General features: G+C 37.6%; 2 protein-coding genes and 1 long non-coding RNA gene across 21 annotated transcripts; 1 reads left to right on the top strand and 2 right to left on the bottom strand.

Annotated features, from left to right (window-relative positions):
- Positions 1–31,256: 31,256 nt before the first annotated feature.
- Positions 31,257–71,683, bottom strand: ITPRID2 (ITPR interacting domain containing 2). 2 transcript variants are annotated; one of them, XM_011285388.3, is made up of 18 exons: positions 71,326–71,683; positions 70,922–70,967; positions 67,902–67,951; positions 66,993–67,049; positions 64,649–64,688; positions 64,460–64,558; positions 63,069–63,277; positions 61,561–62,261; positions 53,176–53,248; positions 48,972–49,060; positions 46,145–47,353; positions 44,007–44,084; positions 43,800–43,927; positions 43,258–43,408; positions 42,112–42,177; positions 40,721–41,185; positions 33,420–33,537; positions 31,257–32,416 (listed from the first exon to the last, which is right to left on the bottom strand). In XM_011285388.3, the coding sequence occupies exons 1-17, from the start codon at positions 71,534–71,536 to the stop codon at positions 33,433–33,435; spliced, it is 3,777 nt and encodes a 1,258-aa protein (XP_011283690.1). In that variant the 5' UTR covers positions 71,537–71,683; the 3' UTR covers positions 31,257–32,416; positions 33,420–33,432. The 2 variants fall into 2 exon arrangements, with proteins under 2 accessions (XP_011283690.1, XP_011283691.1); XM_011285389.3 differs by lacking the exon at positions 42,112–42,177 and having other exon boundaries at positions 71,326–71,682.
- Positions 71,446–233,349, top strand: LOC123379195. 18 transcript variants are annotated; one of them, XR_006583377.1, is made up of 12 exons: positions 71,452–71,585; positions 72,150–72,282; positions 75,513–75,583; positions 76,440–76,518; positions 99,672–99,772; positions 116,396–116,451; positions 134,054–134,167; positions 138,788–138,939; positions 179,739–179,786; positions 180,726–180,776; positions 182,530–182,615; positions 183,370–184,117. XR_006583377.1 is itself a non-coding variant. In XM_045034100.1 (11 exons), the coding sequence occupies exons 2-10, from the start codon at positions 72,155–72,157 to the stop codon at positions 180,754–180,756; spliced, it is 780 nt and encodes a 259-aa protein (XP_044890035.1). In that variant the 5' UTR covers positions 71,452–71,585; positions 72,150–72,154; the 3' UTR covers positions 180,757–180,776; positions 182,530–183,276. The 18 variants fall into 18 exon arrangements, 11 of the variants coding, with proteins under 11 accessions (XP_044890034.1, XP_044890035.1, XP_044890036.1 ...); XR_006583379.1 differs by lacking the exon at positions 183,370–184,117 and adding an exon at positions 141,974–142,034 and having other exon boundaries at positions 182,530–183,276; XR_006583378.1 differs by lacking the exon at positions 183,370–184,117 and adding an exon at positions 141,974–142,034 and having other exon boundaries at positions 180,726–180,844; positions 182,530–183,276.
- On the bottom strand, positions 125,795–133,335 carry LOC123379196. The gene is made up of 3 exons (XR_006583384.1): positions 132,545–133,335; positions 131,580–131,722; positions 125,795–126,165 (listed from the first exon to the last, which is right to left on the bottom strand). It is a non-coding gene; the product is annotated as an uncharacterized LOC123379196 (long non-coding RNA).
- Positions 233,350–234,245: the final 896 nt, after the last annotated feature.

Raw genomic sequence — 234,245 nt, 5'->3', positions numbered from 1 at the left:
GGTGTACTGCAGTCTGACCTCAGTGCCCTCAGGACTGTAGAAGCATTGCTGACTTTTCCTCTGATGGACATTTTTGTTCTTTGGAGATTCTCACTCAAGATCACCAATGAAATTCCTTTGCCCATGGCATGCCCTCCTCTGGGTAGCTCTGCTCCGAGCATTCAGCAACTCACCATTTCTTTATGTATCATAACCCACTGAGGAGTCCTCTCAGAAGAGATTCTCTGTTAAGATGACCCGGGCCAGCTCACTTTTGGAAAGTGTCTCATTTTGTGCTCACAAGCCAATTTGAGTAGAAGTGCATACTACCCCAGTGGATTTGCTATACACTTCTTGACTTTAGACTTTTCAGACTTAAGTCAAACAGCATTGTCTATCTCCCTCAATCTCCAGGACACAGAAACTAAAATCGCCTCAGAGTTTTCACTCATCGGCTAGTTGTGAAAGGAAAGCATCCTATTCTCATGAGGAGGGAGCAGAGAATATCACACCAAGTTCACACAAGGACATCTGTCTAATCAGCTTTTTTTCTGTCTTATGAGCTGCAGTGCATGATCAAGGTGGCAGGAGCATCTCGTTATCCCTCAGTACATTATGCACGGGTGGTCCAGCGCTTCACTTTAGTATCCAGGGCATTAGGTGGGGGGAGAGAAGTATTCTTTGGAATCTACTACATTGTTCTTTGTCTTTGGGTTCCATTTTAACAACGTGTTACATAAATAGTAGGCTTAAGTAGTAACTGGACCATGCATGTGAAGGTCATCAAGAACCAAGGAAGCTTTTCTCTAGTGTCAAACCTTAACTCTGCTTCTCCCTGCTCAGAATCTCTCTAAACTGTCTTTGTTTCTCTGTGCACATATAAAAAACAGCTACCCCACAGCTTCCAATGTTTTATGTGTGCTCCCACAGACCAGCAGAGAGACTAACTAGTTTGAATCCCACTTCAGAATTCCTAGAGAGGAAAGATAATTGGCCTAGTCTGGACCAGGTGTCTGTCCCTGATCCAGTCATCTTTGTTCAACGGGTGGGTTATCAGAGACTCTCCCTGAAGGCAGGGAAATTTGCAAAGAAAGGAGGTAATAGGCTGGGTAGACACTCCCCAACAGTGTTAGAAATACATGTATTACCTGCCATGAGGCCTAGCATAAGTGAATACTTAGCGTGTTTTTCTCCCCTTTCAAGACATTTATTCTCTTCTGAGGAAATAGATATGCTGGGCATTGTGGTTAGCTTCCCAACATTACTCTCCCTTTTCCTTAGTCACGAATGAAATATTCATTCTGATATCTTCACCTCCGCTGGGTATCTCACAGTAGCAGTGGGAAGAGTGACTGAAGCTTAAACTAATGAACACAAGAGTCCCTCTCCTGGTCACAGTATTTGTTCCAGAATGTCTCATCTCAGGCTGACCAAATCAAAGGACAGGTCCTCCCCCTCCTGAGAAGAACACTCTTGGAAACGATCCCTTCTACCTCCATAGATGTGCCTAGAGAAACACATTCCCCAAGGATGTTAACACAACCATCTTGTGACAATTAAGTAGAACCAGGCTTAAGAAGAAGCTGAACCTGCATGAGACAGAAAGGAGGATAAAAAGAAACTGAACCTTGAAGACATGATTGAGCAGCTGACAAACCAACCCTAAAGCCAACTTATATGTCAAATTCCATTTATATGAGCCAAAATCCTATCATTTTGATCAACTTGGATCGGATTCCAGAAAGATCTAATTTGTATGTTCACCCAAAATCCTAACATGTCAGGACAAACTGTCAGTAAGTATATTTGCAAACAATTCCTTTTTTTTTTTTAAATGTTTATTTATTTATTTATTTTGAGAGAGAGAGAAAGAGCAGAGAGAGGGAGAGAGAACATCCCAAGCAGGCTCTGTGCTGTCAGCAGAGCCCGACACGTGGCTTGATTTCATGAACGGTGAGATCATGACCCAAGCCAAAATCAAGAGTCAGACACTTAACCAACCCAGCCGCCACAGAGGTGCCCCTATTTGCAAGCAATTCTGATATTCCTTAAGGGGACATTATAAAAGGACTCTAGAAAAAAAGAATCCAAGAATTAAATCCCTCCAAACTGAGGATAAAAGCAATCTTAAAACCTCTTAGTGAATATAGCAGATATGCACAAAACTCAGGGAAAGGAATAGGAAGATGCTTGAATTGAATCATAGGAAACTGGCTGATTTTGTAGTAAAAGATGGTATTTCCAGGTGACCTTATGGGATCCCATATGGGTTGTCCTCTAACTCTGCCAATGAAGGTTATTGTTCTAAATCTAAATCTCTGAAGAAATTAAAGAGGATATCAAGAAATATGTCACATCTGGTAATACAAATAGGACCTGAAAAATAAAAAGTGTTTATTTTCTACATAGAAATTACATACAATAATAATATTGCTAAGGGGAGTACACTTTCTATCACCATTAGTAGGCTCATCTAAAGGAGCCCTTGCTAACCTGAACCCAGGACAAAGAGGAGACACGGAGACCTCAGCAAACCCTGTATCATACTCCAAGGTAAGATGTAGATAATGTCAGACAGGCGGCAATCCTGAGTCCATGTGGGGGCCATGCAGGTACTACCCATAAGAACTCTATACCAGAAAACCCTGCCAGAGAAGAGAACTTTATCATAGGAGTTCTAGCAATACCAAGGGATAGAGACAGGTAAGAGAAGTAGCTTAGAAAAGAGTGCTGCTTTTTTTTTTTTTTTTAACCATTGTTGTTACTTAGTTCTTCTCTCTCTCTCTCTCTCTCTCTCTCTCTCTCTCTTTCAAAGAGAGAGCAGCAGAGTGAGAGAGAGGGAATCTTAAGCAAACTCCATGCCCCAGAGCTGGTTCTCATGACCTTGAGATCATGACTGAACTGAAATGAGGGGTCAGATACTTAACAAACTGAGCCACCCAGGCGACCCTCTTCTCAATTATTTCTTATGCATGGGTAGTAAATCTGTATTACATTTGTGCAATGAAGTAATATTTTGAATTACATTACTATGCTTTTCTTTTTGGCACTTCCTTGTATTTGTTGTTGTTTTTATTGTGTAATCTTATCCTCATTCAACTAGGGCTGTTCATTACCTTTGAGAGGATTAAGGTTGTTATGATTGAAAAGGAAAAAGAGTTGGTAATCAGAGTTTGGCTTTTGGCTTTCAGAATTAGGTTCCCAAAATCATATTCAGTAAGGACAGTCTTGAATTTGGTCTTCAATTTCAAGAGGCAAGCAAGAGATTGAGATAGAGAAAGTTTTTGTATTTGTTTTTGTTTTAATGTGGATTTCTTGCTTGTTTTTAACTCCATAATTTTTCCTTTAAATGTTAGTAAAAAATTTCTGGAAGACTGAGAAAAGCGTTTTTATCTGAAAACCTTTAAATATGAAAAAAATATAGGAGGTGTCAGGAAGGCAATTTTCTAGCCCAAAGAAAGGAAACAAAAAAATAACAAAACCTCCATTAGGTGTGATACCTTAGACTGCTTGGGCTGCTGTAACAATATATCACAGACTGGGAGGCTAAACAATAAAAATTTGTTTCTCACAGTTCTGAGGGTGATAAGTCCAAGAACAAGGTGCCAGCCTATTGAGTTCCTGGTGAGGCTCCTCCTCCTAGCTTGTAAATTGCCACCTTCTCTCTGTGCCCTCACTGGCAAAGAGATCAAGCATGTGGGTGTCTGCTCTTATAAAGACATTAATCCTGTTGGATGAAGGCTTTATTCTTATGGCCTCCTTCAACCTTAATTACTTCCTTACTCTAAATGCAGCCAGTCTGGGGGTTAGGGCTTTGATATATGAATTCGGGGGTGGGGGGCACAATTCAGTCCAGAGCATGTGGAAAGGATCCTCAGGGTGAGTAAAGCAAGTAAGTGAGTCATAGATGAGCTTCTAGAGAGCCCCCTGCCCTGCCTCTTCCCCAAGTGAAGAGGAGAGTGGATTAGACAAAGATAAGACAGAAAACTCTCAAATAGCTCAGTTCTATGGGCAAAAGGAACTTGCATTTGATTAGGGCCTGGAATTCTAATAGAGGCAGCCTCAAAGAATTTTCCATGCCAAACTGGCATGGGTGCCATAAATTAGAAAGCAATCAGGAATATTTAGACTGAGAAGACCTATGATAGCACCCTGCGTGCAGCACCGTCCCTTCCATCCGCAGAAATTTCCACATTTTCAAGTTGGAGTTGCTGCAACTCTTAGCAGAAGACTGTAAGGAGTCCCCTAAACCAGGCACTGAATGGGAATCATGGACAATCTCATCAGATCTGAAACACTAACAAAGCTGAAATAGGCTCTAGTCAACAATGGAAGGTGGTCTATTTCGTTCAGACACAATGGCTGCTACCATTTGTTGGCATTCTACTATTCCAATATACCATGGTGTATTTATGTAAGGAAACACTTATTTTTGTTGGCATAGTGTCGTTCTTCTGGAATTTTTTTAAATTAATGTATCCTGTACCAAAGCACAACTGTGCACAGAACTTACCATCCTACTACAAACAATAGAAAACTGAACAAAATGGATGAAACAAGTGTTTTTATACATTGAATAACTGTGCTTTCTGAAAGAAGAGAACTAACCAAGATGAACCCTATGATTGCTTTAGCAATATCTGGACTGTCATCCAGGGAGGATAAACATAAGCAGATGCTGGCAGTCACAATCAGTTGAGAAGACAGAGCTTAAAGATGAGGGAATCTGAGGCAGCTAGAATTTGCAGGGAGGCTTACCAGAGAATAGGGAGCTATGAAAAGAATGAGCTCTAGAAATCTGCATAGAGGTCTTTGGAGTGTAAGGTGAAATTCAACATGGCCAGACAAAAAACAACTGCTGGGAGAAGATAGTTACTAGGAAGTGTAAATTAAATTATCCTCAGAACTTATGTAAACCTGGGAATCATTGGAATTCACATCAGTCTGAATACACATGGCATTTCATTAGAGAAACCAGAAGATTCAGGGATAGCAGTGGATTTAAAGGCTACTGTCGACCTCTATGAAAAACTGAAAGGCAAACTTTTTTTTTTTTTTAAGTTTATTTATTTTGAGAGAGTGTGTGTGTGAGAGCAGGGGAGAAAGAAAGAGAGAGAGAGAGAATCCCAAGCAGGCTATGCACTGTCACCGCAGAGCCCAACACAGGGCTCGCATTTGTGAAGTGTGAGATCATGACCTGAGCCTAAATCAAGAGTCAGAGTGCAGGCAAGGGGTAGAGAGAGAGAGGGAGACAGAATCCCAAGCAGGCTCTGCACTGTCAGCACAGAACCCAACAAAGGGCTCAAATTCATGTACTTGAGATCATGACCTGAGCTGAAACCAAGAGTCGGATGCTTAACCAACTGAGCCACCCAGGCTCCCCAGAAGACAAGAACTTTAAAACAGTTATTATAAATATGTTTAAAGATTCAAAGAAAAACATAAACACAATGAGGAGAGCTATAAATGGAAGCTATAAAAAGAACCACCAAATGGAACCTCTAGGGATGAAAATATGATATTGCCAGTTAAAAGTTTCATTGAATTATATTAATGGCAGATTAGATAATATAGAAAAAAATCATGAATTTGAAGACATAGAAATTGAAATACCCAAAATGAAGCATAGAGGGATGCCAGGGGGTGGTGGTGGTGGTGGTGGGGAGAACAGGAAGAACCTCAGTGACCTGAGAAGCAATATCAAAAGTTTAACGTACATGTAGTTGCAGTCCCAGAAGGAAAAGAGGGGTAGGAGAACAGGAAAAAAAAAAAAAATTAAATGACTAAGAAATTCCCACATTTGATGAAAATATAAACCCACATATCCAAGAATCTCATCCAAGAAACTCAAACCACACCAAGGCAAATCATAATGAAATTGCTAAAAACTAGTATTGAGGGAAAACCTTAAAAGTAGCCAGTGTTGAGGAGTAAGGAATAGAATTGGTATCATTTATATGTTGAGATATTACCAGAGAATCACTATACACCTTTAAAATTTTGCATTAAACAACGGTGCCCTCATTTAGAAAGCATCCTCTTAGACCACCACAATGCTCATTGAAGTTACTTCATATTACCTTAAATAAAAGTCAAAAAAGACATTTTCAATATCTGCAACAATTTACACAAAAACAACCTTGTCATTTAACTATACCAGTATACAAGGGCACTTTTTTCTTTAATTGTAATTAAAAATTGAATAATATTGTTTCTTATGATTAATTAAACTCAGAATTTTATGAACCTTTGATTTAATATTTTAATATTTATTCCGTCTTTATCTGTTAAGTTATAGTAGAGTGACAAAATTTTTGACATTTATATTTTTATGCATTGAGCTTTATTTTAAACATACATTTATTTATTTATTTATTTATTTATAATTGGAGTATAGTTGACATACAGTGCCACATTATTTTCAGGTATGCAGCTTAGTGATCCACAAGTTTATACTTTATGCTGTGTTCACCACAAGTGTAGCTACCATCTTTCACCAATGCTATTACAGTATCATTGACTTTATGCTTTTGCATTTATTTTCAAATTTATGATTTATAATTTTTCATGAAGTTTGTATTTAGACTCATAACCATTTAATTTCATTAGCTATTTTGAACACATTGTCAAAATTAAAAAAAGTAACCTTGATAGTGGTTTTTAATTTGCATAAAGCAAATGCCAACATATTTGTGTCATAATTTCATTCCCTTATTAGAATCACAACTTAGGGAAAAAATCTCTGCATTTCTCATTTTGAGAGAAAATATAATTAATTGCATCAGCACAGTAAAAAGAAAAATCCCAAAGGGGGAAGAGGAAAAAGATTGATTCTTTAAGGGTATATAGTTTTGTTTTGACGTACAATTTCCATTAATTAGGGTAAATTACAACTGTAAAAAAGTAAATGTTAACTTAGAAAAACTGATAGCATTCAAATAATTTTTCCTTACTAGCATTGCAAATGAATTTGTCCTATAGGTATGTGAATGGTTTCTATATAGTAGAAAAAATTAAAACACAATTTTTTGAATTCAGTTTAACAATCTTATTCTATATTCTTTTTCCTTTTTTTTTCAATTACAGTATTTCTGCCTGTCCAGTACATTTTTCAATTAGCTTTATTATCCCTCTGGTTCCCTCAGTAATGAACTAAATCAACTTTGACGGTTGTTAGTTTTATATTTATAGAAGAGCCATGTTTTTTATTTTTTTGAAAATTAGATTTTGATGAGTATCAAATGCAGAGATGATGAGCAAGCTCCGTTTTAGAGAAGAAAAATCTGCAGTTCTGCACATTTAATCCACAATAAATGAATTAAAAACTCCTCTTATTTGGGAATTTCTATTTTCAATTTCTATTTTCCACATTGTCCCTTAGATTTATCTCCCAAGAATATCTCCACAGTGGGCACAATCTCACTAGCTGATCCCAGAACAAGTACACAGATAATTTTCAATTCATATGTGTCCCTGGTGTTCATTTTAGGAAAACAGATGATATAAAAAACAACTAAAACATGGGAAAATTACAAATTTAAGAACCACCGCCCTCCCCCCCACCTCAAATTGGTTTGGACATTATCCTTTGTCTGGAGTTCCTAACTTCCTTCTTACCTAGAGATAGAAAGTTCTATTAGATTATTTACTTCTGTAAGAACTTTGCAGTTCACAAAGTTTCTGAGAATAATCTTAAAAGGATGTTCGGGCTTCTTTCTAAAGAAGTCCTTCTCTGAAAGCCTGTGTTCTACATAAGTCATAAGAGTTGAGCAGTGGATGTATCTGGTCTGAGAATATTCAGCCTACACCATTCCCACTTCTCCAGAGACCCTGTCTTGGAAGGGTTATGGTTGCTGTTTTGTGGTATTAGTGGGTTTTCTTCAAAACAGTCAAAAGATGAAAGCCAGAGTGGAGTCCTCTTGAGTGCAGAATCCAGGACAGCAGGCTCTCCTCTACTGTTGGAGAATGAACCCCTGAATCACAACCCCAGAGCAAGGGATTATAAGTCTTGGCTGCTGTCTTCTAATTGGAGTGAGAAAAATACTAAGGAAATAAACATAAAGTAATATGAAAATATTATCCCATCAAAGTAAATCAGGAATAAAGATCTGACACATAATGACTCTGTTAAACTGTACAAAACTGAAGTAATCAAATGACAACTAAAAAGTGAGGTTCCACCATTACTCAACATTAAGTCTTGAATTAATCATTGGATCAAATTAGGCTTGTTTCTTTGTAAGTAAGTGACTTTGAATCCAGAAAAAGTAACTAGTTGTTCAAACAGTAGATCATGGTGTCTCTATGAAGCTTGGGAAACAAACAATGGAAACTCATTCACATTTTTAGGCTTTCATAAACAAGGATGACAGAGAAAAGGATGAGCTGCTGATGCTTTTCTATTTCATCTTGTGAACACTTCATTCTGGAAATTATCACCAGGGCTCAGGTCTTCAAGTTTGCCATAATTAGATTGCTTTACAAGGAATGTAGCTCAACTGGTACTTAGCTACTGTTGACATTGCAAATGCATGCTTCACAGAGGGTCTGAGACAATTCCAAATATGTACCTGCTGTGACACTGGTTTCCAGTGCCAAAATGCCAAATGCAAAGGGAAGTATTTCAGATATATTTAAACTTGAATTCACCTTCTTAAACTAACATAGTTGAAGTGAATAAAAGGAAACACATGGAATAATCTTTTCTCAGTATTTGAATAGGATTCTGGCAATATTTACTATTTCTACTGACCACAGTTGATATGATATTTGCTTGCTTCCTGCTTTAGCTCACATTATCCATGAACTGCTTCTAATAGAGCCTGTTAACTCTGCGATCTTCTTGTGCTGGGATTTATGGCTAAAGGTATTTCTAAAAAATCTCTATTACATAAAATTTAGTAAGACAAATACCATCTCCATGATCAGCAAGAGTACTTTGGTAAACAAAAGACACAACCTTGCCTTGACCTTTGACAAAAACAGCACATCATAGTTAGGTTTCTTTTGAGACCGCTGTGGAAGAACACCCTGAAGAATCTTAGATGCCCTAGGAGTTAAGATGGCAGAGAAGTAGGGGGACCCTGGGCTCTTCTTGTCCCTCATACACAGCTATATTGAGGTAAGATCACTTGGAACACTTGGAAAAGGACACTGGGAGAAGGATCTCCATGGTTGGAGGGAGACAGCATGGCTGATGCAAGGTGCATGGAAGTGAATTGGGGAAGAGGAAAATAGTGGTGCCTCAGAGGGGAGGAAAACTTGTCCATGGAGAGACAAAAGGGAGAGAAAAGAGAGAGGTTGAGAGAGTGCAGTGTTGGGTTTGCACAAGAGGAAACCCTCTCAGGACCATGCACTGGGGAGAGAGAAGTACTAAATGTCACAGGTTTTTTGCAAAGAGCACGTGTAGGTCAAATTTTGAGGTTTTGGAAGTGCATGACTTTCTCCAGAGTAGAGCTGTGGGAGTGTTCCTGGTGAGGAGGACCCTGGCCTCTGAGTGCTAGTGTAGCTTAGGGATCTCCTGAGTCACAATAGCAGAGAACATTTCCCTTCCTGGAGCACATTTGGAAGAGGGTATATTGCCTCTCCAAGGACAAAGGACCCTGTAGGCTCCAGCAAAAGGCCTTTCGTAGGTAGGGGGGTAGGAAGGGGGCAGAGGCACACACAGAGGGCATATAACCTTGTTACTGCTTTTAGCGGTGCTACACCATAGATTCCATGAACCATGCAGGTGTGGGACTATTTTTTCTGGGACAAAAGATGTCAGACACAACGTGGAGAGGCTCTCTAAAAGAGGAGGTGGGCCTGTGCTGTGCCGGGTCCTTTAAGATTTCGAGTTTTAAATGCCAGCTGTTCACCAAAGGAAATAAATAAATAAATAAATTCAGTAGAGCTGTCATACAGGGCCAGCTGACTGCCCTCGCTATTCTGTGAGGGTTTCCTGAACAGTGTGGTGTGTGTGAGATCCCCTGTCTAGAGAAAAGAGAGTGGGGTGGCACCATTTCCCCCCCAACACCAACATATTAGGACTTCAGAGAGCAACACAACAGCCCCCAGTGGAGGTGGGACCTGCTTACACCAAACCTCACACCAAACCCTTACACCAAACCCTTTGCTTACACCAAACCCTGCCTGTCTGTGGCTGGCAACTGCTTATTTACTGGGACAAGAATGACTCTCAGCCAAAGCAGCAGATCTCTCCTCCAGAAGACCCCCATGCTCCAAGTACACTGAAATTCAAATGCTTCAAAGCAGCATCTGCAGTTCTGGTAGAAATAGGACCAGGCTTACCTCTTCTTCTTCTTCTTCTTCTTTTCTTCTTCTTCTTCTTCTTCTTCTTCTTCTTCTTCTTTCATTTGGAATCAGGGTCATAGTTTCTTGTTTGTTTTATTCATTTTCTTCCTCCCTTTTTTTTTTTTTTTTTTTGAATCAGGCTTCTTCTTCTCCCTCCCACCAAGTCTTTTTCTTTGGAATCTGGCTTAATAGTTTTTTGACAGTCTGTTTGTTTTTTCATTTCTTTGCCTTTTCTTTCTCTCTTTTAATTTTGAGGGAGATGAGGCTTTTTTTTTTCCTTTTTTTTTTCCCAGGCTTATTTTAACAAACATTTCAAAGCACACCCAGTTAAAGTTCCAGAAACCCCCCACTGCAAGCAAGGAGGAGCTCTGTAGAGGACTGAGCAGCGGGAAAGCACAGCCCAAATGCAAGAGCAGAGGGCACACTGCATACACCAGAAATACTTCCTGAAGTGCCAGACCCTGAACAGTGCATGACCTCTTTTTAATGTAGCATTACTCTCAGGTGCAGGAAACATAATAAGCTTTCAAAAAACATGCAAAAGACAGAACTTAGCCAAAATGACAAGATGGAAGAATTCTCCCCAAAAGAAAGGTCAAGAAGAAATCATAGCTCGGAACTTGCTCAAAACAGATATAAGCAATATATCTGAATAAGAATTTAGAGCAACAGTCATAAGACTACTAGCTGGGCTTGAAAAAAGCATAGACAACACCAGAGAAAACTTGGCTACAGAAATCAAATCCCTAAAACTAGTCAGCTTAAAATAAAAGAAATGCTATAACTGAGATGCAAAATCAACATAACTGAGTTACAGTGAAGACTGAAGAAGTGAAGGAGAGAATAGATGATACAGAAGATAAAATAATGGAAAATAATGAAGCTGAAAAGAAGGAAAGAAAACTGTTAGATCACAAAGGGAGACTTGGGGAACTCAATGATTCCATCGAGTGAAACAATATCTGTATCATAGGAGTCTCAGAAGAAGAAAAGCAGGAAAAAGGGTAGAAAGTTTACTTGAACAAATTATAGCTGAGAACTTCCCTAATCTGGGTAAGGAAACAGACACAAGAAGAAACAAGAAGGCACAACAGAAACAAGTCCAACAGGCACAGAGAATTCTCCTCAAAATCAACAAAACAGGTTAACACCACAACATATCATAGTGAAATTTACAAAACACAAAGATAGAGAATTCTGAAAGCAGCCATGGACAAAAGATCCTTAACCTACAAGGGTAGACACATAAGATTATCATCAGACCTATCCACTGAAACTTGGAAAGCCAGAAGGGAGTGGCAGGAAATATTCAATGTACTGAAATAGGAAAAATGTGCAGCCAAGAATGCTTTATCAAGCAAGGCTGTCATTCAGAATAGGAGAGATAAAGAGTTTCCCAGACAAAAACTAAAGGACTTTGTGATCATTAAATCAGCCCTGCTCTGGGGGCTCTTTGGGTGGAGACAGAAAGCCCCCCCCCAGATAAAACCCCACAAAGCATTAAAGACTAGAAAGGATGAGAAAATATCACCAGAAACGCCAACTCTACAGGTAACATAATGGCACTAAATTCATATCTTTCAATAGTCACCTTGAATGTTAATGGACTGAATGCTCCAATCAAAATAGGTATGGTATCAGAATGGATAAAAAAGAAAGATCCATCTATATGCTGCCTACATGAGACACACATTAGACCTAAAGACCTGCTGATTGTAATTGAGAGGATGGAGACATCTATCATGCTAATGGACATCAAAAAAAAAAAAAAAAAGAAAAAAAAAGAAAAACACCAGAGTAGTCATTTTATATCTGACAAACTAGATTTTAAAACAAGGGGCGCCTGGGTGGCGCAGTCGGTTAAGCGTCCGACTTCAGCCAGGTCACGATCTCGCGGTCCGTGAGTTCGAGCCCCGCGTCAGGCTCTGGGCTGATGGCTCAGAGCCTGGAGCCTGTTTCCGATTCTGTGTCTCCCTCTCTCTGCCCCTCCCCCGTTCATGCTCTGTCTCTCTCTATCCCAAAAATAAATAAACGTTAAAAAAAAAAAAAATTAAAAAAAAAAAAAAACAAAGACTGTAACAAGAGATGAAGAAGGGCATTATATCATAATTAAGGGATCTATCCATCGAGAAGATGTAACAATTCTAAATATTTATGCCCCCAACGTGGAGAACCCAAATATATAAATCAATTAATAACAAACATAAACTCATTGATAATAATACAGTAATAGTAGGAGACTTTAACACCCCACTTGCAGTAATGGACAGATCATCTAAGCAGAAAACCAACAAGGAAATCAACACACTAGACTGAGGGACTTAACAGACATATTCAGAACTTACCATCCTAAAGCAGAATACACATTCTTCTCAAGTGTACATGAATATTCTCCAGAATATATCACATACTAGGTCACAAATCAACCCTTCAACAAGTACAAAAAGACCAAGATCATACCATCCAGATTTTCAGATCACAATGCAATGAAACTTGAAGTCAACCACAAGAAAAAATTTGGAAAGCCCTCAAATACATGGAGTTTAAAGAATATCCTTCTAGGGGCACCTGGGTGGCTCAGTTGGTTGAGCATCCGACTTCAGCTCAGGTCATGATCTCACAGTTCATGACTTCAAGTGGCATATCGGGCTGTGTGCTGACAGTTCAGAGCCTGGAGCCTGCTTCAGGTTCTGTGCCTCCCTCTCTCTCTGCCCCTTCCCCCTTGTGCTCTGTCTCTCTCTCTCCCTCAAAAATAAACAGTAAAAAAAAATTAAAAATAATTTAAAGAACATCTTACTAAAAAATGTTAACCAGGAAATTAAAGAAGAAATAAGAAATACATGGAGGCAAATGGAAATAAAAACATGATAGTCCAAACCATTTGGGATGCAGCAAAGGCAGTCCTAAGAGGAAATTATATTGCAGTTCAAGCCTATCTCAAGAAGCAAGAAAGGTCCCAAATACACAACTTAACCTTATATTTAAAGGAGCAGCAAATAAAGCCTAAAGCCAGCAGAAAAAAGAGAAATAATAAAAATTAGAGCAGGAATAAACAATATAGAATAAATGTACAAACCAAAAACAGTAGAACAGATCAATAAAACCAAGAACCGATTCTTTGAAAGAATAAACAAAATTGATAACCCCCTAGCCAGATTTATCAAAAAGAAAAGATAAAGGACCCGAATAGATAAAATCACAAATGAAAGAGTTGATATCACAACCAACATCACTGAAATACAAATTATAAGACAATACTATGAAAAATTATATGGTGACAAATTGGACAACCTGGAAGAAATGGACAAATTCCTAGAAACTCACAAACTACCAAAGCTGAAACAGGAAAAAATAGAAAATTTGAGCAGACCCATAACCAACAAAGAAATTGAGTCAGTAATCAAAAATCTCCCCCCCCAAAACAAGAGTCCTGGGCCTGATGGCTTCCCAGGGGAATTCTATCAGACATTTAAAGAAGAGTTACTACCTATTCTTCTCAAACTGTTCCCAAAAGATAGAAATAGGAGGAAAACTTTCAAACTCATGCTTGAAGCCAGCATTACCTTGATTCCAAAACCAAAGACTCCACTAAAAAAGAATTATAGGCCAATATTCCTGATGAAATTGTATGCAAAAATTCCCAAGAAGATGCTAGCAAACTGAATTCTACAGTACATTAAAAGAATTAGTCACCATGATCAAGTGGGATTTATTTCTGGGCTGCATGGCTGGTTCTATAGTCACAAATCAATCAGTGTGATACACCACATTAATAAAAGAAAGGATAAGAAGCATATGATCCTGTCAATTGATGCAGAAAAAACAGGTGACAAAACACAACATCTGTTCTTGATAAAAACCCTTGACAATTAGGGACAGATGGAAAACACCTCAACATCATAAAGGTCATATATGAAATCCCCACAGCTAATATCATCCCCAATGGGGAAAAACTGAGAGCCTTTCCCTTATAGTTAGAAACAAGACAACGATGGCCATTCTCATCATTACTATTTGACATAGGACTGGAAGTCTTAGCCTTACCAATCAGACAACAAAAAGAAATAAAGGGCATATAAATCAGCAAGGAAGAAGTAAAACTTTCAGTATTTGCAGATGACATGATACTCTATGTAGAAAACCCAAAAGACTCCATCAAAAAATTGGATGGAGTCCAAAAAATACAACTAATACATGAATTCAGCAAAGTCACAGGATATAAAATCCATGTGCAGAAATCTATTGCATTTCTATATACCAATAGCAAAGCAGCAAAGAAATCAAGGAATCAATCCCATTTACAATTGTTCCAAAAACAAGATACCTAGGAATAAACCTAACTAATAAGGTAAAAGATCTGCACTCTGAAGACTATAAAAGACTTACAAAGCTAACTGAAGAGGGCACAAAGAAATGGAAAAACATTTCTTGCTCACAGATTGTAAGAACAAATAACTGTTAAAATGTCTATACTACCTAAAACAATCCACACATTTAATACAATCCCTATCAAAATACCACCAGCATACTTCACAGAGTTAGAACAAACAATCCTAAAATTTGTATGGAACCACAACAGTTCCCAAATAGCCAAAGCAATCCTGAAAAATAAAAACAAAACTGGAGGCATCACGATTCTGGATTTTAAGCGATATTACAAAACGGTAGTCACCAAGACAGCATGGCACTGGCACAAAAACAGACACATAGATCAATGGAACAGAATAGAAAACCCAGAAACGTACCCACAAGTATATGGCCAACTAATCTTCAACAAAGCAGGAAAGAATATACAATGGAAAAAAAACCTCTTCAACAATTGGTGATGGGAAAACTGGACTGTGACATGCAGAAGAATTAAACTGGACCACTTTCTTACACCATACACAAAAATAAATTCAGTATAGATAAAAGACCTAAATGTGAGATAGGAAAGCATCAAAATCCTACAGGAGAACACAGGCAGCAACCTCTTTGACCTTGGCCAGGCAATGTCTTACTAGACACATCACCAAAGTCAGGGAAACAAGCAAGTATGAACTATTGGGACTTCATCAAGGTAAAAAGCTTCTGCCCAGCAAAGGAAACAATCAACAAAACTAAAAGGCAGCCTACAGAATGGGAGATATTTGGAGATGACACATCTGATAAATATGATAGGGTTAATATCCAAAATCTATATAAAAAAAAAAAACTTATCAAACTCCACACCCAAAAAACAAATAGTCCAGTGAAGAAATGGGCAGAAGGAATGAGTAGACAATTTCCCAAAGAAGACATTCAGAGAGCTAACAGACACATGAAATGATGTTCAACATCACTCATCATTAGGGAACTACAAATAAAAACCACGATGAGATATCACCTCACACCTGTCAGATTGGCTAAAATTAACAACACAAGAAACAATGGATCTTGATGAGGATTCAGAGAAAGGGGAAACTCTTGCGCTGCTGGTGGGAATGCAAACTGGTGCAGCTACTCTGGAGAATAGTAAAGAGGTTCCTAAAGAATCCAGCAGTTGCACTATTTTTACCCAATGGGTACAAAAATACAAATTTGATGGGGTGCATGTACCCCAATGTTTATAGCAGCATTATCAACCACAGCCAAACTATGGAGAGAGTTCAAATGTCCTTTGCCTGATGAGTGGATAAAGAAGAAGTGGTATATATGTATATGTACAATGGAATGTTACTCAGCCATCAAGAAGAATGAAATCTTGCCATTTGCAATGATGTGGATGGAGCTAGAATGTATTATGCTAAGCAAAAAAAGTCAAATAGAGAAAGACAAATACCGTATGATTTCACTCAGATGTGGAATTTAAGAAACAAAACAGATGAACATATGGGAAAGTGGAGGGGAAAGAGAAGAGAGGGAAACAAACCACAAGAGTCTCATAATGAAAGAGAACAAACAGAGGATCAATGGAGGCAGGTATGTGGGTGATGGGCGAGATGGGTGGTGGGTACTGAGGAAGGCACTTGTGATGAGCACTCGGTGTTGTATGTAAATGATGAATCATGGCATTCTACTCCTGAAACCTATACTGTACTGTATGTTAACTAACTAAAATATAAATTAAAAAAATAAAGGAAATCTTAGAAGCCCTATTAGCTGAAATGATGTGGCCAGGCAGGCATTAAGATCCTTAAAGGACCTTTCCTCTGTTTGAAATATTCTATGAGTAACTGTCCTAAATCCTTTTGAGATACTAACAAAGATCTTACAGACTTATAACTGGGTTTGATCTTTTCCAGAAGTCATTTTTTTAAGTTACTGTTTTTAGAGAATCTGGGTATAAGAAACAATTTTATTTCAAACCCAGTAAGTTCTAGCTCTTTTATGTTTAATAGTTTATTCTTCAGCTCATCTCTCCTCACATTTTATTGTAGGCAATAAGAAAAAAAAATGAGGTGACATTTTGAATATTCTGTCTGGAAATCTCCTTAGCTAGATCTTTGAGTTTATTAAAGGTACATTTTCTCTTTGCCACATTCACAAATGACTATGTTGGCAAACTTTCTGTGATCACTTAACAAGAGTCCCCCTTCCTTCAGCTTCCAACATTTTCCTCTGTTTCCTTTAAGGTTTTTCTGATAGTCTTTTAGGCCTTTTAGGCTTCCACTAACAATCTACTTGAGACACTTTGGGTTTCACCAACAGCCTCCTCAACACCATTTCAACTTCTTCCCACAGTACAATTTCAAAGCCAGTGCCACATTTTAGGTTTCTGTTATGGCAGCATCCCATTTCTAGGCTCCAAAATTAGTAGCAGTTACATATTGAAGCATAAAGGTTAGTGGCTTGAAGCAACATCTATTGTTTATTTTGTTCATCAATGTACAAATTGAACAGGCTTAGCAAGGACAGTTTTTCTCAGCTCTGTATGGCAATATCTGGGGTGGCATGACTGACAACTGGAGAATCTATTTCAAGGAAACTCATTCTCATGGTTGGCAATTTGGTGCTGTCTGTTGGGTAGGAGTTCATCCAAGGCCAGAGACCAAAGTTTCTGCTCTTCACATAGGCCTCTTCTTCCTAGATATGTTGCCCTTCCTTACAGCATGGTGGTTGGGTTTACAGATCAAGCACCCTGAGAGAACCAAATGTCAATGCATGGCATTTTTTTTAATGTTCTAACCTTGAAAATCATAGATCTTCACTTTTATTATAGTCCATTGTTCAAAGCAGTCTTAAAATTTCAGCCACTTAAAGGAAAGAGATATAAACTCCAGCTCTTGATGGGGAAGTGGCAAAGGTTTAGAAGACTATGTGGGACAGGATGATATTGTTGAACCCATCTTCAGAAAATATAATCTACATCCAGTAAAAACTGATTGCATAAGGAAATTAATATTGGTGGGAGAGGTATGTTAACTAACATATAAATTAAAAAATAAAAGAATCTTATCAGTCCTGTCACTGATGCCAGAATTATGGAGAAGAATTAAACATTTTATAATACAGCTTTTGTTCCCCTGAAAGTGAAGAATATCTGTTGAGATGGATTATAGATCTAAACCAGCTTGGGGATCTTTTTGTGTCCTTCTAAAATAGACATATCCTTGTAAAATATAATTATCCTAAAAATCAAATAATTTTGCATATTTCAGTCAAAATAACTTACTGTTTTATGGTAATAATGAAAAAATGGTCAAGTTTTCCATCCAGTTAATTTCCATTTAACAAGTATTTATTGAACATCTACTACATGCCAAGCACCATTCTAGGTATACTAAGGTAAATAAGGCATGTTCCAGTCTTACTGTAGTTTGAAAGACATACACTATATAGTTAATTACACAGTAGTAAAATAAATGAAAAAAACATTAAAGGTATGTATTATATCTCCATGAAAATTAATAAAGTTGAATCTCTACCTCATGCATATAAAAATTAAAACTCAAAATCCATAAAGATCTAAATGCAAGGGCTAAAAGTATAAAACTCTTGAAAGACAACATAACAGTAAATCTTCATGACCTTGGTTAGGCAATGATTTTATTCAAATTAAAAACTGCTTCAAGGACATCATCAAGAAAGTGGAAAGACAGGACACAGAATAGAGGGAAAATTTTGCAAATCAAATATAAATCATACATCTGATACAGGACTCATCTAGAATATATGAAGAACTCTTACAACTCAATAATAGAAAGACAAATGACACAATTTTCAAAATGACCAAAGGATATGAATAGACATTTCTTCAAAGAAGATCTACAAATGGTTAATAAACACATGAAAAGATGCTCAGTATCATTCAGAAAAATGCCCATCAAAACCACAATGAGATACTATCACCCATCCATTAGGATGTTAGAATAATAATAATAATAACAACAATAATAATAATAATAAAAGATTTATGGAGAATGTGGAGAAATTGGGCTCTCTTACAGTGCTAGTAAGGATGTAAAATGGTTCATATAGTAACTCTATTTAATCTTTGGTAACTATGTTTAGCCAGCTACTTTGGAAAACAGCATAGCAGTTCCTCAAAAAGTTAAACATACAGTTTTCCATATGTCCCAGAAAATCCACTTCTACCCTAGATAAATAAAAATATATGTCCATACAAAAACTTGCACATGAGGGGCACCTGGGTGGCTCAGTCAGTTGAGTGCTAACTCTTGATTTCAGTTCGGGTCATGATCCCAGGGTCATGGGATGGAGCCCTGCATCTTGCTCCCTGCTGAGCATGGAGCTTGCTTAAGATTCTCTCTCTCTTGGGGCGCCTGGGTGGCTCAGTCGGTTAAGCATCTGACTTCAGCTCAGGTCATGATCTTGAGGTTCGTGAGATCGAGCCCCATGTCAGGCTCTGTGCTGACAGCTCAGAGCCGGGGCCTGCTTCGGATTCTGTGTCTCCCTCTCTCTCTGCCCCTCCCCTGCTCATGCTCTGTCTCTCTCTGTCAAAAATAAACATTAAAAATAAATTTAAGATTCTCGCTCTCTCTTTCTCTCTCCCCCTCTCCCTCTGCCCCTCTCTCCAGCTCTCTCTAAAAAAAAAAAAAAATTCTAAAAAAAATCTTGCACATGAAAGTACTTAGCAACATTGTTCATAATAGACAAAAAAGTGAAAACAACCCAATGTCCATCAAATGATGAATGAATAAACAAAATGTGGTATATTCGTACAGTGGAATATCATTAACAATAAAATGTGAAGTGCTGATACATGCTGTGACATGGGTGAACTTTGAAAATATTGTTAAATGAAAGAAGCCAGTCACATAAGGTTACGTATTATTCCATTTATATGAGATGTCTAGAATAAGCAAATCTATAGAGACAGAAAGTAAATTTCAGTTCCCTAGGATGGAGGTGGGTTGAGAAAGAATGGGGAGTGACTGCTAATGTATACTGGGTATTCTGGGGTAATAAAGTGTTCTAAAATTAACTGCGACGATTGTTGCACGACTTTGTGAATATATTAAAAACCATGGAATTTACACATGAAATGGGTGAAATGTAGTGTATGTGAATTATATTTTAATAAACCTGATACAAAGACACACACACACGCGCATCCAACACACACACACACACACACACACACACTAAAACATAAAGGTATGTACTTCGTAGAGTGGAGGCGTAGACAAAGAAGTGATGTCCATTTTGTAGACCACAGTGGGTTTCTCGGAGGAAGAAATGCTTACAGTGGGTTACATTGGAGAAGAGGGAAAGGATTTCCAAACAGAAAGAACAGAACATGCAAATACAGGGAAGGATGGAGCAGCATAGTTGAGTATGGCCAAGGCACAGCTGCCTATATCAGGCTTTCCAGATACAGGCTTGGAGATGCAAAAAGGGGTGCATTTGGACTTTAACTCAAAAAGACTGGGTCATCATTGGATGGCTTTGAGCAATAGGGGTTAAGGATGAGACCATATTTACATTTAGTGCAGTCACTCTCATAGTATGGAGGAATATGGACCGCAGATGAACTACTGTAGGCAGAAAGGCCTAGTTGGCAAATAGTGCACTAAGTCAGGCAAGAAGCAAGAGGGCCTGAATTAAGGTATTAGGAGTGGAGATGATCAGATATGAAGGAGTTAGACACTCAGGACTTGTGAAGAAATAAGGTACCTGGCAAAGAAAGACAATTAGTATTTGGTAAGTGGAACTGGAAGTTGGTGGGACTTTTACTTAGTTGTTTCAAAAGGGAAAAACATGAAAGGTAATCTGAGATGGTTCATGCTTCAAATGATATGATATTTGCATATAATATTTACTTTATTTTTTATTTTTTTAATTTTTTTTTTTAGAGAGAGAGAGAGAGCAAGCAAGGGGAGGGGCAGAGAGAAAGGAAGACAGAATCCGAAGCAGGCTACAGGCTCTGAGCTGTTGGCACAGAGCCCGACGTGGGGCTCAAACTCATGAACCAGAGATCATGACCTGAACCGAAGTCGGATGCTCAATGGACTGGGTCACTCAGGTGCCTCTTCATAAAATTTTTTCTAGAAGGGAAAGAAATGACATGGCACAATCTATAAATGTATTTTTATGTACTTAGAATCTATAAATGTGAGCTCAACTATATAAAACGTTTATACATTTCTTCCCAAGCAGCAGCCAAATATATATATCTTAATAACTATATAACCGGAGACTTGTAATAAATATTGTGAAGTTCTTTTCATAGTTATTTTTGTAGATCAGCATTATTGTTAATTAGAATTCCCATCATCTTTGAGAAATGATGATATTTTATACCAACAAGCATAAATATAGGTGGGCTGGGAAGAAACACCTGCTGCATACGGCATGTTTTTCTAGTATTATACCAGAATATTTTGGAGATCTCTAAATGTTCCTTGTTTAAAGAAGAAACCAGGAAGTTGACAGTAGCCATAACTTCTCAAAAGTGCCTCTTCTTTTTCTTGCCCGTAATGAGATATCAAGGTCATGAAATACTGATGTCCACACTTCCTGATTTTCAGTCTCTAAGATATACAAGTCATGGTTAAGTAATTATTACTCCCTTAGCAGTCTTTGTGACCCAGAGCTGTAAATTCTTCCCTCTAGATAGAAGATGCCGACTGTTCCATTGTAGTGACTTTAAAGAGTGTCAAAATTTGTAGTTTCTACGAGTTGAATATTGATTCAACCTTAAATTGTGTGTCCTTCAGAATTATATTAACTTGAAAATATCTTAGCAATTACAAACCAGTTAGAATTATAATATTGCAAATAGTAGAACCTTTCGAAAGTAAATTATAATGCGCTCTGTGTATTATAGTACATCTTATTTGTAATATTTCTAAATTGATACTAAATTGGCTTAATTTGTTAGTTTTTCTCAACTTTTTAAAACCCATACTCTGCCAGTTCAGAAGATTTTAAAAAGTTGCGTTTTCTATATATTTCAAAAGAACATTTCTCCAAATACACAATTATAAAACTGAATAAAACAACATGCCATGCTTATGTGCATAAGTACACATACATACAAATTCACACACTACACATTCTGTAATGCTCTTGTCCAGCTGAGAATTTTTATGCTTAGATGGTTTTTAAAAGCTCAACTCAGTTGTTCATTGATTCTTTTTTAAAAAATGGGAGATGGAAAAGAAACAGGAGAATTATGCTAAGAGAATGTTGTTACCAAGGGCATTTATATAAAAAACAACAAAGGTCTACAAATAGCTAAAACTAAGGATTCTAATTTTCTGAAGCCCTAAATCCTTTCAATAAATAAAACAGGGTAAAGTATCTCATCATTGACAATTATTCTAATTGGTCATTTATTGTGATGCCAGCTAAGTGTATTAAAAATAACAGAGAAGAGAGGGGCACCTGGGTGGCTCAGTGGGTTAAGCGTTCTTTTCTTTTTAGCTCAGGTCATGATCTCACAGTTTGTGAAATCACAGATCTCTGAATCTGGTTCCTCGCTGACGGCTCAGAGCCTGCTTGGGATAGTCTCTCTCTCCCTTTCTCTCTGCCTCTCCCCTGCTTTCCGGCCCCCGCCCCCCCACCTCTCCTTCTCTCTCTCTTTCAAAATAAATAAACTTCAAAAAAATAACAGAACAGATAAGCTTCTGACAAATGTATCTAACATTGAGCTTTTCCTGAATTAAATAAAACTTAGGCAGGACAAATCACACGATTTTGATAGTTAATGGTTTGTTTAACATAAAGATGGAATAACTTCAGCTGTATTTTCATTCAGTTGATTCAGATAATCAATACCGTATATCCTGATATTTTAATAGTCTGCTATGTTTGTGCTTTCTTTTCTCTATCATTACTACCTCTTGCTAATAGCTAATACTTATTGAGCTCTTACCATATGCTAGGCAGTATGCTAAGTATCCTTATGTTATTAGGCCTTGTTAATCTCCCCTCATAAACCAAAGAGGTATGTGCTGATGTTATTTTCAGGAGAGTGAGGCTAAAATGAGTAAGAAAGTGGCAGAGCTAAGCCTGGAACTGAGGCCTGTCTGCCTCTATATTGGGACATCTTAATGCTTACTTATGTTCTTCTACTCCCTTCAGTTATGTATATTTCTAGCAATATTTTCTTGAAAATAAACATAAATGTCTTTGATTTTTAGCAAACGCAGTACAGACTCAAACATGCAGCCCAGATCACATAAAAACCTAACTTGTTTTATAAAACCTGAAGTGTCAAATTTAGTGTTCAGACTAGAATGATATTGAAAGGGATATTTGTTGGCAAAATGTGATATTTAATCCAGTTCTATCAGATACTGTAATGCACAGATTTGAAGAATAAAACAATATTCTCAGAGCAGAAACGTGGAGTGCAAGAAATCCCTCAGTAAAGGGGCACCTGGGTGGCTTAGTTGGTTGAGCATTTGACTTGCGGTTCCTGAGTTCGATCCCTATATTGGGCTCTCTGGTGACAGATCCTCTGTCTCCCTCTCTCTGCCCCTCCATCACTCACTCGCTCTCTCTCCTCAAAAATAAACACATTAAAAAAATCCCTCTGTAAGGAAATAATTTCTAAGTCTTGAAGAGAAAGAAGTGAAAAAAGAAGACAAAAGCAGAAAGGAAATACTGAAATTGAGAACATAGTGTAAAAGAAATCTGTATTGCTGAATAGGTACCTGTGGTTAAGATTTTTTCCATCATAGAAGTATTTCCTCACCAAATGGCTTAAATTCAGGCTATTACTGATTCCCCCAACTGTCTCTTCCTCTTCCCTTTTTTTTGTTATTAATTGGAGATTATAAAGAAATTTGCTTTGTTGCTAGATTTGCTATAATTCAGCTAATTCATAAACCAAAAGATAGTGTAAATGGACTATTATCAGTTTTGCTGATGTTCCTTATTGAGCTCTGGGTTGGTTTTTATGAAGCCAGGCATTCTGTTACATGGATTTCTAAACAAATGCATTAATTTAGAAAATAATAAAAGATCATTTATTGAGGGGCAAATCCAAATCCAAAACCTTTGGGAGGTTAAACCTATTTTAGGAAACTGTCCCCAAAATCATGAGTGATAATTACAAGTGTGTTCTATAACTCACATAATGGATGAAGTTTCCTTCGCTGTTGTGCCTTTCTACAAATAATTTCTGTCAAATGTGTATCTAGAGTCTAAAAAAGTAGAACATTTCACAAGTGATGAGCTGTTTCATTCATTTCCTTTTCCCATTATGGGCATCACAGGTAGAATGGACCAAGTAAATACTTTTCTAGGAAATTAATATCTATTCTAAAAAATTGATTAGGATTACACCTGACTGATCCGTGATATTATTTATGCTCTACTTTTGGCTTCTTCTACAGCACTTGAAAGATAACACGAACAATAAAAAATTGTACGAAAGTAAAAATTCTCCTTTGCGAATCTTGAGAAACTTGATTCAAATGCTAGTAAAATTAGCAAATTAGCAAACGGTAAATTAAGGCCATATAAAAACCAACTTTGGCATTAGCGCCTTGTACTCGACAGTTATTCACTCAATGTGTGTTCAACGAATGTGTGGTGAAATTTCAGAATTAAAATATGATAAAAATAGGAATGTTCAGCATCTGTCATTAAATGCTTGTCTGTTTCCAGGAGTAAAAAAGAACTAGTCTGTGCCTATGCACACTAATGTGTGTTCATGCTAAATATTTATCCAGGCCAGCTTGGTGTTTTGGAAGACAGCAAGGGGGCTTGCTGGCACCGGAGGAGAACAGGGGATGGGAAGGACGGCAACACGTCTAAGTGCTTTTCACCCATGGCCAAGCCCCTTGGAGATGGTCGTGAAAGCATAAGTGATCAAAGACACACTTGCAGGGGATTCACATGAGAAGGCTGGGTGATCAGCAGTGCTGCTTGGCCGCCAGCGGAGTGAACAGTGAGACAGCAAGAGAAGTTCTCCATTTGCTAGGGCGCGGGAGCATCAGGACTTTGGCCGGTTGGGGACCCCAGGAGAAGAGCAGCGGAGCACTATCACCCCTGATAAAGAGAAGAGGAGATCACTATATGAAAAGTTCTTGAGCACTTTCCAGTATAAATGAATGAGATACAAGTAAACACTCTTCCCGGAAGAGGATATCCTTCAGCAGTCCTGGGGAGGGGATGGAAAAAGATTAAAAAAAAAAAAAAAAAAAAAAGAAGTCTATCATCGTTAATACAATTCCACGTGTCCTCATAGACTGAGGAGGCTTACATAATATATAATAAATATACTATACTATACTATACTATACTATACTATACTATACTATACTATAATAATTGTTTTGCAGTGCTTTTAGGGATTTTTACCTCGGGACTGGAGAAATAATAAAAGGAATTACTTGCGATGTGCCAAACAAAACCATGAATCACCTGAGGATGAATTTACTAAACAATTAATCAAAAACATGAATAACATATTCCAGTGTGTTTGACACAGGTGTAATTGTTTTTATTCACTAATCCCTTCCCAAAAGGAGTGGTAACCTTCTTCAAGCACCAATGAATGGAACAAATTCCACACTCTAGAGATGATCTCTTTCTGCAGCATCTCCAAAGCTAGTTCATTGCTTTTTAGATCTCATCCTGGTTCTTGAGTGGTTGACTCTCAAAACATTCAGACTGTCTGCATTTTCTTAATTTCCAATCAACACGGTATAAAGACTTATTACCTGTTATCATTAACAGCACGATAGCACTTAGGCTGCTGTTGTTGCCGATAGGCCTGTCTCGACAACTGTACATTTCCATGAGGTCTTAGGTACTTCCCCTCATAGCTTCCTCCTTATGTGCTGTGCTTACCTTTGTTCTCAATTTTGAATTTGGGGCTGTGATGAAAAGTTTCCTGAAGGGAGCCTCTTAGGTGACATCTCCTTGGAGATATAAAGTCCTTTTCCTGCTTAACCAATTTCTCTCTTCAAAGCATCTAGCATACATAGGTAATTAAGCCCACTAATCTAAATCCTTGCTACTAAAAGTACAATTCATAGCCTTGCAGGATCAATCTCACCTGGAAGCTTCTAGAAACACAAAAATTTGGATCCCCAAAATAGGACCCACACCTACTTAAACAGAACCTTCATGTCTACACAATCTGAGGTGATTTGACTTCTGTGAATTTTAAGGTTTGCTCTAAGTGGTATTCCATGAGCAAAAATGTTTGTTCCAAAGAACTAAATGTCTTTTGTATTGTGTTTTGAATACAATAATGTTCACCTTTCACACAGTAGGAGAATCAGGGGTCTTTTGCCAATCTCTGGTCCTGTTGCTTGAAAGAACATGATGAAGATGAAAAATTCAGACCTGGATCTATAAATTCATGTTCTCTCTTCCAATTTGTCAAACCTCATATACCTAACACACTATTTCTACCCGTCATGACCACCATCACCACAAACCTTACTGAGCTGTGCCACGCATGGTACTAAGCGCATTCATGGTACTAAGTTACATTCATCTAACAATTCTATAAAAGAGGCACTGTTATCACCTTCCCAGTTCTATGTAGCAGAAATTTGAAGGCAGCTTGAGCCTTAACTACTGGAAATGTGTACATCAAGTCAGTGATGTTCTTGCATCTCATATATACTAGCTCTCTTGCCTAAAACATTTTATTACCCTTTCTAATAATCAGGTACCTTGTTTTCTGAGAAAACGCTTTTAGAAATATAATGTTTAACCACTTTTATTTAACAAAAGCACTCCTTATGACTAGCTGTAAGCTTAATTACACTGGAGTAAATAGGTGTTTTATCAATATGTGCATTTGTGAACAAAAAAAATAGCATTTACACTTCCTGTATTTTATGAAGCTAAAGATACAACATTTAACACTAAGGAATCTAAGAAAATTATAAAGAGGTTTACTTTATAAAGTGTGTTACAATGGCAAATTGCTTTCTTAGGAAAACTGTAAGATTTATGCACATTAGCATTAAGAACAGAAAATAACTTAGCATAAAACATTAATCTCTGCTTTAAAACATTCTTTCTTATCGATGTTATACATACCGTTTGAGTGTCCAAATTAAATACACTTGTCATTCGATGGTATTTTTGTTGATTTCATAAAAAATGTATGACATCAAGGTTGATTCAAGGGACATTTTTGTAAATCTAAATCAATATGGGCATCAAAACAACAGAATGCAGGTTTTCTAAAACCACAAGAACATACAAATATTTACAAAGTGCATGATTTCTCTATAGTTGTATGGTCCTCATGTAAGCAGTATATTTAAAGTAACTTCTCAAGTTTCCTTTAATTATTTTCTCCTTAGCATACGGATAAATCAGTTGTTTTCCTTAGAATATTTTATCACTACTCAGGGCACCTGGGTGGCTCAGTCGGTTAAGCGTCCCACTTTAGCTCAGGTCACGATCTCACTGTTCCCAAGTTCAAGCTCCACATTGGGCTCTGTGCTGACAGCTCAGAGCCTGGAACCTGCTTCTGATTCTCCTGTCTCCCTCTCTTTCCACCCCTCCCCTGCACGTGCGTGCTCTCTCTCTCTCTCAAAAAATAAACATTAAAAAAGTAAAATATTTTATCACTACTTCAAATATTTTTATTTCTAAAATAAAGCAACATTCTTTTCTCAGTCCCACTTCTAAATCATTCTGAAGTCTACTTTTCAAAAGGTATTAGCTTTCAGGGGCTCCTGGGTGGCTCAGTCAGGCAAGCATTCAACTTCATTCGGCTCAGGTCCTGATCTCACAGTTAGTGAGTTCGAGCCCCACATTGGGCTCTGTGCTGACAGCTCAGAGTCTGGAGCCTGCTTCGGATTCTGTGTCTCCCTGACCCTCCCCTGCTCGCACACTCTCTCTCTGTGTCAAGAATAAATAAACATTATCAGACAAAGCACTAGTATCCAAAATCTATAAAGAACTCACCAAACTCCATACCCGAAAAACAAATAACCCAGTGAAGAAATGGGCAGAAAACATGAATAGACACTTAAGAAGACATCCAGAAGGCCAACAGACACATGAAAAGATGCTCAACGTCACTCCTCATCAGGGAAATACAAATCAAAACCACACTGAGATACCACCTCACGCCAGTCAGAGTGGCCAAAATGAACAAATCAGGAGACTATAGATGCTGGAGAGGATGTGGAGAAACGGGAATCCTCTTGCACTGTTGGTGGGAATGCAAACTGGTGCAGCCACTCTGGAAAACACTGTGGAGGTTCTTCAAAAAATTAAAAATAGATCTACCCTATGACCCAGCAATAGCACTGCTAGGAATTTACCCAAGGGATAAGGGGTGCTGATGCATAGGGGAACTTGTACCCCAATGTTTATAGCAGCACTTTCAACAATAGTCAAGTTATGGAAAGACCCTAAATGTCCATCAACTGACGAGTGAATAAAGAAATTGTGGTTTATATACACAATTGAATACTACTTGGCAATGAGAAAGAATGAAATATGGCTTTTTGTAGCAACATGGATGGAACTTGAGAGTGTTATGCCAAGTGAAATAAGTCATACAGAGAAAGACAGATGCCATATATTTTCACTCTTATGTGGATCCTGAGAAACTTAACAGAAGAACATGGGGGAGGGGAAGGAAAAAAAAAGAGAGGGAGGGAGCCAAACCATAGGAGACTTTTGGAAACTGAGAATAAACTGAGGGTTGATGGGCGGTGGGAGGGAGGGGAAAGTGGGTGATGGGCATTGGGGAGGGCACCTGTTGGGATGAGCACTGGGTGTTGTATGGAAACCAATTTGACAATAAATTTCATATTTTTTTTAAACAAAAGCAGAAATCAACTCTCTAGAAATACAAATATAAACTGCTAACTAAAAACTTTAAACAATTGTAAGATTAAAGGCAAGACAAATTTTAAAAAAAGAATAAACATTAAAAAATTTTTTAAAAGTTAAAAATGTATTAGCTTTCATATCATTACAACTTGCATTACCTACAATGTATTTAATATATTTTTTATCCAAAGAACTCATTAGATTTTTAAAAAATGGACAAAAAAGAGACAATTTAATTCCTAAAATTAGATTTCTTCAAAGGTCTGAACAATGTACTCGATTGCCTGTCCCTGGAATGTGATCTTATTCCTTACAGATCCATCTTCATAAGCTCAGAGCCTTGTAAAGGGTGGCTATCCAGCAAACTTTTGAGTGAACACAGTGAGCAAGTAAGCTAGTCAATCATTGTTCACAAGATTTAGTCTCCTTTGGGGAATCTAAAAAGACCCTTGTGAGGATATGGACACTGTTTGGTACGAATGTTTGAGTACATTTCTGATGTATTGCTGAGCACACTGACATTCTGTATGCAAGCTATTATTTATTCAACGTGTAAAAGAGCATCAGTTGTGAAAATGAGAATAAAATGAATGAGGTAAAGAGCTCAATTTAACAGTAATAAACGGTAATAAAAAACCATATAGGAGAGGAGCTGTTAATGAGATATAACATCCTAAGTTTCTACATTTAGAATGCAGCTAGAGTTAAGTGGTAATTAAATGATTTCAGTATTTATAAAAGATTCTGAAAACCAGTCATACATAACTTACTATAACTTAGATCCTCAGCTTTAATTAGAAGATAGAATGTTTCCTCTTCTCACTACCTAGAAGCTACCAGTTCTTTTCCAGAAGAAAAAAGAACCTATGCATTGGTTTTTTATTTTTGTATTTTGTATTATTTGTACTATTCTTCCACAAGCACCACATGCCCATCTAGACAGGTGAGGAGCACCTCTTCAGGAATCCCTCAAACGTACTTTTTCTTTACATTATTTTACATGCACTTTACTACATTTTCATTGTCCTCTAAATAAATTGAAGTGTGTTGTAAACCTAAAACTGCTCTGAAAATATGTATTTTGTTTTTTTTTTTTAAGTTGAAGATGGCCAGCTGAGCAAATAGTCTTCTTAGCTGATGTAATGCATATTTTAAATGTTACTGGAATTCAACTGAATGTTCTTAGAGGAACAATATGTACTTCAAGTCTGAGAAACTGCCCAATTTTGTCCATGGTATATCATTCACGGTAAGTCCCAACTTCCAAATCACCATTTTCAAGATTCTCTTTCTTCTATGCTTCCTTTGTTCAGGTTTTTAACAAAGTATGTGAAAGCTATAGACAACTTGGATTCTTAAAAACATTTCTTCATCGTGCACAGAGTAATTCAAACTCAGTTTATACATTCTGAATAACCTTTACTAATACTGATTATTTTAACCCCTTCCTTTCCACCTTCCATTCTTAAGACTTTACACAAACCAGGGGCACCTGGGTGACTCAGTTGGTTGAGCATCCAACTTCGGCTCAGGTCATGATCTCGCGGTCCATGAATTCAAGCCCCACATTGGGCTCTGTGCTGACAGCTCAGAGCCTGGAGCCTGTTTCGGGTTCTGTATCTCCCTCTCTGTTCCTCCCCTGCTCACAATCTGTCCCTCTCTCTCTCTCTCTCTCTCAAAAATAAAGATTAAAAAAAAAAATTTTTTTTTTTAAAAGACTTTACACAAACCATTATCTTCTCGGTAAAGACTTCTTGGACCACCCAGGCTACACTCTGTCAAATCCCTTTCATGATTCTTCATATTTTTCATTTGGTACTTGTAAACTTACCTATATAAAAAAGATGCCCTGTTCTTCCATATAGTTTGTAGACCCTGTCTCATTCATTTCTACATAGCAGCAGCTAGCCTGGTGGCTTTTATTTTTTTATTTTTATTTTTTTTTTTTAATTTTTTTTTCAACGTTTATTTATTTTTGGGACAGAGAGAGACAGAGCATGAACAGGGGAGGGGCAGAGAGAGAGGGAGACACAGAATCGGAAACAGGCTCCAGGCTCTGAGCCATCAGCCCAGAGCCTGACGTGGGGCTCGAACTCACGGACCGCGAGATCGTGACCTGGCTGAAGTCGGACGCTTAACCGACTGCGCCACCCAGGCGCCCCATAGGCTGGTGGCTTTTAAACACAAAGTTTTAAAATGGAGAGAAGAAAGATGAAACTCTAACAGTGAAGTTTATTTTATTTCATTTATATGCTATATAAAATGATTCGCCCATTGGCTCAGTCTATTACTGCAACTGTTATATCTCTAATTTTATCAGATTCTGGGTATCTTGTATTGTCAGAGAGGAACTGTAAGTGGCTACAAAGCTGAATAGTTAAAAGCATTTATGCCTGTATTACTATCAATATGGGGTGTGTGGTTTATATGTATCATTATCAAAATCAACTAAATTGAATTAATTTGACCAAAGAACAAAAATAATACTTTAATGTCTATTCTTTGGAGTTTAACAGTAATTTTTAAGGAAAGTTTTATTTGGCCTCAGATGGTAATCATTAGGACCACAAAACTAGATGAGACCAAGAGGCATCAGTACAAGCTCTTTCTCCAGGGTGGTCTAGTCTTAGCTGTATTTTTCAAAGCTTCATAGAAGCCTCTTCAGGAAATGAGAACATCAACCTATTACCTATATGCTCCAGTTCTTTCGGACCTTATTTGTTACTCATCAAATCTAATCCAAATTCTTCACATTATACTAAAAGAAAAGAAACTATTAAAAGACATTAGGCAAAATAAATACTTTATTGTTTTATTTTTAGAAATCAGCCTTTGTGTGATAATTCAAACATTTATAAACCTTCTAGATATTCTTTCAAAGAATATTGTTAACATCTCAACCACTTTTGATTAAAATTTCACACAAAGAAATAGAATAAGAATTGAAAATTATAAATGCTAAAGGAATAATTCCAATAAATTTCGTTGTTACTTTACACATTTATTTAATACATACGAAACCAACCAGGAAACCACTTTCCTTTTTTTGTCCCTAAAAACAAATAGTTCTCACTGGTTAAAACTGAATTAAAACCATCTATCTTGAGGAGAACAAATCTAAATTACTTTAATTTTGAAAAAAACAAAACAAAACCAGCTTATTCATTTCTATCCATTCAAGTCAAAGGCTCCATTATTTTGGCAATACTCTACTTAATTAGTCTAAAGGATAGAAGAAGAAACATCTCCTTATAGGAAGTCTGGACAATGCAAAAAGTATAGTGTTTAACATAAGGCATGTTTCCAAAAGAAAAATAGTATATAAGCTATAATAAAATTACATTTGTCTTGGTAAAGTAACAAGGCTTACAGTGTAAGAACATTAAGTAGTTGTAGGTAACCTCATACAATTCTATCCTACTGCTATTAGTAACCTCCTCAAGAATTAAGAGCAATTTTTACAACAGAACAGTTTTTTCTTCTTGGAAGTGACACTAATTAACAGCAGTGGAGGGAAAATCATTGGTTGCTTCAAGCTCTCAAAAAATGAATCAGTTATTGCACAGTAAATACCTCATAGAGGTCAGTGTTTTAAGAAGCTAGTCTGAAGAAATAGGTCATTTATAAGTTGGTTAAATCTGGAAGTTTTCAAGTTTTAAAATTAATTCTACATAGGGAATCAACTGGAAAATAGTGACATACAAATAAATATTAGGCTTTCCAAATGGCTATAATTTTGGTAGTTTAGAAAAGAAATAAAGTCAGCAAAGTGCCTAAGTTTCTATGTACGTTTTTAAAAAAGATATGCATAGAAGAAATAAACATTATACACTGTATACAGTAGCCCAGCTCAGCAGCAAGTATCTTCTGAAGCACAAGTAACACCTCCACCAGTGTCGGTCACTGATCACTCCAACATCACAGAGCTAGCACGATCCATGCCAACCTTGCAAAAGAAAGAGAAGTGAATGTTAATCATGTTTCAAGTATCGTTATTAATAGGTTCTTCAAAAACAGGATGAGAATGTTCTATATACAGTATATGTATATAAACAGTATACACACATACACACATTTAGACAAAAAAATTAAGAATGATACTAAGAATTTGTGATTCTCAAAATGCTGGTCCATAAACTATACACTGAAATAGCATTATAATCAATGCTATCAAAATAATAACCCAGGTTTGAAAGTTCTGATTTTTTTTTTCAAAAAATTTTTTTAACGTTTATTCATTTTTTTTTTTAATTTTTTTTTTCAACGTTTATTTATTTTTGGGACAGAGAGAGACAGACCATGAACAGAGGAGGGGCAGAGAGAGAGGGAGACACAGAATCGGAAGCAGGCTCCAGGCTCTGAGCCATCAGCCCAGAGCCCGACGCGGGGCTCGAACTCACGGGCCGTGAGATCGTGACCTGGCTGAAGTCGGACGCTTAACCGACTGCGCCACCCAGGTGCCCCTAACGTTTATTCATTTTTGAGAGCAAGAGACAGAATGCAAGCTGGGGAGGGGCAGAGATAGAGGGAGACACAGAATTGGAAGCAGGCTCCTGGCTCTGAGCTGTCAGCACACAGCCTGATGCGGGGCCTGAACTTATGAACCGGGAGATTACAACCTGAGCTGAAGTCAGACACTTAACTGACTGAGCCACCCAGGAGCCCCTGAAAGTTCTGATTTCCTCAATTCCAGTACTAATTTAAGTACTATAATGAAGTTTCAGTAAGATAACACACTATCAATAATCCCCTAGAAGTTATTATTATCAGATTTCACTCGCTTGCATTTCCAATGCAAGGGGTTGTAGTTTTTCACACTGTAGGATACCATATTATATACATTAAGAGTTAAAATTTAGCCACAGAAACAGTCCTGGGTACTAAGAAAACAAAGCATTAAAAATAAGTAATTTATAATTGGCTAAACAAAAAATTTCAGAAAATGTTACCTATAAATTCCATTTAATGACTATCTTGCTTAGAATTAGATGCTTTACTTGAAGACACTGCTGCCAAAAGTCCACTTACAATTTCCCGTCTGATTTCCCCAACAATGGACTCTTTAATCTAGAATAGAAAAAGAGAAAAATGAGAACTCAACAATATGACCATAATCTACTTTTTTTGTTTTCAGAAAATCATAAACAGCACTTAATTCATACAGCCAGCTAAGCCACAGAGAAAACTATAGCCTTCATATGAAACCCTCAGGAAATACAGAGATAGTGAGGAATCATGTCCATCTCTCCTCAAGCCCAGGTCAGACTGTGAGGTCACTGTGCAGTCTAGCATAACTCAGATAACTCCACTATGAAACATCACAATTCTTAAGTTAAAAACATTAAAAGTGTTACTCCATAGATTAAAAAACTTTATTTGCTTCATGACACAAAGTAACCCACAAGAACAGTTTAAACGTTAGATTCACTTTTATGTTTTTTATTAATGTCTATTTTTGTATGGTAATCAACAGTATACTCAAATGTTCTCATTGTTAAGAAAATTCATTAGTGGAAAAATAATATACAGGTATATTCCCTGTTTATACCAACTGAAGGCAAAGTATCTAAAGAAGTTAAATATTATTAGGATCTAACATCCACATCTGAAGTGGAAAGAAAAAAATGAAAATTTAGTACAATTTATTTTAAAACATGAAAAACATCCTCTAAACAACCATAAACTAAAGAAATAAAAGTTTTCTTGGGGCGCCTGGGTGGCTCAGTTGGTTGAGCATCCAACTTCAGCTCAGGTCACGATCTTGCAGCTTGTGGGTTCGAGCCCCGCATCAGGCTCTGTGCTGACAGCTCGGAGCCTGGAGCCTGCTTCAGATTCTGTGTCTTCCTCTCTCTCTGCCCCTAACCCACTCGCATTCTGTCTCTGTCTCTCTCAAAAATAAACATTAAAAAAAAAATTTTTTTTTTAAGAAATAAAGTTTTCTTTACTTGTATGGTAAGTTTGTCACCTGTCTAAAAACTTTGTTTCAGATAAGGATATTAAATCTTATTTTATTGTTGGAAAAGGCACATAGACCTAGGGACAATGATAATTCCATCAAGATTTTCTTGTCCAGATGCTCAAACACTACACATGCCTATCCATGCCATTTTCTTTCTAATGATACAGCATCACCTCCAAATAGCTCTTTGTGAAGGCTTTAAATGTGGATTTCCTGAAATAAACTGATAATGTGTTCCCAAATTAGAACTTGAGACACTTTCAAACCAGCTTTTAAAAATTCTACATATCCACGGTTTCCTGTCAGCCTGATCTATTTCCTAAAATGTTCCTAAGTACATCCTGAACACATCTCAATTGAAGTCTTTCCAAGAATGGTTCTGTATTAATCTGTCATGCAAAACTGGTACATAATACAGGGACTTATACAGAAGTATTCATAGAAACAAATGCTCCTTAGTTACCAACCATCTGTATTGGAATATATTTAAATAAATACAAGATTCTTTTACCTCCTACCAATATTTCTAAACTTTAAAACATCATGAAAGTTTCTGACTTTCACAGTACTTGAGATTTATTTTTAAATGAGTACATGTTGGATACAAATATTATGAAAACCAGAATCTCTTTGCTGCAATGTACTATATGCACAAACACAATGTGTTGAATCAGAACCTCTGCAAATGTGTATTTACAAAAGACAATAAGTAGCACAGTCTTCCCAGTCCTGTTATTCCATGCAATATGGTAATTTTATTAACTTTCCTTGTTTTGTTTTTGTTTTGTTTTGTTTTGTTTTTTTGAGAGAGCGAGGGAGAGAACGAGCAGGGGAGAGGGGCAGAGAGAGGACAGACAATCTTAAACAGGCTCCATGTTCAGCATGCAGCCCGATGCAGGGCTCAATCTTATGAACCTGAGATCATGATCTGAGCAAAAATCAAGGGTCGGACACTCAACCAACTGAGCCACCCAGATGCCCCCATTGTTCTTTATCACCCCCCAAAAAAACAAAACAAAAGCCAAAAAGTATTCTTTTCAAACCAAAATGTGTGCCAACATTTTTTGAGTAATGTCCAGTGCGGACATTACTAGAATAAAGCATAACAAAAGTGTGTTATAATCTGAATGGGCACAAAATAGATACGTTTCATAAAATATTAATATTAAATATTGTTTCAAATAATATTAAGAGGAAAAAATAAAAAGCGTTTAGAGAACAACAGACTTTAAAATACTAGGTCATGAAAAGTAAGGGCAATCTCAGATGATAGTGAGGACAAGACAGTGTAGCAAGAGCAGCTTGGATGAGAAGGGAGCAAGAAAGGAGTGCAGCTAACAGATGGTTCCTACCAGGGAGAAGGAGACTGGAACAGGAAGGGTGAGGCCAAATGGGGAGTGTCTGTGCTATGAGTGTTGTAATTCAGGGAGAGAACTGGGTCTCACTAATGTATCCCAGAATAAAGTGCTCCATAAATGAAAGCACCAATGAGAGAGAGAGGGAGAGGGAGAGAGAGAGAGAGAAGGGAGAGAGCAGAAGCACGAGAGAGAGAGAGAGCGAGAGAGAGAGAGAGAGAGAGACATCTGACACTAAAGGGAACAGAAGTAGAAAAACAAAGGATTAGAGAGAAACCAGCACCGAAAACAACAAAATGCACTTAATAATTTGCTGAAGGAAGAAGCATATGGACAAATAAATTAGCTCCAAAGTCTCGCATCCTACGGATTAGGAGTAAGAAAAGTCCACTGGGATGGGAAAATTGCCTTTAGGAGCACAATTTCCAGAAGAAGTGGCACAGGGGGAGGACAGATGTGAGTGAGATTAAGAAAATAATTCTCACTGGCAATATAAGCAGAATGAATGCCAGTGTGAAGTGTGGGGTACTAACTACATCCACTCAACAGGCATCTACTAAGTGACTACTTCGGGGCAGCCATCAGACCACGTGATCACTACAAAAAGTTACACTAAGAATACAGACAAGCTATGTATTTACCAAAATACACATTTCAAGTGTGTTAGATAGACTGTAAGAAACATATAGGCATGAACCAAACCTAGGAACTACATTCAAAAAGAACTCTCTAAAGAGAAAAGCAATCTATGTTTATTCTTTGATATTTAACTTCTGTTGATCTGCTTCTATGGCACATGCTCATTTATTCTATTAAGTAATCTTTTTATTTTTTTTAAGTATCAGGCCACTGATTACATACATCACAGACGACCTGGGCAAATTCTAAGAGAGTGTAGTTTTCCCTCCAACAACATATACAATCTGAAAAATGGGTTACCTTTAACCTGACAAAAGCTTTGTTACTGAATGAGCATATTAAATATTTGTCTGAAAGGACTTTCAGAATTCTCTTTCAAAAGAATTCTGCTGTATTAACACATTATAATGAAAGCACACTTTTTAAAAACATCACAGATGGTGAAATGATGCAAACAAAAGCCTGACAGACATCATTGTTTTCATGCACCCATGAGTGCAGGAAGAAAACTTCCCTGTTAAGTGTCTCCCAAACATGCCTAATCCTCACCTGCAAAACTGTTCAACACAAGCTCAAATCCTGCTGTCCTGAAGAGCGGCTTTGTTAATGATGTCAGGGGCACAGAATTTACTGGAAAAGCAGAGTCTAATTTAATTTTCTTGGTGGCTGATACGATAGCTCTGACAAAAACTGGAATTCAGTACCATGTGTATTTAGGCAAAAAGATTATGGATTTGAAATGAATAGAACCAGGACTAATCTGAATTTTACATATTTTGTAAATAAAGTTGAACAGACCACCACTGTAACTGAGTTAAGATCGTATCAACGCAAATTACTTTTTTAAAATTATAAATGGGATTGGATTAACTTATTTAATAACATGTTTTTAAGGCGCTTCAAAATAGCTTATTTTCGTAAGTACATCAATGTTCCTCTTCACACCGTGTTTGATCTATATAGTTTGCTTGATAAATCCTTATTTGTAAATAGCAAAAGGATAAATGTTAAGGCCAACGTCCTACAGACTCTGCCAAATTTTGAATAGTAACAAATTCTGAAAAATTCCTCAAACATTTGCCTTGCATGCCAATTTAAATGTCTTCAAAATCAAAAGATCGTTCTTATTTTATGGGAAGTTCTTATAAATGATTAAGTACTACTGTAGGACCAAGAAACAACCATCTTTTCTACATGCTGTGTTGTATCAGCCAAAGAATCAATGTTCTGGTCTAGGAATACCTTATTCCTAGGAAATTACTCACAGCACATATCAGGTCACCTGTTAACAAACAACTTTAAAAATGAGGACTCAAGTGTGCATTAAGGGAATATTTATGCCAAATGAGCAATATTAAGTTGAGTTTTCAAGGAAAACCTATTAGCTAAAGCAAGCTAAAAGGAACAAAAATACCACATTTCTAGAGAAAGAAAAAGTACCTTAAAACTTACTTCCTCAGTTAATTAATATAGTGTGGAGAAAAATAATTACTTCATTTTACTCGACAATTGATCTTTGATATTAAACATATAAATAAGAATGGATTATAATCATTTGCACCTAATGAGCAAGGTGGATGTACAGAGCTTGCTAAATGTTCACCAGGTACATACAATGAACTTAAAAGAATTAGGTTTACAGAACAAATCAATATCAAGAATTACAACCTTTTATATGTTTTTATTTGTTTGTTTTGTTTTGTTTTGTTTTGTTTTTAAGTAGGCCTCATGCCCAGCACAGACCCCAGTGCGGGTCTTGAACTCACAACCCTGAGATCAAGACCTGAGCTGAGATCAAGAGTCAGACACTTAACGGATTAAGCCACCCAGGCACCCCTAGGACCTTTTAAACTTGAAGTTGATAATTCATGTCATGAAAAGAAATTACAAACATGTAGTCTCTTCTGCTAGAATGCATATTTTTAAAATGTAAATTTGTCTCAACATGAGTTACTGAAATATTAGGAAACGAGTATAATATAAATTTCATGTCTGCTTATATGTAGTTTCATCCATAAGAAACACGGGACGAATGCAGAGAACTGCACTCAGCTGAATACAGGAACAGAACACACAAAGTGCACACACAGAAACATTTACGAGCTATCTCAGGTCACTGTGTTAGGAGCTACACCTACCCACATCTGCTATTAAAACTTTCCGTTGGATTTCATCTTACTCTCCTCTGCTACTTTGCAATACCTCACAAGCTGCAATCCTTCCAAACCCCAGTTCCACAAGCAAATTTCAGGTATTTTTCAAGGTCAAGTACCATATTTATTATAGTACTTAAATATTTATTAACCATTTCACATGTATACTATTGTGCTATTTTTGCTAGATTTCTATCTTTTTTAAAATATGTCATGTACAAAGTTTTAGTTATGCTTCTATTTTCCAAATAAGCTCTGTGGTTTTTTACTGCACCAATGTGCACAGCCCAACAATTTTTAGGAATATATATATATATATATATATATATATATATATATATATATCATATCATAGCAAAAAAGACTGTATTTATTTTTAACATACTTCTCAAGCTACTATTATGCAGCTATGAATGATGGCACCCAATACACATGAACTAATCTCTGGACCCAGGGGATCAATGGCCCATTTGAGGGAAGAGTCTGGTCTGCTGCCACCATTCTTGACCTATAACCACTAGAAATTTGTTCTTTCTTACTCACGAATTAATTCCAAAAATACATTAGGCTCATATTGAATTTATTGGAAATATGCAAATTAAAAACAAGAAGCCACTGACCCTAATTTCTCTGGCCCATTTTGACCTTTTCCATTTCTAAATTCTTAGTTCTTAAATACATTATACTACATGTTTTTCTGTGTAATTTTTGGATTGTTTCCTGAGTTAGTCTTGTTTGTCTTCCTACTAGTCTTTAAGCTTAAGAATTTCACATCATTCATTCATTTATTTGAAAGAGTGAGTGAGAGGACGAGAGCATAGGAGTGGAACAGAGGGGCAGAGAGAGAGTATCCCAAGCAGACTCCACACTCAACACAGAGCCTGAAACAGGGCTTGATTCATTGACCCCAGGATCATGAGCCAAGTCAAAATCAAGAATCAGATGCTCAACTGACTGAGCTACCCAGGTGCCCCAAGAATTTCATATCTTATATGAAATCCCTTACAGAGCATATACTCATTAAGACTCTTATAAAATGATTTTTTTTAATGTATAGGCTATCTCCCCCTTTTAACTAATGGAAACATCCTTTCTGATCATGTTTTTAATATATCAATGGTAAAAAAAATATATTCAACATGTGTTATTTTTATCCTGTGCATGCTACTGCATTTTGTTCCCAAGCACAGTGTAATGTGGGAAGGAAAGGAAAAAAAATAAAGCCATCAAAACTTGTGATCTGTAGTCTCATTTTTTAAATGATATAGGGGCGCCTGGGTGGCTCAGTCACTTAAGTGTCCGACTTCAGCTCAGGTCACGATCTCGCGGTCTGTGAGTTCCAGCCCCGTGTTGGGCTCTGGGCTGATGGCTCAGAGCCTGGAGCCTGCTTCCCATTCTGTGTCTCCCTCTCTCTCTGCCCCTCCCCCGTTCATGCTCTGTCTCTCTCTGTCCCAAAAATAAATAAACGTTGGAAAAAAAAAAAAAAAGATATATATATATTACTCCTTCTAATTGCCAGTTCCCAGTGCCTGAAACAGCTATTTTACTAATCTTCTCAATTAACTTTTGACCTCTGACTACTAATCTTCCTAATTTTTTACAGTCCTTGTAGTAACCTAGAACTATGGTTAAATGCTTCAGGTTTACACACTATCACCCAGGATAAACCTTTTCCTTCTGTATTTCTATCTTTGAACAACTCATGTATCTTCCACATATCTCCACCCACTAAGCCAAATCAAATTCTTTATACAAATCACAACACTATTTTCTCATGTCAATTGACATTACACAGTGATGATTTTTAATCCTGGAAGAGATCTAAATCATAGTCCCTATTTTACAAATGTAGAAATAAGAGGTCTAAGAATTTTGTCACATGTTTAGATATTTTGAATCCTACAAACACTTTCTTCATCAGAGTGAATATAGAAAATTGCAATTACTTCACACTGGAGTATAAAATTTGTAGAAATGCCATTAAAACCCTATCTTAATAGACACGAGCTAGATCAATGGGAAAGTTCATTTAAAAGCTCAGAAAATTACTGAATACAGTGAATCAAAGCAGTATCTTATAATGTTCAAGTAACATTATTATCCAACTCATATCTCCAGATAAATTAGGCATAGATTTTACTCACCTCTCGTATGACTTGCTGCAACTCATCTTGCTCCACATTTTTATGCATTTCCTCAGTAGCTGGCATTAATGGGATTTTTCCATTCCCTTCTTCCACTACAGATTTAGGTCCTACAGCCTCTGACGCTTCTTCAGCTGCACCAACTTCCTCAGAACTTTCCACATCTGGAGGTGTCTGCACAGAGCCCATTCTAGAAGGAGCAGTGGGCGTCAGGGCCACTGACGCTCGGAATACTTTCTTGCTTGGTACCAGATGGGTCTTGGGTTTGCCCACTGAGTCACTACAAGGTACTCCAGTTCTTCTATTAGCATGAGAGGGACCAGAACATACAGAAGAGGACTCTGATGTTGCTTGGGAGAAAACGGATTCTGAGCTTTCTCCAGGAGGAATTTCAAATGCCATTTCTCCAAGTCCCATGCCTAATTCAGACTTCAGATAGGACTGTTCCCGCATCAGTTCAGTGACCTGGAAATCAGAAAAATTGCAATTCTTCTCTCTTGAAATTAAGACTGGTAGTTAAAAGAAGATTAAAATTCTAGCTGTGATGACTGCCAGAAATCACTTAGCTTGTAAAGACATGATTCTAATTCAATCATTTAGGAACTAATCAGTTGCATTTGCAACAATATAGGAAAATATAAATTCATGGTGAGATAAAACCACGAAGTATGTAACTGGACTATACAGGTGGATGAAATTTTACTTGTTACCACATGGTATCCAAATTACTTGTAAGGAATAGTAAAGAAAAACAAAATAGCTGCTCATAATGCTTCTGCCCTCAAATTAACCAATTTCTTTAAAAGATAATAAAAATTTGGGGCTCCTGAGCAGCTCACTTGGTTAAGCATCTGACTTTGGCTAAGGTTGTGATCTCATGGTCTGTGAGTTCGAGCCCTGCATCGAGCTTTGTGCTGACAGTTCAGAGACTGGAGCCTGCTTCGGACTCTGTGTCTCCCTCTCTCTCTGACCCTCCCCTGCTCACGCTCTGTGTCTGTCTCTCTCAAAAATGAATAAACATTAAACAAATTTTTTAAATATAATAAAAATCAGACTTTTGTTCACAAAGTAGTCATCTTACAGATCCAACTACCTAAAGGACCCGTAATCAGACTGTGAAAGCATATTTCCCCTGCCGCATAAACACTTTTTATACCGCATTACTTCCTTTACACCATAAAGATAAATCACTATTGCAATTAACTAGCTTTCTACTAGTGGCCTAATATGGCAATAGACTTTCACAAGTGCCAAACTCCCTTCCAATCAATTTAGGTAATACCTATTTCTGTATGTAAAAACAAAAAACATTTCATATACACTAGGAAAATTGTGTTTATGAAATGTTTTATCATTCCCTTCCCCAGTGATTTGAAAGGAGAGAGGCTTACTGGTTCCATTACATTCAATGGAGAAGGGCATGACAAGTTATCAGCGCTTCTACTGCCACACATTCCCTGGAAAAATAAGAACAATATATATATATATATATATATATATGTGTGTGTGTGTGTGTATGAATAAATTGTTTTTTCAAATTGCAAGTGTTCCATAATAAAATGAATTGGCTAATTATTACCCTGAAACATTCCTTTATGTTGCAAAGGTCACTCTCAACATGGCACCCTATAAAATGTGTTATTATGACTAAGTGCATAAAAGATGTTCTGGTTCTCCACTGTCACCAACACACATTTCTCAGAATAATGGATTGAAACATTTTATGGAAAAAGATATTCATCAATGATAAATAATACTCTTATTCTATGCTACTCTTATTCTACATATACACATGTAATACACACACATTCTTATTCTACTCCATATGTGTGCATATGTATATGTATGTACAGAATCATTCACTGCTAACAAAAACAACTGTGTTGTTCAAATAACAAAGAGAAAAGCTCACAATTTCAACATTTCAAAACAATGCATTTTATGACTGCAAAGGTCATAGCAAAAATAATCCAATGCTGAAGTTTAAATTTCATGGAAAGAAACATTAGAAATTTGAACAGTGATACAAAATAAAGAGTGTTTTATTTTCTTGACTGTATACATGTTTTTTGCCTTTAAAAAGATCTCATTTGATTCCGTAAAAACCATAAAGACTGGAAAAAAATCCAAAATAAAGATAAAATTTATAGGGAATAGTTATTTACTCAAAGGCAAAAAAAGCTGAGTGAAATATATGTTTATGTTCTTGGCAGTTAGTTACATGCAGTGATTAAAATCTAAATTAGTCATGTGTTAATCCACTATCATTTTTCTTCTAAAACTAAAAAATTTTGTATTGCTCCTTATTATTAAGAAAATATGATTAACAATTTTCAATATATTTCTAAATACACTCAATATTTAAGAGAAGAATCACAACTTGTACATTCAACTGATTTGTGGGAAAGGATCCTTAAACATTCCGTTTGCCTCACTGCCATTAAAATAAGTGGTTTCATATTAAGGCATTTGCCCTAAACTGTGCGGCCCGTGGTAAGTCCTAAGTGAAATCCGCTGGCAACCCCCACGGCACCTACCGCAAGAGCTGAGGCGCGGAAGGGAGAGGGCATGCGCACAGCGCGGAACTGCTCCTCCAGGCCCAGCAGGCGCTCCTCCAACTGGAGCTCCAGGTCCTGAAGCTCCATTCGGACTGAATTCCTCAGACTCTGAAGCTGATCAACTTCATACCTGTCGGTACAACGATAGGCACAAGGTTGAAAAGAGCAGTTTGGATTCACGTTCACAACTCTCTCACAAACTGCTAGAAGGTACTGAGATTGCAAGTTCTGAAAATCAGCACAACAGTGACTGCCACAGGTGGGACCAGGAGGACAAATGGTCTTTCTTCCTCTACCCTCTCTCCCAAACAGTGAACAAAGATTACAACCACCGTCTTCCTCAATACAAGGAAAGCGGTTTCATTAGTAAGACACTCTGCCTAATTTCACTTACAGGGGTTCACAAAATAAACGGTACACAGCAGTAGGCATAAAATCCAGCTTAAAAAAAAAAAGGCTGATGATGCTTTTTCAGAATTAAAAATATTTTGAGTTACATTAAGACAAAATGAACTTTTTACCTTTCCTCCTCGGTCATATGATGATAAACCATGGTTTGCTGACGTAGCATTGCCAACTCTAAATCCATCATTTGCGTCCTAAATAAATTCAGGCTCCGCCTCATTACCTGGAGCTCCTGAAAAGTATTCTAGAATACGATATGACAAAGTTATACTTCTAAATCAGACAAAAAACTTTGTAACACAAAAATCTAAATAAGCACTTACTTCATACAGAGGTAGAACAGATGATTTCTGAGTACTATATGGAGCAGCAGCAAGATCGGGTCCTCTCGTCACAGGGTACTTCAAAAAAGTAAGAGTCTGATTACAAATCAGTGTTAAAGTGCTTACCTCCAAATTATCTAAGGTGTTAAAAAGGTGCAATTGGGGGTCTATATATAGTTCTCTTGGAGACAGCAACAACAACAACAACAACAACAACAACAAAAAACCAAAACCCCACTTCATATTGTAAGGAGGAACCAAATACCTCAGTCCCCAATGCTACCTATATTACTCCTATCTGTGTCAGGTAGAAGTCTGTCTATATGGAACAAAGAAGAGGCAAAGAAACAGGTATATTTCAAACCTACATCTTACGGGACTTCCCTCTTGCCTTGAGAAAGAAGAAAACAAACAAAACTCAAAAATGTAGAAGCAATAGCAGATTCGGATTATAGGAAATTACTGAGTTGGCTGGCCAGAGGAGCAGGCAGTCATCATACTGCTCACAGACATTTGAGCATCTACTGTGTGTCATTATTTTAGACAGTGAAGAAAAAAGACAAAAGAAAGCACAAAAGGCATTCCCAGCCTTCAAATGTTTTCACAGTGCAAGTGGGAAAAAACTTACAATGTTGGGGTGGGGGAGGGGAGTGCAGTGATGGAAACAAACAAAAATCTAGATTAGGTGAATGATCCTGGCACTGATGACACCTGAGCTGAGGCTTAACAGGAAACAGGCCTTGATCAGGCAGAGAAAGGCAAGGGCAAGGGACTCCAAGTTAAAACAAACAAACAAACAAACAAACAAACAAACAACAGTGGCATTTGTAAAGACAGACACAGGAACGCACACCTATTTAAAGAACTGCACGCAGTCCAACACAGCTGGAGCACACGCATGAAGAACGAGACTGGACAGATAGTCAGAGACAAGTCATGAAGAGCATCTGTCTACTGGGGGGTGGGGGGTGGGAGGTGGTGAGAAGATTATTTAGCTGAGTTACTGATGGGACACCCAAGAGGAGCAGACCACATGTAGAGCTGGTCTAGAAAGGTGCACCATCAAAGCGTAGGTGGGTTGAGCCCTGGAAACCCTGTGCTTCACGTAATTACAGCTGGAGAGTTAGGTATCTCACTCACAGATTTTTATAAGGAGGAAGAAAAAAATACCCACATTCTGGTCAGACCGGGAGAAAATCATTAGGTAACCATCCTCATGAGGATAAAATCTGTATTTAAAAGAAAGTATACTTTGCCACTTAATAAGTTGCAAATTTGATTTTGCCTTTCCTAGTGGCATCCTTCCTATGATGTCATCATAAGAGATCTATTATATACACTGTAAACCTCCTGACTCCTAGCTGAACTCTGTGATCAGGACATTACACTGTCATTTTCTTTATTTCCTCAAACTATCTAAACACAAGTAGTGTGGAGACATTTAGAAAGGCAAACCTAAAGACAATTTGTTTTCAAAGCTTTTTTGGAAAATTTTTTGCAGCCCACCAACATATCTGAGTGCAGTAATTTTAAAAGTGACAAGACAGACTATTTTTATTCAAATTCACACTTTACCTGATTTTTTTTCTTTTCTGGGGCAGTTCCAGTCTTTGAACCCAGTGGAAGCAGACTAATTCTGTGCCAGGAGACCAGCATCAGGAGTCAGTAGATGAAGGGGGAAGCTTAGACAGCTATGAGCAGAGCCAGGGGAACACACGGCAACACAGAGGTCGAGGGAAGGAAAGCTTAGAAAGGAAAGAGGCAGTAAACACGATCAAATGGCAGAGAAAGGGAGGCAGCATTTGAGAGGGAAGATTTTTTAGTAATAGGTACAACCTGACTTAAAAAAAAAGACAATGGAGGATAGGCTAAAGAAGGGAGGTTACCTAATGAGCAAAATCTCTTCTCCAGAAGAGAGGGAGATTATGAGCAGAGAAATTAACCTTGTTCAGGATTAATTATAGCTTTTCCCTTAAGATAGGAGGGAAGAGTACAGGAGGAGGGCAGGTTCAGAGAAGTTTAGGCATGTAAGAAAATGAGGCTGAGGTGGTTCATGCCTGATGGGACTTTGCTTCTTAGTGAATTAAAAGGTGCTCAGATCAGTAAAAGAAAAAAAAAACATTTTTTTCCCCTCATACCTGTGAAAGATTCTGCAGTGAGTTTCTAATATCATGCAATACTCTTCGCAACTGCATTTCAATGGCGGAAGGGGGGTTCACAGAGCACGCTCGGTAAGGGTAGGCAGCATGTCGATGCGAGTTAGGACACCCGAAAGGGGTAGTGAAGGCACTACAGGTGGCGCCTGATATGTTGGGAACACTGTGAGTGCTCAGAGTTCTCATGTGCTCACACAGGGGCCTCTCCTGCCACTCCGAGTGGGCAGAGTGAAGAGAACAGGTGGACTGAGATACTGGTGCCGGAGCATAGAGCGAACAGGAAGGAGTCCTTCGATGATGGCATTCCTCCAACCGGTTCACCTCACTCTGAGAGGCTTCTTCTTTCTTCACAGATGATGGAGAGATGAAAATAGTGGATTTAACTAAAGACTGACCATCGTGCTCAATCACCTCTTTTTCTAATTTCTGTTCCTCTTCAGGTGTGTACTTGTAAGTGAAGGACGGTGGACTGCATCTGGTCTCTTTTCCTGGGGACAACCGAACATTGACAGAGGATACGACTCTTACCGGGCTCAGTAAGGTTGTTGGTAAAGACTGAGACCTTCTTAGAGGATAGCCAGCTTTTGCAAACAAGTACCTTTGTTTTAACAGATCTTTCGATTTTATCAAGCTACGCCCTACTCTCTGATTAGACAGACTGCAAACCTTCATTTGAGCTCTTTGCAAAGCGGTATTAACTCTGTCCACAGAAGAGGGAGGCCCAGTTGTATTTTCCGAGCTCTTCTCACTGCATCTAGCTTCAATGGAAGCCAGTGATTTGAGAATATGGTGTGTGGTATACTGGGCAAATTCACATTCACTGCTTTTATCCACATCACTTTCGGTACTTGCTTCCCCCAGCAGATCCACTGGCTGTGCTGGAGACAAATCCTCTTTCACTTCAGTAATTGCAGTAATGTGGTCCCCTCCCCCACAGGGGGACTCTGTGTTCCCTGCAGGCTCAACAGTCTCGCACTGGGGGAAATTCTGGCTATCTGACCTTCTATCAGCAATTGTTGCTGCCTTCTCTCTTCCCTTCTGAAGAGGGATCAGAGACTCCTCCTCTGACTCATGAAAATAAGGCTGGTCTTGTGCTGTTGGTGTGACAAGGTCTTCACCAAATGAGGTGACTGTTGTCTCACTGTCACAACTGTCGGCACTACTCCCCATAGCCTGCAAGGACTCATGAACCTGTGAAAGGAAATGGGCGGAAAAATGGAGAATTTGGATAAGAGGGATCACTAACAAAATGCCAAACTGATATGCCGTTTCTATCCTTTCAGGGTCTCCCACCTTGGTGACGGCCTGGTGCTGCTCAAAACTGTGTTTTACTGCCCCTAGTCAGCAACTCCTTCACTTTCCCACAAAGCTTATTCCAGACCTTTACTATTTACCTCAGGTCCCCTTTTCAGCACCCATTTCCTTTTCTTCCAACACATGACACTGAGTTACTGAGAAGATGGACCGAAATTTCTTAACTTTCTTCCCCAACACCTACAAATGTTCCCCTACCTCTCCCTACCATTCCTTCCTCTCCGTTCTGAAAGGAAATTTGCTTTTTTTCAAAGCAAATCCTCCAGTCTATACGTCTGATCACATCCTCCCTAGGACTGTGGTATTTCTGCACAGTTTTATCCCAGATTTTTCTGCATCTGTCTTCTTAGAGCTCCTTCCCTTAGCCAAACAAATTTCCTGAGTCATCCCCCTTTGAAAAAGACACAAAGACCTATCACCCTTATTTGAAAAAAACAGTCAACATCCGTACCTTCTTTTCCTTATCATCACTTTACTCTGCCCTCATGCTTCTGCCTCATTTCTTACCTCAAAACCACTCACTCAACCACTCACCAAAAAGCTGAATTCTTATCTTTCTATGCTCACATCCACAGATTTCCTTTTAAACAATGTTCTCCTCCAACTCCCAGTTGTTCTGCCCACTGGATTATTCTTTCTGAGTCTCCTTAAACACTTCTCTTGTCTGTGTGTCCCTCAGGTACTATGTTCCTGGAGGCTCTTGTGGGTTCTCTTTTTCTCTTACCTCCAATTTTATTTAAAGTTCGCTCCTAGATATTTTAGACTAGACACTTTCAAAATGCTTCTGTACCTTCGCATACAAGGGCTCCATATGTTACACAGAGTATAAACTCCTTAAGGATAAAGATGTGCCTGTTACCTGGGTTATCTAACACACTCCACCATCAAAGTCATAGAATATCCAGAAAGCTATGTAACACAATGTTAGCTATTAAATAAACAAACAAACTGAAGCAATAGTGGGAAAATAGAAGAAAAGTATCAGACAGAATAATGATCAAAATAACCTCTATTTACTGAAAGTCAAAAAATAAAGAAGGAGAAACTCTCTTTGTTTTTAAATGTTCAGTCAGAGAGGGGGCATCTGGGTGGCTCAGGTCGTGGAGTGTCTGACTCTTGATTTTGGTTCAGGTCATGATCTCACAGTTCGTGAGACTGAGCCCACATCAGGTTCCATGCTGACAGCACAGAGCCTGCTTGGGATTCTCTCTCGCTCCCTCTTTCTCCACCCCTCCCCTGCTTGCATCATAGACTCTAAGTAAATAAATAAACATTTTAAAAAATGTGTCAGTGCTTAGTCAGAAAGAGATGCAGAATTAGTGAAAACTAAAACCTGTAATCAAATGCTTAGATAACACCTACGTCCTGGAGTTTTATTCTTACTGTCATTTGAAAAATAAAGATTATACAGATTCAGTCTTGAAATATAGGTAGTGAAAAATCACCTAAATAGGAAGAAGTTGATCAGAGTGCCTACTACAATGGAAATTTTTACCTGAAGATGACTGAGGGAGAGGCAGTCTGTCGAATCTTCAGCAAAGCCACTGCTGTCAGAGTGTTGACTTGCAGTACGTAACAAATGATCTATCAAAAGACATGTAGTTAGGGCAGAACTGCTAAATAGGACTTCACTGGAAAGAAGGTCTTACAGATATCTAATTCCTGATACATGTCTGATATGTATTGATTCCTTCTTAGAAAAATATGCATCACTTATGCAAAATGTGGCTTCAAAGCACAGAAGGAAGCTTGAGTTTAACCAAAAACTGAATCACATCTATCAGAAATTCTGTGTTCAGTTGCTAAGTTCCGGTTTTAATATATTTTGGTATAACCAATTAATTTCCTATCCTTGGAGGACAACTGGCTGAAAACAAGAACCACACTGATAAAAACAGGAATCCCGAAGGAAGCCACTTCCATTATGTAAATATGTAGATATTCAGCAGGTGAAATTAGAAGTTTAAATGTAGTGTGCAAAAAAGTTCTATTATCTTCCTAATAACAAAATAAGAATATACTTAAGGTGCCAATAAATTAAATAATTTGCAGGCAAGAGTACTTAAATGTTTCTGATGTTTCAAATGATGCAAACATTTGTAAGTCATGAAACAATGATTTCATAACAATTGCATGAAACTCAAATAGGTTCAACTGATACATAATGTTGTTAATCTTAAAGAAACCCTGTTTGCTTTTTGGCCTAAAAACTCTAATTCCTGGTTGGTATAACCTGAAAACACTTTTTAAAATAAAAAGGCCACCTAAGCACAGCAAGGATGATCACATGGCCATCCACACTGCAAGTTTGGGAGAAACTTTATATCTATAACATTTACTAAGGAAGAAGCTTCATGACAAGGTCAAGTTCTGCAGAACTTCAAAAGCATCAAGCTAGGGGCACCTGGGTGGCACAGTTGGTTAAGTGTCCAACTTTTGATTTTGTCTCAGGTCATGATCTCATGGTTTGTGGGATTGAGCCCCATGTCGGGCTCTACTGATAGCTTGGAGCCTACTTAGGATTCTCTCTCTCCCTCTCTCTGCCCTTTTTCAGCATGCATGCATGCTCTCTCTCTCTCTCTCTCAAAATAAATAAATAAATAAATAAATAAATAAACAAACAAACAAACAAGCATTAAAAAATAAAAGCATCAAGCTAAACAAAGTGTGTTTTACCAGAAACCTGATAATATGTTTAAATAAAATCCAAAATCAATTAAACTTTGCCTCACTTTGAAAAATATCCCACTTGTAGCTTCAGGTTTAATCTAAGAGTATCACAGAATGGCATAATTTTTTCTCATCATAATTAGAAAAATTCTGTAATATTGCTTTGAAGTGAACAAAATTGTATAATGACATATAAAAAATTGATCCATACCTTTGATAGGTCTAGGTAAACTGGAACAATTGTTTCAGTTCAGAAACTGAACTGAAATGAGCTGTTACCATAGGTACTAATTATGCATTATATCAACTGAGAGAATGATTAACATCTTAACGTCACAGTAGTTATCACCATAATTATGTGTTTGCATGTCTTTTTTTAGACTATGAGTCTTCTGAAGACAGAAACCTCATTGATTCTATTTTGTATCCCAGTACCTAAAACAATTAATAAATAAATGTATGCTGAATGAAACAATAACTTTCTTTTTTTCCTCATGTTTTTTATTTATTATTTTTTAATATATGAAATTTATTGTCAAATTGGTTTCCATACAACACCCAGTGCTCATCCCAAAAGATCCCCTCTTCAATGCCCATCACCTACCCTCCCCTCTCTCCTACCCCCCCATCAACCCTCAGTTTGTTCTCAGTTTTTAAGAGTCTCTTATGCTTTGGCTCTCTCCCACTCTAACGATAACTTTCTTTTTAAAGCAACAATAAAATTAAACAGTCCCTTAAAGGATTTAGAAGTGAAACTGCCTATCATGTTGGGCAAAGGGCAGCGGCTGGAGCCCAGGGAAGCCAGTGATTAGCTCCGCTCAGGTCAGTTTTATTTGCTGCGGAATACAGTCTATGCTGAGTTCACCTCTGTGGTTGTTAGCCTTGAGTTCACACAGACTAGGTCAGATTATAGCCTACTCAGCCTTCACAGCAGGAGTTGGGCTGTGGAAAGAACAAGGAGGCCTGGGTTCAAGTTCCTACTTTATCATAATAAGCAGTGACTTCTCTCCTCCACAAAACAGAATAATCCTTCTATCTCACAGGGCTACTTCAGGAACTAAGTAGGGTGTAGGCAAAACTATTCTGTAAACTGTAAATCACAACCTATGTTCTTTAGGCAGGTATTTCACAAAAAACACCGTTCTCCACAGAAAAAATGTGGAATTAAAAACAATCAGACCTCTGTCCTAACTGAAGAGATTTAACACTATTTCTAATTAAAAACGAGGATGTTAGAGCAAAACATTAAATTGAGAACAAAACAAAACCTAGAATTTGTATTTGTCCAATATCATAAAGAAATAGAACAGAACACCTGTACACTCTGCAGGACTAAAGAAAATTTGTACCTCTTCTATAATAAGGAATAAGCTCTCAACATAGCTTAGTGAATGTTAGTTGTGACAAGAGTTGAGTCACTAAACTTCTCTAGACTTAAATCCCAGGACTGGATAAGAGAATTAAGATCACTCTAACTTCAAAAGTCCTATCATTAAGGTGCAAGTATTTTTTTTTTTTTTATATACATGTACTACTACATGCACTATATTGCATATATGTATAGTGCACTATATGTACTAAACTTGTGAAATGAATATTTTACCAGTGATTTTAATTCTGTAATTATAATTAATCAAAGATACTTCCATATCACACTATCAAAACTTGATAGAAGCTATGCTTAAAAATGATGAAAACACTATATTGTTCCCTCTCCCTCTCATGTACACACGAAACGATTTTACTGTTAATTTACAAAAATGTGATTCATAAAAATGTTAACACTTTTACATATGCCACCAGAAATAAGAGACCTCTTATTGGTAAGAGGAAGAAACTCAGATGTGGATACAAACCACATTCTGTTTTTTTCTACCACAAGGAGCTTGCTCTTGAAAGATCTTGAAGTACTTCTACAGTTTTTAATCCCTTTTTTGACACAAGGCAAACTGCTTTTCTAATGTACCCCTTGTCAACCTATCCAAAGGAAAAAATTCTTGATGGCTGTGAAGCCTGCCTTACAGCTCAGAAACACATACATATATTTATGGACTTAAAAAGGGGACAAAGAACAGGAAAGCTCATTTTGTGTCCGACCAGAACTGTAGTGACCTAGTGAGAGAGGAGCACTTAGTACCATGATGCAATAAAAGAAAAATTATATGCAAATTCTCTCTTATGAAGTCATTTCAGAGATCAGAAGAGAACAAACATGCAATTTCCTATTCCAGGAACATACATATGATCCTTTGTTTAAAAAAAAAAAAAAACAAAACAGGGTGGTTCAGCATGTGTAAAGCTTTAAAAATAAACAGCCACCTTCAGTGGCCACTTTAACTTCTTTCCTTCCTCTCTCCTTTTCTCTAAATCTCAAAAGCTTTGTGATTTTAAACATCAGGCAAGTTTTTCTTGTTGCAAATTAAAAGTGAAAGAAATGAATTCAAAGGCTCTTTGGTCAATAATTAATAATTCAAGAGAAGAATGGTATCTGCACACACTCACCTTTGATCCATAGTTTAAATTGAACCTAACTAGCTTTAACCACTACTGAGAGATGGGTATTTTTTTTGCCAGAGGCATATGCATGTTTAGTAGCCATGTTTAAATTATGGAGCCATGTTTAAATTTAAACATTAGGAGCCATGTTTAAATAATGAAAAGCAGAGGTGGATAATACAAGTGTACATTTCAATCATAACCACGTTAAAAGCAGGCCTGAATCTGTTGCTCTATCACTTCCCATCTAGCCCTTATGCAGAGCTGAAGAACAATTAAGAGTGCACAGAACTGCATTTCAGGATAAGCAAACAAAAATTATTTTATGGGCACAAAAGTCTTCAAGAAGATACAAAAAATTCTATAACCAAAGTATAATGAAGCATCTATACCTGGATGCTTAAGGTTAAGCATCATAACCTTCTTTTCCACTAATAGGTACTCAAATACTGATAGGTAAACCCCTTTTCCAAACCAATGAATGACACACTTTGGTAATGTGCTTGGGAACTAGTGGACATTAGTCAACTTACCTCTTTTTGACTTGGTGAGACCTAGCTGGTAAGCGGCTGGAACGTGAGGAGCTTCTCCCTCAGTACTCTGAACCTAAAAACAGTTTTAAGTAGTTACAACTTGAAAAATCTATGATGAAGAATACCTCTTGATAACTACTTATTAAACAAATCAACACAACTAAAAGGGTATCAAAACTTTGTATTTAAAAAAGGCAAAACATCTTATCTCAAAATTGTGATAGTGTCTCATATCTCAATTTTACAGTCTATTTTCCAGTTAACAATAGGACTGAATGTCTGTAGCTAGCAATGAAAAATGACTACATGTGTAAACTACTTCATTTAAAAAATTTGCTATTAAATAAAAAATTGACCCCTAAGAAAAAGTTTTTCTATAAATGTTAAACTTCAAAGTGTAAGGCCAATCCTGGGAGAAATGCCAATAACTTTGCAGCAGACCATGACTGACATACAGCTGAGGCAACTACAAGTCTTGTATCTTTAAAAAAATGCATATTATGCTCCCATTAGAAAAGTTTGTAAGAGCCCCCAAATTCTGAGTTATGAAAAACCACTCTTGTATACAACTGCTTTGTCCTAACATAAATGGTCTTTTAAGATATAAACTAGGAATTCCAAAAAAAAAAAAAAGCATGTTTCATTACAGAACTAAACTGTTGAAAAGATCTTCCATAAATCCTCCCTGAAAACTATATTCAGAAAAGATATAAACCAAAAAAGTTTTCTTTTTATGCTATCTCCCCCCCCACACCTGTACAAATACATAATTTAGGAATTTTCAGACTCCTTATTCACCACATCTATCCCATTCTGCAAATACTCTATTTTATAAAAAAATGTTTTAATGTTTATTTATTTTTGAGAGAGAATGTGAGCGAGAAAGGGGCAGAGAGAGGGAGACAGAATCTGAAGCAGGCTCTAGGCTCTGAGCTGTCAGCACAGAGCCTGACATGGGGCTCGAACCCAGGAACCCATGGGATCATGACCTGAGCCAATGTCAGACACTTAAACAAATGAGCCACCCAGGTGCCCCTGCAAATACTCTATTCTAATATAACTAACTCTATATTAAAAATAAACATCTGGGGAGGGTGCGACACTAATTTCTAACACTACTTTGCAATGATTAGTACTTGAAATAATAAATCACATCCTAGTAAAGTAGACAAACTAGCCAAACAAGGTTTTCAACCTTGAATAAGTAAGAAAGCAATTAGCAAACAGGTTTTAGGTAGAATGCTGGTAGTTTTGAAGTATGAACCCCTTCAAGAATAAGAAATATTCCATAGGAATGAGAGTGGATGACAAACATGGGGAAAAAATGCTCAAAGGCTAAAGATATTACCCAATTTAAAAACTGCTCTGATTTGTGATATTTTTGTTCTACACAGTTCCATGAACCCAAAGTTCATGAATCTTTTGAGAAATAAAACACACTGGTCATTTAAAACCATCACCTATAGGGGCGCCTGGGTGGCGCAGTCGGTTAAGCGTCCAACTTCAGCCAGGTCACGATCTCGCGGTCCGTGAGTTCGAGCCCCGCGTCAGGCTCTGGGCTGATGGCTCGGAGCCTGGAGCCTGTTTCCGATTCTGTGTCTCCCTCTCTCTCTGCCCCTCCCCCGTTCATGCTCTCTCTCTGTCCCAAAAATAAATAAACGTTGAAAAAAAAAATTTAAAACCATCACCTATAAATTATTATATAAAATAGTTTCTAACCTCCTTGTCATTACTCAGAAACTATGTATATATTCTTCAAAGCAGCAGACATAAGTTCAACAGGAAAACCATTGTTTTGTGTGCAAGGAGACAAAATGCATTTTCTTTTTAAATTCAACAAAAGCTCTATTATTAGTCTCTATTCAGGCCTACCCTACTTGAAAGAGTTTTCTGTTACAGGAAATATCAAACAGACCAAAGAAGTATAACAGAAATCCAAATTCCTCTTTAATTTTATTCTAGGATTCTCAGTTAAGGCACGGCGTTGTGATATACCAAATTATACTCTCCCCTTTTAAAATGTAGAATTATCACATAGTCCATTCCTTAGATTTATAAAATTAGTCACAACCTTAGATTTATAAAATTAGTCACAAAACATGTCTTTAATGAATATGTATCTTCAATATCTTTTAAGATGCTACTCAATGCCAAAACAAAGTAAAAATTTTAAAGTACAAAAACTACAAACTCCATTAATTAATTCAAAGAAAAGGGCCCTTTAAAAAGAACTGAGGGTCATTTTTTACTAATAAAACTACTAAAGTGAGGATTCTTCTTCCCACTTAACAAAAAATCATCAATCGCTTGTTGAAGACAGAAGAAGACATGCTAGGGACAAGTTACATTTCATAGCTTAAGCATGTGTTAGTACTGGTCACAGCTGTGCAAAGGAAAGTAGTCAAATCTGACATGGAGTACAGCACAGAAAATTATGAAGCAAACAAAACTTGGATCTAATATTTATGTGGCAGGATACTCAACGGTTTCAGATCCTCAGTGGAGTTCTGGTCATTCGTTACAGATTGCCTTTTATTCAATTAACTATAGCTGAATATTGATAACTGAATTGGGTAATGGAAAATGGGTATTCACTACACAATGTTTCTAATCTCTAGGTAAGATGAAACTTTCCATAATAAAAATTACCCCAAAACCCCCATACCAAAATGATAAAATCGCTTGGTCTCAAATGTTTTGAGGTTTAAAACTGTATTGAAAGGGCGCCTGGGTGGCTCGGTCAGTTGAGCATATGACTCTTTAAAAAAATTTTTCTTTTAATGTTTATTTTTAAAAATTTTTTTAAAATGTCTATTTATTTGTGACACGAGAGACAGAGCATGAGCCGGGGAGGGGCAGAGAGAGAGGGAGACCACAGAATCTGAAGCAGCTCCAGGCTCTGAGCTGTCAGCACAGAGACCGATGTGGGGCTCGAACTCATGAACCACGAGACCATAACCTGAGCCGAAGTCAAACACTTAACCGACTGAGCCACCCAGGTGCCCCAAATGTTTATTTTTGAGAGAGACAGACAGACTGAGAGTGGGGGGAGGGACAGAGAGACAGGGAGAGACAGAATCTAAAGCAGGTTCCAGGCTCTGAGCTGTCAGCCCTGAGCCTGACGTAAGGCTTGAACTCACGAACCACAAGATAATGACCTGAGCTGAAGTCGGAGGCTTAACCACCTGAGCCACCCAGGTGCCGGAGCACGACTCCTGATTTCGGCTCAGATCATCATCTCACGGTTTGTGGGATTGAGCCCCATCGGGCTACGTGTTGTGTGTGTGCTCTCAAGATAAACTTTTAAAAAGATATAGTTTTAATAAATGTTTTATTAAAACTTTCTGAGAGAGAGAGGAGAAGAGAGCAACATGCACACATAAGTGGAGAAGGGGCAGAGAAAGAGAGGGGGAGAGAGGGGTAGAGAGAGAGACAAGAGAGAGAGAGAGAGAGAGAGAGAGAGAGAGAGAGAGAGAGAGATTGAGAATCCCAAGTAGGCTTCATGAGGGCAGTGCTGACCCCAATGGAGGGTATGAACCCACAATCATGATCTGAGCCAAAATCAACAATCAGCCACTTAACCAAATGAGCCACCCAGGCACCCTTAAAACTGTATCCTTCTGAATCAATGTCCTGCTACCATGGCAGGCACCTGCTTTGGGTTTTTTTGTGGTTGTTGTTTTCTGTGTGTGTGTGTGTGTGTGTTGTTGTTGTTGTTGTTGTTTTAACATCTGTCACATTTATTCTGACTAATATACATCTTCTGGGCACAACACAACACTACTGTACTGTGTTCTACAGAGCAGCAATATGTGGAATGTTCTAACTCAAATAACCCTTCCTCTCAGGTTTAAGGAGACATTTATAGCAGTTTAAAAAAAAATAAGAACTCAAAACTGGAGCTTTAGAAATTATAAATCTAATTTTTAATGACATGTCAAAAAATTTAAATGAAAGAATTATTTTCCTGAAGTAGTAGTATGAGGCTGTGCACCAGAGGACTTGAGTTCTTGTCCAATGTCTGACACTTTATCAACCAGTCTGACCTTTACCAAGTGGTACTGTGTAGTCTAAAGTGGCATGTGTGTACAAAGACCCAAATTCAAGTCTTATTCATGTCGCATAGTGGCTAAATGGCTTCAGATAGTTATCAGAATTATCTGTGATAATTATGTCAGTTTTCAAAACTGAAAAATAAAGACTAAAACTCCGACTTCACAGGTCCTTGGGATAATCAAATATCTTGAAAGAGTAAAGTGGTAACAATTTATAACAGATCTCTCTCTGATATGACCCAGGGATTCCTTACATTGACACACCCTCAGCCCTCCCCAAAGTAAGGCACTGACATAGACGGGAACATTACATCCCTCAGAATGATGAGGAAGAATCCCTGCTATCAAGTAATATCCAATGTTAGAGGAGGAAAAATGCTTCCTCATCTGTAAAAGGAGAAAACTGGAGAATGAATTCAAAGATCTCTTCTGTGCTAGTTTATTATTCTATATTTGTTGCAAATTTTTACGTAAAACAAACTTTCAGGTTTTACTTGCAAGGTTTACTTTTTACTGTCACATAAATACTTCTTTAAATACTTCTTTAAAAAGTCACATAAATACTTCTTTAAAAAGTTACCATAAGTCTTTTAGATAAATGACAAATAAAATTTAGTGGTTAATCGGGCTTCAAAGTAACAGACACTGGTCCATGTATCATGCGGGAGAGTTCATATTCTATTGCAAACACAATGCTTGTCTTCAAAACACAGTCAAATTTGAAAGGCCAAAAGAACAATTTAACTATCGATCAAGTATCTGATGGATTTTGGATTATTTTAACTCAGGCCAATAAATAAAACGGGAGAAAATCCTGAAACCTAACAACTAAAAACAAAGAGACGTAGTACTTAACTCAACAATCAGTGCAGAGACACTACCAAACTTCAGTAGCTTAAAAAATTGTATATACTTCCAGTAATCCCTGTATTTGAATGTAAATTCATTTGTTGAGTGAGAAGACACAGAACAACCCTTTTACAAAAATACACAGCTAAAAGTTCTCCTTCCTCTAACATTTAAGTGTGAGAAAGTTTTCCTTGACATAAAAGATGAACGCTTGCGTACTGAGTAGGATCCTTTTGGTTTAACTGTGAATCATTCATCCATAAGTCTACGGCTCTAGACAGTTACCATGATGTATTTATTAAAAATAAACCATTCTGAGAACCCAAGCATTATTTAGGGAAGTCATTAAAAATCTGAAAACTCAAGAATATAGTTTTATAACTTTTAGACACACTAGAATACTTTAAATAGTCTACAAAACATCTGGTAGTCTACAAAAACATTTTCTCATAAGGCAAACTGACTTTTAATTGAAAGTAGTCTCCGGCCTTTTATTATTTTTTTTCTTACCATGAGAAATAGTCACTCTCACGCTCCACGGCCTGAGTCTGTCTTGTCATCTACTTAACTCCCTTTACATTTAAATATTTCCTCTCTTCACTTCTGGTGGCTGTCAGATCTTACCTTAGCCTCAGGAGTAGGCAGCTTCACGCACAGAGCGCAACATTTTCTCCTCCACCCAGCTACCCAAAGCAGCTGGCATTCAGTTAATCTGTTTGAGAACTGGTTTACTGAGAGAGAGAGAGGGAGTGTCCTCTAACTTACATTTATTTGCTGTTTTTACAGGAAGAAAGTTCCCAACAGGAATTAAACCTCAAGGGAAAGGAGTCCAAAAGAAAAACAGCAACAATCTACTTTGAATGGGATCTAAAAGTTTGCTTCGGTAAGATTGTTCTCTTCATTTGTCAGTATAATTCAAGTCACACTTGGGAGAAGAGGAAATTAAAGAAACACATTATTTCCTTTCTTTATCCATTGTTCTACAACTCTCTTTAAAGTTCCCAAAGGGATAAAAACACAGTTCCAGGAGGTTTTTATCCATGTTTTAAATATACCTGAAGAACAAGGATTCATTACCCTTAAAATTCTCCATATATACAATGCAGCTATGGTTGACTATATCCATATATCCTTTTTTTGAAAACAAAAATCTTCTATTATTCTTCAACCACCAATGCCTGGAATTGTGTACTGAAAACAAAAAAAAAAAAGTCAGGGGCGCCTGGGTGGTTGAGTCAGTTAAGCATCTGACTCTTGGTTTTGGCTCAGGTCATGATCTCCTGGTTTGTGTGATTTCAAGCCCACATCGGGCTCTATGCTGACAGTGTGGAGCCTGCTTGAGATTCTCTCTCTCCCTCTCTTTCTGACCCTCCCCTCCTCACTCTCTCTCTCCCAAAAATAAATAAACTTAAAAAAAAATTTTTTTTTTTTGAAGTTCACTTCCTTGTGACATTACTTTCTTCATTAATTGCTTTTGCCAGCAGAGGGAGCAAAGAAAAAAAAAAAAAACCTGTAAAATCATTAAATGAAAACTTGCCACCAAAGCATATCTATTTAGCACTTTATGTTTTTTAAAGACCTTCTGTGTAGGGTACCAACAATTTAAAAAAAATATATAGTTCAAAATTCAGGAACTCTAGAAATTAGAAAGCAACACATAAGAGTGACTTCTCATCTGAGCTGCCAACATCAGATTTGCAAGTATCTAACATATTTTGTTTAAATTTTCATATTCTGCTGTTAAATTAACACCAGGAAACTGACTCTCATATCTGTCATAGAAGAGGGGCCCCAATGGATGGCAGGAAGTTACACTTTATTGGTGGTAGGACAAGTTCAGACCAAAACACTATTTGATAATAGTGAAATAGAACAAAGAGGTTTTAATTTAGCCAAGTACTCAACTTATGAACTCATTATAATGAGAAATGTATTAGGGATTAAACAGGAAAAATATAAAAAAATATAAAGAAACAAGGGAAGGGGCGTCTGGGTGATTCAGTCAGTTGAGCGTCTGACTTCGGCTCAGGTCATGATCTCATGGTTCATGGGTTCAAGCCCTGCATCAGGCTCTGTACTGACAGCTCAGAGCCTGGAGCCTGCTTCAGATTCTGTGTCTCCCTCTCTCTCCCTGCCCCTCCCCCACAAGCACTCTATCTCTCAAAAATAAAATAAAAACATAAAAAAAAAAAAGAAACAAGGGGAAAAAAAGCCTACAAATAACTACAAATAATGTAGACTATTTCAAAGGGCTACTTCTCTCCCTTTTCATTTCACTTTTTAGCTACAATTAAAGTAACAAAAGATACATTCAAAGACCACAAGGTAAATAGCTATTATCAGCAATCAAAATTGTGTGATAAATGCCTGATATTCATTAATGTGAGAGATACATACTCACCTAACAGGACACTTATGGGCAAAATCAATTATCCCATTTGCCAACTCCCTAAAATAATGGCATGTGATTCTAAAATTACTCAGTTGCTACTATATTACTAACACCATTCTGTAATAAATTTTAAAAAGAAAATTGTGCATTATAAAACTCACGGCCACAGCTCTTCAGCAGTACACAGATGTCTGTTTTCTAATGTGTAAAACAAGACCAGCACTGCCTGCCTCATAGACTTAAAAAGAAAAGTACCTGAAGGGCCTAGTACAGTGCCTGCCACAAGGTAGGTGCTTGATAAACTTCAGTTTCCTGTCTCAGGTCATACAGTACCAATGCATAAGCATTAGCTTTGGCCATTCAAAAGGTGTTTTAGTTGACCTCATCAAAATGAATCTCTTTATTTTGCCAATTTGAAACTTCTGTAAATACAGTAATACCTCCAGGTAGAAATGAAAAGTAAGCACACATTGGTCTTCTAGGCTTGCAGAATTCATGTTCCCTGACCTGGTGTTTCAAACCTTATTCCTTGAGGTTCCTATCCTTCCCTTCAGATACACAATATCTTCAGGTTCTTTCCAGTCGCACTATAAAAATCTATCCTTCTTGAAGCCTTATTCACACTTCACTTATCCTTTCCACTAAGATACTTAGTGGAAAGTAAAAGTTTGCCCAAAGATACATAGCAATTCAGCAGCAAAAAAAGAACTCAAACTCCTGTTTGCTTTCAGAGCCTATGTTTTTAACTATTATGCAACACTGATTGTAATTTAAATATATTCTCAAGGGTTTTCTCAAGGCATCAAAATCTTAAACTGAGAGAGAAAGGGGATAAAAGTTCAAGTATCAGCAGTAAATGACAGAGGATGCAGAGGAGCTGATGAAGTAACTGTCTCATTACCCCGGCAATGGACGGTCCTGTGACCAATTCTTAGTTTGTGAAGCACAGAACCAAAATTTGAAAACTCAAAATCAGAATGATTTTTTTTCTAGTATAAATCTATTAGCCACCACTCACCTTATAGACATGTTTTGTATTTTCTTTCCTAATTCATTATTTGAAACAGGTCTCAGTAATATTTTACCTACCTCTTCCATTTCAAAGGAGTCCTTCTGCTGTGCCATTATATTTCTTATGGATGGTATCGTCAGTGGTGCACATGGCTCTTTTTCAGGTGTGGACACATGGACACCCTTCAGCTCACTGCCATTTTCCAGCTCACTGTGGCTGGACATGCTGAAATCATTACCTAAGTCAGATTCTAGAATACCAGATTCCTCACCCAGTTTATTCTCATGGCTTTGGGTTTCTCCATTTTGTTCACTTTCAGTTTTTTGGTTAAAATTGCCATTTGCTACATCAGAAAGTCTATCAATGTCAGAATTCTCCATAACAGTTGCTGAACTACCTGATACTTCTTCTTTAACTGTAGCCAACATAGAAGATGAGTCTTTCTTTTTTACAATTTTTTGACATTTTTGATCATTTTTATTGCCACTTTCTTCCATCACCGAAACATTCGGAATCTTTCCTTTATCAGCTGCTGGGGAAGGACTACTACTTTCTCCTTTCTCTGTTTTATCAACACATAAATTTAGTTTTGATAGTGTTTTCATTAAACGATTTGCAGTGTTACTTCGGGTTAAAGGTGGAGGTGAGTCTGTCTCCTTGTTAGAAGTCACTGAGGACATACTTCCAATTCTCTGCAGGGGAGTCCCAGAGACTTGGGAATATAAAGAAGAAAATGCATTGGCCACAGTAGTAAGCACTTCGATTTGACGAAAACGGCCTACAAAAAGAAAAGGATGTTGATTTTATATATGTTTATATATGTATACATATATTAAACTATTACTACTTTTTAGTATGCCAAAAATCGAACTTAAATCACAAAGATTATAAAACCAAAACTTCTTTCCTTATCCAACACTTAAAGTTTCTCTACATTTACCAGGGAAAGGGAAGATTTTTCACTCTCAACAGCAGAAGTTATGTTTTAAGAATTTAAAATTTTATCTTTTATGATTTAAAACCAAAAAAAGCACAAAGTGTGACAATACTGAAGAGAAAAGAACAGCTATTGTTCCATAGCTTGATTCTATTTTTATGTCTGACTTAATTAAGACTCTTCCAAATGTTTTCCTATGGAGGGAGGATGGTAGGATTGGATTTACAGATCTCTTAAAGCTGTTCCAAGGACCATCTGAGGATCCCTATTTTGGAACTTCTGTTCAACAGAGAAAAATAAGCAAAGATATAATATAAATAAAAATTATCAAGTTAGCTATGCTATTTTAGATTCATAGAAAATGCCTAAAATTGACTGACTTCAGTGAACAGTAACAAGCCTCTGCCCTATTTCTTTCCTTTTTGAACATCAGCAATCTGGAGGGAAGTTTAAGAAAAGTACAAGGTTTCATACGTCAGTTATGGTAACATGTAAGTCAAGAATGAAGAGAGGGAAAAGTTAACTTTTAGTAAAACAGCTACTGTGTTAACCTCAATAATTAAGTTCCCAGTGCTATTCCTAAAACTTAGCAAGGTTTTAAAAAAATAAGACCATTTCACTGTGGATGCTAATATTTAAAAACCTTACTTGTTAAAGCGTAATTTGGATTTTCTACTTCCATCCGTTGCATTTGAGCACTCAAAAATACTTTAATATCTATCCCTCTGGCAAATGATGATGAATTAAAAAATCTGGAGGGGATTTTGGAAGCAATATCTGGTTCATCTCGTCCAAATCCAAGATTATAAAGAATTTCTTCAGGATCTTCTTCATAAAGTTCCAACAATTCTGAAACACTACAAGAAAAAAAAAAAAGAAACATCAAGATATAAAATAAGTTTATAGTCCACATCACATTATAAAAAAGAGCTTCTGCTCTTTACACCATTATTATTTATTTCTTCATACATTGTGTACTAAATGTGATTTATTACTCTTAAAAACAGTCCATTCTTTCAAACTGTTAGTATTGGAAAAAAGAGCTAATCCCCAAGAAGACACTCAATAAGACTCCCTAAATGATTTCTCACCTTATATTTTTTGTCATTTTAAGAGAGTCCTAGCAAAGCAGCTAAAACAATTAGAGAACAGGTGAGGGAGAAGAAGGAATAAACAGATGAAGGAAAAGATGGAAAGGGAAAATACACTGGGAAGTTGGTAGCACAGGACATTCTGCAGAACTCGAGCTTTTCTGCTCTCTTTGGCTGTCACTGAAGATGCAACACAGGTAACAAGCTGAACTCAGAAAAGTGAGGGAGGAGCTTACTTTCAAATTTTCTCTAACCACTTTCACTCAGGAAGTAGGAGGAGTAAGGTATGGAGAGAATGGGTTACTCAAAGGAAAATCTTGTTCTCATTCGATTGGGAATTAAACATTTCTTATCTCTTCTTCCTCATACTAGTGATAATCCACCTTCTGAGACTCACTGAGGAAAACAGGAATGTTAGAGATGAAGCTTGAACAGAAGAAAATTTCAATTTGTTTCAGAGAAAATGCTCAGGTTCCAATACAATAAATTGGGTAACAATTTAAACTGGTTCCATGGGCACGTGTACTTGCCTATTTCAATATATATTTTGAAGATCTTTGATTTAATATGTTGAAGAGACATCTATGCTTAAATATCAAGCTTTAAATTAGAAAGGTTTATTCTGATTGTTATGTAAGAATAATTTAAGACCACGCCCTCCCCCAAAATGGGAGAATTCTGGAAGAACTTATTCCACTATGCAGTTCCGATTTCAAGTTGTTGATAGGGCTCAAAATACTCATTATAACAAGAATTCCAGCAGCGTTATAAACACATCTGTTGCTTTTTATTTAATCTTAATTAAAAAAAAAAGAAAAAAGCAATGAATGAAACATTTTGTATTCTTTTGATTTCATACTATCAAGCCAAATCCAAGACTGAAAAAACAGTAAAGAGTAGATTGCCTATAACACAATGTAACTGTAGTATAATTTCAGAATAAGTCACCTTGAGACTGTGCCACTACTTTTCCCAGATCCAGTGGAATTCATACTTCTCCCTTTCTGATGAAACTGCAGTCTTCTCTCTTTGGCCAAGATATTATTGCTATAAACAAAATTAGATTATATGAGACCTTATTTTCATAAATGTTCTTCATTTTTGAAAAGGAAGAGAATAAACACCACAGCTACCTACCAGTTTTCAATTTGAGTATCCGTTTCATGGAGGTGGTTGGCTACATGTATAAAGAATAAATGCAGAGCATAATTGTTAGTAGGACAGTAACTACTGTGATATAATCATCAAGAAAGCATATTAGCCAAATATTACAGCTAAATGCCTAATATCCCAAACTCATGTCTTGGTTCATTAAATCTAGATCATTAAAAGTAATATACAGATCAATATGAAGAGAATCAGTAGCTTCTAGATGGTGTTTTTGTTTGTTAGCAATGTAAAATTAACTACTTCCTTCATTGAATGTTTAAAATAAAAGCTATACAGATAACCAATTAAATTTCTATGTTTAACAATTAAAAATAAATGGTAAGAAGACATACAGCATCTGTAGTAAATGTGTTTCTAATTACTAAATTTAAAAGCTATTACTAAAGACCTTTCAAGAGCAAAAACATGACTTAACATTATTTAAGTGTGGCAACAGTATATATAAGTTTCTAAGGTGCTTTTTCAAAGGCTGAAAATTCATCCCAGTTACAACCAATTTTTCATGCATGTATTTTGAAAATTTCTCCTTGTTTCAAAGTAAATTTTCTTTAAAAAATTGTTTTTAAACTTTATCCTAGATTTACAAGTCTTAAACAGGTAAGTATTGTTAAGTGTAGAGTCAGTTAAATTTACTGCACTGAACTTTTATAGGCAAATATAAAGAAGGAAAATAATTATAAACATATCTATTTCAGCACACCAGATTTTTTCTCACTTCTGATTTACAAAGTCATGGCAATTTGTTAGTTTGTTTGTACATCCACTCAGAAAGATGCCTAACACGTAACATTCAATAAATATTTACTGAATGAATGTAAATAATCTTGAAATAATTTTCAGTAAAACAACATAATAGTTCCATTCTTCTCTGAAACTTCCTTTTAGGTTCTGGTTTCCAGAAAAATCATTCAATATGGATGAACAAGCAGACAGAGGCAGTTTTTAGGGCAGTGAAAATACATTTATGGTATGATAATGATAGATACATGGTATCATACATTTGTCCAAACCTACAGAATGTGCACATGCAAGAGTGAAACCTAATGTAAACTGTGAACTTTGGGTAATTATGATACCTCATTATGGGTTCATCAGTTGTAACAAAAGTACCACTCTGGTAGGGGGCGTTGATTATTGGGAGGGCTATGCATATATGGAGGCAGGAAGTACAGGGATAATCTCTATACCTTCCTCTAAATTTTTCTGTAAACCTAAACCTGCTTAAAAAAAAAAAAAAGTCTTAAAAAAATTCCATATTGTGAAATTAAGGCAGATATCAAAAGTGCTATTTACTGTAACATTGAAATGCATTTTCAGTAAGGGGTTGGCAACATGCTCAACTGTACTAATTAGGAAGCAGTAAGTCTAAGCTCTTTACAGAGTTTATTCCTTGAAAGCACATTAACTTCAATAATAAAAACTAACATATTCACATATTCTAGAGTCTTAAATGTTAGAAGTAATATACATACAGATTGATTAAAAATAGCAAAAGATCAAGGTTATTACATTCAGTGGATAAATTCACCATTCATCAACTTATAATCTAAAAAGATTTAATAAAATCCTTAATTTCTTTTTGATAAAAAAGTACACATTAATAACCCAGCTGTACAACTACCAATAATCTTCCAATACCTGTAAAATAATAAAAATGTTTAATTCTACATTGTGGAAAATTTTACTATAAATCCACTGGAAAAGATGATACAATCTGTGAAAATTTAAACATGGTATGACACGCTTTTAAAATGTTAATGCAGTCTGGAATAGACATCAGCATAATGTTTTCTAATTAAATTCTAATAATTCTAATTTTGTTTTTGTTCTTCAGTGTTCTAACAATCTGGAAAGGGCGGGGGGGGGGGGGGGGGAGGGGGGGGGGGGAAGATAGGAGACACTTGAATGCAAGGAGATAGACAAGCCACAGCTGTAAGTCTGACATAAGGCTACCTCACACTAAAAATAAGCTTCAATTTAGTCTTCTCATGTATAAATATTTAAGTTTCCTTCCTTCTGCAGGACAGTTCTTCCCTCAGTTCTATGACCATTGTTTGCCCCCAAACAGTTCCTTTAAGCAATTAAGTCCAAGGAAGACAAGGACATTCCACAACGATTTTTAGAGCCATTCCTACAGGTATCCTACAAGCTCTGACTAGATTACTAACATGTCAAAGGTTCTGTAAAATGTGTCTCAGCCATTTTCAAGACCTTTAACTTTGGCTGAGGACTGTAAACCTGAAAGCACTCAACCTTTTTTTTTTAATTTTAAACCTGTATGAAAATGCATTTCTTCCAAAAAAAAACTTACCTTCAGCTCCCAATGACAAATCATCTTCAAAACTGCCTCCATTTCTCACAAGCACACCTGAAAGAAACGTAAGATTCATTCTGGTGTTCTGTTCTTTTGGACTCACATATAAAATCGTAGTTTTAGCTAAAATTGACCAAACAAAATGTAAGCTACAATAAGGTATTTCAAACCTGAATATACTCATACATTATTCTGATTGTATAATTTCAAAAAGCAAGTATAAGCTTTACTTTATCGCAAAGAAACCATGATCTGCATCAAGGTAAAATTGTTATAAGCCCTGATAGAAGTTATTCTATACTCACTATGTCTTTGAAGATACTCATTTAGCTAACATCGTATCCAAGAGTTTCAAGGAAAATCAGATCCCGGAGCAATCACTCCTTTTAACCTCCCTTAATAGTCAGAAGCTCAAGCTAGATTTTTCTAATACTATAAGTGTTTTGTTGTTTTTTTTTTATATATGCCTTGCCACTACCTGTACATTCTTGTTGTACTTTGAACTTTAGAACTGTGTCTCACACAGGTGGTAAAATTTCAGGTGTGGCAATTTCGGTTAATGTAATGTAAGCAAAGAAATGCTGTACCAAAGCTGACCCAGTTCACTCAATATTTTCCTTAAGTTTACATATTCTATTTCTGTATTTAATTAGTTTTCATAATATCTAACTGGATAATAAAAATATGAGTTTCACACTGTGTAAAGGTTTAGTGATTTTCTTAAACTATTCACTGTTTTACGGTTCATGACAAGGTTTCTTTCTTTTGGCTTTTCTCTCAGAATGGTATAGCTTATAAAATGAACATCACTTTTATAATTTACATATGTATACTTTCACTCAAAGCAGTGAAATAAAGTAGGACCTTCACATAAAGAACAGATTTAGAAAGGCAACTTTCTCTTACCCTTGAGTGTATTACTGCTTTGCTCATCCAGTGAGGCTCCCAAAGGGGTACTGAAACCACATAAACATATAAACCTCAGTCTTGAAAAGCTGTCTGAAGAGTTGTCACTGCACAACTTTACACTTAAAAGGTCATAGCCAGCAAGCTTCTAATCACATTTAACTATCCTCCCCAAACACAAAAGGAATGCAAGAGTATTACATAAGTAATATCCTCCTAACTAAGCAAATACCTATCCTCAAGTCAGTTCACCAGGAATGATTTAATCACACATCTGATCTGCCAGCAATTAAGAACAAGAATTATAATTACAAATGATATGAATTAGCATTTTCTTTACAAAAACAGAAAAAGAGAATGTCAACACGCATTAAAAAAATGTCTGCTCCCCTCAATCCCTTCCCTAGAAACAGGAAACAGAATTAAAAGAAAACAAATCTTTATCTAAATAAAATGTAAAAGTCAGGGTCTATTGAGAAGTAAGGTTCAACAGTTTTTTAAACCTCATCTGTTAAATCTATCACCAGCATTTTAGAGCATCAATTAGTGCCTCCCTTAACCCCAACTACTATCTTTTTTGGTCTAACGGAGAAACTTGAGATTATTTTTTTCTGCTTTGAAACTGTAAAATACATATATCTTCATTCAACTCTGTAAACTAAAAAGCTGGCTTGAGAATCAACCTTAAGAGCCAGCCATTGCTAAAATTCCTACACATTCTTCCCGTTCAAATGCAGATAACTTAGAAATCTTTTTTCAATGTGAAAATGTTTTTCACTCCTGTCTAAAAACTGAATTATATTAAGAAATGTTTTATTTTGAACGTTCTGGTTTATGATATAAACCTTTCATCAGTAACAATTTATACCTCTTACAAATTCACATCAGTCATGGAATCAATCATAAAAATATCAGCCTAAAAAACTTATTATTGAAATGGCAATTTAATGTTAAAACTTTCTGCAAGCAAATACACAGGCAATGGGAGTTCTTCGAAAATTAGTGCTTTTGAAATGTTAAAGAATCACAACTACCATGAAAACAATAAAAAACTGAGCCAAGTTTCTACATATATTTTAATGAAACTTGAATTTATGCCTCTATAAAGTCCTTTCTTGATGGCTACTTTCTTAGGATAAAACACTGTATTACTCCTGCAGATGTCTCTGCTGGTCTGTGCACTAACAGAAAATGGCAAATAAAGAGACTGTAACTGCCATTCTCCTTCAGAAACAAGTTTCTCACTCTTATAACTGCTTTCCTCTAAATTCGTTCAAAAACTATCCTTTCTTAGATGTTAATCCAAGCAATTATTTCCACTAGGCAAAAAAAAAAAAAAAAAAAAAAAGATTATCAAAGACCCCTACACCCTTTAAGGAACAACAAATGGAATCTTTATTCAGAATATGGACAGCAATACAAAAATAAATAAATAAATAAGAATGTATCCAGGGGAAAAAGCTAGCTTTAGATCATTTGTAAATACTGTATAAGAAGTAGGTAAATGCCCAACTTTGAAAAACCTGTTAGAGAAAAAAACCCTAGAGTTGCATATGTCCTAGCAGTCAAATGTACAATAATACAGCTAGCATTACAAGACTATTTGTTCCAGCTTTCCCAGGTACAAATGAATGTCCCTTTTGTACAGAATAGATGCAACTGTAGGGAACAAGAAGGAAACCTATGCAGGAAACCTAAGAGGGAAGGAGCAGCAGACCAAAGAATCTGCCTACATAAGACCAGCAACAAAACCTGAAATTTTCGGAGATGGTACGTCTGATGAATAACATTTGCCTACCGCATTTACCTTACAAGATAAACTTACTTATTTACTGTCTACTTGATGTGATCTTTTATATAATCTTAATTCCTATACATCATAAAATAATGTGATTTTTCACTTGCCATTAAACTTTCTTTTTTCCTTTTTCGGTGTATCTTTAGAAAGACAGGCCATATATTTCACTGTATCTCAAAGAGTCAATGATACTCCTAAATAAGAGTATTTATTCATCATTACTCAAAAATCCAGGTAATTCATTAAAACAGGATATCAACAGAGTAGTGGCCAATATTTTACCTGTGCTTAGGGAAGAAAAATAAACTGGCATATATGAAAATCGCTTCTCCTTCCCCCCCAAAACACTTCCCTACCTCTGGTATACTTGAACAAAAGATTAAGAAAAGCCCAAAATGAGATGGCAGAAATATGTGCAGAAGCAAACAACTTAACCAAAGTTAAAAAGCAACATTCTTCATATGATATTCTACAAGTAGAAAATAAATAGAAAAAAATTAAAATAGGTAACAAGCTTTTTTACTGTAGTAAGATTTACTTGCAAAATGATCTATCTCCCCTTGTACTTTATCAACCAGATTGGTACCAGTTGCCAAAGTATGCAATTAAACAGATTTATGCCGTTTGAATGCCTTCAAAGCTCTCTATGTCCCTTCAGTGCATTCCAGTGCCGTCTGACAAATGCGTGCCCAAGGAGTAAACTCCAAGAAAAAAAGTTAGCTGGTTTTATAGCTATCCAAATAGAATTAAGGCACAGAAATAAAATTAAGGCCAGTTAAGTTGTTAAGTAAATTAAATTCATCTAAAACACATTTGAAAGGGAAATCATTTCATGCCAGATATACAGATGTCAAAACAAAAGCAAAGTAAAATACCGTGTGAAATGTGAAAATCCTTTCGAATAAAAACAAGGCAAGCATATAACGAGGCAAGGCATGATTATTTGTTTTAGGTCTCTGCTCTCCGATGCTAACTTCACGCAAGGGGGGCTGAAGTCCTAACAACTGTAAAGTCAACACGGTCACCAAATAATCAGCGGTCACAGTACTTCCATTTCTAATCTTTCAAAGGAGGAAGCTATCCGTCGGCTCACTTTCCGGTTTATAGCTCACACCGCCATGGGACCCACAGGGACTGCGGCCCGGGTGACTCTGGCTCCACTCGGGAGGGCCATCTCCGCGGATCTCCCTCTGGGACGCGAGAGGCGAAAGCGAGGACTCACCGGCAGTCCTTGAGCCATATCGCGATCTTCTCGTTGGGCACGTTTCCTGCGGGGCAGAGTGAGGGGACAGCGTGGTTACCGACCCCTGGGGGACTCCGACGTCGGGGTCAACCTGGACGCTCCCATGTAGGAAAATCTACTGGGGGTAATATGTAGCCTAAGCAACACGTCCCAGTGTCCATCTAAAGGAAAACGAGATGGCACCGGGGTGTCTATGCGGACTCTGGAGACGCCTTGTCAAGGGCGCGCATTTAAAGGTCCCAAGTGTCCCCTCTCCCCCGGCCGGCCCGCAGGATCTGCCAGAACTTAGAGCAGTTGCCCAGAGCGCACGAGACTTTCCCCCGCCCGCCAGCCTGCACTTCCCCGAGTCCCCCGCCCGCCGCGGCACGGCCGGGCGCACAGACCTCTCCCCGGGGCCGCCGGCAGCTTCGCGCCCGGGAGGTCCTCCTCGTCGTCCTCGTCCTCGTCCTGCGTCGTCGCTTCTGTGGACAGGTCCTCCGTTTCCGACGCCTGCCAGGAGCCGCGGCACTTGGCCCAGGCCTTCCTCCTGCGACTCGCCACTTGCCACTCCAGTTCCTCCTCCGCCTCCGCCGACGCCACCAGGGGCCGGTCCATGGCCGCACCGGGAGCTCCGCTGCCCTAGTCGGAGCCTGCTTGAGACACGGTGGCGGCGGGACCCCCGCCCCTGCTGTCAGCGCCCAGCCGGGCTGGGGGGGGCCCCCGGGAAGCGGGAGCGGGCGCGGGAGGGGGCGGAGGAGGAGAAGAAGAAGAAGGAGGAGGAGGAGGAGGAGGAGGAGGAGGAGGAGGAGGGGACGGGAGGGAGGGAGGGAAGGAAGGGGAGGGAGGGGGCAGAGGGCCGGCGCTTCATATGAAGCCGGCCCGGCGCGGCGCGGGAGCGCTAGTGGCCCGAGCGAGCGCGGCAGAGAACGAGCGCCGGCCGGCCCCCTGGCCCCGCTCCCCGCCTCCAGTCCTCCGCCCTCCGCCTCCCGCCCTCTGCCTCCCGCCTCCGCCCGACGCGCCGGAGGCCCGGCCGGCCGCGGCGTGTCTGCGCGCCCCTCCCTCGGCGGCGTCCCACGCCCCCTTCCGGCCGGGGGCGCGCGGGGCGGAGCGCGGGGCGGCGGCGCGGACTAGGGCGTTGGGTTCCCCTGAGGTGGCCCGCGGAGTGGGCGAGATTTGTTTGCTTGTTTGTTTGGTAGCAATCTTTGTTTCCTGTCAACTTCTCTCACAGAAAAAATGTGGAAAGGCCACCTGCCCGTCTTCACCGCGTCAAAACAAATGTCTGGTTGGGCTCGCCGAGTTACTATTGTTGGCGAAGTCCAAGGAATTGAGGATGAAGATGAAAGAAAAGAGCCTCCTAATTGGTATTTGTCAAAATGTCAAACCTGGAAAAGATCAAACTTCGTGAAGTGCTACTTTCGTGCCTTAAGAAAGTTATTTATCGTGGTTGTGTTAGGTATGAAAACGAATTGAGAAAGAATGTTTAATCTGGAGATTCCACATTGACGTTGGACGTGGAGAGATGAAAAGATAGAGGTTGATGTCAAGATTCAGAACTATTTTAAAAATGCATTTGGGCATTCTCCCCCTTTTAAAATCTCATTAGCATAAAGACTCTAAAATCCTGTTGAAATCACACACAAACTTCTGATGGTTTATCAATACCTACAAAATCCTATCCAAAATCCAGACTAAGTTTCCAGAACCACCATTATATTCTGGGTCTAGGTAGAGGTACTGTGAAAATACAAGGGGAGCTAGAACAGTGATACTAGAATCTCATCGGCTTGAAGTTTCATTATTATTCTTTCCCTGAATCTTAAAGACTTTTCAGCCTTCAAGAGTCCTATATAGCAAAATGCAGCTAACAGTTTAACGGCCCTTCAGAATAGGCTAGGGCCTAGCTGCCTGTAGGAAAGGTAAGCAAGAGAGAGAGAGGGAAGTAGCTGGAGAAGAGACACTGAAAGGGGTGGTCAAAAGCCACACAGAACAAAATATACTGTCTTTACAGTTCCATGCAGGGCCCTAACAGACCCCACCCTACTCATCTGGGGCTTCCAGCTTCAACTCCATTATCTCCACGTGCTGTTTGCTGACTCTATGTCCTTGCCTCTCAATTTATTCCTGTTCTTTTCTCTCCAATACCTTTATGAACTTCAAGATCCACCTGAGCCAGAACTTTTCCTCAACCGTATCTTTCCACCACTTCCGGTCACATCTCTCCCACGATGCCCTGATTCACAACTGAATGTCTGGATCACTTATTTTAAGACTGAATTGTGCAGTAATATGACTGGCCTTTGAGGGTATGTTTGACTTCCCAGCCAGATTGGAGTGTAAACCGTGAGAGACTAAAGAACATTCTGTATTCCTCTTGTACCCCTTACACTTTTAGTACAGAGGACTGATGACTTTTCTTGAGGTAAATTTTTCTGTTCTTTATGTTCTTCAGCATGGACAGACAAATGGATAAAGTATTTGCTTTACATTGTTTCTCTAAGGCCTATTATTTTTTATTTAGTTTTGTTGTTTAATACTTTTAAACAACAAAGAACTTTTGAGAAAGGCAATAGTGAAGTATATTTTATATTTAAAAACCAGGGGCACCTGGGTGGCTCAGTCAGTTAAGTTTTGGTCTCTTGATTTTGACTCAGGTCATCTCGCAGTTGATGAGTTCCGGGAGCCAAGCCCCACATTGGGATTCTCTCTCTGTCTCTGTCTCTCTGTTTCTGTCTCTCTCTCTCTCTGCCCCTCAAATACATAAACATTTAAAAAAAAAATAAAAATAAAAGCCAACCACCAGAATCAAGCTATAAAGAAAGGAGGGGGAAATGCCAGCAGGTAGCATTAGAATAGAATACAGAAATTGCTTAAAGTCTAATAGCGCAATTGTATGTTTTCTTCTACATGATCATTTTTAATGTAATATGTTGAGGGTACAGAAGTAGTAGGGAAGGAAATCCTTGAAACAGCAAGCTGTTTTGAACTGTGAAGGGTTTTAATTGTCTTCTCAACTTTGAGATATTAAAAAATGCCCAAGGTGTTTCCTTTATTCAGTGAGGAATGCCGTGTTACACACGAGGAGAATCTATTTGCTTCTTCAAGGATTTTTTTCCCAACAAGTACTATATTGTTGACCAACTGCATATCCCCATTACAGAAGCTCTCCATAAGGAGTAATGTCTGATTCACTGATACTTGCAAGGTAGAGAAATAAACAAATTTAAGTTAGATGTGGATAATTCCATCCAGCAAGTTGTAGTGGAAACAGTAGGGTCTGGAGTGTCAGATTGAAGTTTGAAATCTGTTTATCTTTCTAGTTTTATGGCCTAAGGCAAAACAGATAATATCTTTGGCCATCACATTCCTCATCTGTGAAATAGCAATCATGATAACTGCCTTCCCAAACTGATGTGAGCATCACATGGAATCACATGGAAGTAGGCGCTCAGGGTAGCTGCTGGAATTGTTATATTGCAGAAGGCAAAAATCAATGTTATAATAGAAGGATTATTCTTATACCGTTAAGTGACATCTATCCTCATGTGTATGCAGATGAATTTTAAAAATCGCATAAATTCAGGCTAGGACAGAAAACCTATTCTGGTTAGACACTTTTAAATGGAAAAGCTTATCTCTAGAAATGAAACATCGTGCTCAGTTTAATTACTTTAGTTATTTTTTACTCTTCCAGACCTTAACACATGCCTTAAAATTACTAAGCAAGATTTACTATTGAGTAAGCTAAAGCATCTTGTTCTAGTTATTGTTTGTTCAAGAATATTTATGTAATCAATATTTTATTTTATGCCTCAAAATCTTGATACAGACTCTGATCAGAAAGTGGTAGCATTGCAGTTTACCAAATTTTCACCCCTTATTAAGACAAAAGGAAGTTGGGAGGTGTAAGCTAAGTAGAATTGCAGGTTAAATAAACAAAGCAGCATTATATATTTCAAAGGAGTGCATGGAGAACAGAATTCTGTATGAAATAAGTTTAGAAAACACTGTATATTGTATTCTCACCTCTCCCACCCAACCCAGTCACAATGAATGTAAGAGACTTGAGAAGTAAGTTCTCAAGGCTTATTAAGGAAAAAAACAAAAACAAAAACAAAAACAAAAAAAACCTGTTTAACTTTGTTTAACCCAGTATTTCTAAAATTCATTTCAACATGAAATATTTTGGGCTCACTCAGCATAGCTACTAACATTTCCAGGGATACTTAGTGGAACAATTTACACTAAGGTAAAAGAGGGTGAAAGGAAAATATTACTCAACAAATGAATTCTTTGAAAATTTTCAAAGTATTATTTACAAACCATACAAATGAACTATGAGGAAAGGTGGTTAGTCTGATTTAAGATTTTTTTTTATATATTTGAGTCATTATTAATCATTACAGTATTTCTAGTTGTGTATATTTTAAAGTGATAAAATTCATTTATATAGTCTATAACTTGAACCTATTATTCTTAGGGTTTTTCCACATTAGCAAAAATTGAGGGATTATTATGCTAGTTCATTGTCCTCATAAGTAAGCATTAATATAGCGTAACAATCTGCTATTTTTATTTCCCTTATTTTCTCAAGTACACACCAGAGAGAGAAGCAGGTGTTTATACCACTGGAACTTTGCCTTGCAGATTATTTACAAAATCTTGGTAGGTTTACATACTTTCTGATTTTGTGCATGTTGAAGACTTGTCATTTTATCATCCATTTCACTGTCCTCAGATCACCATTTCTTTTTGCCACATACTGCTAAATTTACCCTCTCCATAGTAAAACCTTGTAGATAGCTTGTTTTCTTTTCAGTGGCTCAATTCTTTGGTGTTTCTGAGCAACAGGTAAAAATAGCTCATCTATTCTTCATTAACAATTGACTGAAGCAAGATTATATAACAGAATAAACTTTATTTGGTCTGTTTCATGAATTCATGAAAGTTTAGATCAGTTTTTTTTTTTTCTTTTCAGTCCTGCCCTAAAATATTGTTTTTAAAGGTCCCTGACATTTTGAATCATAAAAGCTTTTCAAGAGGTACATCTATTGATGTTGAATAATCAGTGCCACTTGGTATTAAACATTTTTATGCAGTACACAAGAGGATGTCATTATTGCACTTCCCAGTTTTAACACTGCCCTATTATGTGATCAATGTATTGAAAGACATTTTCTTCCTATTTTAAGATTAATTCTAGCTTGTGTTATATATATGATTATTTCCTATTTGAAGCCATTTAGCACTTTAAAAAGTTTCACAATGCATGTATTTGGAATTATATATTCACAGATAAATCTTCCTTTCACATTTTATGAGAATCAGAAGAAAGAGGTTGGTGGCTAGATGAACCGTATTTAATACTGATGTATCTTTAAGAACTTTAAATGGTACAGACCTCATAGACAACTGTCTTTCACACACACACACAATGTATTTTTTAAAAATAATTCTGATGTGTGCCTGAACTGCACTGCCTCTCCCACCACATTTCCCTTCTCTAATCTCCTTTCTGCAGTTCCTTCATGCCCATCTCAGAACAAACACAATCTGCATTCAGAACAGGACCGTTTACAAGTTCAATGGAGTTATTTTGGGTGAGTCATTGAAAACACAGTACAAAACCTTTCCTCACTCACCAGAAATGCATTTTTAAAATAAAGCCAAAGTGAACAAGGCTTGGCAAGTTTGAGGGTGGACAAAATGGGGAGAGAGCAGGGTTTCTGCCAGACTCAGACAGGATTTTGCTAAACCATTTTTGTCTATTCCTTACATTCAACTCTACCAATTTCTCTTACCATCACTAACCAAAAAGTAGAAGATTGAGCAGGTAGGACATCAAAACAAGGACACTTCATATCAACCACCATTGTGATATAGAGCAGAACTGGCAGATCCCTCTATCTTGGCGTCAGTTTTAAGTCGCCCTTTTTGTCATTCTTCAATTCAGAAGCTATAAGATGTATCTACTGAATAATCTCTTTATTCTAATTAAATCAATTTTGACAAATTGATAATAATTGTAGGCAATTTTTAGAAAGTTGTATATAAATTCAGTGTATAGTCCTTTAAAACTGCTTTTAAAATAAGTGAAGTTCCATGAGAGCTAATTAAGCAATGAAATGTTAAAGGAAATAGAGCTACAGAGACAGAAAATAATAAGCTAGTTCCTAAAAAACTTTTGAAATTTAATTCATGTAATGAAAGTCTATTCAACGGCTTGATACATTTTAGATATTTAACAATCAGGTATTCAAGATTTATGAATCAGAGTAGATTCTTTATCTATATATTACTCACCCTTTATCCTGCAGAGAACTTTCTAGCAGAAATACAAGTAACTATTCTTCCACGACTTGGTACAAATCAGTTGAGGCTCACATCTCATGAATGAGGAGAAACCTGGAATCAAAAAAAATTCTTAAACATATAATGATAATTCAAAATTCCTTTGCTATAAAATTTGATAGTCCATAAAAGCCACCTTTAACGCAGATTGATCCAGCAAGTAACTCTGTGGTAATTGACACACCCCATAGGTAGCCCTACAGTTAGAATTGTTCACAAAGGGTCTATCTGCAAGCTGTGGGGACAAGCCAGGTTCTACCAGATGGAATTATGCAAATGTTCTCCTTGAACTCCCTGCAAAAATTATCGGTTTCCACAAGTCGGGTGACAGTTGTTGGTTAACAGAATGAAAACTCTGTGTTTGAAAGTTCATCTGGCCTGTGAAAGCACTAGGGTCATAATAAACAAACACATATTTCCTGCTGTAGTTTAAGAACATCGCCAAGAACTCTGCTTTCCCACATTTGGGGAATTTTTTCCTTTTATTTTATGGTGAGGCGATTGTTTTTAAATTAAAAGATAAGTACTTACACAGCCTTCAAAGCTTACCTCAACCATCTAAGAATGATTTTATCACATTTAGTTGCATTTAAATATAATCTACAAATGATCAAAAGTTAAAGTGACTACATATCTACTGATGGGGACCCAAAACTAAGAACTTCCCACTTTGATTATTTCAAATCAAACAGAAACGTGAACCAAACCTCCATTAAAATTTCTTTGGAGCAGACAAGAAAGGTAGCATATTTGGCCTGGATTACAATAGCACTAAATCAAACAGCTTAAAGTTATATTTATTAGTAGACTGTTATTAAATAAAAGAACTACAGGGTAAAGTTCAACACACAGGTTGTTTTGGTTAATTTTTTAAAAATCCCCTGAGCCTGTATCTTTCCAATTTTTTTTTTTACTAGTCAGCCAAGTTGGCACCTTAAAACCTTTAAATACTGTAATTATAATAGTGCTGATATTCAATTTGGAGAAATGCTATTAAAAGAACAATTATTTCAGTGGACCCAAGGAAATAACAATGTGACAAATAGATACTTTTGATTGAGTACTTGCCTTGTGCCAGACACTCTACTTAGGGCTAGATTTATAGTGTCTCATTTAATACAACAACTATAAAAGCATTTGTATTATTCTCACTTTATAGTTAGGGAAACTGAGCTTCAGAGAGATTAATACTTGCCCCAGGCTGTGTACTAGTAAGTGGCAGAGTGGAACCAGGATTTTCCCCTGCAAAGCCCATGCTCTCACCTAAGATATGTGACTGACTCCTAGTACTCCAGGTCCACTGTTAAAGAAACATTAGTAATCACTTACTTTCCTCTGACTGAGGAGGTTCTTCACCTATAGAAGTGGGCAGAGGGGTCAGTATGACTCATAACTGGAAGGAATTCTACAGAGGCATTTACCCTACAACAGCTCCCTCATTTTACAAAGGGAGAGAAAATGAGCTTGGAAACTTAAGAAGCCTGCCCAAGGTCAGCCATTTGGTTAGTGACAGAATTAATTAAGACAAGAATCCATATCTCAAAAGCCCTACAAACATTGATAAAGGCAAAGGTAGAAAAACTGCTTTTATCTTATCAAGTGTTCTGAAAAACTTGGAGAATATAAAAACAAAGATTTTAGTATGTAGGCTTCTTAAATTATCAGTAAATTTTTGAGTCCTTCTAGGATAACATCATATTCCCTGTTACATAAAAAAGCCCAAGACTATAGCATCCCTGGGCCAGCCACATTCTTGTACTCAGAGAACTTTCTCAAGAGGAATCACACAGATGATCAAGAAGAATTTTTGCTTCTCAACCTAAAATCTGGCCTTCCAAGTAAGCGTTAATTGCCCAATAGGAGACCTGAAGTTTTTAAGATTTCACTTTTCACCTAAGAACTATTTAAAATTCTATTTTGAAGAGAAACAATATTCGGAAAGATTTTCTGAAGGGTAAAATTCAATCACTTCTGGGGCACCTGGGTGGCTCAGTAGTTGAACATCTGACTTCAGCTCAGGTCATGATCTCACGGTGAGTTCAAGCCCCACATTGGGCTGACTGCTGTCAGCAGGGAGCCTGCTTCAGATCCTCTGTTCCTCTCTTTCCACCTCTCCCCTATGTGCCTGCAGGCACATGCTTTCTCTCTCTCTCTCTCAAAAATAAATAAACATTAAAAAAATTCAACCACTACTGTGACTAATATATACTACATATGAGCATTTCAATATGTTAATATTTAGCCATGATTTAAAGCAGATCAGCAAAGAGCTGGGTGCTTTGATAATATCAAATGATTTCCAAAAAGTTGGTTTTCACAAAATCACTCTGATTTGTAAAATAGCATCTGCCTATATTGATTCTCAATATGAACAATGATGTGAAATGAGATGTGCCACTTCTAATAAGGAGTCTTCCCAGAACTTGTTAAGTACATCACCCTGCCTTCTCTTTAGGAGAACCTCAGAAGAAGTCTTTTTATAATATTTGTTCCAAGATGAGTTGAAATTACTGGGACATTTTATTTTAATCTCATGGGCACTGGGACTTGGATAACTAACAAAGTTTCTGTTTTTAACATTGGTTAGTAGAGAATTGAGAGCCAAATGTGTGGCTCACTCATGGTAGATGAGTAGGTCATCATGGTATGCATCCTAAACCTTATTCATACCTCTAACTTGTCCCCACCTTTTTTCTTCTTTTACTTCCATTTTTTTCTCAAAATAATATTTTATAACTTTTATATTCCTTTTCTGCACCATGACAAGGAATAGTTAAATATGTAAGAATATTATGCAAAATTATGTTTACTATACAAATATGTATATCCATAGGGGAATGTTAGGAGTGAAACAAAGATGTTCCATTACCATGACAATATTATAGCTAACTTTTTTCCTTTATTTTCCAAACATTTTGAAATTGTATTTACAACTTAGGGAGGAAAACATTATTTGAACTTTGAAATGGTAAGTTTCAAATGGCTGGTAAGTGACAGCCAAATTTCAAAGGCCTCGGAGTGCTATTCTAAGACTATCTTACTGCAATCTTAGAATAGAAGTTGAAAGCAACTTCCAGTTTTTAACCAAAGTGCTTTATTGAAAGATAACTAGTAACTATATAGCAGAAAGAGTCAGGCATGGAAGTTGTTAGGCAAGGAAGCCAATTAGGAGGCTTATATGTATAGGGCCTGGGGACAGGGAGGTTAATAAAAATTCAAGTTAGACTGAGGGAAATAGGGGATGCAATCAGATTTGACAAACTACGAAATGGGTGGGAAGGAAGAAACAGAATGATCTTCAAGGTTTGTTTTCCACTGCAGGTGCATGGATAGGTATTGGTGTCATTCAACCTAATAAAGAATTTAGGAGAATCAGGTATTTGGTACTAATTTGTTTAGAAGTGAGAGAAAAAGAGGAAAGGAAATGAGTTCATTATAGGACATGTTAGATATGAGGTACTTCCAAATCATACTGATGGAAATGTAACCCCAAGCATTCAGAAATACAGCACAGAACTGGAACTCTGGATGAAAGTTTGGTTAAAATATTGTAGGGTATGTTGTGTGTGTATTGAATCCTTAATACTAGACAGCCTTCTTTCTATTTCCCAAGTAAACTATTTCAAACCTACCAAAGCAGTAGTCATCAGTGACTTCAAAAATGCCAGATCTGCTGGATCCTTTCAGCTCTCGTTTTATAGTTATCCTTATAGTTTTTGCAGGATTGACTATTCCTCTCATTTATTTCTTGATCTTATATTTTCCTATTCTCCTACTTCTCAATCTCCTTTACTGGCTTTTATTCTTTTACCAGCTTTATTGTTGTGTTCTTGAGAATTCCCCTCTACTACGTTTACACACTCTCCCTGACTGAGATGGAGAAGTCTAAGAGTGGAGGAACTTAGGGAGAAATGAAAGTTTGTTGAATATATTGTTTGAAAAGCCTGTTAGACTTCCAAGAGAGTATGTTGAGTAGGCATTTAGATATATGAATATAGACTTCAAGGGAAAAATCTGGACTGGAATATAAATTTAAAAGTCGTCAGCATATAAATAGTATCCAAAGCTAAAAAACTAGTTGGGGCCACCAAGGGGGAATTGGTGAAGAATTGTTAGAAGAGATGTCCAAGGATAGTGCTTGGGGTACTTCACATTTTCAAGGCAAATAAAGGAGAAGAATCCAGCAAAGGAGGCTAAGAAAGATCATCTAGCACAACTAGCAAAGTAGAAAGAGAACTAAGAGAAGTGGTATCTTGAAGGCTACTGAAACAAAAAGGTTTTAAAGAAGAGGAAATGATTAAGTCTACCAACTTTCTGAGAAGTTGATTAAGATGAAAACTGAAAATCGATCCCTGGATTTTGCAGTACAGATGTTATTGCTGCCCTTGACAATAATTGTGGTGGAATGGCGGAGAGTGAAACCCTGATTGTAGTGCGACTATGTGGGGCTGATTCCTTTTAGAAGATGGAAACAGGAAATAGCAGGGGTAGTCAAACTAAAACAATTAATTGTTTGGTAAAGATAGAACAAAAGAGCAAGAAAGCCATTATATAAATATATGGTCATTCCAAATCATGATTACCTATGTCTGGACTTAGTTGGGGAAAGCCAAGTTCTAAAATTTTGACTCTTCTGAGTTTATTTCCACTTAATTTTATTATTAGACCTTCTTACAATTATTATCGTTTCTCAAGAATAGTCTTGAGAGATGTAAAGATAGAAACAGTAAATGTAGACATCTGATGAAGAAAAGGATGAAGCTAGGAAATAGATAAAAGGAAATACAGAGTTGAAGAAGGATTTCTGGTTATTCTTTTGAGGAATAAAACATGTTTACTGGTTAAAAACAATAACAAGTAGACAGAGAAAGATTAGATATACACAGAAAAGGCTAGGTATTTGAAGGGATGTGATCTTGAGAAAGGGAGGAAAATTTATTTTAGAAGGTCATTTCTTTCTTTTAGATCGGAAAGAAATACAACGTACCAATGTAGTTAAATTTTCAGGGGAAGATTATTTAAAGGAGTTAACGCCTAATGTCCTTTTTGTACTCAGAGAATTAGCCAGATCATCTGCTGAAGTAATGGATCATGAGCTGTTTGGAAAATTTACAAGAGCAAAGGTTTGGGATAACTGTTATTAAAAATGGAAACAAGAGTATAGGGGAGAAATAAAATATTTATTTAACCATTATATATTCCTCTAACACCTTATAAATATCAGCTCATTTATTCATCATAATATGTCTATGAGATATGCTTGATTATTATTCCCTTTTTTCAGATGAAGAAAATGAGGCACAAAGTGGTTATGCTATTTTTCTAAGGGTACCTAGCTAGTAAGTAGAGGAGCCTAGAACTGAGTTTCCATGTTCTGGCTCTAGGGTCCATGCTCTTAACCACTTTACAATGCTGATTGATGGCAATGGCATGACTTTACTTATCAGGTTTAGGTACATAGGTCTTAAATTTCAAAAAACAAAATTTTAGACACATCAAGAATAGGAGCTCAGAGGTTGTGTGTGATGGAAGTTGAGGGATTAGTTGATGAGATGAGCCACAGCAGGCAGGGTTAGTTGGAAGACATAGGGCAGGAGGGAAAGAAGCAAGGTTGTATAGGGGTTCAGAGACTTGAATCTTTGCTATATTCTTAAGGTTGAGGTTCCTTTGAAGTCAAATAATTAGATAGAAACAAGCAAAAGGGATCACTGAAAAGAGCAGGAACTCAAATTAAGACAGTAAGATTGTGAAGTGTAATTAAGGGGGGTAAAGAGTTGCTGGGAATGAGTAGGTAGCACTGGGGGATGGCACTGGTAGTAGATCACTGAAGTCCAAAGAGGTTAAAGGCCTGTGCAGCAGGAGAGGTCAAGAAATGATGAGTCTAGGGTGTTGGGTGGGGCACATCTATAAATATTGAAGTCACTTATGAATCATTCAAGATGAGACAGGAAATGGGGTGGAGAAAACGGCTGCAGAAACCAGTGGGTTGCAATGTGAGTGTGATGTGGGAATGAAAGATGGCATAAGTGAGACCAAACAGCCATAATGAACATACTCCAAGCGGCAGAGTCATATAGGCCAAACTTTCTTGTAGCCACCTGCCTCTGGAAGTGTGATAGGGAAGCCAAAAGTGCCATGTCACTAAGATGCCTAAACTGGCTGCATTCCTGAAGAGCTTTTTAAAGAGGTTGAACTGTTGAAATGATTAAGGACTTAAATTACCTCAGAGGTCCAACACATTAGTAAAGTAAATATTAACACAGCTTGGTTTATCTAGCCCACATAAAACCATTATCACTTAAGTACAAATATGGCCTCATGGATATTTTAAGTTTTCAAAGGTGGGAGAGTGGAAAGAGGAGGAGAACATAGGAAATTGAGATGTAATTTGGCCGTGCATAATGTGAACAACCAGCATAAAGGAGGAGGAAAGAACCGGCAACCGTGAACATGGAGAAGCTCCTATACGCGCCCTAGGAATAAAGTGGGAAGGGGAAATGTGCAAATGAGCCATATTTTTCCCTTGGTTCAGGATACTCAATAAATATTATTTGTTATTTTACATGTGGTGATTGGGGCTTTCCCGGTTCCAACAAAGAAACTAAAAAAGAAAGAACATTTTTTTATAGAAAAAAAAAATTCCTATCCCTGAATCAGAAGGCAGGCTGAATTACATAGTAGGATATAATTAATATTAGAGGAAACTATGTTTTGATCAACAAAAATTCAGATTTGCCTTGGAGACCTATAGTGTTAGTTGCCTACCAAAACACCACTCCTCCACCTTCTTCCTTACCAACAGAATCCTTATTATGCCACTGGATGTTGGCATCTACATATGACACTAAGAGATAAGGCAGCCATCTTGTGACCATAAGTGGAGCTAGCTTAGAAAGAAAAACCAAGATGCTGATAAGCATCCCAGATTTAGGAAACAGTAATGCAGGGACCTAGTTAAATTTGAAATTTCAAATAAGTAACATCACAAGAGACATGTATAATTTAACTAAAATTCAAATTTAACTTGATGTCCTGTATTTAATGACAACCCTAGATTCTCAGGATGACAAATGCAAAGTTAAATATATCCTAAGTCATTGATGAAGTAATTGAGCTGTTGAGTTAGCCACCTCTGGGACCACCTCAACTGAAAACATTTTAGTATCAAGTAAATCTTCCTTAATATTAAGCCAGTTCTTATTGCATTTTCTGTTATTTACAGCCAAAGGCATCCTAACTAATGCAGTTTTGTTAGCCTTGTCTTTGAGCAAGTCAATGCACATATTGTTCATCCCTAAGTATCAACTTACAAATTCTAATTGGTATTTTCAAAAGGTTTCTTTGTGAAAATCCCTTAGTATGAAATACATCTATGTTTTCAGAATTCATAGTTTTACATCTTTATGTAGTAACTCCATAAAAATTACTTTCATGAAATATGTAACATGTGATGTCTTTCTCTGCACAGTTTAGCTGGATTGGATGATCTCTAAGATATATTCTAGTTTAGGAAATATTAGTTATTATAGAACAAATGTAGATATGAAATAAAGATAGGCAGATATTTTCTTACTTGATAAAGCACATAACAATAAAGCTATACAACAGAAATTATCCAGTGTTAAAATTAATTATGTAACAAAGGACTTCTTTTGACAGTAGTTATTTGTTTTAAGAATTAGCAGAATTGGATTCATAATAACACCACCATGAAAAACAGTAATACAACTTTGATGTGATGTTTCTTGGGTTACAAATAGAAGTTAGAATGAAGTCCTTTATCCGTATAGATGCATAGCTTTTATTCTTAATATCCTCAAAGTACAAAGTAAATTTGGGCAAAAGAAAGGAAGATAAATAATGGAAATTTTCTAAATGATTATAGTCACAAACTGTGTGGTCCTGTAAGCACCAAAAGTTGGCATTTTCCATCTGTTTCCAGTGGCTTATCAGATGGCCAAGTCAGTTTGTGAATGCTGTTAAAATTCTATTTTTTTACTATAAGTATAACCACAGTGATTCCAGTAATCTTTACATGAACTGGTCTCCCCTAGTCAATGGAGAAATGGCTTAAGCTGACAGGAACCTTTTTGTATGATGATATACACTTGTGTGCATGTGTGCACAGGTCTGCAAGTGTGTGCACATGTATATAAGTGTATGCACACTTATGCTTGTGAGTGATCCAGAGGTTATTTGATCAAGAAGCCTCTGCTTTTTCCCCCATACCCCTGGTCAAGGCAGATCCAGCTGCACAAAACCAAAGCAGGTGAAGTCAGTTTTCAGAGCTGGGAAATGGAGTGAGTTTAGCAAATTTATAATTGAGATTATCTGGTATATCAGTACTCTTCAAAATTATGTTCTGATCTAAAACTATCCTTATTGCCACTCTTCTCTCCTTCCTTTCATAACAGTCTTATTTAAATTCAATTCAGCTCTTTTTCCAAGCTTGCATTCTAAGAAAAACAAACACTACAGTTATAAAAGCCATTCATTGAAAAATACTGCCCAACTACCACTATTCTCACTCAAGCACACTTCGTGACAGAATTCTATGCACACCCCTAAGCAAGCATATCATAGTATTTATTCAGCAAACTAGGTAACTCCCAAGATGGAAAAAAAATTGCTGCTTAAAAAAATATTCTCTGTACCAGATTTTAGAAAGGAGAACCATGGCATGTACATGCACGTATAGCCACAGACCTCAACAATGAACTTGGGAAAAGAAAAAGACAGGAGGGGGGGAAACATGTAACATTTTGAGTTGGATGTTCTGAAAACATTGCAGATTGTAAAATTATATTTAGGAGTTTAAAAATCTTATTTGTGAGATAATTTTCATTTGAGACCTATTTTATGTATATACAGGATGTATTACTTTTAAAAAATAATGGTTTATGTTTTCCTCTAAAAATTAAGAATCATATGATACACTCTTTCTAAAGACCATTCACTGATTTGACCTTGGAAGGATATTCCCAGTCCATTGATTACCTTTTCATATTACTTATTTTTTTATACTAGGTAAAATTTTTTCTCCATGTGTTGCACAGTGAAGAAGCAGAAATAAAAACTATAAATGGAAAAGAACACTTCTCCAGGGTCATTTAATCCAAATTTTTCTAGGGAAAGTTCTTTCCTCAATTTTAATTGTCTAATAATATCCATTATTTTTCTAATATTTCTCAAACCTGAAGCACTTACTTTTAAACAAAATTTCTCGTTTTCCAAATGCTTTAAAAGGGGATGATAAAAATTAAAAATGATATGTAATATGTAAATCTGATGTGAAAGAGATAGATTAGGTAATGGCATATGCCTCCTAAGCTTTTTTTTTTTTTGCCAGCACAAGTGTGAAAGAGTATAAAATATCCATCCGTGTGATCCATTATTGCATATGTGATTTTAAATCCATGAAAATGATCTAGCATCTTTTGAAGTATCACCTAAATTTTTTCCACCACCAGTAATTTAATACAATAAAAGAAAAGTGCCTTGATAATTCAGAACACACTGCCAGGTTGCTAGCACTAAAATACTTCTTTTGTTGAGTATCAAAGGTAGTACCATATTGCCCCTTACGTATACCTTAAATTAAATGCCTTCCTCTATTGCCTTAAAAGGGCTTCTTCAGTATAACCCCATTTTACCAATTCAAGCTTATATATCACTGACACAAACACTCCTCTCCATTTGGATCTATCTTTCTCTTCAGTAAATATGCTTCCACCTGCCCCCCTCCTTCAGCCCTGTTCACTCCGCCAGGAATGTAATTTCCTTTACCTCTACTCTTACTTGAGCACCTCTTTTCCAGAAAGCTTTTCCTGACTGTTTTGCCCATTTAGTTGGTTCTCTTACTGTCAACATGTCCATTTAGCATTCCATTGTTCTGATTTCTGTTAATTAGTTTATTCTTGTGCTTTTCTGTATGCTCCACCTGTCCTTGTATTCTGAAACATTGGAAGTTCCTCTACTAAACTTTGTTTATTCACTGTTCATTTCTGTGTGATTCAAATTTCTAGAAACACTAGGTCAGTAATTAAAGTACAAGAAAAAAGAAAAAACTAGGGCACCTGGCCGGCTCAGTTGGTTAAGCATCTGACTTCGCCTCAGGTCATGATCTAGTAGTGGTTTGTGAGTTTGAGCCTCGCATCAGGCTCTGTGCTGACAGGTCAGAATCTGGAGCCTGCTTCAGATTCTGTGTCTCCCTCACTCTCTGCCCTTCCCCCCACTCACACTCTATCTCTCTCTTTCAAAAATAAACATTAAAAAAATTAAAGAAAAAATAAATAATAAAGGTTTTACTTGTACAAAATCTACATTCATGACCTCTTTTACCTTATTTTGAAATACAGTTTCTAGGTGTTTCTCATGGTAGGTATTAACAGTGACATCATTTCAAAATTGAGTCCCCATGATATTCCCCCTTTTTTCTTACCAGGGTGCACGGGGTAATGCAGTGGTTTTCAAATTTATTTTTGAGGAACAGAATTGGTTTTTTTTTTCTTTTCAAACTCATTCTTACCCAGAATTTCAAATATGTTAACGAGATGAAAGCCAAGCACCTCTTGTTAAAGGCAGTGCAGTGTGTGAGGGGAACGTAAGGTGTCCAGACCACCTAGCCCTTCCACTGTTGCACCCCCACCCCCTGCCCCTACGGTGGCTCCTGTGGCTCCTTGGAGGAATTCTGGAGGCCCGATGTAGAAACTTCAGAAACCCTGGCCTTGGCTCTGCTGTCTTCTCTTTGTTCAGGCTGGAGCAAGTCTCTTTCCTCAAGCATAAAAACAATGAACTTGATCTTCAAAGAGCATTCATAGAAATGATAAAGCTTCAAAATGTAAGCAGTATTTAAAACCAATGAAAAAAAATCATGCCTATTTTGGTGTTCTGTTGTTGTATTGGGTCATTATTTTTAGACACTTTCTTAGGAAAAACATTGGTCGATGTTTGATAAAAATTAGTATTGAGGGTTGATTATAGATTTAAACAATTTTTTTTCTTTGGTTTATCTAGATTCTGGTTTATGAGTGCCTTTTATTATCAGTAAATTTCAGTTTTGAAAACTCTAGTTTGAGGTGGCATTTCAAAAAAAGAAACCAAAGTTTGTATTCAACATTCACAGCTTCTAATCTTTTGTATTCCTTCGAGAAAACAAACAGTGTAATATAATGTTCTTACATAGAAACTGGTATAAATATCATTAAAGTATTTGTTTTGGTTGGTGTTCATTTATAGAATGTGTGAAGAAATACATAAACCCAGTATCAGACAAATACCATTAAAGAGAACTATCATTCTAGTTAATAAAATATATTAGTGAACTTGGGACTTTTGATTTTAACTATATTTTAAAGCTATTTCTATTGGGCACTGATTCATTTGTAAATGGAAAAAGTCAGGCAAAATACCAAAACAGTAAGTACTACTTGGTTCTCAGCAACCTGTTAAATAAACTGTTGCTGCTTTTAACTGCAGAGTACTTAAATGTAACTGCTGTCTATAATTTTTTTTAGAATTTCTGGTTTCCCCATCAGATAAACTTGACTCAGCTATCAATATAAAAATCCCTTACCTGTCAGTTTGGCTTAATCAAAACAATTAAAAAATTTTTTTTTTAATATTTATTTATTTTTAACAGAGAGAGATAGTGTGAGCAGGGGAGGAGCAGAGAGAGAGAGAGGGAGACACAGAATCGAAGCAGGCTCCAGGCTCTGAGCTGTCAGCACAGAGCCCAGTGCAGGGCTCAAAGTCACTAATGGTGAGATCATGACCTGAGCCAAAGTTGGATGCTTAACCGACTGAGCCACCCAGGCGCCCCAATCAAAGCAATTTTTGATGCCACTAGTCTTCTACCAAAATGTTTTATTTTCCAAAATATGTTTATAATGTGAAAATTTCAATAAAAAACCCAGTTAACCTATGTGTATATATGTATGTATGTATGTGTATATACATAAAATTTTAGAAATATTTATTGTTAAATAAAGTTACTTCTGGTGAATTAAACTTTGTAAATCAAAGTAGGATATTTAGATAGGATATTTAGGTAGGATATTTAGTAGGATATTTAGGTAAAATTTGTTTTTACCATAGTACCCTCATTACTAAAAGGTTACATAAAAATTTAAATACATTTAACTTAAGAGTCATTTAGTCCACACACATTTTTACTCATTAAATAAATAGTTGTATTGTGCTTTTGTACAAGATTTACTTGACTCAGGTAGGAATTGAGTGCTAAGATTTTGTTTCTGATACCCAGGAACGTGCACACTAATGAGGGCTATAATGTGGAACTGCAGTTTAAGTTCATTATCATTTTAGTGGTACAGGCAAGTGCTTTAATGTACCACTTTAAAAAATGGCAAAAACCAAATGAAATCTGAAATGAATCAAAGGAGAACTTTTTTGCCTGGAGAAGCTGTGAGAGATTCCTAGTCACATTTTCTTTCCCTCGTCCTATGGAACCAACATCAATCAGCTTTAAAAGCACGATTATTGGGGGTTTAAAAAGTCTGTCAATGGTGAGAATAGTGACTTTGAGATTTGAGGAAACCTGTAGTAGAAGGGAAGGATAAAGAAGTAAGATAAGAAAAAAAAAGAATCTAACATTTATAGAATACTTAACAATTGACCTTTTATGTCTGTTATGACATTGTGTTTCGTCTTAAAGGGAAATCATTACAAAGCAGCTGAAATCACTGAGGTGAAAGCAGGAGAAGAAATTGTACAAACAGACTAGAATTTTTTTATCTTGGCTCTCTTCAACCTTGTCCCTATTGACTAGTCTTTGAGGGAAAAATATCTAGCACCAAACTAATGGAGAATGTCAAGTAAGATTTTCTTTCATACTGTATTCATGCCTTGATTTAGGAGATCATCAATATTTTTACGTGGTTTAACAAAGCTGTAAGATACAAGGAAAAATGAGTAAACCTAGGTAATGCAAAAAATAAATAAAAATAATGCTCAGAAGATACAGGAATATGTTTTTTGGGCTGGATGCTATCCATAAGCACTTGCTGTTGATAAGGCCAACAAGAAGTATAGCACAGCCATCAAAAGACACTCGATGGAGTCTATCGGATTTTCCATGTATAATATCATGTCATCTGCAAAAAGCGAAAGCTTGACTTCATCTTTGCCAATTTTGATGCCTTTGATTTCCTTTTGTTGTCTGATTGCTGATGCTAGCACTTCCAACACTATGTTAAACAACACCGGTGAGAGTGGGCATCCCTGTCGTGTTCCTGATCTCAGAGAAAAAGCTCTCAGTTTTTCCCCATTGAGGATGATGTTAGCTTGTGGGCTTTTCATAAATGGCTTTTATGATGTTTAAGTATGTTCCTTCTATCCCGACTTTCTCAAGGGTTTTTATTAAGAAAGGGTGCTGAATTTTGTCAAAGGCCTTTTCTGTATCGATTGACAGGATCATATGGTTCTTTTCTTTTATTAATGTGATGTATCACGGTGATTGATTTGCCCAGGAATGAATCCCACTTGATCATGGTGAATAATTCTTTTTATATGATGTTGAATTCGATTTGCTAGTATCTTATTGAGAATTTTTGCACTCATATTCATCAGGGATATTGGCCTGTAGTTCTCTTTTTTTACTGGGTCTCTGTCTGGTTTAGGAATCAAAGTAATACTGGCTTCATAGAATGAGTCTGGAAGTTTTCCTTCCCTTTCTATTTCTTGGAATAGCTTGAGAAGGATAGGTATTATCTCTGCTTTAAACGTCTGGTAGAACTCCCCTGGGAAGCCATCTGGTCCTGGACTCTTATTTGTTGGGAGATTTTGGATAACTGATTCAATTTCTTCCCTGGTTATGGGTCTGTTCAAGCTTTCTATTTCCTCCTGATTGAGTTTTGGAAGAGTGTGGGTGTTCAGGAATTTGTCCATTTCTTCCAGGTTGTCCAATTTGTTGGCATATAATTTTTCATAGTATTCCCTGATAATTGTTTGTATCTCTGAGGGATTGGTTGTCATAATTCCATTTTCATTCATGATTTTATCTATTTGGGTCATCTCCCTTTTCTTTTTGAGAAGCCTGGCTAGAGGTTTGTCAATTTTGTTTATTTTTTCAAAAAACCAACTCTTGGTTTCGTTGATCTGCTCTACATGAGTTCAGCAAAGTTGCAGGATACAAAATCAATGTACAGAAATCAGTTGCATTCTTATACACTAACAATGAAGCAACAGAAAGACAAATGAAGAAACTGATCCCATTCACAATTGCACCAAGAAGCATAAAATACCTAAGAATAAATCTAACCAAAGATGTAAAAGATCTGTATGCTGAAAATTATAGAAAGCTTATGAAGGTAATTGAAGAAGATATAAAGAAATGGAAAGACATTCCCTGCTCATGGATTGGAAGAATAAATATTGTCAAAATGTCAATACTACCCAAAGCTATCTATACATTCAATGCAATCCCAATCAAAATTGCACCAGCATTCTTCTCGAAACTAGAACAAGCAATCCTAAAATTCATAAGGAACCACAAAAGGCCCCGAATAGCCAAAGTAATTTTGAAGAAGAAGACCAAAGCAGGAGGCATCACAATCCCGGACTTTAGCCTCTACTACAAAGCTGTAATCATCAAGACAGCATGGTATTGGCACAAAAACAGACACATAGACCAATGGAATAGAATAGAAACCCCAGAACTAGACCCACAAACGTATGGCCAACTCATCTTTGACAAAGCAGGAAAGAACATCCAATGGAAAAAAGACACTCTCTTTAACAAATGGTGCTAGGAGAACTGGACAGCAACATGCAGAAGGTTGAAACTAGACCACTTTCTCACACCATTCACAAAAATAAACTCAAAATGGATAAAGGACCTGAATGTGAGACAGGAAACCATCAAAACTCTAGAGGAGAAAGCAGCAAAAGACTGCTCTGACCTCAGCCATAGCAATCTCTTACTTGACACATCCCCAAAGGCAAGGGAATTAAAAGCAAAAGTGAATTACTGGGACCTTATGAAGATAAAAAGCTTCTGCACAGCAAAGGAAACAACCAACAAAACTAAAAAGCAACCAATGGAATGGGAAAAGATATTTGCAAATGACATATCAGACAAAGGGCTAGTATCCAAAATCTATAAAGAGCTCACCAAACTCCACACCTGAAAAACAAATAACCCAGTGAAGAAATGGGCAGAAAACATGAATAGACACTTCTCTAAAGAAGACATCCAGATGGCCAACAGGCACATGCAAAGATGCTCAACGTCACTCCTCATCAGGGAAATACAAATCAAAACCACACTGAGATACCACCTCACGCCAGTCAGAGTGGCCAAAATGAACAAATCAGGAGACTATAGATGCTGGAGAGGATGTGGAGAAATGGGAACCCTCTTGCACTGTTGGTGGGAATGCAAATTGGTGCAGCCACTCTGGTAAACAGTGTGGAGGTTCCTCAGAAAATTAAAAATAGACCTACCCTATGACCCAGCAATAGCACTGCTAGGAATTTACCCAACGGATACAGCAGTACTGATGCATAGGGGCACTTGTACCCCAATGTTCATAGCAGCACTCTCAACAATAGCCAAATTATGGAAAGAGCCTAAATGTCCATCAACTGATGAATGGATAAAGAAATTGTGGTTTATATACACAATGGAATACTACGTGGCAATGAGAAAGAATGAAATATGGCCCTTTGTAGCAACGTGGATGGAACTGGAGAGTGTGATGCTAAGTGAAATAAGCCATACAGAGAAAGACAGATACCATATGGTTTCACTCTTATGTGGATCCTGAGAAACTTAACAGAAACCCATGGGGGAGGGGAAGGAAAAAAAAAAGAGGTTAGAGTGGGAGAGAGCCAAAGCATAAGAGACTCTTAACTGAGAACAAACTGAGGGTTGATGGGGGGAGGGTGGGAGGGGAGGGTGGGTGATGGGTATTGAGGAGGGCACCTTTTGGGATGAGCACTGGGTGTTGTATGGAAACCAATTTGACAATAAATTTCGTATATTGAAAAAAAAGACAGTTGAACGTTGCATATGTCTTTTTAGAAAAATGTTGGGTTTGGGGTCTTTGAGGAAAAGATCTCATTATTTTTCAGTAGCTCAAATATATCAAAATAAAAACAAAATGCCTAGCATCCTGATAGTTAAAATGTAGTTACATTAAAAGAAAAATCTCTAACTTTACTATATATTTGTTTTTCATTTATCCACATCAGTTATTTTATTCTCCAAATTAAATTTCCCTGAAATTTCTAGCAATAATAAAGGTGAGTCTGGATTTTACAGTTTCACTAAAGTTAAATATCTTAAGAGTAGAAAATTAAGGGGCAGGCAATAGTTGGAAGTTATGCATGCCTTCCAGAAAAATCCACATTTAATTCATTTGTACATTCAACTGGTGAGAATCTATTATCATTAGTATAATTTTATATTACAAATAATAGAATTATAGCACATCTTGTCTGAAGATGTTTCTAAAGAAAAGAGCCAAATATTTGTACTCAAGTGTAAAACTCCCTAATAGGGAATAATGTTCAAAAGTAAGGTGAAATAAACCTTACTGCACATTTTAAGGCTGTAAGAATTATTTATATTTGCTTCTGTTAAGAGCTAGCTAAGTACAAGCTAATCTTATTGTTGGCAGGAATGGAATTACATGCTATACTAAATTGGAACTTAGTTCCACTTTAAGAGGAGACATTTTTGTACCTCTCTGAATACATGGTAGTCACATATTATCAAGAAATCAAAACTTCCCCAATTATTTTACTGCCAGCATGAATATTTTGATATGCTCCTTCCTGTATTATAAAATATTAACATTAAATGCTGGGAAATTCTATATTTCATCTCTCATGCTATACAGATTCTCATGGAAAATGTACCACATACTATAAATTTGGCATCATGAAGTAAGAAAAACAGTTTTAAAGTAGTTATTTAAATATGATTTTTAAGGACAAATTGCTATAAAACAGGGTCAGACTTGTTAAGGGCCCAGCAACTAAATGGTTTAGGCTTTGCGAGTCTCTGTCACTACTGAATTCTGCCATGTATCACAAAAGCAGCTATAGGCAATATGTAAATGAAAGAGTAGTGCTTCTTTTTTTTTTAAATTTTTTATACATTTATTAATTTATTTATTTTTGAGAGACAGAGAGAGACAGAGCACAAGTGGGGGATGGGGAGAGAGAGAAGGAGACAAAGAATCTGAAGCAGGCTCCGGACCCCGAGCTGTCAGCACAGAGCCCGACGCAGGGCTCAAACTCACAAATCGCGGTATCATGACCTGAGCCAAAGTTGGACACTCAACAGACTGAGCCACCCAGGCACCCCTAGAGTAGTCCTGTCTTCTAATAAAACTTTATTTTCAAAAACAGGTGGTGGGTAGGATTTGGCCTCTTGGCCATAGTTTGCTGACTGGATATAGATGATAAAAACTTTTCACATTTTGTCTGTTTAACAAAGACGATTTTTAGGAAGCCTAGGTAGCTCAGTTGGGTGTCAGACTCTTGATATTGGCTCAGGTCATGATCCCAGGGTCATAGGATCAAGCCCCACATCAGGCTCCTCACTTAGCATAGAGCCTGCTTGAGATTCTTTCTCTCTCTCTCTCTCTCTCTCTCTCTCTCTCTCTCTCTCTACCTCTGTACCTCTCCCTCCTCTCTAAAATATAAATAAATAAATACATACATACATACATACATAAATACATAAATACATAAATAAATAGATTCCCTCCCTCTACCTTCTACCACCCCCCACTTGCCCATGCATGTACTCTCTCAAAAAAATAATAATTAAAAAAAGAGATGATTTTTAACCATATTTCCCACTCTCTCTAGTTGTTATGTATTTTATATGTATAATATATAACATTATATATAGGATATATTTATTAATATATATGTTATGTATTATAAATAATATATGTTTATATATTGAGATTTTTGAAGATCAAACACATGGGAAAGCACTTTAAAAACTAGAAGTATTGGTCAAAGGGTACAAACTTCCAGTTAAAGATGGATAAATTCTGGAAATCCGTTTTATAGCATGGTGATTACAGCTTATGATCTGTATTATACTTGTAAACTGCTGAGTAAATCTTAAATGTTTTCACCACAAAAAAGAAATAGTTATTATGTGATGTGATAGAGGTGTTAACTAACGCTATAGGTGGTTATCATTTTGCAGTGTATAAATGTATCAAATCAACATGCTGTACACAGTAAACTTACACAGTGTTAAATGCCAGTTTTAGCTCAATAAGCCTGGGTGGGGGGGAACTAGAAGTATTTCTGTCTATAAGTGAAAGGCAGTATGATAATAAAATGAGATGTTCAAATATTCATAGCTAAAATGGGTATTATCTACCTTCAACCTATCAGGATGCCTTTCTAATATTATAGTTGATGAAAATTATTTCATGTTTCTAACATGTGAGGAGATTTGACATATCTTCTTTTTAATTTTTTTAATGTTTATTTATTTTTGAGAGAGAGAGAGAGAGAGAGAGAGAAAGAGAGAGCTAGCCGGGGAGGGGGCAGAGAGAGAGGGAGACACAGAATCTGAAGCAAGCTCCAGGCTCCAAGCCATCAGCACAGAGCTGACATAGGGCTGGAACTCACGAACTGCGAGATCATGACCTGAGCCAAAGTCAGATGCTTAACCAACCTGAGCCACCCAGGTGCCCCTGAAATATCTTAATATTATAATATATATAATAAATATAATAAGTATATAATACAAATATATAAAGTGGTATTATTTATGACATTCTGTATAATTAATTCTGTCATAAGTGGGAAATTTGTTTGAAACTAATTTGGAATGTTTTAACATATTTGACATACATGGAACCAGTATCATTTCTTTTCCTCTACATATGAAAAAATAGGAAGATACTAACTTTTTACATAAAATGTAATTCCCATAGCCAACAATGTCACTAGTTTACTGTAAAATCAGTGTCACTGCCATATTATTAATGGAGTTGACGAAGTTAGGAAAGAAAAAATGAGGTAAAGAAGTGACAGTAACAACATGGCTGACAGTGAAGCTGATGTTCTCCTCACATGAATAAGTCAAGAAAATGCTAAACCTGAAATTCTCCATGTAAACTGGGAAATGTGAGTTCTAACACAGACTAGTCAAATGACATTCCTTTTCATTATTCCAATGTGAAGACTGTTCAGATTAAGAATTGTGATTTATCCATAATGGATTAAATAATTCAAATTAAACTGATTAATAGCTCACAGATTCACATTAAAACTTTTCTGCTTCAAAGATAACAAAATATTGCTTCAGAGTTTTAAAGAAATATTTTTTGTAGCTTTCCAAGTCTCAAAATCTTATTCTATATAAGTTGTGATAGCCACATTAAGTATTCTTAGAAATACTATCACCTTTAGGCAGTGACTTGGCTTTAAAAGTATTTTATGATATATTACATAACAGAGGGAAATAATTCTAGTTAAGCAGGTACATATCACATAATTTGCATTTTTAGAACACTTACAAGGGAGACCAAGGTGTTTTAAGAGATAAGGGAACTAGCAATTCCAGTAACATTATCACTCATTTGAATTATGAACACTAGACAAGTTAGTGCTAATCAGATGTTTTTCTGACCTATATAAAATGATTCAACCTTCCCACATCCAGCTTTGAGAGAAAAATAAAAATATTACCAAATTGGTTTATCTTTTTCTCCAGGTCCAGGGATCGTCTCTCTTGATTCTCAAGTCTGATACGGATATGATGCATACTTCTAAATTAGTGCTTATCATATTACATCATGGAAACTTTATATTTTTATATGTATAAAATGAGCTTTAAGAACAGAGCTAGATCTTACAGCATTCCTAGTGCATAACACGGTACCTGGTACTCCCTCATACTTGATTGGTTAAATTGAATTAAAGACTATACCACAAGGAGCTCCACTATCACTGATTTAACCTTGTTAAGATACATGGTTTCTCATCGTAGTGGCACCATACAAATAACTTTTCTAGAAACTATTCGGGGAGGCATGAGATGGATGAAGTTGTCTTTCAGAGTAAGGAAGGTACTGTGCTGAAATTTCCTAAGGTGCTCAACGAGCTTATATTTCAATTACTTCTTAATAAATGTTTTTAAGGAATAAGCTTGCACTACTGAAACACACTATTATCTTGAGATAAGCTATTGTTAGGAATACAGTTTAAGGAGGCCCTTAAACCCATACTTCTCTGTAGTGCACCCATAGGGCATTGAATGTAACCTATGCTACAGATTATCTTCTGCCATGAAAATAGATTAATACACCACACATATTTTTTAAGCAGGATGTTGGGAAGATGGTTTCCCATTAGAAACAAAGGAATTTGAACACATAATTCTAATATAGATTAAGTTTCCTTGAGAAAGAATACCTGGAAGAAGGAAGTAGGGGTGATTTCTCTCAATTGTTAATGAGGTTATTTTCCTTAGAAGTATACACTACCTATAGGCAAATATGACTTCCCCAGGCTGGAGGCATACATTATATTTAAAAGGATTTGGACCTATGCCTCACAATTAACAAGTACCAACTTGTACATCTAAGGGAATACTAGTGGTTTGGGGCCAGTGTGTACATCATTGTGTATAAGCATTTGTGCTGCCTCTTCTTGACTTGTGACTTTCATAACTAGTAGAGAAGAACTGCTTCAACCTTATACCCTTAAAATCAGGCCCCTGCCCTACCCCAAATTCTGCATTCCAGCCTAGCTGACCTCTCGTAAATACTGAATGTTCTGTGTCCTCCCTCACAGCCTGTACCTTTGCACGCAGAACATCCTCTCCACTCTTCTGCCTGCTATTTCCTTTGCTGAGGACACTATCCACCACACCCAAACCTCCTCCTAATTTCTACCTATACTTCAAGACCTGGTTTAGCTGTCAATTTCTGAGTAAGGCATCCCCAGCCCTTCCAGGCTCAGGTAAATACCCTTTTAACCATGCTCCAGAGCACCTTTATAGAACTGTCCATTCACTTTTGTTTTTCTGTCTATTTAAAGTGCTATCTTGAAGACGGGGCCAGTTTCTATTATTATATCTCCAGCAATACAAAAACAAGGAGGCAGTATGGATATAGAGTGAAAATTTTGGACTTGCTAAGGCTGTATGGCTTGGTGGCAGTGTTACCTTCATCAACTATCAATCTTCCTATGGCTCCGTTTCATCATCTATAAAATACATGTAATACTTTGCAATACTTGCTGTTAATGAGTACTCAGATATGTATTTTTATAGTTAAAGAAACTGAAACATAAAAAGATTAAGTAACTTTCCCCAAGAAACTCAGAATAAGAGCATAACCAGGATTTGAACCCTGGCAGTCTGACCCCAGAGCACTCATTGATTCTATACTGCATTTCACTGTGTTTCCTAACTCCTAGAATTAAGTTGTCAGTTCTACTACATAAGGATATTGTATTTTGATGATCTTCGTTTTTATGTATTTTCACCTTTCAGCACGTTCACGAGACACTTGTGTTTTCTGTTTAGAGTAAACTTAAAAGAAATTTATGCAGATTCAGAAAGGATTTTAATAACAATTCCTTCTTCAAATATGTATTTTATTCTAATTTGTGGAGCACTATCAAATATTTAGAAGAATTTCAATTTTCTTAACTCACGAGTCTTTATCATAAGCCTTAACACATACATGCACTAAATTCTTGCTTCCCTTCTAGTTGGACCTTGATACTAAATGCTCTCATTTAAATTATTACCTCCTCAGACTCCCAAACTATCCTAGTGTGTCTGGGAGGCTCCAGGCTCACTCATACAGGAAGCCAAATCCCTCTGCTTTCTGCCCTTATTATTCCTTTTGTCAATGTATTTATTCTAAAAAATCTATTTCCATAATTGTTGATTCTTATTTCTGTTTTCAGAGAAAGATCATCTCCCAAAAAACCTATAGATAGGAGATGAAACAAACATACAAACTATGCTAAGAATCAAAACTCCCTTTATGCTAAAATTCTCAATTCTAAACAACCCCTCTTCCTTTCAAAAGTGGTTTAACTTTCCTTGAAGAGATCAGATAGTTGTTGTGGTCTTGCATGTGAAGGGTTTAGACTTCATGTTGTAGTCATTGGAGAGCTACTGATGATGTGAAAGTATGGTGTAAAACACTTCACAAAGACTCAGCTGACCAGGGACAGCAGAGACTTGGAAGGGAATCAGGGATTGATATAAAACTTAAGACTGTTGCAGATGCAGGTGTTCTCGCTTGGGGAGGGACCAAGAGAATGAAGAGGGATGCTTTTGAAAAATAGGGTGAAGCAAGGATCCACGTACTGCCTGACAGGATACCGGAGGCCAGGGAAGAGGGAAGGGGAAAAGCCATATTTTATCTGCTTTCAGACTGAGTGACCAAAAGATGATATACACAGAGATGAGAAGAGCTGATTTGGGCAGCAGGCACGGAAACTGGTTCAGGGTGCTGAACAAGGAAAGGAGAGAAAGTGAGTAATGCGACTACAGACATGTTTTATATAAGGCACTACGTCTGCATCTTATATTTTTCAAACAAAAGCAAGCTTGAGTTGAAAATTAATATAGCCTAAAAACCTATTATTAAAAATTCTGTTTCTCCGAATTTCTAAATCATAAAAAACATGAGTTATTAACTCTTTAAAAATAAGATATCTAATTTAGTCCTGTAAAAAACTGAAGATGCTTTTAAAAATATCCAGCAAGTATTGAGACATGTCATATAACATTTCTTTCTAGAAATGATGTATTGAGAAAACAATTTCTCAACTTCTCCACTGGCCCTAAAACAGTCCTTTCATTGTATGTACTCTGTCTAGTAAATGAATGAATGAGAATACAGTCAGTGGGCAGTTAGTTTTAAACTGTACAAAGGTGACAAAAAAATCAAGAGGCTAATTTTGGAGCTGTCCACATATTAGTGACAATTTGTCAAGAACATGCTAAGGGAGCAAGACCCAATACAGAAAAGCAAAGGGTCTGGGAATATATCTTGTGCTATACCTATTTTTAAAGTGTGGAGAGAGCAGTGAGACCCAAGATATAAGGTAGAGTAATGTCACAGAAATGGAAGAGTATAAAGAATAAAGGGAGGACTATGGTGGTAAATGCAATAGAAGACTAGGAAGGTGGGGGGACTAGAAAAAGTTGCTTAATGTGTGTATATTCTAGTAGAAAAGCCAATGAGTAGGAGAGTGGAAACTGCTAAAATAACAAAACTGAATAGATGCATAAAGAAACCATGTTATACACCCATGATTTACGTTGGTTTGCTTCACAAATGCAGGTAATTGCAGATCAGCCCTTTCCTGCATTCTGCACCCTGACAATATATAGGGTTTGCTTAAATTCTCAGTGCAGCTAACCATGTATCATTGTGCCAATCACAATCCAAGAACCTTTCTTTATTTGCCAGGTATTGTTTGAACATTAAAAAATAAAACCAAGTGACGCAAGTAGCTTTTCTGTGGCTATATTGTTTGCCGAAGCTGTGATTGGATAAGATCCAGTAATACCTTTAGGATGGGCCCAGAAATAAGTAAAAAAGCAATGTGTATTTTGATAGAGACCTCTAAACAAATCACATGATTTCATAGCTTTAATCAATCTTAGGAATCAGAGCCCAGCTCATTTCCAGTGAAAAACATTTAAAGCCACAGGAGGTCAAATGACTTGCCCAAGTTCACCAAACTAGTCATTGGCAAAGCTAGAACCAGAAATCAAGTGTAATTCTTGTTCCCTGCTTGTTTTATAAGCCATACTGCCTTCAACTGAATTCATAAAACTCCCAAATGCCATTTCAGCTGTGACATGTTCTAAAGCTCTTTTTTTTCTATGTAAACCAATCTGGTCACAACATGCAAGTAGTGTCCAAGGCATTCTGAAATTAACATTTTTTTCTCTTCCAAACTAACTCTTGGTAAGCAAAATTTTAATCAAATATTTAATATCAGGTGTTTAAAACAAATTAGTTCAGTTGAACAGTTTCTCAGGTTTTATCTGCCTGTTGTTTAGATTCACAGGTTAAGAACTAGAAAATGTTTTACCTTTCCATGAGGACTTTGGCATGGTTTCAATGACTAATACAATTCACATTTAAGAATGAGTATTTTTTTGAGTACATATCCTTTTACAGTAAAACAGTCGAGATAACATTAACTCAAGTTTTTGTTAGGGAAAGCCTGTTAATATTTTCTCCCTCTCCCTCTCTGTCCTTGACAAATAAAACAAGGCTTTAAAGATATTAAAAACATGTGATTTTGTTTTTAAAACTGTGCTTTTTAAACTGTAGCCATCACTGTCATCCCACGTAAAGATGCTTGTTGTTAATAGTAGGAACAATATCTGACTTGGGTTCATTTGGTTTTCATCAGTGTTTACAGTTCAGATTTTATTTTGTTTTTCACAAGACCATTTTGTATCACTTCAAACTAACATTTAACAACACCTTAGCAAAACAACCCAAAGTTGATCCAGTACCCATTACATGTGTACACACACACAAACACCCATACACACCTTTTGCAAATGTCGGGTATCGGTAGATAAAAGAAAATGGTCGCCTGATACTCTTCTTGAAAGTTCATCTCTCAGGCCTATCTAGACAGAGGGAAGACCCATGTAAGTATTATAATGCAATAACAAGGAAGACCATTTAGAATAAGAGCTAATTTATTTCTTTTTAAATTTTTTAATGTTTATTTTTGAGAGAGAGAAAACGCACACGTAAGCATGAGTGGGGGAGGGGCAGAGAGAGGGAGACACAGATTCCAAAACAGACTTCAGGCTCTGAACTCAGCCCAGAGCCTGACACAGGGCTCGAACTCATGAACTGTGAAATCATGACCTAAGCCGAAGTCAGATGCTTAACCAACTGAGCCGCCCAGGTGCCCTGCCCTTAGAGATAATTTACTTCCTAATTTTTCTTTAGAATTCCTAAGGTTTTCTGCAGTTCATTGCTTATGTGTTTATGAAGTTATGCAAGCCAAGAGAACACACAGAGGAGTCTAACTAGCCAGGTAGATTTTGGCAGATACCATAGTTTTAGAGCTTCAGGAGACCATGGGAGGTAGATACAAGGCTGGGAGGGGCACAACGTTATTATACTTTAGGCTAGAGTCCAGGGAAGTCATATAAGGCCAAGCACAGTTGCCAAAAGCCATCATTCTAGGTAACCAAGGCCCAGAGTCCAGGAAGTTAGAGCGAATTGGAAAGAAAGATTCTGGAGAACAGGTGACACTTTGTTCTTTCTGATCTGTGTGGCCATTACAGGCTCCTGTTGTTGATTGTTACCAGAAAGAGGTCAGAAGTCAGCCTGAGAATTCTGCCTCTCACTGAAGCAGAGAAATCAGGATCACTTGGTGTAGATTTTTGCCATTTTAGATCACTAATGACTGACTTTTCTATTTCAAACTATGCTGGTAACCTTGAAAGGAGGCTACTGACTATATATCTATCATATTCTTGATATGCCTATTAAAGCTAACAAGATTTAAATTTGAAATAATAAAATGTCAGTAGTTTGTAGTAAGTCCATCATTTCACAAGCTGTGCTATCTTGGGTAGGTCATATAACCTCGTTGATTCTCATTTTGTCTGCTTATAACAGAAGGTTTAATGCCATTCAATTTACAAAACACTGATCAAACTAAAACACTAATCCCTGGACCAGAGTCAGTACTTGATATAAATTACTTCCCTTAATTCACTTACTCTTTTGTTAGCCAACAAATACTTACTGAGGACACTACTATGGGCCATTTTAGATTCTAGGTTCTGGAAACAGGGTGGTGAGCCAGCAAGATGTTCTTTTCCCCAAGGATCTGGCATTTCTGCTTGTTTCCTTTGTTTGTGTACATATGCCAATTACCCACTTTCTTCTTCACAAAGTAATAATATGTTTGAGAACATGGTTAGGTAATAAGGAAACCCATAAATAGTTACAATGATCATGGTCCAGTGTGTGGATCACTTAAAATATCAGTAAAATATCTTGACTCGTTACAGATTCTGGAAAACCCGATCATGACAAATTAAATTTACTACTTCAAGTTATCCAAGATTATTAAATATAGTATAGAACTGGGTAGTTCAAATACATGTATTTGTAATATCTGCTCAAACACCGGGTTTATTTTACTAAAAAATTCTTAACTGCACATTGTATTTCTTGATGTCTTCCTCTATTACCTACACTCCAGTCTGTCACTTCTCTACTTCCAAAATACACTAGCTGGAACATTACCTCTTAAAAATTAAAAGCCACAATCACACGTAAAAATTATTTTTTTCTTATTTGCATGTTTCATTTTCTTGATTATCTCCTTTCAATATCACTGTATCAAAAAAGTAAATACAGTTAAATACTCTATGTTCAAAAGACTTAAACTCTCTCATTGCCAAAGATAGTTGGCAGTTCACAGATTAAAGGGTTATAAAGTTTTAAGAAAATCCTTCCAAAATGCATACAAGAGCAGCAAGGAGACTCCAGGGAAGACATGTGAAACCACCAATGAGGGTAGGAGACACAAAACTGAAGGAAGCATCCCCATGTCAGCCCCCTGCTAGGCTCTGCTCAGCAGGAGATAATGTTCTTCACTTTCCCACAATGCACAGCAATATAGCAGGAGGTGAAATGAAGTTGATTCTTCAGTACATAAGGAAACTTGACAGCTTCCCAGGCCTTTCCTGAGAGGAACTTCAATCTCATTAATTTATAGTTATCATTATGTATTTGAAGAATGTAGATATCTACGGTCAACTAATCATTGAAGTACACCCAGTGACAAATATGGTATATTGCTCATCCTTTTCGATCATCCATAAGGTTATACCTCTTTCTTAGATAATAGTTACAGGATTGCATATTAAATTTTCCATATCTTTAAAATATACGTAGGCAACAGTGCTTGGTGCACACGTACACACACACACACACACACACACACACACACAGGCAAGATGGGCCTCTGATCTCTGGGCCTTAGGCATCAGAGAATCTCTCTGCACATCCTCTAACTATAGCTCATTGCACAAGACAAAGAATTCAGGAACTCAAGGATTGTGCCCATCCAGAGCCTGAGCCATGCCCCCTTCTATGCCTTCTCTGGTTACCTAATATCCCAGAATTCCCCACCCAAATGGCCATGGAGCCTGCTTCAGCTTTTTCCCCAGGACTGTTTCTAAGCATGGATTGTTCTATCTATGTGAAACTCCCCTAGGTTTGAGGGATGCCCAAGCAGCAGCTGTTTGCAGGGGATCAGATATGTGGGTTGATGTGGCCACCTGTATAATCTTGAGGTCTCTCACCTTGTCTTTAGACCTCTCATCTTGTGGGATAGAGCTGGGAATGGGAAGAGAAAGGGGGCTGGGCTGTGTACTTTTGAGTAGGCTCTCCCAGGATTTCCACTTTTTAAACATGAAACTCCAAGGTATCAAACAATTTTAACCTTGAATTTTGCCTGAAGATAACTTTAAGGTAGGAAGACAGAATACACTTCATTTACAGATACTTACCACAATTTATAACTAGATATATTGTATGTGGTCTCTCTTTGTACTGTTTTTCAGATCCCACAAATGTTAGCAAAGGGGCTGTGTGTATATATATATATATATATATATATATATATATATATATGTTAATTTTCCCTATTATTTCTGATAAATGAATTTCCAAGAGGATGTCAAAAGATCTCTAAATTTATAAGGTGTGCTTCAGAGTGATTTCATACTAAGTCCACATTACTTTGGATTGCTTTTCCCAACATGTCTCAGCAAAACATTATACAACCTGATTAAACAAAGCCTCATTCCCACAGAGCTCCACCTTCCTTACTTGGCAGATTTAATCTGGTGACACCCTTTAAAGACCATTATTCCAGCCACATTTAAAAGAAATAGCCATTAGAACTCAATATAACTTTCTTTTCAAGGTTATATTCTATTTCTGACCACAGGGCAGGTAAAACCAAAGAAAAAATATCCCTAAAGGAATAATACACTTTAAACTTTTCTTCCCACTCTTCCTCTCCTTTTTTTAAAAATTTTTCTTTTTAACATTTATTTTTGAGAGAGAGAGAGACAGAGACAGAGAGAGACAGAGTGCGAGCAGGGATGCGGCAGAAAGAGGGAGACACAGAATCTGAAGCAGGTTTCAGGCTCTGAGCTGTCAGCACAGAGCCCATTGTGGGGCTCAGACTCACGAACTATAAGATCATGACCTGAGCTGGAGTTGGACGCTTAACTGACTGAGCCACCCAGGCACCTCTCCTTTTTTTTTTTTTTTTTTTTTAAATCAAAGCCACACAAATTAACCAAACAAGACTAAAAAAAAAAAAAAAAAAAAAAAAAAAAGCAAAATAGAAACAAAGTTGAATACCATGGGATCATTCTGAATATTTATCTCCCTAATACTTCTAAGTCATAATAATGCAATAATACATGAGTAAATATTTACTAACAATTCTCTACAACCCTAGGATTTGCTCCTAGATAATAGCAGTCAAAGGATGTATGTATAATACAGTGTGGAAAATAAGACACAAGAAATGCTAGGCAAGGCAAGATAAAAGGTTTTAATGTGAGTTCAGGGGCAAGAAGGATTATTTTACTTTAGGCAGTGGGTAGGAGTTGAATATATTTTGCGAAAAGACATCAGGGCATTCCCTGATTACTTTTTAATTTAGTTTAGGGCCGTCTGGAATATTACAAGTTTAAATATTGAAGGTATTAAAGTACCTTGCTTTCGTATATCCAGGCCACTTAAGATTTGCCAACTGCCTAAGGCAATCTGCAACAGAGATCACAAAAATGGGCAAGGAGGAATAGAGAAAGGTCAGGCATTGATTTTCAGGGCATTAGTCTGGAAAACTGATGACTTTTTTTTTTTTCCATTTTTTTTTTCAACGTTTATTTATTTTTGGGACAGAGAGAGACAGAGCATGAACGGGGGAGGGGCAGAGAGAGAGGGAGACACAGAATCGGAAACAGGCTCCAGGCTCTGAGCCATCAGCCCAGAGCCTGACACGGGGCTCGAACTCCCGGACCGCGAGATCGTGACCTGGCTGAAGTCGGACACTTAACCGACTGCGCCACCCAGGCGCCCCGTGATGACTTTTTAAGAAAAATAATGGACTGCAAAATGCATTGAAATTTTCATAGTAAATATATCTTCTCTTTGAATTTTGATATTTAGTGGGAACATAATATATAGGCAATAGCAACTGATTTTCTAACATTAATTCCAATGAGTCATTGAATTTTCCATGTTATATGTGGCATAACTGATGAACTGACCCATGATACACACCCAGTGTGTCATAGCCAATGATGCTCAAGGTAGGCTGTTCATAAGCCATACACATTCCTGAACATACAGCTCCTTGAAATTGAGTCAGAATGCAAACACGTTACCATAAATTTTTGAGACCTGACTCTCTTTAACTGCTTAAACCATTGTCAAGTCCCTAGTGAAAGCTCTGAACCACAAATATGGCCTAACAAATTATGATTTGGGAAATATCACCACAGGCATTCAGTTTAATTTGTTGAATTGAAATGAAGTTGCAACATTAGAAAGGGTGCTTCAGCAGGATGCAAAATGTAACGTAGGAAAATGTTTTTTTCTTTGTTGTTTTTGTCTTAGTCTTAAATTTATCTAATTTTGAACATTATTCAGACTGAATCTTCCTAGGTATGGTAAAATGTACACTCCTTTATGGCAAATTAGTTGTAGAAAAGAAACTATGGTGAAAGTGGAATTTGTACAGAAATTATGCTGTTTGTTTTAGAAATACAGAGGGAGTGGGAAAATTGGAGCTGAGCCAGGTATGTACCCTCTCAGGTCACTTGCCCTTGTTCCCACTGCATGGAACACTCTTGCTTAGTATATCTGCATAGATACTTTCCTACAACCTTCCAGTTTCAGACTAAATGTTGCCTTAATCAAAGAGACCTCTGGCCACTCTTTATAAACTAATAACCTCTTTGTGCGTCACTCTCTCCCTCTAACTCTACTTATGCTTTTAATTTATTTAATGTTTATGTATTTTTGAGAGAGAGAAAGAGCACAAGTTGGGGAGAGGCAGAGAGAGAGGGAGACACAGAAACCAAAGCACACTCCATCCAGGCTTCGTGCTGTCAACACAAAGCCCAAAGTGGGGCTTGAACTCACAAACCGTGAGATCATGACTTGAATGGAAATCAGTTGCTTAACCAACCTAGCCACCCAGATGCCAGCTTTTAAATTTTTTTAATATGCTTTTAATTTAATGTTCTTCTAAACATGTATCAAAACCTTGCAAATTCTATATCTACCTGGGTATTTTTTTTTAATTTTTGCTTCTTCTCCCTAAAATATGTTTCTTGAGGACAAGGGCTGTTTAGTTCATTATTATATTTCCAGTATTATGTCCACAACACATAGTACAGTAAGTACTCAATACATTTTTCTTGATGAAATGAATGGATAATTGCTAGCTCTTTGTAGGTCAAGATTAATTACTTGTAACAGTTCTCACCCATTTTAACTTTAAATATGTAAATGATATATTTACTTTGGGTAAGAGAAATTCATCCAAACACCTGAAATATTCAACAGAACAAAACTCACAAATTATTCAGAAACAAGAAGAGAAGTACAGTGTATACAAATCTATAGAACCAAATACTAGTACCTGAAGCCTCTCAGGGTGGAATTTGCTTACTAGAAACTCAGTGATGGATAGCTAATATAACTGCTAACTTAATAGCTTCCTAGGTATGGTTTAAAAGCATATGTAATTTTGACAAATGGTGCTGGAATAACTGGTATCTACGTGAAAAAGAATAAAGTTAGACACTGACCTCACACATGTACAAAAATTAATGCAAAATGGATGCTAGACCTATAGTTAAAAGCTAAAATTATAAAATTCTTAGAAGAAAACATAAGAGTAAACCTTTGTGACCTTGGGTTAGACAATATTATCTCAGATACAACTCCAAAACAATGAGCAATTTAGACTTCCTCAAAATTAAAAACAATTGTGCTTCAAAAGAAACCACAAAAAAGTGAATAGACAACAAATAGAATGGGAAAAATATATGTAAATCATATATCTGGCAAATAACTTATATCAAGACTATATAAAGAACTCTTACAACTGAATAATTAAAAGACAAGTAACACAATTAAAAATGGGCAAAGGATGTGAATAGATATTTCTCCAGAGAATGCAAACAATGGCCAATAACAATGGAATAAACAATGGCACATGAAAAGGTGATCAATATCATTAGTGATTAGGGAAAAGGAAATCAAACTCATGATGAGATAACACTTCACATCCACTAGGATGGCAATAACAAGTGTTGGTGAAGATGTAGAAAAATTGGGATTCCAACACATTACTAATAGGAATAAAAACTGGTATAGCCACTTTGGAAACAGTTTGGCAGTTCCTCAAAATGTTAGACATAAAATTACCATGTGATTCAGCAATTCTACAACAAAATATATGCCCAAGAAAACTGAAAACATATATCCACACAAAAACCTGTCCAGCAATATTCATAGTAGCATTATTTGTGATAGACAAAAAGTAGATATGACCCAAATGTCCATCAACTGATGAATAGATAAACAGTGGTGGTACATCCATATAATAAATTGTTATTTGGCAGTAAATGGGAATGAAGTACTACAAGATTCATACTACAACATGGATGAATCTTGAAAATATAATACTAGGTGAAAGAAGCCAGTCACAAAAGGTCACATAGTATATGATTCCATGTATATGAAAAGTCCAGAATAGACAAATCTGTAAAGCCAGAAAGTAGATTATGTATTATTACCTAGTGTTGGATTGGGGTTATAGGAATGTGGAATGACTGCTGATATGTACTGGGTTTCTTTTCAGATGATGAGAATGCTTGAAAATTAGATACTAGTGATGATTGCACAACTGAGAATAACTAAAAATTACCCAACCATACACCTTAAATACGTGAATTTTATGGCATGTAAATTACATTTAAATAAAGCTATTTAAAAAAAAACATAAGTATGAAGCACAGCTGTATAGCAAAGTATCACCTTAAGTTGTGCTACTTAATTGGGTTCCATGGAGAAGCATGAAACCCACTCCTGAAGGATGCAGTTTATACAAAGGCAATGGAATTCTTCCCTTCAGGGCCACTTCTATTCAGAGGCAGAGCAAGAGCCTGAAGTTAAGAGGTGTTCAAAAGCCCATTTGCTCAAGTTTTCTCCTCAGCTTGTTGTTTCAGGGTTTGAAATGCCTTTTATAGGTCATCTTGTGGAATAAGTCATGAAGGACCTTATTAAAATAGCAACACTGAAGGTGGAAATGCCTAGTACATTAACTTGTAAACACTCATAAGAATAAGCTTATGAACTTACTTAGCCAAGCATTTCAGTAAGGCCCTACAGGAGTGAATTAATTAAAACTGAAGGGAAGAGAAAAAGATTTGGAACCTGGAACACTGCCTGAAGCACTGATTTTAGAAATAAAATCTGAGAAACATCGACATAAAATGTAGGGTGGAACTAAAGATTAGTTTTTGTATGTCATAATTTACCTTTTCTACCATGTAAATAAACTCTAGCCACATATATTAGACTCATACCTTTTGTTCTTTAAGCTTTAGTAGGCAAGTGGTAAATCTAGGGTTATAAATCATAATCCTTGGCAGTGGAAAGCCACTGAAGTGTTTTGAAGAAAGGGAGTGTCATGATCTGGTGTTGTAGAAATATCTTCTGGCTACAGTGTGGAGAAAAGATTTGTGGGAACGAGATTGACTGTAGGGAGATGGTGGAGGGACCAACAACCCACAAAGATGGTATGAAGATGACTTCAAAGTGAAAACATCTGCAGAAAGAAATCTTATCTGTGCTACCCTTACATGATTAAAGCAGGGCTTTATGAGCATGGTTATCACAAACCTCCTCTCCAGGGAAGTCTCGACTCAGGGAGGCAACTGTCCTTGGGCACTAGGACATTCTAAAAAATTGTGTAAAGAAGTCTCATCAGAACCTTCCATCTTTTGAAGGCCTAAATTCACACTCCTTTATTAAGCTGGTATATAAACCCTTACTCCTACTTGTTCAGGGAGTCAGTTCTTATGGGGTGTTCTCACAGGCATGTGAAAATAATTTTTTCTATTAATCTACTGTCAGTTAATTCACAGGCCCCCAATCACATTGACCTAAATTGGTAGAGGATAAATGTTTCCTCCCAACAATAGGTTAGGAAGCCATTACACTAAGCTAGTAAAAAGACCATGCTGATTTGGATTAGGGTAGCAGCAGAGGGAAGAGAGGTGTTTCAAATAGAATCAACAGGGTTTGGGATGTGGATATAGTCAGGACGGAATAGGGAGAATGTGGGAATGAATCCTAGGTCTCTTCCCAAGGCCCTTCAAACTTAATACTCTGCAGGCTTCAGAGTAGCCTTTGAATAGACTTCAAAATATAGAATGTGGTATAACACCTGTATGTGTATGGGCAGATAACTCAAAAGCAGATGACACAATTCCTCATGGAAAAACTGCCTTGTTAAGCAGAAACACTTTGATGAGCCATCATTGGCTCTGCACTTGGAACTTGTCAAAAATGAGCTTAAAATTGGACAAAGAGGGGCACCTGGGTGGCTCAGTCGGTTAAGCGTCGACTTCGTCTCAGGTCATGATTTCACGGTTTGTGAGTTTGAGCCCCACATCAGGCTCTGTGCTGACAGCTCGGAGCCTGTAGCCTGCTTCAGATTCTGTGTCTCCCTCTCTCTCTCTGGCCTTTCCCCTCTTGAGCTCTGTTTGTGTGTCTCTCTCTCAAAAATAAATAAACATTAAAAAAAATTTTTTTAATTGGACAAAGGAAAAATTGCCCACATAACAAAGTGAGAAGAATATTTTGCTTCAGCAAGAGATGGATGAATCAAGTGTTTCAAAACCAGGAAAAGCAGTGGGAGATTACAGGAAATAGGGAAGATGGTCCAGCAAGACATCAGGAGCTAGATCCTGAGCAAAAGTGCTGGCTACTAGGGATCACTGCCAGTGAACAGGGATGTCTGCTGTTCAGTGTAACATTATTTGCTGTGCTGTGGTATAATGTCCTCATATCTTAAGATATAACCCAAATCTTTAACCCAACTGCCTGGTATGAAAACCCATGTGTTTCACATTTGGGTCCATGCAGAATGGATAGAAGAGGATAGCTAGGAAAGGAAGGATGTAAAAGGCATAATTTAGCAATAGTAGGAACTGAGAACAAGGAGTAAAGCAGTGAGGATGTACCCCTTGACATTCACCACATCTGATGGGAAGTGGGGGAGGAGGTGGGGGATGGCAGCAGGGGAAACCAGAAAATTATATGTGAAACTCATGGTCGGAGCAAAAGCTGGGCCATTTCCAGTCAACTATTGTATAACAAGGCAACTCTCAGAAAACTGAATGACTAGAACCATCAGGCAGCTATTCACATGAGTGAATACCTAAATGAGAATCTTTTACATTCTTTTCAGAAATCTAACTTCTGAATTTCTTTATCCTTCATATCTGTGCAAAACTGAATGTATTCCTCTATTTGTGAATGTAGGTTACATTGGACACACATCTAATGGCTCAGAGTATTAAAAGACCTGTTATTTGTATCATGTGCCAATTAGATGAAAGCTGAGTGTTGAAACACAAAAAAATAATTTCTGGGGTAAACAATACTGGATCATTTTCAGTCTGCAGATCATATTCATTCATCTTATGACTTCTTAATAGTTCATCAAGGTATAGGTTTTTCTTAATTAAGATTTCTGGGGACACCTGGGTGGCTGTCAGTTAATCATGTCTGACTCTTAATCTCGGCTCAGGTCATGATCTTGCCATTCATGACATTGAGCCCTGTATTGGACTCTGTGCTGACAGAGCTGAGCCTGCTTGGGATCCTCTGTCTCCCTCTCTCTGCCCCTCCCCTGCTTGCATGCACTCTCTTGCTCTCAAATAAATGTATTTTTAAGAGACTTCTGAACTAATTAAAATGTCTAAATTCCAATTATAAAACTAATGGCTTCTTACTTGGAATATATACTAAGTCAGTGAAATAGATTTTGGAAAAAATATATTGAACGTCTTATCTAATGTTTTAAAATTTGTTTTCTTATTGCTTGAATTATTCTCCAGAGAGGTCTCCTTGAAGCACAGCAATCTAGAAAATAAATGATATACCTGGAAATCTTGCAAAAAAATATGTTCTTCATTCAAGATTTCCACAGAGACATTACTATATTCACCAAGTTACTGGCTTTTACTGTGGTTACCACCGTGAATCCAATGAAGAATAGACTGTTTTCTCTTCCTATTGAGTTCGATATTATCTGAAGTATATTCTTAATTTTCAAATAAGAACTAACAGAACATACCATGAAAACAAACTAGAAGATTGAAATTGAAGGGTTTTTGAAGTTGCAAGCCACAGATGCTGTTTCAGAATGTCCTCTGAATTTGTGTATTCCACGCATAAAAGGCATAGAACTATTTATATTATTTTGGTTCTATAATATGGATACATTTTTTTACTTGGCATAATCAGGTTTTATAGATACTGTGGAAATTTTTAAATTAAATTTATCTTTTCAGAGTGATAGAAAAATATACACATGAGCATTATAATTGGTTACCAGCTATTCCTGGAGCTATTATCTGTCCATGTACAATTATTTACAATGGTTAATAATGCTCAATGGTGTCACTGAGGTAACCTAAACTTCATCAGCCTGACATAATAAGTAGATGAGAGTTAAAATAAAGTGGTGTCTTTGAAAGATTTAATGTGTCACCAAGACTGATTCTTAACATCATCTAATAGAAAAGATATGCTCCTAGATCATTCACATGAACCAAGTCTACATTGGCATAAATTTAGTAGGCTTTCCACATACAGTTTTTAAGTAAAACTCACTATCTCTCAGATTTGTGATGGCAGGAAATTTCTGCAATAGCTCCACAAAATGGGAAGTGGACAGAATGTTTCTGTTTTTAGACATAAAAATTCAGGAAATGAAACATAACTAGATCTTTTATATGAGCTCCTTTCTCAGTCTGTTAATAATACTGTCTAACCCAAACTGGATATTTTATTAATATTGGAACTTTCCAATAGTTTCCAATAGCTATAGGTGTGTCTGCCATTTGAGGAAAGCTCAAAAATAGCAGGAGGTTTATCAATAAAATATTCTCTTATTTTCCCCATACTCAAAGCCATTAATAAAAAGAGAAAATATTCTATTTGTACATATGGAATAAAATCATTAAAAGTAAGTTTTTAGGGGTGCCTGGGTGGCTCAGTCAGTTGAGCGTCCGACTTCATCTCAGGTCATGATCTCGTGGTTGACGAGTTCAAACCCTGCGTCGGGCTCTGTGCTGACAGCTCAGAACCTGGAGCCTGCTTGGGTCTCTGTGTTTCCCTCTTTCTCTGCCTTCCCACTCATGCTCTGTCTCTTTCTCAAAAATCAATAAACATTAAAAAAAATTTTAAGTAAATTTTTAGCAATATTTTCTTCCTGGAGTATATTTTCAACTTTGTGTGTGTGTGTGTGTGTGTGTGTGTGTGTGTGTGCACGCGCGCGCGCACGCATGTGTTTTGAGGATTTTAACAAAGGAGTGTTAGGAAAAAATACCTGGCATTTGCAGAAGTAATCACATTTATCCTCCAAATATGAGGAAAAGTAAAAAGGTATATTTTATTAATTAGAAGAATTCAATTCCAATGTTAACTACTAACTTCAGTTAGCTGTTGTTTCTTAAGAAACTAACACATGATATGTTATTCAGTATTCTATTTTAAAATAGAGCAGGTTTTGGGGTGCCTGGGTGGCTTAGTTGGTTAGGCATCCAGTCAGGTCACTTTAGCTCAGGTCATGATCTCACAGATCATGGGTTTGAGCCCCACGTTGGGCTCTGTGCAGAACAGCTCAGAGCCTGGAGCCCGCTTCGGATTCTGTATTTCCCTCTCTCTCTGCCCCTCCCCTGCTCGTGGTCTCTCTCTCTCTCTCTCTCTCAAGATTTTTTTTTAAATAGAACAGGTTTCGAGTCATGAAACTGGTCAAAAGTGGGAAAAATAAAAGATTATAGCTTAGAATTTCTCTCCCTTTCAGCTTTAAATACATAAGTTTTGGGTGAAACTTTACCCAAGTTAATATACCTACTAAAGTTCTGAGTCACTGATGTTAGCCATTTGCAGCATTTGTGGAGTGGGAGAAATGAGAAAAATTCCTAACATGTTTCTCTCCCACTGCCCTTTCTTCATGCTAAAGGTCACAATTTTGCTTTATGATAGATTGCATTATAGATTGTTGGAGCTAAAAGAGACTCTTTCAGTAATCTAGGCTCATACTCTTATTCAATACAGAAGAAGAAACTGAGGCCCAGAGAGTTTAAATGACTTGCCCAGGACCACAAACTAAAAATAATGGGATAGGAGCTAAAAATATATAGTTTTCTCTTTTAATTGTTTTTTTGTTTGTTTGTTTCTGGTTCTTAGTTCAAATAGGTTAGCCCTATAAGAGATTAATTCAGGTAAGCCAGCTAAAAATACTTGTACTTGTTGTTTCTCAACAAAACAAGAAGGGGAAAAAAATCATAGGAATGAAAGCATAGGAATGAAGAGAGCAATGGCCCACAAAACAAATGAGACACAGCATATGTGCTTTGGTTTTTAAGCCTCTGGGCCAAAATCACACTTAACGATCTTGGTAACCAAAAAGAATCTTGTTCCTGGAATGCTTGTAGAGACCTGAATTAGTCATAAGCTTCTTAGAAAAGAATTTATCCTTTGTTTGATATTGCAATGATTCTTGATCAGAAAGGCAAGCAAGCCTCTTTTATTGTTATAGGCCTAGTCATACTCCAGTTGCTGGTGTAACAAATCCCTGGGAAACCTGTGACTAAAGAACCATGTATTTTGAATGATTTTAGTATGGATTAGATGATCTCATAAGGTCCCTCGCAGCTCTATCATTCTTTCTCTATTGGTGCCAGCACAACAAACCTCATATGCATGTTTCAGGGAATTAGGCTAGCCAGCAATGATAGCATTTCTAATTATAGACTTATTCAACTGGGGAAATAACTATAGAAAGTTTATTTCAGAGTGTTGCTAGAATCATTATTCTGAAAGGTTTAAATGAGGAGGACTCAAATGCCCACATCCAGGACAAAACAATTCAAATGAAGTCATTGCCTTTGCACCAAATATTTGGACCATTTGATAACTCAAGTGATAAGTCTAGCTTCTGGTTTTCCTTCTGCTCCATTACTTCCTCCACCCTGACACGTAAATCTGTTCCTGCCTGTAGCCAAAGGCTAAAAATTCCTTTCTAATCTACTTTCACAGGTAGGAGACTGACCAAAAGAACTATTTGGTCCTTAATTAAAGCTTTCCATTTTGCTAAAAGATAAGAAAGAAGCACCCTACCTTTATCTCTGAAGTCTCTAGGAACAACTTTAGCTTCATATTATATTAAAATACAACATTCAAAATAATATCTGGCATCTTCTTGACATTCCACAGGCATTCTTGAAATAAATGATGCCAACAGTAGCTAAAAATGGTGAAGGAAATTACAGAAGTATTTGACTATCATCCAAAAGATTCCAACAGAGGAAAATTTCCCTCCACCCCACAAGCATCTTAAGGCTTGGTACCAAAGAATGCTAAAGATTTTAACTGGCTGGCAAAATACATAGCAGGTGGCAAAATATTTTTTGACTTGGTAGCTGAACAGTTTCTTTCTCTTTCTTTCTTTCTTTCTTTCTTTCTTTCTTTCTTTCTTTCTTTCTTTCTATACTTGACTGTATTATAAGCAAAAATAGTAATTAGAAAACAACAAAAATCAGGAATAATTTATGTATGATAGTCCATTCTATTTGAAAACAGCAAGTTTCTTCAATCTTTCATAGTAAATAGAAACTCTTAAGTGCTCAAACATTTGATTCTCTGCTCTCCCCTTGTGCTTCCCTGCCCGTTGAAATACGCAAACAACCTTTCATGCTTACTCTTATGAATCAACATGAAATTTGACAACACTTTCCCTTCCTCATTTCAGATATGACTCATTGCTCTTGGTGTAATCCCCAAGGACCAGAGAAGCTCTACTTTAAAGTAAGGAAACAAAAGAAGCACCTTTAATTCAAGCTGGTTTACCCAGAGAACTCTAATAGTTATTATTCACCAACTTCTTAAGTACAACATTATAAAGCTAAGTGCTTGAAGAGTCCTCTCTTCATCTTTCCCAGGGGAAACCACTGTAGAAAAGCTGGAGAGGTAGCCTGACTGATAAGTCTTGGACTTGAAGTTTATCAGCAGTTCTACTTAAACCATCTATTATCTCTAGGATGCTATTGGATTTTAGCTTTGGGAACATTTTCTTTTACTTCCAAGATTTTGGATCATCTTCCCTCCAGACCCTTCTGACTTTGCATACAAGTAATAGATCTGAGCTACTTGTTAAGAGTCTTTCTATTTTAAAACTTGACCCTTTTTCTGCTGTGGTTTACCCCACCTCCCAGTCTCTCTCAGAAAGGGCTGCAAAGCTCAATTCACTACAGAAATCTTAAAACATCTAGAAAAGCCTGTGGTCTTTCAAACAATATTTAAATAGAAAGGAAAGAAGAACATGGCACTCTGAGTAAAATTCTACTTACCCTTACTTGAAAATAGGAAAAAGTAAATAAAAAGCTGAGGTCCCTTTACTTTTCCATATCTCAGAAACATCTAGTCCCAAGAGAAACCGTTTCTTGGTTGAGAAGATGAGAAGAGTTGAAGTTAAACAATGATCTTTTTTTCCATTTCTTAAAAAAAAAAAAAAAAAAAAGGCCAGCAGAGGCAAATGCTCAGTTGGACAAATTGTTTCAGCAGATGTTCATTGTCCCAGGGAGAAAACAGCCTCTACTTTGCAGCTTAACACTTGCAAATTTAGGAACTTACATATTTTTAACTTGAGATGGTCCATGCGGTATGAGATGTAAATATTACAATCATTTGTATGAGTAAGTGGTTACAATCTACTGTTAAAGTCTACAGAATGCTGGTGACTTGTTTTATCCTGATATGGTTGATGCAACAATTATCACCCATCTGAGCTTTTCAAGCATCTGTAAGTTTTTATTCCCATTTACAATGGCACTCTGAAAGAATATTAATATTTATAGTAACATTTATAGAGTATTTATGATGTACCAAGCACTTATAATTGTTCTATGAAGTCAAGTACTATTAGTGTGCCTATTTAAAAATGTGTAAGCTAAGGTTCATACAAGTTAAGTAACTTACCTAGAAGTATTGGCATTGGCATGCAACAACAGGCAGTTTGACTCTACAACAGGGGTCATCAAACCTTTTCTGTAAACGGCCAGGTAATAAATAATATTTTAGGCTTTAGAAGCCATAAAGTCCATTGCAATAACTCAACTTTGTCTTTGCAGAACAAAAGTAGCCTGAGACAATATATAAACAAATGAGTTGTTCCCACTCATAAAAAAAATTTTATGGTCATTGAAATTTGAATTTCATCTAATTTCCATGTGTCACAAAGTATTATCCTTCTTTTGATTTTTTTCAACTGTTTGAACATGTAAAAACAATTCTTACCCCATGGGTTCTACAAAAACACATAGCAGGCTGGATTTGGCCCACAGATTAGTTTGTCAACCCCTGCTCAAGGCTTTTCTTGATTATACTATTTTTCTAATTGTGTCTTTCTATAATTTTTTCAAACAGCTAATGGAACTGCATTTACATTCTAGCATTATCAAATTATGGCAGACTTATCATATGAAATTTTTTTGGGAAATAAGATTTGTTTTTTATATCTCTATATATAGAAAGCTGAATCATATGAAATTGGCCAATATGTAACTGTTTGACCTATAAAAGTGGCAACTTTGTATGTTTCAACATAACTTTTATAAATGTCCATTGCCTTAGGAGGTTAACACTTCATTAGCATGAGGAAAGCATAGGCTAGTGGTTAAGAGAACATCAGGAAAAGCATCAGATATGTAAGGCACTAGTTGATCTTTACAGTTCCCAGGGCACCTGGGTGGTTCAGTCAGTTAAGCATCTGACTTTAGCTCAGGTCATGACCTCACATTTTGTGGGTTCGAGCCCCGCATTGGGCTCTGTGCTGACAGCTCAGAGCCTGGAGCCTGCTTCGGATTCTATGTCTCTCTCTCTGTCTGTCTGTCTCTGTCTCTCTCTCTCTCAAAAATGAATAAACATTTTTTTAAAAAAAGTTAAAGTTCCCGTAGAGGGGTGCCTGAGTGGCTCAGTTGGTGAAGTGCCAACTTTGGATCAGGTAATGATCTCACCGTTTGTGGGTTCGAGTCCCGCATCAGGCTCTGTGCTGACAGCTCAGAGCCTGAGCCTGCTTCAAGTTCTGTGTCTCCCTCTCTCTCTGTCCCTCCCCCACTCATGCTCTGTCTCTTTCTCAAAAATAAATAATAAACATTAAAAAAATTTTAAGAAAATAAAGTTCCTTTAGATTCTTTCTATGAAATGAATTAGGATAGCCTATGACTGACTGAGTGAGAAGGGGGAACACTTACTATTATGTAATTTCTCTGTGACAAGTACTAAACTGTGCCATCTCATTTCGTTTCTGTAATGACACTGTGAGATCAGTATTTTTACTCAATCCATTAAGAAATTTGCTTGCATTCAGACCATTAGATAGATGGCAAAGTCTGTACTTAAACAAAAAAGAAAATACTTCTCTTTGTTTTGCTCACACAACAAAGGCAATTACACTGCTGTCCGTACCACTAAGACTTCTGAGGTGAAATTCAACCTTTTCTTCAAATTCATTGCTAGAAAACCAGTTATAAGCCATAGTATTAGAATTTCTCTCATTTTTCAGTAAACTCCAGGAAATATACTTACATAATTTAAAACCACTTTTTGTAGCCACATTTATATTGTTCCTTTGGAATTTCTTACACAAATAACTCCCTAGTTGGGTAAGATCTCAACTTATGTTTAAATGAAAAAGAAGAGGGAGGATAAATCTCAGCTTTTGGTAAACACCATCTTAATAAGTTAAATGATTACTTAAAAACTGGTAGGTTCACAGAGCCTGAGAATTTTAGAGCATCAAATCCTTTTATTCACATTTTAACATATTAGTACAACATTTAACTCCTGCACATCCTAATAAAATAATTTTGCATATACTAAGAAAACAAGCATTAGGAAAGGAAAGAAACTATAAAGAAAAATCAAAAGACATATTGAGACCAGAACATTAAAATTGTATTATATTGCTTCATTTATGTTTCTCATTTTCTATCTAAGGAAGAAACCAATAATCTCATCAATGACTACAGAGAAATAAAGTATAAAACAGATAAGGAATTCTGAATAATTCACCAGAGACAGAGCTATGTACCAGAAGAAAAGAATTATTCCAAGTTACACTTATACTGGAAAGGTACATTACTGCTCTTTTTCTTTTCTCCTTTTTTTTTTCTTTTCCTTTTCTTTTCTTTCCTGTTACCATTTTTCTTGGCATAGAAAATAAAATAAACTTCAGGCATGACTGGCCTCTTTCCTCTCACAAGTTTCCATCTTTATTTTTATGTCTTTTCCCCCCTAAATGCCAGATTGACTATTCTTATTAACATTATTTCAACTCATCAAATATTCTGTTTCCTTTCATTCAAAATTTACTTCAAAGTCAGTGTTCTCTGGAATGCACACCAAGCAAGTTGAAAATAGAGACATTTGCCAGAAAGTGAAGCTCAGAAATTAATGAAAAGGTTCTTGGCAGTCCCCAAGAAACAGAGTTTACATGCAAAAAAAGTATCAACTTCTGCAACCATTTATATGCACCAGATTCTGTTGTTGTTTTGTTTTGTTTTGTTTTTGGTATATTATAGACCAAAATCAAAGATGGTTGACAGAAAAGGGGATTTGAGATCTTCCCATCCTCTATAACATAATCACTACAAAATTAAGGTTCATGTATTATTCACTGCTGAATTTCCAACATAAAACTATTTCTGGAAAATGATAGGTGCTCAATAAATATCTATAGAATTGTGAATGTTTGTTGAAGAGTTGACTTTACACATGAAATCAGGAACACAGCAATTAAATAGATGATATTAGTATCTTGCCTTAATGAATCCTTCCTTATCCACGAATTGAAGCAATAAGGGAAATATTCTACAAATCATGAAAACATAGCACTGTTTAGTAATATGGACATAACACGGTCTTAACGATAATGTGACCATTGTCATTTTGCTACTAGTCATAATGAAGAAAGGGAAAAGTGGATAATCCAGTCAGATCATGATTCCTAGGCATTCCATCGGCAGTTTTCAGAAAGTTCAATTAAAAATTAGGTGTGATCCTGTAGGCCAATATTTATAAGCAAGTGGAATAAAGAAGAAACATGAGATTTCAGGATGTTTGAAAACAAAAATTCTAACCCATAATCATGCATTTAGCCACAATAAAGTATCTGAGACCTGTAAAGCGGGGTTTCTCAGTTTCGGCTTTATTGACATTTGGCATCCCATACTTCTTTGTTGTAGGGAATGTGCTGGGCAGGATGTTCAGCAGCATCCTTGTCCTCTACCCCCTAGATGCTGAGTACTCCACCCCCTTTGTTGCTGAGACCAAAAAATATCTTCAGACATTGCCAAATTGAGGACAGCTGCTCAAAAAAAGAAGGAAAAGAGAGACAGCATTCTCAGGGTTTAGAAATAGTTTTAAGCAAAAAAAAAAAAAAAAAAAGGAACTTCTAAGAGTGATTCAAAAATATCATTGTAGTTGAGGAGTTAAAAATCTCAGTTTAACAACAACTTTAAGGACAAAAGAAAGAAATATCCCCAGTGCCTTATCAGAGCAAGGTAAAGTTTGGTGCTGATTATGTATCAACAGTAGGACAAATAATATTACTAAAATATGTTGCATATGTCTTCTCCATTTTGAAAATAATTTTCTAATATTAGAGATCATTTTAGGTAAGAAGAGAATAAGAAAACACTTTAGTACTTTATATATTATTCTGAATTTCGAAAGTTAGGTAATTTCATATCAAAAGTGCATGGGAAAATTAGTTATCAAAAGCACAATGTTTTTAGGAATCTTTGAAATGATGTTTATGAGTAGTACCATGAAATAAATAATCCCATTTTTCAAAAAATAAAAAAAATAGATGATGTTAAAAAATTGATATGCTGATTAGTAAAGATCCCTAACATACTTGTAGAAGATGAAAGAAATGTTAAGAGCCTACAGTAGAAGAAATGATTGTCAAAAACCTTGAGTTCACTATAAATGAGATATGTCAAATTAATTTCATACTTGACTGGGTTTTTTGAATCGTACATCAGGGTAATGCGATAAATACAGTGTATCCTGATTTCCGTTTGCCAAATAGTCTTAGGATGTTCATATTCTTGCAGACAAACAGGAAAAGCATGCTCTCGTTACCAATACGGTTTATTTCCCCCACACCATCAGCTAGCCATTCTCCCCACCTTCACACATTCACCCACTCTCTCAAAATAAAGGGTCAAAGCCGTTAGAATCACATATCAGTAAATGCCCTTAAAAGTCTATCATTTTGTAGTATTTCAGTCACTGTGACCCACAAACTACTAATGAATTCAGTGTCTTCTCAATTAAGGTTGAACAAAATTTTATAGACTGATTTCCATCCCAGCCTAGATGGACATCATTTTTTTTTTTTTTTGCAAAACTCCTAATTGACAGAGAAGCATATCAACATCAGTTAATATTTGTTTAATTAAAAAAATACCATTTAGAAATAAAGTCAAGACTTTTTGTTATACTATTAAATATTTTCTTTATAGCTGTTTTATTAATATCACAATTGCTGTTATACTGATAAAAAAGTTGTGTGCTAGATATGAGAAGTCTGCTTATAAGACACTGTATCAGTCTTTCACTCCACTCTACCCATCCCATATATTCACCTGTCACCTTGCTCCAATAATTGCAAAAATGAGCAAGGTCTTTAGAGTACAGATATTTTAAGCACCATGGTACCAGTAATATCAAAAGTGTATTTTCAGGGCAACCAGCACTTTTTGACAAGGTAAATAAAGGAATGTAAACTAGAAAAGAATTGTTTAATTACATCTTACCTGAAAACAAATGCAGCTCCAACAAAAAATAGGAACACATTACACCAAGTATACATAACCACAAACCATGCATTTATTTAAATGGCTGCTTCAATTTCACTACTACATAAATAAAGAATAGAGCGTAATGAAAATTTGTGAGAACTAATAACACTGTGATTCTTTATTTTAGTTAATTAAAAAAGGCGGAGGAATTCAAAAAAGAAGACTCCCATTTGGCACGTTAAAAATAAATGGATTTAACTATCACTTCATCAATATCATTCCACATAATAGTTTCATTGCCAGGGTATTGGTTCACTTGTGGAAAACCCAAATCATATTATTAGGTAAAGGCATGCTGCAATGATTTCTTTCCAGCATCAACTGGGGTTCATATTACACAGGTCATATTTATACTCAAGTGTCTTCAAACTCTGAACAAATGGAAACTTCCCTAACGAGACAACAAATATTTGACCTGACTTGTATCCATTTTGATGATTTTTCTTGTAAAGGAACTATATTCCCAGGAAACCGAGAGCCATGGAAGAGATGAAGTAAAATATGACTTTGAAAAAAAGATTAATAACAGCATTCAAATTTGCAATTCAAATCAATTTGTTTTCAACGCATAATACACATGAACTCTGTGATGTTTTAAGTGTAAATTCATGGGATTGTAGAGTTCAACCTAAATCTATGAAAATATGAATTCCTTAAGAATGGAAGGATAATTTGAACCAACAAACTTGACTCACAGAGTCCCTTTCCAGTACTTGTACCCACCGTGAGCACTGTATTAAGTAAGCCTGGGAACAAGTTACTTTAAATCAAGGAATGAGGTTTTCCTTCCTGAGGAAGAAAGGGGACTTTTTTTGTTTGGATCAAACATGTTAGTAGTATTAGTGTTAAGTACAAGGACCCTGATTTTAACTTCAAGACAAAATTATGAAGAAAACAGCCAACAAAAACGGATAATGAAAATATGTGTGGTTTTAAGAGATGAGTAACCAAGTTATAAATAAAATCAACAAGACTTCCTATTGAAGTTAACAAATATAAAGCCCCTTTCTCAGTTGGAACAAGTCAAACAAGATTTGAAATCTTTTCTCCAAACAGAAATAGTGATATTCTCTTCCATAGCAATGATTTTAATATTTCAACTCTACACACACTGACAACTTCTTGGTTTACATGTATTTGCTACTCTGAAATCAAGAAGAAACAAACTCTAGAGCTGGTCTCACAAGTCTATTATTATCTCTACCTCTTTTTTTTTTCTCTCTCTCTCAGAATCTTCAGCTGGAAGAAAATCAACTTAACATGATTTTACATGAAACCACCCTAAGTATTTAAAGTCATCATTTTTGATCCCCTCATTCACTCAACATAAAAGCATTTAAATGATTTAGGAAAAGTTAAGCATTAGGAAGGTAGCACTTTCAAATCCAAATCTTACCTGGTCAATTGAAATGGAACAACACCCCTGAAAGCCTTCTTGATTTGTGCTCCTCCTCAAGGGACAACTAAATCAGGCAGCCTATATTCTTAAACCCTCAAAGAAAAATCAGGAAGCTTGATCTGTGCACATAATGGCCTGCATAATGTAAGAAAGCGCCGTTTCTTGGCAACTAGAAAACAATCCTTTTCAATTAACTCACAGCAATTGGCCCACATTTGTTGTTAAACACAGAGTAAAGAAAATGTTTTAAGAACTCAAAAGAACTTGGTAATAGCTCACCAAGAAAGTCAGATCAGTTTGTTCATTTTGAAAAGCATTTTTAATTAATTGACTGCCCATTCCAATTGCCTAACCCTTTCCTAAGAGCTTTCATTGACACACCTGTCTCACTTCCTTGTTGTATATTATTTACTTAAAACCCAGTCCTGAATAGTTGCATCTGTTGCTGCAGAAACACAGCGAAAGCAGGAACAATGGTTCTAGCAAAGCAGAGGCATGTAATGTTACTCTGCTTTTGGTCATTTTGTATGCCATATTTCACTTTCTAAAATGTCAGCTTCAGTGTGGCCCTGGATGCTCATTAGGATACATAATTCAAAGCAGTTGTATGTTATGGTCTTGTAGCCGCTAAAGACCACCTTCAGCAGGCACACATTTAGGTGATATATAAGAAGTGCAGCTGGGCTAAATTGATTTTCTGCTATATCAACTGTTTTGAAAGGGCTCATATATACTTATGAGAATCTGGCCTTCTTCTTACGGTGCTGTGCATTCTTACATATAGATTGGAAATTTCATGTTTCAGAAGGGATCCTGTATTGGAGCCCTATTTAAGAATCTCTCTTCCAAAAGGCAAGTGGTGAGGAAAATAAAAGTTATACACAAATAATTTTTGCTGTTACACTTTACCATTTTAAATAGAAAAGATTTAACTATCTGTATGGTTACATCTCCCAAATGAGAAGATAGCTTAAAATGGATAATTTCCATCTCCAACCAAAGCCAAATTGCTTGAAGTTTGTCTTTATCACCCCTTCACTTTGCCAGAATTGACTAAGAGTGTATATTATGGTGTTGAACTTCAACAGTTCTTTTATTTCCTTTTTTTCTCCTTTTATCATCCAAATTTCTATGAAATGCATCTGCCTCATCTTGCTATCATTAACAGGCAATTTTTCTTAGGTATTATTTTAAAAACATATCCTTTGGGGGGCATTATGTTTTCATAAAGCACTTTCTCTGTTGGTGGGAATTGGAGGCAGTGTTGTATAGTGTTGAAGGTGATGTATTTAGGCAGACCTTCTGGCACCTTCAAATCATACTCTTGACAGCTGTGTCCCCATGGGAAGTGTCTATCCACCCCCCATGGATAGAACAGCCTGGCATAATTTTACAAGTGTTTCTTCAGCTTTAGTGCTAACCCTTACCCTTGCTAGCTCTATGTCCTTAGGCAGATTAGTTAAACATTTTGCGTCTCAGTTCCCTTATGTGTCAAATGGATTTAATAATATTTACATTATAGGGTTGTTGTGACGATTGACCAAGATTACATATGCAAAATTTCTTAAGACAGTGGCCAGAAGATGGTAAGGGCCCGAAGGTTAGCTGTGTTTTTAACATCATTGTTGTTGTTATTAATATTCCTAAACTAAATAACTTTCAAGGTCCTTTTCAGATTTAGGATTTCAAAGATTCTATAGAATTCTTAGGTAAAAATCTAAAATAACATAAAGAAAGTCTCTAGAGGCATATAATATAAAATTATCTTTTCTTTTTAATAGTTAATCCTCATTTACTGTCTAATATGTCTAACATTTAGAACTTTTGTATCGCTTTTCAGTAATAAAAGAAAATGCACACTTATTCTGAAAAGTGGGGAGTTGCTTTACTTTATGAAAAATGCCCTCATATTAAATACATTGCCTTAGTTTAACCAAAGGGATAGAGAAACAGAAATTCTGTAAGAATTTTTTTTCAAGACATTTTATTTCATGCAATACAATTATTAAAAGGTTCACAAGCTTTTGCTTTAGCTTTTGGCATTCATTTGGATGTATTTTTAGCCAGCAGCTGCAAATCCTAATTTTTAAGGAGAACTGTATGCTTTTGAGTATTTGCTATAAACATAGTCCTGCCAGAGTGGGCCATAAAGACTCCATCGGATCCTCTCCAGCTTGAAAGGCAAGTTTAACCTGAGGTCTCTGCTGAATCCGTTATGCAGCTCCCTCAATCAAAATACTCACCTTCTCTCTGCTAGGAAAAAAATTCAAAATTAGTAAGAGGCCAAATGAACCAGTCTTTCTCAGAGAGATTGGATTCAGCTACTTAGGTAGATATTTACTATTATCTGCTTGGTATATGACAGTTGCATCCCTTGGTCTTTATTTCTGACAGTCTTGTTTGCCTCAGTATCCTGAAATAGCAAATTTTGGCACAGGGCAAATTAACCTATGAAATCTTAAAAAAAAAAAAAACCTGAAAGGACAATATTTGTGTAAAAGTGCTGAACTCCGGAGGTTGTAACAGAAATACTCTGTAAAATATCAATCTAGTGTCTCTCTTCACGGAACAGTGCATGTAATATGAAAGCAGTGCTGTATATGCTGCTGGGAAATGTGAACTCCTCCCCACAAATTCTGTGGTAATCTAAGTCACTGAGTGAATTTCCTTCCATATAACTCTGAAAAAAGTCTTCAAAGTTCAGTGCTACCAACTTGAACAGCACAAAAACATAGCATAACATATGGTATTTAGTAGTAACGTTTGGGTATCCTTATTTCTGATTCAAGTATGATGTTGAAAAATGATTCAGATGGGAAATATTAGCACTTAAACAAAAATAAAGTCAGTGCTGTTGTACAAAAACATGTAGAGGTCATAGATAATCCCCACAAGTTATCAATTTGCAAACAAGACATTGTCTCACATGACACAAATTGATAAGGACAGTGCAAAACAATTCTTATGGGTAGTATTTAATGATGAAATATCTTGCAAAATAAAATATTTTATAAGCATTGGCTAAAAATACGAATAAAATTTTAGTAGGGTATACTCAGTCAAAATATAATAGAACCCAACCAAATTTTCTACGTTCTCCCTTTTCGAGCAAGGAAAATTCAGGTATGAAAATTCAGGTATGAGAAGTTGCTTGGATGCCCATCAGAAGGGTGCTGTTTCTATAAATTAGAATTCTAATCTGCAAGCCTCACAGTAAGAAAGAACTGACCTTGGGAAACTTATCAACATGCAGATTCTTTGGCCACAAACCCAGAGATACTTATTGAACATCTTCAGTGAGGCCAAGGAATCTGTATTTCAGTAGGTTTTCCTCACATGGATGCAGGTGAGTTTAAGGGCACAGTTGAGAACTATCCATCCAGAGAAACACAGTTCGGCTCAATCTCTGCTTCTCTGACAGAGGGAACACTTGGACAATTGAAAGAGGAGGAAGGTGGCCCAAAGGAAGAAATGCAATTAGTCATGAGGAAGAGTAGAAAAACACAGCTCAGCTTCCCTGGGCCAGAGACAAGGATGGAAAAGGGTAGAGCATGAATCTTGAGAGACAAAGGGAAGATACCTTTAAGGATGTCCTATTTCATACTTATAGTGACATTTAATGTAATGGTATAAAAGTTAACATCCTTAAAATAGACTACCAGGCTGCTTCTCTTATCTCTCATTTCTTACTATTTCCCTAGCTGACTCCACTTGCCCTGCTAACTATTCCTTAAAACAGGTTATCTTTTTCTACTTCCTTTACATCTTTCTTTAAATGTCAAAAGTCCTTCTGTCACCACACTACCTAAAACCACACCCACTGCCAACCTCATTGACACTCCCTAATCTCTTCCTGTCTTAATTTTCCCTTTATCATTTATTACCATATTCATGTTGTTCATTTTCTGTCTAGACTGTAAGCTCTGTGATGGCAGGGATTTTGACCTGTTTTGTTTACAGATATATCCCCAGCATCTACATGTTACCTGATAAATGATAACTAGTACTACACAGGATTAAAGAGGTTTCCCAGTAAAAGGAAAAGGATTTTCTTCAGCACTAGAAGTAGAGAAAAATTTCATTTAAAATATTTGATTTTTAAAAAATTCTCTGTGTTTCAGAGAAGAAGACGGGTGCCAGGGTGGTTCAGTCAGTAAAGCGTCTGACTTCAGCTCAGGTCATGATCTCACCGTTCATGGGTTCAAACCCAGTGTTCGGTTCTGTGCTGACAGCTCAGAGCCTGGAGCCTGCTCTGAATTCTGTCTCCTTTTTCTCTTCCTCCACCATTCTCTCTCTCTCTGTGTCTCTCTCTGTCTCTCTGTCTCTGTCTCTCTGTCTCTCTCTCTCTCTCAAAAATAAACATTAAAAATTTTTTGAAAAAAGAAAAAAGAACTGAAGTATGGGAATCTTTTCAACTGTTACAGTGCTCGAAGGTATATTTGTTTTCCCTTCTTTAACAAAAGTAAGCATGGGTAGTTATTGTTTAACCCTATCGAAAGCTAATAATTGTGTCACTTTAGCCTTGGGGAAATGAAAAACAGGAAACATTTTATTGAGGTGCGTAGATTCATGAGTAATATTTTAAAAGGTTATTTGAAGGTTGTTAACAGAATTGTTTTTGAACAGAGCTGTGGTAAGGTAAAATAAAAATCTGTATTTTTGAAAAACCATTAAAAATTAGAAATTGGCCACTGATATTCTGTTTCTTAACATACATGGCTAAACTTAAATATTATTTTTTGAATAAAACCATTACAGAAATAATCCTTAAGCAATGGAAATTATTATTCTAGTTAATAATGGCAAGATTACTGTATTATATTGCAGAATGTGTTTCTTCCAAATAGTCTGACATACAAAGATTAAAGATAGGAATGACCTCACCAGTTCACTGAAAAGGGAGAAAAGGCCTTGCCTACCTCAAAATCTTTTCTTTACTCCTTTCCCAATTCTTGTTCCTTAGAAAAGTCCACTTTTATTTGTATATCACAGGGGACTTTCCTCCCATAATAACAGAAAAGACCTCTAAGTTGTTTGTAGTGACACGGTAATGGCTTGGTGGCTTTCCAATTGTCTTACCTAGTGGACAGCTGAGTCCTGTTCAATGGACAGACCTCTGACACTGGGTACATAGAAGTGCCAGGGCAGGTGCAAAAGTATACTGTGTCTCCAACAGTGTTCTTTATATGTGTATTCCAAAATATTGTCTCTCTATATCTTTTTCTTTCTTTCTTTCTTTCTTTCTTTCTTTCTTTCTTTCTTTCTTTCTTTCTTTCTTTCTTTCTTTCTTTCTTTCTTCTTTCTTTCTTTCCCTATCTCTCTTCGCCCCCTTTCTCCTGTCTCATACACACCACACACCCACACACACACACACACACACACACACACACACACACACACACAAAATACCTATTGAAAGTGTTTACTCTTATCTGCCTTGTTAACTATGCATCTACTCTGTGCCAAGCACTGGTGAGTAAATGACATGTGTTATCTCATTTAACCAATAAACCAATCCTAGAAGGTGAATACTTTTATCTCCATGTTACAGATATGGAAAATGAGCCACAGACAGTGTAAGTAAATTTCCCAGTCACATTTATTAGTCAGAGAAGCTAAAACCAGATCTGACTGACACCAGAACTTATGCTTTTAGCCATCGCACTATATGGCCTCTCCTTAGCCTCCCACCACATCCAACATGTGAGTGTACTTGGAAGACCCCTGACCTTTGTGTGTTTAATAAATAATAACATAAAACAGAATGCCTGGCAGATCCACTGCTTGTAGCTCTCAGAATGGATTTCTTTAGTGCAATTACTTTTTTTTTTTTTTTTGCTATTTATAAAACACCATGAATTTCTTTTAAGGACAAAAGAAGCAAACATTTTCATGCAGTCTTATGTAATAATGTGCAATTTAGAACTAATCCTTTCAGTCCAGGGACGGAAGACTGACACTCTTAACAAAACTCATTGTGTTCTTTGGTGCTGCCATAACAAGGTATGTTTCAAGGATGAAATTCTGGCTGGCAGATGGATTTCTTGGCATCACTATACATGCATCACAGAAATTATTTTGTTTCAGAGGATTCCAACAAGATGCCTGACATTTTTTGGAAGATATTTCCACTTATAAATGTGGTAATTTGTTAGATAGTGGTGTTAATGGACAAAAACAAAGGTTTTAATGGCTTGTGTCCTGTTTATAATTTTGTATGATGGGTAAAATGCATTTATTGAAACTCATCCTAATTCAGGTCTTGGTATATAATATTCTTGTAGCTCCCCTCATCCACATGTAGAACTGCTCTGTATCCCATGGCACAATAAATGGAAACACTTTACTACATACTTAAGCTAACATGGAGCAGAGAGGAATATTCAGCTGCATATCTGTGTGGCCAGAGTTGCTCCCTATAATAGACCACTTGAAGAGCATCCATAGTTCTTCCACATCATTTCTTTGCCATTTGTTATTCAAGGCTGCTACAAGGTTATCAAAATCCCACATATTATTGGGGCGCCTGGGTGGCGCAGTCGGTTAAGCGTCCGACTTCAGCCAGGTCACGATCTCGCGGTCTGTGAGTTCGAGCCCCGCGTCGGGCTCTGGGCTGACGGCTCAGAGCCTGGAGCCTGTTTCCGATTCTGTGTCTCCCTCTCTCTCTGCCCCTCCCCCGTTCATGCTCTGTCTCTCTCTGTCCCAAAAATAAATAAACGTTGAAAAAAAAAAATTAAAAAAAAAAATGCCACATATTATTGGAGTATGGGAACCTGACTGTCATTCTGAAATGCAAGTAAAATCTCTGATAATGTAGGAATCTCCCTCAGGCCTAGAATAATCAAAAACTGAAAAGGGTCAAGAGAAGAACATAAGGGTCAGCCCTCTGCTTTTAGACAAATGACTGCTTACATCACCCAAGGTAGCCAGTAATGGTGTCCCCTCTTCTTAAAGATAGAGGTAGAGAACTCTCATGGTGCCTCACCAGTTTTAACCTAAACCACAGAACTCCCTTTCTTTTCCTATCAAAATTCATTATTTCAACAGACACTTAAGGAGCATCCCCAATGTGTCTGGCATTATTATAAGGGTTGGGGTTAAAAAGAAAGCAAGACAGCAAAGCCCTTTTGGTGGGTTTTAAAAAATGACTGCAAAATTCTTACATATTCCTCACATTGAGAGGTGAGTATACATTCCTTCATTTTGAATGTGGGTGGGTTTATAACTACTTTGACTATAGACTAAGGAGAAATGATGCTATGTGATTTCTGAGACCAAGTCATAAAAGATGAAACGGCATTTACCTTGCACATGAGAACACTTACACTCGGAGTCCCGAGTTCTAACTTAAGAAGTTCAACTACCCAAAGCTACCAAGGTGTGAGGAAGCTAAGCCACATGAACATGCCCCAGTTGATAATCAAGCTGAGCTCCCAGTCAACAGCTAGCTTTCAACTGCCAGACATGAGAATGAGCGCTCCTGGATATTCAGCCCAGTTGAACCTTCACATGACCATATAGTTCTGGACCACATTTGACAATGACTGCATGAGTAGCTCCAGGTAGGATCTTCCCCAAATTACTGGAAACAAAATCCTGAGAAGAATAAAATGAATGTAGATTTTTGTATGGATTTGCTATCTAGCAAGAGTAGCAGATTTTGTTACCTGGACGTGGGTTTTACCAGCACCGGTGAGCCTCATGGTGACTGTCAGTGAAGACTTGAAGGAGAGTGAATGGAATAGTATTGGGAGCTAGAAGATGGAAGATCTTTGATATATAGTGGTAGAAAGTTTGGGAAAACTGTCACCTGCAGAAAATAGAAATGTATCTAGTGAACTAATTGATCTGGCTAGGGTTATTTCTGAGCTAAATGTTGAAAGTGACAACTAATTCCTTTTAGCTGCATAAGATAAAGAGATAGGAGCTAAAGAAGAAATTATTCCATTTTTAAGCAGAATGTAGGACAAATAAAAGTGGCCCCTGATTTGTTAGTTTCAAAGATAAAAATTTTTCTCATCCCCAGTTTCTTCCTGAAGAAGACACTCAAAAAGTGACACAGAGCCTCTAGGCAAAGATCAAATCCAGGGTGCTGTCAGAAAATGTGGTCTCAAACACTATGAAGCAAAATGTATGGCTGTAAAGCCTTTTCTTAAGAATTGAATTATTTGAGGTGATTTCTCATAGACCCTTTCAAATAGCCTTTTATGGGTTTTCAGGATATGCCTATTAATTTTCAATTAATCATAGCTCTTCTAAGAATCTTAAAGGAATGGGTCCCCAATAGTCTCAAAAGGAACCCAAGGTAGCAGTCTATTCTGAGGTCAGCTTTACAGTTTTTGCATAGGGACACACTGTTTAAGATTGAATATTTTAAGCAAAAATCAAGGTATCGTATCACTATATAAAGCCAAAATCATGCCAAGTTACAGGTGAGATATATTTTTAAGAGGTTTCCCCAACAGATTCTAAAATACAACTTTTTTATGGGAAGTATATACATGGCTATTGTGCTTTTGCCTGATCAAAGTCTCCTACAAAGGTATGTTTGTGGAGTCCTTAAGATGCAAGGACAACTACTGTTGTAGCAGGCATCAGGCATGCATTGGGATCCCCACTAGAGGCTGCTAACCTGTTAGCCATACACTGCATATATTCTCAGGCAGTCCGATTTCAGGCAACAGGCAGAAGGATTTCGAGTTTGAAGAGAGCAGGCTGTGTTGCAGTAGTGGCAGCTTTCAGAGTCAGAGATGTGAAGATTAAAAGGAATTTTATGGACTTGGCATTAGGAGGTACACATGATCTCAGTCCTGCCAGAGCTTCACATCTGTGACGAAATACTTGACAGCATCGAGTAGTGCACTTGATAATGGGGAGAGTTGCTGGGACTCGTAAATCCACTTCCCCACCATGCACCAACAGGAAGGAGAAGAGTTCTCTGGAAATGTGTTAATAGAGAGTCTTTTGCAATGAGCCATATGACAAGGTGTTATTGAACAGTTTGGAAAATCGGATTCAGTCAAAGCATGTTATTACAAGAGCAACATACAGCAAGGCATTATTAGAGAAGCTTTAGAACTCATGGGAGATCTAAATTCTCCTTGTTAGCAAGGCTTTATTCAAGAAGAAAAGAAAGGAGGGGTAACAGATGCTGTCTTTGTGGCACTCAACCAAATGGCAGAGTTGAACCGGAGGCCTTAGTTGAAACGTGGGGAGTTGCAGTTGATGATGCTTGTTCATTAGCCTTCCTAGTAAGTCGACTGTCCTGCAAGTAAGGTCCCATAGAGTGGCTTACAATCTCCAGCTCTGACCAGAAATCCAGACAAAAATGGGAACCCTGGTGAGAGACTCCATTAATTTAGTTTTAGCGTATGACACCTGAGTTCAGAGAGAGAACAGCTGGGATCATCGAGGCACAAACCACCTCTAACTACCCATTTGTATGGTGCTTATTCAATGCATAGTGTTGCCTGGTGAGAGAAAAGTATCTTCCTTTCCATTTTTGAAAAAAAAAACTTGGGTATAGAAAAGATGGGTATTTTTTAGCAAACAACACTTTCCATGGGAGACTTTCCTTAGCCATGTAGAAATTAAGATCAGAAGGCAAGGAGGAAGCAAGGAGGTGAGTCGTCCCTGCAAGCAAAATTGCCCAATAAGTATTCTGGCTCCTTCTGTAGGAGGCAGGGATCATGCATGCAGGGCCTGAAAAGAACAGAAGCTGATGCTTTTTCCTGTATGTAGGAGTCATTAACTTAGAAGTAAGCCTTGATCCTGAGTGGAAACGATGATAGAAGGCACTGGTGAGAATTTTATTTTTTTCAGGCCCGTATTTTATAATGCTGTAATCTGCAAGCTAGGGACAGCTGCATAGCCCCTAGAGAGCCACATGCCACAGAGGTGTTTGCTGGTGCAGGGAGACCCTGCTCAATTGGTCTGGGGCAGTGGCACAACTGGCATGGATGACGAGCATTGTGGAGGTGAGTGTGAGAAACTTCTCCAGTATCCCAGTGACAGGGCTGAGCCAGAAAGAAATGCCTCCAGTGCCAGTTCAAATCCTCAAAGAGAAAAAGAAGTTGTTTGGTGCTCAAAGGAAGAGTTGGAGGCTTGGGCGTTAAAAGTAAATCCCCTCTTGTTTTCTCAGCCATACCTTAAGAAGAGGATTTTTATGGAAGGTGAGAAAGAGGCTGCATTTTCACCTCAGGGAAGGCTGTATAGATGCTGCCACATACCACCTAGATGTCTTTTAGAATCAAAGGTAGGCACTCCCCTTATTGGCTGGGATCTGGATGCTGAAGGGTCACAGCTGCGTCCTCCTTCAGGCATTGACCTTGGCTCAAGGAAGCTGCCTCACCCAAGGTTATGCCCTCTTCCTGTGACACAGCACAGATCCAATGCCTGGGCAATGCAGGATACAAAGGCTTGCCCCCCTTGCCTTGATTTGGGACATATCTAAAGGGCCACTCCACCTTCAGAGATCCTCATGGGATTCACTGAGGCCATGAAGCTGTTCCTGTAATTACATCGTGGGTCAACTTCTCACATGTCTTGGATTCTCACTAATTCCCTTAACAAGTTAATTTAAATATTTGTTCGTAACTTGATGTTAAGACACTTCATCAGATTCTGTGAGAATCAGAATTATGATCTGGTTGGTCTCTGCCTTCAGGGAGATTTTAACTTACAGAAATGATAAATGACTATAATAAAATGTAATACAAGGCTGGGTGGCCTAAGTGTAAGGTGCTAAGGCATTCATTCAGCACACCTACCATGTGCTCTGTGTAGCAGTGTGAGGATAAATAAAATAGCCTCTGTTGTTAAGGATTTCAGTGTGTTCAGGGGAAGGGAAATCCATTATTGACAGGAGTTTCTTCACGGAGCCTCAATTTGTTTGTTTATTTAAGTCCCCACACACATACAATTTTGAGTTGGATCATAAAAAGTAATTAAGCATTTCATGGAGGGTTGAGGTGTGATGGAGTGGGAGGAAAATTCTAGGTCGAAGTAGTAACATGAAGGCAGTAAATGGAAGACTCTTTTCTCACAGTAGTTTCTGATAGGATCTTTCAATGTGTAGCTGTTAATAGAATGTTTACCGTGCAACTGGGGTCCTATGTGGGGGAGAGGCCTGAAAACAAAGATAAGGAATAATGCCTTTGTTTAGTATAAAGCATAAAGATTTTTTCTAGCTTATCTCCTATATTTATTTATAACTTCATTGTCTATCTCACAGTCTCTCTATCTCATATCCTTTCATTGTTTATTGATGGTGATATCACAGTCCCTATTCTTCACATCCTCATTTTTTGACTTTCACTTTCATTCCACCTCATGTGCCTTCATCCTGGACCATGTTTGTCATTTCTTTTCCAGAAACAATACACTGCTGTTTTAAACCACTTAGTTTTGAGGCAGTGTGATACACAACAGGAGACAACCCATATATCCTTTGGACTCTTTCACAATAGCCTCACTCACAGGTGGCCTGGAGAAAGGGCAGAGGGGGCAGTCTTCCCAATTGGCAGAGGTTTGGGTGGTGTGGATCATCATCTATTTCGCGTCAAAAGACAAGTATGTTGGGGCTCCTGGTGGCTCAGTCAGTTAAGCGTCCGACTTCGGCTCAGGTCATGATCTCGTGGTCTGTGAGTTCGAGCCCAGAGTCGGGCTCTGTGCTGACTGCTCAGAGCCTGGAGCCTATTTCAGATTCTGTGTCTCCCTCTCTCTCTGACCCTCCCCCGTTCATGCTCTGTCTCTGTCTCAAAAATAAACGTTAAAAAAAATTAAAAAAAAAAAAAGACAAGTATGTTGATATAAGATTAAACATATATGGGGCACCTGGGTGGCTTAATCGGTTGAGTGTTCAACTTCGGCCCGGGTCATGATCTCACAGTTTGTGAGTTCAAGCCCCACGTGGGGCTCTGTGCTGACAGCTCAGAGCCTGGAGCCTGCTTCAGATTTTGTGTCTCCCTTTCTCTCTGCCCCTCCCCTGCTTGCTCCCTCCTTCTCTCAAAAATAAATACACAATTAAAATTTTTTTAAAGAAGATTAGATATATAGACTCAATAACAGTGACAAATGTTTGGGCTTGTTGGTCAAGGGCTTGGAAGGAGAAATGTTAAAAAAATTGAGACAGAGGGGTCTGAGGAAGGAACATGCAAATTGACATGTCACCATGGGTGTGAAATATGATAACTCTGATCCACCTAAACATGTAGCCCAGAGAGAATCTACTATTGAAGGTTATAGAAACAATCTTATGGAATAACTTAGCTAGTTGATACTAGTCAGTCTTTGTCAAAAGCCACCCCAGTGTTGTACAAAGGGCTTATATGGGAGAAGCTATGTAGGCTGTGTACGGGCCCAACAACGTGAATTACCACTCACCAAGGTGGACCTAGTACTGCTGCTGCCAATTACCTAACCTGAGAGCAGTGATACTAATACTAATAGAGCACCCTCTAATAGAGCACCATCCCTTGAGGGGACCAACTAGCCAAAGTTGATTACATTGTGGCCATTCCATCTTGGAAGGCAGAAATTTATTTTGAGTAGAGTTCTCTATGTGATTGCCTTTTCTGCCCATTAGGCACACAGGCAGCATCATTACTCAAGGGCAAATAGAATTTTTGATTTACCAACATGTGATCCTACATAGATTACATTGGAACAAGCAGTGCACTTTATGACAAATAAGACGTGACAATAGGCACCTGACAATGAGATTCACTGGTCCTATCACATATCCTATCACTCGATTCTGCCAGCCTGATGGAGTGATGGAACGGCTTTTTTAAGGTACATCTAAGGTGGCAACTTGGAAATTATACTCTACAAGGATATGGTGCCCATCTTTATTCTCCAGGATAAAGAGCACACCCTAAATCATCAACCATCAACCATACATCGATCTGGGAACTAGGGAGAAGGGACTCCACTTATTATCACTCCCAGTGACCCATTTGGAAAATCTGTACTTTCTATCCCCACAACTCTAGGTTCTGTAAGTCTAGTAGTTGTGATTCTCAGAGGGAGGATGGTTCTGCAGGAGCCCCAGTAAACTTTAGCTATGACTGCCACGAGGTTACTTTAGGTTCTTTGTGCCAGGGATCCAGTAGGCCAAAGAAAAGATCCACATCCTGGCAAGAGTAATTGTCTCTGATCATCAGAAGAGGGTAGGGCTGCTTTTATGTAATAGAAACAGAGAAAAATACACTTGACACCCAGGTGATGTGCTAGAGAAAGGGTAGGGTAGAAGGGGGTTCTTGGTATTCCCTAGACTAACTTTTCTGGTAAACAGACATGTGCAGAAGCCACATCCTAAGAAGGTTCTCAGGGCCTGGGGTGAGCCTGGGTCATCCCACCAAGTAAGTGAGTGAGACAAACTGATGTGATAGTTGAAAGTAAGCAGAATCTAACAGATGATTTAATAGATGAGGGAGACTACAAATATCAGATGCATCCTGGAGAATATCTGCAAGGGGCACCTTAAACTTGTCCCATTAAACTCCTCATAATGTTTTCCTAGGAAAGGATATCATTATTAATCCTGGAGTTGTTCCCTTTGTGGAGACAATATGCTATATGAAGCAAGTAGAACTAAATGGTATACGGATGGATTATAGTGGATGCATTTGGACACTGCCCAGATTCTCCTTCATGGTCAAGGCTTCATGGTCTCAGATACTAGTAGTGTTTGCTAATGATCCACAGTTACCTGCAACTCTGGGATTTGCCCTTATGTGAAGGAAGCTGCCTTGAGCAAGTCTATGCACCTGTCCCCAGCTGCAGCTGTATCCAATGATTGTAGGGTATGTTTGCTAATGTGGGACATCTTTGTAGGATCATCTCAGCCTTGAGAGACCTCTGTGGGGTTGACTGAGACTACTATTTCAACTGAATCTCATTTTAACTTCTCTCTCTGCCTGGTCTTGTCTTCCTTGCTTCTTCACATATACTGATTCTAAGAGCACTTCCAGTAAACCTCCTGCATGCAAATCCTGGGGAGACTGCCTGCAACAGTGGGGTAAATTCATAAACCTAAATGGCTGAGAAGGGGAAATCCTGAGGCTTTCTTTATTCTAATAACCTCCTTAAGGGGTTTTGTTTATATAATGCTGAGTGTAGGAGACAGTTAAACTCCACATAAAATAAGAATTCAGAATTCACAGGGAGCAAGTTCATAAGGAGGGAACAAAAACTACATGAAGGAGTTTTATTTTATTTTATTTTTTTAATTTTTTTTAACGTTTATTTATTTTTGAGACAGAGAGAGACAGGGCATGAACGGGGGAGGGGCAGAAAGAGAGGGAGACACAGAATCGGAAGCAGGCTCCAGGCTCTGAGCCATCAGCCCAGAGCCCGACGCCGGGCTCAAACTCACGGACCGCGAGATTGTGACCTGAGCTGAAGTCGGATACTTAACCAACTGAGCCACCCAGGCGCCCCATGAAGGAGTTTTAAAAAAAGAAAAAATCAAAACAGAAAAGAAGAAACTTGATAAACATGAGAGGGAAAGATTTCTTGTTGAAACCAATGAAGGGACTGAGTTTTGCATCCAGGTTGATGAGAGGAGGTAGGCGTATGTAGATACAAGAGTCAGACAGACTCGATACTCCTGCCCTGACCCTGGGACTTCTAAGAGGTCTTTAAAATTGGGGCTTTGAGGGGAAGAAAAATACATGGCAAATAAGTAAATTACAAAATACATTTGGTGTCTCAAGTAGTATTTTTCTGGAGTTGTGTTTTCTTTTTTTACACTAGTATCTCTTCCTTCCTAAATATGTTCCTTTGTATTCAGTTATTTTCTGTTGTCACTGATTAATCAGCAGTTTTATTATAAACCTAGGGGTTATCTTTGACTTGCTTTCTCTCAAAGGCAACATCAATACCTCTGGAAATTTTATTGGCTCTGCCTTCAAAATATATTCAGAATCTAGGAAGTTCTTCAGGCAAAAGGAATATAAGACCAACCATAAAACTTGGATCTACATCAAGAAATGAAGAGCATTGGAAATGGAATCAAGCAAGGTAACATAAAATTAATTTTTATTCTTTTAATTACTTCAAAAGATAACTGGATGTCTAAAGCAAAAATAATGGTAACTATTATATATTTATCCAAAATGTAAATGCAAAATGTATGACAACAACAGCAGATGGAAGGGAGGAATTGGATGGATAGTATGTTAAGGTCTTTCTACTACATATGAAATTATCGATACATTATTTTAAGGTAGATCATGACTAACTAAATTGTATATTTAAAAACCTACAGCAACTACCAGAAGTTGTATAAAAAGACATATATTTCTATAGTAGAAATAAAGTAAAATTAAAAAAAATACTCAGTGAATTCAACAGTAGGCAGAAAAAGAGGACAAAAGAGATGAAGAACAGATAAAACATTAGAAAACAGCAATAAAGGGGCACCTGGGTGTTTCAGTTGGTTAAGTAGCCAACTTAGGCTCAGGTCATGATCTCACAGTTTGTGAGTTTGAGTCCCACATTGGGCTCTGTACTGACAGCTCAGAGCCTGGAGCCTGCTTTGGATTCTGTGTCTCCCTCTCTCTCTGCCCTTCCCCTGCTCATGGTCTGTTTCTCATTCTCTCAAAAATAAATAAACATTTAAAAAATTTAAAAAAACAGCAAGATGATAGAGTTTGACCTACCTATAGACTACTTATGTTAAATATAAATAGTATAAACACACTAAAAGGCTCAGGTTGTCAAAATGGATAAGAAAGCAAGACCAAACTATATGCTTCTACAAAAAAGCCATTTTAAATGTAGGACATAAATAAGTTCAGTATAGATATGTCAGTCTCTCCTTCTCTCCCTACCCCTCCCTGCTCCCTACTTCTTTCTCTCAAAAATAAACTGTAAAAAAAAAGTAGATATGGAAAAAGAGGACAGTGATTTTTGTATATTATAAACATCCAAAATAGTGCCTAGCGTATAATATGCACTAAATAATTTGAGGGGTTAAAGGGAGGAAGGAGACAAGGGAGGGGGAAATGGGAGGAAGAAGGGAAAAAATCAAGGGGAAAATAAATCTTTTATAATTTCATTTTGCTAATATTTAAGAAGAGATGTTATGTTTGAAGCTTTGGTGCAGTAAACTCCAAACTACTTGTTACAGAACATATAATTGCTCTAAAATATTGTGCCAAACCTTCTCTCTCTTTTTTTTAACCAAGTGAATTGTATTCACAGGTGAGCCATAAAGGTACAAACATATTTTTTTCTCTCAATGCTTGTTTATTTCTATGGTAAAGCCTTTAGAAATCTACTTACTGTAATTTTCATATTTCTTCCCATATCTCTACATGATTTGTAGATTTTTCTGGTTCTTTTTAAAAACATTTTTTTTATTGGTTTTCTTTATTTTTGAGAGGCAGAGAGAGACAGACCACGTGTGGGGGAGGGGCAGAGAGCGAGGGAAAAACAGAATCAGAAGCAGGCTCCAGTCTCTGAGCTGTCCACACAGAGCCTGATGCAGGGCCTGAACTCACAAACCGCGAGATCATGACCTGAGCTGAAATTGGACACTCAACCAACTGAGCCACCCAGGCGCCCCAGATTTTTCTGGTTCTTAAGTATGGTGTTTTGGTGAGTAAACATGGGATTCATACTAAGGGCAGGAGTTGGCTACGTGTATGTCTATCTACATGCCTTGGAAATAACATTTCAATGTACATATGTATATTTAGTCACAGGGGGATCTTCATTAATTTGTATGTCTCAAAAAAGTTTGAAATATTCACTGATTGTGTTCATGTTACAATTTAGAGGTTAAGAATGTGAGCCTTGGAATCAGACTCCCTGACTGTGATGACATACATTTGAATGTATGACTTACTGTTCTGAGCTTCTGTTTCTGGTATAAAATGGGGATGCTAATACTGACCCCATTGGTTCTTTGTGTGTACAAAAAGAATTAATACATATATAAGACTTAGCAGCATATATAAAATTTAGTATTCAAATGACAATTATTATAATCATTAATATTTGTAAAATCCCATTTTTAAATAAGTTATTTAAAATTTGAAGTAGTTGGCCTTTACAATGTTATCCATAGTGCATAAATTCCCAGACTACATAAGAGAGGACACAGAAAGTCAATAAATACAAATAAATTTCATTGTATATCTGGGTTGACTATATAAAACTGTCCTGTTCATTCACTTACTCATTCACTGAACTAACAATTTTTAGCACCTTCGTTTTGGTCGGTGTGTATCAGTGATAATTTTCTTCAGAAAAATAGATTCTGGGTTATGAAATCCTCTTGCACAGAAGCTCTATGAGTGATACCAAGACATTCTCCTTCACAGGGCTCATTCTCTAACCCGTCAGGGCCTTTTACCATTGGAAATAGTTCCATGGTGTTAGCAAGGCCTATATTCAAGTTTATTTCTCAGATTCAGGCTGGTTGACCCTGATTGGTCCACATAAGACAAACTAATTTCAATTTCTCTCCAAACGTAAATGTTCCCAAAGAACATCTTTTTTATTGACATCAAGGAGGTGTTAGGCAAGGGCCAGTAATAACAGATGGCTACTCAAAATATTCTCTCTACCCCCCAAAAAAAACCCTCAAAAATAAATTATCCTGGTAGTATAAAGCAATCTAGGTCCTGATGTTTACAGTTTTTCACAGTTTTTCACAGCTGAACTTGTGTTCTTGAAACTCCTCTGCAGTGTAAATGACAGATTCCATTTCTTGAGGTTTGTGCACAAAATGGTTTTAGTTGTTAAAATTAGTTGTTAAACCTAAGAAAAATGATTGACTTTGAGACCAGATTAGGTTTTTATTTCTTTAAAAGGGCCAGATTGGCAGTTTTTCATTGGCATCACTTTCCAGACAATAATAAACTAACATACTATTTAAGTCTGCCTCAAAGATGGAATGCTATATACAAGTATGTGTTTATCAGTGTGAGAAGGGATTTTGCTTATTCTAAGAGTCTAGAACCAGTTGAAACTACACTAGAATGTTGTTGGGATGCCCATCAGCATTTCATAATCTCTCAATTACTCTGCATTTTTCTGTCTACAGCATAGTACATTTTCATCTTTCAGACTGTGAAAATCAGACTCAGAATCACTTCACTGGCTCTGTAAGTAGTTAAACAAAGCTGCATTTAGCCTTTCATTATCTTTCAATTAACTATGATCCCTAGAACAATCTGGGCATGAGAATTTAAACTGTCAAATTTGCCTTCTGCGATGCTTTTCTTCCACAAATTAGTGTTTCTCAAAAGCCTCCCATAAAAATAATGACCCTGACATTCTAGACAAACGAAGTGGCTGTTTTTCTTGCAACAGTTTTCTTTGAGCTAGAAGATACAATTTTACATCTATAATTACATAAGAAGCTATTTCAAATACACTTCTAAAAACTGGCATCCTTTGTCCTTCAGAGGATGAAACCTAGGCTCTATTACTGAGGAATAGGCTCTGTATATTGAGGAACATATACTTTGTGAGTGATTTTTTTAAAAATTCAGAGAAACTTGGTCAATGGCCAGATATAAGTGATGAATTTTTAGGCAGTTATTAAAATGTTTGCCTTTCAAAGCACTTCTTTGGAAAAAGAAGCCATGCCACTCAGAACCACCTATCAAAGCTCTTTTTATTATCTGCTGCCACAGCTATCATTGATAACATGTGAATAGAACTTCAGCTTTATATAACAGCTGGAAAATCAACAGATAGTGTTCATTCACCAGACATTTTATGAATATCTGTGTGTGCAAAGCTCTGTACTGTCTTATATAGGTAGAAAATATGACACATGACTTCTGCAAGGAGTTTATAAGTAAATAAGGGAAAAGAGACATTGATGTAAGTAATTATGTCATAAGGAAGAAAGGTCCTCTTAAAGATCCATTTTATTTTAATGTAAAAAACAGAAGTATAATCTAGGGTAATGTTTAAGAGATTCACATAAGTGGGGTGCCTGGGTGGCTCACTTGGTTAAGCGTCTGACTTGATTTCAGCTCAGGTCATGGCCACACGGTTCCTGGGTTCCAGCCCCACATCAGGCTCTGCACTATCAGTGCAGAGCCTGCTTAGGATTCTCTCTCTCTGCCCCTACCCCGCTCATGTGCACTCCCTTCCCCCACAATCTCTCTAAACAAACAAACAAACAAACAAACAAACAAGCAAACAATCTTAAAAAGAGAGAGATACAGAGACTCAGATAAGAAGAATCCTTGGTCTTCTTCACTGTCATTTCACTGGGTCCCTTTCCCATATCCCGCTCTTCTCCCTATTGCCCCAAACCTCCTGCAAATAAATATGGGCGTAGAACCTTAAGATTTACTTTTCTCATGGTATATAATTCAGAATTTATACACAGCTACACACAGCTACCTTGGCTGAGGCTTTTTCCACACTAAGCATAAAATAAATTCTATAATTCAAATATAAACCTTGGGCCTCATTCTTCTCAAAGTCTTGGATATATTTGTTGTCCTTTAATCTTAACAGCAGGACATCAGTAGAGATTGACTTATTAAAAGAGGCCATTGAGATGTACACAGACTGTTACCTAATATTTCACATATCCCATTAGTTATAAGGCTGCCATTTGAAGCATGTTTTCCAAAGGCTCTGCCCAAAGGAATTCTTTATTAGGCTTTATTGATAGTTTATAACAATAATTAGCAATCCCCAGTTATTCTAGAACAGCTAACTTTACCACAGAAGGGGCCCCTCTACTCTCCTAGGGATCCTAAAAAAACAAGTGAGCAAAGAGTTTAGAGCTACACAGTATCAGGAGATAGTCACTACTTCACATCCTCAGAATTCTAGCTACCACACAATGAGTAATGATTGGGTGCCCTTTCTTATTCATAAACTGGGAACACGGAGCTGATATTGGAGAAGCCAGTTATGTGTACAATTTGGATCCAAGCCCTAAATTCCAGTTCTACTTTTCTGTTATCTTTCTTTTTTCTTTTTCTTTTTCTTTTTCTTTTTTTTTTTTTTTGGTCCCATGGATTGTACCACTTACCCCCAAGTAGTTAACTGACAAAGCACGCTTTTGCTTCCAACTCTGAGCCCCACCCCTACTTCAGATCTCATCTTTTCTCTTTTCCCATGTTCAGATGTCCCATTATTTCCTCCTCTTGATGCTTGACCATACTATAGGTATTTATAAAACAGACTGGGGTGGGGAATGGTGCTAACAGAGAAAGAATATTAAATGCTCTAGCACAAGTTGCTCTTTCAGACTTTATTTACTTTTCACATCCTATGTTTACTTCTGACTGTGAAGGGCAACCATGTCCTTAGTGTATCAGTTAACCAAAAACAATACATCAAAGCTCTAGCCATGTACCAGGAACTGTATAACATATCATCTCTTTAATGTCTAGAGAAAACATCCACAGATTCTTTTCCCACACTTAAACATGTAGACATCCTTCTCCCTTGATATATTGCTCTGATCTTTGTAGTCTTATACTTTTCAACACAGATTGTCTGCTTAAGAAAAGAAAATGCGAGGACGCCTGGGTGGCACAGTCAGTTGAGCGTCCAACTTCAGCTCAGGTCAGGATCTTATAGTTAGTGAGTTCAAGTCCCATGTTGGGTTCTGTGCTGAAAGTTTGGAACCTGGAGCCTGCTTCGGATTCTGTGTCTTCCTCACTCTGCCCCTCCCTGCCTTGCTCTCTGTCTCTGTCTCTCAAAAATGAATAAACATTAAAAAAAAAAACAAAGAAAATGAAAAAAATAAATTTAAAGTATGCTTGAATTTTCATAAAATATAAATATTTGTAAAATACCCAGCTATTAGCTATGCTAATACTTTTTATGGATTCATACAACAATGTTTTCTTCAAAGTATCCTGAAGAACACTAGTGAATAAGATCTTAAATTCTCAAGTGAGCATTAAAAGAATATATATTTTCAAAGCAGGAACTGGTGGGGTACTGGTGGGGTACCAACTAGCTGGTTCAGTTGATAGAGTGCATGACTTTTGATCTCAGGGTTGTGAGTTCAAGCCCCTGATTGGGTGTAGGGATTACTTAAAAATAAAATCTTAAAAAAAAATCAAGAACTGGTGAAAGACTATTTGTTTCCATAAAATTCCAAGTCCCAGCAAATTATGTAAATAATACCAAAGCGTTCATAATAAAAAAAAAATTCTTATTCAACACATTTTCACTAAGGAAAAAAACCTAAATAACAAGTAGAACAACAATAGCATCATGCCTCATTTACCTCCAAAGTTACAATTGTAGATGACTCCCTATTAGCTAGTAATTTATTTTCAATCCAATTGTGTTCTTGTTGTAGACTTCATTACACTGTAAGATTCTTCATTCCACTGAATCCAGCGGTTTTCCAAAATTCTACACTAAACAGTAAAATAAAAATCAAAATTGAGAAGAGCTGGATTTGCTTCTTGTAATTTTCACTCCATTTTTCACGTCAATTTTGTTTTTAAATAAATAAGGGTAGATTCCTCTAATGACAGTGTTGGTAATGACTTCTCCAAGAGAAAAATAAGGCTGTTTGAGTTATTGGGAATGGGTCTAAGTTCTCTAAATCCTTTAGTTCTTATTCTTTTGAAATACTGCTTCTAATGAATTGAGTTATTTCACATTGAAAACTCTGATTGTGTTGTAACATAAATGCCATTGGCAGGTATCTGTGAAATGTTTTGAAGAATAGAGTTGGCCTTTACTCCTTAAAGAAGTATTTCTTCAGGATTCAAAAAAGCCACACTTAGGATTTCCCACATCCTTTTACCATCTCTTAGATTTGACTCACTAAACTTTCCGCCAAGATTCATTCAGGAAGTTTGAGAAGAAATAGGAAGTTTGAGAAGAGAAGGGTGAGGAACAAAGAAGAAGTCAGTGAAAACACAGGTGCTTCAGCATAGGACAGTCCTTTTCAACCATCTTAAAAGAATGTGCCAATGATATTTCTACTATCAATATTTCCTTAAGTTACAATATTATAATTATCTATAGGGCAAGAACAGAGCTCATGGGGTTCTATTAATTCAGTCTTCAGTACCTTTCCAACATTGGTACTTAATAGATGCTTGTAGATCATATCTGCTATAACTCAGTGGAGTCAAACATCATGAATTAGGAGAATAACAAGCAAATTCCATTTGACTTTTTTTTTTTACATAAATAGAAATTGAATTATAGATGTTTTGTGTGAGGCATGGTTTTTCACATGGACTCCACATCTCCCATTTTAAGATGTCCCCATCTTAAAGCCAAATGTGCTTAAAAATATTTTTGCCTAATCTTTTGGTAATTCCTTCCATAGAACCCCTCTGTCAGTGGGGTGGGCTGCCAACCCATCTCCTTCTATGACCACTCTCCATCTTCTATTTATTTATTTATTTATTTATTTATTTATTTATTTATTTATTTATTTTCAATATATGAAGTTTATTGTCAAATTGGTTTCCATACAACACCCAGTGCTCATCCCATCTTCTCTTTAAATTGTCATTGTTGTGTCGAGAGAATGCAGTTAGTAATCCTAATGAATTTAATGTCTTTGAACTCTTCATAGTCTTAGCCATACAAAACATAATTACATACAGTGTTCTACCTGGGTTGTGGGCTTGATCTCCATCCACAGTGAGATGGGAAGTGATTTACAAGCAGAGCCTATGTCTTATCATTTTATCATTCCCTCGGTGCTTGCCCCATTGTTTGACACATGGGGAGACAAATAATGTCTTCTAAGTTTCCCATATCCTGTGGAACTCAGACCTCTCTAGCATGGTGCCCTCCTGTGTTCTGTCACTAGAGAGATCTCACCCCTGAGATGTTCTTTTCTTACTTCCTTACTTGTTTCCTTGTAGCATGGTGAAATATCCTGTCCTTAGAGCCCAACTTGACAAGTAATTTTTCTAACAATAATTATTTATGATTATGTTTTTGTTTTGTTTTGTTTTTTGTTTTTTGTCTGTTCTGTTTTGTTTTGTTTTTTTTTTTAGCAATGGCCAAGTAAAGATAAGGCCCTACCTCTTCAAACTGATGATGAACAAGGATCATGGCAAATCAGTATTTGAAAATCTGGAGACCCATGGGGTTTTCAAATCCCTAAAATTACATAAAGTAGGTGGCCAAGTACTCCAGTTGGGAATCAGGCTAGGTTTAGTCGCCACATCCTGATCATTTAGCATGTTGTTTGTTCTAGTTATTTCCTTTTGTTTCAGGGAAAGCTGTTATAGCAAATGTTGATCATGAATGAAAAAGGCCACACTGATTTTCAAAAGTATAAAGTACAATGTAGAAAAGAGAAAGAACAGGTGAAACGTTTTAAAGAAAATGGAGCTACTATGTTTGACAGACTTAAAGATAGAAAACAGGACTCTGGAAATAGCATAGGAGACATACGGGAAAAAGGCCCCAGAAAAGAGCTTCAATGAACTAAGCAAATCAAAAAGAGAAATAACTAGAAATGAGTTGACAATAATGGAGAAAACTTGATTTTTTTAAGAACATTGTAACTCAGACATTAGTCACACTACAAATTAATGTTAACCTCATGATTTCGAAAACATGATGTCAAGTGTGTGAGTAGAAAAGCAGGGGGAGTTAGAGTGAGGGAAATAACTTTTTAAAAGTTGATTATCTTCTTGTCATGTTTGTATTCATAGTAAAAGTACCATCTTTAAGGGTCTCTGGAAGAAGACAGATTTAAAAAAAATTTATTTTTTTAAATATTGAATTAGGTAAGTGTTGTTTCTTGAAAAATTTTACATTCCATCCAAGAGAACAGAGTTAGAACGCAGGCTTCTTGACAGTAGCTTATGGAAGGGGTAGGACTGATTTGTGATTTGCAATTATTGGTCTATTGAATTGTTTTTATGATTTTGTGAAAAGTCTAGTTTCCTAATTAAAAACAATTTTTTTAAGTTTATTTGTTTTGAGAGAGAGAAAGAGAGAGTGCACACATGTGCACAAACGAGTGAGCATGTGAGCAGGAGCAGGGCAGAGAGAGAGAACGAGAGAGAGACAGAGAGAGAGAGAGAGAGAGAGAGAGAGAGAGAGAGAGAATCCCAAGCAAGCTCCCAGCTGTCAGTGCAGAGCCTGAGGACGATGCAGGGCTCAATCTCAGGAACTGTGAGATCACGAGCTGAGCCAAAATCAAGTCTGACACTCAACCCACTGAGCCACCCAGGAGCCCCTAGTGTCTTAATTTTAACATTTAATTTCACCATATTCATTTCCTTGGTAAATCTAACTAAAGATTTATAGCAGTGTAATTAGTACTTAATAGAACAGGATCACTACTCATCAGACCTTAGTTCACTTTGGTCCATTAGATCTTACTAGCTATATAAACTTGAGTAAATTATTTTCTGTGCATAATTTTCTCATCATTAAATGAAGTTACTAATAATTTCTCTCCCATGGGATTGTTGTAAGGATTCATTAAAGAAAACATGTAAAATACTAAGTATGAATGCTATAAAGCAAGTATTTGATTAATATTATTCTTTATTCCAGTGGTGATATGGGTACTAAATCTTAAACCATGATTTGTAGAAAATGTCTTAGGGGATATTTCAAAATCCAACCATTGGTGTAGGGAGTCATTATTTTCAGAGATTCTGTCTGTGGCATATATACATTTTAGAAATTCACTTTGAGCCTTTAACAAAAACATAGTAGATTTTCATAGATAAAAATATACATAGTAAAATGTTCATTGTCATTAAGGAATTTTCAAACTTTATAATATTTTGCTCATAATGTATTTCCAAGAACATTAGTTTTTTGGATGTATCAGGGCTTACCATGGTTTTGGCCACTTTTCTCTTAAAATAATACTTTAATGCTCTGATGTCTGATCACCAGACTTATTGTTTCTCTCATACTAATTTTAACATTTTCACCAAATAAGCTGGTATAAATTCTTAATTCTTCCTCTTCAATTACCTTATTGTCAATATTAATTGTAAGTTAAAAATACAGAAAATGTAATGTTAGGGGGAAAGAGGTTGTTAGAATGAAGTGGTAAAAAAGAATATTAGACTGAGTTTTTACATATATGGATTCTAGTCTTGGCTTTGCCCATGAATAAACCATGTGCATTTGGCAAGTGTAACTATATATTGATATTAACAACCAATATTTACTCAGTCTTTAGTCTTTATGTGCCAGATACTCTTTCAGGCTTTTTATGTTTACTTGCTTTACTCCATTCTTATAGAACTGTATTGTCAAGAATTGTTAAGGGTCTGAGATTTTATACTACTTGGAAACTAATGTGTTAGCCTGACACAATTACATGGCTATTGGCAGAAGATGTGAGCCTCCTGAGTCACAGATGCAGACCTTTATTAATTATTAACATAAATATTAATAGCTAGAGTGTCAGCATCTGCATCGGTTCTCTGAGGTCCAGGCGATGCCTCCAGGTGATGGGTCGTAGTGTGGGAGAAGAATCCTGAAATAAGGGAACCCAAATCTTTTATAATGGGAAGGAAACATACCTCCAGAGGGAGTCATCTTTATTTTGTTGGATAGTAAGCAAGCTTGCTCTTTGTCCTAAGGTAGACACCATAACCTTCAAGGCTGTTGTCTATACAAACATTTTTAAAGAGGTAGTCCAGAACATGGGGTGCCTGGGTGGCTCAGTCTGTTAAGCATCTGACTTCCGGTCAGGTCATGATCTCGCAGTTCGTGGGTTCGAGCCCCATGTCAGACTCTGTGCTGACAGTTCAGAGCGTAGAACCTGCTTCAGATTCTGTGTCTCCCTCTCTCTCTGCCCCTCCCCTGGTCATTCTCTTTCTCTCTGTCTCTCAAAAATAAATAAACGTTAAAAAAAATGTAGTCCAGAACAAAGGTAGTCAGCATGTCTGCTCAAAAGACAGCCAGAATCACAAGAAACCTATGGATAATTGTCTACCAATGCCCATGAGTAGATACTATAAAAGGTGACTTCGTAGATGCAGAAACAAAAGAACTGAGGGACTAAGTAATTTGCCCAAAGCTCGTTTGATTGTCAGACCCAGACAATCAGTTCCAAGAGCCTGGGATCTTCACCAGTGTAATATATAATATTCCCTTGAATGTAAACACTATTGTTTAAATATATAGCAACACGTAAATGGGAGTTCTAGGTGCCATCATCCCTGCACAACAGTTTCCTCATCTAGAAGTGGGCATAGGGCCAGGGGAGAGAGGGCTGAGTGAGAGGTTCTCTTTGAGCTCCTTTCAGATTTAAGATGCTGTGAATCTAAGATCTATCTCTTAGAATGAACACATGTACAAGTGGATGTGATGCAGACTAGAAACACAAGGAAATAGAAGCATGCATTTCATCATCAGTGTACATTTTAAAATTTTTGTCAGGACCTTTGCATTCATTAATTAAGTTTTATGAGATTCTTGAGAAAAGTGAGTATTGAATTGCTACTTATAGTATTTTGGACCTTTCTAATTATAGTTCATGGCCAGAGTAAACATATACTTTATTTCCCAACCACTCCTATCATAAAACTTCCTTTTTCTATAATCTGAGTGAGAATATTATCTAAGAATAAAGTGGGGTCAGTCTTCAAGCTGCTTATGCCTGGCATGTTACCAAGGAAGCATGTCCTAGATAGAGCATTACCAAAGAAGGGAAGGAAAAGCAAAGAAACTGTAATAACATTAGTGAGATAGTCAGGCTGTGAGTCTTCTTCACATCCAGAGAAGCCCAAGAGATGTTTTCTTGAGTTGGAATCTAACCCAGAACACAATATCAGATACTTTATCTTATCATCACTTGTGGGTCATATGCTGCCTGTTTCCTGGAGCCTTTTGAAAAAACTCATTTTCCTGCCAGAGAAATGCAAGAGCAGCCTTCCTCCTCTTTTACATGTTGATGTAATGAGAGGAGTCTATTTTTGACCCTCATATTCTCTCATTCTACCTACTTTCTTCAGGGTGTCTCATCTACTCCCAGAGCTTCAAAGGCCATTTATATGCTAATGAATCCAAAATCTCTAAATATGGTTCACAATGCTCTCTGAGCTCCTGACTTAGGCAATCGACTCTGTGTTTGACATCTCCACTTGAATATATCAAGGATATTTCAAACTCAAACTCAACTTGTCAAAAATGGAATGCAGTATCACCACCCTGCAAACCCACTTCTCCTTAAATATTCCGTCTATATACATTTAAAGGCATCACCATTCAATCAGGTTTCTAAGCCAAAACCTAGGCATCTTTTACTTCACTCTCTGTGTCTAGTTAATCAGCAAATCCTGTTAATACTCCTTTCTAAATTTCTCCATTTCCACTGACAACATCTTTGTAGAAACTGCTATTAATTTTAATCATGACCATTGTATAATTCTCCAACTGTTCTCTTGCAGCCAGAATTTATCTATATAAAATGCATATCTGAGTGTTAGCCTTCTACATAAAACCTTTCAATGGCTTCCCAACTACCTACTGGATAAAGTTTGAACTCCTAATATACAAAGCCTCTGTAATTTGGCCCCTGCTCACCTCTCCAGCATATTGACTGTCTTTATTCTAGCTGTAGTAGTCTATCACTAGATCCTTATACCAACCTCTCTCTTATCTCTCACAGATTGTCCCTCCTGCCTTGGACATCATTTCCATTATAAAATGGTTGTTCATACTCACCCTACTCAGCTTAACAGATTCCATACTCAGAGACCTTTCCATGTTCCCTGGAACACTATGGTTTCCCACAGTGCCTTGAGTTTCCCTCTATCATTAATACTGGGTTTCATTTTATAGTGATTACTTATAGCATTGCTATCTGCCTCACTGGACTTCACCCTGGGATGGCAGTGACCATGCTTGAATCTTCAGTGTCTGGCCTTGAACATGGCACTTACTAGCAACATAATAAATTCTTATGAATGAATGAACAAGCGAACAAATAAAATATCTTCCCAGATGTACTTTTGTGACCAGGAAATTTGCCAGGTGTCCATGAAGCAGTGCTCAGCCTATTGGCATTGCCGGTCTGGATTTAACTTCTTCAATACCTCTTTCCTAATATGTAGATGGTAGAACCTACATGGTAAACAATTTCTTGGATAAGGCTCAAAGTACCTGCCTTTAGTTTATTAGAAAAGTTAAGATTTAACAGTAAAAGTTAATATAGTTCAGAATCAGTGTTCAAAGTAAAAAATAGGTAATGTCAGATTTTTCATGCATGTATTTTACACACTATATGCCTTCTGTGTTTAAAAATTGAAGTTTTATAAAATGTAAAAAGTATTTAAAATTTTCACTTTTTATTCTCTTTTTAATTTTTTTTTCAACGTTTATTTTTGGGACAGAGAGAAACAGAGCATGAACGGGGGAGGGGCAGAGAGAGAGGGAGACACAGAATCGGAAACAGGCTCCAGGCTCTGAGCCATCAGCCCAGAGCCTGACGCGGGGCTCGAACTCACGGACCGCGAGATCGTGACCTGGCTGAAGTCGGACGCTTAACCGACTGCGCCACCCAGGCGCCCCTATTCTCTTTTTTATTCTCAGTTTAAACAGTCTTTCACCAGGTATGTAGCAAGATTATCTATTCCCTCTCAAATGGGAATTTAAAGCAGGGTGTATAACCACATTCCCCTGCCACCAAATTTAGTCAGTGTCTTGAATGCCATCTAGTATGTCATCAAAATATATTTTGGATTAAATAGAAAGGAAGAGATACTTTCCAGATCATGGCAATTGTTAATTATAGGATTCCAAAGCAAAATTTATGAAAGATTTCTTCCCACTCTTAACCCACCAAATCCAGGGATATTTCTGTGATGTTGGAGGGGGCGGGGGCGGGATGGGTGGGTGCTATTCTTGTGGTTCTAAGCATTTCAGTGGCTACTTGGGCAAGAAGTAGACCTGGGTTTTCTTCAGCTGAGGGGGAAAGTGGGTAGAATAGGGGAAGGAGAAAACTGGGTCTTACCCTTTCTTTTTTCTACTACACCACTTACCACAGACTATGTTGTTTTCGTGATCCAATGCTGAATAACCATGAAGTGTCTGAGAGGAATCTTGGGCCTTTCGTGCCAACAACAATACAAAATGTAAATGATTGCAAAGTTATATCAAGAGATAAGGAGTTCTGACTCCTCCCTTTAGCCCTATCAACAAAGCAACATGATTGTAATTGGAGTGAGCACACCTTCAGATTTGCTCAAGACAGTCTTTGTTTGGCTTGCTATCCTGGGCTAATTATTAATAGTGACCCTTTCACTCTGGAAAAAATGTCCTTGGACTATAAATTACGTAATATGGTTGTCTTAAATAAAATAGACATTTAGCATAGCACCAACTCGCTAAGTTTTTTTTTTTTTAATTTTTTTGAGAGACCACTATGTGCCAGCTGTGATGACTCTTTTTTTCATTTGCAATCTAACTTATTACTATTATTTTTTTTTTTACAACAAATCCACTAGGGAGGTAATATAACTCTTTTAAAAGACAGAAAACTTATGGTATAGAAAAATTAAGGCATTGCCCAAGGCACACAACAAGTATTTGACAGCCACAACTTGGACCCTTTCTGGGCAACTGGAAAACCATTCTCTTTCATTTATATTATAGGCAGGTTCAAAGTTGAGCCTTAGAAACACAGTCTCTCCTTCCCGCCTCCAAAATAAACAAAACATGTAGACAGAAGCAGCAAGCACTCCAAAGTGACTAGATGCAAGACAGTCTGGTTTACTTCTGGGTGATGAGGCGTGACAGACTTAACCACAGACTTGAATAGATTATAAATTCCAGCACAGTTCCATTATCCTGAATATGTTTTCAGACCACTGTATACGCATCCTGGGGGCTCCCTTGAATCAGAAAAAAAACTATAGAAGGAGAACTTTCACTATGTTCTTCTCACTCACTTTGTGGCCCTGGAAACAGAACGGAACTCCTCCCCTGCGTGCTGCCCACTGCTACCAGTCTTTCCCACACCCCAGATATGAAGAAAGATAATAAGGCCCTCAAATAGAAGTTTCCTGATTGTGACTCATGGCTTACTCAGCCTTTGTTACAGAGAGCCTGAAAGCCTTTGAAATTCACTGTTGATTTTGGCAGTCATAACTCTCTGTGCTGTTATCAAGAAAGAAGTTACACGACTAATTTGCTTCAGAAATTGCCTCTGTAATGAGTATATTAAGAACAGTCTATGCTAAAGGGGTTAGAGTTTAATATATTGTGTTTAATGTTTGTATTTATGAATATATACTCATTTCCTTGAACAGCACTTCACAGCTTAGAGTTCCTAATAAAAATCTGTTACATTAAATTAAATAAAAGTACCAAATAACAGCTAACATTATTATGGGGTATTTAATGTGAGCATGAGCCAGGCATTATATTAAGAGCTTTATGAATATTATCTCCTCTCCTTCCCTCACTCCCCCACCTCTCTCTTTCATAGATATACTATTTGTATTTTTTATACATGATGTCTTGTGCATAATAAACACTTAAATATACAGTTAAATTTAATTAAGTTAGATATGAAAACAACTACATACATCAGCATATCTCCCTTAACTTTAATTATTGCTTTTGATAGGTACTTTACAGAGGTAGTTTTTAAAACAAATAAGTAATATATATTATATAGAGGCATGCATTGTATAGTTTTCAAGAAAACTGCATTATTATATTCATTTCAGTTAGAGTAGACAATATGTATTGTTATATAATACTGTAGTATAAGCACTATATAATCCTTATCTGCAAAACACAGATAATAATACTATCTATTATTAAGGTTGCCAAGTAGATAAAATTAGATAATGCATGTGAAATATAATTTTTGGCATATCCCAGATACCCTATAGATTAATGACACCCTCTTCATAACTACAATGAGACTTGAAACATAGACAGCTACCTATTTTATTCAGGAAAAAAAAATCTCATTCAGTATTATGTGTTAAAGGTACTGTTTAAAAATACATACACATGTTCTACAATTGTTATATTGTTATATTACTTTTCTAATTTTAAGAGATTATTAGCAACCTTTGTTTGTTTTAAATATTTTTCAAGTGTTTGTTTATTTTTGAGACAGAGACAGACAGAGCACAAATCAGGGAGGGACAGAGAGGGAGACACAGAATCCAAAGCAGGCTCTGGGCTCTGAGCTGTCAGCACAGAGCCCCACATGGGGCTTGAGTTCACAAACCATGAGATCATGACCTAAGCCAAAGTCGGATGGATGCCTGACCAACTGAGCCACCCAGGCACCCCTTGTTATATTATTATTAATATGTGAACATAAAATATTAGCTTTAAAGTTGACTTTGGAATGCAAAATTTTATAGTCTACAATTTTCCAAAGATAGATTCTGAAGATTTCTCCTAAAATAAAACTTCTTTGTCTTTTTACATTTTGATAATGTTTATTTATTTTTGAGAGAGAGAGAGAAAGAGAGAGAGCACAAGTTGGGGAGAGGCAGAGAGACACAGAATGTGAAGCAGGCTCCAGGATCTGAGCTGTCAGCACAGAGCCCGATGCGGGGCTCAAACTCACAGACTGAGAGAATGACCTGAGCTGAAGTTGGATGCTTAACCCACTGAGCCACCCAGGTGCCCCTTTAAGTGTCTTTTTTAATGTGCTTTGAACCAAAACAATAGAAAAGAAGGTAAAATAACAAAGTTCTCTTCCTCCATCTAAAGACTACAATTCCCGATGTTCCAGGGTAGTTCTTAAATGATCTTACAGGCAGGCCATGCTTGTTGACTGTGATTGGTTCAAGAACACACTCCTAAGCCAATCAGCAAACAGTGCTCCCCTGACCAGTAGAATTTATTCAAGAATAAAGAGGTGATCTAATTTAGGTCAGGACCCAAAGAAATTTTCTACAGGCTTTGGTAAAGAAATATCCTTGTTCTTAAAAAAAAAAAAAAAAAAAAAAAAAAAAATTGCTGGAAGAGTAGAGTTCTTTTTTCTCATATATTTTGTTTAAAATTTTTAAAATGTTTTTATTTATTTTTGAGACAGAGAGAGACAGAGTATGAGCAGGGGAGGGGCAGAGAGAGAGAGAGGGAGACACAGAATCTGAAGCAGGCTCCAGGCTCTGAGCTGTCAGCACAGAGCCCGACGTGGGGCTCGAACTCACAGACTGTGAGATCATGACCTGAGCCAAAGTCGGATGCTTAACCCACTGAGCCACCCAGGCACCCCTCTCAGATATTTTTTATACACAGATTCAAGAATTAAAATGGCTGCAGTCATCTTGCTACTGTTTGAAAATTAGGCAGAGACACAGAGTAGATAACACCTAAGAAAGATGCTGAGAAATTGGATTAAGCCAACCTAACACCTGAATCTTGACTTCTATAGCCAATAAATTTTCTCAAAGTATGGTCCCACACCACAAGCATCAGCCTCACCTGGGAACTTAGAAATGCAAATTCTAGAGCTCTATGTCAGACCCATGGAATCAGAAACTTGGGGTGGGCTCAGCAACGTGTGTGTTCAGAAGTCCCTCAGATGATTTCCAATGTAGGCTGAAGTTTGAGACTACTGGCTTAAGCCAGTTTGAGTGATATTTTCTGTTACTTGCAGTTAAAAATATATTAAATATAAAACATAGACTTGTAAATATATACCAATCATTACTTATTGAAAAAAGTTGCTTGAAAGTATACTCAAGTTGACTAATGATTGATTAAAATGAAAAATTCAAAAAGGGAAATCATGCTATAATCGGAATTAAAGATTGCCTTCTTTAAGACTAATAGCAAAACTCAAAGGCTTTGGACCCAGACTGGCTGGGTCTATATCCCAGGTCTAGTACTTATTAACTGTTTGACCAAGGGGAAACTACTCTAATTTCTTCCTCTAATTCCTCGGTAGAATTGTGCTATTCTCATGAGTGTTAAATGAGTTAACAAATGAGGAGCAATTAGAACTTTTTCCTAACACAACTAAGCACTCAGCAAATGTTGGCAGTTATTATTGTTCTTACCATCAACAGGCAAAATATTTACCACTTCAGAGAAGCCCTAAGGAATAAAGCGTACCTGACCAAACTGACCACATTAATATTCTTTCAATAATGTGGAGTTGGTGCCAAATTACTCAAGATGGCATTTGGATTCAAAGTCAATACTTTTATTATGAAATTTACATCTTATTATGGGGATAAAACTATATTTGTTCATTGAAAAAATTCCTCTTAAAAATAACTCTCAGAATTTAATTGAATGTTTTATTCAACAAATATTAAGGGCTGAGTTATATGGCACAAATATTAATATTTGGTTATGTAAAATACACACACACACACACACACACACACGCACACACACCCCTCTCTAGTAAAACTAGAAAAATTTTGAATGATAGTAGATTTGTTGCAGTTTTTGTCTTTGGTAATAGAATGTGATTTGTATTTTTCTTTTCATTTATTCTTAATTAATTCTTTATTTGGGTTACTGTCAAATGAAAGTTAAAAAGCACTGCTGAAAAGCACTTTTCATTAATTTTAATGGAATACAGAGGCCTAAATAATCTCAGGGTACACAATTTGCATTTCCCACTTGTGATATAGTGGCCAATTAGCATTCAGTTCCCAAACTGTAGATTTGTTTTTGTTCCTACAGACAAATTGGGTCAGAGTTCACCACCTAAGTTCAGTACCAACTCATGTCTTCGTGATCTCAGACTTCAGGGTATAAAATCAGTTATGGATACTTTAGGGCAGAGCATAAGCACCAAACCTACAGTCAGTGGGCAGATGTTAGTCAACTAGTCCATTCAGTGTAACAGTCCTGAGGCCTTCAGACGGGAAATACATAGTAACAAAGTTGACCAAGGGAATGAGGTTACATATCTCAAGGTGATTCTTGAGCCAGAAACCAGTCTGCAGTCTTTATCTCACACTTTGATTCATCAAAAACATGTTCTCCTGGCTTGATTTAGCAATGTTAGTAATTACACACACATGAACCATGGTAGTGAGTTGTCACAACATAGGACTCTAGAAAATAGCAATTTACAGCCAAAGTAAAGGTACATGCATTCTAATCATTTTTTAGGTTAAAAAAAATTTTTTTTTTACTTTTATTCATTTTTGAGAGACAGAGAGAGACAGAGAGAGATAGAGCACAGGCAGGGGAGGGGCAGAAAGAGAGGGAGACACAGAATCCGAAGCAGGCTCCAGGCTCTGAGCTGTCAGCACAGAGCCCAACGTGGGGCTTGAACTCACAAACTGCGAGATCATGCCCTGAGCCGAAGTTGGACGCTCAACCAACTGAGCCACCCAGGCGCCCCTCATTTTTTAGTTTTGCTGATCTGTAAGCATTCATTTTCCTCCCATGCTTCTACCTCCATCCCAAACTGAACAACAGAAGCAAAGCATGGCAGCCAATAAAGCACAGTTGTTAAGAACTGGACTCTGTAATCAGACAGTTCTAGGTTTGAATCCTGTTCTACCACTAAAGAATTGTGTGACCTAGCAGACACCTAAACCTCTCAAAATTACCTCCTCAGGCTGTTGTGAAACTAAAATAATACACATACAGTGCTTAATTCAATGTCTAGTACAGAGGAAACACTCAGTAAAGGCTAATACCTAATAATATTGGTTGTTCTCTTTCTTGATATTTTCTTCTGTCTATATTCTCTGCTATTACAACATATGGGGTCTAAGCAGCAAATGTTATGGAGGTAAAACCCTCCAAATGCATTTGGTTTCTTGTCCCTATAAGGTAAAGGAAACAAAAATAGAAATGTGTGTAATAGTTTCCAGATTGTGAAGTTTTAGTGATTTCAGAAATTCTGAGTTCCTAAAGGACTAATAGCTGAAGGGAAATTAGTATATTTGCAAACTGTTGTCTAGTGGCCTATAACTCAGGCCTTCCTTGGGCAAGCTGACAACACAAGGAAAGTGTACTCAGACTTATTGCCAAATGTAAGGGCCCTGTGCTTGACAGTTCCCTGGTATAATAGTGAAACTCCTAAGGGCCACCAAATCCTTGCTTCCCCTCTGACACACATGATTCAAGTTAACTTGCAACTCCATTTATCTCATCTCAAAATGTAAAGGGAACACTCTGAGCAGATGCTTTGGCAAAATTCAGGCTCTCCTCTCTCCATCTTTGAAGTCTGTATCTGAAGCAGGTAAATGCCAGTGTCTTGTTGGACCTCCAATGGAGTAGGTCAGCTAAGGTTCCTCCAAACTTTGGGCAGCTAGGGTCAGACCAGACATCATATGCCCTTTCCAGATATTACTGTACCTCATTTTTCTCCTTTCTTTGTTTGACCCTCAGCCTCTCAACCGTGCAAAACCCAGGAAATGGGAAGTGTAGGCCACATTGTGGGATACCATTTTATTTCACACCGCCATCCCATATTCAGAACCTCCAAAGGGAAATGTAGCATTGATGGACAATCCTTTAGTATATATTATTAAAAGATAAACCTGAAATACTAAGTCATTTCCTATGAAAAAGTAGACAGAAGTGATTTTCAGGGAATAAATTACTTTCCACAATGTTGTTTGGTTTCTTCTCCACTAGGCTCATTTAGAGGATAAATAAGTAAGGCCTTGAAGCCAGTGTTGGAAATACATTAAGTCATAGAACTGAAATGATGTAAACAAATGATGTGCATCTATTAAAAAATCTCACAGGATCCAAAGGACAGTACTTTAAAGGTTAACAAGGGTACTTTGCTAATTAGGGTCTTCTCTCTCCTGCCAGAATACCTTGTCATAAAACCTCAACTATGTCAAAAGTCTAAGGCTTAGAATTATCATTGAATCTGTTCTGGGATCTGGAAAATATCAGTGTTCTCAGATTCTTTTTGTTAGTGAGGTAAAAGACAGAATTCTGGGTTTCTTGTGAAGTTTAAAAAAATAAAAAGCATATTCACTTCCTATTCAGGTTCTATTTTCTTAAAAAAGTAACAGTTGAACCCTTTTGCCCAGCCCTTACTTTTTCTTTATTGTTTGCTACATTCTATTGTTAATTAACAATAAGAATGTTCACTAGGGAAACCTTTGATGAATTCATTTTTCAGAATAAAAATAACTCACTATTAAAACTTGTATATAATCAGGGATTTGGAGTCTGCTAAAACTTGTGTATAATCAGACATCTGGAGTCTGTTAGATGTGGTGGCAGCTCTCGAACATCTAATTCAATGCAGAATTAATTCTGAAATGTTCTTACACCAAACAACTAAATTATTTTTACCCAAGTTTCAAGAAATGCAGAAATTCAGCAAGGATTAAAGCATCAAAGAAAAATAAGATAAGTCACTCCTAAATACATTTACCAATTATAAAATTACTACACACATAGTCTCTTCCATTGAACCGTTTTCAAAGATTTCACCAGGTTAGAGAGAAAATCAGGATGGAGAATTATTCGGGAAGCATTTTGGAAGTACATGAAAAGAAATGATAAGCACTTCAATTGAAGTAAGAATGATGAGCATTTTGATAAACAAATGAGTTATCTCTAAAAAGGCAATTTACTTTTTGAAAATATTTACAATTAATGCAGTCCAAATCCATACCATTGTTATGATTTCCACATGTCCTGGGCCAGAAGACCAGTTCAATTATTTCACAAGTCAAATTGGGAAGGCTTTTAGTACAGAGACCGTCAACTATAAGAACAGCCATTTTCATGAGAATTGTCAAGTCCCTGTATATGGTTTTATGTTGTTATGAGTTGAATGGTGCCCCCTTCCAATTTATATGTTGGAATCCTAATTCGTAGTTCCTCAGAAGGAATTGGAAACAAGATTGTTGCAGATTAATTAGTTAAAATTAGGTCATACTGGACTGGGGTGGGTCCCTAATCTGATAGGACTGATGCCCTTATAAAAAGGGGGAATTTGGACACACAGACAAGGGAACAGCATGTGAAGATTGGAGTTCTACTACCAAAAGCCAAGGAACTACCAGAAGTTAGGAGAGAGGCCTGGATCAGATGCTTTCCTAGGGCCCTCACAGGGAACATGGCCCTGTTGACACATTTCAGACTTCTGGCCCCCACAGTTGTGAGACAATGTTTCTTTTATTCTAAGCCATCTTATTTGTTATGCTTTGTTATGGCAGCCCCAGCAAAATAATATAGACATCAATTTTTTCTATCTTACTCTTCCAAATTTTCCTTTTCCTTTCAAGTAACACAAAGATGTTAAACCAAGTAAAGAATCATGAAGCAGAAGCATGACCATGAACACATCCCATTCACTCCAGTCTCCTTACTCTCTTACCCTCTAACATACCCAGATTTCCATCCATCATGGAGATGATTTCCACAAGTAAAACTACTTGATGCCTTTCTCAGCCCATGCTCTCTATGGAGGGAAAGCAGAGTCAATCTTCTATGTGAGCCCCATTGGGTATCTGGCTATAATAATTCCACCCTTCATCATAACTTTTCCTGTCGTATTAGGTGTGTCATTTCAGATGGAAATAAGTCCTTTCCCCTAGCAACTGCCCCCACCTTTAACCAAAAGGTCTGAAATTATGTCAACAAAATAAGAATCATTTCTGAAATAAACTGTTCCCTGTCAACACACACACATACACACAAGTAAACTTGCCAATGGCATCTGAGTGTAATTGGTGGTCTAGTAGGATGTTGAAAAGTGATATATGAACAGGCTAGCACAAGTTTTTGAATAATAGTTTGTTTGAAAAACTGACGTATAGCATATGCATACATAAATACAGAGAGAGAACAGAAAGTAAAAGATAATTGTGTTGTGTTGTACATTCAGCCGGGACTCTGTTGCTTGTTAGTTGAGAATATTGGAACTTTGGGATAATCAGTATGTGTACCGTCTAGTTGAGGTCTCCTGGAATTTGACCAGAACTGCTGCTACAGATAGGCCAACTTTTGTAAAAACCTCTTTGTTTCTCTTGCTCTCAAACACACTGTAAATTCATTAAATGGCCCAAGGCTTTGCCACTGATTCTCACACTCTTGTAAAAGCTTATAAATGGAGTGTTTGAGGCCAAAGCCTTTAAGCAAGCTCTTGGTTTGGAAGGAAATGTACTGATGATTCATCCTCTTCTAAGGTGACAGAGTATTTTATTAGATACCAGCAATCTAATGACCAGGTCACAGTGGAAGTCAGTCTCAGTTCTGAGCACACAGTTAAGGCAGATCTTTGGGGATGCCTACAAACCCAAGGCCACCAGCAAAGCTTGTGACTCAGTTAAAATGAAACACAGGACAGGAGACCCCTGACCACGCTGTCTACTTGCCAGGACTGTTTTCTGTCACAGTCTTTATTCTTCTCCATCCTGTACATCTGGAAACATGTAATATGGCCAGGTGATACTGCATTAAGTAGGAGACAAAAATCAAGTCTACAGATAATTCAGAAAGCACATTTTGGATAATCTTTTGATAGTCTTTGATTTTTTTCTTTCCCCTTATAAAAATAATCTTTTACTGTCTAAAGAGAGATTGGCAGAGAGAATGAGGGGAAGAGAAACGTAAAGAATAAAGAATTTGAAAACTGGATGACTTGGCCCTGAACAACAGAATGTATTGAAAAATGTATGCATTTCAGAAAGTTTTTGTTTGGAAGAATACCAAAGACGGAAATCCTATCTTTAGTATTTGGCATTTTAGAAAGTGTTAAGAGATCTCTGCTGTAAACTGGTACTTGGTTGACAGCTAGTTACCAACGTGAAGTGGAAATATGGAACAGTTTAAAGTGTGTATTAAAAATATATTACTTTTTAATGATATAACTGTCTTCCAAAAATTAAAGTAAAATAGTGTCTCACAATTCCATTTTTTAAAAAAGCAGTGTGTTCCTATTGAAACAATGTCTATCCTTCCATCTCTAAAAAAATTATTTAAAGACTTTTGGCAAGGTCAACATGGTCAGTCCTGTGATTCTGGGCATTGTTGAATACATATCTCACTATTTCTCCTGAAAACATGTGTGAAACTCACTCCATTCTGAAACTCTGCTCAACACAGTTTGAAAACAAACCTTTGAATCAGTTTTAGAACAATTTTAAAGAAAAATTTCAAAGAGTAATAGGGAGTTTCTATATACCCCACACCCACTTTCCTCTGCTATTAACATCTTACATCAGTATAGCTCATTTGTTACAATTAATGAACCAATATTGACATATTTGTATTAACTAAAGTTTACACATTATTGAGAATTCTTTAGTTTTTACCTAATGTCCTTTTTCTGTTTCAGGAAGCCATCCAAGATACCATATTTCAGTCATGGTATCTCCTTAGACTCATCTTGACTGTGGTAGTTTCTCAGACCTGTTTTTGCTGTATTTTTGAGGCATATGGTCAGGAATTTTATAGAATGTCCCTCAATTAGGAATTGACTGATGTTTTTCTTATGATTAGCCTGGGATTATGTTTTTGGAAGGAAGACTGTCAAGGTGCAATGCTATTTTCATCACATCATATCAAGGGTTTATGTTATCATCATGACAGTATGTTGAAATCACTGTTGATGTTAACTGTTGACTCCTAGTTGAGATGGTGTTTGTCAGGTGTCTTCATTGTGAAGTTAATCTCTTCTGCCTCACCTTTTATCATATCCTCTTTGGAAGGAGGTCCCTATGCATAGAGCACAGGAGGGGAGTTTTGCTCTACCTTCTTGAAGGCAGAATATCTATGTAAATTATTTGGAGTTTCTCTCTTTCATTTACTTATTTATTCGATCATTTATTTGTATCTATATTGACTCATGGATATTACTTTATAGTTTGGATTATAATCCAACATTATTTTTTTGCTCGGATTGTCCTAGTTTTTACCACTGGGAACTCTTTCAGTTGGCTCCTGTGTCCCTTTGACATACCTATATCATTATATCATTGTGCTTTGTTTTGATTTGTTTGTTTCCTGAATAGTTCCATGCTTTCTGGCACTGCAAGATGTTCTAGTCTTATATATATTTCTAGTCCTAGAATCAGATATTTCTCCAGAAAGCTCTCATTCCTTTTATTTGTAAATGGTATGAGAAACCAAGGTCTGGGTATTTGGTGTCCAGCTATTGGGGTGTCCTTGCTTCTAGCCCTCCAGGCTGATGGAGTAAGGAGACATTACTGTAAATAATAGCCCATGTATATACACATATCTAGGAATATTTGTATATATACCCATCTGCAGCTGTATTACACTATGAGTTCCTACTAATATTCCCAACTCTAATCTATTACCACATAGATTATTCTAACCCCTTCCCCTTGCTTGTCTGTAACCTCTCATTTCAACAGTGAGAAATCTGGTTCTGTTACCCATCATCCATTCACTCCATTGTTCAATTCCAGCACACATATATAGTGGTATTAAAATTGTTAACTTGTACTGCTGTAGGAAACAACTTCATCAACTAGAGTACAGTGCTTACATACAGTTTCCTTTGCTTTTTTAAGTCTTAACAGACCCCACTCATTTCCAAAGTTACATAGATCAGTAACTTTTCTCCTCCCCCCTTCAGTGATATTTGCAATACACATTTGTTGTGTCGTTGCACATTTGTGTGATACAGTTACATTCTTTTGTCACATCACATATTCCATCCTGGGATTCCCCTGCTCCCCGAGATGATTTTCTTTAATTGGCATACATTAAGGTTCACTCTCTATACTGCACATTGTGATGGATTTTGACATTTGTATAATGACATGAACCTATTATAGTATCATGCAGAGGAGTTTCATCACTCTAAAATATCCCCTGTGCTTCACTTGTTCAGTGCTCTCCTTCTCTCCCTTAACCCTTGGCAATCACTGATCTTTTTAACTGTCTCTATAATTCTGCCTTTTCCAGAATATCATAATTGGAATCATAAAGTATTTAGCCTTTCATACTGACTCCTTTGATATAATATGTACTTAAGATTCATCCATGTCTTTTTGTTGCTTGATAGATCATTTATTTTTATTATTGAATAACATTCCATTGTATGGATGTTCACTGTTTGGTTTATACATTCACCTATTAAAGAATATCTTGGTTTCTTCCAGGTTTGGATGATTATGAATAAAGCTGTTCCATATATTCACATGCATTATTTTTTGGTGGACATACATATTTTAATCAGTTGGGTAAATACCTAGGAGTAAAATTGCTGGATTCTGTGGTAAGACTATGTTTAGCATTGTAAGAAATTGCCTTCTGAAATGGCCAAACTGTTTTGCATCTCTACCAGTGATCAATAAGAGCTTGTTTGTTTTCCTACATCCTCAACAGCAATACGTTGTCATGTTTTGTGTCTTTGGACAAGTCACCTAAGTGTGTGAGACCTATTCCCTCATCTGTGTATAATGGGATGATTGTAGATCACTGAGACTTTCTTCTAATGCTCAGGTTTTATTCTTTACTTCCCTCCACAGTCTTAGACACTGACCCAGAAGCTCATTAACACAGTATTCTTTTCTTTGGCCACCTTTCCTCCTACATTACCACACTGAATTTCCTTTGTTTAGCTGTCAGTGCTCTTTCCAGACCACTCCTTTAAGTACAACATGTAATTTTCCTGGCTTTTATTATCTGGAGATCACTTTCCTTTGTTAATATGCTGTGTTTTAATTTTTTCACATCAAATCTAATTAGAAAGAGCTTGCTTTGTCTGAGAGTAATTAAATTTTATCAGGTCAAATTAAATACAAGTTGATGGCCTTACAATTTTTCTAAAAATTATCCTAGACTGCTTACCAAAATCTAAATTAAATTCCTTTTCATCCCTTCACCAGGAAGACTTCATGAACAGAATTTGAGGTCTTGATCAATTTCAGCATTTGGACTACTCTCTTTCTACAGGACAGATCTCAGAAGTTAGGAAACTGAGCCTGAAAAACAGCAAACCACCAGAGGGTCTCACTCAGGATATATTTGATAAACTCTCTTTTCTTTGAGACTAAATGTATCCTGTTGCCTTGAAAGAAATGAATACACCTACCTTATACAGTGAGCAATTTTCTCTCCAGGGAGTATTTTACTCATTCAAGTTCACCATAGGTCAGCCTAAGAGCAGTCCTAGTGCAATTCATATTTCTTCCCACAGACATCCTTAACTGCTTCAGGATGTATGACTAATTAGAAAAAATATACACAACAGGCACAGTATATGACACACAATAACCACCTACACAAGTTGCCATTGTGTTTAAGTCACACAGATTACCCTATGAGTCATTAACTTTTATTAAAAAAAAGTTTTTAAAATCAGTGTACTAGCAGAGAATGTATATAAGTGCTTTCAAAAGTTCAGGTGAGTCAAGTGAGAGCTAACAGGAAAGCAGCATTTCCTTCTTAAAGGGAGTGATTGACAAACCTAAGAATTATATATTCAAAATCCAAAAAATAAAATCATCTTTAATGGACAACTGTACTTATTTTTCCATCTCACACAGATCTTCAGGCAAAGGTATTAATTCAGGGGCCTGAAGGCATTTATTGCTCCCCACAACACTTTTGCCATTTCATTTACGAGTATAAAGTTACTCTGGCTGGGCAGACACTTATTCTTGGCCTTGTAGGTATTTGAAGTTCAGTAAATGTTTGTTGCTAAATTAGAAAAAGGGGAACTAAATGGATTTTGAATAAGGGCTTAGAAGAGCTCATCCATCTTTGAATATATGACTCATTGTATGACTGTATTATAAGTATGCCCCAACAAGCATCTTAAGGCAGCTTTATATGAGGTGGCCTGCTTATCTGATCTGCCCACTCCAGGTGGGCCCTAGAACTTGAACAGCTGTAGTTATGTCCATCCAGATATTATAAGGTATAATAATACCTGAAAGAGTCTTAAACTGGAATTTTATACCATGACAAATGTAAAACTAAACGATAACTGCGTATGCAGATTACCCAGATTTTACTTAAACATGGTATCAACTACAAAAGGTCTTCAATAGGATTGAGTTCCTTTGTCTACTAAGGAATTGATCCTTTTCAATAAACAAAACATTCTTACATGCTCCTTGGTTCTAAATTTCTAGGTTTCAAAATTGTTATACACATTCTTCAAACTGTCTATATCAGGTTTGACTGATATTCTTTGGTGTGTCCAAGTTCTTTTCCTAGAACAATAATAATAAAAACTAACTTTCATTAAAAATCTCCCACATTTGCAGAATTGGTCTAAACTCCTTATGTGTATGAGCTCACATTTCTTTCTTCTCTCAGGACCTCTATTGCTGTTTCCCAGGACATTTTCTATCAGTCTACAACTGCTCAATTTTAGACTCTAAAAGCTGTCTTATCAGGAAGGAGTTCGCTTTCCTTCAGTGTTCTCTACTGACATGGGCAGGGATTGAGTGATTGTGAATAGCTGCTCTGCCTTTGTGGCCTTGAAATCTGTGTATCTCTGTGTGTTTTTTACATGATGACTGGCAGAATGAACTTCTACAATGTAATTTCTATAATAGGACCAAATTGGGGTATCTTTGCCCACTGCACATGAGCATGGATAATATAACCCTCCCTCTGAAAGTTCAATAATAGAGCTACCTGTGAAAAATCATGATTACCATGGTAGAATATTATAATAATATGTTGTCAATTGTTCATCATCTATTTTGTGCCCATAATACTTGTACATGGTATATATGTACTTGGTGATACCTAATTTAGCTGCACTGGTTCATTTTTCACTTCTCATCTCCCAGATATATTCTGCATAGATGGGATTGTGGATAACAGAGTTCCCTGTCTCTTACTGTGAACCACATTATTCATGTATAGTTTACTCCTTTTATTTTTTTTTAATTTTTAAATTTTATTTATTTTGAGAGAGAGAGAGAGAGAGAGAGAGAGAGAGAGAAAGAGAAAGCAGGAGAGGAGCAGAGAGAGAGGGAGAGTGAATATCCCAAGCAGGCTCTGTGTTGTCAGTGCAGAGCCTGCGATGGGGCGTGATCACAATCTGAGCCGAAATCAAGAGTTGGATACTTAACCAGCTGACCCACCCAGGTGCCCCTAGTTTGCTCCTTTTAGAAGGATTCTATACTTAGCATTAGGGTCTCATTTTACAGTCTGTATTTCCTTTAATACCTAGTTCAGAAATAACGTAGTTACTCTTTTTAAATGATTCACATTTGAATCTACTATCCTAAGGGCTTTATATTCATTATCCTTTTTAATCCTCATAGCACTCCTTTGAGATAGGTACTTTTCTTAGTCCAATTTGACATATGATCAAGGTCTGATTTAATGATGCTGTTAAGAATTTGAGGGGCGCCTGGGTGGCTCAGTCGGTTGAGCGTCCAACTTCGGCTCAGGTCATAATCTCATAGTTCGTGGATTCGAGCCCCGCATCAGGCTCTGTGGCTGACCGCTGGCTCAGAGCCTGGAGCCTGGATTCTGTGTTTCCTTCTCTCTCTGCCCCTCCCCCACTCACACTTTGTCTCACTCTGTTTCTCCAAAATAAATACGTGTAAAAAAAAAAAAAAAGAATTTGAAAGCAGGCCCACTGATTCTGTAATCTAGTCTTTACCATTATAGCTGTGTCTTACACCTAGTGTTCATGTAACAAAACAAAGCAATTCACTTGTTAGATGAAGGCAGATTCTAACATTCTCCTGGGTCATGTACACTAATGAAGGAGGAAAATAGAGAAGAACAAAAGAAATCCTTGGTCTTCAGCAGCAGCAACAGAGCTCTGACATATTTTTTAGACTAGGTTTATAAATGTAGCTAAGCAGTTGAACTGAAAATGTTGCTTTGGGCCAAGGTCTGAGTTTCAATGCCTATCATACTGACTTGTGCATAGGAGAAATTCAATGAAACATTGAATTGAATTCAAATATGTTCTCCAAAACAGCTAGCCTCAGTACGAAAGGAAAGGTTATAGAATTACCTAGCTTTTGGATTACCATTTTATGGTTTGCAATCTGCTTTTGAAACCAACACATACAGTTTGTGAAGTAGCTAACAGAAATGTCACTGAGCTCCTCCTACTTCATGGTGCTACTGTATTACCCTAACATACCATCCTTTTTTTCTTTCAATCATCCCAGTAGTCCATGATACAGACAGGACAGATACTATTATTCACTTTAGTAATGAATACCAATGTTTTTAGTAGTAAACACATTTAATAATGTATGGTAGAGATTTTATTCTACTGATTTTGAAATTTGAAAATTGTCAAGCAGAGAGAGGTAGGTAGCAGGTGATTTATACCACATACCTCATTTTGTTCTGGGAGAATTCACTTTGATGAGCCTTTTAAATTTTGCAGATATAGATACAGATGAAGGCCCGTATTTTCAGAAAGCCCTGGATTATAAGGATTTAACCAAGTGCTGCGACTTCCAACTGATAAACTGAATTCTTTTTAATTCTATAGTTGAGAATATTAGCAGGACTTTGCCCCTAGAGGGTAGAGAAGTCCCCTCCACCCAGTCTTGATTTAGACTGCCTTAAAATCAAGGATGTCTTGTTCTTGGAAAATATGTAATTTTTTTTTGTCTAGATAGTTATTCACAGGATTCTGGGAGCTGAGGCCAGGCTATGACAGGAGGGACTTGCAAGTCTCACACTTTTTCACACCCTCCTTCTAATACAGGTGAGGCCACGATGGGGAGTTGACCTGAGGCATATGCTCTGCTTCCTGGACTGCTCTTTCAGTGGTGCAAACATGTGCTAGTTAAGACAGAGCGATCAGTATTTTGGGAAATGGAGAGAAAAATTTTGATGATCTCTTCCAGGCCACTGGGATCAAATTACACACAAGTGGAGGTGGGATGGGTAGGTGGGATCTTATCTCAAGAAAGCAGATAGCCTTACTGTCAATCATTCTGGTTTCAATAAAACAAGTCTGACTTCATTTAAAACAAGAACAAGAATAACAATAATAAAGAGTTCAGCTTAGACTGGAGTTTGGAAATGTGGAGAGATTCTCATTGGTGGAATTGAGCTGGTCTTCACAATACCAGACACTGCAGGAGCTTGTCAGGGACTCTACAATCCAGTTCGGTCTGCTGGTCTTAAAGTAATCATTGCTGACTACAGCTGTTGGTTATTCTGTGTTAGACTTTGGTTATTTTTAGGTGTTCGGTGAAATCCTATTAAAATCTGGATTGGTGTCACTTGTCCTAAGAGGAATTACCAAGGGCAGAGCCCTCCCTAGAGTTGAAGAGGTGGTAATTGTGGTGACCACCTCACTCATTTGGGCCTACCCAGTGTCCACAGGCCTGGACAGGAGTATGAAGAAAACATGTACGCCCATGCCCAAATATTTAAACATTGTGAATCAAACTACCTAATTGTCTAGAATATGTCCCAACCTCCTACCTTGCCTCCTATCTTCATAATGGCCTGGGAGGCCAGTTAAAATTTAAAATCCTCTTCTCTCTTTTTCATCTTTTGCCCCAAACCATTCCCTTTTTCTTCCCGTGCTGGCTCTGTCCCATATGAGGAGGGTTCTTGTTCACCCATGCATGGATATCCCAGGCCACGTTTCCAAACTCCATATATAAGCTCACAGCAAATGGCTACCATTGCTGCCCCTTGAGCCTATAGGGTATACACATTCACGTGCTGTAGCTTCAGAATGAAGGGCCCAGGGTTGAAGCCTGAAGTCTCTCTGGACAGATGATTCTGGAGTCCTGGGTACCCAGACCATGAACTAGAAGGGGGCAGGTAGGCCCAGTGAATGCCTTACTGCATAGGATGGAACATGGCTAGAAGAAAGTCAGAGCAAACACCTTGCCCACTTCTAAGAGCAGCAATGCCAATAGAGGGTAGTTTTCTCAGATGACTACCTCCTAAGAGTAAGCAGCAGCAAAATCAATGGTGGCCTGGAAAAAAATATATATAAGAATAGAAGAAGCTAAAAGGATTTTGCCAGGGATCATAAAATCTCTAAGTAACTCTTAGATATAGCTGGGGCGGACACTGAGAGGGGCTTACTTTAAGGAAATCAGCCATTGGAAGGTTAAACTGTAAAATTATAATGTAGGAATAAAGGGTTGTATTTTTTTTAGTTAGATTACACAGGAGCAGGTCACATTGCATAATTCTTCATTACAGTGCTTCCTCAGGTAGGAAAGCATAGACTCTAAAGGCTCAGAGATGCGTCCAGCAGAGTGAGCTTTTGGATTACAAGTTCAGTATTCTCTTGTGTGAAAACATAGTGAGGGGAAGCAGCCAAAGGAGGTAAAGTAAGTTCATGGCAGGTCTGTTAATGAGAGTTCTGCACAGCCTCTTGCTTGTGTCTGGATGCAAGAAAGAATTCTCGCTTCATTAATTTTTCTCAATTGCTCTTCCCACCTCCCTGGGTTTTGCTGTTGAGTGAATTAGCTTCCTGGTTTTTGGAGGTGCTTTTACTTCCTTTTGATTCATTTTACTTAATTTTCTAAACTGTTATTTTTTTTAATGCTAACCACAGTGTATTTCAACTTTGAGTCAATATCATTAGCCTGCTTCCCCAGCATGGGATTACTGACCTTATTGAGAAACTCCTTGCCTCATTCTCATGATCTGGCCACTTGTAATGTTTCTTTTCTCATACCATGTGACTAGTCTTATACCTCTAGACTTCTGTATACATTCAAGAATAGTCTTACACCTCTAGACTTCTGCATTTATTCAAGAATGGGTAGTGTCTATTGAGCACCTAAATTGTACTGGATGCCTTTTCACTCATGGCAGTCCTCTCTGACAAAGATGACAAAAATAATGACTAACCTCTGTTGAGAACTTATCTTGTCTGTCACTATGCTAAGCTCTGTGCATCTATTTGGTTATTTGCTGTCATAGCCACATCAAGGGGGAATGGCCACCCCATTTTATAAGTGAGGAAACTTCCAGAGAGCATTAAATGAACTGCTTAAAGCCATGAATGGTGAAGCTAAGATCAGAACCCCAGTCTGATTCACATGTCCTTTCATTGTACTATGCTCCTACCTTACTTTATATTAATTTAGTGTGCATGCTTTTTTTCTGAAATAAAAAATCATAATTTATAGTTATTATTGTCTGCCCCGTAAAGTGTGGTTGTCCTGGGAATAGTAGAGCTAGACAGGGCATTAGAAGGAACATCTAGTCTGATAGTTTCACTGTGTAGGCAGGAAAACAGAAGTTCAGAGACATTAAGTGATCTGCTGAAGGTCTTACAGTGAGTTGTATATGACCCTAAGCCCTTGTTTTTAAATTCTTATTTTTGTTTTTGTTTGTTTGTTTCCAGTGACATTTTAGGGGCCTATAAGAACCCAATTTGCCAATCCTGAAAATTTATAATGTTCTCTGCATCACCATTTTTTAACTTCCCTTAGTTTAATAATTAAAACCAACATTCTCTAAATGATAATGTAAAAACTGAATTATAAGACCTTAGCTAAAAATTCAGGAACTGAAAAAAATCTATATGCAGATGGAGTATAACTTTTCAAAAGGTAAATGAAAGTAACTTTGTTATCATCAAAAGACTAATGAAATATAGAATATCTTTAAGTGAACAGCACTTGGGTTTTAACAGAAAATCTTTCTTACTACTACATGTAGAGCCAGACAATTGCCCTATGAATACATTACTGAAATGAATTATGGTACATGCTGTGATTTATAAAGCAAGAGATAAAGTGTGGCAAATTTTACTAAAATGCACTGAGCCTATCTCCAACAGTAATGAGCTTGAATAGAGTGGCTTATTAACCATACATCAGATGGCTAACACATATAGCAACAAAACAAATCTACTAGATTAAAAAATCAATTAACATTTATTAGTAGTTCAGTCTTGATTTCCAAGTATGCTGGCTATTTCTACCACACCATTATCAGGCAGTAATTGCTATGTCAAAGAAAATGGGCGGGGATGTTCTGTACTTTTTCCTGTTCCTGAGGGTGAATATGCCATAAGGAATTTAATAAGGGACTAAAAGGATTAGTTTGGGAGAAAAATAGCTCATAAAAAAAAGGACCACACACATTTTCAAAGTACTATCTGGTTTATTATTCAGTGTTGCTCAGGCATGGTATTAGAATTCTCACATGCCAGGGGCCAGAAAACGCAAAGGGTAAATCAATAGCCAGCATCTAAATTCAGCTTATCCTGTGCCTGGTAACAGGAACAGTAGAAAAGATATTAAGTAGTCTCACTGCCTACCTACCAACCAAATCACTTCTCCACACCTATCTACTTGCTGTGCATTGTGTGCAATTAGATGAGCAACCCACCTTCCAGTATTTACTCAATTTACTTTGAGGATAATTACAAAACAGCAGTTATGACTGCTTACGTTTCTAAAAGTTCAGTTGAATCCATTAGGAAGTCCCCAAAGCAATTTTTTCCATGAATATGCATATTGTTTTTCTTTTGGAAAGTGTTATAATTTGTCTCAGGAAAGTAGTAAAATATATTTCTATGGATATGTGTGCTATTTTCTAGAGATAATTAATAACCAAAATTAATTACAAGACTTTTTATTTTATTAGAACAGTATAGTGCACTGACACTTTTGTCAAATACAGAGCTATGCAGTCTGAAGTTTTAGAGAAACCACAATCCTAAAATATCATCTACTTAGGTTAATTTGTAGGCATTGAGGAGGATATCAGTATATAGTAGTGTGGAGAATGAACTAGAAAAAAACTAAGGCATAGCCTTTTAACTTTCTGGAAAAAGACATACATTAGAGGGTAACTCACTTCCCTTCACAAAATCTGTACCTGACATCCACAGCTACCCCCACCTGTCATCATTTTCCTGCAGTCACGGTGGAGGAAACGTCCCTCCTCCTATCTAAGGCCACCTTCCTCCGTGTGTCCTGAGAATCCACTTCCAATCACCTTCTGTGCAACTTTGCACTATTGATTATTTCATCTCTCTCCCTACTACTGTTTCGTGAAACTAATTCCCTTCAAACATTTCTCCCTCTCACATTTCCCTTTCAACGGAATTTAAATATGTCCAAGTCCTTTACATCTTGAGACACACACACACACACACACACACACACACACACACACACACACACACGTGCATTCTCTTATCCCACTCTCCTTCACAGCCAAGATTTGTGAACTTTCACTTCCTTCCTTTTAGAAAACGTATTAAAATATTTCAAATATGTATATACTTCTCAAGCTACTCCAATATGAATCCTACTCTGCTGAAACCACTCTTACTGAGGCCACCAGGAATCTTCGTGTTGCTAATGCCAATGGCCATGTTCAATCTGTTTCATATTTGACATCTCAGCCCTCAACACAGGCAAGTAGTCTCTCCCCTGGCTGAAATGCCACCCTCCTCCCTTGGCTTTTCTCTGCTTTCTCTACTGTTTCCTTCCAATCTCCTTTAGCATCTCTTCATTTCCCAGCCATGTTTAAATGATAGAGCTCCCTGGTGAACCTTTCTCTTTTGCAAAACTTACTTCCTAGGCAATCAGAACCACTCCTATGGGTCACATACCACTTGTGCACAGAAAACTCCCAGCATATTTAGGCTGTCTAGACCAAGGTGCTACAGTACAATATATCCAATTGACACTTTAACATCTCTACTTAGATAAGACACAGGCAACTGAAACTCATCGTGTCTAAGTCTGAATTCATTTTCCCATTCAAGTCTTCTCTCTGCCAGTGTATCTTACTGAAAAGTGTATCACATACTCCCTGTTGCTTCTGCCAGAAACCAGGGAACAAGGTTGGACCAAACCACAGACAATAGCAAACCATTTGTTCAACATTTATTTAGTGGGTGTATTAGTTTCCTACGGCTGCCATAACAAATTACCACAAACTTTGTGGCTTAAAACAACAGATATTCTCTTAAGATTCTAGAGGCTTAGCCATCTAAAATCAAGGTGCCAGCCCAGCCATTGTCCCTTTGAAGGCTCCAGGGTAGAAACCTTTCTTGCTTATTCCAGTTTCTGGTGGCCACAAGCATTCTTTGGCTTGTGGCTGTGTAATGAATCTCTGCCTCTGTCTTCATATGGTCTTCTCCTTTGTCTCTGTATTCTCCACTCTTCTTTTAAGGACACCAGTCATTGGATTAAAATCCACATTAAGGTCCACAATGATTTTATCTTGAGATCCTTAATTAATTACATTTGCAAAGACCTTGTTTCTAAATAAGGTTAAATTCTGAAGTTTGGGTGAAAATGAATCTTTGTGAGTGCGATTCAACTTACTATAGGGGGAAAGGAGAGGGATGAGTTTCAAAATTAAAAACATGTAGATAGAAACATATTCATTTATTAATTCACTTCTACTGGCCAAAGCAAGAAAATGTTCTCAGTGAAAATAACAAACCTCTTTTAACTTTTCTGCAATTTTTGTTCTCCCAGCTATTTTATTTTTTTCTCTCTAAACTTAATAATTTATTACTTGGTAAATGGCAGGATATTTAAATTCTGATAATTAAATACACACACACACACACACACACACACACACACACACACACACTAGTAGAGAGGACATTTTTGTTTTTCAGTTTCCACTCATGGCCATTGTATACTTTAGCACTGTACACAGTAGGCTGTATTTATAGTTCACTAAGTTACCCAGTGGAGTTATAATGCCTCTGAAAGATCATCATTCTAACAGCTGTCTTGCTGGTCCTCCAGGAACCTTGTTTGAGGTCATTCTTGACATCCGCTTCCCCCTCACTACCCAAATCCAGTTAAGTCTACTGATTCTACCTTTTAAAGATTTCTCCAATCAATCCACTTCTCTCCATCCTCACCTGCCACAACCCTAGCCTAAACCACCATCTTTGCCTGTTTGAACAACCTCAAGAGATTCCAAACTGATCTCCCTAGGTAAATATTTCACAAAGAAGTAGAAGAAACTTTCTAAATTCAAGTCTGATAATTTTATTCGTCTGCTTTAATATCATCCCATTCCCTTATTTAAATTTCTTTTTTTTTTTAGTGTTTATTTTTGAGACAGAGAGAGGCAGAGCCTGAGTGGGGGAGGGGCAGAAAGAGAGGGAGATATAGAATCTGAAGCAGGCTCCAGGCTCTAAGCTGTCAGCACAGAGCCTGATGTGGGGCTTGAACTCAAGAACCCGCCGAAGTTGGACGCTTAGGCGACTGAGCCACCCAGGTGCCCCTCATTCCCTTATTTTAGAGGCCAAACTCTAACAAGACTCATGGCACACTGCCTTCTGGATCCCACAAAACTCTGTGGCTTAATTTCTCATCACATTATACTAACCTGTTTGTTCCTTGACAATGTTAAGCTCTCTAAACTACCTCAGGGCTTTTACACATGCTATTCCCTTTGTTTGTATGTTCCTTAAGAATTTAAAAGTTCAGGCTCTGAAGTTGAGCAGATCTACATTTGAGATCCTACTCTGTCCTTTATGAGCTGGGTGGCCTTTTGCCTTTCTGCATCAACAAAATATGATTGAGAGTAACATCTCAAGATTAATGTAAATTTTAAGTAAGTGGATCTAAAATTTTTCCCAAGTCATATAGCAGTACATAAATCCTAGTTATAATCTTTACAGTTATTCTAATAGAACAATTCAGTTGAAGGCCTTGAATCTCACTGTAAAGTATAACTTGAGAATGATGCTAAATTGATAGACCTAAATCCATATGTAAGTCCTTATGGGAAACATTTTATTTCTCTTAAATTTATTGTATTCTACCTATAAGCCTATAATACAATTGGTCAAGCATGAGTTTATCAGCTTCTTTGTGAATTAAAATTTCAAATCCCAAATTAAATTTTTATTGAATATATGGAAAACGAGATGACTCCCTATACATTTTGCAACTGGATGACCAGTTCCTCTTGGTTTACCCAGGGCTTTCCCACTTTGGACACTAATAGTTCTATATGCTGAGGGTCTCCTCTGTCAATCACCACAGTGTATAACTGATGACCTCAGTGTGCCTTCCACTTGCAAGAAGTTTTTTTCTGTGCCTCATCTAAGGTTCCCATTTCTTCCTGATTATATATCCAAGGATTCCCTAACGTTTATGGAAATTGTGGAGTCAGGAGAAGGGGAATATTGCCTAGCTTCATCTCTCTCAAAGGAGAGCAGTGATGCTAGTGACTTAGGAACCTGGCCTTGGAAAGTTGGAGTAAATGATACAAGGTGAGAGGAAACCCCAGCTTCTGTAGCAACCACAGGGGTCAAGATGGTATCCAACTCCATGGATGCAAATATTCGGGATGAGGAATAGGAAGTACTTTCATGCCCTAGTGATATGTGGGGTCATCCCAGTAGATTTCCTCCAGCTGAGCAAGCGAGGCCTGTGAGGTATAACTCTTTTGAGCCTTGGCCACCCCACAGATGTAAAGCAGTACAAATTAAGTTTATATTGTACTTGTCCTGCTGGACACTGCTATGCTGCACACTAACCTTGGGATGTCTTCTGAATGCTAGGTGCTGGGCATCTCACCAGGGGAACATAGGCTTAAGTAAGGGGAAGTACTTCGCATGCCACAAAATCTCCATCCTTAAAATCTGGCCCAGAACAAGACAGAGGCAAGGCCCACTATTCCAATGACCACTGCTAGAGCCAGGGCAGAGCCTGCCATGGAGGTTCATAGGGGAAAGGCAGCCCTTCCACAAGTGTCATGGGTTTTCATGCTCTGCCTGGTCAAAGACCAAAAGATTTATAGCTCTGGGGCTCAGCTTTCTGAGTTCCCACATACAGCCATCTCCTGGGCAGTTACTATCATCTCATAGAACCAGAGTCACAGTCTTTCTAACTCCTCTTTTCCCCATGTCTTTCTTCTCCTGGGTGGCATCTCCCCTTGGAAAAGTGAGGTGTCTTCCCTTACATTTGCCCTTTTGAGGGAAGCCACCCAGTGATTGGCTTGTAATTTTTCTGTCTCCATTTATATTATGATTTATTGTTAATTTATTTCCTGAAGAAAAGAAAGCAAGCCTTCACAGTTTAATATCTGGCTATGCACCCCTTTTGCTAGGACTCATGTTGTATCTTAAGTAAATTATTGATAGAAAAACTGGGAGCATGGCTACAAGGAAAACATCAAGATGAGATCCCAGGCTTTTCTAACAGAGTGTCCATTCTGTTGTCATGATATTTTTGTAGTAAAGACATAGGATTCTTCTGCTCCTTCTGGTCATATGCAAGTTGGGTTGGGGTTCAAGTACTGATTTCCCTTATATTGAAATACCCTAAGATTGAGTAGTGTCCTGGCAGGGCTGTGGGGTGGTTGACTTAAACAGTACTATGCCATTGTCGTAGTTTTTTTTGCATTTTGTTGGATATCAGCAGCAATTAATCTGATGCTATCTGTGGCTGTTGATTGCTTGTTTGTCTTAGTTCACAGCTTGAGCCATCCCTTTGTTTATTTTGGTTCTTTTTACAAGGCCCTCTTTGTGGTCTTAGGCACTGTAAGTAGATGGAGTGGAACCAGGAGTTAATGTGTAAAGTTTTTCATCTTCAGAGAGTTTCATTTCAAGCTAGCTTTGGGTCACATGTGCACCAAGTTCAGTTTTTGTTTGGATAGAATGCTTCAGCTTGGAGAGAAAGAACAGGAAGTAGTACATTCCAACCCCCAGGCAGCAGCTTCTGCTTGTCAAGACTTTCTTGACAATAAGGTCACAGACATTTAGTAAGGGCGGCTCTGGGAAGTAATTTACAAATTGTGTTAAGAGCAACAACAAAAAAGGTTTATTATTAAACTAGGAACTATATGAGCAGACTAGCAGAAACCAGTTGTAAAATGAGTTTACCTTCAGTCCAAGTATCAGGAGACTGTGCCAGTTAGAGACACTTCAGGTTGAAGGGAAACCAAGGCCAGAATTGGAATCATCCTCTCTGCAAAGCAACTCCTTGAACAAGAACATGGAGGAGAAATAACAACTGCTGCCCAGTTTGGCAACCAGAAAACAGAAAGGAAGAGTTGCTTTTAATTACAGATAAACACATTCACATTTCAGCCATGAAGCAGCCATGGAGGGTAAGAACAGCTTGTCAACACCAGGTTGGTGCTTTCGGAATAGGAACCAAAGAAAGAGGCCAAAAAGCATGGCTGCAGCTCAGCTGTTATAGATATATCCTGATAAGTGTATACATTCAAGTTAGAGAAAAATAACTTATCTATCACCTTCTGGTCTTTCCTCAAGTCTGGGATTAACAATTTCATGGAATTAAGAAACTATTGCCTGTTTCTTTCCTTCCATCTCTGAAGAGGTCCCAGCATACAGAGTGTATCATTGCTCTACTGGAGAGGGGACCCTGTATGGGCCTAGCTGAACCATGCATTGCCATTCTCATGAGCCTTGACCCTTTTCCTGAAATCAGAAGAGGCAGTGCCAGCGCTGGGGAGGAGATGCAAATACCATCTAGTGTCATGATGATGAGTTTGTGGTTAATTTAGCATGGCCCAGTTTCTCAATTAGGCCAGAGGATAGCCAGACTGTCAACATCTTTAAAGAACAAAGATGGTGGATAATGTACTCTCTCGTTGTAAGCATACTTCATCATCCTAAAACTCCACAAAGAATCTGCATGTACCTGAATCATACATTCTAACCAGGATAAGAAATCATTCACAGAGTAAAAATGGAAACTGTCAAGTTCAAGAAAGCACAGCTGCCTGAGAAGTTAGTGAAGTCTTATTGATGTTCTTTTTTTTTTTTTTTTTTTTTTTTTGACAAGAAGGATAGTCTGTCAAATGAGATCATTTATAGTCTCAAAGTTACCAGGTCACCCTTTAGTTATGCTCAAAAGATGGTAGCCTATTCTTAAAGGCACATAATCTCCATCTAGCCTTCTAGCATGTTGCTTTGTTGTTAGTAATGCCATTTGTGTTTGAGCTAGGAGGAAATCCAATGTCAAATGAAAGGGGTTTCTCCTTTTCATGAATTAGCCTTTCTTTTGCCATGCCATCAAAAAAGTGAGGACACTGCTAATTTCCAAAATCTTTTCCAGGCTGGCAATGAATGATTCAAGTAAATCACTGGATGCCTTTATCTCTGGGTGAGTCATGCTATTGAGAGCCAGCTTTATGGGTTTGAAACCCAGCTAAGTTCTCAGTGCCTCCTTTGTCTTTTTATATAGTACAACTAGGTTTAAGTGAACTCAAAAGTTGTTCTTGAATTATACCACTTGTTATCAGATGTATCCCATAAAATTTTATCTGCTTATTTGATTGAATCTAAGTATTATACCAATATGATATTCTCTTTGCAATCTGAAATATATCTTGACACAATTCTGGAAAGTTATGACTCTATGGTATGGCCTCATAATGAAGAATGTCTGTTTTATTTTTTATGTGTTCACAAAAAGAGAATTTGAATAAATGAATTATTTTTGTTACCTATGTATTTCTTCTCCCAGTAGTTGACAGGTGGAATATTGGTTTTGTTTCTAAGTGGCAAAAGACATAAGCTAATTTCTCATCTCTAACTAATGTTTTTAAAGATGATAATGTTCAGGAAAGTATAATTAATCACAGTTTAATATTTTAGAAGATAATCTTCTATATGTAGATGAACTTGAAAAAGTGGCAAAGATGGTATTTAGTCAGGTCTTTTTATTAAAGTAAAATGACTAAAATCCCAAACATTTTATCAAACAAGGTAAAATCATCTCCGCCCTTAAAAAGAAAAAAAATTCAATTTCATATTAAGAATGTGTTCTCCCCTATTATGACGGTTAAACAATTTGGAACCTTCAGGTTGGAGTTCCCAGTTAACGATTTTTTTCTTCTAATTCAAGACTTGCTTCCTCTGAGTGAGTTTCTGAAGAAGTAAGCATCTTGCAGATTTGAAATCAAACAGAATTTTCAAATGATCTTAAAGATCAGTGTCATCTTTTCTTTAAGTACCATTCCTCACGTGTTTGATAAAATCATGTTTCATGAGTAAACAAGCAATATGAAGTTAGTACTCCTCCAATCCTTTCATTTCATAGATCAATATCAAGTTCAACTGAAGAGCCATAAAGATAAGCACTATCAACTTGGTAAGCTGTCGTCACAAACATAGGGACTAACTTACCCAAACAGGTTTTATGATCCATGAAAGCAAAAGGTACTTCTTATTCTTCCTTGTGAATAAAAATACTGTTGTTATTATCTTAAATATCAAATAATAACATTTAATTATTGCTGACATTTGTCAAATTTTTGCATTTGAGACTCTGATGGCAATAAATGTATCATTCATTTCGAAAATTTGAAATAACACATCTAACACTTTGAATGTATAGCTTATTTAACCTAAAAACGTCCAAGGTTCCCATTAAGAGTCAAATTAAACAAGTGTTATTTTAGCAAAAAGAACAAAGGAATTTTAGAGTACTTAAGCTTAGACAAAAACAGACTTACATTTCATCTAAGTTCCAGTACTTACCAACTGCATAACCTTAAGAAAGTTATTTATGCCCTCTGAACCTTGGTTTCCACATATTAAAAATGGAATAATGAACCTTACTTCAGAATGTTATTTTGTAGTTTAAGTAAAAGAACATTTATAAACTAATTACCACATACTTAACACAGAGTTGGCATTCAAGTTGCTAGTAGAACTTTCTTTTTATAGAATAACAATATTGTTATTAATGAGAATTCACCTGGTTGATGTTCTCAAACTAAGTATCTTTCTAAAGAAAGAAACTATTTCTAGAAATAAATTGACTCTGGTAATACAGTAATTCAGATAGGAGGGCTTATGAAAAGTCAGCAAGTTTGGCATCACACCATTCAAAGATCTCCAGAAACCAGAAGATGGTGCTTGTGAGATCTAGGACATTTTTGTGTGCTTCCATTACCTCTTAGGCTGTCAGACGAGGAATTCACTTAAACTTCCCTGCTTTTTACCTCTTAGGCTGTGAGACAAGGAATTCACTTAAACTTCCCTGCTTTTCTTATGCTCTAGCTTCTTTGCATAACCTGGACTTTAGTTACCTATGCCAACCATGTAGTTTTGGGGGTAGAATAAGATGAAACACATGCAAAAATAAGAAAAAAAATAACGTGAGATGACAGCACTTCAGTCACTGAAGTTCTGGAAAACAGGATGTTCTTTCCACACCACCTCTTCCTCTCATTCACTGGGGATGATGAGTTACAGTACTTTGGTGCTTGGCAGCTTATCATCTCAGAAGAAACTTGGCATGTCCATGAACCAGAGGTGTGTGTTGAGCTAGCTTTCTCTTTTCTTCCTTTTCTTTCTGTATTCCCTTTCTTTCTTTCCTTTCTTTCTCTTCCTTTCCTTTCTTTCTCTTCTTTCTTTCTTTCTTTCTTTCTTTCTTTCTTTCTTTCTTTCTTTCTTTCTTTCTTTCTTTCTTTTTCTTCTTTCTTTCCTTTCCTTTCCTTTCTTCCTTCTTTCCTCCCTTCCGCTCTCTCCCCCCTTCTCCCTTCCTTCCTTCTTTCCTTCCTTCCTTCTTTGTAAACAGGGGTTTTCAGGGTGCTAGCAGAGAATGTATAACTTTCTATAAAAGTATAACTTAAAGCCCTTGAAAGAACTATGTAGGAAGGAAAACTAAATGCTTATAAGAACTATTAGTATCAAAGGTTTTTAAGAGGTATAATTGTTAATGAATCTTAAATAGATAGCACTTGGAAAGAAATCATAAAGATCTAAAAGATGTAGCAATGATAAATCAAAAGATACTGGTATTCAAGAGCCTTGAATAAGGCACACTTCAATATCCAATCAACACTTGACCTTCATGCAGTCAACAAACAAAGTAAACTTCTGGATTTTTAATTTAGGTATTTGGCAGTTTGGTGCAGACACTAAAGGAAAGAGAGTCCTCAAAGAGTGACCAATGGAAGAGGAGAGACCAAAGTTCAACATGGTCAGTTCTGTTTGAGAGGCCAGTAAAATATACAGGTAACAGTGACCAACAGGAAACTGGATACGGAAATCTATAACTTGAGAGCTGAGCCTGGATAAATATGTGGGGGTCATTAGCAAATGGAAGCACAGTTCGATCAAAATGGGCAGTTTTACTCAGGTGAAGCATCTAGTCTGAGAAGTGCAGCATATGGAAGACATAATCTAGGGTTATGGCAACATTTGTGTGGGTGGAAGAAGAGGTGCTAGGAAGAGAAGGATCAGAATAATACAAGAGTAGCTGGATGGATATAGTCTTATGGATTTTATAGAAAAAGAGAGCTTCAAGAACTAAAGAGTGAGTCGTAGCAGAGGCTTAGCGAGATCAGACTGAAAGCTTTCGTTGGATTTAGCAATTATTAAGACGTGGTGACCCCCGGGAAAGCTGAGGAATCAATAGGATGGCAGCAAGTAGAGAAAATCTTCCTTGAAGAAGTGTAAATCAGAGATAGTAATATAAGAAAACCGGGGAAAGGTGGATATTTGGCTCCTGGTTGTAAAAAATGGGATTCACTGGCGCACATTACTAGGTTGAGAGGAACACAGAAAGATCTATTTTCTTTCATAAATAAGATTCAAAGACATTATTGGTTAATAAAATCTGAAAACATTTTAAAAACTCATTTAAAACTATAATTCCTTTTTCCCCAAATCTTTCATCTATATGCCTAGTGGCCTTCAGTTTGGACTGATTGTGCTTTTCCTGACTTTTTCAGCCAACATTTCTGCTGGCACCACTAATAAGCCATGAATGCAATCAACATAATGGAGAAGGAAATAGGAGGGGGATACCAAGGCCCTGAAAAATTCAGACTGGAAAATCACCTTCTGAAGGGGTCCTGGTTGGCTGGTCAGGCTCTGAGTAATGCCAAATTGGCTGTGCTTCTTTGATATGTATCCAAACTGCAATCTCAAAAGCTAAACACTGCAGAATCCTAAAAAGTCATATGCTATAAAGTATGAGCTTGGTCCACTTGAAGGGTTATTATTTTCTAGAGAGAGGCCATAGTATCCATAAGTGGTAGCTTGAAAACAATTATTTAATTATCTTATTTCCCAGCAGAAGATGACATCTAACAATTACTGTTTGGCTGCATACCTTTGAGTGTTATCCCTTCTCTGTGAACACCCAGGGGTGGTGAAATCCAGGGCGTTGTGACAACACCCCTGGGTGTGTTGTACTGACTTTGGCTAGCCCAGTAGCTCTGCCCAGTTTCAGGTGGCACACTCCTGATTATTACCTATGATGATAATACTAGTGCAAAATCAGCACAGAAAGTAAAATTTAGTTTTGCTGCTTATTTGTCACTTCAGGTTATCTCACATGTTCTGCATCATTATTTAAAGATAAATCTAGGGACACCTGGGTGGCTCAGTCAGTTAAGCGTCTGACTTCGGCTCAGGCCATGATTTTGCGGTTCGTGAGTTCGAGACCTACATTGGGCTCTGTGCTGACAGCTCAGAGCCTGGAGCCTGCTTCACATTCTGTGTCTCCTTCTCTCTCTGCCCCTCCGCTCCTCACACTCTGTCTCTGTCTCTTTCTCGAAAATAAACATTAAAAAAAAGTTTTTAAATAAATCTAAAGACTTCTTGCATTTGGGACACAGCCTTGAAGTAGAAAAACTTTACTTTATAAGCTGCCTTAAATTCTTTGGGGGAAAAGGTAAAATATCCATAAACTTTAATAATCCCAATGCTCAGATGTGGATTCAGAAGTCATTCCATGACAAATTCAGTGATGAAATACAATGAGCAAACTGAAGTGAATATACAAAATAAAACTGGAAAAGTTATTTTCCTGGTGGTTTCTAGAAATAAGTGGCAGTACTTAGATCTCTCCTTTGCTTTTGAAAGATAGTTCTAAAAATTAAAGATCCTAGCTGGAGTGGTGAAGATTAATTTAAATCAAGTGAAGGCCCACACTAAATGAGTACTTGTATCAACACATCAACAGGGAACCTCTTGGTAGTTTCCTTACCTGTCTAAAATATCCAGTTATACTAGAGGGGTGCGTGGTGGCTCAGTCACTTAAGCGTCCCACTCTTGGTTTCTGCTCAGGTTATGATCTCACAGTTCATGGGTTTGAGTCCTGCATCAGGCTCCGTGCTGGCAGCACAGAGCCTGCTTAGGATTCTCTGTCTCCTCTCTCTCTGGCCCTCCCCCACTTGTGCTGTCTCTATATCTCTCAAAACAAGTAAATAAACTTAGAATAGAATAGAATAGAATAGAATAGAATAGAATAGAAGAATAGAATAGAATAAAACTCTCCAGTTATATTAGGGAATTTCACCATGTGTCCCAGTCACCTTACCACTTCTCCTGCTAAGCCCACTCAGCTGCTGTCCAGACATCCTAACAGAACCTGAAATTAACCATGTTTTCTAGGAAATCATGATTTACACATAAATCAACAAATTCTCTTTACTCAGATCTCTCAAGGTGACTGAGAAAAGCCTCCAGGTGTATGTGCTGAGAAACACTGCAGTTGCTTCCTAAACTCTGATGGTATGGTTCAGTTGAGAATGGGAGCTACGTCGTTCTTGGGGTTCTGAACACTGGTTTCATAGCTGACAGGAGTAACTGAGGTCCAGAAGAGCTCAATGAAATATTGGATGCTTGTTACAGGTTTCAAAACCTCATTCCTGGGCATTTAATCTTCTCTGTTTCCACGTTCTGGGAGAGTACTTCAGCTTCTTGTTTACTTTTGGAGCCAATTTGTTAAAAACCACAGGTCTTAAAACAGTGAGTTTCACAAAAAGTCACATTTACTTTTGTTCATAGCCCAGGAAAAACTAATCAATACCTAATAACTAAGAAAAGAGAATTATACAAACGCTATATTTGTCTACTGACAAAATAAGAAATGGGAGCACAGAATTCCTCAGACCTCACATATCCCTCACTTTATCCTCACCAAATTTTTCTAGAAAACTATAAAATATGTCCAAGATAACAAAAGATTTAACTCTAATATTTATAACACTTAAGATTAAATTTTAAATACGATCAAGAATATTAGAAACAAACTACCTTTTCCAATACTGAGATGGTAACTTTCTGCATTCAGGAGACATTTTTCTCTGTTTCCATAATCTAATTATACATTGTTTGGTACACAGTGGATACTAAAGTAAAACATTTTTAAATTACAAAATTAAAATAGATAAGCTCTTCCCTAAAGTCAGAGAGAACTAGAAAATAAAGGACGATTATTCTTAAAAGTTTTCTTTGGGAAGGTAAGAGAAGACTGGAGCATTTTTTTGATGGTCCTTCCTTTGAAGTGGGGGAAAGAATAAATCTTTAGTTGACTACCTGGGGAAAAAAGAACTTTATTTAAAAAAAATCTAATTTGGGATTCTTAACTTTTATTAATAACCTATATTATACTGGGGCACCTGGTGGCTCAGTCAGTTAAACGTCTGACTTCAGCTCAGGTCATGATTTCATGCCTTGTGGATTTGAACCCCATGTCAGGCTCTGTGCTGACAGCCCAGATCCTGGAGCCTGCTTTGTTTTTTGTTTCTCCCTCTTTCTCTGCCCCTCCCCTTCTCGTGCTCTTTCTCTCTCTCTCCCTCCATCAAAAATAAACATAAAAATTATTTTAAAAAGAACCTATATTGTACTAAACATACTGCCTTTACCAATGTACCAGTACCTATAGCCTTCGTGCTAAAGAATTGATAGGCCATATGGCATGTGCGCACACACACACACACACACACACACACACACACACACAGCTAGCTGTGGCATGTTATAGACCTGCCAAATCATTCTAATTAGTTATCTGCTCCGAAGCTGATGAACACCCCGGTCCTTTCTGTTTCCTAAGTACTAGCCCATCCTTATTCCCCCTTATTTCAGGACAATTCTTCTCCCCACCCCCAAAGTCCTTAAATGTTAGTCAGGAATGTCATATCCAAAACTTGAGCTAGATTGAACTAGTATAGGAGAGAATATGTAGTTGGCTGAATATAGAGTGTGTTGTTGTTTTTTTTTAATTTGAGAGAGTGAGCAAGAGAGCCAGTGAGTGCGAGTGGGGGAGGGGCAGAGACAGAGGGGGAGAGAGAATCCCAAGAAGGCTCCATACTGTCAGTGCAGAGCCTGATGTGGGGCTTGATTCCATGAATCATGACATCTTGACCTGGGCCAAAATCAAGAGCTGGACACTAAACTGACTGAGCCACCCAGGCACCCCTATAGTGGTTTTTGTTTTGTTTTATTTTGTTTTTATTAAGAACTCAGGGCAAACTGATAATAGAAAGAAAATTCTGGTCTTAGTTCACACTATTATTTGTAATAAGGTGAAATTTCACTATGGTGGCAAAACATGTGATGACCAACCAATGAGAAGCCAATAAAACAGAGCAGACCCTATGGGATCAGGTAGCAGTGAAGGCCTCAGGTCTGGTTAGGTATGCACCTCAAGGCCTCTTGCTCTCAACCCCCTATGCCTGTTATTATTAAAGACCATCACAGATGCAACATTGAAGATTTCTTTTTAAGGAATTTATTATTTAAGAAATATTACTATCTTCCTCCAGGTTGAAATATAAAAGGAGCTGTAAAAACAAAAACCAAGATATTCGGTTTTTCCCCTCAAAATTCCAATTATTTAATATTTGTATAGAGCAGTTTTTAATACAAGAGGTCTGTTTGATGCCTTGAAGAAATAGGATGCCTGCAACCACCTTCTAATTGTCTGTTTGAACTAAGAGACTTTGGTTTTGAGCACAAAAACTTCACTGTATCTAGAGGGGTAAGAAAACCTACTGGTTTCAAAAAACCAGGTAGGAAGGTATTTTTACGTTGCTGCCTAGAAACTACTGATAGAGGGGAAGTCTTAGAGTATGGAAAATGACATTCTGTTTTTTGCCTTCTCCTAGAACTTAAGACTAGTTATTTAACTCTGTTAGTTCTTAATTATCTCATCCTCTGAATACAGACATTTATATCTTCTCCCTCTGCTAACCAGCTTAGAGGTCAATGAGATAGCCACGTGAAAAGGTGTCATGATGTATCTATTACAGACATAGAGCATATGGTCCATTTCTAAGAGGCTTCTCTTCTTCCTCCTTCTGGGTGGGCCTGGCTTCATTTGAAGTGTCAGGAGAGGCATTAGTTATGAAGGCAACATAAAAATGCTTTCATTCTTGCCCTTCTCCATTAGATTGTGACTCATTCTCCAGTGTGGTATAGTTGTTTCCTCCAAAATTTTAGTGTCACATGTGACTACTCCCTTAGGTAGCAGATCCAGTATCTTGGACAACATGATTGTATAAATAGCATAATTATAACATTCTTTATGCCACACGGAAAGGTGCAATAAAATTATTCATAAACTGATGCTAGTATTAGTTATAATTGGAAGAATAAGACTAACTCTGGTTTAAAATATATCCTGGTAGCAGGCTCCAGGCTCTGAGCTGTCAGCACAGAGCCTGATGTGGGGCTCGAATTCATGAACCATGAGACCATGACCTGAGCCAAAGCCAGATGCTTAAATTGTGCTCTTTCTCTCTCTCTCTCAAAATAAATAAATAAGTAAACATTAAAAAAAAAAACATTAAGAAAAGTAAAAAATATGTCCTGGTATATCTAAGCTTTTTTTATTAGGAGAAAGAGATAAAAAGAAAAAGGAGATGAGTTTGAGAAGAAAACTAACAAGGTTGTCACCTATTAAACCCTTTGGAAGGGACATTTTCTTAAGTCCTAACACTCAAATACATAGATCTGGCTAGATCCAAATTTTAAGTCCCTTCCCATCCCTTATTATCTATGGCCTTAATTCTTCTTGCCTCCTTTTCCTCACCTCTAAAGTGAGATAGTAATAGCACCCAACCTCACAGTTGTAAGAAAGGAGAGAATGCTTGGCACATTAACCATTAGCAGTAACTAAAGGCACTGATAAGGGGATTTCATTTTATGTTTATGGTGCTGTGTTTAATGAGCACATAGTAAGTACTCCTTAGTTATGGTAGATAAGGCATGACCATTGTGTTGTTTAGAAGTGCTGTAACTTCAGAAGTTTTTTAACTTCTACAACAGTTATTTTACTCTCACCTTGGATGTGAAGTGTTAAGGAGTTGAGGCCAGCAAAGAGGAAGTACAAAGATGCAAAGGGAAAAATAAGATTAAAAGTGATAATAAATAAGTCCTTATGAAAGGTACAAATTAATCCTTGGCCTCAAGGGACTCTCAGAAGTGGGTGGGATCTTAATAGCACTGTGAATTAACTCTTCCCTTAACCCTGATGCTAAACAGTAGATTACACTTAACTAGAGATCAAGGAAAATGCTAGGCCTTCAACTCTCAAATGGCTGTTCTTCTAAATCCATACTTGTGAGAATGCACTTCTCTGGAAAAACTACATGATTCTCACCTATCTTGGCCTTTTATTGCTTTCTTTCAACAAAGCACTTGAAATAGATACAGCATGTGAAATCGCCTTCACTATGGCCTTGAGTGGTAGTGGTTAAATTAAAGGCGACCCTTAGGTTGGGCAATATCATCATAACCCTTTCAGAAACACTTCCTGTTAATTACCGTTCATTCATTTCCAATTAATGTTTGCCTGGCAAAAGTCCCACTCAGGCATGCCTTCTTGTAGAACATTTTGATGAACCATTCGCTGACATATCTGAACGCCAGACTCCCCGTGTGATTTCCTACCCTGCATCGCAACTCCGTCTGCCACGGGACCCACCGAGTCATTACTCCTCCTCGGGAGACACCCAGAGAAGGCTTGTGGATCCCCTGCAGGGGCACCTGCGCCTCTCCGCTCCGGGGTGGCGCCCCTGCAGGCGAGTCCGCACGGTGCCTCCTACTCCCCCAGAAACTTGGGAGTCAAGTGAACAACTAGGAAGGATAAAGGTTTCAAAGTGCCGGGGCCTGTCTCTGTCCTTTCCTCCCACGCGGTCGGGGAGCCGGGAAACAGAAGCCGGTGCCAGGAGACGCGACAAGCGGGTCTCGCGGTTGCCAGGAAGGCCGCCTCATGTGACATAGATGTATGTCAGACCCGGCTTTACAGACCCTGGGTTTCCAGCCTGAGCCCTGCGGCTTCAGACCCTTTTCTGCACGACCCCCGGCATGCAGGGACCAGGAAGCCAGGCGGCTAGTGCTGGGAAACGACAGAGGTCACTATTGAAGGGAGTTTGCCTGGTCAGCGGCTCTAATGTTTAATAGCTTTCAAGGGGCTTAGCTTTCGAATCGCCTTTGTCCCTCTGGCTGGAGGGGATAATGCTGTGATTCTTCTCCTTACAATGGCAAGGCCGCGCTCTGCTGCGTTCCCCTTTGATCAGCCACAATTGGTACGCACTGAACTTTCTCCTCTGTCTGCCCTCAGACTCTCAAGTTGCCAAACCAATGCCTGCAAGTAGATGCAGTTTTAGCCACTAAAGACATAGAAAGAGACTATCATCTGTGTCTAGGCATATTTTTCAGTGTCTTCCCCACCCCTTCCAAGGGCTTCCTGAGGCACAGCTGCCCATTATTTTCTTAAGTTCTTCTTTACTTTAGGAAATGACATCCCCTGACCCCCAACCCTATCCTTTTATCAGCTGTCACCCTCCAGGTTAGGAAGCTCCATCCCCAAAGCCAAATTTCTGACATGAAGTTGTTTAAGACTTTGATTCACATACAATAAAAATACTTGAGGAAAGATGAAAGAATCTTACAAAAATGTCATTCTTTCAAAGTTTATAGATTTTTCTCCCTGCAAACTTGCCCTCTGTCAGTTTATAAATACCAGGTGAAATCCTTGCTTGCCTGAAAAAGCTTCTAATCTACTTCATAATCTTCTGGAAGGCCATACTGAAACCCTAATCCCTGAGGGCTCTCAACATTGTTCTTTACCTCCAGCCCATCAGCCTTTGAGAGAGGAACCAAACAGAAAATAGGGAAAAAGCGTAAAACTACTCTACCTAAATCAAACACATGGGGTCTTGAGGTAGCTCTTCTTCTTCTTCTTCTTCTTCTTCTTCTTCTTCTTCTTCTTCTTCTTCTTCTTCTTCTTCTTCTTTTTCATTTGTGTGACTGCAGTACTCTCCTGATTCCCTTTGCCAGTGGAGACTTGGCTGCTAGCCCTGAAAATTGCCTTCATATAAATCTGGAAGTCAAGAGCTAAAGCATGTTGCTCCAATTAGCCTAAAATTCAACCTAATTCATTGTCAGACCAAGAAAGGACTTTGTAAAGACAAATAAAATCTGTGCCTACCACTTTAGTATCCAATCCCTAAAGAAAAGTTTGGTTTCCCGACCTCCCAGTGGATACAGAAATGAAGCCCTTAGCATTCTCATTCAAGGTCATGTCTGTGTTGTCCTCTTGTGGTAGTTGCAAAATAGAGTGGGGTGGGGGCAGGTGGTGAAAGACAAGGGGAACAAAGATTCATCACCATTACCTAGTCAGCCCCTGCCCACCGACTGGAGGTCAAGAGAGTCCAGAGAAGCAAAAGTCACCTCCACCAGGGAAAGGACGGAGGTGGTGGAGAAAGGTCCACTGTAACAGAGAGGTGTATATATTGGCCGAGGAACACACGCTCTGTTGTCTGTCAGCGATTGCTCAATTTGTTTACATGGCAACTCACTTATGCTGCTGTTCTTTGTTCTTTCGTGAAGATAAACTCTCCAGCAGAGCAAATCTTTGTTCCTTATGAGCTCATCCGCTCCTGCAGTCTGCGCCACACCTGTAATTATAATGATGGCCTACTGCTTGGGATGCTGTAATCCTTTCTAGTGAAACCATTTGTGAGTTCACCAACAGAGTTACTTAGCAGAGAGAGAATGCCTGGATTGATAGAATCAGCTTCATTAGTCCCTTTCATTGGTTATTCTGGCTGTGCTTAGCCTTCTGTTACGATTCAGGTGATTAACATTTTTCAGTAATATGGAAGCATCCTTGCATTTTCGACGGAACTGTGATATTAACTGTGAGACACTCTGGACAAACATAACGAGGCAAGGCTTTCTGGGAGAAAAAAGAAAACAGCCAATACCAAGAAATAGAAGAATTAGTGATGTTGCACCTCGGCTATTACATTAAAGAAAATGAATTCACATAGAATGGTGTCAGCAAATCATTACATGGTGTTGGTAAATCATTACATGTAGACTGTTCTCACCCTATCTTTCTTATGAGATGGGTCTGTGTTTCAGCACTAATACACTCGGTGTGCAGCTAAACTATTTCTGCGGGATGAATAGTCTGCCATTAGGTAGGAGCAGCCTGGTGGCTTTACAAATTCATTGTCCTTTAGATGAAAAACTTAAACACAGAATTTTTTGTTTCAATTATACTGAGACATAGGGACATGCAGGCCTTGTTCTAGAGTAACAGTGTTCTTTTTTTTCTCCCTGAAGAGGCATTGTTTTTCTTTGATATAGTGTTTTTTCCTAGATACTTGATAAGGAAAGGAATTTGTGATTATGGGTTTGTATGCAGTTTGCAGTTATAACTTTTCTTTCCGCTGGTTTTAAAATAGGAGGAATGGGTTTTTTAAACCACATACAGCAGATAAGACTTTTTTTTTTCTCTACAAGGTTTCATTTCTAAAATCTGAGCCCAAATATTACAGCCTTCAATCGGTCTATTGTATTTCAGGCAGACAAAGGATTTACTCAGCTGCAGTGGCATTTCAGCATTTTAATCCTGTTGCAAATTACTGGATGCACCATGGGACTTTCCTGCAGTGTATCAAATAAAATTCAACTTGAGAAAATAGAGGAAACAAAATGGAAACAAATAAGAATGGTCAAGGACAATGATGATGAATCTGATTTATCTGTAGGTCCATACTCATCTCATGAAAAATGCTTTTGAATACAATGAGTGTGTTTCACAAAAATCTATATTCATTAAAGAAAAACTGCTTTTTAATAAGGAAGAATGCCAGAATTTTACAATTAGAAATGAATATCGCCTCAAACAGTGGTTCTCAGAGTGTGCTCCTCAGACGAGCAGTATCAGCATCACTTGATGGCTTGTTAGAAATGAACATTCTCAAGTCACACTCAAGGCTTCCTCATTCAGAAACTCTGGGGCTGGAGCCCCACAATTTTGAGGCGATTCTATTGCGCACTTGAATTTGAGAACCACAGGCTTAGATCGGTATAACAGCCTCCTGTCAAACCTGCTTGCCTCAGGGGTTTGCTTCCCACAAATTATTCTCCACACTGTCTCCAGAATGCTCTTTATAAGTATTCATGTAATTATGCCAGCCCCTTCCTTAAAACTTTCTCCTAGTTCCCCATTGCTGTTGGGTCTGGATATTCATGTTCAAGTTTCTTCACCCTCTGGTTGCTAACTAGTTCTGCAGTTCATCTCTCCCCACTTCCCTTGATCCACTCCACCCTCACCCTCACCTGCCAGCCCACATGCACACACACAAACCCACACACTCACAATTTGTACACCCACAAGCTCTAGCCATTATGTGCTCCTTCCAGTTTTGCATGTACACATTGTCTTCTCATTACTAGGCTCTGTACATTGTTCCTCCTGAAATGCCCTTACCCTTTCTTTCTCCCCCACTCCTTTATCTAGATAACTTGTTCTCAGTCTTCTAGGGCTTGTGTTGGTTCTCACTTATCTCCTCTAGAATGCTTTACTGGGACATTCCTGCCCACCAATGCCTAGGCTAGATTTCTTTCCTAGTGTTGCCACAGGGCATGCTGTATGTTTCTGTCACTGCACTCACCACTCAGAATTACAGATTTATGATTACTTTTTTCCCCTGACTAAACTATATCCTTCTAGATAGCAATGACTATCTCTTAAAGTCTTGATATCCCAACGTATAGCAGAGTTTAGTTCATAACAAGCGTTTAACAAATTCGTATTGAGTGAATGAATGAGTCCCTTGGTACTGCAGATGAACCGAGAGGAAAGGTGGCCTGATGATCCACTTTGTGGGGATTAACACGCTAACCCACCATTGCTCAATCCAGTGTTTTCACCATTAAATCATGCTGTTTTTCAGACCAAAGGAAAAAGTTCAGTTCTGAAGAGTTTGACTTCAACAACATAGTAGTGCTTCCCTGCACCCCCCCCCCCCGCCCCTAGATTTATTGAAGTTTAACTGAAAAGTAAAATGTGTGTTGCCTGGGTGGCTCAGCTGGTTAAGCGTCTGACTTCAGCTGAGGTCATGATCTTACAGGTGAGTTCCAGCCCCACATAGGGCTCTGTGCTAACAGCTCAGAGCCTGGAGCCTGCTTTGGATTCTGTCTCTCTCTCTCTCTCTCTCTCTGTCTCAAAAATACATAAACATTTAAAAAAAAAAAAAGTAAAATGTAATCTTTCTCTCTCCCAAAGTAAACTTAAAAAAAGTGGGGGAGGGTGCCTGGGTGGCTCAGCTGGTTAAGTGTCCCACTTTTGATTTTGGCCCAGGTCATGATCTCACAGTTTGTGGGTTCAAGCTCCTATCAGGCTCTGTGCTGACAGTGCACAGCCTGCTTAGGATTCTCTCTCTCTCTCTCTCTCTCTCTCTCTCTCTCTCTCTCTTTCTCTCTCTCCCTCTTCCTTGCTCATGAGTGCATGTACTCTATCTTTCAGAATAAACAAACTTAAAAAAAAGTAAAATGTAAGAAATTTAAGCATATATTGTGGTGATTTGATACACATATACATTGTGAAAGGATTCTCCCATCTCATTAATTAACCCATCTATCACCTCACATACTTATCTTTTTGTGTGTGAGAACATTTAAGTTCTTAGCAAATTTTAATTTTGCAACACATGTTATCAAGTGGTGTCACTATGTTTTACATTAGCTCCTCAGACCTTATACATCTTATAGCTGAAAGTTCATACTCTTTTCCCAAACTCTCCTTATTTTCTCCACTCCTGGCCTTCACTCCACGCAGCTCCAGCAACCAGTTTTTACTCTCTGTTGCCATGAGTTTGGCTTTTTAGAAATTCCACAAATGGTGGTGCCTGGGTGGCGCAGTCGGTTAAGCGTCCGACTTCAGCCAGGTCATGATCTCACGGTCCGGGAGTTCGAGCCCCGCGTCAGGCTCTGAGCTGATGGCTCAGAGCCTGGAGCCTGGTTCTGATTCTGTGTCTCCCGCTCTCTCTGCCCCTCCCCCGTTCATGCTCTGTCTCTCTCTGTCCCAAAAATAAATAAACGTTGAAAAAAAATTAAAAAAAAAAAAGAAATTCCACAAATGAGTGGTACCATGCAGTATTTGTCTGTCTATGGCTCGCCTATTTCATTTAGTGCCCTCATAGTAGCACTGTACAGTAAGTCATTTGTGAAGGCCAAACATTTAGGGATTTAAAAAATTCCCTCTCTCTTTTTCCTTTGCAAAGATTGAACACACTATTACCATGATAGATTTAAAACATCCACAGGATTTTTTTTCAGTGTGTAAGTGCTATGCATAGGTTTGAGTGTGAGAGAATATGGCAGGCTTTTCCAATTCAGATTCAAACACTTCCTGCTTATTGAATCATATTCAGCTCATAATCTTACTCTGCACTGTTTGGAATAATCTAAGCATTAAGCTCTCTTGAATTCAATGGGAGCACTATGCCCAGTCGGACTGCATGAAGCAGAGTGAGAAAAAGGACAGTCCTACAATGAAGAATGGAGTTTTCAATTGTCCTTAGATGATGCCATTAGAGATGTTATTAAAAGGAAGGATTCAATAAACTAGGCCTGTATGTATGGGTTTCAATTGGCCCTTTTAAACAGAGGCCCTTGTTAGAGATGACACTACTTCTTTGATTGTCCAATGACTTCTAAAAGACAGTGCAAATTCTGCTTAACAAGGGTCAGGAAATCCACTGGTTTTATTAAGACGTTAATGTATCAGTAGACATAGTCACTGCATAATTAAAAAGAATACAAACCACTTTCTAACAATGAACAGATGGCCAGTTAGGTTACAAAATCATCAGACATTTGTTAACCATACATCTTGATGCTGTTCCAGGACCTAGAGAGAAATCAGTCAAATACATACTCTTTATGGAGTCTGCATTTTGATGCAAATGATACAAAAATCTGGCTCCAGAACTCACTAGCTGGGAAATGTGACTTCACGTCTCTAAGCCTCAGTTTCCTGGTCTATAGGATGGAGGTCTGTAAACATTTATATCTTCCTTAGGGTCTGAAGATTGAATAAGATCATCGCTGTGAAAGGGTTGCATAGTACCAAGCTCATCAAGCTCAGTAAATATTAGCTATTAGAGTCCACACCCAGTGCACCCAATATATCATTGGAGGATATTTTGTGGGAGACTTTGATGGTTCCTATTTCACTATATGGCTCTGAAATAGTTAAAAATGTGACACACACACACACACACACACACACACACACACACACACACCCTCACCTGTCCTTGTTAAAACTCCAGTGGAAGCTCAGAGCAAAAGGCTGCCATGACAGGGACTGTATAGTTCTCCTCATCCAGGAAGTTCTGTGACACATTTGGTGACAAATTCCTCTGAACACACCTGAGATGGTGCAAAATTAGTACTATGCAACTTACACTCAGCACTTGAGGGAAGAATGACTGAAAATACTTGTCTGTGTTTTTTCTCTCCTTTCACTCACAGCCATAAAGAATGCAGGTTGGTCCTTCATCTCCCTACTTCCCTGATTTTTGACTTCCTGTACCTTTCTTTCTCTGCCACACACCTGCCTCTGCTTGCTGCTCTCACCAGACCTGTGATGCTGCTCTTCTCCCACCCAGCTCTCCACACCCTTCCTTCCCCTCTCCTTCTCATGTTTTACCTTCTATGTCCCTCTCTTTCCACTCTTAGTACCTCCTTATCACTAGCAATATCTATAGCATTTTTTTTAAAGTTTATTTATTTAGGGGCACCTGGGTGGCTCAGTTGGTTAAGCGTCCTTCAACTCAGGTCATGATCTCACTGTCATGATCTCAGGGTCTGTGGTTTTGAGCCCTGTGTTGGGATCTGTGTTGACAGCTCAGAGCCTGGAGCCTGCTTCAGATTCTGTGTCTCCCTCTCTGGCTGCCCCTCTCCCACTCACTCACATGCACACTCTCTCTCTCTCTCTCAAAAAATAAACGTTAAAAAAATTTTTTTAAGTTTACTTATTTATTTTTAGTCTGGGGGCAGAGAGAGAGAGAGAGAGAGAGAGAGAGAGAGAGAGAGAGAGAGAAAGAGAAAGAAAGCAGGCTCCACACTGGCAGCATGGAGCTTGAAGCAGGGCTTGAACTCGCAAACCAGACATCATGGGCTGAGCAGAGATCTGGTCCAGTGCTTAACCTACTGAGCCACACAGGTGCCCTGAGTACTTTTGAGTAAAGCTAAGTTCAATGTACTTCATGTTTTGCATACATTGAACTGATGTGACTGATTCAGTGGTCAATAGCGTAGTGCTTTGGGTTGACACAGAGCCAAGGAGGAGCCAAAGAGGGGCTAACTCAACTCTCAGTGGAGGAGGGGACTTTCAGAGGGACTATTTAGAACAAAAATATGAACTTAAAATGAGACTGTTGAAGTCTCTGAAATAATGAAGGATAATAACAGATTGAAATATGCTTGTTCATTCTATCCTAGAATTTGAGAAGTAATGAGTCTTCCTTGGTGCCTGAAGGGGATAGTCTTAATAAAACTAAAAGAGGTATAACATTGTACACTTATGCAACAAATTCCCCTGCAGGGTTTTACAGACTGGAAATGAAAATCATTTCAGAAAGGATTGGATATGCCATGACTGGTAGATCATATTAAATTCACCTTCTTTGACCAACCTCCATGCTGTTCTCAGGGTCAAATTACATGAATTGCTTTTTCTTGAGAGCCATATTATCTGCTCTGGGTATACAGGGAATCCTGAATTTTTTATTTCCTACATCTCCCTGGATATGTAAACTGCTGTGAGTGTAGAGTTATGGAGTGAAAATGTGACTTAAGACTTAATAGTGAAAGGGTCGAGCATAAAGGCTGAGGTGTTGTCATCATGATGACTCTGTAGAAGTCCTCTGACCTGTCTCATCATGCCAGAATGTTGCACGCTTCACTTTCTGCCTCTGAGAGTCATGGTTGCTGGGTTGTTTGGTTACATTCTCTTAAGAAAGGTCTCCATTCTGTAATGTAGGGATGACCGTAAAATGATATATACGCCAATGTAATGAGTACAAGGCATGGCCCTTAATTTGCCAGCAGTTACAGATAACAGCAGTTTCATAGTTGGCATACCCAACAGGTAAATACGTCTTCATGTGTGGCCTCTGATGACTTCTTTCTCTTATATACATGTGCCTTCAGGCACACAGGTCAGAAGAGGAACACACAGTGTTTTTTATTTTTTAATCATCAATTTTAAAATCAGCATATGCAAGCTTATATACAGACTTAAAGAAGAATACCAGAGGCACTAGAGACAATATTAGGAAGTTAGGTGAGGTCCTGATCGTTTGCTTCTGTTTTCTTCCCCAAGCCCCATTACACGAGACAAAAATGTTCGTGGATACACAGAGAAGCTGAATTAGGAATTTAGCAGATTAGTAAAATTAGTTGCTGTTTTAAATGATGTATATATTTATTAGACTTCAGAAATTTGCATTTATTAATTGTGATTACCCCCTTTAAATTATCAAATTTGGCATGTATGTTGTTGTTTTCTTTTTTTAACCATAAATGCCTTATTTGAGCTTCTGGCTTTTCCCTCAAGAATGAATTGACTGTAGTTTTTTGGATATTTTGTGGGGGGAGGTTGAATTTTACAGTGAGAACAGACTATCAGAAATATTTAAAGTTCCTTTACAAACCCTGGAGAAAATAGATATGATAAGGTACTTTACGCTTTATTGTGTTTATTTAGTAGCTTTTCTACAAAGAGCTAGAATGCAGTTGTGACTATGTTTATTTGAAAGGACAATTATGAGTTACATAGCCAGGAGTCACAGACTTAGATGTGATTGTTTTCCTTATATGTGTTTAATTGAGACTACTGTAATTTCTATCTGTAGAAGGTTAAAATAAAATTTGCAAAGTGTAACAGGAAAAATGGGATTTATAACTTGTGCCTAGGAAAAAAAGATTGACCCTCCCTCTCAGGAAAAAGCAACTTCAACTGAAATATGAGCCATGCCGTGGTCAACAGATTAGGCCTGTATCTAGAAAGGAGGCAAAGCAAGATAAAGGCTAATGGCAGCACTCCATTTTTGCCTCCACACGTTTTCCTGCCTCAGAAGCCTATACAAAAGTATCAATCTACCCAGAGATATGTTAAGGCTTCAGAGAGTTCCAACAACCCACTTTAGGGACTTATCAGTTCCGCTCAGCATTTGAATTCAGAGTCATGGTGTGCGGTACACCTCTGTATCTGTCTTGCAAGTTTGACCAATACCTTTGAGTAAAGGCAGAAAGACAGGAAAAGACAATTATCTTAAACATAGCTGTAATTTTGGTAGATGTTTCCAAAGTTTGATTAGAGCCTAAATTCTATATTAAAACATTTGTTTGACAAGTGCCTAGGGTAGTGGCATCAAAAAACCTCCTCAGAAAAATGATGAGGTTCATTGTTCCCATAATTCCTCAACAACCAGATTACTAAGGTGCTTATAAGATTTCACCTTAAAGTTGGTGGGACATAGAAGCCATTTTAGCACTAGTTGAAAAACATCAGTTAGCATTATGTCTGAGGTTCCACAACCCAGTCTAGGGATTGTGCTATCTCTCTTCAGATTCTTCTCTCCAAATTATTATAGTGTCGATTTCCTTCCCAGAAACTATGTCCTCACCTGCTTCCTGGCTTGGGTGCATCTGGGGTGCCCCAGTTCCTTCTGCTTCAAGACTGTTCTCAATATTAGTGCTACCCTAAGGAGAAATGGAATAAGTTTCTAAGCAGTGAAAGTAACCTGCTCTGTTACACGTTTCTTCCCTGGCTTCCAAAATGACAAATGAGGCCAATGAATTACACAAAAAACTAAAGCCAAGCCAAACCCAAAACAACACATTGATATGCTGATTACTAATAAGGTTTGATGTAAGAGGGTAAGGCCTGATTCCTTCTTTTTTCTATCAACATGTTTTAGTGGGAAACTCTTGTACTAACCTTCTGGAGACTATAACTTAACCCAAAGAAATGTCTCAAAGGCTGGAAATTCCAGGCCCTCTTCAGCAGGTAATAAAGGAGGCATTTCAGAGCAGCTGGGTCTTGTGTCAGCTTCCATATGGAAACATTTAGGTAGCTCTTTATCCACCCATAATTCCATCCATTGTCTGGTATTCTACAAAACCATGGGGGAAGATCTCTACACAGAGATTTTATAAAATCTGATACAAAGTGACTGGTTTGCCAAGGTTGAGAGTAAAAGGTACCTCTGACGTTTTATAGAATTATGATCCCTGGTCAAATTCTGAAGAAGTTGGTACCCTTGCCAGTACGTTTTGTGTCCATTTTATCTTTGCTGAGCTGCACAAGAAACAAATGCATTTCCCTGCATCAGAAGCATCGACCAATACTTTCAGGCCTGTTTCATTCCTATCATTTCAATACGTGTATTTGAAACTCAGTGGTCTGCCAAGATTGAGAACAATTAGTTCTCTGATACTTTTATCTGATGTAACACATCATTAAAGAGAATGTATTCTATCATTTATCTTTGTTTTTGTACCAATTCCTTCTCAACACCCCAAAGAGAAATAAGGCTGAGTTCTCAATAGTAGTACTGAACTTAAGAACATAGTATTTGAGGTTCTTTACATGCTATGAAGCATGGTCTTTGGGAATTCTCAGCCCGAGTACTATACCAACTTTCTGAACAAACTGGGTCTTGACCCTGTATGGGTTTTTCACAATGCTTCCATTGATAACCTAAGATGTCAACTATCAAAGTGAATGTGGTGGTGATGTCACTGCTGATATGGTTCCACCAAATCACACACTTTAGTGAAGCAAGAAAAATCTGAGTTGCAACATCCTGGTGGAAGAAAGCATTGCAGCAGTAATTAGACCAAAGAAGGCATTTAGATGCCAGCTTCTGATCAGGAAGATACAGAAAATTATACAAACTACACTAGTTTCTTGTTAAGACCAGCAAAAATATGACTGCATCTTTTGGGGTAATCAATATAATTTTTACACTCTTTATAAGGCAGAAATGCTAAGGAATGACACTCCAAAGTCTACCATGCAACTTAGTAGGAAAAAGAAAGGTATTATATCATATTCATTCCATAATGCACAAAACTTAAATTTGAGACATTCTCAATGTATCGGCAATAAGGTATAAGACAGAACACATAGCCCAGGCAAGTTTCCCTAATTAAGGAACAGGCCCTCCATCCTATACATCTGCCTGAAATAGGTCTCAGAGTCTCAGACAGGTAGAGAGGTTTCCAGAAGTACACATCTCTGAATATAAGAATTTCTTCTTATTTTAACCCTTAGGTTCCTGAGCACAGGGTGGGGACAGCCTATGGTAATTTAATCAGAAGTTGGCAGAAAATCCTAAAAGCTATAAGGAATAGCAACTGCAGAGGTGCCAGTGAGACCAGCACAGGAACAGGGCAACTCCCAAGAGCACCAAGTACCTAGGGCCCCACGCTTAACATACCTCTTCTTACCTAGGCAGTGGGCAGTCATCACAGTGATACCCAGGGTGTATACAAAATCTGAAGACTTTAAAAAGTCATCTATCCAACAAATATTACTTGTCTACAACACCATGATAAAGAATACATAGTTCTTGCTCTCAAGTTGCTCATTTGTAGTTGGGGAGGCTTATAAGTGGACAGGCAATTACAGAATACAGAGCAATGACTAAAGTGGGGTCATAGGGCACAAAGGATGGACACCTCCCTGAGGAATGGCTTCCTGAATAAGATGAGGCCTCAACCAGAGCTGGACTACGTGTTTAAGTTAGGCAAAGGAGGAAGAGGGCAGGGCATTTCAGGCAGAGATAGAGTAATCTGGACAAAGGCATAGAAGCAGAAGAGACTTAGCACCTTTGGGGGAAATACAACCAGTTCAGAACAACAGGAGTGTAGGGGGCATTAGGAGAGTGCAAGAAAGGTAAGACTAGAGATGTAGGCAGGAACCAGTCCATGAAATCTTTTCCCATCTTCTTTTGCATCTATATAGATTTGCTTGGGCTTGGAAGAACTGAATGTCTTAAAAATCAAACTTTTGTTTGGTACACGGGTAGTTTTCTTCCTTTTAACATAAAAATAAAAACAGTAAAGTTCTACAACTGATTATGAGTTTTCATAGAGGTCTCACCATTTCTCTATAATTCACTTATTTTTCAATAATTTACCACCTAAAACCCCAAAACAGTAACAAAAAATGGCAGTGCTTTAATCATGGGCAGTAATTTGATCCTATGAGCAGGTGTGATTAAGGTTGAGTTAGGAAATCTGTTAGTTCAGAAATCTGCCACATCCTTACCAACCCCCTATTATTATAGAACCTGAAACTGTCACTAGAGAGTTATTCTTCTCATTCTTGTAAGAGGGAGTAAAACTGTGGTCCAGGTAGGGCGCCTGAGTGGCTCAGTTGGTTAAACGTCTGACTTTGGCTCATGTCATGATTTCATAGTTTGTGGGTTCGAGCCCCATGTTGGGCTTTGTGCTGACAGCTCAGAGCCTGGAGCCTGTTTCAGATTCTGTGTCTCCCTGTCTTTCTGCCCCTGCCCTACTCATGCTCTGTTTCTCTCTGTCTCAAAAATAAAAATAAACACACAAAAAAATTTTTAAACTGTGTGCCAGGTAAACCCTTTGAAAAATTTTGGCAATATATACAATGCAGATCATATGTGTAACTTATTGACCCAGTTATTCCAATCCTAGGTATATACTTACAGAAATTAGTGTATGTGTTCACTAAAGGAAATGTTCCAAAATACTCCTAGCAACACTATTTGCAATAGCTGCAAACTGGAAACCATCTAAATGCTCATCAACAGTAAAATGGATATATAAAATGTGGTATCTTCATATAAAGAAATGTTACACAGTTATGAAGAATGAACTGCAATTGCAAGCAACAATTTGGATGACTCTTACAAATGGATGTTTGAGCAAAAAAACCCCAGTCAGATTTTAAAGAGTACATACACTATGATTTCATTTTTCTAAGTTTCAAAATTAGCAAATGTAATGTGTGGTATTAGAAATGAAGATATTGGAATCATTTAACAATATATACACATATCAAATAAAAAAAGAAATCAGGATATCAGTTACTTTAGGGATTACTAGTGTTTGGGAGAGGGCAAAGGCTGGGGGGGGGCTTCTGGGGTGCTTAGAAAATGGTCTGTTTCTTGATCTAGGTGTTGATTACACAGATGTGTTCACTTCATAAAAATTGAGCATTATACTTATGATTTTACACTCCTTCATATGTAATATGGAAAAAGAAAAGTTTAAAATGATTGTTCTGTACTTACATAATAGGAAGAGTTAAAAAATGCTTTCTTTTTAGGGGTGCCTGGTGGTTCAGTTGGTTGAACATCTGACTTTGGCTCAGGTCATGATCTCAAGGTCCATGAGTTCAAGCCCCGTATCGGGCTTTGTGCTGACAGCTCAGAGCCAGGAGCCTGCTTCAGATTCTGTGTCTCCCTCTTTCTGCCCCTCCCTGACTTGTTCTCTCTCTCTCTGTGTCTCTCTCTCTCTCTCTCTCTCTCTCTCTCTCAGAAATAAAATAAAACATTAAAAATGCTTTTTTAAAAAGTACCATTTATATAATATATACCATATACAAAAATTAACACAGAATAGATTAAAGATCTAAACATTAGAACTAGGGGTGCCTGGGTGGCACAGTCGGTTAAGCATCTGACTCTTGATCTCGGCTCAGGTCATGATGATCTCACAGTTTGTGAATTCAAGCCCCATGTCAGGCTCTGTGCTGATGGTGTGGAGCCTGCCCAGATTCTGTCTCTCCCTCTCTCTCTGCCTCTCCCCTGCTTGTGTGCATGCTCTGTCTCTCTCAAAATAAATAAATAAACATTAGAAAAAATCAATTCCAAATGGATTAAGGACTTAGAAGTAAAAGTAAAAACTTTAGAACTTTAAAGAAAATAGAATTTATTGTAAAATCCCAGTTAAGGGAAAATTTTCTAAGGATGACAGAAAATATACAAATTATAAAGGATCTGATTGATAATTTTGACTGCATTAAAATTAACAACATCTATCCATAATGTATACCACTTTAAAAAAGGCAAAATACAAGTCACAAACTGGCAGAAAATATTCATAAACACATAACCCAGAGAAGAATAGAATCTAGAATATTTAAAGAAATCTAAAATTAATAGAAAAAGATGAATAATGCAGTAGGAAAGTGGGCAAAAAATGGGTAACTTTGTTAGAAATCAAAGACATGCAAATTAAAACCACAAGGAAATACCATTTTTTACTTTTTGGCCAAATTTTTTGAAAGTTGGAAAATATCAAGTCTTGACAAGTTTGGAACAGCAGAGCTCTTTCCCGTTGCTTGTGGTGAGTAATTGCTACTAGTTTGGAAAAAATACCTCTGACCCAGCAATTTCATTCTTAGGTATATAACCTAGAAAAACTGTGGCACGTGTGCATCTGGAAACATGTGTAAGAATGCTCTCTAGAAGCTTGGTCGACAACAACAACTTAAATATGCATTAATCATAGAGTGGAAAATGAATTTTCCTGGAGTTATATAATGGAAAATTATACTACAATGGAAAGGGAAGACCTGCATGTGTCTACATGGATGAACCTAGAAACATAATGCTGAGTGAATGAAGCAAATCACAGAAAAGAATATGTGAATCCATTTATATAATGTTTAAATCCAGGCAAACTTAAGTAGTAATTTCCCTAGTGATGCAGCAAAGTAAGCAAGAAAAGCAAAGAACTGTTAAAAGAAAAATGAGTGAATAAACATAACAATTTAGCTGTTAGCCCTGGCTGAGGGAAGTAGTATAGCTATAAAGACAAGGGTTGACCTTCTTTTTGTTTGGGGATTAAAAAAATATTCTCAAATACTCTTCCCTTGGCAAAATTTCTCTTTATAAAATACCAAAACAAAACAAAAACATGTTTTAATTTCTGAGTTTTCTGAGGGGTTTTTTTTTTGTGAGATACGTGCCACAATGTTGGATGCTCCAAACTCTTCAAAATTAAACTTTCCAAACACAGTAGATGATATTATTTCTTCCCCGTGGAAGGACGCAGTGAACTCATTGTATCAGTGTGTTTAGAGTCTAAAATGACTTTGCTTTCCTTCAAAATTGTAATTGTGTAATAGTTGCTTGTAAAGGAAATTGATGTGATCATGTCTGGCTAGCAGGAAATTAAGCAGATAAGTGATCAGACCATTACACACAAGCTTTAATGGACTGGCAGCTGGATACCTGTCTCCGTGTCTCATGATCCTCCATTTTGCTGTACAGATTCTGGATTTTGTCTTCCTACCGTTGTCATATTATCTTCATGTGTTGTTTTAATTATTTTTACATAATTAAGTTATTTTGAAATGTTAAAATAATTATTAAAAATACCTGAACAAGCAAGGAAAGAAATGTGGGACTTGTAAACTTTTATTGGCCAAAAGGTGCTAAATAACTAGACCAGAGAATTTTCAAATGACTGCAGCACCAACCAGAGCACTTTTTAGAAATTTTATTAGGGATAATAAATCTGTAACTACAGGACAAATTTTTAGTCATTAATTTTTATACAAGGATGTATTGTCTCCCTTTCTGTCTTTGAAAAGGGAGAAATCTCAGTCCATAAAAGCATTAGAGTCATCACTGAAGCTCCATAAAACCTAGGGAGCACAATTGTCATATCTTTAAGTCACATAAAATTTCACTGGATATTTGTATTGAGATGGACATTAAAACAAACATAAATCACTATTATATTCTACTATGTTATCCCTCAAAAAAAAATCTATCTCAGCACACACTTATTGTATATAGGTTTGGAGAATTAAAATTACTATTTCAGGTATATGAAGGAGATGTTTAAAAGGTCTTTGGGAAGCTGTATAATGGGATGAACTCCAAGAAGCTCGTATTCAGTTTCTCTTTGCTACGGTCTAGCTGTGAGATCTTTGATAAGGAATTTTACTTTTCTGGGTCTCAGTTTTTTTGCATAGATTCTCTCTTATAGTTGCTTCCATTCTAATATGCTGTGCTAAATTCTGTATTTTGTCTTTACTCTTAACAAAAAGATGTGTTATTTAAGGAGATGATACAAGTATATGGGAGATGAATTGCAGTACTGTGAATCATTAGTGTCCACTCTGAAAATCCTAACTTTCTAGGGTGCCTGATATCTAGCATCTTCTGTAGAGTAGGTAATCTATAGCTATTCTAAATAAATAGATGAATTAATTAATTAAGTAATAGCTTAAGCTGAGGAAAGCTACCAAAGCTTGTAATTTAACTAAAATTTTGTAATTTTTACTTCATTAAGATATTGTAGTGAATTCTATGAATGAATTTTAAATTGTCTGATTTTCCTTGGGGAAATCTTTTTTTAACTTCTTACCTACCTTCTAAACCTTAGCCTACCTAAAGACTAACATTCTAAAGAACTGGAGTTTAGAAACTAATTGGAGAGCAAGTATTTACTTTTCACATTAGCATTATATTGGCCAATTGACATGCCTTCAACCCACTCATTTAACAATCATGGGCATGTTAATTCTCCATCTTGGATCTTGAGCTCTTTGAAAAATGAGAATAACAACATTGACCTGTTTGGAGGAGCAAACAATTAACATTGCCAGTGAGCCTGTGGAAGGCTAATCTCTAATATTAATCAGTGAGAGATATTAACTTGGTTGCTTCCTTTGGGGGAAACTTCTGGAAATGAAACAGTAACCATTAAGAAATATGGTTTTTTTTCCTTCCAAAACTTTGCCAAAGTTTGTTTTGGGTAGTTATTGTTTGTTGTGTTTTTTTCCTTTTCTAATTTTTTTTAAGTTGTGGAAGATTATTATCTTTGTGGAGTATCTATTGGGTAGTGTACCCTTCAATGTCAAGATTTTGTTCATGATTCATTAAAAGAAATAGCAAGATGAGAAAATTTAAAGTCCAGAGGCAGGTTCTTTGTGGAAAAATATTTAGCACTGAATCTTTTTTGTTTCTTTTGTCAGTAGAGACAATATTTCTGGAGAGTTACTGCTAAATTTTAGATTAGACACATTTTAAAGGCATTTTTACAAAGTTAGGAAAATATTGTATCAAAGATCTGATTATTATAAATGTATCTAGTTTTAATAAAAATGAGTCATAAAACCAGAACGTTTTCCCTTCCCTACAGGTTTTACTGACCATGGTAATTAATCTTAACATCTGTTAAGGTCATTGCCTTGTGAAATAATAAATTATCAAATAGCAGGGCCATAAAAGAATGATGATTGCCTGTACCTGGTGCACCATATGGCCCAATTCAGTACCAATATAGGGAACGCCACGTGCTTGGTAAACAATAGGCATAATATGACCTGTGTTAACAAGAGTGAGTTTCTATCAAGCAGTGGAAGTACAAAGTCATATAATGATAAATTTTGACCTCACAGAGATGAAGCTAATATCATTAGCCATTTATTGCAAAGGAACTTAAATCTTTTCAAATTAAACTCATGATGGATTTTAATCACTTGGTTAATGTTGGTAAATGATTATGCCTGCAGCCATTACGATAATGATCATTATTAGCAAGAGTCTGTTTTTACAATGTTTCTAATGTTTAAAATTAATCTAGAAGTCAAGAGCCATTAAATCATTTCACCTGCAGCTGAATTTAAAAGATGCACATATTTCATGTATCTGTAATTTAAAAACAAAGCTAAGGCAATGGAAAAATACACAAGAAAAGCTATTAGCTACAGCGCCACCATGTGACCAACCTCAAAATTCCATGCAGAAGCAAAAGAAAATACACCAAGGAAAACAGGAATGTGCAGAAAAGAGACCACAGTAAGAACTTCTGATGAATGCTGGTTATTGGCCTACAGTGGGTCTCAAAACTCTAAGAAGTCAGCTTCTAACTCTCTAACTCTCTAAAATTATAAGCTTCACGCTTCTGGGAAACCTCAGGAGTCAGCAGTGAGTTGCCAGAGTCTGCAATTTGCAGAGTTTGAGCCACAGATGAGATTAGCCCTTTGAACAGGAGCCACATTTCCAAATGTAAGACAAAAATGTATGCTGAGTGAAAGAACTGTGTGTGAAAGAATTGACCAATACACTTGCCATGGGGTCATCTTCCATCACAAGAATCAAGTGTGAGCAAAACAAAATTATATTATAAAACTTTTGAATCATAATCATATCTCCTGTAATCTGAGAAGTCTATTATCTTCTCTAGGTGTCAGGTTTCATGTCTATAAAGTGTTGATACCAGGCCATAAATCCTATGGTAAGAATCACTTCAAGACATGTGGCTCAACATTTGTTATGCAAAAATATGCACATAAATTCTGTACATGATTAAATTATTCTGTAATAGTCTAATGACATATATAAATTGAAGCAAAACACGAAGAGGTGTTAGAGAAGAAAAAAAAGGAGAAAAATGGAAATATTTTATAAATCCAGAAAAAATTCAGAAATTTCCATTGCCTTCAGAAATAATTCTTACCAGCAGTGTTTAAAACATTTATTTATTCATTCATTTATCAAGTGTATCTTGATTTCAAGCAATATGCCAGGCGTAGTGCTAAGTTTTAGGCATAACAACATATAGAAACTCTTCTCGCAGATAGGAAGGTGTCATTGATAGAAGGAACTCAAAACTAATTATACAAGAGTAAAGGAGATATGGCTTGAAAAACAAAAGAAAAATTAGATTAGTTTCCAAGGAATAAGTAGACTCTTTTTAGGCTATAGACTAAAGTTTCTGATCCCACCCTTATGAGCTGTCCCTGAAAATCCTGTTTTAATTCTTAGGCCAAGGATCTTAAAAACCAACCAACCAGCCATCCAACCAACAAACAAAAATGACTAAGGGAATGACTAGTTTTAGTGACTAATAGAAGAAACTTAAGAGGAGCTAAATATAAACCATCTGACTATATAGACTAAACTGAGTCTAAAAATAGAAACTAATGAGGGGGAGGTTATTGTTTTTCAGTGTACAAAGTGATAACCATGGGAGTGAACAGTAAGAGGAATTAGGAAGTGGAAAATTTAGACAGTATCAGGAAAAAAGCTTCCTGTCGGAGCACATCATTAGCTTAGTACCATCACTCGGGAAGTGTTAGAAATTCCACTTGTTGATCTGTTGGGAACCCACCAGGGGAGCTCTGGGGCATGTATCTTGTTAGGGCCCCAGGAGAACAATGGGCTGGCATGCCTCTCAGTCTCTGCAAATGCTAAAGATAGGAGTGGAAAATCATGAAGAGGGAGGGGCCAAGGAAAAGCAAGTGTGTTCTTAGGGTAATAAGGACATGCATTACAGAGTTTTTCAAAATTATAAACCACCCGATTAAACTATTTTTCCCCTTCACCTATTGTTTCTCTTGTTGGTTTGAATCAAAGACATAGATTCCCACGCTCTACTTCCCTGAGGAGAGAACTGGTTAGTTCACAGTCCTTAATGCCACTAACTAGGCATAATACAGGAAATGTTATTTAAAAGAAGTCAACAACACTTGCCATGCATAACAATTCAAATTCCTGGTTGTCTTTCTCCTGTCCTGAAATAAGGAACTCATGCAAAAAAAAATCACCTGGCCAAGGTGAGTTAGTTCAAGAGCATTCAGTCTGATTTCTCCTGACTTGTCTACATTCTCACCTTGCAGGCAATCAGAATGTCTCCAGATCTTGTTGGACAGGTGCAAACTCTCAAATCAGACTATACTTTCCTCCAATTTGATTATGCCAGAGAGGCACAGACATTAATTATCTTCTATTGCCTTTTTAAAAGGGCAGGAAACAAAAAAGCTCTGTTGTTTCAGCAACTGCCCTTTGGGTTCTGTGACGAGGCACCTCTGCTTGGCTTCCATTCCCAGCTTGGAGGCTGGAGCCCAGTTGTGTTTTTCTCATAACTTCTGCCTTGTGGTTTGGGCCTTGGCTCTTTTAGCTACTTACGTGACTTCTGACTTTAACCATCTGCCATGTTCCTAGACTGACAACTGGCTGCACTGTTTTTGATTCCCTGGTATGTTTTTTTTCCCTCTCCTAGACCTAGGCTATGACCCTGATGTTGATTCACAGAAATTCATCCTAATCTTTGCTTTGATTTATGGGGTAATTTAAAAAAATTGTTTCAGGCTTAATCTGCTCAGTTCTCCTGGGACAGAAACTCTTTCTAGTTTTCAGACCTGTGCTAAAGTACTTGTCATATAAAAACAAAGCCATTTTTCTTTTGTCTTTCCAAGTATAGAAGAATCATTACAAAACAGTGATAACTCTGCTGAAGTAATAGAATATAATTTAAATGATCATTTAAGCCATAAATCATTAGTTATTATTAGTCACTTTTATTAAGGGATTTTTTTTAACGTTTATTTATTTTTGAGACAGAGAGAGACAAAGCATGAACGGGGGAGGGTCAGAGAGAGGGAGACACAGAATTCGAAACAGGCTCCAGGCTCTGAGCTGTCAGCACAGAGCCCGACGAGGGGCTCGAACTCACGGACCGTGAGATCGTGACCTGAGCTGAAGTCGCACGCTCAACCGACTGAGCCACCCAGGCGCCCCTAAGGGATTTTTTTTTATTATTTATGCTTTTTTTTACCCAAAGAATTGAGGTAGTAGGAATTTTGGGGGGGGGTTGTTTGTTTTAATATAAGTGGTTAGAAATAGAAGTTCTAGAATAATCATATAACTAATATATCCAATTGGTTTACTAGAGCATTATCCACCATAGCTTATTATGTGTACTCTATAATTTTCTTGCATAGGTAAATTATTGTTATTTCTTTTAAGTATAGCTGGCATTCACTTTTTCCTCTCTCCATAATTTAGAAATTTTGATCAACAGACAGGTAAATAGATGGTCTTTCTTGATGAGTTATAATTAAAGTACCAAACACTTACTTATGTCAGGAAATAGAGTGTCTTAAAATACACCTATGCGTATGTCTCGAGTGGACCCATGTGACTTCAGTAGTAGAAAGTACTTATGATAGAAAATTGCAATTCTAAACAATGGCAGAGTACAAATTCCAAACTCCAACACTTGCTAAAACTATTCCACAGTTTATAGGGATTCTCTGATTTACAGAAATATCAATTAATTCCCCCCTTATTCTTAGCTGTTTTCATAGAGCAAGGTGACAACAACAGCATCAGTTAACATGATTGCCTAATTTCTCCTTGACAGTCTGCTTTAACTGTCAGAGCATATGGCTGGGGTATGGAAGATATAATGTCTTCTCTACCCATACATGCTCTCCCAACCATAAGTATCTGACATGGGCTTCCAGGCCACATGAGTTTTAGAATCCTGTCTAATCCAGCAATTTTGTACCCATGGTGTAAGCCATAGATCAGAGGTCAACCTAATCATTTGGAACTGCATGGAACCAGAAAGGAGACTTTTCCCCTCTAAATCATCATGCTATACTTCTGTTGTTGTTGTTGTTGCTTTTGTAGCTTTATTTATCTATTCTTCATTAAGTACTGGATAATTACTGAATTATTGATGCTTTATAAGTGTAGCTATTTGCCAATGTAAGATTCCCCACTTTATTCTTTTTCAAGATTGTTCTTTCTACTCTTGGTCTTTTGCTTGTCCATATGTAATGTATTATTTTTTTAATGTTTATTTAATTTTGAGAGAGAGACAGAGTGTGAGTGGGTGAGGGGCAGAGGGTGGGTGAGTGGGTGAGGGGCAGATTTGAAGCAGGCTCCAGGCTCTGAGCTGTCAGCACAGAGCCTGGTGTGGGGCTCAAACTCATGAACCATGAGATCATGACGTGAGCTGAAGTCAGACACGTAACCACTGATCCACCCAGACAACCCGATATATAATTTAGATGCAGCACCAAAACAAAAATGACATTTTTATTTGAATTCCATTAAATGGATAGATCAATTAAGGTACATCTTATATCATTACAATATTAGATCTCCCAGAAAGAAACTTCTCCATCTAAATCATCATGCTATGCTTTACACACACACACACACACACACACATATACACACACACATATACACACACACACACACGTATATACTATCAGATCCTAAATCTAAATCTTAGACTCTTAGACATTTCAGGAATTAGAATTTAATTATATCTAGATTTGTTAATAATATCAGATTAAATCATGTGTAATTATCATTTTTATAGATAAAAAGGTCAAATGTTGATAGATTCAAAAGGTGTAACTACCTAAAATCAGAGCATCATAAAAAATTTCATTCAACACGGCTATGTGCTAGACATTTTATTAGACACATATTTTTATTATATTAGAGCTTCACAAAACCCTGCAAGGTATGTAGTTTGTTACTCCTATTTATAGAGGAGAAATGATGTAATTTGGCAAAGCTGGCATTGCCATTAGGTTTTGGTTTAAACCTATGTTCCTCTCATTGTGCAGTGCTTTTATCTTAGATTACTTCAGAGTTGATCTCTCTACTTCTTACTACCTAGCACAGGAATTCTCTTTAAGATATTTCTAAAATTTAGTCACATAACCTCATGTTAGACACATCAATGTGCAATTCTCCATTGAACACTCACTGCCTTTAGATACGATTCATTCCAATTCTGTGTATCTTTGTTATAAAAGTTTTATTTCTGTTGAATCCAAATATGCTTCCCTATAAATTCCACTTCCTGTTCTTGAACACTGAAACAACTCAGGACAAGTCTAAACACACATGTAAATAGTAGTCTTTGAAATATATGAGGGTAACTGTGTTTTGCCATGCTTTAACATCCCTGATTCTTTAAAACCTTTCTTTTTAAGTTTATTTATTTTGAGAGAGAGAGAGTATGAGAGAGAGTGAGCGGGGGAGGGGCAGAGAGACAGGGAGACAAAGAATCCCAAGCAGGCTCTGTGCCCTCAGTGCAGAGCCTGATGTGGGACACAATCTCAACAACTGTGGGATCATGCCCTGAGCCAAAATCAAGAGTCAGACACTAACTGACTAAGCCACCAAGGCACCCCTCAACATCCCTAATTTTTAAAAACATTTCTGTATTGGGGCGCCTGGGTGGCGCAGTCGGTTAAGCGTCCGACTTCAGCCAGGTCATGATCTCGCGGTCCGTGAGTTCGAGCCCCGCATCGGACTCTGGGCTGATGGCTCGGAGCCTGTTTCCGATTCTGTGTCTCCCTCTCTCTCTGCCCCTCCCCCGTTCATGCTCTGTCTCTCTCTGTCCCAAAAATAAATAAAAAACGTTGAAAAAAAATTAAAAAAAAACATTTCTGTATCACAGAAATTGTTGATTTTCCAATCATGGCTTGTTGTATAATAAAAAACATGACAATGATGTCCATATATTAACTGGGGAGTATTTCAGTTACCTGCTTTTCTGGATGGAAATATTTTGTAGGAAAACAGTGAGAAAGATATTCACACAAGCAACGACTGAGCTTGTATATATTTACTTTTTTAAACATTTAGCAAAAATGAGAATGTGCATGCAAATAAGGTATTTCTGAGTAATACCAGGTTTCACATCTTGGAATACAATATGTTTTTGTCCCGTTTATTGATTAGAATATATGATTCTAGTTGTTGAGGCATCAAATGCAAAAGATGAGGTTAAGAACAGAAAATACATAACTTGTACAGCATAAGCAATATCATTTTCATCTTTTTTTAAATGTTTATCTATTCTTGAGGGGGGGTCACACGAGTCGGGGAGGACGGAGAGAGAGAGGGAAATGAAGAATCTGAAGCAGATTCCAGGCTCCATGCCATCAGCACACAACCTGATGTGGGGCTCGAACTCACCAACTGTGAGATCATGACCTGAGCCAAAGTTGGACACTTAACAGACTGATCCACCCAGGTGCCTCAACAACATCATCTTGAAAAGGCTTTTTAAGACATGTTTCATATTTAGGGACTATGGTATAGATAGGCCTAGGAATGAGGGAACCATATAACTTGGGGCCAAATTATGGCATAGTTTGATATGCAAACTACTGAAAATGGACAATGACAAGGGTGGTCTTAAAAGATAGTGCAGAGGAAAAATTTTCCCAATGGGCAGAGCCGAAAGTAGTACACCTTACCATCCTTTTGATGTACAAGAGGAAGTGGCCCAAGGTATGATTCATTAGATTCCTGGGTGGTGGCCAATTGTCAGTGGCTTGGAAGGAAAAGGACTAGAAAATTAGAGGCAAGGAAGTGTGAGGAGTGGCATGTGAATGCACATAAAAAAGTGGGCAAAAGTGTGAAATTCTTGTATTACATGTTAATGGCCACCAGAAAATATCTGCCACAGAAGAGGCATTGAACAACCAAATGAATAAAATTACTTGCCTTGTTGATATTAGACCATCATTTGTCATTGGCCACTCCAACACCAACATGTGAGTCCATAAATGCAGGGGCCACAGTGGTAGTGATAGAGGCTGTACTAGTATAGACTCCCATATAAAAGGCCAATGTGAAAAAATGAAAAATAAATAAAAATAATACACACATACATGTGTACATACATACATAGCAGACCAATATGACTACTGCTTGGCCACACTGGGCCTTTTTCTATTCTAGAAAGGTCAGTGGTTTCATTGTAAGAAGGATAGATATCTATTCCAAATATAGGTTTGCCTTTTCTGCCTGCAGAGTCTCAGCTAGCACTGCTAAGTGAGGGCTTATGGTGTGCCTTGATTCACAGGCATGGGTCCTAGACAACATAGCATCCAAACAGGGGAGCCACTTCAAAGCAAAAGTACAGGACATGACCATGGGGTCTACTGCTCTTATCATATACTGCACTACCTAGAAGCATCCAGCCTTAGAGAGAGCTGGAACAGTTGAGGTTTCAGCTCAGAGGCCATTGTCTGCAAGGATAGGTTTCCATCCTTCAGGATGCAATGTGTGCATTAATTCGGAAACTTCTACATGGTTCTCTGTTCCCAATAGGAAGAATGCATAGATTTGGAAACCAAGACCAAGAACTATGATTGGCTTACCATCCCTCCCAGTGACACACTGGGGGATTTTGTGCTTCCAACAACTATAAACTCTGCAACGTTAGAGATAATGGTCCCCAAAGAGAGAATGCTCTTTTCAGAGGACAAAGAAAGAGACATGAACTAAACTTATGGCTGCTACCAGAGCACTCTGGACTAGCAGGCTAGAAGAGTGACCATGGCAGGTCACTGATAGGGTAATTTATCTTGATCAACAGGGGGAAGTAGGGTTGCTTTTACACAATAGAGTCAGGAAGGAATATGTGTGGAACACTAACACCTTCTTGCCCCACTGTAATAGTTCACAGACATGTGCAGTAACCTAGTCTGAAAAACATATGACTGCCAAAGGCCAGGACATTTAAGGAATAAAAATTTACATAACACCACTAGGTAAGGCACTTAGATATTACAAGGTGGTAGCTGAGAGTGAGGGGAGGTTAGAACGCATAATGGAGGGGTAGGAAAATGAGTATCAGTTACAGCCTTGAGATCAACTGCCATCATGAGAACACTGATTTATCCCATTAACTTCCTGTGTTTCTCCAAATGCAGAGAGGACCATAGGAACCATGGAGGAGTTTTTCCCCAAACCTAAATGGAGAAGTAGATCTGTGCAGTACCAGGTGTCCTGGCACAGATCTCCTGCTATTGGCAGCATAGTTGACTGCTGGCCCCATTTCTTGTTCCTCTGGATCTACTACTGTGTTCACACTGAGGCCATGCCTCCCACAGTCACCCTTGGCCAATGAATGCCTGAGGAGAATGAGGGAACTATTCCTAACCCATTCCTACTAGGCACAGAATTCCTATGACTAGCCATTTTGGTTTGAGAATTCCCCAGGGCCTCAAATGTGGCTAAAACTTTCCTGGAACTACACTATAATCTGAGACTCTTTACACCCCATCCTCCTTCTTTCTCCCATCCCCCTTCACAGGTGTAAGACCAGCCTCACAGTCTAATGCTCTCCCTGTTTACCCTCTACCCCTCATACGTTTTTCACCAAATAAATCTTTTCCATGTAAAGTCTCACCTTGGTGACTGCTTCTCAGAAGACCTGAACTAACACAAGGCCAAACCCATCACAACATCCCTCACTGTTATCTTGGACCAAAGTAGGCAGCATCACAGCATTCCTCAACCATACAGCCATACTCTGCCTCTTTCTACCAGTGATAAGAACCCTAAGATCTTTCTTGGAAGAGAGCCAAGAATTCATTTCTACTTAATGTCCTCCTAGCCCAAGGGAGTTGAGTGTACAGGAGATGGAAAATAAGATTAAGTAGTAAAGATGGTTTTACATCTAACTTTTAAGCCCAAGTAAGTTCTTTTATATCCACAGTCTGTTATCAGCAATGTCCTACCTCTTCTGTCTTCCAGCTGGTAGGTCGTCAGCAAATATTTGAGTAAACACTTGTATTTCTTTCTATATCACCAGTTAAGGTCTTCAAGATACTCAAGGTGGTATATGCCAGACCACTCCACTTACTTCATTTTCTCTCAAAGGAGATCCACCCCCCCCCCGCAAACGCCCGCCCTGATAGATTCCTACATTGTGCTCAGACTACCTGCTTCCAGTCAATCCCTGAATTTGGGAGCCTCTCCCAAGGTACTTTTTCTCACTTGTCTTTTCATCATGTAAAGCATATAATATATAAAATTAGAACCTATTGCTTAAATCCTGGTTCTGACACTTATTCTGAAAACATAGACCAATAATTTCACTTAAGCCTCAGTGTCCTCATCGCTAAGTGGAAATGATGATGTCTCCTTCAAGTGGTTGCTAAAGTATTAAATAAAATAACAGTTATAAATTGTAAAAGGACACACAAATATTAGTTATTATTTATTACTTTCCCCCTCTCACCCCTCATTCAAAGAGATATTTATACCATACAAACTTTTTTCAGTTTGACTAGAGAGAGATCAAGTTCTTCAGTTCTTTGTTCTCCACTCTGAACATGAATTTACTCTCATTCTCTATAAGATTTATGAGCACAATACTGCATACCTATCTGAAAACATCCAGAACTGCTAGTATTCTCACTGTTTTCTATTTGTCTGAAATAGTGTTTTCTATCATGTTTTATAATCTCTTAAAGGGTAAATATCCTAAATGAATAACTATTTTAACACATCTGAGTAATCTGCACAATTAAGCACATAATACATGCTTAAAATGATAATTTTGATAAGTCATACTGAAGTAAAAATATTCACTGCCCTTCCCTGCTGGGTCCCTCTCAGTGGAGTCTTTTCTAGTGACAGGATTATATTTCCTACCCAGAGATACTGGGCTCAACCACATTACTCACTCTTTCCAATGAAGTGACATGGGCCTCTTCCAAGCAGAAGCTTTAAGAATCCATATGTGATCCACCTTTGCTTGTTTCCCCCTTTGCCATAAGAAAGCCAATATTCCGGATAGGGACCTCTCCTTCAACTTGGATATCCAGTAGAGAGGACCCATGGCAGACGTATAATGTGAGATATAAATAACCCTTCGCTGTTGGCAGGAGATTTTGTATTTGATTGTTCCTAAAGTACACTGAAGCCCACCTAAGCTGACTAATACAATCATGGTAGCATAGTATCTGGTGTACTATTCAATTTCAGTGTTTGTATTATTCCACAAACTTAGGTGTGCAAGAAAGAGTGCATGTCTTCATTTTCTGCATATTGACTGACTCCTTGAAGCTTAAACTTTTGGAAACCAGATTTAGAAAGCCTTAGGGCTGTTAGGGCTGTGCTTTTTGCTCTCATATGCATCCACTCTTTGCTAATGACCCACAGAGCCCACTGCTGGCATATATATGGGAAGGGGGGGGATTAGAAAATATAAGGAAAAAACAAACCTCAAATTATTCTTTAGCCACACTACTAAAGCATGGAGTAATATAAAATGAGAAAAGAATTCAGAGTTACTGAAATCAGATCAGTGTGATGTTTTGTTTATCATGAACAATTCCTTTTATTTAAAACTCTAAGAATTGTCAGACTCCTAATGCAGACATACTGAAAAGAAACATAAAAATAGTATTCCTACATTTTGCTCTGCTTTGATTTTTAAAAACTAAAGTGTGCTTATAACTTCCATTATTCTACAATTTTATATAAAATGAAGCTAGAATGAAACATGGATGAAAATTTTTTTATTTGTTGCCAAATATCTTCTCTACATGACATCTGGATATTTAGAACATCTGCACAACTGACAATCTTTCAACTTTTCATCTGGATGTTTGGAAAATACAGAGAAAACATTTCCTTTATAAATCTAATTGTTATTCTTATGTAGTGCTATTCTAATGACATATTTGTTAATATTAGTATTATTCTACTCTTTTATTAAATAAAATATGGATATAATTTTGGAGCGAAACAATAAATTGCTTAATGTTATGGTGCATGCCCACATGCAAGCTCTGACGGTTAAAAGGGAACATTTTTGGTGAATTCTTTCTTCACAGCAATCAATGTATTTCAAGAGAGATTAACAATAGAATGTATCAAAGCACTCACTCCACGTTCAATGGTCTCTATTGTGTACGCCCTTTATGTGAGATGAGAGAGTTCTATTCTTTGGCCAGATGCTGATATAGTCCTATAACATCTGCATTGATGTCTGCTTGGCACTTAGGGTAAGGGGGGAAATTTGATTGCACTCTTGAGGTTGTGGAACATGGAGACAAGCATCATAATCATCCTTTGCAAAAACTCCAAGGGCCTTAGTTACATGTTTTTCCCTTGTCAACATCTGTCAAGAACCACATGTCAATTACTACTCCATCTTTTCTCAGGTAATAAAGGAACAGAGAACTCCCAAATGAACAGTCTTTATCTTTCCCACAATATGCCCCAGGCCTTTGCTTTTGGATGTAACCCTCATAAATTTTTGTCATTTTCTACTTAGAGGGATCTTGGCAAAGAAAGAAGCCTGAATGGAAGACAACGGTGATACTTTTAGTACAGCAAACCACTACAAATGTTTGTTTTAGGACATCTAATACAAAGAAAGTCAGGGTAAATTTTACTGAACTATTTCACTTTCCCTAGAGCCATCCCTTTGTATTACTGATAAGATCACCTAACAGCAGATTTATATTTAGTCTCATTTTTTATGTTTGTAGTATTTTATCTTCTTTTATTTTTCATCTTGTTAACTGGCTTGTACAGGAGTGTGTGTTCGTGCGTGTGTGTATTCACCATACCTAGCAGAAAACACTTTTAAGTAGTGAACAGGGGCAGAGTGTGGCCCCACTGTATGCCTAAGGTGAGACCTCTAGTTACCTATCCTTCAAAATAGGTAGTATGAGAATCAAGATACTTTTAAAAAATTTTTAATATTTGTTTATTTTTGAGAGAGAGAGAGAGAGAGAGAGAGAGAGAGAGAGAGAGACAGAGTATGAGCAAGGGAGGAACAGAGAGAGGGAGACACACAGAATCCGAAACAGGCTCCAGGCTCTGAGCTGTCAGCACAAAGCCCGACACAAGGCTCGATCCCACGGACCATGAGATTATGACCTTGAGCCAAAGTGGGACACTTCACCGACCGAGCCACCCAGGCGCCCCAAGAACCAAGATACTTTATAATGTATGCTTTAGGAAATTTCATTCTCTTATAAGAGATAGCCAAAAGCAATGGCTAGAGATCTTATTTTAGCATAATCTTTTTATATGGTTGTTAATTCATTGGACAGTGTTAAATCATAATTCACCCTAACTTCCAAATGTACCATTTGTCATGACTTTCAGACTCAAATCAACAGAAAGTCTCCATATTTCAGCACATATAGGTAGATGACCATCTGAAATTAGATGAGCCCAGAAGTAGAGAACTTATAAAGAGATGTCGGTGTATTGCCACAATTGCTCTGGTAAGAAAGTAGTTGGAAAGAGTTCTTAACCAAATTTCATAAGTGAGGAGTCTAAGATGTTCTGAAGGTCTGTGTTCTGTTGTGTGTGCCAGGTTGCTTTTTCTCCCACCTAAGTTGTATAGGTTATGGTTTTTCGATAGTTGCTCAGTGGACTTTATTGAGACCCACTAGTCCTAGACGCTAAAAACCAATTGCAAAACCAGAAAGACCCATAGATCTTGCCTTTAGGAGTTTAGTTGGGATGACAGTGCCAGGTACACAAAGAATGCTATGTGGTGGATTGAAGATGGCCACAAATTCTTTGTTGTTCATCCTCCCAAGGTGTGAAGTCTCTTTATTCACTTAAAAAAATTGTTTTTTTTTAAATTTATTTTTGAAAGAAAGAGAGAGAGCACAAGCAGGGAAGGGGCAGAGAATGGAAGAGACACAATTCGAAGCAGACTCCAGACATGGGGTTCGAACCCACCAACCACTAGATCATGGCCTGAGCCAAAATCAGATGTTTAACCAACTGAGTCACTCAGGCACCCTGTCTTTCCTTTCTTTAATCCAAGATGGCCTCATGGCCTTTGACCAATAGAATGTGGTAGAAGTGATGCTGAGCTGGTTCCAGGCTAGATCTTAAGAGGACTGAGAGCCTGTGCTTTCTCCCTTTTGAAAGAGGGCTACCATGCTATAAAGAAGTCCAGGCTATCCCTGTGGAAAGAGGCCATGTGGAGAGGTTCTGGAGGAGGAAAAGCCATACAGAGTGAGCCCACACAAAGAATTGCAGGACCACAGCCGACAGCACCAGGGCCCCAGGCATATAAGAGAAGACTTCTTGGACTTTCTGGCCAGGGCCACCACCAGTTAGGGGCAGCTTCCTGAGTGACTACAGCTAATACCAAGTGGAACAGAAGAAACATCCAGTCAACCTACAGAATCATGAGAAATAACAAGTTATTTTTGTTGTAAACCCCTACATTTGGGTAGTGTTTGTCACATGGAAGTGATTAACTGAGGGGCACCTGGGTGGCTCAGTCAGTTAAGCGTCCAACTTCGGCTCAGGTCATGATCTTGTGGTTTGTGAGTTTGAGCCCTGTGTCAGGCTCTGTGTTGACAGCTCAGAGCCTGGAGCCTGCTTCAGATTCTGTGTCTCCCTCTCTCTCTGCCCCTCCCTGCTCATGTTCTCTCTCCCTTTCTCTTTCTCTCTCTCAAAAATAAAGGTTTAAAAAATATTATAGAGAAGAAATAATTAACTGATACAGCTTGCAAATCAATATACACACCAAAATTTGCAGAGACCCATATGGGAGCATCAAATGAGTATATGCAAGGAATTCTGAATTGAGGAGTGATTAGAAGTCATAGGGGACAGTAGAGTCTGACAGCTTTGGTAGTGAAATCTGTTTGAATATCTCTACCCCACCACTTACTGTCCTTATAATTTGGGCAAATCACGACCTTTCTTGGGATTCAGTTTATTAACCTATAAAATAAAAATAATAATTCTTACTTTCAGTAATATAGTAAAAGCCAATAAATTGGATAGTATATATAAAGCTCTTAGCACAGATTAAGAACTCATTACTAGCCATTGTTCTTATAAAGTAATTAAGGAAGGACTTTCTGGAGGAGATAACTTTGATTTGCATAACAACTAATCCATAAATTTTTATTTTGTACTAAGGATATAGATTCAGTTCATTTGTCCTTGAATCTCCAGGTACAATTCCATTTTTCTGTTGTTCCTAGTTAGATTATGAATTTGTATTGGTTTGTATTAAGAAAAGTGACACAGTCACTGAGGCAGAGGCTGTGATAAGTTTCAAAACCCATGTCCTTCCCTTTTGAGCATATAGTTAGATGTAGGTATGGCCACGAGACTGAATTCTGTCTAGTGGAATGTGGGCCAAAATAAGCCCCACTTCCAGGCCTGGCCCATTAAAAACTGTCCTCCTCCAGTGTGGCTGGTTAGCTCAGTTGGTTAGAGTGTAGTGCTAATAACACCAAGGTCGCAGGTTAGATCCCCTTAAGGGCCAGTGATGCTTTTGGGACGCCTGGGTATCTCAGTCAGTTGGGCGTCCAGCTTCAGCTCAGGTCAGGATCTCACCGTTCATGGGTTTGGGTCCTGCTTTGGGCTCTGTGCTGACAACTCTGAGCCTGGAGCCTGCTTTGGATTCTGTGTCTCCCCTCTCTTTTTGCCCCTCCCCCCACTCGCTCTCTCTCTCTCTCTCTCTCTCTCTCTCTCAAAAATAGACATTAAAAAAAAACCCTGTCCTTCTCCAAAATTCCTAATGATTTCCTCTTCCTGTTGGTTGGAATATAAGTCCCCACAAAGTGACCCATAGGATCTATGTGTTGAGGACAGTGCCACAGACGGGAGGGGCTTGGATCCTAAAACACCACTAGGAGACAGCTGCCCAACCAGGAATCATTTCACTGAACTGTGACATGAGCAAGAAATACTTCGTTGGTGTGAGGCCACTGATAGTTCAGCATTTTTGCTTCATGGCTAGTGTTGTCATAATGTACAGTGCTCTGATAGCCTATAATCATCTTTCTTACTATTTTCCTCCCCTCACTATCCATCCTTCTTTTCCACAGAAGTAAACCTACTCACCCCTTGTTTCATTTATTACTTCCCTTCTCATCTGCCCATTCTTCTCTCTCCCTACCTTGTCTCCATCAAGTCACCAAGTTATATACCTTCTCTCCTTAAGAGCTACAGAGATTCCCCCAATGAGCTTCCTTCAACTAAATGGAAGTTGAAACTTGTTTTTTTCCTCCTTTTTTATTGCCATTTCCATTCATTTGTAAACATATGATTGAACACTCCTAGAAAGGTCTCTGCACATATGTGATGTTTACTTTTCTGTAAAACGGTAGAATGTTTTTAAATGGTCAAAAATAAATGAAAGTTTAAAATAATTAATACCTATACTTTATTGAATGCTTATTATACACAAGACACGCTAAGTATTTGTGTTGATTAAATTATACAGGTCCCATAGCAAACCTGTGCTACATATCATTATCTCCATGTACAGATAAGAAAACCAAAAGTCAGAGCATTTGGCAACCTGCTGGTTTGTGGAAGACCCAGAAAATCTGAAGCCAAAGCTTGTACTCTTGGCTACACCTCCATGGCTTCTCAACGTGTGGTCATAGACATCGTGTCCTTTTATGATGAACTGCATGAGCATGTACAAAAACTAGACAGGTGATAGAAAAAAGGATGTAAGAATGCTTGTTCATGAGACAGAGCCAAAGTCACTGTATATTAGACATTGGTCTACTGCATTAATTGCATTATTCCTTATGTTCTCTTTGACAGAAATTCTCACTCAGAAATGTATAGCATCCTCTTGTCCATAGGGCCAGACACTCTGTGTCAGAGAAGAGGTAGCCAACCAGTTATGGTGATCAGTTTGCCTTTTTCAGTGTGACTGATTACCTCAGGTCCGACTCCAGTGGTGATAGTATTTCTATGCTTTTTTAGCTGGGAGCTTCTTTGCAATGTTAACTATTTTACTGTCGTGGTTTCACTTATAATTTTGGGGGAAAAAAGATACTCAGAAAACATCATGAGGGCTAATGTGTGTCAATCACTTATATGCTTGGCACTAAGCTAATTACTTTATATATATTACATTTAACCCTACCAGTAACCCCATATAATTGAAATTATTTTATCCCTACTTTTAGTTTTTTTAATGTTTTATTTACTTTTGAGAGAGAGAGTGAGAGAGAGAGAGAGAGAGAGGATGAGACAGAGTATGAGTGGGGGAGGGGCAGAAAGAGAGGGAGACAGAATCTGAAGCAGGCTCCAGGCTCTGAGCTGACAGCACAGGGCCCGATGTGGGGCTCAAACTCATGAGCCACAAGATCATGACCTGAGCCAAGGTCGGATGCTCAGCCGACTGAGCCACCCAGGCACCCCCTACCCCTACTTTTAAAAGGAGAAAAGTGAGGTAAAGATACTAAGTAGTTTACCAAAGTCACACAGCAAGGACATAATAGAAACCTAGCTTTGAACCCAGACAGTATGGCACCAGAGTCTGCCTTCCCAGCAATATAATAACATAGAGCACAATCTCCAAACACCTGATCTACAGTTGGCACTTGGGCCAGTGGATACCAACCTGGAAAACATTTTGCATCAAGCTGTGAGTGTGTCTTGTCCTTTCCTGTTTATCACTGGACAGCACTCGTGCATTCTACTGGCAGTGAGAAACCCCAAATTTTATGGCATGCAGTGAAAAGTGTAACTCAAATCGATGCACATATAGGTTAAGAGATGTAATTTATTATATCTTGCTTTGAAAAACACTTTAAGGGTATACTAAATTAAGGCCTGTATGTGTGAATTGATCTTTATACTCTCTGCAAACACACAGATGGGGAACAAGTTCTCCATAAGAACTGCCTGGTAGCAGACTTCTGTTACCTGGTAGAGAAGTACTCTAACTCCACGGACATGTTACCCATGCACACTTTTCCTACATAGATCCGAAGGGGCATCATCTTGGGTCAAAAGAGAAGCCTGCTAGATGGGGATAGGAAGAAATGTGCCATGTTATTCAGGTTTTTTAAAACCTAAAGAACACGCATACCAAAATCTCAAAGAAATTACGTATATGGTTTATATAGACCCATGCACATTTATTCTCTCTAATAGAGACAGAACTTTATCTTTGGTCTAGGTGTTTGGCCAAAATACACACTTTCCTTTGCCTTTTGCCTAGGTCTACGAAATATCAAATAACCACCTTCTCTGTCATTTCTGGCATCCCAGGACTGGATGAGACCAGTGATTGTCATGGCGTTACCATTATATATAATTGGCTTAGCAAAATCAGTAATACAAGTAAAGTAACAAAGCATATTGTTTGGAATATTGTCCATGTGTGAATATTCACCTTCCAACATAAGTAGTCCTTCTAGATGTAGTCTGGAGTCTCCTTGTGAGTTTTTGTTCTTGTTGTTTTTGCTAGTCTCTCATTCAGTTGAAGAGCCAATGTACAGGTGTTTTTGCCTTAATACAACATGTATATTTCTTAAAGAAAAAGAAAAGCCAACTCAAATCTACAAAATCACATATCAAAAAATAATAGGGGTTATGGGGAAAATAGTATCAGGGTCAAGCCACTCAAATCATATTCAATTTCCACTCAAAACATGTAAAACTCTATAATGATGTGTTAACAAAAACAATAATATTCCTAATAAAAATACACAACAGTTTAAAAACTATTGTGTGACTAATAAAGAAAGAAATACTACTGTATAAATAGGACCTTGCATTGGAAAAACACTTGCATTAAAAAAAAATCAACCAAAGCAGCTTGTAGAAGGGCTGGGGGCTACTGAGTTATGGAGACTAGGGCACAGAGCACAAAGACAAGGGAGTACCTCTCCACAGGCACCTCCTGGAGAGCATGTGGCCAGATGGAGCCAGGAAGGGAACACAGAGGAGCCGACACAGTGTAACTGGCCTGAGATATTCATCTGTCTTCCTGCACTTTGCATTCAGCTGCTGTTACACAGGGGTGCAAAACATTAACATGCTGGGAAAAATCACATGTGAACCAATGCAACCTCCAAGACAAAATCACTGCCTGATCTCGGTTCCACATGAGCTGATTCACACTGCAGAAACACATAGCCATATGAAAGCGGGGCAAACGGTCAGAGTAAAGTGCAACAAGAAAAATGATGACTCTGGAAGGTAGTCATTATGTACAAAAACGATTATTAAAAATTTTAAATAAAGGGGAAAATGGATTATAATTAATCTGATACTTTAAGAAAGAATGTATTAGCTAGTTAACTTTTTAAGTTTATTTATTTTGAGAGTGAGAGCGTGCATGCACAGAGCCGGGGAGGGGCAGAGAGGGAGAGAGGGAGAATCCCAAACAGGCCCCGCACTGTCTGCATGGAGCCTGATGTGGGGCTCAAACCCACAAACTGTGAGATCATTCCCTGAGCCAATATCAAGAGTCAGACACTTAACCAACGGAGCCACCCAGGTGCCCCAGCTAGTTAACTTGGAAAAGTATGCTATAAAGAATTTGAGTCCATAAATGTTTTTAGACATTTAAATACTAACATGAGATATACTTACTAAGAAATGAAGAAAAAAATTATAAAGAAAAACCGTGTACCCCAAAATATTTTGTTCCTCTACCAACTTTAGTCCACTCATGCATTTAGAACCATCAGTATGAGCTACAGCTAGCTGCTGAGACATTATTATTTCTGTACTATTCAGTGCTGTTTGAAATTTTACCACTAATTTTTTTGTAATACGTCTTTATAACAAATGGTCAAACTTCATGTGTATGGCCATGTCCCAGAAGTTGCTAGTAGGATGGCGATATTCGGTTGTGACTCAGTTCCAACTTAATACTGGTTTTAACACTCAGTCATATAACAGATTTCATTTACCTCAATCCCTAATGAAGAAAATTATTAGGATGACTTCTGAACAATTTCTTATGAATAATACAACACAATGTAACTATTCTAAAGGTAATGTTGTCTAATATGGTAGCCACTAGCCACACGTGATTATTCAAATTAATTAACATTAAATAAAAGTGTCATTCCTCAGTCACACTCACCACATGTCAGGTGCTCAACAGCCACATGTGACCAGTGGCCACTGTACTGAGCAGTGCAGATATACATTTTTATGATCACAGAAAGTTCAACAGTGAGGCAATAGTTCTATTGACCTTCATAGCTTCTGCCAAATTTCTGAAAAAGCTTAATAGTGCCTGAGTCAATGCGGCCTTAGAAAGTGTTAGCATACGTTTAGCCTCTTTATCGCCTTCCTTTACAGTGACAAGTATGGAAAGATTCATCTCCCTTGCTTTTGCCTTGGGTGCTTGAAAAGAGTAGGCCCACCCAGGCACCCTTGGATACAATGGACCACCTCTTACAGATGCTGTCACTGCCCTGCCCATATTTTTGGCTCTTATGACTTCATTGTGCTCCATCCATCCCGTACATGCCAGTATCTTCATTGCTTTGCCGAAGGCCTTTTTCTGAAACTGCTAGGAGACTTTCTGCCTGTACTGTTGGCAGGGCAGAAGTGCCAGGAAATTTGCACCCAGTAAAAGAAATCTTCAACCAATAATTGATAAAAGTTGCTGTGAAAATACTGTAGGTCCTTCTTTCCTTGGGTGGGAAACCTCTTGAGCTGTATGTTTTGCAGCACTTTCCAGAGTGGCGCAAGGTGGTAGCTGGCTCAATAGGCACCCTATATTGGTGATCTGGCTTCTCCTAAATCACTTTCCACACCTCACCCTGTGTTTCCTTGCACATCCAAATAAACCCTTTACATCCAAATCCTTGTATCAGGATCTGCTTCTGAGGAAACCCAAACTAAGACAGTATCCAAATGGTGGGGTGAGAGGGATAATTAGAAAGAAAGGGGGATTCATAATACTAAAGAAAACCAACATTTGTGTCTCTTTAGGTTGTGAACTCCTGAACAGCAAGGATTAAATCTGAATTTTCTATTCCCAATGTCTAGCCCACATAAGGGGCTCGAGAAGTATGATAGCTTACAGTGTTTTTTCAGACAGAACTGTGTGATATCCCAACAATTTCTTGATTTGATATCCCAACAATTCTGTTCAGTAGCTCTCACCATCATGGTTTTAGCTGAGTAAATTAAAGAACAAATTATTTATTTATTTGTTTCCTAATGTTTATTTTTCAGACAGAGAGAGAAAGAGACAGAGTGTGAGTAGGGGAGGGGCAGAGAGAGAGGGAGACACAGAATCCAAAGCAGGCTCCAGCACAGATCCCAACTCACAAACTGTGAGATGGTGACCTGAGCCGAAGTTGGATGCTTAACCGACTGAGCCTCTGAGGCACCCCAGAGATCAAATAAATTAAGTGAAGTCCCCAAAGTCATACAGTAAGTCACAGTGCTCGGCCTGGAACCAGAGCAATGGTCACCCCGCTAACTTGGCTGCTGGCCTCTTTAATGGGCCTCGGCTATACCCATGCCATGCTCTGTGCTCCAACCTCTGCCTGACTGAATAGAGCAAAGTATGTTATTTGTTTCTGCTCCTGTTTCAGAGTTCTAGGTATGTGCTGTTAACCTCATTTTCAGGGACCATGGCTCCTTATCTCTACACTTGAACCTAGAACAAAATGGGAAGAAAACGACAGTGAATTCCTTGGTGCCATACCCTCCCATCTCTGCAAGTCACAATCTCTCCGACACTCACCCTCAGGAGTCTCGAGGACTATATTCCACCAGGACTTCCCCACACAGGCAGTGCCAAGACTTGGGAACTATCAAGAAGTGACAAGAACTTCTGCATCTCGGGGGATCACTCCAGATTCTGCCCCTTCCCTCAGTTCGGAACCTTCTGCTCTCTGAATCTTTTGCTCGGACTATTAGCTTCGTTCTTGATTAGTGCTACTTTCCCTTTGGGGATATGTTTTCCCTTTAAGGGGTTATAGGGAGTTTTCATCAAGCTGGCTGGTTCTGGAGTGAGGCTGCCTGGGTTAGCATTCATTTCCACAGCTTTGTGAGACAGGGAGTGTGAGCCTTAAGCAAATTATTTTAAATTCTCTAAGCTTTGGTTTCCCAATCTGTAGAATACAGATGATAGTGAAAGTATCCACCTATTTAAAAAATGTGCCCATAGGTTCAGGATGAAATGAGATAATCCATGTAAAGCACTCAGCACATAATGGACAGGTAGTGACTATCAGACACTACAATTGGCCATAAGTTCTGTGTCCCACCCTTACCCTCACTCCCCATAATTTGGACCCCAAGACACCCACGTCTATCACTGATGGGGTGGCCTGGGCCCCCCCTTTATTTAGAAATGCAATTTAGATTAACATGTTACCTCTTTCAAAATTAACAGGAACTCTGGGAACTTACAATTCTTCAACTGAAAGACATGCATTTTTAATGAGAGCAGTCTAGGAAGAAAGCCCATTTGCAAGCAGGGTGCCACAAGATGGTAGAAACCATTTGCCTCCACATAAAAGCCAAGCTGTTTATATCTCCCAGTTATTCACAAGACTGTGCTAAATGATCAGTGTAGGTTCAACAGTGAGCCCTGTACACGAAGGTGGCAGATACATTCTGGTAAACACATATATGCGCCTGTTTTTACATCCAAACCCTACAAAAAAAAAAAGAAGAAGAAGAAGAAGAAGAAGAAGAAGAGGTGGAACTTCTTCAAATAGAATAAGTAAAGGTTGAGAGGGTTTTTTAAATAAAAGTGGTCTTTTGAGCTATGTTATTCCTCTTTATGTGCGTGGCTACGGGTACACTATTGATTTCTTATTTATAAACTTTAATTAATTAATTAATTAATTTAATGTTTTAATTTATTTTTGAGAGAGAGAGGGAGACACAAAATCTGAAGTAAGCTCCAGGCTCCGAGCTATCAGCATAGAGCCTGATACGGGGCTCGAACTCAATGACTGCAATATCATGACCTAAGCCAAAGTTGGACACAACCGACTGAGCCACCCAGGCGCCCCATGTAACCTTTTATTTTTAAATTAGAGATCCTATAAATCTGTGATACTGTGTTTCCTGAACCAAAAACTTGGGTACAAAATCTGACCAATGATTTTTAGAAATTTCTATATTCATGCAAACTGTCGCTGTTACAAATACATAAGAATTAAATTCCATGTGGCTACATTTAATGAAGCACCTAGTGAAGAGCACAAATATATGAAATCAGAAAAGCCCCAGAGAATCTGGGCACCACGATAGAAAATCAAGTGACACTGCCTTAATTTCCTTTTCCAGGCTTTTCCACAGCAAAGCTCATTGTCCTGCTCACAGACTTTCAAGCTGGAACGATTAGCTAGGCCATCATCTTTACTATATCCAGTGAAAAACTATAGTTTTCAGGAAGACAAGGATTTGGTCACACAATGGAGTTGGCACAACTCGGTTTCTTATTGTAAAACAAGATGGAGTCATATACTCACTCCGTAGAAAAGTGTTCTTGTCAGAAGCTTACCTTGGAGTCTGGTTGGTTTATAACCTTTTAACAAGCTGTCCTGAAGATGGCGCCACGTGCTTAGCTATGTTACAACCTGTATCATTCGTGATTTCCTTCTGAAACCAAGTCCCTAATGGCGGCACCGATTTACAGAAAGATCTGTAGGAAATGCTACCTTTAAGTGATATTCCTGTATTAAAGAATAAAGATTAAACCAAGTCACCCAAGCACTAATCTAATTAGATCACCTCTAAATTTTCAGTTAGAAAAAGGAATTTAGAGGAAAAAATACAGCAAATGCTGTTTGAGTAAGACCCGTGGCATGTTCTGAAAGTCAAAGTCCATCTCTGACCTTGTTACTTCTCCTTTGTTTCCTATTTGCAGTCAGTGGTACTATCATTGATCAGATTGCTACAGCCAGACACTGGAGTGACATCTTTGATCCTTTTCTCTACTTTAAATTTCCCCTACCAGTGATGCTCCTTCCAATCACCCAGTCCCATGTATTCTACTTGGTAAGTGTCCACATCCTTCTGTTCCCTCTGTACCAGTGAAGTCTCAGAGCACAGTCACTTCCTCCCCACACTACTGAAGAGTACGTTGACCATTTCCCCTTTATCCTAGTTTGTCCCTCTCAGTCTGCTCTCTTCATCTAGAGTGATGTTTCAAAAGACAGACCCAATTATGTAATCCCTTGGTTTACAATCTCCCATGGCTCCCTAGTGCTCTACATGCAGTCAGAACTCTCCTTTTTTTTTTTTTAATGTTTTATTTTATCTTTTGAGAGACAGAGAGAAACAGAGTGCAAGCAGGGGAGGGGCAGTGAGAGAGGGAGACACAGAATCCAAAGCAAGTTCCAGGCTCTGAGCTGTCAGCACAGAGCTCAATGCAGGGCTCTAACCAACGAACTCGAAATCATGACCTAAGCCAGAGTTGGACACTCAACCTACTGAACCACCCAGGCACCCCCATTCGGAACTCTTAGATAGCCTACAAGGTTGTTTATAATCTAGCTGCCCTTCACCCCCATTTGTCCAGTTTCATCTTGCAACACTGTCACAGTTGTTCTTTTGCCTTAGTCATAAGAGACTCCTTTTCAGTTCCTGGTATGTTCACCTCAGGGCTATTTATTTTCATTACTTTTGCTTGTGCCTCCAGCAACAGCTCCATCTCATGCCTCCCCACACCCTGAGCCATCCACCCTCCATCCAATTCATGCTTCTCTGGTGGGCCTCAGCACACACACCATTTCTTCATGGAAGAGACCCCTATAGTACATCAGGACCCGGCACTCCATATCATCCTATTCTTTTCTATTTCTTTTTAAAAATAATTTTTTTTATTTTTTATTTTTTTTACTTTTTAGCGAGGGAGAGAATGCGCATGTACATGCACACGAGTTGGAGATGGGCAGAGGGAGAGAGAATCTCAAGCAGTCCCCATGCCCAGCTCAGAGTACAACATGGGACTTCATCTCACAACCCTGAAATCATGACCAGAGCTGAAATTAAAGTAAGATGCCTAACCAACACAGCCCCCAGGCACCCCTATACTTTTCTACTTTTAGTATGTATTTTATTTTATAATAATTAATCATGTATTTTTCCCTTGCTAGAGTACAAGCCCTTGAAAGCGAAGACAGTGTCTTTCCCTCTGTAACATTCTTACAGTGACCGATAAGGCCTTGCATCATCTGCCGCCATCACCTTTTCTGCTCTCATTACCTAAATTCTCCCTCATTTCTTCGTTTCAACTTCCTTACTTGTCTCTCTAACTTGCTTTCTCCAGCTTGGCCTCTTTGCTGCTTCTCTAACTTTCCAGGCATGATCCTGCCTTAAGGCCTTCATACGTGCTATCCCCTCTACCTAGAATGTATTTCCTCCAGTTTTCTGTGTGGCTCTCTCCCTCATCTGCTTTGGATTTTTATTCAAAGGCCACATTGTCAGTGGAGACTTCTCTGACCATCTGATCTCTTACCTCCCACTAACATTCCTATCCCTCTCCCTGCTTTATTTTTTACTTTAGCTTTTACCACTGTCTAATATACTTTTATGGTTTAATATCATTCTCCCTACACTAGAATGTGAACTCCATAAGGGCAAGGACTTCTGTCTTTTTGGTTCAACTGTCTCCCCAGTACCTGGAGTTATGATCTAACACAAAAGAGTCAGTGGAACTGTTCCCCGCTACTCTGACCCTAGTCATTTTATAAAATAAGCCATTCATCTTTTTAGGCACTAAATTATTCTAATCACCTGGGAAGTCTTTCATCTTCCTGATTGCTTTAACCTGTTATTTCCAGAATAAGTATGTCTTTGGAGGGGATGGAGAAACCAGAACTAAAAATCAATCTCTCATGAGAATCTGAAAGCAAAAATTTACTGAAGTCCTTTAAGTTTCAGTTGTATCTGAATAATAAATATCCTGAAAACTAAGAGAACATTTGATGTGAGGCCAGAGCTACTGGTCTTATTAAACATGCCTCCTCCTCCTGGACAGCTCCTAGGGTAATGGTTCTTTATCTTTCTGTGAAGGGAGTAGATGCTCAGGGAAAAACTGATTCTCTCAAGTCACCGATGCCCTTTTTATGTTGAAACCCATGGATTGGCCTGGCAGTACAATCAGCCTGGTCATTTGGGTAGAAATGTGAGGTTTCTAAAGCCAAACCAGCTGTGCAGTTAGATGGAGACCCATTTCCTGAGCAGGAAATGGCAAAGAAGAATCATATTAAATGACCACAATATGGGTATCTAGTCATTTTGTAAAATTCCAACACCTTGCAATGATCAACAACTCTAGGGGAAAACAACATCCAGTCTCACAATATGTAAGCCTGATTCATGACTAATGATTCATCACAGATGTTTGATTCAACTTCCATTTCCAGAGTTATAAGATGAGCAAACAGATGCTCACCACCCTGTAATTTCAAGGGAATATCTTACTGCAACTACAACTAAGCACAGTTTCTATAGGAACATGTGAAAAATTGTTACAGAGAAAACTGGGAATGATCATTTATAATACAAAATAGAAGTGAAAGTAAATACAGCAAAATTTGAATTTTTGACCCCCCAAGGTAAAGATCCTAGTTAGTTAAAGCCAAAGGAAAGGAGAAAATGGAATGCCATATTTGATTGGGTGTTCTAAACACAAGATTTGCAAAAACAGCTCATGCCATGTCATCATTACAAAATAACAGAAGACTTGCCAACAAAAAGGAAATCATGTGGGTACAATGAGAAAACGGAGTTGAAGAAGCTGTTATTTAGTTAAACGTTCTAACAATGCAGAGGATTTGGGTAACAATTAGGCTGCAAATGATTAAGATAAAGTTTGGGAGAAGAGGAAGATAGCAGCCATCAATTGTGTGTTGCTGGAGTGAAGTTCAACGGGAACCAAACTGAAATGTTTGGAACCAGAATGAAAGTCTATGTGATAATTTAATTAAAACAGACGTCCAGACCAGCAGAGAAGGAAGGAAAAGAGAGAGATGTAGAACTAGAAAAGATAACTTCTGGAAGAATTTCCTGTAATTGGGAGCGATTAGGTGAAATGGTGAAGTATGGTTGTAGTTCAGAAGAAAGGATTAAAAAAAATAGCTGAGATATGAATGAAATTATGTAAACTAAGCTATATATTTATCTCCTTCGTTCCAAAGGACTAATCTTTGGAAGTTGTTAAAGGGATTATATTCTCAAAGATTCTTCAGCTTACCAGGGGAAGGAAAACCAGACAGAAGAGAATAGACCTGGAAAAAAGAAAAAAAAGAAAAAAGAAAAAAAAATTTCTTAAAATTCCAGAGGACATTTTGTACAACAGAAACCTAAATGATAAAATGAGGACTACAATTACTGATAGCCATTCCTATTTGGTTTCGGAAATGATTACCCTCTATCCTGATCAGAAAAAAAAAAAAAAAATTAGCATATGTAAGTCCTAGACTTGGTTCAAAGACAAACTGACTGGAAGGAAGAGCTAAATCCTGGGGAGAAAACAAAACAAAACAAAACAAAACAACACAAAACGAAACAAAACAAAAGTATGCTTGCTTGGTCCCATGTTGGAAAAAAACCCTCCCTTATATTGACACTATTAAAAATAAATAAATAAAAACCCATGGAGGGACCTAAAATGAAACATTTTACCCAGTTCCACTGTGAGGCGTCTAAAAGCATGAACAAATAGAAATCAACTTTCTCAAAATATGTTCCATTGAATGCTATTATCTGGTGAAGCACGCTGGGAATTTCTGGGTCAAACAATATTTGTTAGAGTTAGGAGAAATAATCCACAGTGGTTCCTGAGCATCCCCACACGTTCTTGCTGGCTATGCTGACATTGCAAGCCCCTGATCATTCCCTTCCTGGGTCGTTTCTCGTGTCTCGTGATGTGTTGCAGGGAACAACTTCAAGTACAAGTTAGGTAACAGTAACTTCAAGGGATCTCTAGGAAGGAGTTGAAGTCTCCCTCTGGGACAGGAAAAGACTTGTTAGAGATGAGGTGGGCTCCCCAAGCTCAGAGCGGAAAGACCTGCCTTCACACATACATCTCTTTCCATGACCTGGTATGCTCCTCACAATTCCCACCATTTCAATTGTTCCTTGGGTAAAATGCCTTCTTTCCAGAGGGCTCCTCCTAAAATGCAAACATATTACCTGGGCTTATGAATATATATGAATATATTTATGCTTTA

This window comes from Felis catus, chromosome C1 (genome assembly GCF_018350175.1).
Source record: "Felis catus isolate Fca126 chromosome C1, F.catus_Fca126_mat1.0, whole genome shotgun sequence".
NCBI classification, from domain to species: domain Eukaryota; kingdom Metazoa; phylum Chordata; class Mammalia; order Carnivora; family Felidae; genus Felis; species Felis catus.
Note: the sequence above shows the minus strand (reverse complement) of the source record. Positions and strands in the feature narration are given on the sequence as shown.

Excerpts from the sequence above, each read along its gene's own strand:
- ITPRID2 (XM_011285388.3), bottom strand. The coding sequence starts at position 71,536 with ATGGACCGGCCCCTGGTGGCGTCGGCGGAGGCGGAGGAGGAACTGGAG. Across the intron at positions 49,061-53,175 it reads TCTCACCAAGTCAAAAAGAG|ATCATTTGTTACGTACTGCA; the intron begins GTAAGTTGACTA and ends GTCTTTTGATAG. Across the intron at positions 41,186-42,111 it reads CATTGAATGTAATGGAACCA|GTCACTGAACTGATGCGGGA; the intron begins GTAAGCCTCTCT and ends TCTGATTTCCAG.
- LOC123379195 (XM_045034093.1), top strand. The coding sequence starts at position 72,155 with ATGTGGAAAGGCCACCTGCCCGTCTTCACCGCGTCAAAACAAATGTCT. Across the intron at positions 72,283-75,512 it reads AGAAAAGAGCCTCCTAATTG|TACACACCAGAGAGAGAAGC; the intron begins GTATTTGTCAAA and ends TATTTTCTCAAG. Across the intron at positions 138,940-141,973 it reads TGGAAATGGAATCAAGCAAG|CATAGTACATTTTCATCTTT; the intron begins GTAACATAAAAT and ends TTCTGTCTACAG.